The sequence below is a fragment of the Balaenoptera musculus genome, chromosome 3 (assembly GCF_009873245.2).
Source record: "Balaenoptera musculus isolate JJ_BM4_2016_0621 chromosome 3, mBalMus1.pri.v3, whole genome shotgun sequence".
Taxonomy (NCBI): Eukaryota; Metazoa; Chordata; class Mammalia; order Artiodactyla; family Balaenopteridae; genus Balaenoptera; species Balaenoptera musculus.
In genome coordinates, this window is record NC_045787.1 from 105,280,247 (window position 1) to 105,568,604 (window position 288,358).

Here is a 288,358-nt window from a genome sequence, read left to right on the forward strand (position 1 = left end):
TCAGCCAAATCACTGAATAAATTAAGTTTGACGCATAACACTAAAGATAGCTGGAGGTCACACCAAAAGAATTTGTTCCACCTCTTCTAACCTAGACTTTCTCCATATGGAGAGAAGAAGGAGAGACAATCAATCATTTGAGGGTCTTGACCTGAATATGGGAGAGTCTTACCTGCAGGAAAACCAGCGTCGAGCAGGGAATGGAGGTAGACAGGTGCTGAGCACCTTCTCTGTGCCTGACTTTGTGCTCAGAGATCTAAATGCCTTACTTCAGTTAACCCCTGCAGCAGTTTTGGGTAGGTCAATAGTAATCCCTACTTAGTCACTGAAGTGAGGTAATTTGCCAGAGTCATGGAGATAGTACACATCAGAGCAGGACCTCAAACCCTTGTCTATTTCTGAAGCCCATTGTCTTTGTTCTTTCTTACACTGACTGGAGTTAGCCCAGATACGAAACAAGAAAGGTCTTTTCACATCCACTTGATAGCAACTTCTTCACGCAGGGATGAAGAACATTTAGAACTCATTTTTTTTTTCTAGAACACCCAGAATTTACCCACATGAAAACCACAAATCCAAATCAATCCCCCCCTCCCACCAAATGTAAATAAACCCTGTAAAATAAATAATTTCAAAAGCAGTTTTTATACTGAGAAATGATGATGAAATATTGCCCCTTCCTCAAAGGCACTACTATAGACTGAATATTTGTGTCCATCTAATCCCTGCATCTGATGGCATTTGGAAGTGGGGCCTTTGGGAAGTGATTAGTGCCCTTATAAAGAAGACCTCAGAGAGCTCCCTTGCCTCTTCCACCATGTGAGGACACAGCAGCAAGATAGCCATCTATGAACTAGAAAGTGGATCCTCTGCTGCTGCCTTGATTTTGACCTTCTCAGCCTTCAGAACTGTGAGAAATAAATTTCTGCTGTTGATAGGTCACCCAGTCTATGGTATATTTTTTTATTGGAGTATAGTTGATTTACAATGTTGTGTTAGTTTCAGGCATACAACAAAATCAATCAGTTATACATATATCCACTCTTTTAGATTCTTTTCCCATCTAGGTCATTACAGAGTATTGAGTAGAGTTCCCTGTGCTGTACAGTAGGTTCTTATTATCTATTTTATATATAGTAGTGTGTTTATATCAATCCCAATCTCCCAATTTATCCTTCCCCCTCTCCCCCTCTGGTAACCACAAGTTTGTTTTCTACATCTGTGGCTCAACTTCTGTTTTGTAAATAAGTTCATTTGTACCCTTTTTTGTTTTTCAGATTCCACATATGAGCGATAATCATATGATATTTGTCTTTCTCTATCTGACTTACTTTACTCAGTATAACAATCTCTAGGTCCATCCATTTTATGGTATTTTTGTTGTAGCTACCCCAACAGACTAAGACAGGCACATAAAATAAATTTTACCTTCCTCTGCCAATCAGGAGAGAATATTCTTCTAGACCTTGTGATGGGCTAAAGGGGAGCTATATTTTATTTCAGTCTTACAGTGACTTCTGCCTAGAGTTGCTAAGGAGTTAATATCTTTGTGCACGATTTTTTAATGGTTGACTCTGGCAGAAGAAAGAAAACCATAAAACCATCCAGGAGTCTTGCAACAGGTGTTCCACTACCTTATTTAAGGATTATAATTTCCAAAGCTGATCTCCAATCAAGCCTTGACAGAAGGGCCTCCCTCTGGCTGTCCCCCAGAGTGCCTTCCCATGCCTTTGGGGGAATCCTTCATCGATGAGCTCAGGATGCAGTCAGACTGCTAAGTCTTTTATAACATATCAACCAAATGTTTCTTTCAGAGTTTGACAAATGATTTCTACTCTTTTTTGCACAGGTAGAATGCCCAGAGAAGTGTTCAGAGCCCCCATGAAAAAATCTTTTCGGAACACCAAAACTCAAAAAAAAAAAAAAAAAGAAAGAAAAAAGCAACACTTCAATGGAAAATATCATTGTCATCTGTTTCTTGTTATTTTCTTATCTGTGTCTCATCCTTCATTTTGATAGGTGTGGTTTTATTTTTAGACTCTTGTCTTTCTGACTTGAGTGCTCCTGCTGTTGTTTTCTATACGTTTTCACCACCATTCTTGTCAGTATGCTTTTAGTGGGGGATTGTTTGGGTTATTAACCTGGCTGCTCAAGTTTAAGTGCAACTGGCATACATAGTGCTGGGTCCGTGCTTAAAGTACGTGTGTGGAGAGTGTTACGTTTGAAGTGGAGTTTGGGGATTTGGTTGTTCCAGTTACCATTTCCCACGGGGAATGTTTTTGAATACTGTTGTTTTTTGAACCATCCTTGTGGCAGGTCTGATTCATGACTATCAGAACCGGATTGAATTTCTCATCTCCTCTTTTGGAAGAAGTGCCTTTTTATTGGGAGCAGGTTGGAGGAGGGGTTCATTTTGCTGCTGGTTCCAGAACCAGGATTGGAGAAGAGACACAGAAGGCTATCAGGATGTCTACTAATTGCTTTCCAATGCATGTCCTTTCTTTCTCCTTAAGTTACCAGTACTGTTTCCTATAACTTATCTTATTCTGTGTACTGCCAGATCTTTCTATTAGCCCTTTTCCTTTCCTTCTGTGAAAGGATAACCACATGGTGGTGATGTTTTACTGATCCAAATCTCTTGAATTTTTTTTTCTCCTTGTACATATTTATAGGAGGATATGGGGAACAAGATAAGTTGTGGCACTTTGTTTCTAAGAGCCTGGTTCACGTTCTGCACGTGGAATGGATGTGCAGAGCAGAGGAGGACTCTGTAAGCAAAGTGACCGTTGGGGAAATCTTATGTTTGGGTTACATCTTCTTTGCTCGATAAAGCCCACATGACTTCTAAATATTATGCGTCTTCATTGGAGATGGCAATTAGGAGAAAATATTTTTTCTGTCCATTTATCAGATAATTTTGATGCCAAACCAAGCCATACTCTGGGGCAACAGCTTCCTGATGGGCAAACATGTCCCAACGGGACTCATATCAACCTGGAGGAAAAGACAATTTAAGTCTCTAGCTTGGAAGAAATGCATGGTGGTGTAAAGAAATTAATTCCAACAAACTCTGTCTTTTGTGGGGCTCCTACCTGGGCAACTAAAAAGGGACACATTGAAATTATCTGGTATTTTCATGATGTCTTTGGTTCAATGACAGCAAAGGCTGTTCCCATGGGGCCAGCCTGTCCTGGCACAGAGGACAACAGTGGCAGTCTTTGTCAGGCTCAGTCATCATTCAGGGATGCTCCTTATTCCAACATGATCCTTTACTCCTTTATTTTTCCTTTAATATTCCGTGCTTATCTCATCAATAAACTGTGTGGGCTCAACCTCAGACATATCTCCTTCCCACCACCTCCACCATATCTCCCCTGGATTACTGCTGTGACCTCCTCCAAAAAGGTGGTCTTTTTGCTTGTCCTCATATGGAGGAAGGAACAAGAAAGCTCTCTAGGGTTTCTTTTATAACGGCACCAATCGCATTCAGGAGGGCTTCACTCTCATGACTCAATCACCTCTTGAAATCCCCACCTCCAAATACCATCACCTTGGGGGTTAGGATTTCAACAAATGAATTTGGTGGATAGGGGCAAACACAAACATTCAGCTTATAGCAGATTTTCTGCTTTTAAGGACTCAAGTGATTACACTGGGCCCACCTGGATAATTCAGGATATTTTCCCCATCTTAAGGTCCTTAGCTTTAATTACAGCTGCAAAGTCCCTTTTGCCATGTAAAGTAACATATTCACAGTTTCTGGGGACATTTTGGGGGTGCTATCATAACTTATATTTTCTAAATATTCTATAGTGAATTTTAAAAATAATTTTTTAATTTAGAAATTTTAAAAAGCTATTTAAAAAATAAAAGATTCTCAGACTGAGTTAAAATAATGAGCCAAAAAACCCTCTTTCCATGAAACATATAATATTAATAAGCACCAACCATGAAATTACTGTTTCTTTGTTGACTGGTTAATGTATATGAACATTAATTTTAATTACAGTGTTTTGGTTCACTTATTCATGCATAGAAATGTTAAGTTTATGATAGACAGTTACTATATTTGGCCAAGCATATACTGCAGGATGTTGTTTACTTGTGCTAATTTTATAAATTTTCCTTATTTTATGGGCTGTACATCCAATAACTTCATTATGAGTAAAGTACAGGTTTGGAGAAGTTACATTATCCTGAAATGACTTCAATCAATGATAACTTTGGTTTTTATAAAGGTCACCTGATAGAGGTGTAGTGTTTTTTTTTTAAGGAAAATAAATTTAATAGGTTAAGTAATTATTCCTGCAATATCATAATTGCAAGTTTCTTACTATGTTTTAAAGATGCTTTTTAATAACCATTTAAAAAGCAACATGATAAGTGCTTTCTCTGTTAAGATCATGAATATACATCAAAGGATGAATGAAAATAATCAATTGTCCTAATACCATGCAAATGAGCACTTGTAGCTTGAGAAAAAAATTGCAGTACAGCCTCACTAGAAAAGTGCCATATCTCAAAACAGTTTAGGTGACCTATATGAGAAAAGAATCTAAAAAAGAATGATTATATGTATAACTGAATCACTTTGCTGTACACTTGAAACTAACACAACATTGTAAATCAACTATACTCCAATAAAATTAAAATTAAAAAAAACCAAACAAAGCCCCAAAACAAACAAAAAAACAGTTTAGGTGACATTGGAGATAGCATACTTTGGAAATCTGTGTTAAATGATTCAAAAAGTGCAGCACATACATAGGGCAAATATGCATGCAAGGAATGTAAATAAAAATAGTTTATAAAATGTGAGTGTAGAGAAATAAAATATGTTAAATCAATATATTATTTTAGATATTATACCATCTTTAAATAGGTGAGTAACTAAACTGGAAAACAGAAAGTAAACATTATTTTATACAGTTCCTAACATTTATAGATTCAATTTGGCCCTGCACTCACTCTCTCTCTCCCTTTTTAATAGTCTCAGTTGGGAACATGGGAGTTTGCTTACACTTGGGATTGCCTCATATTCAGGCTTGTATGTTACATAGGAGGCATGATTTGTTTGAGGATTTGTCAGGGGACAGCTATCGGATGGAGTCAGGGCCAGGGGCTCAGCAACACAACTCCTCATCTTGGCTTTTTCTGATTCCAACATGATTTCAGTTTCCTCTTTTGAAGAGGATCAAGCAATCAGGCAATTAGATTCTTGGCGGCAGAAATGGCTGCTATTAAGAGCACCCTGGAGAGACAGTCACGTGTCACTGGCTTTCCCTTCCTTCATCAGCCCTCAAAAGAGACTTGAAGAAGTGAGGGAAGTGGATGTTTATAGTTTGCGGACAAGATCTATGCTATAAAACAGAATTGCTTTTACTATCAACAGCAAAAGGGAACTTACAGATATATAAACCTTTGGGGCCTGGTTGATATCATTCCTCTATTTTGTTTTTGCTGTAAAACAAATATGAGGAAGAGGTAGAGACATAAAGTAGATAGAAACAAATTTAGAACAGACACCGGAAAGCTTTTTTTTTTTTCCTATTCTGAAAACCATTTGTGTGTAGCAGGACCAAGGAGACAAGGGTGAAGAATTAAATCGCGAGGTTGCTGGAGAAATAGTTAGCTGACATAACTGGCATTTGGAGAAGCTGGCTTTTTAAGATGTGAATTAGTTTTGTTAGGCCAAATGCATTTATTCCTTCAAAAACATCTTGTGTAATTATTTATTCGACACAACATTTCACGTGCATGTACTCAATCAGCCCATGAAACAGTTTAGCAGAATATTGCAGGAAAAGCAAAGGATGACAGCATGGAAAGAAACAATTAAAGTGGCTGACAGCATTTAATTTATCTCTTTTACTTAGCTGGGCTATATCCAGGCTGCTTGGGGCTGTTGGGCATAATCCTCGGGGATCATGAATGGTTCTTACTGCAGTTTTCCTTGGTCCTTTGTGAAATGTAAAAATTTACCTCCTGGGCAGAGCAGACGCCAACGAGCGCTTCAGAAACAAAGAGGCCTGGCTGTAGTTTCCCTCTCCTGGGATGGAGTCCAGTGTGCCCAACCCAACTCCATCCTGCCTAAACCAGAGAGATGGGGGGTATGCAAGAAATAGTGAATGAAAGTGGCAAAGCTCTTGTGAACGGCAGACCCAAGTTGGCTTAGATATTCATGGTAATAGAGGACACCAGAGGTGGGACGGAGAAAAACTCGGTTCCTTCTTCTTGACATCATTAAAGCAGCTGTATTCTATGTCCTATGCTTGGAGAGTCCCACAGTTCTAATCCTCATAATAATCCTAGGAGTAGGGTAGATATTAGCATTCTTAAGATGAAAGCAACAACTTGTTCTAACAACTAAAGTAACTGATTGAAAGGAGAGCTCAGAGAATTTTGGGAAAACTGAAGAATCAGGCTTAGAAAGAAGATAGAAGGGAATAGCTCCTGGGAATCGAGATTGCTGGAACTGACCCACACTGTCCTTGGGGTACTGTTTGGATGAATGCAAGAGCTCTTGCATCTGCTCTTGCATTATTCTGGTCAAGTGTCAAGTTTCGTGGAGAGAGAATCTAATGGGGGCAAGTGGAGATCCTTGAAGTCCTAATATGACTGTATGCGATGGTGGCTGGGTAGTTACCCAAAGTAAAATTGGTATGTTGTCACAAAGCACCGGGAAAGGATGCTGGAAAGGCAAAAAATGCAAATGTGCCACAAACGGAAACTTAGAAAACTTAACATAACTTGACTAATACCACCCAGTGAATGAGTGGCAGCCAGGATACAAACACAGTTCTTTTTTTGCCTCAAAGCCTACCGTTTTCCCACTCTGCCATGCTACCTCTCAGATACACAGGTGGACAAGGGTCATGTAAACCATTTGTTTTGTCATCGTTTGCAACAAAGTGACTAAAGTGAAGGAAGAGATGAAGATTGGAGGGTGTGGTGAGTAGATATGGGTGGGAAAGGAGAAGATTTGATTTTTTTTTTTTTACATCTTTATTGGAGTATAACTGCTTTACAATGGTGTGTTAGTTTCTGCTTTATAACAAAGTGAATCAGCTATACGTATACATATATCCCCATATCTCCTCCCTCTTGCGTCTCCCTCCCACCCTTCCTATCCCTGGGACAACGGGAGAGAGTGGCATGGACTTATAAATACTACCAAATGTAAAACGGATAGCTAGCGGGAAGCAGCCGCATAGAAGATTTGATTTTGTTAGCAAAAAATTTTCACGATACTTTTCTTAAGCACCTTCCTATCTAGGCATCCTTGATACTCCTCTCTTCTGGTCTTTATCACTTCTCCACTTTCTCTTTCTCCCAGATGCTCTGACAGCTCCTCATATTCTATTTCCCAGGGCTTGGTCCTAGGTCCTCTCTTCTCCATCAACTCTCATCCATACACCAATGACCATCACTAGCTATTGACTAAAGGATAAAGTCCAAATGGCTCAGCAAGTCCTTCAGGGTTCCTCATGTCTAAGCCCCATACTACCTAATAATCTTCTCTTTTGTTCTTTATGGTACCATAATTCAAGACCCACTGGCCTATCTTTTCTTTGTGTTCCAATAGGCCATCCATGCTATCGCTTCCAAGGTTTGTTCATCTTATTCTATCCCCGAGGAAATCCTTCCAACTTTCTACCTTGTATCCAAATCTGCCTCATTCTACAAGGTCCAGTTCAATTCTCACCATCTCCAAAAGACCATCGCCAGTAGCTCTACATTTCAACGGCCACTTGCTTTTTCAAGACAAAGTCTGGGGGACTTTCCCGGCGGTCCAGTGTTTGAGACTTAGCCTTCCGGTGCAGCGGGGTGCGGGTTCAATCCCTGGTCCGGGAGCTAAGATCCCACCCATATGCCTCACGGCCAAAAAACCAACACATAAAACAGAAGCAATATTGTAACAAATTCAATAAAGACTTTTTAAAAAAGAAAGTCTGGGGCATTTGTCTGGGCCCTTAACCACATACCACTTCATAATCTTATGTGGTTATCTTGTTTCCCTGAATTGACTGTAGGCTTTTGGAGGGAAAAATCTTTTTAGGACTGGGTAATAACTACCCAACAAATATTCACACAATCAGTTTGTTTCAAAAACAAGAAGTGTGTAATCTGTGTCTTAAGAAAAAAAGTTATTGGGCCTCTTCTCCCACCCACGACACTACAGAAGCAACAGCAGCTTCAGTTCAGGTTTGGACGGGGGTGTCCCCTCATGTGACAAATCCCAATTATAGTCAGCCTTCCCAAAGAGCTTTCAATCTACTATCATCTTGGGTAAGATCTATGGGGCTCCCTAGGAAGGTGCAGAAAAGCAGCATAAATCAAGAAAGTCCTCCAGAGAGAAGGGACGATACCTCCAGATTGACCCCCAGAAATCTGTCCAGATGATGTCCAGTGAAATCATTACTGTGAAACCACCCATGCCTTGGACGAGGCCCAGCTCTCCAGGTGGTCCGTGGTGTCGTGTGGCCGTCCACTACTACCCAAGGCGGTAGATCCTATGGAGAGTCTTAGAATCCTCTCCCTCCTTTCATTTACTCATTGACTATTTCCTGGCCTTGGCTCTGTGAATTACCAGAACGACTAAGGTACAGATTCATCTCACACTGAGTTCCTAGGTGCTGATACATGACCATGGGTCTTGGACTCTGTCTCAGGCCTTACATTCATGGATGCACAGGCCCGAGGCTCTAAGTTCATCCCTGCATGAATGGGTTCCCTCAGTACAGGGGTGCTGGGGTGTGGAAGGAAGGCGGTAAACCCAGGAGCAGAAACCTAGGCAGCCTGAGCAGGCCAAGGGGCTGCTTTTTTGACATGTTTCTCAGGAATTGGCCATTCACAGCCTTCACTGCTATTTCCTTAATGGAACTCACACATGTAGCAGTAGTTGTCTGGGGAAGGCTTGTAGTGCTAACTTTCCCTATGGTTTGCTCTCAGAATCGTGTAAAGCGTTTTCCTGTTTTCCTTTGGAAAATGTCTACACTACATCCTGACATTTCATCTGCAGCCCTAACGGGGGTGACTAATATGAGCTGTTGGTTCTTGGCTCTTTCAAAAGTAAGCCAGCTTAATCTAGTAATATCTTTCTTAGGCTCACAGGAAAAGGAAAAAAATGACAATTAAGCAACACAAGCAACTAGTGTGCTTTCCTTAAGTGTTCTTACTGAAACAAAAGTGTATGTGTTTTTTTTTTTTAATGTTTTGAAGGTCTGGTTTAAATAAAACATTTAACCCTTTGAAAGTCAGAGCTCTAGCGTGCTTTTAAGGCAGCACGTGATTTAGGTGGGGTCTACTCTGTGGCAGCCAGTATCTTGGCATTCTAGTGTATATACAAACCTCTGGTCTACAGGAGGTTGGGTGCAGTTACACAGAGGGTGGGGTAGACAAAACAAAAAGCAGTGCTTGAATCGTGCTTGGAAAACATTTTTGGATTCAATGTGAGCCAAAACCATGGGAACTGGCCTATATCCTGAGGGTTTAAAAGAGATCCAAGTAGGCTGACCATGTAGTGGAAGTATGAATAGTACCAGACTACAACCGTGCAGCCAGGGTTCTGGTCTCACCTGGGTGGAAACTAGCAGTACAGTTAGCTCGGTTATGAATCTGGGCCTCAGTTTCCTCACATGTACATATGAGTAGGTTTCCAAAGGCCTCTGTAGCTCTGACTTTCCATGGCACTACATCACTCTAAAAATGATTATTAGATGTCTGTGTTCTCCTTCACGTTTGGTTTCCTAGGCATCTGTAGATAGGAGGGCTCTGGTTGTGTTGGTGGCCTGAACTTCCAGGGCTGTAGCTGGTGACTGCAGTAAGTGAAGAGCACAGTGGAGACTGTAAACTCTCATGAGCACACCAGGCCTTCTCCCTAGAGGTACAGACCACTTAGGAGACACGTCCTGGATGCTAGTTAACCCGTACAGTTCAGTGGGAAGGTCGTAATTTCAGGGCCACACTTGGGAAGGAGTTTTGTGTGAATATGGGGGTACATTCTACCCCATACTGTGGCTGTAGGAATGGTGGGAGGAGGAAGAGGAAGAAGAGCAGCTGACAGTTACTGCGTGCTTGCTGTGTGCTCAGCCCTCCACTGACTGCGCTGCCTGGACTGTCTCACTGTGTTTTCTCAGCCACACTGAAGGGAAGCATCATCCTAGGAAAGAGACCAAGGCTCAGGGACATCGTGTAGCTTGTTGGATCGAGTCCGTCCTTTTAACTCCTCTTTCGTTTACAACTAATTGGACATGAATAAAAGTGCCTTGCACATCACACCAGGACACCCAGGAGGCTTCTACCCACCCATCCATCCAAAAGTGGGGCGGATAGGATCTCAGAGGGGGCAGCATATCCAAGGGAGTCGGTGAGCTTGTCCTATCCCCCACTTGCTAAACTCAGGCCGGCCTGATCTGAAGATCTCTTTCTTTTACCTGCGAAGTGATACTGTCTCAGTGGCTGAAATGCTGAATTTAGTGAGCTGCTCATTGTGTTTCAGGACTCTCGCTCTGTACATCAAATGGATTTTCAAAGAGAACTAAGGTCAGAAACACATACTTCTTATTAAGCAAGAAAACCATGGCTTTGTATTTATTTGAGAAAGCTATCATGCTAAAAAAAAATAAAAAATAAAATAGAACCATAAGCTAGATATCAAAGGCAGGCTTGGCTGAGATTGCAAAACAGCTGTCACCTTCACTTCCTGTGGGGTGTTAATGAATCACCATCTTTCCCGTCTCTTTAGAAGTAACGATTCCTAAAGTTTCCCCTTTATTTTTTTAAAAAACATGGGCTATATTTAACCTTTCCCAATGGATTTGTCTTTGTCTTTAAACAGTTTCCAGTAATCCCCTCAAGGCCCCAAAGATGTGTGATTTAGACTCTTTCCAAAGTCTTTGGAGCGTGAAAGAAAGTGGCTGTTTGAATAAATTATGTACATTCATTCTCTTGTGGACTATTGTAAATTAGAAGTTCAAATGAGCCACAAGCAGCATGGAAAGAAGTGAACAGAATTGATTCTTTCAAAGAGAAGGGAAATATTCAGATTTCCAGCCTCTTCTTGAGAAACATGAATATTTCTGAACTACTTATCTATCGAACCATGTGAAATTACCATTTTGTAAGTCAAACATGGCCAAATATTGGGAATTCCTCATGGTTCAATTTAACATATGAATTGACTCATTTCCCTCGAAGCCTCAAGGATATGAACCAAAAGGTCTGTAGGTCTCAAACTGATGCTCTGTAAATTTTAGTTGTGTTCCCCACCCTCTACCATAAGCATTTATTCTTGAACCAAGAAGGCAAAACAAAACCTTAGAAGGGACAGATCTATGAATTATCCTGTTTGATATTCCTAGATAATGAAAAAGGGCAGATGTTAGAATTTAGAGTAAAATCCTTATATATTACCTTAAATTATTTTCAATGTTCATGTGCAAATGAACCTTCACCTACCACAAATAAGGAACAAAATAAAAAGTACTAAATGGGCCTAAATTTTTAAAAGCTCCAAATCTAAATGCTAGTGGAAAAGGAATTCATGTCAGCTGAAGACCAAATTATTGCTTATTATTTTACTATTACATGTACCTGCTGGATTTGGTTTATATGTCTGGGCTTACATTATTAATTTAGTCTTGTGTGAAGTTTTCTGTAACTTAGCCAAGGTAATTTCTGAGGGGACAGTTAATGAGAAAGACAAAATGGTACAGGATATATCATTAGCATTTAGTTACCAGAGAGGCACAAACTAATCACGGCTGCGTCAGTGCTCACAATAACAGAGTTGTAATAAAGCTATCAGACGTGCCCAAAAAGGTTCTTCCTGGAAGGAGCATCTCGAAGTAGTCATTTCCTTCTAGTACATTCTTCTGTGTAAAGCACCTAATGATTTTTTTTTTTTTTCTCTTCTCGGTAAAGCACCTAATGGTGTGGATTCTCGAACTTCCTCCAGAGCAGGTTAAAGCTAAACTAAGAGCACTGTTGCTCAACATTCAAAGTCAGAGTCAAATTTGGTTCCAGGTAATTTCATATTACAGCACTCACGCTGTACCAGTAACAGATGCCAGATGAAACTGAAGATGCATGTTAAGTTTTAAAGGATGCCTCAAGGCAAATACTTCCCTTATTCCATGCAGCTAATTTCTGGTTGGCTAAGAACAGCATTAAGATCAGTCATAATATTTCCTTGTTTTCTTATTCCTTGGATGAAAAATTTCAGCACACACATTCTCAAACTTTGTATAGAATTAACTTCAGAGAGTGTCTGTTCTCATTTCAGCTGTGTATCAGAAGAGAGTCCCTGTTAAACGACTTCTCCTATCTATATACTTGTCCTGTGAGGACAGTGTACAACACTGCAAGAGACAGGAAGATCTCTTCCTGTTATTTTTGGTAAAGGTGCCATTTGGCCTGGGGTATGCCTGCTGCATACTTTTGCCTAAAAACTCAAGTTCAGGAAAACCCTAAGAAGGAAGACCCTTAAGAGAATGTTTCACTTCCTCACAGGTGTTTTAGGGTGCTTTAACACAATGGCACTCAAGCCACAGGTGAGGACGAAGTGAAGAGATTCTTAGGTCTCTAGGAAGATGGGTCCTTGGAGGCTTAGAGTCTACGCAGAAGTGAACAACCAACGGCCTTGACTATGTCCTTCAATTTGAATATGACCTTACATTGTAATTGTCAGTTGAACACTGCTGCTTACTTTGTGTCACAGACTTGACAGCAGTTGCTTGTTTTCTTGTAAATGTGCCTGGCTTTCCTTCTGGTACTTTCATACAGATCCCTGTAAGCAAAGCCCCCAGCCCCTCCCACAGACAAAACAGGGGTTGTAGTCCCATAAAACTCTCAGTCGGAAGGCTACCCCAAAATAAGCTTTATTGCAAGAAAAGTGTCATATTTGATACACAGACCTACGAAAACAAACAAAACCAAAAGCCATAAGTTTTTCCTCATAAACACTTGATTACAAATTTACACTGTTTGTTTTTTTAGTTATTAGAAAACAAAACAAAGTCCCAAACTGGATCTAACTGGTGACTAATCTTTGGTCAGCACAGGTGTGAGAGGAACAACCCAGAGCCTGCATGTGCTTTGGCCATTTCACATATGAGGTTTGGTCACTGGTCCAGGGACAGGTTCTTGGGTTGAGAAGAACGCGGGGACGTACTCTTATTAGCACATCCTGGTACAATATCTTTTTAAATGACTAAAGCAAACTAAACATCAATTCATTGTACAAACATCTTTCATACACAATAGGCTATGATAAAACGAGACATATGGTGTATAACTACAGTATTAATGAAAATTCTAAAAAAAATGGATTTAAAAAAAAACAACATATATTCCTTGGCTGTACTGCATGATTTGTTTGCACATATGGCAATCCTGAAATAGCTTGAACATAATAAATGCACCATTAATCTAAGACAGCACCAAACACTACAGAACGCCAGGTGTTCCTTTCCGAAGGAACAGCAGTTCTTCAGCTGCCTACAATACCACAAGTATGCAGCACGCCCTGGGTAAGAATGAGGTGTTGTGGGTAGCACATGTGCTTCCTTGAGGTTATGAGAAGGAAATACAGTACGGTTTGGCCTGCAACGCTACTGGTCTCACAAGCAGTCAAGGTATTTTGCTACAGTGGTTGTGCTTCATCTTCTGTTGCCTGGTGTGTCTGGTGATGTGAAATATCATCACAATGAGCTGTTCTGGCTTTGGTCTCCTTTATAAAGGATCTAATGACACATTGATTACACTGCCCGTTCAGCTCTGTGAGGCTTCCTTTAAAATAATCAGATGTGTACCAGTTGGATGACTGGCAGAAAACCAACGGAAACACCTCTTGAGTCTACTGAATTTTTTAAAAAGCACCTCTAAAAGAAATAGCTCAAATTTATAAATCTAAAGAAAAACAAGTGAGTTTCCCTTTTTGTTTACATAGTTTGTTCATTTCTCCATATATTACTGCATTAAAAATAAATAAACATCTATATTTTTTTAATTAGCAACTATAGCAAAATACCCAAAGTGTTACAGACTGCTAACAGGAAAAAAAAAAGCTCACATTATTTTTGTGCATTTAGTGCCATATGCTGATCTCTTGAATATTTAGGTTTTTTTTTTTTTTTAATATATTTTAAAGTGAAGTTATATAGAAAATACAGTAACCACGGTTGCCTCTGTACTCAAATCTTTGGCCACACCAGAGTCTAATTATCACTCCCTGTGAGGGTCAACATTCTAAAGTCTGAGACAGGGAGGAAAGAAATAAAAGTCTTTTTTTTTCCTCTTTAAAATTAGTCATTGATTTCTCAGGGGCTTCTGAAGGCTGGCTGTGCAGGGATTTGAGCCTGGAACCAAGTCTGCAAGGGGTTAATAGAGTTGAATCTGCAGCCTCATTCTGAGAGCCTCCCCGAGCTCCCCTAGGAGGTAGTCGTCCTCATTGCTGTCTTCCAGTTTCTTAAGCTCCTTTTTCTTGTAGAGAGGGATGCTAGTGATTTCCAGTGTGTGTGTGCCAGGCACGAGCTTCCTCTTGGCTGTGTGCAAGTAGCTGAGCCCATTCCTTTGGTGGATGCGGAAGATGCCATCGTCATTCCCTTGGGAGATGACATAGCGGATGTGGTTGTTGAGTGGCTCAATGGCGGGCATGAGTTCTAGGATGTGCTCCTTAGAGCCAAGGCCGGAAAGGTTGAACTTCATTTTCATGGGGCTGTCCATGTCGACGCTCTCCAGGCTGATCTGTTCAACCTGGAGAAAGAGCAGGAAACGATGTGGGAAGAGCTTCGACAGCACAGGTAGATGACCCAAAAGGAGCCTGCTGTCGGGGTACAGCCACAAGGACGATGTATCTCTGCCCCCTCCTCACTCTGCTTGTAACTTAACTGTCGGCTGGGAGAAAAGGTCAATTCCACAGAGTATGCCCTGTAAATCTTTACGACTTCTCACTCAGCCTTATCCAGGTAAAGTTACAGGTCTGGGCCTACGGGGAGCACTCACATATCAAGTTTTTTTTGTTACGTTTATGGAATATCATGCTTATTAATAATAAACAAGAGACAATTTAGGAAATGACTGTAATTTTTTTTTTTTTTTTTTTTGCCGGAGTTAAAACGAGAAGTGCAGCTGTTATCCAACAGCAGGGACTGTCCCCAGAGGGCTCTTCACTCTGAAGGCCCAGGTTGATTTTATGGTCACAAACCATGAGTGAGTGTCTTTGCTGGGAGCTGTTAGTGCAGAGGGAGGGACCTGCGGAGTCGTCAGGGCTCAGGTTTGAACCAGCTTTGGTAAAAAACCAATAGGGCACGGCCCAGATGAACCAAGTCTCCCTCAGTCAGTGGTATGGGAGGTTTAGGAATGCTATTTCAGTAAGATAGGCAAAAAAAAAAAAAAAAAATCAATGCTTTGAGTGGGCGCCTGCCAAGAACTTGAGAAAAGTGGCGCAGAAGTGCCCCCATCAGTGTGCAGACAAAATCCTGTCCCCAGAACTACGATGGGAAGGCTTTATGAGCAGAATTTCTGGATTTGTAGTTTGGGATACTTGATGAATATCTCAGTTGGCATATTTAAATATCAGTTAGACACCCCAGTCTAAGCAAGGTAAATGTAATGCTGGCCTATTTATTATTATAAAATAGAACCAGAGACTTTTTGGCTAGCGAAGTCTATCTAGTCTTACAAATAAGTTTCTGAGGCCCAGAAAACTGAAACAAATTGCCCAATTCACACAGCCAGTGAGTTGAAGACTAGGTTTTTTGATGGGGAATTCTGCAGTAACACTAACTGACAAGGATGGTACTCTCCCTGATGTCTGGGGGAAAACATCTCCAGATACCGGGTACTATTCGGAGAACACGTATGATGCTTATGCCAGGCACCATTCCAGGAGCTTCACAGTAATCACTCAATCTTCTTGTCAGCCTTCAGAGATAATTATTTTTATTCCCATTTCACAGGTGAAGAAATTGAGGTAGAGAGAGGTTAAGTAAAATGGCCCATGTAACATGGGTAGTAAGTAGGGAGGATCAGGGAACATATTCAAAATCAGGAAGTCTGTGGCCCGCCCCTTTAACCACTCTGCTAAATACTATGAACAGCAAAGACATAGCAGCAGCAGGCAATTCAGATCTTCAGCTCCTTACAAAATATAAGTTATGTGGAGATAAACTCTTTATGGGAGGAACACCTGTCTTGTAAATATTACAATAGAAGACCTAGTTGGCTTACCTACTGAAAATTAAAATCAGCCCAGTGTACTACATATGTATACAACAGAACTGGACAGATTCAAAATAATTTTGGTTTTTGAATCATTTCAAAATAATTATTTCCTAGAAGGACGTATTATTGCCTTCTGGCACAAATCAAAGAATGAAAACATATGATCTGAAACTGTGAATCTTAAAGTCTCCCAGTCCTTGTGTTTTGAGCTAAAAATGCCTCTAATTTTAATTTACTTGTCTCTGCCATAGTGTGTCCATGAATTTAGCCAATAAATTTCATGACAGTTTTAGCTTCACTGAGGCTGAAACCGACATAAAAGTTTACTGCAAAATATACGTGACTCCATATGGATAAGATCTGGTGACAAAACAAAGTGAGGTTACTCACAGCAGTGGGTTTGGGTTCATAAAGACTTCTCTTCTGTCTGCTGTCTTTCTTAGAGTAGCCGTTGATTTTGCACTCATAGCATGCTTCCGGGGACAGAGCGTTCTCTTCATCCACTTCTGCATCCACCGACAGGTACTGCCCTTTGTTAAATCCCATTCCTGAGACACAGTGGCTATTTGCAATAGGATGCAAGGTGATGTTAGACTTCATTATAATGTTGACTACTGTTTTCCAGAGGTAGAGCAGAGATTTTTCCAAAATAAGAAACCCACAAAGCAAACCCTAAGATCATAAATATAAAAACCTAATAGTCTCGGTAACTCTTTTCTTCAACACTTAATACGTGAGATTCTCCTTTATTTTGAACAGCAAATTTCTTCTAAGAGTGAGCCCCAAGTTTCCCCAATTTTCAATCCTAATTAGACTGAAGCACTATGTGTAGTTAAATCAAGAAGATAAAAGCAAAGTATGAATTTCCAAAGAGAGTGCCAGAAGTTCTTTTGATTCAAAAGCCTGAAGCCTATGTTTGCTGCTCACAACAAAGCTCTCTGCTTTACCAACTGAGATTTCTGAACTCCAATTCTGGTTAGTGAAAGAGTCAGCGAGCTGGCTCTAAATGACCCTTGTCTACACCAAGACTTTTGTTTCAAGCATTATTATGTACCCACAGTGGACATACTAGTTCACGACCCTCAGTGTCTGACTCACACACTGCTCCTTCTGAGGAGGGTGACCCTGACTGACTCCTAAACTCTTATCTTCTGTGCTGTTGAGCACTGGCTTCCTTGAAGGAAGGATGCAGGTGGCCAGCACCTCATCTGCAGCTGATAGGACTTGAGACAGCTGCACTTGGGCAAGTGCGACTAGCTGGAGGGAACCCAGCCTTGTGGAGACAGTGTCACACCAACCAGGCGCATCCTCTCTGTGCAACAAAAAACCAGATGAGCAAAGAGAGGGACAACTCCTTCCTCAGGGAGCATGGAGCTAGCACCTGCCAAAATTCACAGAAGAATCTGGGGTGAAGCCATTTCCATTTGTACCTCTTAACTCAGGTGTCTCTGACAACACGTGAGCCGCAGCATTTTTAGACAACTGCTTGTCTCTGGCCTTGAGGGAATCCAACTGAATCCACTCAGGCCATTTCAAGAGGCAAGAGAGTGATAACCTGTATACACGTTCGAGTCTTATGCTCACCACAAAGGAGGTAATCCACATGCCTTCCCATGTGCTTCTTCTTCCATGTGCTTCCTCCTCCCATTCCCTAAGTGCCCTGATCAGTGCTTCTCCCTTGTGGGCTTTTAATCACCATTCACTCCCGCCTCCCAGTGCCGGGCGGCCAGGCGGCCTGAACACGGGGAGGGCAGCCTGAGCTGGACCACGCTCGCCTTCCTGTGTGCGGGGAGGCGGAGGGCCTTACCCCTGTCCCACTCTGTAGTAGCCAGGTGGGCAGCCGCAGAGGTAGCCCCCTTCCGTGTTGGAGCAGCCGTAATTGCACGGGTTCTTGGAAGACGAGCACTCGTTCACGTCGTGGCAGGCACTGGAGAACTGGTCGAAGGAGAACCCAGAGGGGCAGGCGCACTTGTAGCTCCCCAGGGTGTTGTAGCAGGAAGCAGAGCCACAGGCATTTGGATTGGAGCACTCATTCTCATCTATGAACATAAAGCAAGAGACTCTTACAAGGGGTAGGGGCAGTGGGGCAAAGAAGAGCCTGAGTTTCAAAGTACCTATGATTTTCCAGGGGAAATAGCTCTAGAGCTGTATTTTTAAAATGTTTACCCTGATGGTCGATTTGCAAAGCCTATGAAATTTTAAAAGACACAACAAGACCCAACAAATCCCCCTAAATTATGACTTAAACAAAACCTTGCCCCGCCCTTTTATATTCTGTTTGTACTAGGTTTTTCTGAATACCCTGGCAGCCTCTGGGGACAGATATTTGCAGTTTGACTACTGAAGAACTCTTCTGTTCTCTTATCAGAGGGTTACTTCAAAAGCCTATACTTCAGACAGATTTCACAGAGACAGAAAGCAGATTACTAGCTGCCAGGAGCTGCAGGGAGGGAGAAATGGAGAATGACTTCTAATGGGTATGGGGTTTCTTTCTGGGGGGATGAAGATATTGTGGTGTTGATGTTTGCACACTGCTGTGAGAATATACTAAAAACCACTGAACTGTACATTTTAAAAGGTGAATTTTATGATATGTGAATTACATGTCAATTTTTTAAAAGCCTCTATTTATATCTGTATTTTTATCCATTCTCCCAGCAATTCCCAAAGCCTTCACTATATATGGAAAGAAAAACAGATAAAAAATTTAAATACCTTAAATGAACATTATTTAATTGAAACTTCTGAACCAATAACCTCGTACACTTTTAACACTTGAGAATGCATCAAATGCAGACTTTGCCTTCTGACATAGGTTTGCACCAAGCCATCAGCTGACATAGGTTTTACTAGTTTAATGACTCACATTATACCATAAATGCCTGACAGCAAGATAATTACAGGTTGATACTTTCAGCTGCTCTCATCATTTTTACAAATTCAAAGCTTGATTGTGCTTTTAACTTTGGAGACGACAATTTTGCTCTTAACTATCTGGTTGATACCTATCTTGTGGCTTGACCCCTGTGGGCTTTATTATAATCCAAAAGTCACCCTGGGCACCAGTCACATTTGGTCCATGGAATTCTTTCAAATTCTCGTGACTGCACTGAAGCATAGTGTGTCTGTTTACCTAATACCTGACAAGTCTATGTTTCAGCCCATGTGGGGAAACAGGCCCATTTGCAATTAGGTGTACCCTTGGGACACAGCAGCTAGAGGGAAGTGCTTATCTGCAGAAGCTCAGTGAGATTACGGAAGGTGCAGATGCAGTCTCAGTGAAGAGGCCTCTCACACAGGAAATTAAACTTCATTAACTATGGCACAGAGGTTATTGAGAGGGCCGATGTTATTAGGCACATTTCTGTATCGTGATTATAGTTTCAGAATTAAACCAAACTGCCAAATGTAGAATTCCTAATTACTGGATATGAAATGTGCTATGATTACCTAATATGTACAAATTCTTAGCCTTCATTTCATGGGGAGAAAGTATATGAATAAATTCTTAATAACCAGGCTACCTATGACATAAATATAACTATTTTATTTCTACATACGGAAGACTTAGAATTCTGCCTCAAAGGCTCATCTGCTTTTATAATTAAATCTGACATTTATATGTGGTGTTTCTCTCCTAATGGAGAATGTGAGTTAGGTTATAATTTAACAAAATGACCCTGCTATGAATATAGTATTCGACACTGTGTTAGGTAGAATAATTACCAGGCAAAACCAATTAGTTGAATAAATTGCTTTTAAACATACCACTGACAAGAACATTTTTAAATAGGTAAAATTTTTGGAAGCACCAGGATAGACTTCACATTTATATGCTATAACCGTACATCACAGCATAATTCTATAGGCTTAGGTAATCTGACTTTGAAAATATGTTCCTGTTTGGGACCTACTTTGAGCTGACTCAAGCCTCGCTAAACCATGTTCAAGTTATTTTGAAAAGGACATACAAGGAACTAGAAGTTGCTGACACCACATAACCCAAAGCTTCATATACTAAGAAGTAATCATATGCAAATGTTAATAATATTCCCTTATTTTCAATTTGGAATAATAGTCCTGCTTGCATATATTTGAGAATGTTACCTAAATCTGTACAATCTACGTACCAGAATGTTATAAATGTTCTGTGGTAACTGGCTGGAAACTTCTGAAAGTATTCATTTGAATTAAAAACTTTTTTCAATATTAACACGTACAAGAACTGTCCTTTTTCTTAAATTGGTAGTAGTATTAACAACATTGTAGGTTTACAATTTAATATTACTTAGGTTATCTGATACACTAATATTTGTGTCTTTTTACAAGGGGACCCCACTTAAATCTGTCTGAAATACTTCATACTATATTCCCCCCTCAATCATATGAATAACTGAAGGTATTCATACCCATAGTGACAGATAAAAATGATTTGTGGCCTTTCGATTTGCATTTTGTTATAATGCTTGTTATTTTGCTAACTTGTTGCTTTTATTAGTTCCCAATGGGTTGTTTAATTCTCTTACTGCCATATATTTGAGTTAAAATTCCAACTGTGTTCTGTGGGTTCAAGGCAAGAAAGTCAGCAATTTTATTAGAGACCAGCTGGACTGCTCAACCCTGCACAGAAGAACCTCGAATCTTTCAAATTAAACCCCTGCTTCATCTTACTTACCAGGGGCCTGCTGCTTACAGAGGCTCATTTTAGCAGAGCAAGCTAACAAATTAATTCTTGCAGTTGGGGATATCTGCTTATGTATCTTTAGCTTTGAACTCATCTTTGAAACCACTTATCCCTCTGCCCACGGGGGTCTCTCCTGACTACAAGGCACACTGGCCTCTGGCTGGACTCCAGTGTGAGCTGCTCTGGGGTGACTGCCTTGCTTAAGTGCCTATTCCAAGGATCCCACCAAGAAGAACTGGGATACACCACATAGCCCTGACTTTAAGTCAGACCAAATTCAGTGAAAACCTGTGTGGCTATTTTCACACTAAATGCTTACAGACAGAAACTCCAGGAAACTTAAAAACTTAGAAATTGAGTTGATACTCCATACATGTTCCTATTTCCACTTATGATCACTTTAAAAACAAGAATTTTAGTTAAGCTGACACGTGTGAAATATTAGAGGATCATTCTTTTGCTTTAAGTTCTGTAGAATTAACCAAGAAGCCTGTGGTATTAACCAAATAGAGGGTTGGGCCTCATATTTTATAAACAACACAATAAAATCGTTTCACACTGTTTTAACAGCTATCTAAAAAAGTACCATTCCCTATGTTCTGAAGAGTGTGCCTACACTCTAAACATCTCTGTTTATGAATCAATAAATCAGGGCATAACAACTTCTGTGACATTTTTTTTTCTATGAAGAGAAAAGAAGTAAACTAAACTTATGAAGTTATTTTGATTGACTGCCTAACTCATCATTTTGATAATCCTTTCAAATTCTGTCCTTAACTCCTAGATCATTAGTGGTTTTTGCATTTCCCCCACGAGCGTCTATTTGTGGTGTGGCTAAGCATCTGTCTTTACCCTGGCACAAGGCCACAGCAGACCTGCGATGACTTTCAGAGCTGCTTTCCCTCCTTTGAAATTTGTCTTGATTTTCTCAATTCACTAAACTGCCATTAGAAATTTCTTTTGAGAAGATCACCAAGGATAAAATCAGGTTAATTTATTTAGTGGATTGCTCACAGTAAAATATTTGAAATACACATGGGGTAATTTAAACGACTACAGAGAAACAGGAAGTACCCCGCTGTTTCTCAGCAGGACCACTGTTCCCCTTTCTGTTCTGCTGTGCCAGCATCCAATGTCACACTGTGTTGGGTGGTGCCTCTATGAAGGGCATTCAAATGGAGCCAAGAAATTAGGCATATGCTAACTAAGTTAGCCAGCTATTCAAGTAGAGAGTAATGTTCCCTTTGATCAATCTCTCCTTAAAAGGAGAATTTCCATGACTCTATCAAGTGCAAGAAAGGGAGCTGAGTGCCTACGGATTTTATTTTATAAACACTTTTGGATGGAGTTTTCAAGAGAATTTGCTGTAACTAGGTACTTTTTCTACCTTAAAATCCTTTAGCCCCTTCATTAAATATGTGACTGGAGAGCACAGATGAATGGTGCTCATTAAGTTGATCTGAATCCCTTTAGATTTATATGAGGGGGATGGATGGGCAATCCTTCAACCCCAAATCAAAAGATACTAAATGATGATTCTTGACACCATCTTCAGAAACTTAGAATTACACCTAGCAGAAAATTAAAATTATGAGAGCTCTAGTTGAGTTACCGTTTAGGTACTTAACATTTTTATTATGTACATTTTCAAATACACACATGTACAGAGACTAGTTTAATGGATCCCCATGCATCAGTCCTAAGTACTGGTTTTTAGGCTCTAGGGTTTAAAGGCTACACTGAAATGCCAGTCTTTATTGTTCGTTCGTTTTACTCAAAGATACTTTAAGGTGAGAAAGGCAGATGCTGTGTAACAAGCGAGCGCTCACCGACACACTGATTCCACTGGTAATGCTGAATATACCCCTGAGGGCAGCCACACCTGTAGCCTCCCAGGATGTTCTGGCAGCCATGCTGGCACCTATGGTTTCCATCACATTCATCAACATCTGCAAAAACAATCCCGGCAAGATCTTTATGTAACCTTTCTTCTACTATTCTTAAATGAACTCCAAACACAGCCTGGGGTAACTACTATCACAGGAACAAACAAACAAGACATACTGAGGGGCTGTGATTTTTCCAAGTCACATGGTTATTAATCAGTGGTGGTGCAGAGAACGGTTCTGAGATAAGAAACCACATCATTCTTATGCTATCCACCAGCCATGCCACGTCAGTGCTCTAAATAACAACTTAATGTCAGCAAATCAACCATAGCAACCACAAATGTTGTGCATTTTGGATGGATTGACTATATACGGTATGATTTATTTGGTAAATGATATAAATATATTTGCATTATATATTCCAGTAGGTTCAAAAGTGATTGACATGTAATCCTCAGTTTTGGGAAGATACAAGCACTACAGAAATACCTAAAAAGTATAATGGTTTGCACACAAAAAATTTTATTACCATTCAAGATTAATTAGATGCAAATTTAAAGTATTCTAAATATGTTATTTTTAGACACGATATAGTATTATGACACATATGGAATAATTTCTTTGTTCAGACATGCATACTCTCCTGGAATGACAACTGAGGCTTTGAAACCTACCCATAAAAAGTGAAATGAAATTGGCATGTCTGATGTATGCGTAACAAATTTATATGGATAATTAATAAATGATATCTTATGTGGATGGTTACAAGCCAAACTCACACATGGCAAGCAGCTGTATGTTCAGAATACTTTCAAAGTCTCAATGACTTCGAATACAAAATATTAAAATAGAAAATTTTTAAATTGAATTTTTCTTGGCGGAAAATTAGATACATACAAAAGTCCTATAATTCTTAGGGTATATTAAAAACTTTGAGTAATTCTTAAGTATATTAACAATTTTGAATATATTTCTAGAATTCAAAATCATATATTTCTAAGAATAATTAATTAAAGGGTGACTAATATCAATAAAGACATAAATTACAATTGTATATAAAAATATAAAGGGGATGTATATGCTCTCAGACTCTCTGGCATGAGCATTTTGTAAAAGCTACCAATCCTAGTACATTTGTCTCATACGCTAGCACTTGCAATGGAAATACTGAAGAACAATATAATATTTTATTGACCACAGGCAAATTCTTATTTTATTCCCACTTAAATGTTCCCTTGGACTTAATAGGAAATACCTATTGTGACAGAGACTTTATAGGAAATGCCCTTTGTAGAAAAGAGAGTGAATCAGGAGTCTCAGACCAAATAAAATCGCCATCAGTTTTCCCCAGAGCTTTCTGTACATTTTTTCCTTTCTCTATAATTCGTTCTTTGTCTTACACGTAACATTTACACATTCAAGTATCATGGAACAGACATCCAATTTTTTTCTGGTCTACTCATACACTACTGTAAACTAAATTAGGTACAGAATCCTTTTTCAGTTCAATTCTTTTTTAGATCAGTAATTAGGTAAACAGTTACTTTAGAAGCCAATGTGTACTCACAGAATTTTTGTTTCATCACATTTAGGTTTTCCTCTGTCCCCAAAATGATACATGAAAATTTATGAACAAAAAAATCAATTTCTGGGTTTTATTTTGTGAATTTTTTTTTCTTTTGAGATGATCTCAATTGCTCATTGAGTGGCTTGGAAGTTAAAAGAAAACAGTTTGCTGTATTAGAATAAGAATATTTGAGCAAATAAACTCACCTTCACAGTTCAGTCCCGTGGCATCAAGAGAGAACCCTCTTTGGCATTCGCAGCTGAAACTTCCAGGGGTGTTTTGACAGATTCCTTTTGCTCCACAAAGTGAAGGCTGAGACCCACATTCATTGTTGTCTAGCAAAGCACAAAGTGGGAGAGCGTCAAGCTTCCCAATTATTATATGACTCAAATTTTACTACATGAAGTAAAAAGTGAAGTATGAAAGCCTAAGTTTCATGATGTGAAAACAGAACTTTAGGGAAATGTATACCATTATTCATGGTCATGTTAAAGGCAAAAATGGTCAGAAAAAATATATTTCAAGAGATTTGAAATTAGAGCATATTTTGGGTCAATTGAGGACATGGTTTTCGATAGTACAGACTGAAAGTCTCTTAACCTGTGTGTCTTCTAACATAAAAAAAAAAAAACCCAGCATGTTCATTAGCATGTTCTAAATTATAGTGAGCCTTTAATCATATTTTATCTGAACACACATGGTTATATTTAGAATGCAATATAAAGGCATTGCCTGGAATACACCTCGTGTGCATGTGCTTGGACTATACAGGATTTTTTTCCTTTGGATATTGTTCTAGTGAAAAAATATATATATTATTAACAACATTTTTAGACCACTAATTATGAGGGCTTGGTTTTAATGTAAATACTGAGCCATTATTCTACCATTTTTTAAGTACAGTTTTAGGCTTCTACTAAAAGTTTGCAAAATTTCCCTTTTGTCAAAGTTTTGTCTTACCAATACAAGCAGTGTGATGCTGTGTGAAACCAGGTGGACATTTACAGGTAAAACCTCCCAGAGTGTTGACACAGAGGAACTGGCAGTTGTGCTGTTTGGTCTGACATTCATCAAGGTCTGCAATGAAAGAGAAGCCTATGAAAATTGGAGCAGAGTTATCTGGCTTTGCCTCCTTTCTCATGAAGCCACCAGGAGTACTTTGTCTAGATTTTTGCTGGAAGCTTTGTAGATATCCATATGCATATGGCAAGGAGTTTCTTTTCGCATACTTAAGCAGCATAAATATTACGGGCTACAATGATAGGATGGCTAAGGTGATACATACATACAAAGTTTTCTTAAAATAAAAAACTGAAAGGATGAATCATAGTGGTGTTCGTGAACTGTTCTCAAAACTAATATCCAAAGGTTATAATTCTTGTATTTAATGCACAGTTTAGTACATGGCTGGTCACTTAGTTCTATTAAAGAAGGGATTAAACAAAAATAAAACAGAATCTGAAAATTGATGAAGGTCTTAACACAAACACTGAGTCAGGTTCTCAGGATCCAAATGAAAACACCATCATAAATACCAGAAGAAGCAAAAACACAGCATCTATGATTCTAGTCATAAATGGAACTAGTATTTGAAGTATGCTGATAGAAAACTCAAAATCTGATTTTGGTTGGATTGGAACTTAGTATGGGAAAATACATTTAAATAAATTCACAGAGCAATGTAAGATGCAGACAAGACTAATTATTTTAAAGCTTAAAACACACACACAGTTGCACTCAAATAAAAATAACTATAAACAACGTGCAAAATTAAATTGACTCATAATGTTTCACTAAGTAGAGCCAAGAGAATAATATTGCTTCCTATTATTTTATTCTATTTGTTTTTTGGTATTTCTTGGAAATAAAACTTCATCTTCTTGAGAATAAACTGTATTTCAAAAATTTAATCAGACAGGAATTTCCTCAGTCCATTATTTTCATACCGATGAGGTTTACTATAAAATTGAACGTATGAGTATAGTATTGAAGCTCTTTTAATTATCTAACTTAGTTTGATAATTACTACTATACTATGTAAGTAAAAATTTAAATTTACCTATTCATTTTCAATCTTCTGCAGTAAACGTGTAATAAAGATAGTTTAGAGAAATGAAATCTCAGATAAGCAACAAAATAAATATTATTTTAGTTGTTCAATCTCTTCCTTCACCATAGCTTTTTGTATTATTTAATTTATTTTTCAGTTTGTGTGGTTTGCTGTAAGAAGCAAACAACTGTAACCCAGGTTTTAATTCTCTCTGCCTCCTGGCATGTGTCCTTTGGTAGAATTTTCTATGAATCATAAAATGGTCACTAGGAAGATGTGCTTTAGTGAAGGTGAGACACACAGTATCATCCCTGATTAGCTGACTTTGAATCTGAAAAAAGAGAGGGTCACAAATGCAGTCTCTTCACTCACCTTTGCACGTCTTTCCGTCCTCCTGTAGGACATAGCCCCGAGGACAGGAGCACTGGTAACTCCCCTCGGTGTTCTTGCAGATGAAGTTGCAGGGTTTTGGGGACTGCGAACACTCATCAAGATCTAAGCAAAAGTGATGTGAGGATTAAATTATTGGTTAGAAGGAAAAACCAGTCCCTTTCCTCCCTCCATATTCTCACTTCATCTTGTTCTTTTCCTCTTCAACTTAAAATGGAAAATAGAAACGAGGCACAGAACAATTTTCTCTAAAGTAATTTACTGGTTTACTCTGTCGAGCGTGTCTTGGGCAAATATTATAACATCCGGAACAACTGTCTGGGTTCAAAAAAATACACTAGATTTTTTTTAGATTGGTGTACTTTGGTTTACAGCTTGAGAATCATAGACTTAAAGGCTAGAGTTTCTTTCCTTTGACACGTGGATGTGGCAGAAATTCTCAAACTCTCTTAGCTGACACTCCCCTAAGAATCTTTCGGCATCACAGACTGTGCTGGAAGTCTTCCACTTCCCCCTTCAGATGCAGTCCTCACCCTGGTCCACCCTGCTCTCGGGCCCAGGAGGCTGAACTGCACAGACACCATTAGCAGGCTCTCCTGCCCTCTGTCTTCAGGCTGGTCCTTAATTCCTCAATTCCCTCCTCGCAAGATGGGATCAGAGGTCACAGATGCTCTCAAGGCAGGTCTCTGGGCAAAACTTCCTCCCTCTTCTAAGTTTCAATCTTTCCCTCTGTCTTTGGCCCAGAGGTGGTACAGCCCCAGCGCTCAGCATTATCCCTTGTAGTTTCTGCCCACTCTGCCCACACCTTTATGTACTGTCTCTTTGTCAAAAACAAGTCTCCGTAAACTGTCCTCATTTGAATATGCCACCTTCTTTCTGCTAGGACTCTGATAGCAAATCATCTCCATTTCCCCCATAAAACACATTGATTGATGCCCACAGAATGCTAAAAGCTCATGATTGATAGCCTAGTCGCTATCACTCTCTTGCCCAAACAAGTGGGTTGAATGTTTACTAAGATTTAGTTTGGTTTTTCTTAACCTTTTCATGCCAGGTGTGCTTGTTATTAAAACAAGTTGATGTAAGTTGATGAAATATGAAGGAGAAAAGTTTTTTTTCTTTAATGAAAACTAAATGCTTTGGAAAGACTCAGAAAGGCAAGCTACCAACCCCCTCCAATTGTCACAGAATGGTGTCGATGAGACAATAAAATAAATTAGAAAAAGAGATTGTAAAAATGTAGAAGGTCTCTATACTGAGACTGCTTTGCAACTGGAAATTTTAGATGATGCTTAATTGGTATATTTTATGCAAAAAAACCACAATGAGAAACAAGCAAAAAGCACTCTCTCCATATGCAAACACACAATTTCACAATCAAAAGTCCTATTCTTTCATTAAAAGAATGACAAACAAATGTGCCTTTATACATTTTAAATTAAACATAAAATGTTGAAAATATATTTTTAATAATTTCTATGTTTCCCTAATTGCACAGATTTTTTGATGAATTGAACAGTTCTGTGTCTCACATTGCTAGACAAGGCCTTGGACAACTCCTATGATATTAAGAACCACATTACTGAAAGGAATGGCATCTTTTTAACAAAATGTACACTCCAAAGCTCCATAATAAAGATACTCTAGTGACAGTAAATGACATGTAGGAAACAACCACCCAGATGCAGAGACGCCTCGCCTCGCCTTACCTACACACGAGGTTCCGCTGATGTCCGTGGTGTAGCCAACCTTGCAGAAGCATCGGAAGGAGCCCATGGTATTGATGCACTGACCATTGGTGCAGAGATTTGGCATAACTTTGCATTCATCAATATCTGTGCGCCAAAAACCCCAAGGCAAAAACAAATGTAAGTTAATACAGAAGCAAGAATAAAACTGGTTAGAAACTAAGAGAAATTAAGGAATTGACAGATCACTAAGAACCAACATTCGTAATTGTGCTGGTGTACCTTTTCATCATTCAGTCCAGTGGCAACATGGAAGGGAGAGAAGAAAAAGAATCTGAAGTGATAGGAAGAGGTAAACAAAAGGAAGGCTATGTTGAAAGCCCCATTGAAGTCTACTCGTTCTGCAATCTAAGTATGAATTATTTTTTGGGAATCTAGAAAGCTACCCCTCTGAAGTTCAACTAATTTGGAATTTGTGATAGTATACCATGGATTGGCTTTAAATTCACACTTGCATTAGACTGAAGAAAGGGTTTCATTAGCAAAGTAATCAAGCACAGGGTTGAGAATCTGTATAGTAATAGAGGAAAATGATATTTTTAGGACATTAGTATACTGATTGTACCACAAAAATGGAAACTACTAATCATTTATGAGACTTGCTGGTTTGTAAATATGTTGCAAACAGAATGGGTTCCTGCATACACTCAAACATGCGTTACACACAAACAAACAAGCAACCTTTATTTAAATGAAGCAAGTATAGTTCAGGGGTTAAACATGGCTTTTGGGGTTAGACAGATATGTTCCATTCCTTGGTCCACCCCTTAAAAAGGCTGTGACCTTGGGAAAATGATTTATCGTTTAAGCTTTGTGCTTCAGTTTCTATCTGTTAAAATAGGAATAATAATAGAGTCTGCCTTTTAGATTTGATATGAAGATTATACCTTTTAAAGTCTCTGAAGCATTAGCGAAAAGCATATACAACCACAACATACTCACACATATTTTAGCTATTATTTTACCTCCTTCAAATTAATCTGAATTAATGTTCACTGTGTTAATAATATGCATGCATTTCCTCAACTCCTTACCTCTTCCATCAGTGGTATATCCTGGGCCATGAGGACATATTTTTTTGTACTGGGCAGTTCCAGGAAGTGGGCAGAGCTCACACTGGTGACCCCAGCCTCGCCCCCCATCGCAGCAGCATTCTGACTTTGTGACAAGGTTACGGCTGCTGGATGCCATCTGACACATGGTCTGCAATACCTCTGCAAAGCAGAGTCCCTGTCGATTGTCTGAAATGACAATGTAGTTAATAGGCATCAATGTCAAGGAACTGACACCTTGGTCTTCAAATTAAATAGGACAATCAATGTTCTCCTTAGAAATACTTTCTTAAAAGCTAAATATTCTTTTAAGACAATGTTTAAGACAATGATTAGAAAGTTTTGTTGGAGATTAATTTCACAGAGTGTTCTTTCACTAAACACAGTTTATTAAATTTAATAATAAGTGATACTATACTTAAGAAATAGATTTGGGATTTTTCTTTTTTTTTTTCATCTGCAGCTAAGTGATAGTAAACTACCATTCCTGTAGAATCCAGGTAAAAGGAAAATCAAAGAAAATTACTTCCCTTTAAATAAGCAAATGAGCAACAGGATTTGTTTTTGAAAAGCAAATTCTAGACTATGTTATAATTTTGGTACATATTCAATCTAATCTCCTGTATTTTAGACATCTAAAAGACTGTTCAAACACTGGATTAAGTAGTTTTTTAATTATAAATAAAGGGATTTCACTGATATAAGTAGGCAAAGAGATCTTTTATGTGGTTTTAAGAACCATCCTAATGAACTGTTAATAATGTGAACAGAAAAGAACACTTTTTCTGTAGGTTATCTTTTCTATTTCCAAAAAGGTCTAGATTTAAGACAACAATAGCCAATTTCTTGACTAATAATTTCCTAGGATTTGAAGCAGATGACAGCATTTTGAGAACAATCTGATGTAGTTGAAATGTTCTATTTTTGCACCAAATCCAGTGATGAGTGCTATTTCTCTTTGTTTGCCTTAAATTTTACTACTCCATACTTTTACACCTGCTCATAATTAACTAAAATGGTTTATGATGTATGCATGTTATCATTAAAATGTCTGAGACTTATATTTTCCACAAGAAAATATTTTGTAAAACATTTTCCTGTACCATAAAATAAAAATCAACTTTCATTGCATTTTTGAAATGTGGCATTTTCTTTCATGTCATTAATACAGCAAAGCTTACCTTACATAGCAAATATTTTCTTTTGGAATTAAATCATCCCCTGATGTAAGTTTTACTAAAGTCACATTTTCCATAGAGCTTAATTGATCTTAATTTTGGAAAGACCATTTAAGATGGTTATTTACATTAAGCACAGATGTAGGTACAACGCATACATATACAAATACGTCATTTTAATAGATGTCTACCTTTAAGGAAGAGGTACGTGGATTACTCAGATTGGGGAATCTGTTTAGCAGACAAGGATACATATGTAGAACTCTTCTGCAATGATGTCACAAAACAGATGTTTTATTTACCAAGTAAAATATACTCGTTTATCAACTTACCAAGGCATTCAGTGCCTGAAGAGCTTGACTGAAAGCCTTCATTACACTCGCACCTATAGCTCCCAATAGTGTTAACGCAACGCCCATTTTCACAGATTCCTGGCTTGGTCCTGCATTCATTTTCATCTTTAGAAAAACAAATAATGTGAATCATGAGTAGACTATAAAATTGTAATTTACAAATTTATCTTCTAATGGGTTATATCATATTTAAAACTTCCTCACCAAAATACTAATATGATAGAATACTAACTTATTTTTAAATTTACCTCATCCTTCCAAGATGGGTTCTTTGTTAACAAAGTGTTTTTTTCCCTTTCTTTCTTTTCCTCTTCCTCTTTTCGGGGGAGAGGTGATATGTGATGGAGAATTAGAAAATTGGCCTCCAAAAGGGATTACTGACAAGGAGAGAAAGAACTTTGGGGAAGAGGATGCCAATTTATGTGATATGAGAGAGAGGCTCAGGGCAGGGGAGGGGGGTAGGTGTTAGGGAGAGGTGGAGAGTAGGGTAAAAGTGCACTTAGGCCACGGATAAAGGACAAGTTCCTCGACTGACTTTGAGTAAAATCACAGGAGCGGAGCAGTGTGTTAAGGGCAGCTAATGGAAGAAGGAATTTAGGTCGTAGTGCTCTTTTGGTTGGTGATAAATAAATAAATATATTAGAGCAAAACTGTTTTATTAAAATCCCTATATACTTACTTATTGTGTTTATTTGATATTTTGTAAATTTTGTTTGAGGTATTTTTCAAATCAATTGTTGTCAGAAGCATGAGAACACATGACAATTAAATCCTTCTGATTAATTGCTCCTTTCATGTCTATACTTTTCAGTCTTCAATCTGTTAATATTTACTTTGCATGTGCTTGCTTTTTATTAGCATTTGCCTTGAATATCTTGTCCTACCCCTTTATTTTCAATCTAGCTCACATTTTGATTTGGTACGTTTCTTGTAAAAAGCACCAAGCTGCATTGTAAAAGAATTTTTAAAAGTACATTTGCTTTTTAACAGAAATTTGAACTATTTCCAAACTGATATGTTTGGACTCTTGCCTGCCATTTTATATTATTTCATATTTACCATGCTATTGCCCCCTTCTCTCAATATTTCTTCGATCAGTCTAGTTTTCTCTGCCCTCCTCTCATCCCTAACTCATGTCTGGAAGTTGTAATCTTCTATTCTTCCAGTGGTAACCATGAAACAACTTCAACATACACTTTAATGAATATTTTTCTATTAATATCAAGAGGTATCTGTTTCAAAAGCTTCTGACCATAATGAGTACCTTGGTATGAGTTTTTTCTCTTCTCTCCCTGTGTCACCTGCCATGTTGATGTGGTAAAGAAATTTTGGTTTGTTATGTTTTTGTTTTTATGGACCACCAGCATCTATTTAAACCACATAATAAGGGTTACTGGTTTCTTGGCTTACCATTGCTTCACGTATACTACTACTTCCTCTTGAATTAACTTTAAAAAATATATTGGAATATAGTTTGGTAATCATTTCAGAGAGGGTACGTGGGTGATAAATATTCTAGAACACATTTCTGACAATGTCATATTTTTGTTTGCTTTATCACTAGATTGAATATAAAATTTTAGTTCAAAATTATTTTTCCTTAGAATGTTTTGAAAATACTGATGCTCCATTGTTTTCTTTTACCCAGTATTAAGGTTCATTTGTAGGAAATCTGGTTTTGCTCTCTTGGGAGCTTTAAGGATTTTCACTTGCTCTTATTGTTCTGAAACTCACTGTGATATTTCTTGTTAAAGATATTTTTTTTTCTTTTAGGAAACTTATTGCATAAATTTTAAAGTATATGCAAAAGTATTAAACTGAGTTATGGATTTAAAAAATTGTATAGTGTTTCTTATTTCTAGAATCTGAGGGTTCAAGGTCTACCTTCTTGATCTAATCCTGTCCCTAATGTTGATACCTTTATTTTGATTTATTTTAGTTGTCTGATTTGAATTACTTTTTTCAAGAAGGGCTTTTGTTGGATATACTGAGTGAGTTCTGCCATGTTTGATGATATATAGTACAGCTTTTATACTTGAAAGATAACTTGATGTATCTTAAAGTCTTGGATTACTTTTGCTTTCCCACCTTTGGCACTGAGAATCCCTGAGAGAACTTAACAAAAAGAAATTACAATGGGGACTTCCTTGGTGATGCAGTGGTTAAGAATCCGCCTGTCAATACAGGGAACATGGGTTCGATTCCTGGTCTGGGAAGATCCCACATGCCGTAGAGCAACTAAGTCTGTGCGCCACAACTACTGAAGCCCGCACGCCACAACTACTGAGCCCACGTGCTGCAACTACTGAAGCCTGCGTGCCTAGAGCCCATGCTCTGCAACAGAGAAGCCACCACAATGAGAAGCCCATGCACTGCAACGAAGAGTAGCTCCCACTGGTCGCAACTAGAAAAAGTCCGCATGCAGCAACAAAGACCCAACGCAACCAAAAAAAAAAAAAAACAAACAATGGATCTCATGCGTAAGAAGAAGTCAGAATTGTAACAGTGTCTTTCATACATGTTATTTCTACCCTTTCATACACTTTGAGAAACATATATTACTCTATAAACATGACTTAGGAGTCTAGGTTTAACTTGGTTTTCAGATCTTGTAAGAACAGTGTTTTCAGATCTTAGAAAAACAGTGTTTTTGAAAGAACCACTGAATAACCAAACCTCTAAGGTGATCTATTTTAACTTTAAGTGGATTTTGAATGAAATATCTATTAGATTAAAAGAAACTATGAAATCCAATTATAATCTGATGGGTTGTTGCAGACATTTAAAAATTAATTTAATATTACACACGTAATTCAGGAATTCACTCTTTAGTAAAAAGTTAAAATTGACACATAAAGTTGAATTCACTTCAGACCAGTAACCTCTAATATCAATAGTGTCCCTGGATTTAATTCTTTTTTTACGAATTGGCGTTTATATCCTTTTTCTCTTAAATTTTTGCCCACAAATTTTAGCATCCATCTGGATCTTGTCTGCGTTAATGGTATATTTTTTGTAATTCAAAATGTATAACTGAAACATATCTAAAAAGACCTGATTGCTACAAATCTTAGATTTATTTTCTTTCTTTTTTAAAAATTTTCCTGACAATGCAAACAAATGTTGGGAAATTTCTCTTGAGCATAAGATTTTCCAAGTTGCCACAGAAACCTAGTAATGATAGAAAAGATTAATAATATTTTACAGTTTGCATATTGTATAATGAACTTAATAGATTCTTTTTTTTTTTTTTTAGAAATTCACGTTCTTTTTATTTATTTATTTATTTATTTATGACTGTGTTGAGTCCTCGCCTCTGTGCGAGGGCCTTCTCCAGTTGCGGCAAGTGGGGACCACTCTTCATCGCGGTGCGCGGGCTTCTCACCATCGCGGCCTCTCCCGTTGCGGAGCACAGGCTCCAGACGCGCGGGCTCAGCAATTGTGGCTCACGGGCCCAGCTGCTCCGTGGCATGTGGGATCCTCCCAGACCAGGGCTCGAACCCGTGTCCCCTGCATTGGCAGGCAGATTCCCAACCACTGCGCCACCAGGGAAGCCCAATAGATTCTTTTAATTTTTAATCTATTTGGGTATTTGCAGAGAAAATAATACACCATATTTTTCCAGTTTGATAGCTAAAATTCAGATTTTTCTGGTTGCTGAATACAGTAAAATGATATAATTACCTTATATTCCTCTTGATTCGTGTTATATCATCAATTTTATTACTTTCAAATCATTTCTCTCTCCTAATAATATTCATTACACCAAATTTATTAAGTATTCACAATGCCTTAAGTCACACAAATCATATTTTGCTTTTGCATGCACAGATTGTAACTAAATATATGTTATCAATAGTGAGAACCTGGAGTGTAATTTGTTGTGGAAGAAAGCATGCTGGCCTTGGGGAAAAGCTTTTGTATTCCAATATGATGTTGCAATTTAAACACAAAAATAAAGAATTAATGGTTAAAAATAAATAAATAAGTAAATCTTTTCCTGTGTATTTACTGGCTTGCATATGTACCTACAGAAAACATACTGTATGATTTACAATTTTCTTTAAAATATGACACATTGTACATATTATTCTGTAACCAAATATTTAGAGTTATTTCTACTTCAGTACATACACATATCTATTTTATTCCTTTTAACTGCTCTGTAAGGTTTCATAGCATTGCCATGCCACATTTATTTAGCTGTCGTCCTGTGATGGGCATTTAGGTTGTTTCCTACTCTTTTTTTTTTTTGGTTGTTACTACAATCAAAATTTAGTGGACATCCTTATGTTTATTTTCCTATGGTAGATTCATTTTTAAAAACAACTTTACCGAGGTATTACTTACTGGCTATAAAATTTCCATTTTTAAGTGTACAGTTCAATGATTTTTAGCAAATTACGGAGTCTTACAATCATTGCCACAATCCAGTTTTAAAACGTTTCCATTTCCCAAAAGGATCCCCAGTGACCGTTTGCAGCCACTCTCCATTCTGATTCTTAGCACCAGGCAATCACTAATAGATTTATTTTAAGAAATACTATTATTATGTTATTTTTTCCCAAGTAAGAAATTATTAGTAACCTTCAAATGTTCCTCCAAAAATATCCACATTTTTCCAGGTACTGGAGGTTAAAAAGGGAGCACAGCAGATTCTTAATTAAAGAAGGGGAGCCACTTATTCTCAAGAAGGAGGAAGACTGTGTCGTGGGCTGCAGTGCCCCAGGTGACAACACTTTAGGGAATAAGTGCTGAGATACTGGATGGGGTGGTCATGACCAGCTTACACGGCGTGATACTTCAGTACACATCATAAAATCATAACATTTCAAATTCCTGAGGTCATCTTAGAGCCCCAGCCCTACCTCCTCCCGTTATAGATGAATTAACTGAGGTCCAAAAACATTAAAAAATATGGCTAAGTCACAGAGATACCCAGCCTGTAACAGAGTTCTGGAGATTACCTGCCTCATTACTCTCCTCATTCATGGAGTGATACAAAAGCGAGAATATTAACTCATACTTTTAATTTTGCTACATAAGTAAGTAGCACTGTTTCAAGGAGTTTTTCCACACTTCTAAATTTAATGTTTTAGATTTACAAGACAGAGAATTATGATAAACAAGAGGGCATATATTCTAGGACAGGCATAATCTCCACTGTATTATCCAGAACCTACTGTATTAGCATGGACCCTGAGATCGAAGAAATCTAGCTATATAGCACAGCCTTGAAACAGCTGGAAAATGGATGGCTTGCAGTTAGGATGATTTGGGAATAGCGCTGTAAATCTGTCTTGGAGGAGGAGTATTAAATAAGAAGACACCATCCCATAAAGCCTTACCTACACAGCCTTCTCCGTCAGGCCTTCGGGTCATCCCAGGCGGGCAGATGCACATGAAGGTGCCAATCAGATTCTTACACATCATGCCCCTAGATTCACAGTCATGTAGCCCTTCAGCACATTCATCCAGGTCTACAAAATATTTTTAACAGGAAAAACATAGAAGTAAGAAATTTTCAGGAACAGGCTATTGTTTAGAATTTTTAAGTCACCTTTTTGGTCTTCTGGCTCTTATTATGTAACAGAGAAAGGAGGAGCCCAGTCTTTTTCAACTGTTGGCTGTATTCTAGATTTATAAAATTTCAGCATTGGTCCTAAAGATAAGAAGTTCAGGAAAGGGCTACCTTTGCTTTAGTAAGAGCTCAAGAGTGTGACATCTTATTTTTGACTTGATTGGACAGACCATCAAGTATCTTGTTACCTAGTTATGGAAATCTACCAGCAATGTTGTCAGATACATTTCTGTAAAGCTCTAGAAGAAGAGAGCTGAGAGCTATAAACTCATTAAAATATATTTCCAGCATGGCAAATAAAGTGCTAACTACTCCCCTGTCTGTGGCCTTACCTTTGCACATCTTCTGGTCTTCCCTGAGGGCATAGCCAATCGGGCATGTGCATTCGTAGGACCCGAAGGTGTTCATGCAGCGGAAAGCACACAGCAGTGGGTTCTGGGCACACTCATTGATATCTGATCAAGAAAACAGGCAGGCATGTGCTCAGTCTAGAGTTCTAATTACTTGCTCAAATAAACACTGATGTATTTGCACCTAACTCATCCTCCAACGAATAACAACTATAAACTCTGAAAAAAATACAAAAACAACACCTCAAGTGGTTTTTAGTGGTGAGCTGAAAGTCAGCAAACAACAGGCAAAGAATAGGTTCTCAAGTTTCTTTTTCCTGTGGATAGCACCAGTCCTGACAGCAGCACCTGGCAGCTAAATCTTCAGTAGAACCTTTCTGAGCTTCTGTCCAGGAGGATTCAGGGGAAGGAGCCTTGGGGCAACCAAGGCCGCTGAAGAATGAGGAGGAATCCCGGAAATGACAGGACCAGAGGTGGAGAAATACCTTTTTCATTTTTTTGCCTCAACTCAGCCCAAGTTGCTGACTTAACCATGCATGTGTAGGCCAAAATCAAAGAAGCTAGCCACTAGGGTTTAAAGAGCAAATCTGAACCACTGTCTTCCATAGGCCTGATGGTCCGCTTTTATGTTTATCCAAGTTAACTGCCTGCTAAGACAAATGCATCAATATTCTTCAAAATAATATAACTGATTTCAGAAGACATCATTCACAATATCCAGGGTATAATCCAAAATTAACCAACATACTGAGGAACCAGGAAAATGTGACCCAATCTCAAGGGAAAAGATAAGCAACAGACGCCAACTCTGAGAGGACCAAGATACTGGAATTATCAGACAAGGGCTTTAAAGTAGCTTTTGTAACTATGCTCACTGAGATAAAGGAAAATATGTTTGTGATGAATATAATCATCAATAGAACGTCAGAATAGTATAAATAAAAGCTGAGACATGAAAAACCCTTTCTATATCAAGAAGAAATAAAACTAAAGAAAAGTATCACTTGCCTTCACAATTCATCATGGGCCCTGGCTCGAAGCCTTCATTGCAGTTGCATTCAAAACTCCCAATAACATTGGTGCACGTCCCATTTCCACAGGGATTGCCAATTGAACATTCATCGGTATCTGAAAAAGAAGAATAAGAAAGTGCCACAAAATCTGGAGAAGGTTTAGTTTTATAGGAGTATGCCCATGAATATCCACCTGGCCCTCACACATGTCCCAGATCTGTGCAGGGCACACATGACTCTTGCAACCCCCCTTGGCCTTGGCTGGCTGGCCTTTATGCAGGGCAGAGAATCCCGAGAGATCAAGTGTGCAATGATCTGAGCCCTCAGACAGCCATGGCTTGCCCTAAAAAAAAACACAAACGCAGGGAGGGATGTGGTGTTCTGCTACCAGAGCAGAAGTGGAAAGTCATAAAGTAAAATGGATCTCTTTCCCAGTTAGTGGTTTTGGCAATTGTAAATCTCTGGACACATCAGAGTTTGTATATTTGGTTGAAGGCAGAGGTTGGGCAACTCTCCCCATCTTCACATAAACCAGGTCTACTGGAAAATGTAGAATGGGAGAAGAAAGAGCAGTTACTGGCTACTTGTCCTGGCTTTGTAAATCCCACTGCCACCCAGGGTGCCTGAGAGACCTTTTGCTGAATATAAGAAAGAAAACAGAACTTTCAAAGTGTGAAATGTGGAGTCAGCACTTACCCACACAGCGTACTCCAGTGTAATCAAGGTTGTAACCCATTGGACATTCACAGCGAAAAGACCCATCTGTGTTGATACACTGACCATTTGAACAAATGCCAGGGCTCTCAAGACATTCATTGACATCTAAAATACAGAATCACCCATGAACTTTCTTACATAAAAAGATATGCCCAAACTGTATATATCTATTCAAAAGAGCCTTAGAAATTTTAAAACATATAAACATTTCTTTTATCAGAGAAATATATAATGTATTTCACATGTTACAACATAGTCTTATGATAAATATAGTGCATATGATAAATATATAATAAATATTGTATTTGTGCATTAAATGCAATATACTATGTTATACAGTAAAATCAGCATGATTATAAAATAAATGTACAAAAATATACTTATGTAAGACTATGAAAATAAAATACATCAAACCACACCTTCACGGGTATCATGAAGACTAGGAACAGTTCCATGGCCATAGGGACACAAATCCTGGAACGCCACTACAGAGAAAAACACAAATTACCCATTATCAAAGAGTCTCAACTATCAGAGAACTTAACTGATTATGGATAATACGTGAAATTAGGCTTACTTCTCCTCTACAAGGCTGTTTTTAGTAAGAGTCTTTTTATTTTTATAATTTATTGCAAAAGCAACGCTGAGCCTATTTAGAGAAGGTCACCTGAGCTTGTCCAGCTCCTCCCAGAGTGCCACCTATGGAGGGTGTCTGATTCTGTCCGCTTGCTCGTTTAATGTTGGTCAGCCAAAGAGTCTCTCTGCCCATTACACACAGAAGCTACCTCTGGCCTACAGACCAGGCCAGTTCCAAGCCTGCTGGAACAATCGTACCGTTCAGCCGTGCTAACTAGATCTGTGACGCTCTTGGTCTATTCCTGCAAATGGCTATTGTGCTGACTCAGCTTCTCAGAACTTCACATAAGAGCCTGGGAGCCACAGCGCGTGATACAATACCCATGTGGGACTCCCGCAGCAATCTGGAATATAATTTTCATCCCCTCCTTGGATCTCTTGCCCTGCACCTCTCAAATTCATTCCTTTCAAAACAAGTAACACTAGCCTTGGGGGGAGAAATGAAATAACGTGGTAACTCCCTGCATGTACACATGTTGAATACAAAAGTTGAAAGAAGTTCCTGAGACTAGGCTGCTCACTGAACCATTAAAGTTTATAAGTGAGGGGATAGTTTCATCCTCAAAATATTCATAAATTACATAGTCCAACTGGGTTCTGCCAGACAGTCCCAAACTAGTGCAAAGTGGCATTTTATGTAGTTGTTGCTCTTACCTTCATCATCTTTGGGGCACAGCTCACAGGGGTCCCCCCAGCCCTCTCCTGGCATCTTACTACAGCAGCATTTCGCCTTTGTGGTATTGAAAGCTTTGGGTACGGAACACTTTCCATTTTCAAAGTTTGTGAAACAGAAGCTCTGGCGAGTATCTAATCAAGAAAGCAAACATCACAGACCTCCTTACTGGTCATTTTAAAAGATGGAATAATTTGTACATAACTCTGTTTCCGACAGACCATTTCTCATGGGCTGAACATGTGATGCAGGTTAGATGAGCAGTTAAAAGATAGGTCTGGAAATCCTCAATTGCTGATATCACTTGCCAGTTTAAACTGACCGCTCTGTAAAATTGTATTTAATTATTTAAAATATTTACAATATTTTAATAATGTGCTTAGGAAATTTGAGAAATCATGCTCAATATTAAAATGATTTCCATGTCTTTTTTTTCCCCACTGTTACATTATAGCCTAACAAAATCAATCTAGGTAATTTTCAGTAAGTTACATCATATCAGAAGCAACTCCTCACCAATGTACAAAAAAATCTATGCCAACCACAGAATGAAAATGATGAAACAAGGTAACAATTTTTCTTTTAGTATGAAGATTTTTTAAAATGTAGAAACAGAGCCAATAATTCAAAGTACCTTAAAAATTGTCCAGTGCATATACATCTGAGACCTGCATTTTAAACTTACAGATGATGTATTTGCCAGAGACATATATTTTTAGTGACAAACACTGAATCATGGCTTACTGTCTAGCTCTGAAGTCTAAGGGCCAATTATGACAGAGAAGCCGTTTCAAAACTTACCGAAGCATCTCCGTCCATTATCAGACAACACAAAACCAGGGGGACAGATGCACTGGAAGCCCCCGGGAGTATTGGTGCAGGAACCAAAAAGGCAGATGTTGGGATCTTCATCACATTCATTTATATCTGCAGAAGAGCAGGATAATTTATTGATTTAATCAAATCAAAACACTGTTCAATATCTGAAAATAAATAATTTGTCCACACTCTTAACAGTTCACTAGCCATTGGATATTTAATATGAAACAATACATTGCATTATGTATACGTTTAACTTATCTTTAAAAAATAAAGTGTTACTGCTTCAAAAGTCAAAGATTACATCCAGTTTCAATCAACCATATGCCCCAGACTCCCAAGTCGGTCTCCAGCTCTCCAGACTTGACCCCTGGGGGTGTTTTTACATCCACCTGCCTACCTGACAGGACCACTTCAATGTCTCACAGGCATCGCATCCTCAGCAATGGTCCCCTTCTATGATGCCCCTCTCAGCAATCCACACTGGGGACCTGGAATCACATTTATTCCTCTCCCTGACCTTTCAACTTTCACATGCAAGCAGCATGTGGCCTGTAATTCCTACCTCCTCTCTACATTCAAACTCAACATCATTTGCCGCCTGGATTATCGCAGATCTCCCAGCTGGACTGCTGCATCTCCTTCTCTCCTCTTCACACTGTCACCAGGGCTGGTTCTCTAAAACACACACCTACTTGAAAAGCTGTGCCTGTGGAACTAGGGGAACTCAGACATGTGTTGAGAATTTTATCGTTTCCACCTGACCCCAGAATGGTTCCTTAAAACATACAAGGATTCCTTAACAGTGATGTTTGGCCTTTTTTCATTGGAAGCGCTTACTTAATGGGTTATTTTAACTCAATGAATAAACATTACACAATTTCAGGCACATTAGAACATAAGCTCCATGAGGACGTGATGTGTCTGTCTGTCTGGATCACTGCTGCACCCTCAGCTTAGTCCAGCACAGTGTCTGGCACATTCTACATTCTCAATCTATATTTGCAGAATTTTAATGAGTGAGTCGTACCACATCGTTTCTAAAGCCACCTGCAGTGCCCCATACTGCCTGCAGGACTGAGTGCAATCTTCTGAGCTGGCCAGTCGATGCCCCTTACCACGTCTGTGCTGCCTCTCTTTTCAAAATGCCTCTCTGTTCCATTTCCTTCTTTGATTAGTAAATTTCTATCCCACATTTCAGAGACACCTCAAATGTCACCAGTCCTTTGTGACAGGCTTCCAGACATGCCATCCTCTCACCACCACCATCGTTATTCACAGCCTCCTACTGTGATCCCACAACCTGAACAGACCCCAGTACAGTGTCTGTCACGCTGAATTGTAAGGATATCTTTACAAAGTGGGGTTTCTTACGAAATACGTCTTTTCTCTTAGGCAGTAAGTTACCTGTAGGAAAAAACTTCCTTTTTGTATTTCCAGCACCTAAAAGATGCTGTGTCCACTGTAATGTCCACTGAATGTCAGGATGGATTCATGTGTGTGTGTGTGTGAGTGTACATATAGTCACGTTAGGAAGCATTTCATCTAGGAAAATTGGTAGAAGAGATTCTATTGATAGGATGAAGGAAATATTCTTACAGTGAAGTAAGTTAGTTAAAAACCCATTCTTAAGACATGTGAAACAGTGATGTTGTTTATCAGTGGATAAAGAAATACTCCTGAGGTTTAAAAAAATGTAAGTGAATCACAGATTTTTTTCACTAAGAAGAAAGGTAGCTAAGTCTTTCTGATACAAAGAGGCATATGCATTTCTATTTCCTCCTTATGGCTGACACACTGCTGCTATCTTTGCTCCATAAAGAGATGAATCACAGGGATGTTGAAGAATTGAGATTAAATATAAACAAAGAAAATGAAAGAAAGGATCTTAAACTTTTCAAGAAAGTTTTTGCTAAGATGCTTCTAGTATTATTATCGATTATTTTTAAGTATTAAAAACACTAGACAATCTTACAAGGAACTATACAAATCAGACAAAAAAGGGACAAGTTATAAACACCAAATTGGAATGACTAGGGATACCTGTTATTTGTAATTATATGGTCTGAAAAGAAATTAAATTTAACTAAGTGAACTGTTTCCTTCAGTTCCATCTGTGTAAGTCCCTTAAGTGTGAACAGTAGAGCTACTTAGAATTTTTTTACGAAACTGGGTAACTCAAAGGCAAAAAAACTCTTAACAATCATTTCACGTTAGAAGAACCACACTAAGATGCTGGTGCTTCTGAATTTCAACAAACCTGTTAAAACTGATTTGTACAAAAGTGAAATAAAGTAACTGTAAAAAGGTCGGTCTTCATCATGTCCACCAGGCAATTCTGGGACCCACTTTTCATGTGGTTACAGTGTTCTTGTACACTGGGAGAGTTTCCACAGAAAAACATCTGTTCTGACAAATGGAGTAATATTTTCTGTTTTGACATGTGGCCCTCCCAGGGAAAAAAATGTTTCAACAGCGTTGTCAAGACTTTCTGCTTCACATTTCTAGGACTCCAGACACCTTTAATAGCTGTTTTAAAATTGGTTGCCAAAGATTACAATTTTTGTAGACACTCTTTAAATTCAGTAGAAAGTCTCTGTTGACATTTGGAAAAAAGCTTAGAATGCACTGAAAATTCTTTGACTAGTATAAGATTTCTGTTAATGAAAAATCCCACACCCTTAAATTCTTTATTCCCACCACTCCACCTTCAAATCATTTCCGATGGTTCAATAAAACAGATGTAGGCAGCTATATGTTTAATTCCTAGGGTCAGCATGCTTACAGTGGTTTGGAGTTAATATATTTCCACAGAGTCTATACCAGGTCTTATTATACTAAACAGCTCACGGACTCAAAATAAACGTTACCCTTACCGATGCAATTCTCGCTTTTTACTTCATACCCTGGGGGACAGATGCATCTGAAGGATCCCTCCAAATTCTGACAGGTGCCAGGAGAGCAAGAGCCAGGAAGGGCAACACACTCATTAGTATCTTTAAAGAGAAACAAGAAAAAAATGATTTAAAGACGAGACGATTGTTGCCAAAGGATATTAACATGAACTCAACTCAGGCCCTCTGATCTGCCACGTCACTATGGGCAAATATGCCCTCAGAGACTTTTGACATATTGTGTATTACTCATTTGGCAAGAGGCTAATTTTCCTTTGTCTACGTTTATTGAGACACGGATAGCCTGAAGCTCTATCCCAATAAAAACACTGCATACGAGTCATTCCCAACTGTTTGAGTAAACCGTTTACCAAAATTTCCCATGAAATTTATCTTGGTCATGTAATCAGATGGCCAAATGAAATGCAAATGTGTCCCTAAGTTGGTGGGTGGGGGGGAAATCACATCATTATTTTACAAAACAAAACAACATAAAGACTGTTTATTATGTACATACTTACCTATACAGTTCTTGCCATCTGGAGTAAGTTCATAGCCTTCATTACATAAACACTTGAAGGAGCCAATTTCATTAAAACACCGTCCATTTCTGCACACCTGACCAAAAAAGGAACTGCACTCATCTACGTCTGTAAGCAAACAGGAGTTAGCTTTTCAGAGAGAGCTCTTAACACATATTCTGTCACAAGTTGCAACTTAAAAACATATTCATTGGTAGATATTTACAAAACCCTACATTACAATTCCTCATCAACACAGAGAAAAATGGCTCATATCATAAGGATCAGGTGACTAATAAGGTCACACAGATCTCTCCTGTAGGCTTAAGGTGAAGCTTTCCATGCTTTCCAATTGAAAAATAGTTCTCATCCTGGAGGTAAGAGTATACACAGATTTAACTGGACCGCCCAGTTTGCAGGTAACTTTACCTGGAGGTAAGCTGACTATATTCAAAGGACAAATAACGAAGCACATCAAAAATACAGAAAAATCAATTCTATGAAAAACACTCTAGAATTGCTGACACGTTTTTCTGTCAACTTGAAAAAAAAGTTCTTAAGTGGTAGGTTTTCAGTTAAACTTAGGGTTGATCCCGTTTGAGTAATTTTTTAGTTTGTTTGCAGATTAGACTTTGATCAGAGCCATATTTGTATTTTTCATTCTCCCTGGCTGTACAAAGGGTCTGGGAAACTACAGACAAGAAGGTGGTTCAATAAAATGTCTAGTTAGCTCTAAATTTTTTCACCAGAATTTTATAAAATAAAGAAAGCTGAGAGGAATATATATTGGATTAAATTAGGAGGTGGGTTTGAGCTGTGATGGTTCCATTAAGGTAGAAGGCCTGAGTTACTTTCACATACCTTACAGGATAATGTGAATTAAGAGACGTTATGTAGTAAAGCACCAGTATAGTGTCTGGCACATGGTAAATGAAATATTGTCAGTGTTTGTTGTCATATCTTTTACTATCTTCTCCACCAACTACAGGACCCCCTCCTCCTCCTCCAGTCACTTTCAATTTTTATTTCAATCACTGTCTGTTAGAGGCAAAGGCTAAAATTCTGTGCCATGTAGAGAAGACAGTTTTATTTTCCACTGAAAGTTTACAGTTGTTCACAGAGATTAAATAGGTTTCTGAGGGCTGATTTGGAAACCTAGACACCACACACTCTTTCTGTGGGAAAAGGCATCCCTTGCTTCAAAAGCTGACAGAAAATAAAATTTCAAAACACGACGTTTTTCAGTTGTAGATTGTCAGTGTTTGAATGTAAATCAAGAATAGATTTTATGAAATACTTGTAATAACACTGAAACCATAACAGGTCTAACTTTGATCCCATCTAAGGGGTAAAAATAACCCCAAACCATAAATCAGTCCCAATATATTTACTATAATCTGCATGGCCTTTTCCCTTGAATTGACTGGTTGATTGACATAGTATTCAACCCAGCAGATTGTCTTGTGATTATTTAAGCCAAGAGTGTGACTTTAGTTAACCAGAAATTAGTTAATGATATTACATATCTTTTGGCACACATACTCAATTTGAATAATAAAAATATTTATTCTTTGGCTTTATTCTGTGTTTCAGGATATTGTGTAGAAATGAAAGAGAAGCAATAAAGGACTGAGTACTTACCCAGGCAATCATTATTATGAGTGAGTTCAAAGCCTGGGTAGCAGAGACAGTTATAGGATCCAACGGTGTTTTTACAAGTTCCATTTCCACATGGATGCCGCTCACATTCATCAACATCTACAAAGAAACATTGGCTCAAAGGAATTCAATTTTTTACTAGAAAAACGTAGCCTATTAAACATTTAGATTTTTTTAAACTACTGGCTTACTTAGATTTTCCTCATTCAATACTAAGAACCCACATTTATTTAAGGAAAGTAAGTATGAGGTAGAGCTAACTCAGAAGTAGAAAATTATAGGAAAAAGTGCCACTTAATGACTTACAGGAACATATACGACACAGAAAAGAACTGGACTAATAAGCAAGCAACTATCTCCTTAGTGAGAGGTTTTAATGAATAGGTTCACTTGTCAAATGTAAGGAAATCAATCTTTTGAAACACTAGAACAATTTGTTCTATTAAGCATTATAAATGCTCCCCCAGAAATGTTCATATCTTAATTTGATCAGCACAACAAAGGTAAACTTTAATTTCCTAAATTTTATGAATCAGTGGAATCTAAATTGAAAAAGTCTATTAGAGTTCAATTATTATTAGCCTTTGAAAAAATGGAATTAATATTTAGAAAGGTCATGGTATATAACAGAGGAGACACTAGACTATGAATTCCAGGATGCTGAAAAAAAAAAGAGGGTATTACTGTTCCTTAGGAAGGAAGCTTTGTTTAAGAGAGGTATTACCAAGGAGTCTAGCTGACTTTCATCATGGATGAATTGTTAGGATCAAGGACAGATTTTCACCATATGAATTTCTGAACCATAAATCTCAGGGTGTTTTTTAGCAAATCATATCCTCCCTCTCAGAGAGAACAGCCAGGAGAAGCATATATAAGCAAGCAATCTCAGAAAGTTCATGCAAATAGGGCCGCATCCTCCGTGTGTCCTTTGCACAAGCATTCCCTGGAGAATTTTTCCTAGGACGATGGGAAATGTCTGCAGGGGAGCTCTTAGGAGGCACTGGAAGAATGGAGACGTTCTCCAGGTGGTCCTCATGTATGGATATGCCATAAAGGAAACTAGTTCTGCCGTTCTGCTGTACTGAAATCTGACCTTACGATTCACAAAGATAGTATCTTAAATACCAAAAGAGTAGATGCACAACTTTAGCTTTTTCTAAACTGAGAACATGATAATTATAAATAGCCAACTTTTAAATTTAATTTTCCTCCTGCAAGCGCAAAGTGCTTCAGTGGAGATGAGCCAGTGGCTGACATCAGATTTAAGGAGTTTAAGCTGAGTTCCAAGGTGTCCAGCCCATCTGCTTTTGAAATCTTATTAATCATCAGCTCAGCAAGTACTTACTGAACACAATTATTGCTTAACTAACTGTACATTAGCTACTGGGGCTTTTCAAAGTTCTGCTATCTTTGCTTCTAAAAATTGTTTTTAAGAGTTGAAAAGCAAAACAAGCAGATAAATCTCATGTATTCAATGATTCGGGTGAAAGAAGCATATGTACGTATGTGTGTGTTTATATATTCATTTCAAAACTGTCACTCTGCTACTACTCCCTTGTATTCTTGCATTCCAAAAGGCTTTCTTGAGTGGGAAGCCAAAAGGCTTTCTTGAGAGGGGGGTAAATGGGCAGCTGGTACCGTGGTGATCTCAACGTAACCCTGAGTGTCCCAGAGCTCAGGTTAATAAGCATGTGAAAGTCACCTGGGGAAAAAGGTTGTAAACACTGAACCCAAGAACATATTGTGGTGTGTCCTGCTTGCAAATTTTACATTGAATAAAACCATAAACAGTTTCACAGAACTCATTTTTTGTAAGACTGTTTCTGACAGAGACTTGGTAGTTACTTGTGGCGAGTGACCAAACTGTAATCTCTTCTGGAGTCTCAGCTCCACGTCACCCCCTGAAATTAATGTCCTCCTTCTTACCCATGCACATCGTCTGGTCCTGAGAAGCCTTAAAGCCGTTGTGGCAGATACACTGGTAACTTCCTTGTAAATCCACACACAGGCCATGACTGCAAACATTAGGAATTTCTAAACATTCGTTGCGATCTAGCACAAAAAATAAAACACATGTTATACATATCTGATCTTTATTAAGATTCCTTCATTTTTTTCCACAGGCGCTGTTTCTATAATCTGCTATTAATTATTACAGACAGTCTGAAAGTGAACCATAACAACAGCTGAATCAAAATAAGCAAGGGTTTAAAAGTATCCAAACCTTTTCAAAAAATTTTAAATCATGCAATTTTTACATGCTGATTGGTATCTCAAGGACATTATTTTATTTTAGGTCCAATTCCAGGAAAATCCATTGAGAGACCTCTTCTTTTCCTAACAAAAGAATCTAAAAGATATGGTAAAATAGGTTCAATATGAATGAATAGATTTACTTAGAAAATCTTTTCAAAATTATCTTTTTTCTCTTTTTTTAATTGGAGTATAATTGTTTTACAGTGTTGTGTTAGTTTCTGCTGTACAGCAAAGTGAATCAGCCACATGTATACATATATCCCCTCTTCCTTGGATTTCCTTCCCATTTAGATCACCACAGAGCATTGAGTAGAGTTCCCTGTGCTATACAGTCTGTTCTCATTACTTATCTATTTTGTACATAGTAGTGTATATATGTCAATCCCAATCTCCCAATCCATCCTACCCTCCCTTCCCCCCTTGGTATCCATACATTTGGTCTCTATGTCTGTGTCTCTATTTCTACTTTGCAAATAGGTTCATCGATACCATTTTCTAGATTCCACATACATGTCCTAATAAAAATAACCAAGAGATCACTGAAAAACTCAAAGAGGAAATCAAAAAATACCTAGAAACAAATGACAATGAAAACACGATGACCCAAAACCTATGGGAGGCAGCAAAAGCAGTTCTAAGAGGGAAGTTTATAGCAATACAATCTTACCTCAAGAAACAAGAAAAATCTCAAATAAACAACCTAACCTTACACCTAAAGCAACTAGAAAAAGAAGGACAAACAAAACCCAAAGTTAGTAGAAGGAAAGAAATAATAAAGATCAAAGCAGAAATAAATGAAATAGAAATGAAGAAAACAATAGCAAAGATTAATGAAACTAAAAACTGGTTCTTTGAGAAGATAAAATTGATAAACCTTTAGCCAGACTCATTGAGAAAAAAAGGGAGAGGACTCAAATCAATAAAATTGGAAATGAAAAAGAAGAAGTTACAACTGACACAGCAGAAATACAAAGGATCATGAGAGAATACTACAAGCAACTCTATGCCAATAAAATGGACAACCTGGAAGAAATGGACAAATTCTTAGAAAGGTACAACCTTCCAAGATTGAACCAGGAAGAAACAGAACATATGAGCAGACCAATCACAAGCACTGAAATTGAAACTGTGATTAAAAATCTTCCAACAAACAAAAGCCCAGGACCAGATGGCGTCACAGGCGAATTCTATCAAACATTTAGAGAAGAGCTAACACCTATCCTTCTCAAACTCTTCCAAAATATAGCAGAGGGAGAAACACTCCCAAATTCATTCTATGAGGCCACCATCACCCTGATACCAAAACCAGACAAAGAAAATACCTTTTTTGATAGGAAAGCATGGACAGTTTTTAGTGCAGGAAGTATAAAGAACATTGTGCTCAGTGTCAAAGAACGAGTCATTCTCTTTCTTACCTACACAGGCTCCGTTGGGTGAAAGTTTGAAACCTGCAGCGCACTCGCAGCGGTAGCTGCCAGGACTGTTGATGCAGTCGGCATTTCGCTGGCAGAGGTTATCACCGTTGCTGCACTCATCAATATCTGAAAGAGCAACAATTCCGTTTTTAAAACTTCGTTATTGCATCAGTATTATATTCACTTAACCAATTTGGTGATCAACTCCCAAATGTTGTAGAAGAAACAGTAAAAATCAGAAAACTGTCTAAAAACCAGTTATGTCTGCCAAACTTTTTTGGATAAGGTCACACATCATTCAGATTACCTTCACAGACCAGGAGCAGGTCATTGTAGCTGAATCCCGTAGGGCATTCACAGCGGAAACTGCCAATCTGGTTAATACACACACCATTTGCACAAATGCCTGGAATCTCTTTACATTCATCAATGTCTGCAATTGAACAGATGTGATCAAATATACAGGGTTCTCCTTAATGTATTCACTGTAAAACCTTGAATAATACTATGTGTACACTGGAGTGAAAACACACACTCAGTGTCACAAAAATCAATTCTATACCAGTATGAATGATTTTGTGGTTTATGAAAGCATATAGATCATAAGATATTATATCCTTTGAACAGTGATGAAAAAAAAATGAAGTAGCTGATCAAATATACCAAGTGATATTAGTGTCAATTTAGCAAATGAACTTCCTAGGGAATCAAGCTTCCTCTTAAGTTACATGTCAGGCTCCCCAAATTGCTATCAGTCATCTGATAAAGCCAGCTATATTTTTTTAATTTTGTGTCCTTTGTTATACATGCACTGATAATGGACACTTAAAATTATATTGTTTATTTAATCTTTGTGGAAGAAAGTAGATTGTGCAACAGGAAGTACATTCAGGAGGAAGTGATTTATATAATTAATAATTCTGCAAATTCATAAGTAGATTGGGAGAAAGGAATACTGTAAAAATACACCCAAAACTTAAACGTATACTTATGAAAACAGACGGTAAAGGTTAAAATAAAGTGGATTATTTAGAGTCATGTAATACAATATTCATGAAGAGGAAAACTAAAGTTTCAGCTTGATATGTACGAAATCTTGAGATAGTCACATAACTATCATAACTCAATCACCAGATTATGCTGATGGACTAATCCCACTGTTAACACTTGGTTAGAGGCTGTAAACATGTTATTTCTTTCTTGTCTAACTATATTAGATCCAAATACAGATTATTATCTTTTATGGTACTTTAGACTTTAAAAACACTGAACAAATTTTTACAAAATGCTACGTGTATGTATTAACATAAACATAATTTAGAAAAAACTCACCAACAGCTTTTCCAGTGTGAATGTCAAAGGTGAATCCAGGAATATTTCCACATATGGTTTTAAAGTCAGCTTTAAAATATAAACAAAGCAAATGCGCTCTTAAAATTCTCAAACTCCTTCAAAATAACATTTTACATAGTATAACTTTTACTGACAGATATATTTTATATTATTCACAATGAGACATTTTAATTTCAATTATATTTATTTGATAACAATGCCAGCTTCTGCAAGGAGTGAATCTAGGCATACTTTATCATTATTATTATTGCTATTCTTATTATTATCATCATTAACTTTTTACTGCTCTGATATTAGAAGTAAATCATTATAAGATTCAAAATATCTACTTTAGGCATTTAAATTCTTTTTATTTGGATATGGAGGGCTTTAAAAATGATCCGATTTAGGTAGATTGAAAAACCAGGTTAGTGTACAAATTTAAAAAGGGATTAGAATTGCAAAAAGGCATAGGCAGGCAAAAATAATTTTGTAGTGGTGAAACATGTTAACAGTGAGTAATGAATGAGACATGAATTTTGTCTTTTTTTAACATAAATGTCTATTTGTTGGAATGTGAAATTTGAGGCATCGAAAACAATGCATTGTGGAATAAAATAGAGACTATGAGAGTCACTCCACATAATTCACCAAACTAATAGTCTAATTTTTAAGAAGCATATTTCTTCTAATGCCCACTGCTACACACATGAATAAAACTCTTGAAAACAGTATCAAGTAAAAACATACTGCAGACTATACTCCAAGTGCTATCTGGGGAGGGACTTTGTCTACTTCATCCACCAATATTCACCAAGCATCCAGAACATATAGAGAGGCACATCACAGGTGCTCAATTTAATGGCTTCTAACTGCGTGGCAATATGCGAATTGTAATTTGTATACATCATCTCATTTAATCATCACTATAGGGACTTCGCTGGTGGTGCAGTGGTTAAGACTCCATGCTCCCAGTGCGGGGGGCCGGGGTTCGATCCCTGGTCAGGGAGCTAGATCCCACATGCATGCGGCAACTAACAGTTAGTATGCCACAACTAAGGAGCCTGCCTGCTGCAACTAAGACCCAGCGCAACCAAAAATAAATAAATAAATGATAGTCCTTATAACCATATCAATTAGTCACTGTCATCACTGATTTATTATCCTTATTTAGCATATGAGGAATCAGTTTCAGAAAGGATAAATAATCATGGCAGAGCTGTGATTTAAATACAGATCAGTCTATCAAACCTAAGCCCTTTACTTCCTCTCACCTAAAAAAGTAATATTTAATTCCCCAAACCAATGATTTTCAATTTCTAACTGGTGAAGTTTTCAAATTACAGAATTATAAAAATGTTCCTATTTGTTTTTTTGGAACAAAACTAGGGCAAGATAGAGCTAAGAAAATCCACTTGTGCCAAAGCAATCTTAACACATTTTTGACTGGAGATGTATTACGGCCACAGGCATTAGTTTCTGCAAAAATCCCCCAGTCAATAATGTATTAAGAAAGAAGGACAAAGCTGGAAGTTTCAAGAGCCCTGATTTCAAACTATACTACAAAGCTACAGTCATCAAAACAGTATGGTGCTGGTACAAAAACAAACACATAAATCAATGGAACAGAATAGAGAGTCCAGAAGCAAACCCACACTTATGTGATCACTTAATTTATGACACAGGAGCCCAGATTATACAGTGGGGAAAACACAGTCTCTTCAATAAATGGTGCTGGGAAAACTATATAGACACTTGCAAAAGATTGAAACTGGCCACTTTCTTACACCATATAAAAAAATAAACTCAGAATACATTAGAGACTTAAATGTAAGACTGGAAACCATAAACTCCTAGTAGAAAACATAAGCAGTATGCTCTTTGACACTGGTCTTAGCAATAATTTTTTTGAATCTGTCTCCTCAGGCAAGGGAAAGAAAAGCCCTCAGGCAAGGGAAAGAAAAGCAAAAATAAACAAATGGGACTACATCAAATGAAAAACCTTTTGCACAGTGAAGGAAATCATCTACAAAATGAAAAGGCAATCTACTGAATGGGAGAAGATATTTGCAAATGATATATCCAATAAGGGGTTAATATTGAAATATACAAAGAGTGGTCACAACTCAATATAAAAAATACAAACAATCTAGTTAAAAATGGGCAGAGGACTTGAATAGACATTTTTCCAAGGAAGACATACAGATGGCCAACAGACACAAGAAAAGATGTTCTATGTCAGTGATCATCAGGGGAAGGCAAGTCAAAACCACAGTGAGATATCACCTCACACCTGTCAGAATGGCTATTATCAAAAAGACCACACATAACAAGTGTTGGTGAGGATGAGGAGAAAAGGGAATCCTTGTGTACCGTTGGTGGGAATGTAAATTGGTGCAGCCACTATGGAAAACAGTACGGAGGTTTCTTAAAAAATTAAAAATAAAACTGCCATACAATTCAGCAATTCCACCTCTGAGTATTTATGTGAAGAAAACAAAACAGTAACTCAAAAAGATATATACATTTTTATGTTCTCTGCAGTATTATTTACAATAGCCAAGATATGGAAGCAACCTAAGTGTCCACTGATGGATGAAGTGATAAACAAGATGTGATATATTGTATGTATATATACACACACACATATATATATACAATGGAATATTACTCAGCCATAATAATGAATGAAATCTTGCCACTTTCAACAACATAGATGAATCTAGAGGGCATTTTGCTACGTGAAATAAGTGAGACCAAGAAAGACAAGCAATGTATGACTTCACTTATATGTGGAATCTAAAAAACAAAACAAATGAACAAAACAAAACAGAAACAGAATCGTAGTTATAAAGAAAAACTGGTGGTCACCAGAGGGGAAGGCAGTTGGGGGTTGGGCAAAATAGACGTGAGGGATTAAGAGGTACAGATTTCCAGCTATAAAATAAATAAGTCACAGGAAAGTAATGTATCCATAAGGAATGGTCAATAAAATTGCAATAACTTTGCATGGGGACATATGGTTACTAGACTTATTGTGGAGATCAATCCATAATGTATATATATGTCAAATCACTATGTTGTAATCCTGAAAATAATATTGTATATTAATTATACTTCAATTAAAAAAAAAAGAGAAAATCCATTTGCCCACTGAATTTGAGCCACTGAGAAAGGCCCCATATGTCACTTTTCACCAAGTCTCTCCTTAATTTCATCATGTTAAATGAAACATTTTAATAAATATACCCTAAGTAATACTGTATTTGGTAACAAACGCATAACCATTGTTTCTTATTTGTCCTATTGGTTCAACTCTTAGTATCTACAACTATTAAGAGTGATCCCTTCTCAGGTCATAAAAGAACCTGAGTGGGCAACAATTTTAAGACGATTTTTTTGCTCTTGTCTGTATTACCGTTCAGTTTTTCTTTCAAAAGAATCTGTGCTTGGAGAAAAATTTTACTGTGTAAAGACCAGCTCTCTTTTCTGCCTAAAAATTTCAGGTAAGTTTGAGGGAAATGATGCATAAGGAAAACTTTGACACTACATTGCTTTTATGTTAAGTTTGCTCATCAAATCCATTTTTTGCATATTTTCCAAGGTTGAACTAAAAAGATACTTACTGAGCTTGCTGGACTTTAAATGACCACAAATTTTTAAATCAAAATGACACCTTCTAAATATAGCACGATGACACACAATAGTTTCTCAATAAATACTTGTTTTATGAATAAAAGAATAATTAAGCAGCATGGTTTAAGATAATGAGTTTAAATGGACTAGCGTTATAAATTTTAATTTCAGCAATGGGGCTTATTTTCAGGATCCAGACTCCTACTCAACAGACATCTCAGGAATTAGTGTTTGAATCCCAAAGAGGGCTGCTTGAGAAACTGAGCCATATGATCTCTTGGGTATTTTCAGAACAGAGTGTGTCTGCTTTCCATACTTTTAGTACTTTTTGCTTTTCCTCTACTGTTACACGTATACCTGTGTCACTGACTCGGCCTGCAGCAGAAGCAGGAGCTGTGTGCTTACCCGTTCCTGGCGTTGGGCATGGTTCACAAGGTTTGTTCCAGGCTTTGCCCACATTGTATGTGCAGCAGCACATTCTCTTTGTCACATTAAAAGGCAACTCATTCTCACAAGTGGTTCCATTATAGCTTCGGTAGCAGAAGCTTTTTCTCATGTCTACATAGAGAAAAACAAGTAAGCCAACCGATCCTATCAGCAAGCAGCTAATAGCAAACCCCACACACCTGGACACACCAAACTTCCTCGATTAACTCTGAAAATTTTCACGGTCGTTTGGAGGTGTCTTAAAATAATTCCTTAAGCTGAACACAAATCATTTTTAGATAAGCATCTTTCCTGTTTTTAAATAGGGGTTTCATTTACAATTTTCTTGGGGGGGACAAAGTAATAGATACTTCTCTATTCAAAGTATTTATTTAATTTAAAAAGCATTTACATGTTAAATTTTAAATGTTCTCTTATCATAAAATACTGTTCACTTTACATGAATGGAAATAAAAATTATTTAAGATATATATTTACAATATTTGATGAAATTTTCTACCTGACTCATGCTTTGTAACATGCAACTACGTAGCCAAAGTTCAAAATATGATACAGACCCAGAAGTTTATAAGTACTTTGAAAATACTTCACTATTCATAAAGATTTAACTTCCAAACTTTCTGAATAATAATTCTGAGATGTAAGTATCTGAGAGAGAACTGTTGGCCAGGAAGCCAGCAACTGTGACCTAATCAATCTCAGAGACCTTTACCTACCCATACAGTTGTGGCCTCCATTGACCTGCATGTATTCAGGTGGGCAAATGCAGGTGTAATTTCCCAGGGTGTTGTAGCAAGTCCCAGGTCCACACACACCAGGATGTGCAAAACACTCATCAATATCTAGAGGATGCAAGAATATCCATTAATTAGTAAATATTTTCCCCATGAATTTATATCACTTACACTACTGAACAAAGCATACGGCTGATTCCCCAATTTCATATTTTTATAGAATTTATCTTATTTTTATAAAATTTAGAATTTAAAGCAATTACATAGGAAATGCCCCCAAATATGCATTTACATGATATAAAATATGTCGTTCTTCTGAAGAATAAGAACCTAGCATTAAAAAATAAAGATGATCAAAATAAAGTATTCCAAAGTGGCAAAAAATAACTTAAATGGCACCTATACTTTTTAATTGAAATTTCATATTCTTCAAATGGAAATCCTTTAAAGCTACTTTACTCTTATGTCATTGAAAACCAAATTTTAGTGTCAACTTTAAACTGAATGCAGTTAGGAAAGCCTTTTTCTTTATAGCTCCTTTCAAATTAGCACCCATTCAGAGATTCTAGAAGTAGCACAGCTGCTGGGTATTCTCCTTGTTAAATCATATTTCTTCCAGATGCATTTATCTAACATGTTCCAAAAGAAAGGTTATAATGGAAACAATTACATTACATGTTTAATGTTCATTTTTTAGAAGCATGCATTCATTCATTCCATAAATAAATACTGAGATTCTACTGTAAGCTAGAACTTGCAGCTATAAAGATGAAATAGATGTGGACCTTGCTTCAAGAAGCTCCCAGTCTAGTGGGGAGACAGGCCTCTAAAAGGATGATTACACCACCACGTGAGAAGTTGGGGATGGAACCAAGAAAGGCATCTGCATAACCTCTGAACAGCTTCATACTATGTTGTCCAACATTTAAAAGTTACTGAAAATATTAGTCTAATGGTTGCATTTCAACTTACCTATTTTGCTATATAAAATATAATTTATTGGTATTTGAACTAATAACTTATGTTGATACTGAATGTTTTCATACTATTCCAGCTTCCCCCACTTATTACCAACCCATTTACTCAGAGAAAAATAATGGTAAATTGTGGCAAATAATCTGTAAATTAATTTATCTATCATCATACAACTTAGCAGCATTGATAGGAAAAGAAAAAAGCTATGAACCAGTCTCAACATATCCTTTGATAAAATTTGAAGATGGACCCTTTTTCTCCAGGCCTGACCAGTAATTTTGTTTTAAGTAGCACTAATAATTTTCAGGTATAAATTTATCTCACCTTCACAGATGCGGGTTTCCTCACTGAGGTAGTAGCCTTGAGGGCACTCACACTGGAAGCTCCCGAAAGTGTTGATACAGTTTCCACCCTGGCAGAGACCTGGTAACTCCTGGCATTCATCAATATCTGCAAAAGGGGAGACAGCTCAGATACCATCATGAAAGACCAGAGTTACTCTGAGAGCTTTCAAATGTGTGATACTGTAAGACCTGCAGACTTCCACACATCCAAGTGAATGCACGCTTAGATGGGAGGTTTATTCTGACCATGAACTTTCTTGACTTCGTCATGGAACTTTGCTATAATCTGAGAAGAGTAATTACAGCAAGCTGAGGGTGATTCAAGTTGGGGATAATAAAATAAATATAATAATAATAAAAAGAGTTTCTCTGCAGAACAATCACACATCAGGTCACTGCAATGGGTCAAATCTTTCTGATTTACAAATGGTTATTCAGCAGACTGGTAATTGTCCATCTGTAATTTTGCAAAATAATCTTGTTGGGACTGTTCCACACCAACTTTTCTACCAGATTTTCTCTAAAGTAAGTTCTTTACCTTGTTTAAATCTGGTTGACAATTAGAGGTACGCTCACCTTCTAAGATGATTGTGATGGGGTTAGGTCTGAAGCCTTCACCTCCAGGACACAAAGTGTAATATTCAGCTGCAAAACAATGGAAAAAAAGAAATTTGATACCTGTGTGCAAGAGGCTGACAGTGAATTAGCACTTAACAACTGCCAGGCTCAAAGCACACATCCTAAGGGGTGTATCTACATTTTCCTTAGTGCCTTTTCAAATACATTATCTTTAAAAGTACATTACATTTTACTTGAAGTAAGATCATTACTTCATAAATTATATACAAAGTAGAATAACAAAACCCATTTGCTTTTCATTAAAGAAAAAAATTATTTTCAGACAATTTATATCACAACCTTTTTGGGTAGTAAATAAAAACTAAAAGACTCAACAATTCAAAAGTTTCACCTATGTTCATATCAGGACATACATTTCAATTTAAGGCATCATATGACTGGACTTGAGGAATACAACTCATCTATGACCCTGAACTAAAACAACTGTGGAAAAGAAGCAGGAATGGCCTTTATCTGTGACACCAGGGAGAATTGATATTATCATCATTCATATTGGATTGTGGTTCAAAACCGTTTTCTCTTTTTAGCATTATCAAGAAAAACAGTGAGAAGAGAGAAATTCAGATTCCTTTTATATGACACACTCTTGGCTGGTTTCAGCACAGTCGTGGAAAGTAGTCCAGATTCAAAGTTCTGACCCTCACTACCTCCCTCACCCCCTAGCAGCAGAAGAAAAGGGCAGCTAGCCCTCAGCTACCAGCGTTTCCTTCCTCTTCTTCCGTCCCATACTCACTGCTGTTGACGGGGGGGCAGGTCTCGCAGGGGTTCCCCCAGGCCTTCCCCAGAGAGCAGCAGCAGGACGAGCGGCTGACGCCCACCCCGATCTCAGTGTTGCAGGAGAGACTCCCGTCGCCCCGAGGACCGAACTTCAGGTAACAGTTGCCCACGCGATTGTCTGCAGGGCAACACAAGAGCTTAAAATTGTCCTTATCAGAGTAAGAATGCCTTTTTGGGAGAATGGTCACTCAGATGATGAAATTCAAATTCTGTACATTAATCCCCAGAACAGAATAATCTCTTGCTTTAAACTTTTTCAAGACTGAGTTGCAGGAATTAAATAAATCACACTTTCCTACGTCTAGACATCCCTATAGATCATGGACTAAACAAGATAGTAAGCAATTACTCATCTGGGACATTCTGGACCTTTAATAATATGATTGCAAAAAATGTTTCCTATAATCAATCTATAGCATGAGTTTATCAATAAAGGGAGTGAAATCCAATATAAGTTAATTTAAAGCAACGTATCCTATCACTGAAATATTGATAACGCCATCTCCTTCCTCTCCTCCCCATAATCTCCATTCTCCCACAGTTTAGCTTCAACTTGCACATTGAGTTTTGCAGGTTTTGGGAAAGCCAGTCTGTAACAACTTTAGGGAGGCTACTTAAGAGATCAATGAATCTCAGACTTTGTCTTGTCTCTATCTATAATTACCATCTAGAGCACCTCATTAGTTCCATGACTTTAAATACTATCAAATTTGTGGTTCCATCTTTCACCTCTCCCCTGAACTCAGATCTTTCTGCCATGTGCCTAGTATTTGATTTCTCCTCTTAGATGTCTAAGGTATTTTAGAGTTAACACGTCTAAAATCAAACACTTGATACGCTTTCCCGCACATACGAAACCTGCTCCAATCCTCTCCCAGGCTTCTGCGTTTTCAATAAACAGAAACTCCAATTTTTTAATTGCTCAGGCCCTATACCTTGCAGTCAAACTTTGAATCCTTACTATCATGCCTTATTCAATCCAGTAATAAGGTCTGTCAACACTATTTTCAAAATATATCTGGAATCTGATGACTTACTACTGCTTCCAAATCACTACAACCCGAGTTCAAGCCACCATCATCCCTCACCTGGACTATTGCAATTGTTTCCTAACTCATCTCTGGACCCAACTATAGTCTATTTTTCCCACCATAGCGGGAGTCATCCTTCAGAAGCACTACCTTAGGTCGGGCCACTCCCAGTGATGTCCCACCTCAATCAGAGTAAAATCCAAAGTCCTTATTTCAGTCTATCAAGTAGTTTTCATCTCCAGCTGCACATTATAATCACTTGGGCAGCTTTTTATTATTTTACTTTTCTCATTTTTTTTTTTTTTGGTTTTGTTTTTGTTGCTGAATCTCAGGTGCAGACAGAGGTGTTAACTCATGGTTCTGCTCTTACTAGGCCTGTATTCATTCATCCTTCCTTCCTCCTTCCCTCCCATTCTCTCTCTTTTATCCCTGCTCTCCATTCTCATTCCTCATTCCCTACCCAACCATATGAATGTGTTTAATATTATTTTTTTGGTCTGTGCTCCTGCAAAATTAGTGGTTTTGTTTTCATGTGCACATTTTAAATTTCTATAAATGGTATTTTGTCGTATACCTCATTCCATCTTTATAACATCCAATCCGTCAACTCCACAGTATTCAACTGCAATTCTTTTTCAGTCTATCCACTCTCCAAATATGGCTTCTAAATTCTTGCCACTGAAGATAATGAGGCACTGAATATTTTTCCTTATGTTTCCGTATGGGACTGTAAGTTACTTTATTTGATATCTAAAGCCCACAGAGTTTGCATATTCTTAGCCCTTGGCAACAGGAAAAATAGTCCTTGTTATCTGCCATAGGCATCCAGTGAGCCTTTTAAATTTTTTATATTTGTAAGTCATTTTGAAAATAATTTGCAGAAGAAAAAGGCACAAACAACCTTACTAGAAATTTTAATGGGAATTTAATCATAGCTAACTCAAATTTATTCCATATTTTCTTGGTTTGAAAAAATATATACCTGAAACGGTCCTCTAAATGCCATTAACTGCTTGCCTGTCAGCTGTCATGCATAAACCTGAAAACATATTCATTTTGTAAAACTGATTCCACATTTCAAACACTCTGTCCTGGCCAATGTACTGGACAGAGAGCCAGGCCACTCGGGACACTGCTTCAGCCTGCCGTTTGCAAGTCTGAGACCTGAACAAATGACTGCACCTCTAGGGCCCTGGTTCCCAAGTCTGTGAGAGGAGGTGGTGGGAGCAGATGTCTCAAAAATTCCTGTTTCAAAATATGACTTGGAAGATAAGCAGGATAAAAGTGACCATATATTTTGGTAATCTAGAGTTTCTTAAGGTAAAGGACTACTATTTTGTTCTCAAGTTAACTGTAGTAAGTGGTCATCACAAGAGAGTATGAGTATTTAACTCTATGTACTTCTATTCATTTGTTTCATATAGCTTTTGCTTACCAACACAACCCACACCGGTGGGGTTCAGCTGGAAATCGGGTGGACAGTTACACTCATAGCGACCAGGAGTGTTGACACATAGGCCGTTCACACAGTTTATCGGATCTGCACATTCATCAATATCTAGGAAAAACATTTAAATGCCCACATTAACATCTTTACTTTCCTTGTGCATACTGCTGTTCCAAAGAATTTGGTGGAAATTTTGCAAGTCAGTAGACTAAAAATCTTTAGGAGGGACTCAGAACAATGAAATAAAAATGCAATACTTGTATACACCTAAAGCAGTTTCCATAGATCAGTCACACAGTATTCATGATGATATCATTTAATATCCTTAATAAATAAATTATAATGAAATGTTGCAATTCTGAAGAAAAACATTTTATCACTGTTTGCTTAAACTTAAACATATGTATTATATACTTGTACATATATGTGGACATCATAAATATATACAAAGAAATACTTTACTAATTTTGTGTTGGATATTTAATATTAAGTTGTTTATATTACAATGGATCAATTCCATAGTTAAAAATAAATGTATCAGCCAAGGGGGAAAGGGGTGGGGTGTGAGGAATTGGGAGACTGGGATTGACACATATACATTATTGACACTATGTATAAAATAGACAACTGATGGGAACATGCTGTATAGCACAGGGAACTCTACCTAATGCACTGTGGTAACCTAAATGGGAGGGAAGCCCAGAAGGGAGGGGATATCTGTATGTGTATGGCTGATTTATTTTGTTGTGCAGTGGAGGCTAATGCAACATTGTAAAGCAAGCATACTCCAATAAAAATTAATAAAACAGTAAATGTATCAGAATGTAATTTTCTTTTTCAAAAAAATGCATAGCCCAAGGCATAGCAGGCTAAGCAGAAGTTTGAGGAACTTTTATATCTAGCACAAAATGTTCATTTCAACTAATAAGAACACAATTAAGCCCTTAACTGGCCATACCTGTACAGTTCCCTCCGGTTCTGTCCAATTCGTAACCATCATCACAGATACAATGAAACATTCCAGGCAAATTATTACATGTTCCAAAGACACAAATATTTTGGAAGGAGCATTCATCGATATCTGGAGATAAAAAAAAATAGTAACCTCTTGATTACAAAGACATTTAGATTTACTGTATGACATTAATAAATTATTCTATCTCCTCAGATGTTTTTATGCAGCAAAAGATTTTCTTTTTCTTTGACCAGGGATGTCACGTAAATGGCAAGCAACTAATGTTCATATGGGGCAGAAATATGAAAGAATATTATCTTATTTTATTGACAGTATTTTACTGTCTTGGGCTGTAAAATACTTAAGAAAAAAATTGGCCTAGGGCACAAAAACTTTTTAGAAATTAAATATGAACGTGTTAAAGGAATAAGATTGTAAAAAATTAAAGATAAAAACAAATTCAAAGATTCTAAGAATTAAGTGAAAACAGCAGATGTTTTATAAACATCTATAAAATACAAAATATACAACATAAATATTTTAAATATTAAATATATCTTTTAAATTATTTAAGTTTAATTTTTTTAAACTTCTTTTTTTAATTATATTATGTAATCTGATCTGTTATAATAAAATCAGTTATAAACAGGGAAAGAAGTTTTTTCCCAGTAGTGTGTAATAAGATCATCCATTGCCCCACATTCCTCCAAATCTCATTAAGATATCTCTATTGGACTGAAATCATAAATTCAGTTTATGAAAGTCTTCCATGAAGCTTTAACTCGAAATAAACAAGAAGTTATTACTCCTCCCTCATTCATATGAAAATGAAGGCATAGTGTGCCTGTACAGCTGTAGAAGTAATCTGTATTTCTACTCATAGGAAGAGGATGGACATTTTTGTACACAAATTACCTCATATTCTGAGAATGCAGACCAGGCATGCCATTTTAGGCTAGACTAGACAAGTCATTCTAAAATGCTGTCTTGAGACAGTTATATCTTAAGTATAAACGGGTCTGTTGGTCATTCATGATTGTCAAAATAAAGCATTTCAACTATCTTATATTTAAAGTATGGTTCAAATTGTGTGTAGAAGTTCAATTGATGTGTAAAGTTGTCTTTACTTGTGTTGGGGCAATAAACAAAGTTATTCTTTTTATATAAATCAGTAAAGACTCATTAAGTTAGTTTATAATTGAGTTGTGTTAATCTATAAATTGAAATGGAATTGTATTATCAGCCTTCTGCGTATGCATTTTACTTTTAAGTGAACTTTATTAGAAATAACTTCCACTTAAATAACATAAAAGTTGCATGGAATAAGGTATTTTAAGAGAATACTGTCTTGTTTTTATAAAATTGATGCATATTCAGAAATTTGAACAATACAGAAAAGTGGTGATAAGAAACAGAAAAGATAGGAAACACAGAAAATAAGATAGCAAGAACAAAAACACTCAAAAATGCTTCTATCCAGAATTATCATTTTAATTGGATGAACACCATTCCAAATATTGATATTTCTCAATGCATATTCACAGAGAGTAAAGCTGAAACAATTTCCATGCATCAGATCAATTTTTCATTATCTCAGTATCTTCTAAAATGCTTTCTAATGTTAAGAATTGATGAAAACACTAAAACTGTATCATCTTTTGGCTTTATGTTAAAATTCAAACACAATTTTAAGACAGTATTAATGGATTCTATACAATGATGATTAACAATTAACATCCATATATGCTTCCAACTCATTTTTGTTATTCATATTATTTTCACTTTTTAAATGTTCATGGCATTTACCATAATCTCTACAGTATTTAGTACTAATTCTTTAAAGGAATCAATAATGTTTTTATTGTCACTTCTCCATTTATTTCTTGATTGGCTGTTTTTCATTGCTGATAAGTTGTGTGTTTCTTTTGTTTTTGTTTTTGTTTTTTTTTTTTGCCCAAGACAAGAAGGGAGAGCCCACAGGTAGTTTCTTTCTGAATTATTTCACTTGTCAGGATATGTCTATTGTCTTTTTTTTTTTAATAAATTTATTTATTTTATTTATTTATTTTTGACTGCATTGGGTCTTCGTTGCTGCGTGCAGGCTTTCTCTAGTTGCGGTGAGCCGGGGTTACTCTTTGTTGCGGTCTCATTGTGGTGGCCTCTCTTGTTGCGGAGCACGGGCTCTAGGCACGAGGGCTTCAGTAGTTGTGGCACGCGGGCTTCAGTAGTTGTGGCGCGCAGGCTTCAGTAGTTGTGGCGCGTGGGCTCTAGAGTACAGGCTCAGTTGCTGGTGCAACTGGCTGAGTTGCTCCTCGGCATGCCGGATCTTCCCGGACCAGGGTTCGAACCCGTGTCCCCTGCACTGGCAGGAGGATTCTTAACCACTGTGCCACCAGGGAAGCCCTGTCTATTGTCTTTATAATTAACTAACTCTGAGGTATAACATTCTTGTCACATGTGTCCTTATAACTGTGAGGGCAGCATTCTAATGTGTGTTGGTACTGAATGTTTGTTTTGCTCATGACTTGCCTTTTCTATCTGCAGTTTGAAGAATCTCTGTTACTTAAGTTGACAAATTCAATAAGGTTAAATAAAAATGATTTACTTCTTCCTGTATATTCAGTTCCTTCTTCTATTTCAGGAAAATGTTTGGTTGTTTAATACTTTTTTTCTATTCAATTTTTAGGGACTCTTCACTTCAGAAACACCCATTATACTTAAGTTTATGGTCTTTGTCTTTTCTCTAATAGTGTTAATTTATCCTCCCCCCCTTTTTTTTCACTGTGATTTTCTCACGTCCATTCTCTATGGTAGTAATTACATTTTCATCTCCTCTGTTCTTTGCTGTGTCTATTTAATTGTTCTCTTATTTTGCTGCATTGGTCCACATTTTTTGTTTCCCTTAACTCTGCAATATCTCTTTTTGTCTTTTTTTCTGTTTTTATAATCACTTTGAACTTGTTCAATCATATGTTTTTATTAAGGTTATCTGTGGTACAATATACCTATGCGAAATTTGCTCTTGTTCCTTGAGGAGTTTTCCTCTACTCTGGATTGATTATTTATCTGTTTTTTGTATGCTTTTTTGTTGTTGTTGCTTCCATAGAACACCTGCACAGTTGCCGTTGTTTCAGTTTGTTTACACAGTACTTGGTCAGCTCTTTCAAGAGTTTTATATACAGTTGATGCTTGAACAACATACATTTGAACTGTGCAGATCCACTTATACATGGATTTTTTTCAATAGTAAATACTACAGTGTATGTAGTACAACTACACGATCTGCAGTTGGTTAAATGTGTGGACATGGAACCGTGAATGCAGAGAACTGTGAACACTGAGGGCCGACTACAAGTTATACACAGATTTCCCCCCATGCTGAGGGTAGGGGTGCCTAGCCCCCACGTTATTCAAGTGTCAACTGTACTCTGATACAGTTTAGATGGAGCTTCTCGACATGCTCCCTTCTCTTTTGATTTGGGCTTTCTTTGGAAGACAGCTTGGGGTATGGGTTTCATTATAGCTTCTATCCTGTGGCCCAGAGTTTCATAAGGTGGGAGAAGAGGAGAAATACGGATGGGAGGACCTCCACTGGGCTCTGTGGGCTCTTTGTTGGTGAACCTGGCCCCTGCTCTGTCTTCGGAAATCATACTATTTAGTGCTCTGTGTCTGGGTTTACTCCATCTGATGGAGTCCTAACCTGTCCCTGAGGAGGTTCTTGCAGGTTCTGTACTTTACCATTTTGGTGACGAATACTGGGAAATGGCCAACTCCAGCAGTTTTTAAAATTCTATAGAAATTCTGAGAATTTATGATTAGAGGTAGATGCTGAGTGGAAAATGTTGATTAGAGGATCAATTCAAAGGGGCATCAATTTATAATAAGATGGGAAAATATCAAGGAATTAAAGTAATAAATTCAGGATAAACTGTCTAGATGTGCCAGATCTCATAGAAAGAGAGAACACAAAACCAAGGAGAAACAGGCAGAACCATGGAATTACGTTTTGGGGATCTCAAAAGTTGGCATCTGGTTAAATGGAGCACAGGGTGAGCTACATGTGTGCCACTCTCAGGTGCCCTGGCAACTGGGATTTCTCTCCATGGAAACAACATATTTTGGGAAAGCCAACATGAGAAGGAAGTACAGTAAACAGAAACTATTTGGCATCACCTTGAGGGAGGTTCTGGGAGAAGTTTTGGAAGACCCCTAGGCCACAAATAATGGAACAGAATTATGAAAGGGAAATGCTGTCTTAGGTATAAAGGATTAATTTTGAAATTTTATGTTGGCAAAAGTGTCTGGCTACTGCTAACTTGTCCCTTTTCCCACCAATTCTTGTCAAGCTGACGTGGGTAATAAATCATGTAATTCCATAAACACATTGACTCACAGTTTCTACTAATTGACTTCAATGCTTAGAAGGAACCAGGACTAGGAAAAAAATAAAGCTCATTCTACAGCTGCCTTGTATAAAATGGTTTAGATTCTGCCCAACCTAGCAGGTCAAAGTAGAAGCATGAATACTTTCAGTTTCTAATATCATCTTCCCAGAGACTCCTATTCATCCTCTCGTTCTGATTCTCTCCAAACTGGTAGATATTTATGGAAATTTCCATGATCTTTAATGGTAGATATTTATGGAAATTTCCATGATCTTTTAGGCACACTTTCTTTCTTCAGTGACACTTCTGGTGGTGGGGCAGAGTCAGGCTCTACTCCAAGCTACCCCAGATTGTATAAGTTTTGTTTGGTTGATGCTGGTGAAGTGTGTGTGTGTGTGTGTGTGTGTGTGTGTGCTGGCATTTACTATTTCTGTTCATTTGATTAGATACTCATGTAGGGAAAGCCTGTAATCTGGTTTCATTTTATAATCTTTGCTAGCAGTTAGCCTGAGTCTTTTTTTAAGGTTTTCTATGAATCAGTAATTTTGTTAAAACCTTATGGCATATGAATTGTTTTCAATCCTCTTCCTTTATTTACATTTTCATGTACTCTTATGAACACAATGATGGCCCAAACTCTATGTAATGTGAATTGAGTCTCTAATGTAAAAGAAAATCCAAATTCTTTTTCTTGGAAAGATATCACACTAGTCACGAAGTCCCATTTCTAGGAAAGGGGGTGATGTCATAACTTAGAGGCAGGAGACATGACTATTAGGCAAAAGGTGCAGCTCTTGATGAGTCCCTGAAGAGGACTTCCAGTCCCAGACATACAGACAGTTGACTAAAGCATAAAGGTAATGCCAAAAATGAGCTACTTAGATTTTGATAAACACATTAAATAGCAGTGATTGAGGTACACAATATATTTTAAAAGCTGAATGGTTTATCCACATTTCATTCATTTAGTGATAAAAAAAGAAATAGTTAAAAAAGAAAAACGAATAAGCCGAAGTTCCAACTCTTGGCTCTTGGCCAGGAAAACTTTGTAAGAGATGAAAGCCACCTTCATCATTATTCATTCGGCAAAATAATCCATGCTTAAACAAATGACTTTTATGTGTGCAGCATGTGCTGTGTATTCTGCTTCCAGGTGGAGCCTGTTCAGCCCTTTTTGTGGTTTCATTTGCTGTAGTTGATCCAACTTGGAAATGAGTTGGAATCCTGGTGACCCACCTTGGCAGGATCTGCTGTCTGAGGCTGGAGTGAAGCCCATCTCACACTCGCAGCGATATGCACCCGGGACGTTGAGGCATTGTCCATTCTCACAGAGATTTATGTTTTCTGCACACTCATCAACATCTGTTGAAGGAGCAAATTACATCTCTATAAAGTTCCAAATCTCATGACATTTTTTTCTTTGCTCTATAACTAAACCAGTCTCACTGGCTTGAGTTAGTGCTCATTAACATCAAACAACAATTATCCATATACACCTAAATAAGGGTATACAACTTGACAGTAGAGCTGTTTATGCCCTAACATTCAATTCCATTATGATAAACAGGAGGAACGAGGTGTCTCTCACATCTGTCTCAGTTCTCTTTAATGCTAATTTGATGCATCTGTGTTACACCAACATCATTTAGATATAACCAAGAACATTGGAATTAATCTTAAAATGGCGTTAATTCATTTGAAAACATTACAGTATTAAAATGAACAACTTTTTCACTAGTTCAAGTATTTTTAAGCAAGTAAGGGACACTCTATGGGAGTGAGGAAAGTTTCTTTCATGCCATTACAATCTCATTAAAATATTCTTATTTTAATTACACAAATGAGTATTATTCATAGAACTTAAAGACAATTTCTTTGATTCTATCAAACGGAAAAAGGGGGGAAGGGCGGAAACCAATGTTAATTGAGGGTCTAACATTTGCCAGGGAGTGTGCTAGCTGCCTGACATTCATGTTTTCACTTAGTTCACCGACCCTGTGAGGTTTAGAAGAGGAAGAACCCGAGGCTCAGAGGAGGCGACTGATGCCTGGGAGTCACAGTGATCTAATCTGCAGCTGAGCCAGGGTCTAGGTCCAGCTGTGTCTGATACCAAGGCCATGCCCCTGCCCTCACACCACGGTGCAGAGGCATGCTAAGAAAGATGGCAGTACCCGAGGTTTAAAAGTAAGGAAGCTTTACAACTGAATAAACATGTTTTCTTAAAGAGGCATTAGAAAACTGTAAGTCTGTGTTTTTGATGTCAATAATTAGAAAAAAACTCTCTTTTAATTTGGGGTTTAAAGTGTGCACTGAAATTCAACTGAGAAACACCTATCTCTCAAGCTTAAAAGTATCATTCTTTAAGTCCAGCAAGATGATCTAGTCTTTTACGTGAATATAATGAGTGGATGTTTTGTCCTCAAGGAATGCAGAGTGAATTTACTCACATTTATTAAGCTCTGATGATGCATGTTTCTAAGCTCTTTACTTGGATTATTCCATTTAATCCTTTCAATACCATGTGATAAACTGAGATTTTGATAAACACAATAAATAGCAGTGATTGGGTAGGTCATAGATTTTATTTTAAGAAGCTGTTTTCCCAACATATCATTCATTCAATGATATAAAAGAAAAAGGGAAATAGTATTTATTATTATTATTACCACCGTGTCCATTTCAAAATGGAGAAACTAAGGACACACAGGTTAAGTCATTTACTTAAGGTTATATGGCCAGTAAGCAGCATAGGCAAGATTTGGATCCAGATGGTCTGCCTCAGAGCCTGTAGTTTTTGACCATTACGTTAATTAATGAATAAAAGGAAATGACAGTCCTTAAGAGTACATGATAGTAATAAATGCCATTATTTTTAAAAATTTCCAGGTTTTTGTGTTTAATGTAAGCAAAAGATACATATTCACCTTAAGTCAAGCGTAAAAACAGAGGTAGTGATTTCAGCCTCCTTTACCTACACTTTTCTTCTGATGATGAAAACATACAGAGCGTTGCATGAAAATCAGGACCTCACCCACCTGAGCAGGTAAATCCATCTCCAGTGAACCCTTCGGAGCAGGCACAGCGGTAGGAGCCTGGGGTATTGACACACTGAGCGTTTATGCTGCACTGGTGGGTTCCATTAGAACATTCGTCCAGATCTGCATGTCACGAGAACACAGCAATAAAGTTCAGAAATGAAAATGGAATATTTAAACACCCAGGAAGATTTTCATTTGTCTTAATTTAAATGTAAACTGGCCAAGAACTGGCCAAATGGAATGTATTTTAGTTTACTGGTCAAGTTGCAGTTCTATATAATTTTCTAAGACCTCAGACCTATGATCCAAAATGTTCATGCTACAAACATGGGCCAAAATAATTAGTTCAAGCGTTTTGTGAGCTGTCTAATCAACTAGAATTATAATGTTTAAAAGAAAACCAGGCCTAGATTTCCTTCTGATTTCTACTGAGGGTGAATTTTATCATTGGCTACCTTATCACTAGAAAAGGGGTCAATTTTCAAGATAATACTGAATTTCAGAGCAGGACAATTACCATAGAATTTTCAAGTTCATTTTATAGATGAGGAAACCAAGATAATGATTCTTGACCTCATGGAGCCCCTAGTCTAGTGGAAAAGACAGATGTTAAACACAGAAAATTAAGTTAAATTAAATCCTGTTATACATGTACCATGAAGAAAAGTTACAAGGTATGAGGAAATAAGAAGGGTGTCTAATTCGGATTGCAGGAATTAGGAAAGCTCCACTGAGGAAGTAATTTTTAGTTAACTTCGCACCTGAAGGATGAGCAAGAGTTGACCTGCGAACAGAAGTAGGGATGGGTCTTCCTTGCAGAGGGAAAAGCACGTATAAAAACACTGAGAAGGAAAAGAGCTTTGATGTGACAAAAATTAAAGGAGGTCAGAGTGATAAAGCACAACGTAGGAGACCAAGGACGATAGAAAGTGAAGCTGGAGAGATAGCGGGAAGATGCCATAGGGTCTTGTAAACCATGTGAAGGAAGCTGAATTTGATCCTAAATTCAATGGCTTAAAATGACAATTGTGAAGAAATTAGATCCATGGTTTAAAAAAATCTACCTGGCTGCAATGTGGAGAATGGATTGCGGGAGGACCAGAGAGGGAGTGAGAAAACATACGAGGGGGTTCTTGTAGCAGCTAACAGAGAGAAAGGGTTGGGGTGGGGGGCAGACTGAGAGAGAGAACGGCTGCGACGAGAGCAGGGGGATGGAGATGGAAAGGAGTGGATGGATTTGGATGACATTTTGGAGGAGAGGTGCCTGGACACGGTTAAATCTTTTGTATTAGCAGCAGGCTATTTTTCGATAGCTGGCCAGAGTGATAGATGGACAAGAAGCAAAGAAAAAGGGAGGCTAGAGGAGAGAAAAACAGTAAACAAATGAGACTAGAAAAATGGGAATGGGGATATAGCTGAAAAGTTGTGAGATTAATGATAGAGGAACGGCTGGACTCAAGCGGGTAGCTAGTGGACTTAGTGACACCATGAGAGAACCTTCCTTAGCAAAGTTATTTAAAAACTATGTTAACTCAAATTCTGGAGTCAGCTCATAAACATTTGACAAGTATAAAACAATTGAGTAGGTAAGAAAGTACATTCAAATTAACTAATATTATTAATAAGAGATCTTAAAATTATCCTTTAATTCTTGCTGCAGGCTTATCAGGTTTTAATGAGTAATCATGGGGAGGTCGGTTTTGCTAGCTTGAATTTGTATTTTAAATAGACCTGGATAATTTTTACGAGCTGCATCATGCCTTATTGTTGAGGCACGTAAAACACTGAACGTACCAAGCAGCACTATGAATGACATCAAGGGTAAAATCCAGTTCCTTGCCTCACAGCTATAAAGGACTTATTAGACTCTGGTCAAGAACTATAAAACTTGGAGAATGGCAACTGCCTTCACATTCTCCTTCTAATCTGGCTTCTTGGAATCCAAAACATTTAGATTTCTCTGGAAGAAGAATTCTATTTTCTATTAAGAAGCTGGTATTGACCACTTACTATAGACCTAGGTTATCTGAAAAAAATCTTTTCATTCCCTTCATTTATTTCACTGGGTTTTAAATCTCACTGTTACTCTATGAAAAAACTGGAAAAATATATTAGTCATGTTTCATCCTACAGCTGTTTGGATTTCTGGCTGCACATCAAATAATTTTTACTGAACAACACCACATTAAAAAGCAGATGCCAAGGCATACTGTTGTAATTTGATCATTTATACCAAGGTTAAAGGAAACTCTTAGGCAAGAATTATCTTGCAACGAAAGACAGCCTTTAATTTTCAAGAGAATAAATGAAAATAAGAGGCACGTTCCTATTCAAGTATGTAGGTTAACAACTGTGCAAAGAAGAGTCTCTAGGGATTTTGTGTCTTAACAAAGGTTATTTACATTTGCAAAATACTCACCAATACATTTGATGCCATTTCCAACCCAGCCTTCTCTGCAGCTACATTTGAAGCTTCCTGGGACGTTTAGACATGAGGCATGCATGTCACAGTTGTGGGCACCAATTTCACACTCATCCACATCTGAGAAACCGTAGTTAATATGAAGATAAGATACAACCTAGTTAATTCTACTTCCAAGAGATTTCTGTATAGGCAAAATTTTAAAGTAAACACAGAGAAAACATTAACATCACTTTTACTTTTAATATGTTTAGACTCCAACAGGATTTGGAAGTTCATGATCCAAATCAAACAAGGCCTTCCCTGAAAGAAATTGCCAGCCAGAATATATAGAAATAATCCCTGGAAATGTTATCTGGAAAATGACCAGATGCTTTTCTCAGTATTATGTATACAGTGTCTGTGTATGTGGTACACATGCATATGAACATGCAGAGTTCTTCTTTCACTACTTGCTCTTTCCTGGAGGTGTCAGCTTAAGGCCTAGGCTGCAGTCTAAGTCACCCACCACCTGGCTTGAGCGAAATACCACGTGAGAGCCTTGAGCAATAATGGACATTTGGCCCAAAGCACTGACCTTGGGAGTTCAACCCCCATCCGCCCTTCAAAAGGCTAAAACTATTTAGTAGAGAACAGGAATAAGAGATAAAATGAACGGGGTGAACAAAGAAAAAAAGGGAAGAGAGGAAATTTGGGCAGGGAGAAGAGAAGGCAAAAGCAAATGGAAAGAGAGGAGAGAAGAGGAGAGAAAAAGATGGGGGAAAGAAAGGAAGGAAAAGAGTCTAAATATAAGTTTAGATTAATTTTTGTTAGTTTAAAAGAACTGCAAAACTCAGCAAACACCTGGGATTCCTCCAGGTCTTTTGGTGCTTCTTCCTTATGTATATCTCCTGTTTGGGCAGGAGAAAGTGAACGCTGCCCCAAGAGCTACCAGGAGCACATCAGAACCATGGGGGCCAGATTCCACACCCATTCTCCCACTCCGTGTCCAAGCACGCAGCCAGGTCTGCGGCTTGGTAGCTGAGACCGTGCTCATCTACCACAGAGAAGAGACAAACGCATCACACGTGCTCTGGGCCAGTTACTCATCACATAACTGTCACAACCTGGTGTGGGTGAAAGTACAAGAAATTCCAGGGAACAAATGATGTTGAAGGTTAACCTCTGAAATATAAGAAGCTGAAACGCAGAGGATACAAGCTTGAGACCTACCTGTGCATCCTGTGGTCCCCTTCTTTACTGAATACCCCAGCTGACAGTGGCAAATGAAGGATCCCTTGGTGTTCTCACATTCCCCAAACATGCAGATGTTTGAATTTAAGTCACATTCATTCACGTCTAGGAAATTGATTTTCAACACCTTGGTTAATACTTGTTTATTCTAGTAATTCAAAAGCTATCTTTTAAACTGAATAGCATACTAATGAGATACACAAATAACGTTTAAAATATAATGTATTTGCAGGACACAGTATTACAGATAAATATATTGTCTTTAAGGATTTTTTTTTCAAATAATTCTTCCTTTTTGGCTTTCACATCTTCTAATACAAAGGTTTGAATTTTAAAAATAACCAAAAAAGCCTTTTCTTCTTATGTGCGTATGTGTGTGTGTTTGCATACTGTACATAAATATTTATCCTGTTCTTATGCTACCCACCAATGCATGTTTTCATGTCCATTGAAGCCATGAAGCCATCATAACACAGACAGCGATACTCTCCAGGAATGTTGGTACACTGCCCACCATCACAGATATCAGGATTATTTTCACATTCATCAATATCTGATGATACAAAATCAAAATCAAATGAAAAACAAGGATGACTTTTATTAAGCTCATGCATTTTTTTTTCATCCAGTTCCACACAAAATATGTGGAGCCAGATTTGTAAGGTAAGATTAACCAGATGTACAAAGTCTGTGTATTTTCCTTCCTGTACCTGCGCACGACCTCCCATCTGGCATCAGGGCATAACCTTCACTGCAGCTACATTCATAGCTTCCTTCTGCATTAGTGCATTGGGTGTCACAGCCTCCGTTCATTATCATACATTCATCAATATCTGTAAAAACATTGCCACAACGTTACTTGTCAGGGATACTTCCTTAAAAAAAAAAAAAAGAGAGAGAGTTTTTCTACTTCTTCTTAAGCAGATAATGCTTCAGTGGCTTTGGATTTTTCTCCCCACTATTCATGTTGATTGATCACTGTGACATTAGCCTTTCTTAGTTCCTCTCACTTCCTTTTAGACAGCATTTCATTTGACATTCAGTTCCAGTAACCTAAGATGAAAGAACTCAGATATACCGTATAGGATGAAATATATATAGAGAGAGAAATATAGGATGTTTCTTATTATAAAACCAGAGGTTCCTCTGCAAAACCACCAAACCATGGCATCTGCCCCCATTCTTAGATTTGTTTTTAGGACAAAGGACTCCCATCGGCGTCATTATATATTCCACGCCAGAAGCATTCCTCAACTGACTTGAGAAATACAACTTCCAGACCTGTTTGGCCTACCCTTACCTGTACAGCCCTGCCGGTCTGGCGTGGCCTGGTACCCAGGATTGCAGGAGCACTGATAAGTTCCAATCATGTTTACACATTTTCCATTTCTACAGAGATTGTCACTCAGGGAGCATTCATTAATATCTACAAAAAGATACAAAGAGTTAATGTTTTATGAAATCACAACACCACTTAAACTATCAAGAACATGCAGCATCAGAGCAATGGTCTCCAAAGGGCTTTATTTACTTCAGGGGTAAGTAAGATGGTCTCTTGCAGCAATTCAAAGAAAACGCCAGAATCTATATTTCTCTTAGTTCTATCTACAACAGTGCTCTCCAGTGGAACTTTTTACATTGATGGAACTGTTACATATCTGTGCTGTCCAATATGTAGCTGTTACTGAGTGCTTGAAACATGGATACTGTGACTAAGGAACTGAATTTTTAACATTATTTAATTTTGATAAAATTTAAATAGCCACGTGTGGCTAGTGAGTACCACATTAGACCACATCCACCTAGCACATGCCAGAAGTAAAGCTTGTTAATACTTAATCTATGAATTTACACTGGCACCCTCAGCTGGTCTTAACTGGATGGTTACGTGTTGTCTAAATAACATGAAGTTTCCTGAGGGAAGACAGCTGGTTCCACAAAACAGAGAGGCTGAAAATAGGGCCCTCAATTTTTAAGTTTTCATGGCATTGTGTTTAGAGGGCCTGGATAGGTGGATTACAGATTATATTGCCTGTTTTTTAGGAAACTAACCCTTATAAGATGGGCAGATGCCTTAAAAAAAACGCCTGCAAAGATCTGTGGAAGAAACTAGTACTAATAATACAAAAAGAGAAGAGCAAGAAAATGGTAGAATGACACTTCCTCACACAAGTTACCTGTCAAACACAATCTAAGGTAAAAATCAGATATAACAAGAAATTCACCCCAAATTCTCAAAATCACTAAGAAGACGATGTGGCAAATTTATGTTTATAATCATGAAATATTTATTTTATTGAACATGCAAAAATACATATTTTATAATGTACATTATATCGAGGGGAACTTTTTTTTCAGCTATAAAACTCATGAAAATTAATTAGCAAAATAAACTGAACTTAGAAACAGATCTCTGGACCACTGATATCACAACCATGAATAAATATTCTGTAATTATCTGTGTGAAAAAGCTTTTTGAACTATTAAAGTGGAATTAAAAATATTTAAAACCTTTAAATTCACCTTTTAAAAATGTCTGTTTGAAAAAAGAAGCAGACTCACAGATACAAAGAACAAACTAGTGGTTACCAGTGGGGAGAGGAAACGGCGGAGGGGCAAGATAGCGGTAGGGGTTAAAAAAAAAAAAGGGTTATTATGGGATTATACAAAAGCATGAATGCAAAACTTCTGAGAATTGTAAAGCACGACAGAATTTAAAGAATCTTTCATTCAATAAAAAAATTAAAAATTAAAAAAAAATAAAATGTCCGGTCTATGATTTAAGATTCACCTAATCATTAGCATAGCGATATAAATATGGGTTATAAATAAATACATGAGTAGTTGGGAGGTGTGCTCAAGTTATGTTTTTATTTGGGGGTGTGGGATCTGTCTATTTTAAACTGTTTTATTTGCTTACACTTTCAAGAAAGATTTACTGTGAGGAAAACATTTCCTGGCTAAATCAAAGCTTTAAAGCCTATGGAACGCTTCTTCAAGACCAGCCGTGGTCGCACCTACATCCTCCGCCCCCCATCCTGAGCTCAGGGCCAGTAAAGAGGCCTCAGTGCTTCTGTGAGGAGGGGGTTGGAGGGAGCGCGTGAGCTCCCACACAGGTGAGCAGACCCTGTGATGACTGACGTGGGGCACCGAGTGGATTCTTGTGCACATGTGTGCGCACAGGCAAACCATCAGGGAGCAGCCCTTCCAAGGGCAGCGTATGTCCCATCCCAGCCGACCCGGAGGAGGGAACTACAAGGCCTGACACAGGGTCCCTCCCACAGGGTCCTTTCCAGTGCACTTGTAACGAAAAAGAGGGGAACCGGGGTAAGCGTTTTCTAAAGACACAGCCTGAATCCAAACGTACAGACTCTGAATTCCCAAATTTTAATCTGTTAGATTTCACAGGCCAAAAACAACCAGTTCATGAGAATGACCTCTGATCTTTATGATCTTTACCGGCTGAACTGGGAGGGTTTATGTGCTGAGGAGACAAACTCACCCACACAGTCCTCACGTGATGGTGACAGCTCGTGTCCCAGTGGACAGTCACACTGAAAGCTGCCCTCAGTGTTCACACAGGTGCCACCCCTACAAAGGAGAGGGTTACGTTCACATTCGTCAATGTCTGAAAGGTAAAAACGTGAGAGCCATTAAAGAACTCTGAGGAAAAAACGTTCACGCACACAGCATGGGAGAAAGATTCATTATCTGAGGTCACTGCGGCTCAAATGTGAGAGATGGGTTAATAAGAGATGGGCTAAGCTCTCCTCACTTTATGATCACTAGATAAAAGGTTAAAGTTCTACTCTGAAAAGATAGTGAGCTATCAAGGCTTTTACTTGTATGAAATGAGCAGGATCGTGAGAGGTAAAAATAAACAATATTCGCTTTATATCACTCTGAACTCCAGACACCATATGTCTCTATCTCTAATCAAAGTGAAAGAAAACTCTTAGACTGATCACTTTCTGTATCCCATGAGGTGAGTCCTATAAGTTGCTAAAAATGAAACCATGGGCTAAAAGGTGGGCAATGCCAAGAGTGTTTGTAATAACACACAAGTAAGGAAAAGAACATGGGATTCGCATGACAATATAAATTTGGGGGGTCACCACCCAATACCATACATTTTCAGTGACTCGCTCCTCAGCAGTTAGTCTGTGGTGACTTCAGATTCTACAAATAAGCAGAACCCAGTCTCAATATCTCACTGCCATTAAGGCACCAAGGGGCTGGGGCTCCCCAAGAGCCATCGAGGAGCAGATTTCCTGTCTGACACTTAGATCTGTTCTCTCTCTCGCCACAGCTCCTTGCCAAGCACGCTGTTCACAGCTCTGAGACAGGCCAAGGTCGCGCTAAGGAGTCTGTGCTAGCCCGGTGTGCAGACCCCAGAGGCTTACCCATGCAGTTCTTCATCATCATGAATCCGCTCTCGTAGCCTTCGAAGCACTCACACTCAAAGCTGCCCGGCGTGTTGACACAGATCCCACTCCCACAGAGGTCAGGAGAAATCCTGCACTCGTCAATGTCTAGTTCACAGGGTTTAAAAGAAATTCAGAAAACCAGAGTGAGATGAGAAGGTGTTAACGAACAGAGAGATTTGGCCTTCCGAGCAAAGGTGCCGGAGGAAGCAGGGGCGAGCCGTAGAAGGATGCGTTTTCAGGAGGTCACCTCGAGGGGGACAGGGCTGCGGGCACATTCCTTTCCCCAACTGCCAAAACTGTCACAGCCAACAGGCAGGTGGGCCCTTTTTGCCTTTAAGAATTCTGGAATTGTGCATTTCTCTTTGTGGCTTAGAAATGATAACAGAAGGATGAACCAAGCAACTCTGATATGAGCCGATCAAGGCAGGTGGCAAACGAGGAAGCAGTGGCCATATGGAGGGAGCCCCACGCACGACGCAAAGCCCACGCTGGTTCTGCTGCACTAGCCCACGTCCGCCCCTGGTGCGGGCATGTGAGGGCTGCTGCCTCTGAGCAGGGGTGGCTAGCCGGCCACAGAGACGGCCACAGAGGCGGCCACAGAGGCGGCCACAGAGACGGCCACAGAGACGGCCACAGAGACGGCCACAGAGGCAGACGCGGCCACTGAACCCTGAGCCGGAGAACGCACCTATATGGCAGGGCCGTGGAATACGCCCCAACTGTGCTTCTGCGTCACATTTAGACGGAAGAGCCTACTGATTTAATTCTAAAATTAAAAACAAACGATCATGATGGGCTTTTGCGTTTGTCAATTTTTACATACTACAGTAAATAAGAATCTTTAATAGCAGCACTTATATTCTCAGGAACAGGATTCTCTGAGAAATCTCCCATTCCTGAAATCAAGATTTTCAATAGAGCAGCATGTCTGTAAAATAAGATTAAGAAAACATGACTTGCTTAAATATTTTTGTCAGACTGGGAAAAATGTTTTTGCCAGCATCTGTTTATTCTCGTGAATTTAAATTTTTAAGTTTTTCTATCACAGGATTTATAAATGGCTAATTTGCACACGTTCTCTTGCGGGGGGCGGTCGGGGGGGGGTAGTCTCAGCCCCTGCTTTCTCCCAGCTTTTGGTTTTTTTCTATTGATTTTTCCCAATTGCAGGACATACTGAAAAAATGCAGGTACTTTCTTTGAAACAAAAGTCTTAACAAAATTGATTGATTCAATTAAGCAGGTAACAATATGCATACTAATTCTCTTAATTTTTATCTATCAGTATCTAGGAACTGGTGATGAGAGCCAAAGGAAGAACACAGAATAAGTTCAATGGCAGAGGAGGGACAGATTTTGGCTGATGTGATGTGGTGGGAGCTGCATAGTGTAGATTATGAACTCTGGAACCAGATGACTGGGCACAAATCCCACTTCTGTCATCTTCTGGGTGTAGGGGCTTGGGAAAGTCACTTAATTTCTCTGTGCCTTAGTTTCTTTATCTAGTAAAATGGGGCGTGTAGTAGCACCTGCCTCATAGGGGTAAGTGAACCAATGTTTCTTAAGTGCTGAGAACAGTTCTTGTCTCATAAAGAGGGCAGTATATATGAAAGCTATTCGCTGTTAAGAATTAGCATTTTGGAGGAAGTGGCTTTTGAACTGATCCTGGAAGGCTGCATAGAAATTCTAACTTTAAAGATGTAGAATAAATAGAAGGGCAAGAGATAAAATGCATAGGTGAAGAAAACTAATGCATTTCAGAGAACAGCAAGTTATAGAGAGGCTGATAATGGGTGCAAGTACAGGTGAGATGGGTACGGTTACTGAGGGCGCCAGCATGGGGAGCAGAAGATGGGCCTTACATGCTGTGAAGAAGGGCAGCCAACCATGTCCCACTGTCCTTTCACATTGCATCCCACAACACCGCAGTGGTGTCAACAAACTTCTGTCTTATACAGTATAAACGAGGTGAGTTTCAGAGCCATTAAGTGACGTGGCTAATTTCACACCAAAAACAGGGCAGTCAGAACTGGAAAAGCTTCTTTATCTAGGTCTAGGATCATCTAAGTCAATAGAAGTTGTTTTGCGGGAAGTTATACAATCCAAGCCCTGCTTTAGGATGAAAAACCTGGTGGTTGTGAAAATGAAGGATCTGATTGGAAAATTACTGGGGTGGGAGACGCTGGAGGAATCGGCAGTGTAGTAGAGACTGCCATGTGCTGCCCAGGTCCCCCTTCAGGAAGGAAGGACTCACGCGTCCTTGCCCTCAGCTGTCGGGACTGTGGCTGGCAGAAAGTCCTGAGGTGAGAACTATCTTCAGGAAGAGCCTCAGCTAAGCGGACCTTCCTCACAGTCACACCCCTTCTTGGGGCAGATGTATGCAAAGATTCATCATGCAGGTACATAAACACCTAGCCCCTGTGCCCTAACTCAAGACAACTGTGATGTGCTTCCCAGATGCAGAGCTCCCGGAGCGGGTGGGCTGAGGACCACACTGGGACTGCACCACAGCCCACTTCTGCTTCCTTTACCTCCCTCCCAAGACCAATCCCTAATAACCTTCATGCCTGCTAATCTCTGCTCAGTCTGTTTCCTGAGGAGCTGAACCTGCATTAGCAATAGTGTAGAAGAAATAGTACAAGTACTTGAAATAGCCATTTTGATGGAAGAATATACATAACTTTTTCACTTGTCTATTGGGAGACGGAGGTGTCAAAATTAAGTCTGAGGCTTCAATCCTGAGTGAAATGATACTATTAATATATCCAAGGAAGTCCCTAGGCAGAGGAAGGGGGATGGGACAAAGGGAGACGAAAACAAAGAGAAACCATCCAGATGGAAGTTAGAAATGCAGGAGTGGAACTCAGGAGGACTAGAGAGCTAGAGATGGCACCTAGGAGTCAGCTCAACAGAGGCCATCCAAAAAGGCGTGATGGTAGATGCAATTCTGAGAGGCAGAATGTTGAGAGAGCAGAGGACTTTGGAAAATGCCCAAGGGATGGAAAATGCCAAAGGCAAGAAGAATCTGGGAAGATTAGAGACGGAACATCATAGTCATGATAGGACAACTGAGACGGGAAATACCATGGAAGCTAAGAGAGAAGAAAATCAAGGAGGGGGTTGGCCAGAGGTCAAGGAGAATATGCACTGAGAGAAAGATTTTTTTGAACTTAGCAAAGGTGTTTTGCAAGAGTATATATATGTGCCTGAAGGAGGGAGGTCAGCATTCAGGGGCTACAAAGCAAATGGTTACTTAAAAGAGAGGAATGAGAGGTGAAAGTAGGAAAAGAGCACGGTAGCTTGAGGGAAAAGGAGGGCTGAGGAGACGCTCTGCACTTGTTTACAGGTCTAGGGAAAGAAACCAGTAAAGAGGGGGAGATGCCAGAGAGAGAGGAGTGAACTCTGCTAAGAAGGGCCTGGAGCAGGAAGAGGGAAGGAGAGTGAAAGCAGAGAGTTTCGCTGGAAAATTGCAGAAGAACATCACATTTCTTTCTCTGGAAGTGGAGGAGAGAGTAGGGCTGGAAAAGGACATTTTATACCAGAGAAGAGGGTGTGTGAGAAGGGTCCTGGCAATCAGGTTTGACTTCAATAAAGAAGGAAAGGAATGAATAGCGATACGAGAGGGTGTGTAAGTCAGAAGAGGTTTAGAAGTGCTGCAAAGAGAAATTTATTAAGGGACGTAAAGAGGTGAATACAAGTATCGGTCAGCAGCTTCAAAGGCCTGGTTGAGGGTGAATGCAGGGACCTCGGTCAGCTTTTCTCAGGCTCTCCCCCCCAAGTTCAGCAGCCCCGAGTGGAGAAAACAGTGGCGAGGGTGTTAGGAGTCGGGGATCAGCATGGAAGGCACGGCAGAAAGACAAGACGGCAGAACTCCAAAAGACCAGATGGATAGTTCTGAAATGCTTAGGGGATAGTCTAGGCTGGGTAGGGCCAAGAGCGAATCAGGAAGATCGTATGGAGTAGGAAGCTAGGAAGTCAAGAGAGACACTTCAGTGGAGATCATGAACACGTAGTGGGGGCAGGAGAAAAGGGAAAATTCCAAAGAGAATATGAAAAATGAGAGTTCTGAAAATAAGACCTTGGAGACATACTTCAAGTGTTTGGAATAATTTGTTATATTGCCTAATAGAAAAACTTGGAATTTTGTATATTTTCTTAAAGAGAATGACTACGGATAAGGGTATGGATACGGATTGTGCCTGGAGCATAATTATTAAGAAAATTGTCCACAGATGAGGAAAATAAGTGACAACTTCTCTATTACAAACCTTAAAATTTGTAACAGAATGTCAAGTTTATACAAGTGTTGATTTAATGGCTATATTCTTTAGTACTCATATATTCTGAAAATCCTATTGTTATATTGTTCTTGTAGGTAGCACAGATATTATTTTCATGCTCTTTTGCAGCTCTCTCACAACAAGTTTGCTGGAGAAGTGGTTTAGGCACAGGGAAAAGGAAATAAAAAGAACAATGTACATGTTCCTAGTGAGAAGATGGGCTTTTAAAGGCAGTACTTCCAAATAGCAAAAGAAGGAGAGCCAAGGCTTACCCAGTACAACAGAAGAATAGTCTCACCTGTGCAGTTTCTTTCCTCCAAGTCTAGAGCAAAGCCACTATTGCAACGGCACTTGAAACTTCCAATTGTATTCCTGCACTTTCCATACGTGCACATCCCAGGGAATGCTTTGCATTCATTGATATCTACAGGCAGAACAGAGCTGGAATGTAGAGCTGGTTGATATAAAAGAGTAGGTCCAGCTTACCCTTAAGCTGGGATGAAGTGAGAGAGTGGCATGGACATATATACACTACCAAATGTAAAACAGATAGTTAGTGGGAAGCAGCTGCATAGCACAGGGAGATCAGTTCGGTGTTTTGTGACCACCTAGAAGGGTGGGATAGGGAGGGTGGGAGGGGTGGGATAGGGAGGGTGGGAGGGAGGTTCAAGAGGGAGGGGATATGGGGATATATGTGTATGTATATCTGATTCACTTTGTTATACAGCAGAAACTAACACACCATTGTCAAGCAATTATACTCCAATAAAGATGTTAAAAAATAAAAGGGTAGGTCCCATCATTTTAAGTTAAAAATCTAACATGATGGAAAAGAATGTACTCAAGTAAAAATGGGGGATATCAAATTTTTCAATGATTACATTGATGCCACACCGGAAGTGTCAATTGTGCAAAAGATTCTGTATTTTTACTGAACAGTTCTGATCCCTTTATTTCTGACCATTTGTTTTGTAAAGTTTAGGGGAGATAGAGAACTTTTTGCAACATCAGGGCTGCATCTCGTCAGGCTGTGCTGAGGAAAGCAGCAGTACAGTAGAAGGATGTAAGAAAAGTGAGATTAGCTGTCTTTTTCAGTATCTTCACTTCGATACCAACTTGTATAGGTGATTTATACTCCTGGGCCATAAGGCTGGTCGCATGTTTTGTTTAACAAAGAAAATAAAGTGGGAAATCAAATGTTTAAGGCAAAATCAATCTTCAGAGAATGCGGAAGGTGAGCTTTGGTGCAGAGGGACCAAATGCGCTGCTGACGGTTACCTTTGTAAAATGGCCTCCCAGTAAGAACGTCCCCTCTGTTAGCAAAGCCAGGCCCCCGGGGGCACAGGGTCTCATACTCCTTGGTGCCAGGTTTGGGGCACTCCTCACACTCAGTGCCCCAAGCTGCCCCGACTGCACAGCAGCAGGCATCCATGCGGAACTTCCCAGGAACAGGATGGATGCATTCATCTTCGTCCCACTTCAAGTAACACTGCTCCATGCGGATGTCTACAGGGAGAGGGAACCACAGTTTGAGATTAAGCTGTAAGATGCACTGAACATTCACATACCAAGCATCTGCTTAGGCCCTGGGATGAGGCCAGGCCCTGGAGACACACTAATGGGCAGGAGACAGAGTCCCTGACCTCCTGAAATGGATACCATAATGACAGTCATTTAAAGAGAGCACAGGTGGGTTCTCCTTCAGTATTACCTAATTCTCACCTGACACCTTCAGGAAGAAAAGGTTCCCTTGGGATAAGATTCCTTCTTATCATCAGCTATGATCCTTTTTTCGTAGCACTGACATCAGAAAGAATAAATTAACTTTAGCATATTTTAGGGCCACTAAAATATGAGTAATTCTGGGATTAGTGGGGAAAAAAAAGCATTTGAATTACGTATGTAAAAAGTTATGAGAGCCTGGTAGAGTAATCCTGTGCCTTTACTACTGAGTTTCATATCAATATTTACATCAGGAATCAAAACATTGTCAACATACGGCCTGTGAATGTTTTGACTGGCTTACACACATTAAATTAAAATATTAATTTTGGAAACGTTTGGATAGTACATGTGCTTTACAGTTTGTTGCAGTCTCCATTACTCCTTATTACCACCTCACTCATTTATGTTAACTGCTTGGCCCCTGCAAGCATCTGAGTTTGGAACTCCTGATTTAGATCAACTCCTATCAGAGCAGTTTATCTCTTTTGTTCTCAGAATATTTTCCATTTTCATATGCCAATCTCTTGAAACTTTCTCACATTCACAGCCACGGTAAATTATTGTAGCAAAATTTAAGTAGTGACAAAAAGCATTTAACAATAAAGATGTTAAAAAAAAAAGCATTTAACAAAAGTACAAGGATGAAGAATCCAATATATCCTCTTAGAATATTACAAAGGCATGATTTTGAGTGATATTACTGAGAATTTATTTTGCTGAGTGATAATTTTAAATCAATGATATAAATTTATATATAGCATCATTTAGTTACTGAAGGCAATTAGATTTTATTAGTTATTTGACCATACTGATACATTACTTTGTCATCTTCAAAAGATACTTAACTTTTTTCTAAACTTTGGAGATAATTTAAGAATAAAACTCCAAAAAGAAGTTTTCTTTATAATTGGACTTTGGATAATATAATTTCTAAACAATTCCATATGATTTTTTTTTCATATGATTTTACAGTCATACTTTGTATCCAAATTTAAATATGCTGTCAAAAATTAGTTTAAAATGAAATTTGTGTTAATTATAATAACTAAACTGTATGCTGTTGCAAACTTTTTTTCTTACTACTAATTTTAAAAATCCCTCTTTTTAAAATACCTTAAAGATCTTTGAATATAATAATTAAAAAATATTTATTACATAGTTTTGGAATAATTTTTAATATATAATTTTTTGAATACTTAGTTAATATAATTTTAGAATACCTATTTAAATACCTTGAAGATCTTGGAATATAATACTACCATTGCTCACACTTTGTCTACAAGCTTAAATTTCAAATACAAGCCTATGTAAAGTTATTTTACAAACTAAAAACTTACTGTTTCATAAGATATTGGGAAAAAATCCCTTAAGTAAATAAAAAATTGTTCAGAGACAACATAGGATCAACAGAAGTTTCTTTTTCAATCATGAAACTTAAGAACAACACTGATAAAAAATAAAGTCAGCTAGGCATTTCTATAATACAATGCTGACAGAAAGAGCTTCCTTATTTAAAATCTTTAGAAAATAAAGCATTAAGAAAATTTAAATTCTGAAGATGGTAAAGGAAGGGGTAGGATCAGTCAATTTTCTCACACAGAAGCCACATAACTTTGCCATGACTTTCCCCACTGTCTTGTCACGGAGCATAGCTGCAATGGGCTGGTAAATGTTAACTTCAAACACGAGTTTCCAATTTTTCTTTTATGTTCAAAATATACATAGTTCTCTTCTTCCATTGACTCAGTGTGAAAGACTAAACAGCCTAAAATATCTGATTAAAGAACTTATAATTTTTGTGTGTGTGTGAAAGTAGGGACTTGAAAATATATTTGTACGCCCACGCTCATAGAAGCATTATTCACAACAGCCGAAAGGTGGAAGCCACCCAAGCGTCCATCGACAGATGAGTAGACAAATAAAATGTGGTACATACATACAATGGAACACCACTCAGCCTGAGAAAGGAGAGAAATACTGATACATGCTACAACATGGATGAGCCTTTAAGACACCACACCAAGTGAAACAAGCCAGTCACAGGAGGACAAATATCATATGATTCCTTTCCTATGAGGCACTTAGAGTAGTCAAATTCATAGAGACAGAAAGTAGAAGCAGGGATGCCAGAGGCTGGGAGAGGGATAAATGGGATGTTAGTGTTTAATAGGTACAGAGTTTCAGTTGGGGAAGATGCATTTTTGAGATAAATTTGTGAGTAGTACTAACTTTCTGTATTATACAGAAACCAGTTCATTTAAATTCATTCACTTTAAAAATATCCTCTGGTGAGTTTCCCCCAAATATCGCACTTAAAGCAAGTTTTCCAGCTATAGACCAAAGAGTTTTGGTCAGGCCATTATCCAAAAAAATAAGAAATTTCACGCTTGGTTTCATGCATAAAACACAAGAGAGCATGGACTTACCCAAACACACACGGCCAGTTCCATCCAACGTAAGGCCTTCAGGGCACTCACAATGAAAAGATCCTTTGCTGTTGACACAGCGTCCATTTGGGCAAATGCCAGGAAACACCTCACACTCATTAACGTCTGCAGGGAAATGAAGCAAGCAGAGAGAGAAAGATGTTACAAGTAGAAAAAGCAGGTGTAGTCTTACTTCCTGTATAGCATATTCATTCTGCAATACAATGTGGATCATTACTTGAGTTAAGCAGAAATATTCCACAACGAAGCCACCGGGTTTCCTGGGTACCAGCTGTGAAAACTACCACAGCCTTGCCCGTCCATAAAACACATCCCAGACATACACCTTTGCCAGCTGTTCTGTGCCTTAAAGGCTAGTGATGTCCTCACGAAAATTCACCCAACGGCATCAAGAGGAGAAATGGGAAATTCTAAGCTGTTTCCTAAGAATATTATTCTAAAACATTTGTTGACTACATCTAGTATTTTCATTGAAATTCCAAGGTTTTTGAAAGTGATAAATATCTCCAAAGTGTGAGAGTGAATGTTAATTTTAAATACTGCTCTAAAGACTTACAATGTCTTTCAAGAATGCACCCACCTTCACAAGTAACACCTTTAATCCTGGCAAACCCTCTTGGGCAAGCTGTATCTGTGAGAACAAAGGACACATTTTTACTTCATTACAAAAAACACAACTGTCTTAAGCTCAAGAAACAGTATAATGGAATCTAAATTGAACTAAATAAAAACCACAATCTGGGCTTTAGAGGCAAAGGACTCCAGCTGCCCTCTGTTCAATTCAGTGGAGCACATGACATGCTGTGGTAACTCCATCGGTGTTGACCCATATTGAGATTCTCATAATTTTTCCTACAATTTCCTTTTGCTTTTCACACTGTCAACCAAATCACAAGTAAACAAAAGATTTAGAGAAAAGAGACATCATGCTCTACCGGGACACATGCAAATAAGAATATTGGAGGATACTGATAGTCACCCAGTAGCTAAATTCTAGTTGATTCCCTTCCTTATCCAAACTATTCAGAAGGTCTGCTTATAGTAAAAGGATAAACCAAATACATATTTCAAGAAGTGAATACATTTTACCAGAAAAGACAACATGTTGGGGAGGGTATTGATCTTATGGTCTTCTTCATGATGGAAATAAACAGAGAAAGAGATGCCTATTGAGGAAGAAGCTTTCCGATGAGAAGCCCAGAAGCCCACTGGCCAGGCTCCTACCTAGTTCACACCGCTCACAGGGGCTCCCCCAGGCGGCCCCGAGGGTGGCACAGCATTCGGATTTCAGAGTGGCTCCGTTGATGTTCACCTCACAGCGGTTGTCCTGGATGTTGAGCCAACACGTCCCTTTCAGGCTGTCTGAAAAGGAATAGGAAATAGTGGGGAGCTCTCATCTCTGAAGAAAATAGAACTCAGTTCTATACACCAAAGGCATTATTCAATAGTATTAAAAAACAACACCATTATTTTAAAAACTTTTTTATAGACACATTTACACGTACATGCATTTAAATACAGCATATTACATACATGAAAATTAAATATGGTACTGTATATATTTCACACGATATGATAATTAATACAATTATATCTATGGGTATTCTAGGAGCAGCCGCTACTACCCACGATTTCGTACTGGGATTTGCAAATACAGGGCGTTACTCTTATAAGATCGTCACTTGTATGAAAAATATTCATAAGACTTATTCTTTATGGCAGATACTTTGATATTTAAGATTTTATCAAATAACATTCTCCAAGTAATCTCCTTCTCTCCTAATTCTCCACCAAATAAACCACACACAATTTCCGTTCTGTTGGAGAGAAGCCAGTATTTCTCCAACCAAAGATAATTATTTGATGAATAATTTGAAAAAAAGAAATCTTAAAGATAAAAAAATAAACACCACTTATAAAACCACCATTAAGACACACCAGGGCTAATATGTGATGTATTTTCTTTCAGGCATCTTTCTATGATACATATGTATAGCCTTATCTCTAGTTCAAAACATAACACATGTTTATGATAAACTACTTGAAGAAATAGCAGAGAAAATATAAAAATCACCTGTAATCCAACCATCCAGAGGCAACTACTCCTAACTTTTTAGACTATGTTTCTACATCAGATTTAAGTTCTTCCTTAAATGCCCATTAAAAAACCAATTTTGAAGCAGAGAAAAGGAATCCAAAGTTGACATGGCAAATATTAATTGGGTAAAATAAATCATATGTGAAGTTTTCCTTGCAGTACTGTGGCTCTCAGTTTACTGTGCATAACATTACCAAGCTTCTTGTTAAAACGCAGACTCATAAGTTTCCAGGTGTGTGGCCCAGGAGTCTGCATTTGACAAGCTCCTGAGGTGATCCCTCTGCAGGTGATGTGTAAAACAATTTAACAAAGCTTAATAGCATAGTGTGGTCACAGTCTTGGAAAACAATAAAGAAAAAGCCTATTCCTACAGTATTTATTTTCTTTTTCATTTTTTAAAATAGACTTTAATTTTTAGAGCAGTTTTAGGTTCACAGCAAAATTGAGCGTAAAGTACAGAGTTCCCATATACTCCATGCCCCCTCACACACGCAGCCTTCCCCACTATCAATATCCCACATCAGAGTGGTACATTTTTTACAGTCAACGACTCTATACTGCTATAAATATCGTGTACAGGTTTTTGCGTGGACATAAATTTCAGGTCATTTGAATAAATACTAATGAGTGCAATTGCTGGGGTGTATGCTAAGAGTATGTTTGGTTTTATAAGAAACATCCAAACTGTCTCCAATGTGGCTGTACCATTTTGCATTCCCTCCAACAATGAATAAGTTATTGTTGTTCTATATCCTTGTCAGCATTTGGTGTTCTCAGTGTTTTGGATTTTCACCATTCTAGTAGGTGTGTAGTGGTGTCTCATTATTTTAACTTGCATTTCCCTAATGAAATATTATGTGAGCATTTTTTCATATGCTTATTCACCATCTGTATATCTTCTTTGGTGAAGTATCTCTTAAGATCTTTAGCTTATTTTCTAATTAGGTTGTTTTCTTATTGTTGAGTTTTAATAGCTCTTTATATTTCAGATAACAGTCTTTTTATCAGATATGTCTTTTGCAAATATTTTCTCCCAGTTTGTGGCTTGGCTTCTCCTTCTCTTGACCATATCTTTTGCAGAGCAGAAGTTTTTAATTTTAATGAAGCCTGATTTATTAATTACTTCTTTCATGACTCATGCTCTTGGTGTTGTATCCAAGTCATTACCAAACCTAAGGTCGTGATAAATTAATATGAACATAGACATTACACCCTTCACAAAAATTAACTCAAAATGCATCATAGACCTAAATGTAAACTACAGTATTTACTTTAAAACTCATCTAATAATAAGGGTAAATAAAGTTATACTGCTAAAATCAACAATAAAAAGAAAATACAACCAGAAACACAGAAAGGGAATTGCAATGAAACTGGCAGGCCCATGAAGGGAGACGTTGTACTCTGATTCCCTATGGAACAAGGTAGTGGGTAAGAGGACATTACCTACAACCCAAGCCCTCTGGGACAGAGGATAAAACAAAACAAACAATTCTGTCCTTGACTGAATACAAAAAGTTATGGGGCAAGGATGTGGGGAAGAAATAGGCGGTCTGTTTGCTTTTTTCTGTTTTGAGATTCAGTTTGGATAAAAACTGTGTGCAAATGAAAAAGATTTGCTCATATGCATTTGTATCAGGTCTCAAATTACAGGTTTTTTATAGGCTTAAACCTGTACATTCCATAGCACAGAGGAAACAGAGATGCTTGTGTAAGGCTACTGTGTATTTAAATGGTCTTTTAAGGACTGGGTTAATTACTGATTATCACCTTGGCTGTAGTCATTTTAAGTAAGATATATTGTAATAATATTTGCTAATATTTATTGAGGTAGCAACAAGCACTGTTAAAGGCTTTCCATGTATTAGTTTATTTACCCATTAAAACAACCCTATAAGGTATGGACAACTTGCAGATGAGAAAACTGAGGCACAGGGGTCAACTAATTTACCCAAGTAAGGTCACCCAGTTAGGAGAGTGTCAGCATCAAGATTCAAACCTGCATTGTATGATTTCAGAGGCTTTACTCTGCTTCTGTAGGCTGGTATTGTATCAACACTAAAAAGTCCCCAAATCCATACACACACACACATATACAATCCATCTCTATCTCCTGATTGTTTTTTCTTGTGTGTGTACCTATATACCTACACACACACACACACACACACACACACACACACACAGAGTCACAATATAGATATACTTATATAGTCAGAGGTTGGTTAAGATCTCTGAAAAAAATAAGGCAGGGAAAGCAGATAAGCTAGAGGCTACAGTAAAAATCAAGAAGAAAAATAATGGTGGCTTGGATTGGGGGTTGTTGATCTTGGTGGTGAGAAGTGGTTGAAATATGGATAAACTTTAAGTACAATCAATAGGATTTACTGATGGATTAAATGTGCAGTTTGGGAGAAAAGCATCAAGGATGACTCCAGGATTTTAGAGGCTGGCAATTATAAGAATGGAGTTACCAGTTGACAAGACAGAAATGATTCTAGGAGACACAGATTTAAGTTGAAAGATAGAAATTTGGTTTTAGATATGCTAAGTCTGAAATGTCACCTAGACACCCAAATGGAGACACTGTGCAGATAATTAGAAATACCAGTCTGAAATTAGCAGACAGATGAAGGATGGAGAGAGAAATGTGAGTCAATGTAGAGGCCATCTAAGCATGAGTGTAAGACAGAGAAGCAAAGAGGTCCAAGGACTGACCTGTGAGACATTTCAAATTGGAAAACAGGAGAATATGAAAGATTTAACAAAGGAAACTGAGGAAACGGGTCAGAAAAGTGAAAGGAAAAAAAGAGGAGGCCATAAATGAAAAACTTCTTGAGAAGGGATGAGTGATGAACTGTGCTAAACACTGCTAATAGGCTAAGATGAGGAGCATCGCCCCTGTCGTGTCCACGTAATTTAAGGACAGAATGCAGATACAAGCCAAAGATGAGGGAAATTGGACTAGATTATGCAGAGCTATCAGATGTGAGCAGTGTAAGGCAGGAAAGATTAACAAAATTTATTGTTCTATTATATTTAATCATTTCAACCAGCATACAGCAGTCTCTTCAAGCAGTTTATAGAACAGTTCAAGATTGGTTTATACTTAGGAAGTTTGCATAATATCTTCTAAATCCCTAAATATTCTTTGTATCTAACTAATTCATGTACATTCTGACAATTTAAAATTTTTAATTTACATCAGGGAATTTTTATCCAGTTCTAAATTTAGAGATTTGGCCCCTACCAAGAACAGCTTGCAGGCTAATGACTGATTAAAGCCGTTTGACAGTCCTATTAAAAAGTACATTTATAATATTTCCTAAGTATATTTTACTATTAACTCCCTTTTTAAAACTAGAATTCTGTTTTTAATAAAAAAAAGAAGAAAAAATGATGTCTAAAATTTAAAAATATTAAGTAAATTTCTTTCTGAGCAGCTTTAGGCTGGGATATTCAAATTTGATCACAATGAATGAAAACACGTAACACATTGGCTGAGAAAAATATGGTGGTGTTTAGGTGTCCAACATAATGACTTGGAAATAAAAAGTCTTTGTTCCTTTTCATTAATAACTATAAGGGTAAAGGCCAAAATCACAGACATGTTTATGACAAAGCAAAAACTAAGATATCTTTGATGCCCAAGTGGCATACAGAGTTAGTTTTCCGAGACATTAATTGACTAATGCTGAGTTCATTTCCTTTGCATAATAAAACGAGTCTATCTCAGTTGGAAACTGTGGCTTAGCAAAAATATTTCTGCCTTACCAGATCCAACCCACATGTCCTCCCCCCGAACCAGGAATTCTGTGAGAAAAAAAGTAATGCCCTAGGCAGATGGCAGTCTATTTCCTAGTATGGAGAGCTGAGCAAGGCTCAAATTTCACCAGCTGTACCTCACTGGGAGATGAAGAGTTGGCATTTCCAAAGGGAAGGTTTTCATTGAAACTTTGGACTTGGTCAGTTCTCCTCCCGTGACAAACAGGTACCCTAAGCATCCAGCTAAATATTGCTAGCATCAGACATAATACTGAAAATACTATTGTCTTTGGAAAATACTAAGTTGAAAATTGATACTGAATAGATAACAAACAAAACCAGCCAATTTATTTGGCACTATGTAAAACTGAAACATCTCCCTAACTACTTGGAAATATATATTTAGTTCCCTTTAAAGGTGGATACTAGGTAATAATATGAAGTATGTATACCTAGCCAGTGTAGCCATAGACACTGGAAGCAGGAAAGAATGACTGGGGTCGTTTTTTTCCTTACATATGCTGAACGGTTGCTTATAGTGATAGATCAGACTATTTCATTTTATATATCTCCTATCATCTTTATCAAAAACTGACCTTATATGTTTTGAGATACATTGAAAGATGTCTTGGAAGTTTTGGAATCTTTCTCTCTTAGAGATTTCCCAAAGCAAGAAAACAGTTATCTTCTCTTCCTTGGAGCTCATAAATTTATGATTGATGGGAGAAATGAAAAAAAACAATAAATTCTTTCTATTTGTTTAAAGTTTAAACTCTTCAAATTCTCGTCTTGTTAACTGAGTCCAAATGCGATCACATTCTGTTACCATTGAAGGTTGTTTATAAAAAGTATGCAGTAAGGATTTGATTGTATTGATGCCTAAGGCATTCCTGGGGAATGAATATAAATATGTGTGTGGTATGGAAATGCTTATAACGTATAGCATAATATATATACTTATAAGAAAGGAACACTTCCCAGAATCTAACAAAATTTAAGAGCCTGTCCAGTTTATGCTATCATGTTGTACTCCTATCTTGATAACAAGAGAAAACAACTGAAGTAACTCCTAATTATTAGCTTCCTGTGATTGTGTTCTGTTTTTATCCACAGAAGTCCTGAGGTCTCTGCTTATCTTTGTAGTGAAACTGAAACATCAGCACCACGTATGAATCTTACCAATACAGATCAATCCTGTAGAGCTGAGTTTGCTGCCAGGAGAACATTCACAATTGAAAGATCCAAGGTTGTTCCTGCAGGCCCCATTGACACATGGGCTGCTTTCACATTCATTTATATCTACAATCCAGAAGGAAAAGATTCTGTTAGAGCTGCCATGTGTTTCTGGAAAATATTATTCCAACAAGCCACGCTATGCCAGAATGTCTGGTAAACTTGGCTCTTGTAATTTTAATATGGTTCTATGAGGCATAAAGTGAATGGGGAATGGAGAAGTGCATTTTACAGTGTGAATACACATGTGCACGGCTGGGGACTCAGTAGGACTACAGGAATCAGCCTATTTTGAAAGGGTTTAGCATCTAAATCTTCACTGTTTCACTACAACTTTACATAAATGGGATTCATTTTCTCCTACAATGAGATGTAATTTTCCTGTGGGAAATTTGAATTCTGATTCCATGGAAAGCAACATATTCCTGGGCGCAATGTGTGCTGTGCACAAAAGTGACTGTTTCTGTCATTTGTGGCTCCGAGAGGTTTTGGAAGAATTTAAAAAGCCTGTAGTAGAGACAACATATCACAATGCTGGCTTTAATTCCAAATTTCTGGATACAAATCAGGAAATAAGGGATGAAACTTTAATACTGGGTACAGCATTCTCCTCTAGCCCTTATCCACCTTCCCGTTCACATTTCCATGTTTGGTGTGAGACATTTTTAAAGCACAACTGATTGTGCTAAAACTAAAAAGAGAAAAAAATCTTTTAATTGTTTTAAATAGACCTTTACCATCATTAATTTGATCTGAGTCCTAAATCAAATCATATACCATAATCTAAACAATTCCTGTTGACGGTCAGAAGTATGACAGTCAGAATTAGAGTATGCCTATGTTCTCAAGTGGTGACTAAACAAAATGTCAAGCCAATAAAGTTAAATAGTTTAACATGAGTTAATTAAAAATAAATACAAGATTTAGCTAAAGTGTTTAGAAACAATATCAAAGACTGACCTTCAATATAAATTAAACCACTCAATTTAAGGAAGAGAGACATGGATTTCTTTCTGTATTTGATTAACTATCTGAAACAGGTCAACGTACCTCAAGATTTTTTTTGTTGAACACGACAGTTTCCGAGTTCACCATAATACTTATTTTTTTCTAAACACCTCTTTGAATTAAACATGAATCCTATATATACCAAGGAAAACATGCAAATAAATATCTAGAAGATTGTAATGTTTACTCTTGAACATCTCAAGTCAAATATAAACTAAACTGGTTCTGAAAAGGCAGGGCTCACTGATTTTCAAGTCTGTGGACTTGAAATGCAAACTTAAAAATCCATGTGGAAAACAGTTATGTTCCTTCTTTGCTATTTCAAAACTACTAAAGAAGTACCCAGGTATTAAGTGAATTCTTCAAGTAGAAATTGTATGAAGAAATATAAATGCATCTTTCTTTCAGGTCATTTGTAGCAAGAAAGCCTCTTAAAAGAAAAATACAAGAGCAGGTTTTATAAATATAGCACAGATTTGGAATGAAAACATCTATTCCAGAGTACTAAAATTCTTTCAATAAAAACACAATATAAAAAAGAAATCAGCCAAAAAAGCAGCAGATACCTAATCTGAAGACAGATGATATATTACCTACTAATTTTATTTGTAAGAAGCTCCCCAAAAGAAAAATGTCAGTATCATATACTTTCAAAATCCCTATTTTATATTAAGCAATTATGAACTCGAAAACTATAAACACATGCCATGACAGCTACAAATATAAACTGTTTAATTTTTCTTTAAATACAATGTTTTTATGTTATAAATGTCGTGGAACCAGGAACTGAAACAGTTCACTGTACATTCCTGGAAATAAACTTCAAAGCACATCTGGTTTACATTTAACTAGTTATGTCACTGGAAACACAATCTAAACCACAGTGCTTGCTATAAAAATTTTAACTTTCACAGACTCTCAGAGCTCAAACAAAAAAAGTAAGATAAATTTTAGTAACTTCAGTTTGAGATATCAGAGAAACTTGATCACTGCTATTTATTACATATTTAAAATAGCCTGTTGAAAACATGAATGACAAGCAAAATTAGTGAATATAGCAAATATATAGAGAGAAAGCTAGAATCAGCAATGAATTGGCTGATAATTCCCTGCTTAGTCTTTGGAAATTAGTTTAGAAAGAATAGCATGCAGAGAACTGCTTCAGGCAGACAAATTTATTGTGTGAATGCAAGACTGGAAATAAGGAGGACACCCAAGGGAAAAAGATATCCGTGGCCTGCAGGTCTATTTCTTTTTTGCAAAACACTTAATAAAATGCAAATAACTTAATAGTGGGAAGAAAGTGTAGAAATAACAGTTATTTGGTTGGATTTCTCACAACAAATCATTTTTATTTCCACAAATGTCATAAGGCTAGAACCAAAATATTTCTCTATCATTTCTCTTTTATTTACATAATATGAACTTCTTTCTTATAAACGACAGGTAATAAAACATATTTCGTATTAAAGAAAAGGCTCAGGTTTATCAGGAACAATTATCCTTTGGACAAAATAAGCAAAGACCATGTTTTCTAACCATCACTGTTGCCTGATTTGGTATTAATATGCCTTAATATTTATGTAATCATCCAATGTCATACTATCAAACACCATTAGCTCCTACTCTTCACTTTTTCACGTAAGTAGACGAATCCCTTTTATTTACCCTTTGGTATTTCACCTCTCAGTACCCTTCAACTTCATCTTACTTGTTAAAATGGAAGAAATATGCTATAAATATTGATGATTTGGTATGCAAACCAAACTGACCAAACTGAATCAGACACCAACCATTTAGTTCCCCGTTATGTGTCTCCCTCACAATAGCACCAAAGGGTACTGTCGCTATGGACAGGGAAACCAGTCCTAATAATCATCAGCTTCCCAGTTAAATCAAGATGATATCCTTAGCTATTCTTGCTTTCAGAGCTTCCTGATATTTAACAGAAGCTTATCTTCCAAGAGACAATAGATAAAACTGATAAAGGGCAGTGAGAAGGAAGTGTAGAAAGTCGGGAATAAAAACAAAACGGAAAGAAACACAATTCTTGAAATCCCTTCCCCCACCCTCCAAAACACTCATGGAGTAAATATGGCTAGAATTTTTTTTCTCTTACAAAGTTTCTCATGGCAATTTTGAAGGATAAGAGGTGTTGAGGGGAGTGAGTACTAGAAAATAAAGACTCCGGTTGAATACATTTAAGAAGCTTAGGCTAATTTAAACACATATTATGTGAAAATATTCAAAATTCTTAAGTGTGCCCCCTGTCATCTCTGCTCATCTATGGACAGGATGAATCTTCAAGTACTTTAGTTGGGAATGGAAAGTGCGCTTTTCTTTGAGCAGCTCCTGCCACAGGTGGTGGATAGGAGGGGAACTCAACAGTTATCAAAACTAAGTTCAGAAAAACTGCATTTTATGCCGAGGTTTTCTTTTTTCTTCTTCCCTTTTTTTCTTTCTTCAGGTTAATTACTGCTTTTCAGTGGTCCCTCAAATTCAATCCAAACTGAGAATTGCACTTTGTAATTGCATTTCATTGACTTCAGCTAAGTCGTCTGTGTTCTGGCATCCTGTTTGAGTCCTAACTTGTTTCTGTTCATAAGAATGCTTTGAAGTTAAACAATAAGATGAAGAGAATGTTAACATCTTTTTGCATAATATTACTATTGCAGTTTTCTTGGCTATGAAGTCACTAGGAAACAAATACTTTAACAGATAGAAAAGGGCTACTCCAAATAACTAAAGATGAATTTTTTTTTGAAAAGTTACTATTCGGAAGTAGTTATTGGATTTGAGAATGTCATGGGACACTTCTGTAGGCCCACACAGTGAGACTTAAAAGGAACAATGACTAGTAGTCATACAACAGAGTATTCTGAAATACGCAGTACTTTGATCAAGAAACAAAAACATAATTGAAGGCACTCATTGCTCAGCTGGTATCTACTGAAAATGAGGCCTTTCCTAAGCATTTAACTCATTCGTGTAACTTCCACTGAAGAAAAATGAGCTCAAAGAAAAGGAAGGAGACGATTTTAAACAGTGATTCACGGACCTTTAAGCCCCAATTATAACTTCGCAAATTGTCAAATGCAAAGGACAATGGTTTCTTGGACTATGAATTTAATTAAGGGTGACCATTTTTTACTCAAGCCCCCAAATATTTTTCTGGGCAACCTCTGAGGTCTATCAATCATTTCATAAATAAATGCCAAAGAGCTGACTTTGCCATTACAGTGCAGGTTCCCCCAGGCTAATGTGTCATAGTGGTCTTAAAAAGGGAAAAAAAACAAACAAAAATCTGACATTTTATTAGCAAGTAAAACAAATTGGCTCCCTTTCACTTTATTTTCCCCATTAAATTCAAAATGTTGTGATATTTCATCTGAATGGGACAAAACTGATGGTTTTATAAACTGGGTTAGGTGCTATGCTATTCTAAAACTGGAAGATTAGCTGAAAGAGATTATAAAATTTAAACATATTCAAACAACATTCTTTCTGCTCTATTGCTTCATAACGTACTTGTGGTTCACGCATATTGCATGTGCTTACTGTTCACAGCGAAGGAAGATGCTCTACCTTCACACGTCTCTGTCTCAGTCCTGACACATAGCCAGGTGGGCAGGTGCAGCTGTAGCTCCCAGGTGTGTTTCGGCATAGGCCATTGTCACAAAGCAGTCTGTTTACCAGGCACTCATCAATGTCTGGAAGCAACCGTTAGAAGACAGGAGACACACACAGTGAAACAAACAGCACAGTGACCAAAATGTTTTATTTTTGTTGTTTGCTTTTTTCCTCACCCCATACCTTGACTCAGTCTCTTTGTATCCAAAGCACATTCCTGATCCTAAGCAAAATATATTTGGTTTTACTCATATGGAACATTCTTATTCTTGTGGCTACTTGTAAGATGTTTTGAAGTTCCTGGGAGGTGTGTAATGCTTTGGAAAAGGCACATTACTACTTTGTTCTTCATTTACTTACTGTCCCGCAGCGGTATTATATTTTAAGCATCACCATAATCTCCCTCATGATTATACATTTTATCAAGTGGCTGAATCATAATTAATTTATCCATTAGTCCATGCTATGGGTTGAAATGGGTGTCTCAAAAAATATTTTGAATCCCTAACCCACAGTACCTCAGAATGTGACCTTATTTAGAAATAGGATTGTTATAGAGTAATCAAGTTAAAATAAGATCCTTCAGGTAGGTTGTATTCCAATATAGGTATGGACACCAACGCCTGGAGTCCATATGAAAAAGGGCAAATTTTGACATAGGGACAGACACATACAGAGGGAAGCTGATGTGAAGACACACAGGGGAAAGACGGATGTGTGGCTAGAGTGACACATCTAAAAGCCTAGGAATGCTAAAGATTGCCAGCAAATCCCAGAGACTAGAAGAGGAAGGGAAAGATTCTCCCCTAAAGCCATTAAGAGAGCATAGTCCTGTTGACACCTTGATTTTGGACTTCTCACTTCCCAAACTGTAACAATCAATTTCCGTTGTTTTAAGCAACCCCGTTTTGTGTACTTTGTTAGGGCAGCCCCAGCAAACTAAAACTGGAATTTGGCTTCATTTTTATTTTTAAAATCTAGTTTTAATTTTATCAAAATTATGCACGTACCTGCTTTAAAGAGTTGAGTAGTGCCATGAACTGTGTTCAATGTGTGAATGCTCACTGAACCTCCCTGTTTTCAGTAGGGTATTCATGTGCTCAACTGTACTTGGACACTATGCTGGAAGCAACTTTGCTTCTGGGGAATAAAAACTAGCTGGTTTGCATATTTTTATAAATGTTCAACAATCTCTGGCTGGTGCCCTTCCCAACAGATATCAAAATCTGTTGTAAGTACATGATTTTAATATAGCTATATCCATCTGTATGTATATCTTCAACCCAAGGTGAAATGGATATATAATAACATAAATCAGTAATAAAACCCAGAGCCATAAACATAGAAAAATGTATTTCTTTCTAATCATAATCATCAAGACTTGGATGTAAGAGCCATCAGTGGTTAGATGTAAAAATTATTATATATAATAATGGATGGAATAACATTCGTTTTATAAAAGTGAACTCAAGTGCTCCACGGGAAAATCTAGATTCTTCACAAATTCTTGAATATATGAACTACATACTTGAGTTTTTTCAAACATTCCCTTATAAATTACAAAAGGAAACACCCATCTCAGTTATCATGTTTGGATATGTTGCAGCAACTGTTTCTTTCTAAGTCAACCTGTCATGTTTAATTTTCTTAACTTATTATTATCCACACTGCCTCATTAATTTTTGAATCTCACTTCCTAGTGAAAAATTATAGGATTAAGATATATGCAGATATAACAGGCCGATAACTGACTCTGTGTCCATTCACTTGGGAAAAAATAATTTAATTACTAAAAATAATAAAATTTAGTAATTTAATTACTAAAAATAATAAAATAATTTAAATACTAAATTGTGTTACTATGTAACAGCATTTGTTTGATTCCCATAGTTTTATATCTCTGCACTAAAAAGGAAACAAGAAAAACTGTAAGATCTCTAGTTTTACTCATTTTTTTGTAGTTTGATTTCTCCTATAATCCATGGGATTAAATGATACAAAAGGCTCTTGTATAATAAAACAAATAACTTACCAATACAGTTTCTTCCGGAGGCATCTGGCTCATAGCCACTGTTGCAATTACAACGGTAACTACCACGTAAATTTTCACAAATTCCATTGGCACATATATCAGGATCCAGAGCACACTCATTGATATCTGCATTAAATGTTCAAAGTTTAACGCTCACAGCCACTTACTGTCTGTTGATACATGTATGTTTAGTAAAGATCACTCAAAATACGTAGTGTTTAACCCTGCAAACCCCCAATTTGTCTGCCGTTCAGAAAGGGAAAGGAAATGAAAATAAGGAGTGAGAATAAAATTGAGAGATATGGGACACTTCCTGGTAAGTCAAAAGAAAAATGAAGGGAACTGGCAGAAATTCAAAGAATTAAGCCATGTAATGGGCTGGCATTTATGATAAAATTAATAAAGAAATTTATAGACTGTTGGCTCAAAACCCAAAGGAAAACTCAACTTGATAGGTATTATAACCATCTAATTAAAAGGCAAAGATTTATTAGGGTGTCTGTATAATTTTATGGTCCTGAAGGCCTGGAATATTTCTATTTTATTATCATTTTTTACAGTCAACTAAGTAATATGATACTTATTAAATGTTTCTCATTGTTGATAAGTTGAAATTAATGGAGAGGACAGTTCAAATGTGGATGCTTGAGAACACAATGTTTTACAACAAGCCATGAACATGACTACTCTCTGTCACCCGTGGGCCGTGGGACTTGAGGAATGATGTGCTTGTATGCGCAACCATCTAGTTGCAACGGGCAGCTGGCTCTGTTGGGGAGGCCATTTTGACAGGGAATAAAAAAACGGAGTCAGCATAAAATAAAATTTTGGTAACTATGCTCAAATTGTAATCCTAACTACTGTGTTCTAGAATTTGGGAAGCCTTAAATACTCCAGAAATGTCAGTCTTTTAATTTAATTTTTGGGAGAAACATCATTGTAAAAGTTTGCTCCTTTACTCTGGTTTCTGATGTTCTTTGCAAAAAATGTGATATTTACTGTCAATTAATCTATAATTTGTCTAAAGTCTCCTCAAACATGAAAGTATTAGAATATATATGTAAACTAAAGATTAATAGCACCCTACAATTTTATTTTAAAAAAACAAAGGACACTATTAACATATAAAATAACTTTATAAACACATATGTACTTAATATTCAAGTTCTATATTGGAATTTTGTTAATCATAGTGCTAAATTTAAAAAAAAGAAAACTTTAATGAAACCTTGTACTTCTTTGGTTGGACAGAAACATTTTAGTATTCTTAGCCATAAATAGTCAATTTATTTTTAGGGCAGTATATCTCAAATATCTCTTAAAGATCCATATCAAATATCTCTTACAGATTGTTTTTGTTTAAACCATGTCAGCACCATTATTTAACATTTTTCTTTAAATTGTCTTGTTTTTCTTTTTTTTTTTACAAGCTCTAGCTTCTTCTTAAGTGACGGTATCCATAAAATCACAGTTGTAGTTTGTTAGTGACATTTTAAACAACACATATTTAACAGATAAATATTTATCTACTATGAAAAATGCACATCTACATACTGATTGATATCATCTAGCTTATAACCATTGTTCTAGGAGACAATTTATTTTATTACTTTATACTGATATATTTTTATAATATTAAATACATCTTATCTATAATATTATAATAATAAAGCTATAAAACTATATAATTATTATAAGATTGAAAATTGAATAGAGCTACCTCTTCCATCCACAGTGATACCTACTCCACTACTACAAAGACCGTGGAATTCAGCTGTAAGATAAAAACAAATAGAGAAATCAAAAACTCTAAACTATATCTGTTCCATACACAAGTCACTTACATAACTCCAAAACTATCATTAAGAAGAATTACCTGCAATAACTTAAAATGAAAAAAAGGACCATTTTCTAGCACATAATTATTTTAAGAATTCCAAAATCACAGGTAAACATAGAAAAGTAAATAAAAATAACTGTGATTATCACCCTGAATTTCATTAATATATTGATAAACATTACAAATATTTTCTACTTATGTAAACTTTAAAAAAATCTAAATTGTACAACAGAGATTGCTTTTTAGCTTTTTTTCTCCTCTCAATAATAAAATAATAGAAAACACTTACGTAATAAATAGCATTTACTACATGATGTGCCTGGTATTGTTCTAGCATTTTGCATCTAATAATTTATTTAATCCTCCCAATACCACAAACTAGATACTGTTATTTTTCCTCTTTTACTCCCAAGAGAGCTTGGATAGAGATGGGAAGTAACACGCTCAGGTCATAGAGGTTGTAAGTGGCGAGGAGGCTTGGACCCTCTGTACTCTACAGTAGACATTTCATGTAATAGCCTATTCATAATAGATGATTTAACATCTTTTCTCAGTTATGTGGATCTACCACACTCATTCAATCAATCTCTTATTGATGAAATTAGGTTTGTTCAACTTTCTGCAATTATAATAAGAAAATACAAAGTTCAATTCTATCACTAGGTTAATCTCTTGGAAGTAAAACTGCTCAAAGTTTATGTCTCTTTTAAGGTTTTTGATAGTCCCCCTCTCCCTAAATATCCCAGGTTACCCTTCTAGCACCAATGTAAGAGAGTACCCATTTCTGTATATCCTCCCCAACACTGGGGAAAATCAATCATTTGTATTTTACCAATCTAATAAACAAAAATGACACCTTTTTAAACTTTTAATTTTAGACAGATTGGACATCTTTTTATATGGCACTCTACCATTTGCCTTTCTGCTTTGTGAAGTTCTGTCTGTGTACACTGTACTTTTTTCTATAGAGGATTTCAACTTTCCTTATTGATTAATGTAAATTCTTTATAAATTAAATAAAATATTTTTCTAATTTATATGTGTATTTTAGTCTTTGGGGTTTGTTTTGAGAGTCCTTTGTCATTACAAGACGACAAAAAGTTTGTATCTTCTACAAAAAAATTATTTTGTAACATTTAATGTAGGGAGCTAACTTCATATTTTTTCCAATATTTATCAACAATATTAATTACTTAGTTTAATTTGTTCTCACTGATCTCAATGCTATCTTTATTGTGTCCTATATTTCCACTTATATTCATAACTAATTTTATTAGTCACTGATCTTTTTACGTAGTCTTGTTATCAATTTTTGCACTTCTTTCATAATATGCATAATTCACTTAAAATTTTAGGGGAAGACTTCCTTCATTAACTCCTCTTTTTAAAAAATGTCATACTCAGTAATTCTTCCAGAGGGACTCTCACCATTTTGCTAAGGTTTCAACAGTCCATTTAGGATTTTTAACAGAATTATAAGCCATTTCCTTTGCTGGAATTCATTTCTTCCACCTTCTACCTGGGAAGTTCTTATTCCTTTTTTCAAGACCAAAGTAAGCCTCCACCCCTCTGTGCAGTCTTTCCCAGCCTCCCCAGGCAACTAACTGCTCCTTCCTTTGTGCTCTCCCAGTACTTTATGTTCCTTTTAAGGCAGCAATCATACTAAACTGTAATTTATATGTTTGCCTACCTATATTTTCAACTATTCCCAACTTTAAAGGAAAAGAGATTGTTTATTTGATTCCCTACCGTACTTACATCTATTCAATACAGTTTTCATAAAAATATGAACAAGTCATAGAATAGTCAAAGAATTAAACTGTTTAATGTGCCTATAATTTATGACAACATTCAGAAATAAATTTATGACTTTCTGGAACTACTGATAGATTCCTGATAGACTGGAACTTCTGATAGACTGCAGCCTAAGACCATTCTGTGTAAAGATTAAAAATAAATCAATAAAACCAGGTTCTCATGAACTTATTATAACCTTGAAAGTGATACGTAAATTTTATGCTATTTATCTTCAGAATGACAGAAGGGATGGAAGATTTTGAGGCTAACATATTCACGTAAAGAATCCATTGTAACAGTCATAATTGGATCATAAAATAAATAAATAATCATAAAATTCACCACGTGTTCTCTCTGCCTACAGATCATAAGTAAAAACAAGACAGATCTCTTTATTATATGCTTCACATATCAACACAGGTTTGGATTTCTTTTCTTCCATTAAAAATAAAGACAAAACACTTCAGAGCCGAGGTACTCTTTGGCCAAATATCTCATGTGACATTTCTAGATTCTTTATCAGGTGTGAAACTGGTGAAGGTGACTACCTGAATTTTTAGCAGGGCATGGCTGGCAGGGCTCTCCAAAACCATAGTCTGGATTGGCACAGCAGCATTCAGACTTGGTCACTGCGCCAGGGAAAGGACGGACACACACTCCCTTCTTGATTCCACCATAGCATGTACTGCGCATGTGAGTATCTAAAGGAGACAGAAGAACAATGATTTGAGACAGTGATAGAGACAAAGAGATTTCAAAACTGAAGGCTTCTTGTAACTTAAGTGGTCACTATATGGGAAGCTTCTAGAAGGCATCTGCCACTTTTCTTTTTCTTTGTATCTTTAGCATCTTATAGTGTTAGGAAATCAACAAATGTTTGTTGAGAGAGGAAAAGAATAAATGCATTATCAACAATTCTTTTTTTTTTTTCTCCAAGAAGTTTTATGTGCTACACAAGCATCAATTATCCCACTTTTCCTTAAGGGCCTTTCACTGAGCCAGGTATATTTCCACAGTTATAAACAAGACTTAGAGCTCTAATCACTGACTACATTTAATATTATTTCTATTTTAGAAGTTCTTATGAACAATGAAGTGCAGTGCAGTTAAACTACCTTGAGATGATACTGCTTGGTCATGAACTTTCTTACTTAAATTTCTGAGTTAGGTGACCTTTCTCTTCAACCCCCAGTTTACTGTTGTGACTATGTTTTAATCATTGCAGACTCTCAATAAATCCAGTTATACAAATAATATTCAATAACTATCACTATATATCTGTGGCATTGTGCTTGCTGCTTTACAGACATTATCTTGTTGAACATTCAGGTCAACAACTGCATAGGATAGTGATTATCCACTTTTTATAGATGAGGAAGTTGAGGTTCAGAGGGGTTACACAAGTACCTCAAAGCTGTAGACTATCCACTGTCTGAGCTGGGATTCAGACTCAGGCTTGTGTGACCTCCAAAACTTTTCCTCTTTCTACTATGTCCTGTTACACCCCAAAGAAGCGTATCCTGCTTAGTTCTCTCATTCTAAATTCTCATAAAATATAATACAACTTTATGAGATGGTAAATGGTGAACTATAAAAAAAACTCAGATCATCATACAGGCCAGAGAAGCAGTAGAGCTTTTAAGCAGTCTATTGATATGGCAATTCCATCAAAGAGATAACCATTATTATAAATATCTATAATTATTCATAACTTGTTGGAAATAACTTTATCTGCCTGTTACACAAAGTGAGTCACCTATGTCTTACGATGTGGTGATGTTTCCCGTTAAAACAATGAGATGTGTGGCTGCATTAAACAATGAGATCTGTGTATGCTCAAATAGAAGAAGGTCATAAGATTTTACCACACCAACCCTGGGAAGGGGATGTGCTGTCCCTTTCTGCTTTTGCTACGGCCTAGTTTGGCAGTCAGCTCTGAGTTACACATAAGAACAGGACTCAACACAATGACAAATATGCACAAATACCACATAGTTCATGATTTTCAATAAGATTTTTGTGAGTTCTTAGGATGGTACCACTTATCTCAAAAGGCATCATAGAATGGTCAAAGTTATTTTTGTTTTCATGTTGAGAACATAAGCCAGGAACAATTTTTAGAAGCAAGTTGATAAAAAGCCTATGGTACTCACTTCTATTTTTAATGAAGACAGTTGACTTTTTCCTTTTCAAAGACCCCACACTGGAACCTTAGTTCACATTATTCTCTTCAATGTAACCAAGCCACTGTTCCCAGTGGACAGGATTAGAGGCACCGATACCAGCAGCACCATCAGAACATGCTCACGTGAATGTTTTGGTCGGTGATTGGACTTAATCCTAAGCTATACCTGTTCCATATGTTATCAAATTTCTCCATGTCTTTTCTTTCTTAAAAATTGGAATTGCTAAAGGATTTTTTCAGGTAATTATACTTTATCTTTACCAAAGGTAAAATAGGTATGGACACAAGATGCTAACTATATTTTTCATTCTTTAGTATCAACTTTTCTTTATAGCTTAAAGCAGCAACTCTAAGACTATTTTTGATGTAACATCGCTATTCCGATTTAACAAAACAGTAATAATTGTAATAGTTAACTTATTGGGCATGTTTTATGTGCCAGACATCATCCAAGCTTTACACAAATACATCTAATGTTAACTTATTTAATCTTCAAAAACAACTAGTGAGCAAAGGACACACAGAGAGGTAATGTATCTTGCCTAAGCCCTCATAGCTAGTAAATAGCAGAACTAGGGTAAAGAAAAAAATTAACCTTTTACCTGACAGAACTGTCAAACAGTGTTCATGAAGATATTGAAATACTAACGTAACAGGATGCTAAAAAGGAAATTTAAGCTGAAATCCCATGGTGCTAAATATCATATAACAAGGTGAATTTTGAGACTCCATCCTGAAGGAAGTAGAGATGGAAAATTGGTTGCCAGGTCCTTAAACCCCTCCCAATACCGAGCATACAATTTAGAGAATAGCAATTAAGAGAAGAGTTTTTGAGGAGGATTTTTTTGGAAGAGCCAGATTACAAGTTGGGCATGCTTCCATCCTCACCCCTGGTCAAGAGAGGAGAGCTTCGCAGGGAGCAACTTGAAGAGCTGTGTACCCAACTCTGTCAGGGACACCTAGCACACAGAGGAGAGTGGCTATTCCCACTGTAGAACCTCTATTCACTCGGTTCAGAGGGCAAAGGGTGGCGTGTCCTATGGATGAGACATGGGCCACACTAAGAGAGGTTCCTAAAAGGACTACATGGAGGGGTGATGAGACACCATTAGATCTCTGTCTGAAGTGGACTGCAGAAAGACAAGAGGCTGGCCAGGAGTGGCCACCAGGAGAAAAATGCAGTGTCTGCATCTCGGGAAGGGCAGGCCAACGCCCCTGACATAATCATGAAATCACCCACGAGGAAGAAGTTGGCTTTAAACTCGTGTGAAGCCCAGAAGTCTTGAAGCCACCCTAGGACACTGTCACTGCTTCTGCCTTCTCACATTTCCTCCTGCACTTTGAGCCTGGTGGAGTCAGAAATGTCTTCCTCATGAAGGTCTGAGCTTGGGAGGGAAGTCATAACTTCAAATCAAGTTCGAATATTAATTATTATATGATGCTGGACATTCTAATTGCTAAATTCAGATTATTTTCATTACCTAATGTAGTCATATAAATTTTTGCTGTCTAAAAATTGTAAAGTAAGGGGGTGCCTGAGTTTTCTTCTTTACTTATTGGATAAACTGCTCCCATTGAATAATTAAAAATATATTTTTAAAGGATTGAAAAAAACAAAATACAGTTGCCTTTTGTTCATATCCTGCCTGTGAGTCATGCTTGTTCAACATATTAGTTACAATAGTAGTTTAATTTTCTGAAAATAAAAACCCACATCTCACTACCTAGGGAAACAAAAATGAACAAACAAAATCTAAAATTAAAGTGCTAACTCTAATAGTAATTCATAGTAATGATTCATTTCTAACCTCAACAATCAATGCGTCTAAAAGCATTTCAAAAGTCAGAAGACATGAAGAAAACATATCTAGCATGTTAAGGGAACAGTAATATATAATTTTACACACAGAACAAATAGTGTTTTTATTTTAAAAAGTTTAATACCCACAATTGTGAAAAACTGGAGAGGGTTTCCCAAAAATTTCTAATGCCTTTTCTGTATGTGGACAAGGGAAGGAATATTTGTGTTTGAACACTGAATTCCTAACAACTACTCATATGTCGGTTGCTTAAAAGAAAAATCATTTCTCCCTCCAAAACTGGTTTTGTACTCACCACAGGTTTCAGCAAAATCATTTAGATAAAGGAAAAAAGCAACTGAAAATATTTTAGCTCTCTAAGCAGCAAGGAGCTACATTCTTCTAGTTACCGTATTTGAAATAGCCCTGAACGAAGTGCTGACAATCTTGTAAGCTGAAATAAATCCTAGATTGGATAGAGTGGATGAAACTTTAAGTGGTCAGATTATTTCCATCTGCTGTTGCTTCTTTTTTTTTTTAACCTTCAGAATCCAAATGTTTTGATTCCCATAGGTAAGAATAAAGTAAAGCCAACTATGTCTGAGAAAGAATTTCATTTCTCTCAAATATACTTTTAAACCAGTAAGTATGTCTGCCTTTTACTATATGACCTGAAAATAGATGGTGCACAATGGCTAATTCACCCTAGAAGTTTCATGAAAGTGCTTTGGAAAGAATACGGCATTCAATGTATTTTTACAGCACACTCACTCTGCTCTTGCTATCATTAGGACACGTTGGTTGGGTTTCGAAATGCCAATGACATTTTCATTTTGCCTGCCTCTTTAAAGCTGATGCCTGGTAACTCAAAAGTATCCAAGTGGAATTCTGAATGGTTTCAAATAAAATATACATTCTCTTTCATACTCTTCCCAGGTTTCTATCATTAGCTACACAGTGATGAAGAATAACTATTTAGAAACATTTCTAGCTTTTGATATATGTCGAAGTTCTATTGTATAAATTATTTACATTTAAAATTTTGTTTGGGAAAAGAAGCAGACTCACAGATATAGAGAACGAACTAGTGGTTACCGGTGGGGCGGGGAGCGGGCAATATAGGGGTAGAGGAGTGGGAGCTACAAACTATTGGGTATAAGATAGGCTCAAGGATATATTGTACAACATGGGGAATATAGCCAATATTTTGCAATAACTGTAAATGGAAAGTAACTTTTAAAATTGTATAAAAATAAAATTAAAAAAAATTTTTTAAACTCAGATGGCAAAAATAAATAAATAAATTTTGTTGGGATAAAAACAAGAGTTTATTTAGATAGAACTACAGCACTCATTTCAAGTCTTATTAGTTATTAATTATAAAATATAAATCCATTGTGTTTAGAGATGTGGTTATCTAACACTATGCAGAATGCTGGTAAAGGACAATTTTTTTTTTCCTTCTCCAGCATTTCTGACTTGCATCTCATCAGAGGCTTCTGAAGGGAGCTAGCCGGGCTCTTTGTTAATTTTTTTTAAACCACTTTATTGATATATAATTCACATACAAAGAATTCACCCATTTAAAGTGTACAATTCAATAGTTTTTAGCATATTCACAGAGTTGGACAATCATCATCCTAGTTGATTTCAGAACATTTCACCACCTCAAAAATGCCTTTGGCGATCACCCCCTTCTCCCACCACCCTCACCCTCTCTGCTCTAAGCAACCACTAATCTGCTCTGTCTCCACAGATTTGACCTTCACAAACATTTCATCTGGAGTCGTACACTATGTGGTCTTTTGTGTGTGGCTTCTTTCACTTAGCATAATGTTTTCAAGTTCATCCATGCTTTCGTATGTATCACTACTTCATTCCTTTTTATGGCTGAATATGATTCCGTTGTATAGATATATCTTTATTCCTTTTTCAAAGATCATTTGGTCAGTGGGGCCATTACAGAATGTTTCACTTACCGACACACACGCGTCCGTCCACACCCACAGCCAGGCCTGGGGGACAGTCACAGCGGAAGGACCCTTCATTGTTGATGCAATGCCCATTCATGCAGATTCCTGGGGTCTGGCACTCATCAATATCTGCCCAGAAGGAAACACAAGCCGGGCCATTACTGGGTAAATTTAACTTTACTACAGAGTTCACCGGTTGCCACCACTCTACATTATCAACATTTTGTTTTCAATTTTATAATTTGTGGAAGAACACACAGATGTGACAACAAATCTTATACACAAATGCAATTCTTTCAAACATATTTTTCAGAAAGACTGAGTGAAAGTTGCCTCATTTTACCACTTAGAAGAGTCTCACAAATTCATTTTTCATTATTTATTTGGCAATTCAGCTTAATATTAAATGATATTTAACTCAAATTAGTTAAGTGAAACAAATTCTTAAAACTAAGGTCAGTGTTTGTATTTAACTTTTAGTTACACACACATAAAATTCTAACTAAGATGCTGTTTTAATTTTAATTCAATTAGTTCATAATAACAAAATAATTTGGGGTGTCCCTTGTAATTTTCAATTCAATTGCTTGAATTTACGAACTGTAACCCACCATTAAATGGTTTCCCCCCAAAGGGAAACAGCCTTCCAAACACGGGGCTGCCAAATCATGAGCATTTCAAAATTTATGGATTACAGCATTTGTAATTAAAAAATTTAATAAAAAGTTCAATAAAGTAGGAACTGGTGAGATTTAGGTGATCTTTATATGTGTACTTAAGTTTCTTAAGAAATGCTAAAATGTTACATGCTGTAATGTCATGCTACACACTGGAACAGAATGCTTATCTCATATCTTGTGATTAATCCAAGTCAGCTAACCTTGAGATGACATCCCATGCATGAGTTCAATCAGCAAAGCTACAATATTTCTATTTAATACTGAACTCCCCTTTCCTGAATAGTCAAGAAACTACTTTTATTCAGAAATACAAGAATCAGTCTTGATTTTTCACTCTCTACTGTCCCCAGAATTCCACTGAAATTACAGGGATTGGTTATGAGTATTATTTGGTATTCAGGTAAGTCTGTATAATTGAAGGCAGAAAGCATTCATGGAGTTAATTTTGTCTAAAAGAAGAAAACTGTAAATAACTTGTTTTTAAGTAAAACTGCAAAGTTTGTTCCATCTTACTAAATTCCAATTGTGAGTATAAACATAATACAGTCTTATTTATTTCCAAGAGTCATATATTTTGCTTCCTAAAGTTATCGCTAGAGCTTGGCCTTCAAAAGGGTTTTATAAACAAAACAATTGCTAGGAATATTCAAATTACTTCTTCACGAAATCAATGTAAGATTTTTAGGTAATCATATAGTAACAAATGATCCATGGATTAGCTTATGGAAAAGATATAATGCAAAATCAGTAATGAATGACAGTGGAAAATCTAGTTCTGAGAACACAAGATTTTTTTCTTCCTCTTTTTTATTGAGGCAAAGAGTAGAGAGAAATTATTTCTATATTGTCTTTTCTAGACTTGCTAGAACCAATCTGTCATTCCCTTAATTCTTCCTATGCCATTATTATTTTTTATAAAGATATTAGTGTTCCATAAACCACAATGTATGTTTTTCTAGGAAACTTCAGACACCTGCCGTACTGAATTAGCAAGAGATGTGAATAATACAAAATCCACATGAAGAAACTGAAGTAATTCTTGCATGATTGATTCAAATAAAAAAGATGGTTTCAATCATGGTTACTTTCCTATCTCAAAGCCATACATACCAGTGCAGTAACGCCCATTTGGAGCCAAAACAAATCCTGGTTTGCAGATGCACTTGAAGCTGCCATCTTCATTAATGCACATCCCATTCAACACATGTGTTGGTAGTTGTACATTCATCATGATCTGCAGAGGAGAAAGTGACTTACACCACTGACCTTGAGGAAACCAGTTCCCCCTCTTTCTACAAACAATCACCAGTCATATTCTACTGCATAAATGAGCCATGTGGTCATGGATTTTTTTTCTTATGAATGCCAACTGACTGAGGGCAAATAGTGTAGAAAACGTGAAGGACCTTTAGTGTAAGGGACATAAAGAAAAAAAATTAAGGAAACTTTGTGCTTAGTTTCTGTTAAAACCACATGAGTCGTGTTTTATTTTGATTACCAAAAAAGTTAATAGTGATTTCAGGGGATGTTTATATTGTATGAGAGAATAAAGGCAATGACAACCTCACTGCAAGTGAAATGATCTGGACTTTCGTTAGTTGGTGAAATACGTGTTGCTGTGCAAACAGAATATTTCTGTGGAGTATTGATATTTACTACACTGTTAGACATCACCAGGACCAAAATTTAGAGATTTGATTATCACATATGTCACATTTTTATGCTTCCCCAGATTGGAGGTGGGCCTTTTCTATTTTGTCGTGTTATAACCCCGACATTCAAAAATACAGTAATTGCTAATAATTACAAAGAACAACTGCTACTTACAATTAAACATATGCCACACAGAAAATTTTCCCAGAAGCAGTAAATTATTCATTGTAATGACATTTCCAAAAAACCTGTCTCTTCACTTTAATAGTCTTATGTTAAATGTATTTATATTTTACCTAAGTCATCTGAACAACTCTCACATATGTGTTGTGTGAGCTTTCATGAAAATAGTATATATGTTCCAAATAAAATGTATCCCTTTAAAAAATAGTTTTGCAAGGAGCAGGCAATTTCCATACCAACACAGTTTTTTCCATCTGTAGTTTAATTCAAAGCCAAGCATTGCAAATGCACTGGAAACTTCCATCTTGTTCACACATCGACCATTCTTACAAAGAACCCCATTCTGGATTGCATTCATCAATGTCTGGGAAAATTAACAATAGCCAAATATTAGCCGTGGAAAAATAATTATAGATAAAGACAATAAACAATAATGTAATTTTAAATATCTAGTTTATTTTTACATGTAATATTCAAGATCATGTTGCTTCTTCAGCAAACTTTTCATTTCTCACCAGCTTTTTTTCTTGGATAGGTAGGTTTATGCAATTTTACAGCCCTCACTTATAATAGCTGAAGAGGGAAAGAAAGAGAAAAATGAAATGGAATGTGCAGTGAATGTAGGACGAGGGTGGAGGACAGTGCCGCTGGAACTATCGGTTGCAGTTGCTTCTGACATAGTGGTTGAAGACCTAAAAGTCAGAGCAAGTGAATCGCTTATATGTGGTTATCAAAAAAAAAATATGGCACAATGAACTTATTTACAGAACAGAAACAGAGTCACAGATGGTAGAAAACAAACTTATGGTTACCAGAGTGGGAAAGCAGGGGGAGGGATAAATTGGGAGGTTGGGATTGACATATACACTACTACTATATATAAAATTGGTAAGTAGTAAGGAACCTACTGTACAGCACAGGGAACTCTACTCAATACTGTGTAATGACCTATATGGGAAAAGAATCTAAAAAAAGAGTGGATATATGTATATATATAACTGATTCACTTTGCTGTACAGCAGAAACTACATAGCATTGTAAATCAACTATATTCCAATAAAAATTAATTTAAAAAAAAGTCAGCAAGGAGTTGAGTAAGAGTGAAGTAACTACAGAAATATCTGGATTAAGAGCTACATGACAGAAATTGCTGGAATAAGTGATTCAAGTAACTGCCAGGGATGAATAGGAAATGAAAAAGAAGACAAGCAGAGTCATCTGCTAAAAGAATTCTGGGATGAATCAGCAGTGAGGGAGAGGTTTGGACGAGGATGGTGGGCATAGCAAGGAAACTGTGAATAAAGAGTAGGTTAGATTTGGTGTCCAACTATGTGTGAGGTTCAAAGAAACAGTAGTTGAAAACGACGATAAATCTTAAGCTCCGTTATCAGAGAGCAGTAATGCTACTGATGTTACTTGGAGAAAGGAAGCTGTGATCTAGGGAAGGAACAGAAACCAAATTTTTTTTGGAAGCCAGATATCACGTTGCCTGTGTTACACATGCAAAAAGTGTTTATGTTCGAAGAGAGCATTGAGGGTAGCATAAGTAAATCTGTAATAATGTAACAGCACTTATTCATTCCATGTCTTATTTTAATAAATTCACTTTTAACCTCAACAGCCTGGGTCACTATATTTCATGGAACATCATCATATGTGAAAGCAAACTGCCTTACCAATGCATGCTTGCTTGGTGGGAGTCCTCTGGAATCCAGCATGACATTTACAATAATAGGATCCAGGTGTGTTAACACAATCTCCATTAGTGCAGGGATTCGATGTGCATTCATCAACATCTGTGAGTAGCAAAAGAAACCATTATAGACTTCACTCCATTTCTAGAAATATTTGTTTAAAGTACATTTAGGCCTCCCAAATTCGAGAGAAGGCCAGTCGGTGGTAATAGTCTAAATATCAGAGTATTTATAAATGAATAAAAATTCCTTTCTTCAACTACAGAGGCCAGTCTGGAGATTTACAAAAATAACACCTCTTGGAGAGTACAAGGGAATTTGCTTTAATCAAGAAATAACAACTTTTCAATTTGAGTAATGCACAATGATTAAAACCACGGACTTGGGAAAGACACAGCCATGAGTTCCAATACGCTAGAAAATGCTTATTATCTAAGTAATCTGGGCAAGTTAATAGCCTCTTTAAAGCTTAGTACAGAGTTAGAAGATAATTAAAGATTTTTAAAGATATATATTTATATTACATGTTGACACTTCTACTAGTTTTAAAAAAGAGACAAATTATGGAATTTTTTGTTAATTATTTTTTGTGAACTCAACTATATATATGTAACTATGCATCAAGGCTTGGATAATATTTTGAAGTAAAAAACACAGGATGGGGTAAAAAATGGAAATTAAGTAAAACAAGGTCTATTACATTCAGTAGCTTCTGGTTTCTTTAGGATCTTAAAATTGGCACAGGGATTTTTTTGTATGAAACCAAGTTTTATGCAAATACTAGTTCTGGTCCCAAGTGTGAGAAACATCACTGTTTTCCTTCAGGTTCTCTAAGCCTTGATTAAATGCAAACCCATCACAGAATTCAAGGACTGCACAACCAAACAACTGACTAGACAGTGGAGATTAGTCAAATCCCAGAGAAATCAAGTTTGTCAGTGTTAGAAAAAGTTTAATTCATCTTCTTTCAGCAATGCCCACTAAATATTATCTTGAATGCTGTAGAATTAAAAACCTGGCTGACTGGTTAGGCATAGTGACTTGCCATTTCATATACATGAGAAGCCATTAACATATACAATTTCAGCTAAATTGGAGAACACAACAATAAAGTCAATTCACAGGTTTACTATTTTAATAGACAGATTACTCCTTTCACAGATGTTCTTAAAAGAGGAACTGTACTCTATCAAACTCACCAGCTTCACTGATATATACACTCAGACTGAATGCAATTAAACCCTCTCTGGTAAGGAGGAAAAAAAAGATCTCATAGCAAATAAAAATGACAAAGAAAAACAGGATTAAATACTCTTTCAATTCATCCAAAGACGCCTTCAGCCCACTAAGACTCACGTGTACACTTTTGGTTGATAAAATCAATTCACTGAGCCAAAGGAATGAAGCAATATGAGAAAAGACAGAGCTTAGAGCGTTAGCAAGCATATCAAGCATAACTAATGGTCTGTCCAACTGGCAACATTACCTTCAGTAGGCAATGCTGAAGACCCCTTAAATTCTCTGTGTACCCAACATCGAAATGCAACGATTAGAAAGGTGTCATAGATGTATCTTTCTAGAAGCGTCATTGTAAAGCTCTGTTCTAGTGAAGAACATGAGAGAGCATGCACCCAACCCCCTCTTTTCAGGTAAACCTTCTGGGAAGCAGGGTCACTTTTCAGGACCTTTTCCTCCCCTGGAGAACCTGTTCCCAAGGTCCCTCGTTGCTATGACAGTTCTGCCAGTTATTTTGCCATTTACAGCCCTGATTCATTGCTGTTTCCTTAGCCCCTCAGGGACCTCACCAAGGTTCCAGCACACAGAGAAGATACAGCAGTTCACTTATTTATTTCTTCTTCGGAAGTGAAAACAGTCACCAAAAACTATTAGTGACTTCACAATTCCATATGATTTTAAAATCCCATTTGTTTTTTTGTTTGCTTTGTTTCCCAGGATTATTTTAAGATTTTAAGTTTTATGCTAATCACAAAAGACCACTGCCACATTCTGAAATGTATATTTCATGCTTTTCCTTTACTCTGAGTCTCAATGCCTATTACCTCCAAATGATCACCTTTGTTTTGCCTTGTATAGAGGAACAGAATTTAAATATTACAGTCTGTACACTTTGATTCCTTCCTCTGTTTTCACCGAGGACTGAATATTTTTAAGCAAAATTCATAAGGATTTTAAACTCCTAAAATAAATGAAGTAATTGAGAAACACTGATTATCAAAATGGTTAAATTCTCAGATACTACTGGGGTAAGAAATGTCTACCCTTGAAAAGTACTTTATATTCCAACTTAGAAAACACTTTTAATTTTCAAGGGCTGTAAGATTACCTTTGCTCAACAGAAACAAATTATTTCTTACTATTCCAAAATAGAATGATTTGAGTTAAAAACTCACCTGGGTGCTAACATGAACTAAACGGAGGTCTTTGGTTAATTTTTACAGAAAATATTAAACTTATGGCCTATTTTTATTTGTTGGTTGATGAATCATGCAGTGATACATGAACAGCAAATATTAATAGCAAAACAAAAATAGTCAATCAAATTTCAGTCTGATAGATTGTAACTGCTTATGTATGTGCAAGAGGGGATGTTTTGTATGTTGTATACTTATAATCATATTTTCTGGCAGTAACACCATTCTTAAGTCATATAAGCAGAATAAATATATCAGTATGTCCTGGTGTTCCAAAAATAACCACGTGGTCTATCACTTAAACAAGCACCAAGTAGTATGTGCTAAGGCAGGACTGATGCATATGGTTATACCCTGCACAACCCTGGGGTGTGCTATTTACTTAGATTATGTGAATGGTACCCTCTACAGTTGGGCGGTGCAAAACCTGTGCACCTGTATATAGGGACCCTGGGCTAAGTTTTATTTAATCATTCTGATCTTGTATCTCTGTATACAGTTTAGAATGATTGGTTTTTCCAAAGCATCATATTTGGCTTACATTTTTTCATAGTCATAGTGCACTTAGATGTTTTCAATTTTACTTGGGGAAATTGTGATACTACCTGTCTCTGTTCCTGGCCTCTCATCTATATCTTATAACAGAAGACCTGAACCCGAATCTGGTATTTAGGGTTATGCTAATTACAAAACACATACATGATTATTTGCTAATAAGATGAATAAATAAAAGAATAACCTCAAAACGGTTCAATCCCCATGGTCCTAAAACTACCCTTAAAAGATCATCAAAACTCTCTTCATTGCCAAATACAGTAGTGTTTTTGTCCTCATTGTATTTGATTTTTTTGCTGCACTTAACACGTGACACTCCTTTTCTCTTGAAAGCATACCGTTTCAAGGCTTCAGTGACATGTATTTTCAGGATCATTTTGCCACCTCTCCAACATTATTACTAATGTTGCTGGTACACAGGGTTCCAGCTGCACTACTCCTGTTATCTTTTTACTCTTCCTGCTGTTCAGCCTGGCTGACAATATTCACCCTCATGGTTCTAATAACCACCTGTATGTTACTGACTACTAAATCTCTAACTCTAGTCCTGAAACTCCTCTTAGCTTGAGACCTCTATAATTAAGTACCAGAGACACCTGAAACTCAACATGCTCAAAAGAGACTCATCAACCACTTCCTCCCAATCTCCACCTTCTCTTGCATGTTAAGGATGCCACCGTATATCCAGTGTTGCTTGGCTAAGAAGGAAGGAAAGGGGGAAGCAGAGACAGAAATCACAACATTTAGAACCAGAAAGGGAAGGGGAATCTTGAAGTGGTCCAGCTCAACAGTAGGTTAAGGGAGCACACGGAAGGGCACGCACACAGGAGAGACCGTTCGGAAATTAGCTTTACTTCAAAAGACTTTTTAAAAATCATATTCAGCCCAACTTGTTCCTGTAGTCTAAAAGCTATTAGAAAACCAAGAATTAAAGAATCATGAGCTTACCTATGCAATCCCCATTTGCATCCTGCTTGTAACCCATGTTGCATTCACATCGGTAGCTAGAAACAGTAGGTATGCAGCGTCCATTTAAACAGAGATTAGCATGGTGCTTACATATATCTATTGTCTGGTTCAGGATAGCTATGGAAAATTAGAGCACAAATGATATTTCATCATTCCAACATGGATTACTTTTCTTAAAGTCGATTTTTAAGAGGATATTTAATAGTATATTATTTAGGTGTACATATCAAAAGCCCACATTATTCTATATTTTATTAAAACTTTAATGTTGAGAATCTAAAAACTATTCTTGAGACACATGGTTGTAACTTGCATTTGTTAAGTTATACATCTGGAAACTTTGCCCATAATGGTGTCTTTTTAAAATTTCAGGAATGTTCTACCGTACATTTGAATGCTTTCCATTTCTTTTTTTCTTTTGTAGTTGAATATTCAGATATAGTAAATAGGCAATATGCCAAAAAGAATAAACATAACACTGTAGGACATCATTAAATATTATTAGCAAGAGCAGTTATTTTAAAAAGAATGAACTTAAATGTCAAGCACACCAATGCCAATTCTGGCAGTTCTCAATTTCTTAAGTTATTCAACAAAAGAGGGCGAAGAAAAGAAAGCTATTTCATTATAATATTTGTATAGGCACAGAGCAAGACTTATTCAGTTTATCTCAGTTGAGAAATGGTTCTGGAAAACAATTCAAAGGGTGTACGATCAGGGCAGCTGCAAGCAGCCAAACGAAATACAATGGAACCAAAAAACGTGATCTTTAATGGCGTCATCTGGACTTGGAATATTACCACGCTCTCATCTCTATTTTCAAAGAGAACCTGGGTCACTCATTCTTTTCTCCAATGTAGAAAGTTTATGGAGCATAAAAATAATACTTTCCTAAGATTCTGTTTTACGATATTATGTTTTAGACCTTGAAATAAGTTTCTGCACACACACGCAGACACACACACAAACATACTTTGGAAAAAAAGTTAGATATTATAAAATTATTTAAGGCGGAAAACCAAAGAGTCTACGCACAAAGTGAACACTCACTTAGTCCAGTGATGATGGGCCCCTGTCCCCCGGCCCCTACACCGGCTCCCCCAACGCCAGGAGAAAAGCCATTGCCTCCAGGAATGGGAATGAAGCCTGTCCCTCCTGGGCCATAGCCATTGCCATTGCCACTTGGAGCAAAGCCACTCCCCCCAGTGCCTCCAGGTCTGGAACCAGCACTCCCTGGAATCCCTCCTATTGGAAGTCCATCCATGCAAAGTCTGCGATATTCCTCTAAAAGAGAAGAAAGTTCAGTTAAACACAAATGAACGGATTTCTGCGTAATAAAGGCAATTTGTGTACTGTAATAATCATTTTAGGTTATCCTCACTTGATGATATGAATAAGTAAGTTATTATCTTAATAAACATTTTCAATGCTAGGAGTGGCAGAAAAAGATACAGATGTTTCAGAAAAAATTAAAATATGTATACCATATTTTAACTGAGTTGCATAACCAAAGAATTATCTATATATACATTTTGATTTTATGTCCCTAAGTGCAACTCATAAAATTCCAGATATAACTGTAAATGCAGGAAATTTACTTGAATGGATGAAAATTAAACCTTTAAGTAATTCATTCTGTATATTTGGTTTTACTTAAATCTCCATCAGTATTGTACCTACACATTTTTCCTATCTCTTCTCTTTAAGGGATTAATATGGCTTCAGAATAATTTTTTTCTAATGTGGATTTTTAACAGAAGACAGTATTTAGTAAACTTTTAAACCTGCTCATTATTTGTCCAAGTATCAAAGCTGAGGGAAAAGAAGCAAGAATATAGTGATTGCCTTATTTCCTTAACTGTTCTCAGAATTAGGGCACTATATACGAAGAAGTGAAAACTATTTAGCTCAAGCAATTGTTTGAGTATTGATATTACTATTATATACTACTAGTGGAACGATGAGTTTCCAAAATTATATACTATGCATTAACTCTGCTTTTTAAAAATTTTTACTATTCGATTTTGGAATTTCATGGCTTAGAGATTTAGGAAGAATGTGCCTTAATTTTTTTCTCCATAATAGTACCTATAGATACATATCTTTATAAGCATATTTCAAAAAGTGTTATTATTTTTCATAGTATTTATACTATAACATGAAGATAATATAATAACATATTATCAACATACCTTTATGTGATAAACACTAATTGTACTTTACTATGCATATTATACTAACAAGAGGAACTACTTCTCATTCATCTTAATTTCCCAGTATAGCTTCAGTTATACAGCAGTTAATATAGCAAAGTGAATGCGAGGTATCCTCCTACCCTTGTATTCTTAATTTTCAAGGTCATTAGAAAAGAGAGGACATAGCTTTAAGGACTGGGACACTATAAGCTAAGGAGATTCCTGCAATAAAGTATAGATGAAGGCCAAAATTTGTTATTCAAGCTTCAAACAGAAGATTAGGAGGTTTTAAAACTGAACTGAAATACTGACATTGCAGACAATTATTAAAAATTCTTGCTTAAAGTCAAGTAATGATCAGTTTTTAGGATTTTTTCTAATATTAACAAAATGGATATAATAAAACCTGATACCAATAACCAATGCCACCCTAACCCTCACAAAAAACACCCAAGTCATACTGAAGACACTAACAGGAATGCAAACATGACTTGTCTTTAAGGGAAACACTAAAGTACATCACTGTTACTAGTTTTCCTAACACTGTCTGTCCTGAGGAGCAGCCTGCAGCTCACCAGAGCCTCTGACGGGACAGGCTTCAGGAATGGTTCCAACACCCCAGCAGCGGCCGGGCTCACAGCAGCATTGCATTTTTGTCATTCTGCCCGGAAGCTCTTGTGCACAGCGACCATTCACCAGGCCGGAGAAACATGTGCCTGTTCTCTGATCTGAACATATGAAAATTAAATAGAAGACATGACAGAATTACCTTGAGTTCACATCAATCATTTCACATGTTAGGAGATGCTAAGCGAAGGGAATTATTTTACTTCATTTCTATTATATCTACTCATTTGTTGAATTTCTATCACGTTTATTCATTCCTTTACTTATTTACCAAGCAAATATTCACCGAGCACCTATGCCATGCCATATCCCAGGCACACAAAAATGAAAGACGTGAAGCAGATATGAGCCAACACTGCAGTGAGAAGCCACACCCAGACAGACCCAGAGCTTGAAGGAAAGCGACAACCCAGTCTCAGCCTAGACTGGTCAATTAGTCACCCAGCCAACCTGCAGACATGTACTGCTGTTCGCTACTGAGACTTTTGTGGTTCTTTGTTCCCCAGTAACATCCACCTGATGCAGGTGCTATTTTAGAAAGGTTGAGCAGAACAGCTCCTTTGAGACAGTGACATCCGAGAAGAGACTTTAATAAGATGAGAGCGTGAGCCACACAGTTACCTGAGAGAAGGGCAGTTCAAAGAGAAAGAAGGAGATGTGCTTGACATATGTGAAAAACGAGGAACCCATGTGACTGGAGAAGAGCAGGCAGAAGGGGGGTGGAAGTCCCTGAGCCCAGAGGCGTACAGAAGGCAAGAGCATATACAGCACCACAGACCATGAGGGAAGGACTTTCGGATTTTATTCAGAGAGTCAAAAAAATGTAAGTCTAGTTTCACTATATATTATTGGACTTTTATCAAGATGCTTCCAAGAAGTTTTGTCTGTGACAAGAAGAAAGATGTACCACAACAAACAGGAGCTGCGTGTCACTGATGAAGATGAAACCATTAATTACAAATAATGCTATTAATAGGGAAGGCCTAAATTTTTTACACTAGATATTGAGTTTAAAATAAATATATTATTTCCTCGAATGGTCCAAAGTATACCTCAGGTTGCTTCTACGCTATTGTTAAATTAAAGAATTGGTTTGAAGGTACTCCATGTAAGAATCAGAATGCCTTCCATTTCCCAAAAGAAATCCAGTATGCCCAAGAGCAAAGTACTAAATGTGATGTATGTGTGCATACTTAAAGGCACTACAGACATTTCATAAACGTTACAAGCTGGGCTTGGATAGGTTGTCACTGGGAATAATTTCACAGGGAGGTTTCTACTCCCAAGAATGATCCAGGAAAATAGTTTTTAGGATATTCATTCCAGGAACCCAAAGTATCATATTCCTAGATTTACTTGATTGCTACACTCCTCAAGAATAGGATGTAAATTAAGATAAGAAAGTCCTAAGCTCTTTACAGTAATCACTGTTACAAAACACATTAAGGGCTACATGGTAGATTGAATGTATTGATCTCTTCAAGGCTCTGTAAGGAGGCGGCTGTACCATAAGATTTGGAAAAAAAAAAAAAGAAGAAGAGTCATGGCTTTGAGTCAGGATACCTAGGTTTACATCAAAATATTATTACTGCTGATTCTGTAACATATCTTTTCTTCTTTATGGAACAGGGTTGATGGGAGAATTAAATAAAACAATATATGTTCTGTTTCCAGCAGAATGGTGTATTAGCTACCCTGAGTGTCTCTCCCAATTGAAACACCCTGGATAAAATATGAGAAATTATTTTAAAAAATACATCATCTTGCTGACATCAAAGAAGGAAAAAAACAGAGTCTCAAAATGAAGTGAAAACAGGGATCTTAGGAGGTAAGTGCACACCTAGCTTTCCCTTTAGGGCTTCTGCAAAACTCTGGAGATTTTGATTTTCAACTCCGATAATTTCACAAGGGGCTAGAGCCTAAGATATAAAAGCCCAGATTCACCTCGTTAATGCAAAATGTAATAGGAAACTCCCTCATAAAACAGGAGTCCCAAACAGCTATATCCTTGTTATGTGGCTAATGTAGAGGAAGGCAGCTAAGAGACTTGCCTGTTTATACCTCAGTGCTGGGTGGAGGAAAAAAAAGATTCTTCCTAAAAATCTGAAACCAAAAGCTCTTTCTCACACAGACAGCTTTGATGTCAAAACATTAAGTTTGTGTTCTGAAAAACTTCAAAGGAAGAATATAACATAAAGAGGTCTCCAGGTAGGGATATTCCAAGTAACTCGCAAAAACCAATACAATTGAGGACTTAATACTGACATAGGTCTTAAAAGAATTCCCATAGATAAAGTTCTAGGAAAAAAGGAGTAGCTAACAGTAAATAAGTAAGTAAATAAATAATGCACGGAGAAACAAGGCTCAATGAACAAAAACTAGCTGAATAAACAGCAGGTTTCAGATACTGGAATGGTCAAACCAATTCTGAAAATCATTATTTTTAATTAATGATGATTCATTAAATATTAATTAATAATGAAATAATCTTTAATCTGTTTAAGGCAATTACAAATGTAAAAATGAGAACAGTAAAAACAAGCCCATAAACAATGAAAGAAAAGATGTAAAAGACTTCAATGAAACTTCTATAAATGAAATGATCATAACTGAAATAAAATGCTTAGTGACTAGATTAAGCAGTGTATTGCACATAGATGAAAAGAGAATTACTGAGCAGGAAGATATAGCTGAATATATTATTTTAGTGTTGTTCAGAGAGTCAAAGAGATGGAAAATGTTGGGAAGAGGTTAAGAAGTATGCAGGTGAGGGTGAAAAGGTAATTTGCATCTAATAAGAGTACTAGAAAGTGTCATAAGCAGACAGTTGTGGGGAGGCAATAGTCAACAGATACTAGTTTACAACTTTCTAATGATGTTGCAAGACAACCTCTGATCTAGGAAGTCCAATAAATCCAAAGCAGGAAAAGTAAAAAGAAATCCACAGCTATCCATATCACTGTGAAACTGAAGAACAACAAAGAAAAGGTGAAGATCTTAAAAACAGCTACAAAGAAAAGACAGATAACCGGCTAAGGAATGATATTTAAATCAATCACCAACTTCTTAATAGCACCAGTGGATGCTAGAACACAATGGAATCGTATCTTCTGTATGCTGCGAAAAAATAACTGTCAACCTAAAATTCTGTACCCCAAGAAACCAAAGGGAAATTAAGTTCATTTTCAGGAAAACACAGAGACAATTTTCTACCAAAAGGTTCTTGCTAAAGGAAATTTTAGAAGAGGTGTTTTAGGTAAAAAGGAAAATAATTCCAATGGAAGGTTTGAAATGTATGAAGGAATAAAGAGGGAAAATATTGTTAGATACATGGACAAGCACTGAAATATCAAACAATAATAATAATGATTAATTTGTTGCAAACAGGGAGTGACAATTGACTAGAATTTTTTAAATTGGAAGGGGGAGATCAAAGTGTAACCATTCTAATATTCTTTTATTATTTAGATGTGGGTAAAAATACAGATTAATTCTAGGCTTTAAGTTACACATGCATCTTCAAACAGCTAGGATAACCACTAAAACCAGAGAAATAAACTATGTATTTCTAAACAATAGAGGAAAAAGAATGGGGTGTGGAAGAATGGAAGGCAGGAAGCCTGAATAAATCCAAAAGAAAGCAAGAAAAAGTAACAAAAAAGCAAGATGAATGGGAAGAAAAAAGAAAATAGAAATAAAAACAAATATATCAGTGACTGTAATAAACACAAATGAATTTAAATCTCAATTTAAAAGACAAAGATTTTAAGACTATGCCCCCCAAAATTTAGATTTAGGCTGTTTAAAGAAGTACATTTAAGACAAAAGGAAGCAGAAAGATTGAGAGGAAACATATCCAAACGGCATATATTTAAAGCTTCCTCTCCAACTCACAAAATGTGATGCCAAATAATATGAAATAAAATGGACCAAGAGAAAATATTTAGAAACAGACCAAGAAGAAAAGAAAAAAAGCTTTAGAGCATCAATATACATCAAAAAATGGTTCAATTCACCAGGAAAATATAATACTTTTAAACATTCATCACCTTATAACATAGCATCAAAATACATAAAACAAAAGCTTAAAGGGCCACATGGAGAAACTGAGAAATCTACTACCAAGGTGAAACATTTATACAACTCTTTCAGTAACTGATAGACACAGTAGATAAAATCTAGCAGCTCTAGAGAAAATTTGAACAGTACAGTTAACAAGTTTGATCTCATATCTATCCAACAAGTGGAGAAAACACAAAACTTTTTCAAGCCAACATGGAAGACTTGCAAACCAGGAAAACTCCTTACACTTCTAAACAACTCATGTGTCAAATACAATACCATACTGAAAATAAGGTAATATGTAAAAAAAATGAGTAGGGGCTCATCAGGAATCTGTACCAGTCTCAGATTTTGGGAGTCTGCAATGTTATTGTGAGGACTCCACAAATTTATACTTACACTGAACACTGCAATGCAAGTGAAAATGCCTCATAATATATAGGCACTACTATGGTTCCCACTGATGGAGATTCCATTGTGACTAATAAAATACAAATTCATTTAAAATTATTACTAAACATCCAGTAGTTTTTTTTTTTTCATTATGTATTTTCTCAAAGATTTTGGGTTATCATCATGTGTGGATCTGAAAACATTTTTGATATTAAAGAGGGGGTCTTCAAATTCAATAAACATAATTAACTTCTGTCCTACACAGTTTGGAAACCTCTACTCAGTCTTATAAGATGTGTTGGAGGAAACCATGTCATTGTTGAGAGGGTGGAGGGGCAGAAAGAGAAGATTGGAAAGTAAGTCATAACTTTTTTCCATAAATTCTATAATTAGTCTCTTCTAATAACATCAGGGAGGTAAACAATCTACTTCCAATCCTTTGCATCGAAAACACATCAGGGGGGCTTCCCTGGTGGCGCAGTGGTTGAGAATCTGCCTGCTAATGCAGGGGACACGGGTTCGAGCCCTGGTCTGGGAAGATCCCACATGCCACGGAGCAGCTAGGCCCGTGAGCCACAACTACTGAGCCTGCGCGCCTGGAGCCTGTGCTCCGCAACAAGAGAGGCAACGATAGTGAGGGGCCCACGCACCACGATGAAGAGTGGCCCCCGCTTGCCGCAACTAGAGAAAGCCCTCACAGAAACGAAGACCCAACACAGCCAAAAATAAATAAATAAATAAAAAAACAAAAAAAAAAACAAAAAACACATCAGGATGAGATACAGACACATGTAGTGTGATGTCTCACAATTAAGGTCTCTTCAAAAATACATTTCAAAAGGAAGACAGTGGCTGAGAGTTAGGTTCTTTCCTTTGCATATCTGAATTGCATGGTGCTTAGAAAGTACTGTGTTGGAAATGTGCCATATGGAATAGTAAAAAGGGGCACCCTACAGAACTAACTAAGAGTTGTCTAGGCACATCATCCCTTGAAATAGGGAATTATTAGGGGCAAAGGCAGAAGAAGCACATTTATTACACCATTAGGACAAATCCTTCTAATGCTTGGTATATATTTAACTGTAGAATTGATATGTCATAAGTAACAAAAACATGTCTAGTCCTCTAATAATCTCCTATCACCCTCGTTACACTCCCAGAAGAAGATTTACATCAAGTCTTATTTAAAGCCACACTGAGGAAGAGGAAGCAATCCGTCTCCTCTGATTAAAATATAAATCTATCTTGAAACAAAATAATGGTACCCTTATCAGAGTTTGTTTCATGGCTTGACATTTAGTCTAAACTTGATTTAAGTGAACTAACAGTTAATTATACAATGTGATGAAAACTTGGTAAAAGATGGGGGTGGGGCTTACCTTGAAAAAAATACGTCTCCTGTTGAATGAGTTTTGCTCATTAAAAATGAAGGGGTCAGCCAGAAAACCCTGATGAGGTTAGCTCAGGTCAGAAGACTAGCGACAGTAGGTGTTCAGTAAATAGAAACCATTGTCTCAGACATCAGCCCCTGATACTGGAGGCCTGCACTTGCCTCGCTGAGAGTCTGGCGCCAACCTGAGTTCCACTTGATTAATTCTGCAGATTCTTGCTATTCCTAAAATACTTTCATGTTGCTTTTGTGTTTCTATCATACAAGACTAACTAGAACTAGGAAAAATGAAAGAAAGAGAACGACTGTGGCTCCTAGGTTTACTTCTTCCTTTAAAATAGTGAAGTTTGTCTTCCTCATTGTCTAACCTTCTCTTTCTAGGACATTCTTTTTTAATTAAAACTACTACCCCTGTTCCACCAGTCGCCTTTTATATGATTTTGTGGTTAAAACGCGAACACTATACAGTATACCGTTTCATCCCTGTCTCCCCTTCCTCCATTAGTTAAACATTTTTAGGAGTTTTGGTTTATCCTTCAAGCATTTGTTGCAAATGCACGCACACACATGTAATCAACACCCATCATCACACAGAGTGCTGCCCAAGGACAGCATATCCTGACCATCTCTCTGTATCACTGTCTGAAGATCTTCCTCATTTCGCTTAAACAGTCTTCCCTCATTGTCTTTTGTCTCTGTGCTACTCAGAATTCTTGATGGGCTCCACCGTCCTCAGGATCAACCTGCAACTTCCTAGCATGGCAGTTAACGAGCCTCAACAACAGAATCTTCATCTTAACCCATCTTTCCTGTTTTGTCTCCAACTACTTTCTTACTCAGCTCTCTTTCCCAGACAAGCTCTCCTCACCGTCTCCCAAGCCCCCTCACTTTCAGCATCTGTAGTGCTGCTGACACCTTTCTCTTCGCTCAGTGCAGTCTTATTCCTTTGTTTAGCTCCCATCCATCTTTCAAAGTCTCTATCAGTGCTCACTTCCTTGAGAATTTTAACTATAACAATCAGGACTTTCTTTTGGACTTACAGCATTTATTGGCTAAGAAATTATTTAGCAATTAACTACCCACTGCCTCAAACTTTCTCTTACGTTACTACTTTTCACATTATGTTTTCAGGTTTTGTTTTCTCAAGAATACTCCACGGCAATACTGTGCACTGAAACTTTTGTAAAGCTCAAGGAAACGCACTAGGATATTGTGGCAACATCATATTACCTTAAGGACTTCTAAATGCTTGCTTTCATTTTCTGAACTTCACTTGCTGCTGACTGGCACTTTCCACTCCCCCAAATAGGGTCCCTGCTAGTTCTGTGTGCACAACAGCAGCTGGCACATTAACCTGCATACAGAATTTGCTCACGGCTGCTTGTCAATCATTACTGACTCACTGACTGGCGGTCACTCTTCTTGCCTATACTGCAACGTGGAAATTAGGTATTAATAATGCCATGAATATTATAATGACACTGAATTACTAAATGATATAAGGGTCATTAAGTTGTGCTATTAAAAATGCTTCTAAGAAAAAAAATATTAGGTATGGGTTGACTCTTTTTCGAAATGACATATGTTAGTACTCTTTGTTAAAAAGGAGAGCTGTTTCCAGTATATTTTTAAAAACTGGATGGAAAACAGGAGATAAAATCAAATTAAGAATTTGATTTTTATATTTAGCATAAAATGAAATGGGAAAAACTATCCTCATTATAATTAAAATGCCCCGCTAAACTCTCCTGCCTTACATATAAAGCTATTTCCTACACATAAAAGAAAAGGCAGCTTATGGATGCTTTATAATGTTGTATAGATTCAAGATGTTTTGATTCACTAGAATAAGGAATTAGGGCAGCATTCAGCATGTGCCCACTCTTAAATAAAGGTGCAGATAACATGCAGTTTCTTACTTAAGAAAAAGCTTTGAGTTCATCCAACTCGTTATTGTTAGCATACATGTGGTTACAAAATAAACAGCATGGAAATATTTATGACATATATAATTCAATCATAAATAAATTCCATCTAAGAAAATACAGACTCAGATTTTAAAAAATCAAAACCAAAGATCTCTTACATATTAAAATGCTAGATTTATTTTTTTCATATGTGGAAAACACATACTTATTCCAAATGAAACATAGTTATTCAAAACATTTTTAAGCTGCTTATTACTTAATTTTAACATTGGTTTTGCAATTTTGGAACGTCATTCTCCCCTCCTTAGGGGCCTTCCTCTATTCCTGGGTCAGGATATTGATACTGAAATGAATGGGGACTCATGGTTAGCAAAGAACTCACTGTGCCTCAGGTCTCTGGAGCTCAAGCAGGCTTTCTCACCTTCTGAGCACTGGGAACTGTAACTCAGTGCCATCACATCATGTCCAGCAGGATGCCAAACGATGCAAAGCACTTATTAACCAACATTAAATTCTTACATTCAATGCCATCTCATTCATTCATTTGCTGGTTTGCCTATTTATTCAGGAAAGGTTTACTGAGCCCAGACTTCTAAGGAAGGGACTACATAAGGCACAGGGGACAGAAAGCTGCATAAGACAGGACCTAATGGCACTCAGAGTCTGGCCAATGAGTAAAGCACAAATACCTGTGACACTGTGATAAACCCAGAAATGAAGGAAATAAAAAATATTATGGGAAGGGCGGATTGATTTTGCCCGAGAAGAAAATGTGGGTTAAGCAGGGATGGCTATAAAGAAATGTGATATCTAAGTGGGGACTTAAAGGATGAGCTGGGTTTTAACAAACATAGAAGGGGGAAATCAAGATGCTTCAGGTAGAGGAAGTACTGTGGGCAGTGTGCTCATGTACTGCAATAAGAGAAATGTGCGTGTGAGGTATAAGTGGTTAGAGATGAGTCCTGAATACAGGCTGGGTCAGGTTCTAAAGGGCTTTGAAAGTCCAGTAAAGGCTGAGAACTTTATATAAAGAAGCAGGAGATAGAGTTTACCATGATTTAATGGTAAACCAAATATCTGACATTGAAGAAAACAACCTCAGAAAATCACTGGGGATCTTGATCATGATTATCTGAATATGATGAAGAATATGCTTCCTTTTCAATGCAAAAAAATGACCATGTGTTGACTAAAGAAAGACTTAGAAACTTAAGAAATGAGAGAGAAAGAAACAACTTAGAAATCTGATAGAAAACACTAACATTTGTTAAGGCAAATTCTGCCTTCTTACTAGTTGGTCTAGTTGTACAATTCATTCCCAAAGGCCTTCAATTACTCCACATTGTCTACCAAATAAAATACATACATCTTATTTGGCATTTTCAGACTTCATGGTGATAACCTCACTTATGTCTCCAGCCACATTTCTTCTAGCCATTTCTAGAATATAAGTTTCCTGAAGTCAGGGTCTATGGCATCCAGCCAGTGATGTTCAACGATGACTCCCAACCTGACATTTTTCCAACAGAGTTGAGTTCATGCCTATTTCAAGCTGATGACTGCATATATGTGTGTATGTGTATGCACATTCTTTTCCTATACAGTTTAAGAAAATTAAGCCAAGTATAGGTAGTTCTACTAATTTTCAATTCTGTTAAACTATGTTAAATGAATCAGACCTACTACGCAGTGAGCCAACTGGTAACACTGACCATAAAAACAGTTAATTTGCTCAGTTTTATAGACTTAACGTCTCTATAATGTTTTACCTAGTGTAAGATAGAACTCTGATTCATCCGTGAAGAACAAATAATCATCATTCAAATCTCATAATTCTCCAATGGGAAAGGGAGGCTCCAAATGGACATTGTACTTTTCAAAGCAGACTGTCAGTGCGGTGGTAGAGAAACCACTCATGCTGGAGACCTTGATATCTAGGCACAGGGTCTCTGTCACCTTAAAGCAGATAAGGAGACAGTACAGAACCATAGTAACACAGGTGCAGAGAGACCTGGATTCAAATCGTGGCTCCATTTGTCAGCCCTGAAACATCATGTAAGTCACTTTACCTCTCTAAACCTCAATTCCTTCATATAAATCAGAATAATTATGCCTATCATACAGGGCTATTTTAAGGAGTACATCCTCATTCTCCTATACCTCCTCCTTCCCCTAATGATAATAATAGAAGTAATAAGAAATATTTTATTGAACATTTACTAGAAGAAACTGAAGTACAGACAGGTACTTCAAGGCCCCACCACTATGTGATAATGAGGTGATACAGATGTCCAGTGCCTTAAACGTGGTATGTATTTCATAAATGGCAGCTGTCAATTTTACTACCACTACCACAAGCTTCTTCTTTGACTGCTATTGCTACTTTTCTATTACTATTTATGATGACACCATAGTATTCTGAAGGCAGGATCTCCATTTCTCATGTTTGCTGTTGCACTGCCATAGCATAATGTTTGGCAACACATTTTATCCAGTGAATTCAAGCCTTTTTACTGGTGGCCTAGGACTTCTAGCTTACATCCTGAACCCTCTGTTATTTCCTCTCATCAACCCAGTTCACTTGGACATCCTTTGGATTTACAAAGTCCCTGGAAGTTAGTTGCTCACACACCCTCCCAGTGGGGATGGGAGACGGTCATTGCCCAGTCCTCCAGCGAACCAAGCAACTCCCATCTTTGGGTGCTGGTTTAATTTCCCTAATTCCTGTACTATATGAACCTTTAGTGCTCTTAAAGTCTAAGGCTTGTTCAAAAATAGATGACCTACACATGACTGTTTTATCTTTCTAAACAAAAGAGAACATGAAAATATATATGCCTTTAATTAAAATATGCTTAAAACAAAATTAAAGGTATCGATTTCTTTTTTGCAATAACTATTTTCACTAGAATAAACACATGCTAAGTAAATAAGACTCTGACTACATTCATGATTCATAGCAATGAAAGAACCCTTAATGACTACATTTTGTCTCCCAAAGTAGATTTTTAAAAATCTTTCTCATGCCTTTGTGTCTGTAACACTTGGCAAGAGCAATGTCTTGAGGAAATCTTTCTTCATTTCAAAAATAGCTTTGACAACATAAAGCAAACCCAGATGGTTTCTGAAACTGAAGTTTTTGCAAAGAGCACCTGGTCGATCAATCCCTCAATAGTGGTACCGTTTATTTTAAACAACTCTTTCAGCCATTTTCCCTGTCGTTTTATAATCGTTGCCATCTCCGTACCTGTTTGGGCTGTTCTGTCATTAGAAAGAAGCAGTGTATTGTGCCTTCAAAACTACGAGGCTTACCGATGCACCGAGAGCCATCTGTTGAGGTTACATATCCACGTGGACAAACGCAAAAATAGCTTCCCACGGTGTTGGAACATTCGCCAGTCTCACATATCCCAGGAATGATGCTGCACTCATCAACGTCTAATCAGGGGAAGAAGGAGAAGATGACTGAGAAAGGCCTTCATTAAAGAGCTTTTAAAGGGATTTTTTAAAAAGAGTATGAGAGCACTCATGGTTGATTAGGTCAGATCATATAACCCTGAAGATACTCTTGTTTCAGGCCCTAAAGAATTTCTCACACATATCTATGGGACTGAGATGAAAGTAAACTCCCATGGCAGTAAAACAAGGCCAACTAAAGCAAAACTCTATATCCTTTTTTTTCCCCCAAATGCAATTTAAATTGGAAATAAGTAAAAATGTAAATGTTTTAGTTTCCATTCTACATCAATTAGGGAATTATCCTACTAGAGACTTTAAAAAAAACACGTGCATGGATTATATTTTAAAATATGAAATAACTACATTTAAAAATTTATAGCTAATTTTCACATTAATTATTTGAACCAATGGAAGGTGGCAAGCACTTTTTTTTTCTATTTGGCTTCAGGATATGTTTTTGTACTTACATGTGAATATCGGTATATTTGACATTCTGGGAATTAAGTTCAAACCTAAAATAATACAGTAAAATGGCAAAGGGCAAACTTGGGTGGCTTTGGGAAGTGTCCAGTTTTCCTATTGTGCCTCCCTGCACATATCCATTCAGTTTACTCAATGTTAGGACTAGTCTACTCCCTTTCACTTTAATGAAAGGTCTGCTTTCTTTTAAACTGTCCCCAAACCAGAAAACCTGGCCACTTATATAAGCTTTAATGTACTTTTCTTTTAGTTCAATAAGCAGAGAGAGGTGGAAAGTCAACAAAGCTACAATTAGGTACACTGGAAGCTACTTGTTAATACATTTAAAAGGAAATGAGCCATTGCGAGGAGAATCCAGCCACAGATGCCTGGGAGTTAGCTGTCCTTTTTAAGGAACAGAACTAGCAAAGATCAGTGAATACAGGGAACGATTATAAAAGCCATAAGCATAGATGATTACTGAAAAGTAAACCTGAGCTTTTAGTTTTGTTTTAGTTTTTTTAGATGCATATCTATATACACACACACATATATGTTTAAGTGTATCAATAAAAAGCAAAGGAGGGGACTTCCCTGGTGGTGCAGTGGTTAAGAATCCGCCTGCCAATGCAGGGGACATGGGTTCGAGCCCTGGTCCGGGAAGATCCCACATGCCGCGGAGCAACTAAGCCCGTGTGCCACAACTACTGAGCCTGTGCTCTAGAGCCTGCGAGCCACAACTACTAAGCCCACGTGCCACAACTACTGAAGCCCGCGCGCCCAGAGCCCGTGCTCTGCAACAAGAGAAGCCACTGCAATGAGAAGCCCGTGCACAGCAACGAAGAGTAGCCCCCAATTGCCCCAACTAGAGAAAGCCTGCGCGCAGCAATGAAGACCCAATACAGCCAAAAATAAAATAAATTAAATAAATTTAAAAAGCAAAGGAAAAATTATATTCTAATTGTAAATACAAGGAAATAAATTTTAAACCCCACAATTAAAGAATGGTTGACAATGCCTTTCTTAAATTCCTCTATTGCTCTATTCATTCTTTTTTCCCGCCGTTTACTGCCAAGTCATTCTTGCCTACAAGCTGTATCATGAAATAACTATATGCTTGCGTCTTCTTGGAATGTTCTTAATAAAAAAGTTACCAGATTCAGGCTTTTCTGAAATAATATCTTCATTAGAGGCTTAACAGTTAGCCACTGAAGGCACAGTGGTACAAATCATAATCTACCAATTCCCCTAGAGAGCTCAGAATTCTAACATGAATTGGTTACATGAGAAGCAAACATATAATGTGGTGAAAGAGTTACCATCAGATTTAATCCAACAAAATGAAACCATATGTGCAAAATTAGGGTCTGCTGCATCCTGTGTTGCTATCTTAGTGCAGGGCATCTAATAAACCGAATGTGGATTCAGAAGAGAAAGGAAACTAGAACAGCTATACTCTAATTACCAAATAAACTGATAATCACTTCTAGATAAGGAAGACCAAAAGAAAAAGAGAATAGCACACAGTAAAGCAGCAAGCACTACAAAAGTGAAGGACCAAAACTTTCCTTCTGATCCTCTTACATCTAAAGTTATGCCAACAATCAAGGCACTTATGGAGCCCAGGATTGATCCAAATTCTTAAAACTTAGGAATCTTCATTTAGTCCTTCATTTAAGCATTTACTCTTATTTTCAGCCATTTCCTTTCATAATAAAGAACTTCTTTGTGCTCTACTTCCAAATAGCCTCCTGACAACAAAAAGAGTAGAAATTGAAAGATGTTTGACATTTTTCTTTTTTAAGTGGAGAAAAATAACCCTGGAACATAGAAGAACACATGGAATGATATTAAATTTGTGGGTTTTGTGTTAAGTATTTTATTTTACAAAAACTCCATGTTTCACAATTCTCCTTAGAATTAAGTAAGAACCTTGAAAGGTTAGCTTCAAAATAATTATATGTAAAAGGCTCTCAGTAAAGTATTTAAGAATTCTATATGAAAAATAGGAATATTTTTCATTTATTTTTGGGCTAGGCTCCCCCTCAAATTTTAATAATTAAAAAATTTGGTGTTTTGTTTTTTTACTGATCAAAAAAACCCTGCCTTTTGATGTGCCCAATATTTATTCATCAATTTAAATTTAGCATTGACATTTATGTTAAGAAGGATGCATGCATTTAGCTCTTTTGTAATAATCGTTTTTCAAGACCATATGTCACAATCAGATTTGGAAGTAGTATCTTCACAAATACAAAGCATACATTGCCTATGTAGGTACAAACAAGTAAGCCTAATGGGGACAAGTCTATTCACAGTAAAAAGCAGTCTTAATTGGAATTCATTTCATTCATGTTCTGCATACCTAATATGCTTCTGTCCATCTCCCCTTGAACTTTTTAAAAAAAAAAGTTTACTTATTAGTTTGGAGGCTTTGGTCTGCAATAGAAAAACTGATCGAAACTGACATAAACCAGAAATTTAATAGCTTGCATATCTGGCAGTCCAGAAGTGGCAAGGATTTTAGGGTTGTTTTAAGGCAATGTCTCTTGCTCGGCTTCTCTGAGATCTGCTCACCTATCTCTCCTCTGTGTTTTGATGTCATCCTTAAGGCTGACTTCCCTGATGGAAGCAAAATGGTTATAGCAGTCCTAGGCTAGATCTTTGACTGGGATATCTAGTGGAAGAGAGGGTGTCTCTTCCAGCGGTTCTCTTCTAAGAGGAGGAGAACTTTTTCCCAGGAGCACCCAGCCAATCTTCCCTTTTCTCCTAATATCCTGAACTGAGTCACAAGCTAACTCTTTTGAATGATTCCTCTAGCCAGGAAAATGTGCTCATTGACTTAGGCCTGGAGTCCTGAACTAATTACTGCTGCAAGTGGAATACAGTTAGCTTTAGACTAATAAAAAACAACGAAAACAAAAATAAAAGCCAAAAACAGCATGGGTGAATACATCTGAAAATACAGCATAGTTGAACAATGGAAAGTGTACCAGCATGGTTGGGAAACTGATGAAGATAAGCTTAGCTAGTCAGCCATATGCTGAATCCTGAATCCATATGAGAGCTTTCCCAAGAACTTTGGCTTTTTTTCTGAAATGATTTAAGGTGTCTATGAAGAGGTTTAAAATAAACAAGAACATTTCATAAGCAAATCAATATTTCAGAAAGACAATCCTTGTGTTTAATGTAGATAGACAATAAATAGTCCAGTGATAAATGATGAGATCCTGAAGTAAGCTTTATGAGGGAGAGAACTCATATTCAAGAGATTCTAGAGGGAGAATTCAACAGGACTTTGCCACTAGATAAATATCTCAGACTTCTGGCTTGATTGAGAAGGGAGCTAATGGCAGTGCTATTAACAGGAAATGGGATACAGAGGGAAGAACACATTTTGAGGTTTGGTTGAGTTCGGGACATTTTGAACAAGACATGTTGAAGAGAAATAGGCAGAAATTCCAACTCTTCAGCTAAAAATTTGAAACTCAGTAAAAAAAGTAAGGGGTAAAGATGTATATTTGTGGTTTATCACCCACTCTGCAGATTGCTTTTGAAGTTGTAGCAATAAATGAGATCTCCAAAGAAGACACATAAATGAAAAGAATTGAATTTAAGGAGGGAACTCTGAGAACCACCACCATCCAAGGGAAAGTCAAAGGAAGAGAAGCCAGTACAGGAGACTGGGAGGAAGAATCAGGGAAGGTAAAAGCAAGAGTATGATGACAGGATGCTAAGGAAGAACTCTGTCAAAAAAGAGGGAGCTTGAAGTGTGCCATGGGAGGGTAAAGAAAGAGAAGGACTGGAAAGTGTTTGGTAATTTGAAGAAGTGGAATACAGGTTTTTTTTTGGTTTTTTTTTAAAGAAAAGTAGATCTAAGCAAAACCATCTGACAGATTTCTGACTGCCAAACCACATAACCTCATATTTGTCAACCAACATTTACAACATTCACTGTAACTCTTACTCTAAGCAGAATATAATGAATAATTTGGTAAGTAGTGCTAAGTGTGATCTCAGATATCACTGAATTCTAAGAACATTGCCCTAGAGATTCTGTCAATTCCAATATTTACATGTCATACATAAAAGCAGTCCATGTAACAATTATGTTACAGAGAACTTAGAACAAATAAAATAAGAAATTTTGTTTTAAAAAAGTGCTCATAGAATATTTTCTTTCCATCCCATGCCAAGGAACCACATGTATTTGGCATATTCCATATAACTTTTCTTTTGGTATAGAAAAAAGTAAATATTATTTCTCTTCTATGTACACTGAAGTTTTATTAATATATTATTTGAAACTAGGAAAACTTATGGCTAAATTTTAAATACAATAAGTTGCTATTTCAAGCTTTTATAGGGACAACAGGCATTTTCAAAATGATAAAATAAGTTGTAATGGAAAAGTAATGTTTGCTTTACCCTTTTCAGATATTGAAAGGATAATGTGTATCAATTGTACTCAGAATTTCACTGTATCTTTATAAAGAGCTTTATCAAAATATAATAATTGCACGGTAATACAGTCATTCACCTAAAGTACAAAATTCAACAATTTTTGGTATTTACAGGGTTGTACAACTGTCACTACAATTTAATAATTTTAGAGCAATGTCATTCCTGCCGAAGTAATTCCACCCCATTAGCAGTCACTCTCCCTACCTCCCTCTAAGCCCTAGGCAATAGCTAATCCATAACTAATAGATCTATGACTTATAATAGCTAAGCTGTATCTATATATTTGCCTATTCTGGACATTTCATATAAAGGAACCATAAAATATATGGTCTTTCATGACTGGCTTCTTTCACTTAGCATGATGTTTTCAAAGTTCAACCACGTTGCTGCAAATGTCAAAACTTCATTCCTTTAATTGCTGAATAATATTCTATTGTATGGATATACCACATTTTATTTATCCATTCATCAGTTGATAGATATTTGAATTCTTTTCATTTTTTGGCTATTACGAGTAAAGCTGCTATGAACATTTGAGTACTACATTTCTCTGGACATATGATTTCATCTCACTTGGTATGTACACCTAGAAGTAAAATGGCTGAGTCATATGATAACTCTATGTTTAACTTATTAAGGAACTGCCAAATTGTTTTCCAAAGCAGCTGTAATATTTAACATGATCACTTGCAATGTATGAGGATTCCAATTTCTCCACATCCTTGCCAACACTCATTATTACCTTTTCTATTTTAAGGATGTGAAGTGGTATCACATTATACACTTGGTTTGCATTTCCCTAATGACTGATAATGTTGGGCACACTTTAAAGTGCTTATTGATTGCTTTTATATGTCTTCTTTGGAGAAATATCTATTCAATTACTTTGCCAGTTTTTAATTGTTATTTGTCTTTTTAAAATTGAGTTGTAAGAGTTCTCTATATATGTCCCATATCTGATACATGATTTGCATATAAATTTCCATATGAACCTTAGGATCAGATTGTCAATTTCTGCAAAAAAGCCAGTTGGGATTTTGACGGGGACTGTGTTGCATCTATAGATCAACTGGAGGAATACTGCCATCTTAATATTTAGTCTTCCAATCTACCAACATGGGATATCTTTCCTTTCATTTAGATCTTCTTTAACTTCTTTCAACAAGGTTTTGTAGTTTTTAAGTGTAAAAGTCTTTCACTTCCTTTGTTAAATTTGTTCATAAGCATTTATTCTTTTGGTCCTATTGGATGTGGAATTCTTTTCTTAGTTTCATTTTCAGAATGTTCACTGCTAATGTATGGAAATACAATTCATTTTTATATGTTGATATTCTATAGCAGCAACCTTGCTGAACTGTTTATTGGGTCTAAATATAGCTTTTTAGAAGATATCTTCTCCACTTTAGTGGATACCTTACTCATTTTAGTTGATCCCTTATCCATTGAATGCGTGCCATCTGCAAATAGTTTTTCTCCCTTTCCAACCTGGATACTTTTTATTTCCTTTTCTTTCCTAACTGCCCTGGCTAGAACCTCCACCACAATGTTGAATAGAAGTTGTGAGAGTGAACATCTATTTTATTCCTGATCTTCAGGGAAGCATTGATTCTTTTGCCAGTTAGTATGATGTTAGCCATAGTTTTTTATATATGTCCTTTATCAGATTGAGAATGTACCCTTCTATTCCTAATTTATTGATCATTTTTATCATGAAAGGGTGTCAGATATTTTTCAAATACTTTTCCTGCATATATTGAGATGATCATATGGCTTTTGTCCTTTATTCTACTTATATAATATATTACATTACTTGATTTTCAGATGCTGAACCAACTTGCGTTCCTGGGATAAATCCTAATTGATAATGATGTATAATCATTTTTATATGTGGCTGGATTTAGTGTGCTCATGTTTTCTTGAAGATATTTGCATCTACGTTCATAAGAAATATTAATGAAAATGCTATTCATTCTTTATAACTCTCAATTTTCTCTCTTTAAATCAAATAAATAGATTTTAATTCAGCATCTACCATTCATTCATGAACTCATTAAGTAATTGCTGATTAAAGGCCTTTGATTTGTCATATAACATGTATCAGCCATACATAATCTCTAACCATCATGAATTTATAATTTATTAAGTAGGTAAATTTAAAACAAGGCATGATATGATTGATTCCACCATATAAGATTAACAATATGCTACTTCAATTTAATTATGCTAAACAGGAAAAGTTCTTGGAGAACATAGTAGTTGATAAAAGACCCTAAAGAATGGGGCAGAATTTAAACAGGCAGAGAAGATGGGAAAAACTATAAGCCAAAAACTATGGATGAGGAATGAAGAGTTTCCCATGAGCTGCAGGTATTTATAAGGAGTAGAAGATACAACTAGAAGATTAGAATGACATTCTCAGGAATCTTTCCTTGCTCTGTAGCAACAGGGAGCAACCAAATCACTAAGCAGGAGAAAGGGAATAAGAATATTACTTCTGGGGGACTTACTTGGTGGTCCAGTGGTTAAGAATCTGCCTTCCAATGCAGGAGACGTGGGTTCGATTCCTGATTGGGGAACTAAGATCCCACATGCTGTGGGGCAACTAAGCCCGCACACTGCAGCTACTGAGCCTGCGCACCACAACTAGAGAGCCCGTGTGCCACAACTACAGAGCCAGGGCACCGTAACTACTGAGCCCAAGCACTCTGGAGCCCACATGCCACAACTAGAGAAGCCTGTGTGCCGCAATGAAGAGCCCACATGCCACAACGAAGACCCAGCACAGCCAAAAAAAAAAGAATGATTACTTTTGGCAATGCTTTGTGCCAGTGTTGATACAGAAGAACAGTGCTAGGGTAAAAATGGGGTCAGAGACAGATATGGTCTAAGCTCCAGTTAATGATGGTGGGACTAGGAGAAGAAAGAATAAGTGAAAGGGAGACCTTCAAGATGGCAGAGGAGTAAGAGGTGGAGATCACCTTCTTCCCCACAAATACATCAGAAATACATCTACATGTGGAACAACTTCTACAGAACACCTATGGAACGCTGGCAGAAGACCTCAGACTTCCCAAAAGCCATGTGGCTGACAAGGTCTTGGTGCTCCGGCGGGGTGTCAGGCCTGTGCCTCTGAGGTGGGAGAGCCGAGTTCAGGACTTTGGTCCACCAGAGACATCCCGGCTCCACGTAATATCAAACGGCGAAAGCTCTCCCAGAGATCTCCATCTCAACACAAAGACCCAGCTCCACTCAACGACCAGCAAGTTACAGTACTGGACACCTTTGCCAAACAACTAGTAAGACAGGAACACAACCCCACCCATTAGAAGAGAGGCTGCCTAAAATCATACTAAGTTCACAGACACCCCAAAACACACCACCGGATGCAGTCCTACCCACCAGAAAGACAAGATCCAGCCTCATCCACCAGAACACAGGCACTAGTCCCCTCCACCAGGAGTCCTACACAACCGACTGAACCAACCTTAGCCACCGAGGGCAGACACCAAAAACAACGGGAACTCCGAACCTGCAGCCTGCAAAAAGGAGACCCCAAACACAGTAAGTTAAGGAAAATGAGAAGACAGAGAAACACACAGCAGATGAAGGAGCAAGGTAAAAACCCGCAAGACCAAATAAATGAAGAGGAAATAGGCAGCTACCTGAAAAAGAATTTAGAGTAATGATAGTAAAGATGATCCAAAATCTTGGAAATAGAATGGAGAAAATACAAGAAACGTTTAACAAGGACCTAGAAGAACTAAAGAGCAAACAAACAATGATGAACAACACAAAAAATGAAATTAAAAATTCTCTAGAAGGAATCAATAGCAGAATGACTGAGGCAGAAGAATGGAAAAGTGACCTGGAAGATAAAAGAGTGGAAATTAACTACTGCAGAGCAGAATAAAGAACAAAGAATGAAAAGAATTGAGGACAGTCTCAGAGACCTCTGGGACAACATTAAACGCAACAACATTCAAATTATAGGGGTCCCAGAAGAAGAAGAGAAAAAGAAAGGGACTGAGAGAATATTTGAAGAGATTAGAGTTGAAAACTTCCCTAATATGGGAAAGGAAATAGTCAATCAAGTCCAGGAAGCACAGAGAGTCCGATACAGGATAAAACCAAGGAGAAACACGCCAAGACACATATTAATCAAGCTATCCAAAATTAAATACAAAGAAAAAATATTAAAAGCAGCAAGGGAAAAACAACAAATAACATACAAGGGAATCCCCATAAGGTTAACAGCTGATCTTTCAGCAGAAACTCTGCAAGCCAGAAGGGAGTGGGAGGACATATTTAAAGTGATGAAAGGGAAAAACCTACAAACAAGATTACTCTACCTGGCAAGGATCTCATTCAGAATCAACGGAGAAATTAAAACAGTAACAGACAAGAAAAAGCTAACAGAATTCAGCACCACCAAACCAGCTTTACAACAAATGCTAAAGGAATTTCTCTAGGCAGGAAACACAAGAGAAGGAAAACACCTACAATAACAAACCCAAAACAATTAAGAAAATGGTAATAGGAACATACATATCGATAATTACCTTAAATGTAAAAGGATTAAATGCTCCAACCAAAAGACATAGACTGGCTGAATGGATACAAAAACAAGACCCGTATATATGCTGTCTACAAGAGACCCACTTCAGACCTAGGGACACATACAGACTGAGAGTGATGGGATGGAAAAAAGTATTCCATGCAAATGGAAATCAAAAGAAAGCTGGAGTAGCAGTTCTCATATCAGACAAAATAGACTTTAAAATAAAGACTATTACAAGAGACAAAGAAGGACACTACATAATGATCAAGGGATCAATCCAAGAAGAAGATATAGCAATTGTAAATATTTATGCACCCAACATAGGAGCACCTCAATACATAAGGCAAATGCCAACAGCCATAAAAGGGGAAATTGACAGTAACACAGTCATAGTAGGGGACTTTAACACCCCACTTTCACCAGTGGACTGACTGATCATCCAAAATGAAAATAAATAAGCAAACACAAGTTTTAAATGACACATTAAACAAAATGGACTTAATTGATATTTATAGGACATTCCATCCAAAAACAACAGAATACACTTTCTTCTCAAGTGCTCATGAAACCTTCTCCAGGATAGACCATATCCTGGGTCACAAATCAAGCCTTGGTAAATTTAAGAAAATTGAAATCATATCAAGTATCTTGTCTGACCACAACGCTATAAGAATAGATATCAATTACAGGAAAAAAACTGTTAAAAATACAAACACATGGAGGCTAAACAATACACTACCAAGAGATCACTGAAGAAATCAAAAAGGAAATCAAAAAACTACCTAGAAACAAATGAAAATGAAAACACGACGATGCAAAACATATGGGATGCAGCAAAAGCAGTTCTAAGAGGAAGCTTTTTAGCAATACAATCCTACCTCAAGAAACAAGAAAATTCTCAAATAAACAACCTAACCTTACACCTAAGGCAATTAGAGAAAGAAGAACAAAAATACCCCAAAGTTAGCAGAAGGAAAGAAATCATAATGATCAGATCAGAAATAAATGAAAAAGAAATGAAGGAAATAATAGCAAAGATCAATAAACTAAAAGCTGGTTCTTAGAGAGGATAAACAAAATTGATAAACCATTAGCCAGACTCATCAAGAAAAACAGTGAGAAGACTCAAATCAATAGAATTAGAAATGAAAAAGGAGAAGTAACAACTGACACTGCAGAAATACAAAGGATCATGAGAGATTACTACAAGCAACTATATGCCAATAAAATGGACAACCTGGAAGAAATGGACAAATTCTTGGAAAAGCACAACCTTCCGAGACTGAACCAGGAAGAAATAGAAAATATACACAGACCAATCACAAGCACTGAAATTGAGACTGCTATTAAAAATCTTCTAAGAGACAAAAGCCCTGGACCAGATGGTTCACAGGCGAATTCTATCAAACGTTTAGAGAAGAGCTAACAACTATCCTTCTCAAACTCTTCCAAAATATAGGAGAGGGAGGAACACTCCCAAACTCATTCTACCATTCTACCAGAGGCCACCATCACCCTGATACCAAAACCAGACAAAGATGTCACAAAGAAAGAAAAGTACAGGCCAATATCACTGATGAACATAGATGTAAAAATCCTCAACAAAATACTAGCAAACAGAATCCAACAGCACATTAAAAGGATCATACACCACGATCAAGGGGGTTTATCCCAGGAATGCAAGGATTCTTCAATATATGCAAATCAATCAATGTGATACACCATATTAACAAATTGAAGGAGAAAAACCATATGATAACCTCAATAGATGCAGAAAAAGCTTTTGACAAAATTCAACACCCATTTATGATTAAAAAAAACCTCTAGAAAGTAGGCACAGATGGAACTTACCTCAACATAATAAAAGCCATATATGACAAACCCACAGCTAACACTGTTCTCAAAGGTGGAAAACTGAAACCATTTCAATTAAGATCAGGACCAAGACAAGGCTGTCCACTCTCACCACTATTATTCAACACAGTTTTGGAAGTTTTAGCCACAGCAATCAGAGAAGAAAAAGAAATAAAAGGAGTCCAAATTGGAAAAGAAGAGTTAAAGCTGTCACTGTTTGCTGATGACATGATACTATATATAGAGAATCCTAAAGATGCTACCAGAAAACTACTAGAGCTAATCAACGAATTTGGTAAAGTAGTAGGATACAAAATTAATGCACAGAAATCTCTTGAATTCCTATACACTAATGATGAAATATCTGAAAGAGATATTGAGGAAACACTCCCATTTACCATTGCAACAAAAAGAATAAAATACCTAGGAATAAAAAGACCTAAGGAGACAAAAGACCTGTATGCAGAAAACTATAAGACACTGATGAAATAAATTAAAGACAAGACGAACAGATGGAGAGATATACCATGTTCTTGGATTGGAAGAATCAACATTGTGAAAATGACTATACTACCCAAAGCAATCTACAAATTCAATGTAATCTCTATCAAACTACCAATTGTATTTTTCACAGAACTAGAACAAAAAATTTCACAATTTGAATGGAAACACAAAAGACCCCGAATAGCCAAAGCAATCTTGAGAAAGCTGGAGCTGGAGGAATCAGGTTCCCTGACTTTAGACAATACTACAAAGCTACAGTAATCAAAACAGTATGGTACTGTCACAAAAACAGAAATATAGATCAATAGAACAGGATAGAAAGCCCAGAGATAAACCCATGCACATATGGTCACCTTATTTTTGATAAAGGAGGCAAGAATATACAAATGGAGAAAAGACAGCTCTTCAGTAAGTGGTGCTTGAAAAACTGGAGCGGCTACATGTGAAAGAATGAAATTAGACACACTCCCTAATGCCATACACAAAAATAAACTCAAAATGAATTAAAGACCTAAACGTAAGGCCAGACACTATAAAACTCTTAGAGGAAAACATAGGCAGACATAAATCACAGTAAGATCCTTTTTGACCCACCTCCTAGAGAAATGGAAATAAAAACACAAATAAACAAATGGGGACCCTAATGAAACTTAAAGCTTTTGCACAGCAAAGCAAACCATAACAAGACGAAAAGACAACCCTCAGCTGGGAGAAAATATCTGCAAGCGAAGCAACTGACAAAGGATTAATCTCCAAAATATACAAGCCGCTCATGCAGCTCAATATCAAAAAAACAAACAACCCAATCCAAAAATGGGCAGAAGACCTAAATAGACATTTCTCCAAAGAAGATATACAGATTGCCAACAAACACATGAAAGGATGCTCAACATCATTAATCATTAGAGAAATGCAAATCAAAACTACAATGAGGTATCACCTCACACCAGTCAGAATGGCCATCATCAAAAAATCTACAAACAGTAAATGCTGGAGGGGGTGTGGAGAAAAGGGAACCCTCTTGCACTGTTGGTGGGAATGTAAATTGATACAGCCACTATGGAGAACAGTATGGAGGTTCCTTAAAAAACTAAAAATAGAACTACCATACGACCCAGCAATTCCACTGCTGGCCATATACCCTGAGCAGACCATAATTCAAAAAGAGTTATGTACCACAATGTTCATTGCAGCTCTATTTACAATAGCCAGGGCATGGAAGCAACCTAAGTGTCCATGGACAGACGAATGGATAAAGAAGATGTGGCACATAAACACAATGGAATGTAACTCAGCCATAAAAAGAAACGAAATTGAGTTATTTGTAGTGAGGTGGATGGACCTAGAGTCTGTCATACGGAGTGAAGTAAGTCAGAAAGAGAAAAACAAATACCGTATGCTAACACAGATATATGGAATCTAAAAAAGAAAATAAAAATGGTTCTGAAGAACCTAGGGGCAGGACAGGAATAAAGATGCAGATGTAGAGAATGGACTTGAGGACACGGGGAGGGGGAAGGGTAAGCTGGGACGAAGTGAGAGAGTGGCATGGACATATATACACTACCAAATGTAAAATAGATAGCTAGTGGGAAGCAGCCACATAGCACAGGGAGATCAGCTCGGTGCTTTGTGACCACCTAGAGGGGTGGGATAGGGAAGGTGGGAGGGAGACGTAAGAGGGAGGAGATATGGGGATGTATGTATATGTATAGCTGATTCACTTTGTTATAAAGCAGAAACTAACACACCTTTGTAAAGCAATTATACTCTAATAAAGACGTTAAAAAAAAAAAAAAGAATAAATGAAATGAGTATAGGTCCTGAAAGTCAAAGTGAGAGTACAGGAAAGGAACAATAAGACTTCATTACTGAGCTAATATTAAAGTTAGTGAAGTAAAGAAACTATATTTTTGGCAAAGTTGATGGTTTCAGCATTAACATTTCAAGCTAATAATATGTAGAAAACAGCTGAAAATTCAGGCTAAATATTTAGAAAGTTATTGGCATCTATCTATGGATAAAGACAGTTGAAACCATCAATGTGAATAAAATCAGTAAGACGAGAATATAAAGGAAAGAGAAGAGAACATAAGAGAGGGTGTTAAAGATAGTTACAAAGGAGATATATTCACTTGAAGGAAGAAAATAGAGCGAGAATAAAGAAAAACGAAAAAGAGGTCACCAGAATTATTGAAAGGCTATTTAAATTTTAATCAAGTCAAGTGTGGTAGGTAGAATAATAGCCCACCAATGACATCAGAGCCCCAATCCTGGAGACCTGTGAATATGTTAGTTTACATGACAAAGGGGAATTAAGATTATTAATTGATTTGTCTTGCAATGGGGAGAGGACTGTGGATTATCTTGTCCTGGCTGCAACATAATCAAGGGTCCTTTTGAACAGAAGAAGGAGGCAGAAGTGTCAGATTCAGTGAGAGCTTTGAAGATGCCACACTGCTAGATTTGAAGAGAATGGAGGCCACTAGCCAAGGTATGAGGTCAGCTTCCAGAAGCTGGAAAAGTCAAGAAAATGGATTCCCCCTAGGGACTCCAGAAGAAACGCAGTCCTGTCAACACCTTGATTTCAGCCCAGTGAGATCCATTTTAAACTTCTGATCCCCAGAACTGTAAGATAATAAATCCGTGTTGTTTTAAGCCACTAAGTTTACAGCAATATGTTACAGCAGCGATAAGAAACTAATACACCAAGGAATGATACTGAAGAAGAAACAGGGTAATCAAGAATAGCGAATGCTATGAGGGATTCAAGAGAATAAAGGTAATTTTACGAAAGGATAAGAAACAGGTGCTAAGGAACTTAAGATTGTTGGTACAAACTAAGCTTTTAGGCGACTGTAGTGAAGAAAGTCAGAAAAAAACGGTATAGTGAGAGGTGAGCAAAGAGACGGAGGAGAGAGCTTTTGTGTTAATGTGGTTTAGGATGGCCTTGATTGTAGGTAAAGAGTAAGAGTCAGGAAAGAGAAGAGATGCAAGCTAGAAAATGAATTTATTAATAGCAAGAGTTAGAAGGGGTCTAGAAAGGTGATGGAATTAAGCATGGAGCTAGAACATTCTACTCTGGAAAGATGGAAGACACATCATCAAAGGCAGGGAAAATGGAAAATGAGGATGTAGTAATAGAGGGAATCTGAGGGTTGAATAAGTTCATGTCAAATAGCTTCAGTCTTCTCAATAGAATAAAATAGAGCACAGATGTTACAAAACTTTAATGTGCATAAGAATCACCTGGACAGCTTATTAATCATGCAGACTTTAACTTCTAGTCAGGATTTTTTGGTACTCCCCCTCTGCTGCAAACACGGAACAATGACAGATAACATACAAAAAAGACAAAACAAAAAGACCCAGCTGGTTTCAAAATACAAGATGAAAATTTCCTTGGACCAGAAATAGAATCGCTAAGCTGTAACTATAGCTGAAACCAGGGGTTTGCTGGACTCCTTCCCCAGAAGCTGGCTGTGATGGGCAGGAGATCAGAATTATCCCTGACGACAATATGGTGTGATAAATACTAAAGCAGGAGTACTGCAGGGTGACAAAGGAATGCAGAGGAGAAACGGGTCAGGAGAGACTTACACAGGAAAGTGACAGTTAAACTGAAACATAACAGGCAAATAGATCTAAAACAGGCTATGAAAATGAAACAGAGTATTGTTATCCAAGCAGAGAGAAGAGGGCACAGAGACAAGGCAACAAAGAGCACAACTTGAAGAACAAGTAAGTGTTAATGTGTCTGAATCACGGACTGCATAGAAAGAAACAAGCCTAGAGATGTAAGCAGAGGATGACATGCAGAAACTCTGTCTCAAGAACAGGAGACTCAGGAGGGATATGACCAAATCTGTGTTCTAGAAAAATCATCGTGGCTGCAATGTGGAAAAAAGATTGAGAAGAACAAGTAGGAGATAGGGAGACCTCAAAGAAAGCTGTCTCAGTAATCCAGAAAAGAGACCGTGGTGATAAAGGCAGAGTGAAGTGGATGGATTCAAAATATATTTAAGATGTGGAATCCATCCAAATTCTTGGTGATAAAATGGTTGTATCAGGAAAGGGAGGTATTAAGAGCGCTATCCAGATTTATGCCTTGGGCTAGAAAGTGGATAGTTGGGCCAATCACTGAGACAAGGGACTTGAGAAATGCTGGTAAGGTACACACAGAGTTTGAGATAACTGGGGAGCATCAAAGCATACATGTCTGGTACGCAGCTGCATACAAAGGTGGGAAGCTCAGGAGAGATCTGGGTTCCATTTCTGGGAGCCAACTGCGTATAGATGTTGTTGGTGGGTTTTTTTTTTTGGCGGGGGCGGCGGGCAGGAATGGCAGGTAACATAAGAAATGGGAAAAGTCCACCTAGTGAGCTGGTTGAAATTAGTTTCACTTGACTGGTAGGGATATTCTCTAGGTTACAATGGGTTCTAGAGTAAGTCAGAAGAAAGAAAGAATGTAGATAATCCCTAAGTGTGATGTGAAAGGAAGGAAAAGAGAGGGCAGTGGCTCAAGGGAAAGATGGAAAGGAAAGGATATTTTTTAGGATCGTGGAAAACACCATGATCCACTGTACATCTAATGTATGGAGGATTAAAGCTTGTTATCTACTATGTAATATCAATTTTTTGTGTTATTTCAGGGTTTTACTATAGTATGATTATATATACCTTCTTTGTCCCTTTTCCTCTAGTTATTGATCTAGGGAAGTATATTTAAAATACTCTGTGTGATAACATTAATAGGCAGTAAAGGAACCTTTTAAATTAAGAGTTTTTTTGTCCGCTTAGGCAAAATAATAGCATTTTCTTCTACGACTGTAGCAATGTAATGCATGGTTCCTTTTTGGCCTGAAACCAAGAGTGCATCTTTCTAAATACTAATTTGGAGTAACTCAGGCATGAAGTAATGGCAGCAAGAGGCAATTCCATCATAGTGTTTTTAAGACTGCAACAACAATTGGAGAGCTATTTGTATTTCGAAATACATGAAAATTTCTGATAACATAGTCAAACAATATGAGTTTAAATTTTTGGTCTGCATCCCCAAATGATATCTCTTGGGAAGTGTAGCTATTTACCAGCAGTGGTTTTTCCTTTTCTTTCTATTTTCTTTTCTGTTTTTTTTTTTTATTTACTCAGGGTGGCAATATTTTGTTACCTTTTGTTAGTCCAAGACAAATAAGACCAAATTATTTACAGGCTGCAAAATACTGAAGGCTTAAAAGGATGACATTGAGCTTCTGTAAAAGAATATTTCTAACAATTGAGTGACGAACTGTTTAAACCATGTCTTCTAAAATCTTTCTTTCTTCCAATTTTCTCTGCCCTCCATAATTACCTTAAAAAATTTTAATATAGAAAAATTAAATTGAAAGCCTCTTTTAATGTTGAGTAAAACCTACAATTTTAACAACATAAGAGTCAGGAAATTCCGAAGTTAAATTTACTATAACCATTTGGACTTGGCAAAGATGCAAGCATTTAATATTTTCTGTTCCCATTTTTCCTTTTAAACATCAATATATTAAGACATAATCATAAAGCCCTCGGGATTTTTAAATGTATTTTGGCATAATGTAGTAGGAACCTTAATTTAAGAAATCTTGATCTTTCATCAGTAATTTGATGATGCATCAAGGCATTTATTTTGTATTTTCTAAATAAACGGCATTCAGTGAAAATGTGTCCTACCTTCCATTATAGAATTATTATATAAATATTCATTAGCCTCTGTGCTTTTCATACTTATCGCCATAAAAGGAAATAAATTCAACAAAAATGGTATGCCCAGTTACTAAGACACATACCATATGCAATTCTTATTAAAAAAGTTAATCTTTGAATTGTTACAGTTGTATTTTCCTGGGTTTGGCTGATTTCCTTATTCACCTGACAGATTTCATTCAATATATCCAGTTTAAATTCAATATGTAACTGTACATACACTGAACTGCACAGACATATCTGTGTACGTGCACAGATTGGATTGTGTAGGTGTAAGTATGCAGGGGTCACTCCTAAGGCTCACTCAGCCTGTAAAGCACACAATTTGATTTGCTCAAGGAGGTGATGGAGTTGCATAAATCCAACAACTCATCCACTAGCATTCTGTGTGCAAAGTGGCAAATTCAAAAGGGCTGACTGGGAAAACTCACCAAGACTGATTGGACCTCACTGGGGTCACACTCTGGGCTGACAGAGCACAGACACATTTGCACAACATATTGAATGACTGCTTTATGGTACAAGACAGAATTGTTGCTTATCCCCAGGAAGTAACCTGGACAATTCTCAAGGACACTGAAGCACCTCAGGGGTCTTCACTGAGATTCTGAAAGACCTTCATGTTTGGAATTCACTTTTCTTTAAATTACTCACAGGATCTGTCTGATGATTTATGCAAAAGTTAAACTTTTGCCTGTAGACTTACAACTATAAGTCATGAAGTTGAAATGTTTTCAAATAAACTGAGAAAATATGTGGTAATGAGTATGTGAAACCATAAGGGTGCAAGAGAAAGCAACTTTTTATTTCTCCCACTGCCATCTTGCACATTTTCTTTTGACCAGTTCTTTCTTGACCCTAGGAAATTTCAGGCAGCTCCCTTATGTTTTCCTACCCTTTTCAGATGAACAAAATGTCTGCTCAAATGCAACAAACCACATAGTTCTAATTCCTCATCCAGTTAAAGCTTTTCCTCCTCCCCAGTTTGAGCCTGAGGAGGCTTAGAAGCCTTCAGCAGTGGAGGAGATGTGGTCGTCTTTTTTCCTTCTATTTTCCTATTCCTCCCTCCCAAGACAGCAGCTATTATGAGTTCTTTCAGTAGCTATTATGAGTTCTTTCAGTGCTGTAGTGGGGAGGAGAGAGGACAGGTACTGGTAACAGAGATTTTACTTGGTTGGTGGAGATGTTATCTCACAGATTTTTCCTTCTCAGTCTCCTTTGCTGGTTGTTTCTCATCTCCTGGACCTCTAAGTGTTGAAATGTTCTAGGGCTCAGCCCTTGGATTCTTCTCTATCAAAATGCTCCCTTTATGATCTATCTATTCTCGTGGCTTTAAACATTAGCTACAAGCTGAAGACTCCCAAATTTATATCGTGAGCCTCGACCTTGCCCTGGACCTTAACCCATATATGCAACTACAAATGGCTACCTGAATGTCTAACAGGTGCCTCAAATTAACCATCTAAAGCTGAGGTCATGGTGTCTACCCCCCCACCCAACTATGTACCACCCACAGATGTTCTCCATCTCAGTTAATGGGAACTGTGTGACCTCTGTTCCGAAAAACTTGGAACTACTCAATTCTTTTGTTTCCCCAGCTCACAAGTGACCCTCAACAAATTCTGTTGGTTCAACCTTCAAAATACATGAAATTCAACCATTTCTCATCACGTTTACCAATAAACTCCTGGTCTAAGCTATCATCGAATCTCACACTACTGCAATAGCTTTTTAATTGCTCTCCCTGCATCCACATGTTCCCTTATCATCTTTTTACCACCCAGCAGCCAGAGAAAATCTTTTTAAATGGAGGTCAGAATATTTCACTCCTCTGCTCAAAACTCTCCACTGGCTCTCGTTTTGAGAACTCAAACTAAAGTCCAAAGTACTTACCTGGGCCTGCAAAGCCCCACAAAATCTGGCACCAGACTGCATCTCTAAACCTGTCACTTCTTAGTTATGGCCCTCCTTACCCCTGTGCTCCAGTCACACTGGCCTCTTTAACATTCTCTCCATCCCTCAGGCATGCCCCTGCTTCAGAGCCACTGCACTTGCTGGTCCCTGTCAGGCATCCGCCTCCCCACACAGCCATGGTTTTCCCCTCACCTCCTTCACACTCTCATTCTCACCCAGCTTTGCTTTTCTGATGGCTTTTTCACATCTGACAGACATGGTGTAGATTTTTACTTGTTGACTGTTTGTCCCTTGTTTTTATAATGTAACCTGCATGAGAGAAAGGATTTTTATCTGTTTGTTCACTACTCTTTCCCCAGGGTCTAGCAGTGTGCTAGGAACTCAATAAATATTTTTCTGAATGAATGATTCTGGCATCAGTGCCCTCTGGGCACGGTGGCTCCAAAGCCTAATACTTTTCCTGATATTTTGGGAAACCTCTCAATGCTGAGGTCTCTCACTTCTCACCGCTGATCCCAGGGATACCTCCTCTATCTGACCACTTGTAACTCTCTCATCAGCCCCAGTTTTCTGACAGTTTATCCCCAGGCTAGGATCACCCACCCTACAGGAATCCATGTGGCAAGAGCTCTTTTCAAGAACACCCAACCCATCTCCTTTCTGTAGGGTCCTCACTTGGGAGGTGGGAAACTCATGCATCTTTTGCCTTTCAAACTCTGGAAATTCAGAGCAGAGACTCTTCAGTTCTGAGTTGGGCTCCACTTCTTTTGTTCCCCCTCCTACACTCTAGTTCATGGGCAACACTTTCCAAAAAAGATCCTCACTACTCTTCAACCTCTTTAAGGATTCTCTCTTTTTACACAGCCCGGAGGTGAGGGATGAAGCACTGAAGGCAGAACAATCTTCCCCTTTCTTTTCTCCCTCATCTCACTCCATTGTTCACAAGTTATGCAAATGATAAAGACAGTAGTTACATATAACATAGCAATATTCCTAAAAGAAAAACACAATCAAATTTTAATTAACTTCTTAAAGAGGAGCATGTCCTAGAATATATTTTACCATGAGATCCACATACTTTCTTGATTCCAGATAGAAATATTAATACTCGATTAACTAGCCATTACAAATAGTGTGTCCACACTAGTACACAGGATTTATATAAAATGCAACATTATACTTTTTGGAAAAAAGCCCATCAACATAAACAATCTTCCATCTTGAAGCTATAGGGAATATTTTTAAATGTAAAATCAAGTTTCAAACAAATGCCAGAATGCTATACTTCCTGTTTTTTGTTAGTTAACTATAAAAAATATTTTTTCTATCATATGGTAAATTAAGGGAAAAATATTCCATGTGGGAGGAAAAGTTATGATAATTTAATTTGTGATTAGCTGTATTCTATGAGTTTGTTAAGAAGAATTAATTTTCTAAGCCAACAACTAAACATTTACAATATGGATTTACTAAAGTATTAGATGAGAAATTTTTAGCAAACTTCAAATGTTTTCTATTACAAAATATCTTCAATGGCTTCCAATCTGTTGTGCTTAGAACCCAACAAAACAAGAAAGCAACCTTTGATATTTTTTCCCAACATTATTGAAAGCATTTTCTTATATGCCTTCATGTTAAAACAGAACCTATTTATGTATAAGCATAGAGCAGTAGTTTTAGAAAAAGTTTGCTCATATTGTTGTTTGAAAATTTTTATTTTAAAAATAAAATACTAACTGCAGTAGCATACACATCTCTTCTTTTTGAGTGCTGCATTGATTCATAGACCACATACAGGTAGATGCTTAAGAGTAGAATGACCTGGAATGATGTTAATGATGTCGACAGAAATTGTCTTCTAATTTCAGGAATGACCAGGTTTCTAATTACAGTCTAGGTGACAGCAGAGAAGAATAGAAAAAGAGCAATACTATACGAAAGGATGGGAAGAAGAGGAGATGACAATTGGAGATAAGAAAGATAGACCTAGAAAGAAAGATAATACAGCTAAATTTATTATGATCTTATTAGCAGCCCATTCCTTTCCCTTTGGAACTCTCTGGCAAACATAATGGTGACCCTGAGTTTCAGTTTGGAGAACACATTTTCGGAAGTAAAACAGCTTTGTGATAATAATAATAATAAATATAATGATAATAATAAATCTTACAATGTCATTTCTAAAATTCTAGTCATTAAAAATCACATCTCCATACCAACTGCTATATCCTTGAATCACTTATATTACTTTTTACTTAATATATTTCTATATGCATACTCATTTAAAAAATTTAAATGAGAGGATTTTTAGGGCACTGATAATAGTCTTTATGATACTGTAATGATGGATATATGTCAGTTTTCATTTGTCCAAATCCAATGTGCAATACCAAGAGTGAACCCTAAGGTAAACTACAGGCTTTCGGTGATTATGATGCATCCATATAGGTTCATCAATGTAACAAAGGTACCACTCTGGTGGGGGATGTTGATAACGGGGGAGGCTCTCCAGTGCTGAGTCAAGGACTATAGGAGAAATCTCTATACCTTCTTCTCAATTTTGCTATGAGCCTAAAACCGCTCTAAAAAATAAAGTCTCTACAAAAAATTTTAATTTGAACTTTGTTATAATGAATAATACTTTCAGGAATAACATTCATAAACACATAGTTTTGATGCATTAGTTATGTTTTTTTCCTTAAGACATTTTAATAGATTATAACTATTAAAATAAAACTTGTTTGTCCATGACCCACCTAAAATCATCTAACTAGTCACTAAGAAAATAGCTATAAAATTAGGTAAAGGGAAGACAATTTGAAATAGGCCAAGAATAGTGATAACCATGATAATCAAGAACAGGGGGTGGCAAACTGCAGCCTATTGCCTGTCTTTGTAATGAAAGTTTTATTAAAACACAGCCACACTCATTCATTTATGTATTTAATGTCTATGGCTGCTTTTTGCATTAGGGTGGTAGAGTTGCATATCTGCAACAAAAAGTGACTTCCATCTCCAAAAATATTTATTATCTGGCCCTTTACAGAAAAAGTTTGTTGACCCGTGATCTAGAAGGATTCTGCACTCAAGAGTGCTTTAATTTAAAGAAATGAAACTGGAAATCATAAGCATTTGGGTGAGGTTTATGAGACAATGAAAGTTCCTGAGGTCATTTGGTAAACCACTCTCAAAAAGAAGGCCCACTCCCTGTAACAGAAGATTGGAAAACGAAGGTCAACACAAAGTTTTAAGTTAAACTGAAATGTTAAAGGATGTATCATTTTTACTATCTTCTCTTTTCATTTTTTATTAACTAGAAAATAGTACTGATTTTGCTGGATAAGAAAGTCTTCACCATAGTCCCTAATACATATAAGAACAAAATGAAAAGCTGTTTACTTCTATGTGATATGAACTATTATGATATTCTATCACAAATGGGAGAAGGGAAATTTTGATTTATAGTCACATACTCCTGGTAGCATTTCCAAGAATTTGGAAGTTGAAACCTAAAGCTGAAAAATATGTTTATGCTTCAGATTAGCATCAGCTACAGCTAGTTAAATCAAGCCGTACTAAATTTAGTATGATGGTGTACAGCTGTTAGTAAACATTGCCCAAATTGTCTTCTGCCAATCACCAGAATTCAGCCACGCTAGATCGTACAAACCCGCAACTTTGCCCTGCATTTGTCCTGTGTGCACTGCTGCTGGACTGGGACAAAAATATACCTCAGATAGCTTTCATAGTTAAACTGAAAAAGACATGTTAACATGTGAACTATGAAACCACCGTCCATTAGGAAAACCAAAGCTTACACAGAAAACACAGTAACTCATCTAATATCCATATGATGACGCTGAAAGAAACTTGCACATACTATAACTAAATTTATTCATTTGTTTGTTTATTTTAAATTTTGTGTCCTTGAAATAAGAGCTGCTTAAAATAGTCGTCTTCTGGAAGTAAGTAAAACAACAGGTACTTGAAGAAACAATTTACTTGACCTTTTGAGCAATACAGCAGACTATAGTTAAAATTTTCAAAATCATTCATATTATCCTTAAATATAATTAATTGTACTAAAATCTAGCAAAGGCAGAGTATAGATGAGAAACACTTTACACTGAAATATGAAAGGATTACATTTAAGAAAAAGAGAGATTCCTAATTTGGGACTATGAAAGAAACACAGCTTAAGCATTATCACAGCTTTGTTTATTTATATCTTGACTAAAATGGAAGCTCTAAAATTGATTAGCAGCCTGTAAAAATTTTCACCAGTCCTTCATACATTTTTCCATGCCTAGGTGGTAAATGTAGTATACACAAGGTCAGTAACTGACAACACTTGTAAAAAATGCAGTTATGGATCAAGGTATTATATTTCAAATTTTGTTACATTTTTACCTGACTACACAGGACATTTCTTTAGAGTAGACTAATTTCCTTCAGGCAGTGAGCCATGGTAATTTGTGAGATAGCTTTTCTTTCTCTCTCTCTCTCTCTCTCTTTCAGTAGAAGCTAAAGATACATATCGAGAATATTGTACAACCAGCATTTTATTTTGTTTATTTTGGCCTGCATTATTGCCTTTACATTTCTACTATAAAACAGCAATGATTTAGTAAAATGAATAAATGAGGGAGTATATTTGAGTTTATATCTTTTTTTTTTCTAATGTCAAAGTTCAAAATGTTCACCTGATCCAGGTGAAAATTCCAGGGTAGAATAGATTTTTCTATCACTAACACACACCTACTTTTGTGTCTCTGAGAACGGTTTTTTGCAGGCTCTCAATTTTTCCAGTGATCTTCAGCAGAAAGTGAACTGCCAGAATCATGTAAATTACTTTACCATGCTTTTTTTCATATTTTTTTAAAAAAGGGATTTAAATATACAATGGCACTGGGGAAACACTGGTTCCATCATTTGGGAAAATTTCCCTGAATCCACTAAAATACAATTTCCTGACCATTGTGTTATGCTTAATAAATAAAAGTCCTCTGGGTCTCAAATATCCATTTCTGTAATTTGGGTGAAACTGGGGCTAGAGGAGTAAAAACAGGGTGAGACATCAGGAATTAATGGATAATCTTAAATCCCCGGTTCCATGTTCCTTCATAATGATGATGGATTTGGGTCCATTTCATTGTTTGTTAATACTTTGGTCAGAGTAGGCAAATATATGCTCTAGTAGGTCCATTTTGTTTTGTTTTGTTTAAGATTAAAAGAGTTTATTTATAGGAAACTGTACTACAAGTAATAACTGAAACGTTATATTAGAACTCTTTTACAATTATTTTTTTAAGATCTCAAATCACATGGTTTATTGAATCTTTTATAATTAAATTGTCTGTGCTATATATCCCTGCCTTCTTTAACAAAGACCTAAAAAAGGCCAAATGCTTTCTTTATCTTATATAATACTCATAAAAACCTTATGTAGAAAAGACCATTATTATCTCTACTGTAAAGATAAAGGCATTAATTTGCTTGAGATCACACAGTCCCCACATGCTGCTGGAGCACAGACCCTGACATTTGGGCCCCAAATCTTGCACTATTTGCTCCTATGCTCTCTTCTTTCTCCACATTTATTTCCTGAATTGTACTTGAAACTTAAATTGTCATTTCTCTCTACAATTTTCCTCTTGTTCTTGGAATGAAAACTTTAAAAAATAAATTCCTTGTAAAAGAAAGTTAAATTGTAAAGCAATTATACTCCAATAAAGATGTTTAAAAAAAAAATCACATTAAAAAAAAAGTTAAAATGTGACCTGAATATTTCTTTTGTTTTTTTTTTTTTTTTTTGCAAACTAAGACCACTTGACTGTTACTGAAATGAATAGCCCAGTTTGCTTTTTTTTTTTTTTAAAAGAAATTCACGTTCTTTTATTTATTTATTTATTTATTTATAACTGTGTTGAGTCTTCGTTTCTGTGCGAGGGCTTTCTCTAGTTGCGGCAAGTGGGGACCACTCTTCATCGCGGTGCGCGGGCCTCTCACCATCGCAGCCTCTCTTGTTGCGGAGCACAGGCTCCAGACGCTCAGGCTCAGTAATTGTGGCTCACGGGCCCAGTTGCTCCGTGGCATGTGGGATCTTCCCGGACCAGGGCTCGAACCCGTGTCCCCTGCATTGGCAGGCAGATTCTCAACCACTGCGCCACCAGGGAAGCCCTGACCTGAATATTTCTAATTTTGATTCAAAACCTAGATCACAAGCTAAAGAATATCTTTTTGTTGAATAATTTTCTTTTGGAATATGTATTTTTCACAGACTTCATGTTTGTAATGATGATGCTACCCATAATGCCGTAAATAAAGCACTCTTTCTCCTTCAGGCTTTCATAGAAAACTGTGTGTGCAACTTTCCATGAAAACCATTTCATTTAGGTTTAAATTAAGGGAGAGATGTCACTTCAGTAACTCAGTATGAAATATTGCTGTGAGTTGACTAAGATTGCCAAGGTAGCGCCCAAGTTACTTAATGCATGCATTTTAATAGCGGAAGTCATTTGTGGGAAGAAGCTGAAAGAGTTTAGACTGGCAACTTCTGATAAATACCCTAGAAAGTGATACGTGCTGATTTTGCCTCAAATGTCAGCCCCAGGCTGCTGTTTGGCTGCTCCTCTGGACTTCCTATCATTCTTGCCTGCTGGCCTCACTTTCTTGGATGTGACATTTCCATTCATGAGACACATGGGGGGCTTCTAAAAGTCAAAATTGAAAACCCCACTGCTAACCTGGTCCATATGCCCTTCCCAAAGGGTTTATGAAAGCATAAATGCTTCAGATTTCCATTTTAGATTTTAACTCTTAATATATATGCAAAGTTTCTAGGCCACTCAAGGCTCTGCCTCCCAAGATAAATGCATCATGAAAAGCAGATTCCTTAGTGCAAAGAACTTTTACTATCAATTCATTTGATTACAAGTCACTGTCTACCTTCTATGGGGGGGGCAGGGAGAAAGAGAGAGAGAGAGAGAGAGAGATGGAAACACAGTGACCCTGCTGGATGTCATTTTTGCTTAGCACACACAGGAAGCAATGGCAAGTTGAGCCAGGCTTTGATTCTCAAAGCTAGTAGTTCCATTTAAATAAGGTTTCCATTATTGTCCCTGTGTTATAAAATTAATAATTTTGTTTCCAGGGGAGAGGGTATGGGGAACTGGGATGAAGGAGGCTGGGGACTAAGACCAGGTTAACAGGAAGATGAGCTTTAGCAATCTTTGCCATTGTGCTGGCCTTGCCCAGAATTTAATCCTGTCCTCAAGGAGGAGTTTGGGTTGTTATAGGCTCAATCCCTTCTATTAATATGCCTTAAAAATGAGACTGAATATTGAAGGCTGTTGCCAGGAAAATGCTATGCTTAAGATGAGGTGATGCTTCAATAGCCAGGATACGGAAACAACCCAAGTGTCCATCCACATATGATGGATAAAGAAGATACAATGGAATATTACTCAGCCATAAAAAATGAAAATTTACCATTCGCAACAACATGGATGGAACTAGAGAGAATTATGCTTTCTGAAATTAGTCAGAGAAAGACAAATATTGTATGTTATCACTTATATGTGGAATCTAAAAAAGAAAACAAACGAATGTATATACAAAACAGAAGCAGACTCACAGATATAGAAAACAAACCAGTGAATATCAGTGGAGAGAGGGAAGGTAGGAGGGGCAAGATAGGTGTATGGTACACAAACTACTATGTATAAAATAGATAAGCAACAAGGATATATTGTAGAGCACAGGGAAATATAGCCATTATTTTGCAATAACTTTAAGTGGAGTATAACCTATAAAAATATTGAATCACTATGCTGTATACCTGAAACTAATTTAATATTCTAAACCAAGTATATACCTCAATTAAAAAAAAAAGAGTAGGTAATGCTTAATGCTTTGGGAAAATATAAATAAATTGTAACATGTGCAAAACAAAAACAAACAAAAAAGATATGGGAATGTTTGCAGTATCTTTGCTTCTCCTGTATGATTTCTTAATCTGTATCATGAGCCCAAAGCCTCGAGGAAAAGACCTAAGGAGTAATCTAGAAGATGGGAGTCTAGTCCTGTAAGCCAGAGCGGGCTCACTGATCGCTCAGCAGATGCTTCTCTGAAAGGCAGCACACAGGCCTGGGATGAGGGGGGAGGCACCCTAACTGCAGAGTGTCAGGCTCTTTGTTCCCCAATCAGGCATCAAACAACAGTAGGTGGAAACAAGGCTCAGCACGCTAAGCCTTGTGACCTAAGCTGCCTACACAGACATCAATCCTAGTGGAAATGTGAATGAGTCACCCTTTGGGAAATGAAGGGATCAAAGACAGAGGTAGATATCCCTCCGGAAAATCAGCGTATGTGTGTCTGCAAGTATGCTGACCACTACTCACAACAGGAAGAACCAAAAAACGATGCCCATCAGTGAGAAAGTGGATAAACAGACTAAGATAAAGCCACATAATGGAATATTATATCCTATGCTAAAGAATGAACTAGAACAACATGCAACTATATAGATGAACCATTTCATTATAATAAAAGCTCCACACAGATCAAAATTTTTTTGTAAAATTTAAAAAACTGAAATAATAATTAACAATAATAAGTGAAATATCTATAGGTGTAATACAACCATCTAAAAAAAGCCAGAAAAATGTAGAATCCGGATACATAGTGTGGTTGAGGGAGCACCATGATCGATACGGGTTATTATCCTGGCCCTGGCTTTTATTTTTGGTAGTTTCATGGGTGCTTATTACATTATTTAAAGCAACTAAAAAAAGCAGGCTATGACACCCAAACATTGAGAGGACCCTTGGACACAGGGTCTGAAATGACACTGACACCTGGAAGTGGCATCATGGTCCCACATTAGTATGAGGATACAGAAGAGCCAGGCAATGAATGAAGCTCTGGACCAGGTTCAGGTCACAGTGGGTCCACTAGGTGCACGGACCCAGCCAGTATTCACTTCCCAAGACCTCAAATGTCTAATTAGTCGGCACACACCTATTAGTTGGCACAGCTGGCACAGAGAGCGCTTGGCCTGTAGGGCAAGAGCTATTATAGTGAGGAAGGCCAAGTGGAAGCCTCTGAAATTGATTGCTCCACACTTCAAGATAGGGAATCAAAGAAAAAAAGAAAGCAGGGTTTGGGTGGAATAATAATGAGATTATGCCATGAAACAAATACTGTGATGAATAAAATTCTGTGCAGCTGAGAGAGAGAGGGAGCATAGATATGTAGGTAGATGTGTGTGTATGTGTGTGTAGAGAGAGAAGAAATCCTGAAATAGACAAATGCAATCACCATAAAGTAGAGCTAGATTGACCTGTTTCCTACTTTAAAAGTCCTAACCTACCTATTTGCAAAGGAGCAGCCTGTGTTTTGACTCCTGCATCAGCTGTGATTTCACTGGGCCATGAAGCTCATTTGCAGTTGATGACCAGGATTTTTGCAGCTTTTTGTTTAAAGATGATTTAAGAACATCTTTCTTCACAATACAACTACCACACACACCCTTTAAAATAATACTTATATTTTTGCCAAAAGCAAATTATAATCAGCTTCATCGTAATTAACACCCTGACCTCTTCCTCTTTTACAATTAATTTCTCTAGACCTCTGCTATTGACTCCCTTCTGTGAATAAAGACAGAATTAGTTCGGTTCCACTTTTCCCTACTGTTGTTCTCCTTCCCCTGCAATTTTTTTTTTTTTTAAAGGAATTCCTTTATTTTTTATTTATTTATTTATTTTTGACTGTGCCGGGTCCTCGCTTCTGCGCAAGGGCTTTCCCTAGTTGCGGCAAGCGGGGGCCCCTCCTCATCGTGGTGCGCGGGCCTCTCATTATTGCGGCCTCTCTTGTTGCGGAGCACAAGCTCTAGACGCGCAGGCTCAGTAGTTATGGCTCACGGGCCCAGCTGCCCCGCGGCATGTGGGATCTTCCCAGACCAGGGCTCGAACCCGTGTCCCCTGCATTGGCAGGCAGATTCTCAACAACTGCGCCACCAGGGAAGCCCCCCCCCACCCTGCAATTTCAATTCTAAAGTCATAAAGAATGGATTATTTTAGCACAGTGGTACATAATAAACTTTCATTTTAATAAATAGAAAATATAGCAAAATCTCCACAGCCAGTACCAGGATCACCGAAATGGGTCTAACTCTGGCCTTGCTGGATTGCAGGGCACGACCACAGAATGCAATGAGCAAACAGGTACCCCTGTTGCTGCTGCTGTCTCCATGAGTTTCCCCCTGTAAATACAGTCCATGGGTTGGAGTGTGTGCTGCCCGGTCACCCACCTTTGCTTGCTCAACAGAGCTTGCTGAGAGTGAAAGCTCTGGAATGAATCTAGCAGGTTGGAACCCTGGCTCCATGGTTTCCTAGCCATTAAACCTTGCAAAAGTCACTCAGACTCTCTGTGCCTCAGTCTCTTCTTCTGTAAAGTGGGTTAATAACAGTAACCAACCTCACAGCACTGTATTATGATTTAATAAGAAAACCCATGTAAAGTGGTTTAAGTATAGTCGAGAATAAATTAAGCGCTCCATAAATATTGGCTTTTATTAATATGTTATTTTGGTGCAAATTACCTGCAGGCAGACTCAGACAAAAAAATTACTAATAACGTACAATAAAAAGTGTTGTGATAGAGGAATACCTTATTTGTTATGAGAGCAGAAAGTAGATTTGAGTTTAGCAGCGTGGGCTTTCTTATTTAAGGGAGAGGAGATTTATGTTTTAACTACAGTGTTGCAAATTTCTTTAGAAGATTTAAAAGATAGTTCTGTGTTTTTTAAATTAATGACCTAAAACGTTTTCCAATGTTTACAGCCCCCTTACTTGAATCTCAATTTTTAATATGTAGCTTTCTTTGGGGGAAATAGTCAATGAATTTACTTATTATTTATTTTAAGTTAATACACTTTTGGTAAAATGAGTAAAAGTAAGTACCTTTCAGTTTAGCACAGACGTTTATTTTCCACGGTTTATCAGAGTTGGAACAGCAGCTAACGATACTGTGCCAACAACTTTCATGAGTTTCATGAGCATAAATAAATACATTTGTTGTCACAAATCCCAAACAACTAAATACTGTGGTAATGGAGCAAAGCTGAAGACTCTTCAGAATAAATTGCAAACAACTATTTGACATGTAAAGGGCCACTGAAGGGAAACTTTCCAATACAATGATGCTATTTTCCTGCCTTCCATTTAAGCCAGGAAAGAATAACTAGCTCAAGGAATGTCAGAGAAGGTATAGTCTGGAAGGAGGGATCATGCAAGGACATCTGGTACCTACTTGTGCTTTATCCAAGTGGACTGAAATTCAAAATTACATATTTTATTATAAAAAAGAGAAAAATGTGGACAGTCTTCTGATACACCATTTCATATTATATTGATATGTTCTGCTTTTCTTCTTCATTTAAATTAAACAGACATTTAGATGAATGAATCTTTGAAAAGAGTAAATAACTGAAACAACTTTCTTTCTGGATGTGAATAAATAGTTTATTCCACCAAAGAATAATTTTGCCCACTGTATGACAGAATTAGGAAAAGATTTTGTAGCCAATCTGGCCCAGGAGAAATAAGACATGACTTTAGTAGACATGAGAGGTTTTATTGAATCTGGGATACTAACTTAGTGATGGGGGAAAATAACTGATTCTTTTACAGACAAACAGAGAGACAGAAACATATATTCCTTTCTGCTTTGGACTCAGATTAACTGCTCGGACAGTAGCCTATAACTGAACATGAGAAAAAATAATAATCCCACAAGAGAATCCACCCGACTAATGATGTGAAACAAAACAGGCCTCAATGATAGATATAGAGTCACAGTTTTCAAACATTAAATTAAGAGATGAATCCTCCCTCACCATTTCGTTTTTTCAATTTAGTATAAACTATATATGTTCAAACTTCCAGTAGAACAAGCCTTTTAGGATAAGATTTTAGTTAAGAAGATATCCCAATGAACAAGCAGAAGACAGTTCTTTCTTTTAAATAGAGAGTGAAGGTCCCTGACCTCAAAAGCATTTCCTGCAGGTGACCAAAGAGGGACAATGACACAAAAATCTAAAAATGCTAAACTGCACTTAATGTTCATGCTCTTGGTCTTTGAATTGCAACCAAAGTAAAATAAGATTATTAAGAAAGTGAAAAAAAAAGTCAGATGAAGGAAAAATCCCCATCATGAAGATCACTGGCCTCTTTCCAAATACAATTTCAACTCTGGCCCCATATTTTCTTTTCTTTTGGACATTCAACCCAAGTAAAAGAACTTAACTTATTATCTAGCCTGTTCCCAATTAATCAATATAGCTTACGATGTATCAGGAACTGTTCCAGGCTCTTTGATATAGCATGAACCAAGATAGAGTTTTTGTCCTCAATGATCTTACTCAAGTGTTGAAGTGAGATGGTCAATAAACAAATACACATACAAAAAAATCAATAACACAATTTTTCAAAGTTATTAAGCTGACTTTGCAGTTTCTTGTTAATGCTACCACCACTCCCCTAATGACATATTCAAAGCTCTGGAGTTACCTTTCTTATTTCTGAACAGATCTAGTAACTTACAGACTAAAAAAGATTTCTTTGGAGAATTTCATTGCCATATGAACAGAAATATAAAATGTGCTATAATAGAAATAGGGAGGGCATCATTTGAAACTAAATCTTTTAGTACTTCTATATTTTACATTCATTGTAATCCACATAAAAAATTAAAATCTTACCTTTGACAGTTGGTCAAAAGTAACTGCTATCATCATATTTTTATTTAGAACAAACAGTAACTTTAAACTTATGGCAACACTTTTGCATTGATACTACATAAACTATATGTAAACTGACTATAATTCAAAACCTGTAACTGAGTGTAGCAACAGTTTATAGCCTTTCCAGATATATTATGCCACCAATTACACTAAATAATTTTATGTAAGGAAATACCACTTGATCTTTTACATAAAGAAACACTATAACCCAAAGAAAATTGATAATACTCACTTTTAAGACCTATTCAAATAAACATGACTTAGACACAAAGTAAAGGCTTCATTAAACCTTTAGCTTTCAAATTCTAATCACCACTTCTTCCAATCCTACTATTCCCCACCAATCCCAAACATTAAATCACATAATTTTTTCTGGGCTTTGGTTACATGGATTTGGCTGCCTGGGCAGGAAATAAGGAAAGAGACGACTGGATTCAGGGCTCTGGGTGGTGCCTACATTACATCAATAGACCCCTTTCCTAAAGAACATAGACAAGTGCGAATAGAGTTGCACTGACTTTCGCCAAACTGTGTCTTGATTCTATATGTTGTTTTGATGAAACGTGCTGTAGAAAAGGCTCATTCCATTTCAACTAAGAAGTAATACATTGTTGGATGATTAATGGAAACGTCACAACCACTCTCATCAATCAGTGGCTGTGCCTTCTCACCTATAATCAAACACTCTCTTTGTTCCTAGGAACTAGTCTGTACCCAATTTTAATGTTTGATATCATTTCATAAGTGAAATAGAAAACTATTTCATTAAGGGAAAAATATAAATGGCTGGATTACTCCCATTCTCACTACAACATAGAAACAGATAACAAATGTAAAATGATCATTGGCTCTTTTTCCAAATCAACCCCATTAATTACACAAACTAATACAGAACTACTCTAAGGTTATTCCTTCACTTTCATATTAAAATAAATAATTACAATTGTGATTAAATCCTCCAAAACTCAAAATGAAGTCAGGTTTTTCTTGGATTCAGAGTCAACAATTAGACATGTCCCTCAAAATAGAGACCCTTACCTTCACATTTCTGAGTAGTTTCACTCTGCTTGTGACCAGCAGGACATTTGCATTCAAAAGAGCCCACTGTATTGATGCAGTTTCCTCCCTGGCATATCCCAGGAATAGCCTGGCATTCATCAACATCTGTAAGAAGAAAGTATTTTCAATATAGATATCATTGATTTTCAGAATATCTATGTCTATTTGTACATACACATTTCTTCAATGCACAGAAGATATTCGCTTGTTCTCAAGAGAATGAGGTGTGAGAAGTCAGGATCCCTTTGTATGTATGCATTTTAACTTATGTAAATGGTATATGTTAAAGATCTCATTTTGTTTCTTGCTTTTTTCTTTTAGAATTTTGTTTCTACAATCCATCCATATTGTTATGTGGGCAACCAATCCCTTGCTTTGATTTGCTGCAGAACACTTAGTGTGTTTACTCTCCCGGTGATGGGCACTCAGCATCCTCCAACTTCTCCCCACCTCAGGTGAACAAACAGATAATATGACTAGACCTCCATCTATTAAAGTAATTTAATTCATAGTTTAAAATCTTTGCCCAAAGAAAACTTCAGGTCTAGGTGGCTTTGCTGTTAAATTCTTTCAAACATTTAAGAAAGAAACAATACCAGTTGTACACAAATTCATACAGAAGAGAGAAGACACTGCCCAACCCATTTTATTGAGTTGGCATCACCCTGAAACCAAAGCCAGACAAAGACATCATAAGAAGGAAAACAAGAGAAGAATATCTTTTTGGAATAGGCACACAAAAATTATTAGCAAGTCAACTTTAGCAATATATAAAAAAGTTAATACATCATGACTAAGTGGAGTTTATCCCAGGAACTAGGTTGTATCAACATTCAAGCATAAATCAATTCATCATATTAACAGATTAAGGAAAAGAAAACATATGAGTATATCATAGACGTGAAAAAAGCAATGACAAAGTTCAACACTCATTCATTGTTTTAAAAATCTTGGTAAACCAAAAATACAAGGGAATGTCCTCAACCTGATAAAGGGCCTGTACAAAAAAACTAGAGCCAATATACTATAGGAGATTGGGAAAAATTCTTTTATTTAGAGTTTCTTAATCTTTCATTTTATATCTATGTAAATTTGCCTTAATTTCTCTTTGTGTAAAAGGTAATTCAGTATATTGTTATGATGAACACTGTATATAAAAGGAAATATAATATATAAGCTTATGCAAATTTACATTATGTAGTCAAATTGACAGGCCAACATAACAGATTTATTAATATTACATCTTTAATTACATAATAACATATACTAATTGTAATAAATATTAAAGATGCAGAAAAATAGAAAATTAAAGAGATAGCCATTGATATGTTAGTAGTCTGTTCTTTTAGACTTATTCATACACACATTCAGAGTGGTGGTCCATTTACTTCACAAGAATAAGATCACACTGTATGTGTTGTTCTGCATCTTGTTTTTTTTCCATTAAAATATTTTGTGGATATATTTCTATGTCAGTATATACTTATCCTATTATTTTTTTGGTAAGCCCACAAGTTTGGTGTATCTTAGTGTATAAATTAGGGAATTTAAGTCTACAAAAGAGCTTAGCATCCTTATTATTTCTTCCTCACTTTAACTATCCGTCTATAAAACTAATTACAATAGTCCAAAGTATTTTTATCCTGAAATTAAAGTAGATATCATTGTCTTATTAAAGGATAGCTGATCCAAACAAAAAGCAACTAGAATGAAATATATGACAGGAGGTTTATATCCTGAACAGTTTAATTTACATTTCAAACTGTATTATTTCAAACTGTATTATTTTAAAAATGTACTTACATTTCCACCCTCATTACAGTGTGGTATAAAACATCCCTAGAAACCTCTTTTCCTGGCAGATAAATCAGAGAAAGAATATCTCGGTATAAGCTTAAAAATAAGGCCAAACCTATAAATCCCTTAATACTATTCATAAAAGCTTTGACTACATATTTAGTAGATTCAGTAATTTTTTCAAAGGAAAAAGCAATCTAACTTTACAGGGTTTATTTTGTAATTGCCTAAAAAGTACTTTCCTAGAAAAAAATAAATAAAACTTTTATTTTTGAAATATCCTAGAGTGAGCAGCTATACAGAATTAATTTCTTTTGGGTAGATCAAGTTAATCACTAAAATAAAAAAGAAAATTTTAAAGAAATCTTATAGAAGTAATCAACATGAACCTAGAAAGAAGCACACAAGTGCTCCCTATAAAAACAAAAGAAGCAAGCCTCAGACCTCCAAATTATGCAAGAGTTTCTGCATCTTCCAAGTGCTAGCATAAGGAACTACTAACGTCTGATTAGTTTTCCACTGTCCAAGTTATACAGATGGGTTTCTGTTCCTCCCTTCAATTCAGGCACAAACTTACTATTTCTTTAAATGCTGGATAACTTCAAATCACATGTAAGGATTTTACAGAATAAAATTGAATCTTTTGAAACTTAAACCTTACATAATCCCTTCAGTCTATGTCTACTAAGGTTATAAATAATGTAACAAAGCAATAGTAATTCTAGTTTATGAACTCATTTATTCTCCAACTTCTTCAAATAAACTTGCCCTAAGAGATTAAACTGATTTTATTATATAAATTAGTATTAGATGGTATATTATTTTTAGTTGACATTAAAATGTGAAAAAATATGTGCCAGTGCTACAGGCATATAAAAATGGTTCATTTAATTTATATCTGTGGGAACTAAGGACCGATTCCTATTACTGTATTAATAGTGCATGATTTTTTAACTTGGCCTGTCCCCAAATTAGATCCATTTTTAAAATGTAAGTTCTTATTCTACACTCCACAGATATTCATACATAGTACTTCTACTTCTACAAAAACAAATGCCGATCTTTAAATACAACAACTGAAGAATAGGTCTGTCTCTGACTGGAGCCTAAGACATACAGGGTGTCTTGGCAACCGTTCAGTGTGGTTTGATTCGGCCAGAATACCTATTCATGTATTCACAAAACTCCAATGTTGAATAAATGATCATCCCAACAAGCAAATATTGGTAACTTACTACCTGTAGGACTCTGAACTAAAAAAAAACAGAGCATGGTTCTGTCTCAATCTTCCTTATCTCAACAAATGTCATCATTGTTTATCCCGATGTCAAAGTCAGAAACCTAAGAGATAACTCGGCATCCTCTCACTTGTCTCACTTCATTCCATCAGTAACAAGTGCTTACTTCCCAGATATATCTCAAATCTTGGCCCTCTGCCTCTATTCTGGTCTCAACCTCCATGATATATCACCTGTACTGCTGTAGGAAACTTCTAACTGGTTTTTTTTGCTTCCAGTCTGGCTCCCCTAGAGTTGATTCTTTACAGAGCAACTGAAGTACTTTTATTTACATATGTGTAAATCAAAGACAGAAGTCTGTAGACACTGCCACACTGTTTTCTGGTCTATGAGTTGCTCTACAGAAGTTTGAGACCAGTTAGGATATTCCCTTTAACAAAGATATTTGCTTATTCTGTCTTATTATGCCCACAAAATTTTCCTTATCTTCTCTTTCTTATTGAACTTTTGTGCCTTCCAATCTGCAAATTGAAGGTTTTATCTCTTTTAGAAAATTTTTCTATATTATCTTTATGCTTTTTTTCAGTTCCTTTCTTCAGCTTTCTTTACAACCTTTCTGCTGACTTCACTACCTTTCTGCTTCTTTACAATCATTATTTATTGCCCTCAGGCATTTTGATTTGTGATTTCCTCAAGGTTAACCTTTGTCATTGAATTTTTTCAGTTTTATGTGTGTTTGTATGTATATGTGTAACATTTGCCTTTCATTAGGTAAAGTTTCAAATCCTTCTTCAGTTTCTTGAGTGCTACCAATGCACTATCTCTGATTGTCTTTTCTGAACTCTTACAATGCTTCTTTGAGCACCTGTTAAGAGAAGAACCATATTATTTTTCACTTCCTTGAGATAAAAGAGTATATGAACTTTGTGTTTATTTAGGTAATTCTTCCATGAAGCATGTTCCTCTGCCTTTTCCTTATGTTACTTCTCTCTTTTTTTCAGCTTTTATATGTAAGCCTTTTCTCTTTAGTACTCATCTTTAAATGGGGCATTTCCTGCTGAAGCAAAAGTGGAGAAAGCCAAGAAGAAACAGGTTGATTTGAGAACTTCTATAGGGACTCCTGCAGCTTCTTACCAAGCTCTCTCCACTTTCTTTTCCTCCTGGGTATTAATTTTAAACTTTCAGGTAGTGGTGTAGCTTCCACCTTCTGCCCTTTCGGATACAGACTCTGCAAGCTGCTCACTAGTGGCTCCCACATCCTCTTTTCCTTTCCCCTCCTTTACCTAAAGGAGCGTCTCTGGGTTGGAAGGCTGGCTAGAGGATATTAGAAATGGCTTGCCACCAAAGACTCTCTTTCCATATCCCTTCAGTTCCTCCGAGGGCCTGCAGTAGAATCCCTCTCTTATGGGGATATACTCCTCCTCTCCAAGAGACCGTCCACAACCACTCAACAGCCTTTCAGGATGTTAATGCTCATAGCAAACGCATAGAAGGTTCTCCCTGTCCCCGTGACTTCCCAACAACTGCCATGTGTCCATCACTGCTCTGAACTGGGGGTTGCAGAGTTTTATTTTAGAAGGGCTTGTTCTCTGTTATTCCTTTTCTTGTTAGTTTTTGTTGAGTTAGAAGAAGGGCAATATCCTGCTATTTTCAATACGAGTTTCTATAATCAACTATGTTTTAGGTAAATTTTTTGGATTGTTAAGGAACGGCTTGTGTTCACATAGTGTGAACTACAGTTAAACTTTGCAAAGATCTGGTTAACTTGGTCAATGCAGACAGCCAAGATAAATTTGTGTTTAATAATTTATACTGATCAGATGAACCAAATCTCCTTTTCATTTTGTGCTATACAGAAGGCCTGGAAATAACATTCTACTGAGAGCATCTTCCTCTCAGGATACACCTGAGGAACTAGCCATGCCTGCCTGGTTTCAGATAGGATTCAACTTCTCTACATGATTCATGTGCAGTCTGAGTGAAGGATTAAATATTTCTGAATACTAATCCCATTTGAAAAGAACAGGCACGAATACCTGTTTTGCAGGGACTGACTCAGGGTCTATACTGCTCTTTCTTTATTTAAGTCCCTTTATTTAAGTCTTGTGTCCTAGCTAGGTCCTGACTCTGTCACCTATGTCAGAATTTCCATGCCTCTCACACTGCTTGGAATAGAGCAGAGGCCCAGCATCAGCCTATTACTATTGTCTATAATAAAGCAAAAGATGGATTTAAATAAGCAAATTTCTTCTGCCGTACTTCCAGTTTTGAAATGTCTGGAGTAGTTTAAAAGCCTAATTTCTAAAAATCAAGCAACATAAATTAATAATTATACAAATTTTAATATATTTTAAAAAATTTTAAATTTGAAAATCTAAAAGACCCAAAGTCAAGTACTATTCTTAAATAAAATACCCTTCTAATTAGAGTGAATTTGTAAGATAGTAAAGATTTAAGAAGAAGAACCTATTTGTAAAAAAAAATACAACATATGCACGTGACATTTTATGACATATTTATTTAAAGTTTGTAGATATTCTTGGAAAAGAGCTTAATGCCACTTTTATTACCTTTAATTCACTCATTTTTATGCTAGCTTAAATTTTAAGGCTTATGTGAGCCAACTTTGGTCCTTCAATGTTTAATAAAATGAAGAATGTACAAGACTAAATGTAGATTAGTCTTAGGCATAAAGCCTAGAACTGAAATGCTCTATATATATGAAAGAAGTCAAGAATCATTATGATTGACCTCATAGCACCGTAGAAAGGTATACTCTTCTGACACTGCTTATTTGAGTCCAGAAAGTCATGACAGCAACAGTGAAAAGTTAAAAATTTTACTAGTTTCCTCACAGCTTAGTTTTTTTAAAGTATCATCTTAATTTTCTCTTGGCCCTCATTTTTCACATTTATTTGGTTTATTACAAGATCTTATTTCATCCCCTCCTAAGCCATAGATAAAGTAGTTCACTAATTGCATCAGCTACAGGATAATTTTATGTTTAGAACTTCAGAAATGTCCTCCCTTGGCTAATACAAACCATGTTTTAAAACCAATATTAAACTGGTTATCATCTACACAGCTGAAATTTATTTTTAACTCCACAAAAATTTTCAGTTACGCTATAAAAAAGATCACTATTATAAAAAAGAGTATGACATGTGTGTATCATGTTTTATTATCTTATTTTTTTACGTCCTATTATCTTTCAAATTAATTTGGCAGAGTATTTGGGAAACAGTCTAGGAATTTAAAGGAAAAAATGAAATCACAGTAAAATGGAGCCTTAAAATAGCCTGAACTGAGGATTAGTGTTTAATTGAGAACTTTCTGACGATGCCATGATTTTGAAATAAAGCAGAACTTTCTCAACTTTTCCAGACCTTTTAACAATGTGGCAAATTTCATTTTGCTCCTGTAGCTGTATTAATCCATTATACTCTTGGGCAAATGGAGCCCAAAACTTATCTCTACTACATAAACAAATTCAAACAAATAAGCCTTCAGACATTACTCAATCCTGAAGGACACTCAGGAAGTCTGAGATCAGATCACACACTTTTTGTAATTGTGTTCAGAAAAACTAGGCCCTTCTGACAAAATATCAAGGTAAAGAAGCCTAAGTACAAATATAGAAGATGAGGAGAGTCAATAATGTGCAATGTTTTGGTTGAAGTTAAGGGCTTTTCTCAACCTGGACTACTTCTACGAAACAGTGGTTTTTGGAAGTATTTTAATATCAGTTCCATTTATTAATTCAAAAGATATTTACTGAGTATCTACTGCATGTTAGAATGCCTCAGAGACATTAATGAATAAAACAGATTTCTGCCCAAATGGAGCTTACATTCTATCTGGGGGAGAGTAAAAGCAATAAAGACCATAAGCAAGTGAGTTAGAAGGTGATAAGTGCTAGAGAATAAACAAAAATTATTACTCTGGTAAATCTAGTCAGTATTAATCTAGTAGATCTATACAGCATTTTATCTTTAATAGTAATCCATTAAATTACATAAATTATACAGTAATCTATATCTAATCTAGGAATTCTATGTAGTATGGTAAATACTATATATTATATAGTATAGTGTATCTTTTATAGAAAAAACTGTTGCTTTATCAGGAACTCTACAGAATCATACCGATAGTCATATCATCGATTTAGAATGTTATTATCCATAGTAAACAACAGATTAAAAATGACATTTAAACCAAACTTCATATTTGTTGTGGTTGGTATTAATCCAAGAGACAAAATACTCACAAAACCATTCTAAGTCCACAGCTGACAAAGCTTTTACATGCAAGTAAACATAAAGTTGTGAATCTGTTGGGTTATATGGTCATCTCTTGGGTATCCCTGTAGTTTTGATTTGAAAAGAGTTTAGATACAGATTATTTTTTAAACTACCTTTTATAAAACTACAAAACTAACACAAATCTTTGGAGGCCACTATCAGAGATACACTTACCAAATTACACAGAGCACTCAGATTTTATTATTCAATGGATTGAGGTTATGTACAGGCTCCCCACACTACAATTCTCATTTGGGTTTTAGGGCACTGGCCTGGCTTTCTGCAATATACCATTTACATGGGCTGGATAGGTAACCTCTCTACCTCTGACACTGGTTACCAACATCAATTTGAAAGATTTCACATCTAACCTTGTACACGATTTAATTAGAACAAATAAACGTAACTCTCATGTCTTAAGTATGAGTAACATCATTTCTGTGAATAATACAAAAGTACTTTCCAGTTTCCTGTGATCCTACTACCATTTGAAAGCTCATTACGGCACTCTGTTCCAAGCTCTAAAAACGTGTTTAATCCATATGATATCAGAGAAGTTGCCAAAAAAGGCTAAGAATCATGGTGGCTGAAAAGTAATTATCCAATAAGTATTTAACAATTTCCGGCTATTTGGGTTAAAGTTGATGGTTGTAGCATCCTCAGGGCCCCAATCTAGCCCTGATATGTGGTTAGGAAGATTGCCTGGAGACAAGATTGTAACCAACTGGTTATAAGCTCAGAAATAACTACAGTCATGGATGGAGTTAATACTTTGTCTCTGAAGACACTGTTAATAACAATACCGGACGGCTCACTTCTCCCTGTCACCTGGGTTCAGGTTCTCATATTCTGAATGACATTGGAAAGACAGAAAAAATGTGTCACCTGGGTATTTACATATGCATAGTTTAAGGGGCTGTAGCAGGGAGTGTGTAGCACCATCTGGATGGAGACATGGAATGGCTTATCCTCTGACTGTACTGAATATTTTAAAAATTTTCCCCAGTTTTTCATACCTTTCATATAACTCTTCTCCTTTTTTGTCAATTGAAAAGTAATTATTTATTAGGTGGCTAGAAGGTAAGCCATCTCTAGTCAGGCTTGCTGATGAGGCTCCTCTTGGAAACAGTACTGGGTTAAAGGTTCCCATCCACAGTGCCAGATTCTCCCAGCGCACTGAAAGGAGCCCAGACACATGGGTGACTCTGTGCACACAGGCTGAAGGCTAACTCACCTTGGCAAGCTCCAGTGCGGATGTTGGGGATGAAGCCCCGCCGGCAGGGCTGAGGCTGGGCGGGACACATCTCACAGGGGTGGCCCCAGGCCCGTCCAATGGTGGCACAGCACAGAGTCTTTGTGCAGACAATGCCTGTCAGCTGCCCTTGGCACATCTGGTTGTTGACCTGAGTGAAACATGGGCCTGTCCTGTAATCTGGAATGTGAAAGAAGACAGAAAGACAGGTTTTATGATCACACACCAATCTTACACCGGGACCTCCAAATACATAAAACAGAGACTCTTCTGATCAAAACATCGAGCGACAAAAGGCCAATGTGTTTGATTTTGAAAATTCATAATTTTTCAATACTGAGAAGTGCATTACAAGAATTCAATGTATTCTACCCTAGACATTGTAAATAGATGGCTCGAGGGCTGTGTCTGGGACACAGATGTGTTTTCTTGGCCGCCTAATGTTTTAAAAGAATTTAAATGAGTAGCCAACATTTTTAAACGGGGAAATTTCACATGAAATTTATATTTCTGGCTTTTCTTAAAAAGTTGGAGGTTCTGGCCATGCTAGGCCTGACATGTTGCATGGCAGTGGTGGAGTGAAGTGTGTCCCCTCTATGACACCACCGCCTCAGCCACCCAGCCCTCTCCACTCACTGGTGTGTGCCACCTGGGCCCTGATGGCACCTGCTTTAATGACTCCTCTTTACCTAGCAAAATTTCTTCTTTGACTAGGTGGTCAAGAGTTCAGAAAATCAGAACAGAACCAATGAAGATATACCCTTCCATATCACATATATATTTGGGCAGTCCAGATTGTCTATAATCATTTAGTTCTAACAACTGATTTCTGTTTCCTTGTCAGTCTGTTTAGTTCTATGTGTAGCTCAGCTTGGAAGACAGTACTAATAAGGCCCATGGTCATGGATTCTTTCCAAGTTAATATTATATGATCTCTATTCTCTAGAAGATGATTGTACAATTGTCCAGCTCGGTTATGATGATGATAAAAACGTTAGCAAATGTGTGTCACTTATGATCTACAGGCAGACTCTTCTATGAACATTAAGGACAGCTATTATGACCCTTGGGTCACAAAGTGGTTCATGGACCAGCACCATATACATCACTCGGGAGCTGGTTAGAAATGCAGACTCAGGCCTCATACCAGACACACTGACTTAGAATACGCATTTAACAAGGTATTTAGGAGATCCATACACACCTTAAAGTTTAAGAAGGACTGATCCAGACTACAGGCAACTTGAAAGCTGGGCATTTCTATTATATCTCTCTTCCTGCTATAGTTTACTTAAATGACTCTTTAAGATGATCAGTATATGTATATTATTTTAAGCAGGACTGAATTATTAATGGCTTTTTAATTTGTTGCTTGTGTTTTGAAAGACACAGAAAACCAGAGAAAGGTCAGTTTCCTGAAGACTGACCAATTAAATGATTAACATGTGTTATAAAATTACAACAGAAATATGTGAAAAACATTTCCCCCCGTTTACAGAGATTTGTACGCATACAGTTTATTAACTCTTGGGAATGTAAGAAGATAGCCAGGATTTCCTGATAAGCCTTAATGCGAATGACATAATTCCATCTGAAGGGGAAAGCCAGAACAAGTTTATTTCAGATTTTTGTAAGAACAAAACAATGTTACAGTCAATGGAAGAACAGTCAATAATGTTGGTAAGATTTTTATGAAAAACTGTTACTGGGAAATATCAAACTTGGATATAATTTAACATTCAAAATGCTAAGCAAGAACAACTTAGATATCATCTCAATACTACTGTATGACAAAAATACACCTTAGAGCCACATAAAATTTCTGTTCTTTAATGAAGAATGAGGCTTTGCCAGATAGAAGAATGTTTTAAAAGTTCAATATAAAGGGAAAAAATCTAAAATAGGTAACTTTTTTAGCAAGCTGGTTTAACATTGTTACTCTGCAGCTGAACTTCAACAAAAATAGCTCATTTTAATCCATTACACAAGAACAACAGATGTGCTGGCTGCAAATCACGTTTTTGAAGAAGACAATCTTTGTATTATACATGTAGATATGTCAACCTTGTAAAGAAGCATGCTTCCCATACCGCAAATTGCCAGGTCATAAATTTTTTAAACCTACTCTATTGTCCTTCAGGCAACATGTAATTTTGCCATTTTAAATAAATATTAGACTTACGATAAATTGTATCACGTTCTGAACAAGTAGGGAAAGGCCTACTTTTCACCAAGTCTCTTTTTCTGTTTTTTTTTGATAGATTCATGCATATATACCTACGTTCACATTCTGTACCTTTTTAGGATTCCCAGAGAGAAGCCTGCATAGCCTCTCTCATAATCTCATTCTTAAGTAAACCAGTTTGTCAGGAAATGCCTTCCTTCTAACTACAGCACCTTCTTAAAATTATGTCCTCTTAGTCTGATCTTCTTGGAGAAGGGGACTATCTGGATAAGGATAGCTGTTTGTCCCTTTCATGCTAAAGACCCTAATTAAGCCAACCCCAGACTCCCCTTCCCAGGAACAGAGTTTACCATTCCTTATTTCTTCTGCCTATATTTCCCTTTGTTAAGACCGTGCTTCTGTTTTTTGTTTGTTTGTTTGTTTTTTCCTTAGATTCCATATATATGTGTTAGCATACTGTATTTGTTTTTCTCTTTCTGACTTACTTCACTCTGTATGACAGACTCTAACTCCATCCACCTCACTACAAATAACTCAATTTTGTTTCTTTTTATGGCTGAGTAATAGTCCATTGTATATATGTGCCACATCTTCTTTATCCATTCATCCGATGATGAACTTAGTGGTAAGATGGGAATAAAGACACAGACCTACTAGAGAATGGACTTGAGGACATGGGGAGGGGGAAGGGTAAGCTGTGACAAAGTGAGAGAGTGGCATGGACATATATACACTACCAAACGTAAAATAGCTAGCTAGTGGGAAGCAACCGCATAGCACAGGGAGATGAGCTCGGTGCTTTGTGACCACCTAGAGGGGTGGGATAGGGAGGGTGGGAGGGAGGGAGATGCAAGAGGGAAGAGATATGGGAACATATGTATATGTATAACTGATTCACTTTGTTATAAAGCAAAAACTAACACACCATTGTAAAGCAATTATACTCCAATAAAGATGTTAAAAAAAAAAAAAAAGACTATGCTTCTGAATCTATTTTCTTACATGGTTACACTTTGCTTTCTGGTTGGCAAGTGATTACCTTAAAATTTAAACTTACAATGTAACCTATTTATTCCAGAATTACTCACATGTAAAATGTGAACAAATATTAGATACTGAAAAGAGATTTAAATTTCCTGATCAGATTAAAAAACATTCTGTCCCAGATGTTACTAGCATTTTAATTATGGTCAAAGAGTACTAAGAGACCTTAATTAAATGTTATGATTGGCCATACACTCATCAAGTTTTCACTTCGGGTAAAATATTATTGTATACCATGCTAACCATTCATAGGTAAGGACATACTTGCAGGGCGTTAACAAAGGATAAAAGGAGTGAACTGCTTAACACTTGGTATGCTGGAACCAGTGGGTTGGAAACAGATATTTTCCTCATTACTATATGACCAAGAAAATTTTGTTAAAAATTATCCTGTGAAACACAAATATTGCTATTTTGATTTTCAAATACCTAACTGCAATACAGTATATTAATTGGCTTTATATAATTTCACTTTTATTCACATTAAGCAATTGGTACAATTAGCAAACTCATCAAAAACTTAAATTCATTAAGGTATAACTTATACATCATATATTCATCTGTCTTAAATGTACAATTCAATGATTCTTCATAAATTTTATTGAATTGTGCAACCATCACCCCAATCCAACTTTAGGACATTTGCATCACCCCAAAAAGATTCCTTGTGCTCATTCCCAGCCCCCATCAACCACTAATCTTTCTGTCACTATAAATCTGCCTTTTCTGGACAATTTCATAGAAATGGAATCATATGATATGTGATCTTTTTTGTCTGGCTTCTTTTGGTTAGCATAACGTTCTTGAGGATCATCCATGCTATGGCATGGGTCAGTACTTCAATCCTTTCTACTGCTGAATAATATTCCACTATATGGATATACCACATCTGATAACCAACCAGTGGCCTTTTGCTGGGCCGTATAGTGAGCACATGTTTAACTTTTAAAGAAACTGTCGAACTGTTTTCCAAAATGACTTCATGGTTTTATATTCCTACCAGTAATGAGTGAGAGTTCCAAATCCTCCACATCCGTGCTAATATTTTCTAGTTTCTATCTTTATTATTATAGCCTATGTTACCATTTTACTTTAAATAAATACAATTGAATATAGTTGAGAATTTTGCTATATTTCACAAGTCCTCAATATAACTAGAGATGCTAAACAGTGATAGCTAACCAAAGATGAGCATTATTGTCATATGGACAACCAGACAACCTTTGCAGAGGTTTCCAGAAGGTAAAGACAAAAACAGGTCTGCTGGGGATTTGGGATTGAGGGAGAAGTTTTTTATTTTTATTTTTTGCTTATTTATTCTTTTTGTTTTGTTTTGTGGAAGAGACGATGATTACTAAAAGTCAATGGGAATGACCTAGTTGAAAGGGAGGGTTTCTGATTACCATAGAGAATAATAATTTCCAGTATAAGACCCCTAAGGAGTCAGGCTGAGAGTGAAATCAGAATTTGTGTGGAGTTTTCCTTAGACAGGAGAAGAAAAGCACTGTTCTTGTAACCCGAGGGAGAAATGGCAGGCTGCACAGAGATGTAGGCATGTTTATATAGTAGAGGAAAATGAGCAATGTCCTCTCGGATACCTTCTCTTTTCTTTGTAAAACAGGAGGTAGGACAGTAGGTCTTTGGCAGAGGTTGGCTGGGGTGCCAGATCTTGGAGGCTAACTGAGATGGACACTGCAGATACCAAGAGAGGGAGCTGACCTGAGAATCCAGCAGATTCCCAGGTGACAACAGCACCTCTCTATGGTGGAAGAATAAGATGAACTTATAATGGGACCCATCTCTCTGTTTTGTGACTTTTTCCAACAGCTCTAGGCAGCTGAGAAGCTCACTCAGAGATAAGGGTTCATCTAGGATTAGGGTTTTGCCTGTCAGAGAAGAAGAAAATTCAGAATGGCAAGGGGGTGTAAGGTGTTGTTAGACACATTTTGAAATTATAGACTATGGAATCTAAGCTGGATGAGCTGGGAAGTGAAAAAAGGAATGGACTTACAGATTAAGAAGTGGGAGAAAGCAGTAAGATCGATAGACTAGGTGTCCCCAAGAAGCCCCACATGAGGCGGGAAATTAGTCACAGTGATATTGCTACATCAGGTGTCCATGTGGCTGTAGTAGTATTTATTTAACTGTCTGCAGAATGCAGTTAAGGTTCACAGCTGCACAGATGTACACTGCATAATTTAGGAAAGCTACCCACAACTACTGTAATGTAAATGACATCCCCTGGAGTTGTGCAGTCAAATAATGCCATAAAGATATCCAAAATTCCATTCATCCCCACTTTAGTACACAAATAATTGCCTGATCCCAGAAGGCGTATGAAAATATGTGAGATTTCCCATCAAGCTGCACGGTCTTTGGACTTAAGCAAGAAGGCATTTCCATTCTTTCCATTCTCAGGAACCAAAGAAATGCAACATGCAATCAAGTAATCGTCTTGTGTGGGAGCTGCAGACATGAGTGAGTACAATGAAGAACTATGGAATGTGTATAATCTAAGTCTAATGATCCTGGCCATATGACAGCCGCCTGTGAGTAATGGAGTTTTTGACATAGCAATTACAAATAAGGTTTAGTGCATCCCATTATGGTTCTAATTGAGAATCTATCTAGTCAGTCTGCCAGCCAAAATATCTGATCACAGATATAACTGGAGCATGCAGAGAAGGCAACCACTCTAATTATAGTTTCCTTAGTCTCAATAAAATTTGCCTAAATGTCTGCTGGTCCAGAATTCATGCCGGGTCTAAATATTCAGAGTTAAGTAAAGTGAAATAAGATAGCGATTGTCTTCCATGATGGAAAAACATCTGTCACCCTCAGGAAGTTTTAGAATTAAGTACAGAAATGTTTAAGAGAATCAAAGCCATTAACTTAATATTTTTGCTTTTAGGAACTTGTGCAAAAATTAGGTACCTGTAATGTTTAATAGCATCTTGCCCATTCCATTAGATTGCCTTGTAACCACAGTTTAAAATAAATAATTATGTAATTTATTTAGAGCTGTGGTTTTTATGTTAAAATGTGACTATGCTTATCCACACAACGGGATGATTTAAGTGAACTTCAGATTTTTATAAATTTGTAAGTTTGAGTACTTAGACATTTAGATTTTAATTAGGTTTATGAGAGTAACTTGAGTACTTACAAAGGTTTTTAAGTTGCACAACTGAAGTACTTAAGGGAGATATTAGGTGTACTTAATATATTAAAGCAGTTTAAAAGGTAGGGAGGTGTTTCATTAACTACATATGAAAATGGAACCAAATACTATTTAAAGACCTCTTAAAGTGACTACTAAAATCTGCTAGACTTATTAGTAGATGAGTGATATTTATACGCCAAACTTAAAAGCTCAAGGAATATACCCTAAAGAACTGAAAGCAGGGATCTGAAGAGATATATGGACAACCATGTACACAGTACCATTATTCACAATGTCAAGAGGTGGACACAACCCATGTGTCCATTGACTAATTGATGAATAAACGAAATACATACAATGGAATACTATTCAGTCTTAAAAAGGAAGGAAATTCTGACACATGCTACGACATGGGTGAACCTTAAGGACATTATTCTGAGTAAAGTAAGCCAGCGACAAAAGGAAAAACACTGAATGATTCCACTTATATGAAATGTCTAGAGTAGTCACATTCATAGAGACAGAAAGTAGAATGGTGCTTGTCAGAGGCTGGAGGGTAGATGGGGAGTTAAGTGTTTAATGGGTTCAGAGTTTCAGTTTTGTAAGACAAAAAAGTTCTGTGGATGAATGGTGGTGATGGTAGCACAACAATGTGAATGTATTTAATGTCACTGACCTGTACACTTAAAAATGGTTAAGGGCTTCCCTGGTGGCGCAGTGGTTGAGAATCTGCCTGCCAATGCAGGGGACACGGGTTCGAGCCCTGGTCTGGGAAGATCCCACATGCCGCGGAGCAACTAGGCCCGTGAGCCACAACTACTGAGCCTGCGCGTCTGGAGCCTGTGCTCCGCAACAAGAGAGGCCGCGATAGTGAGAGGCCCGCGCACCGCGATGAAGAGTGGCCCCCGCTCGCCGCAACTAGAGAAAACCCTCGCACAGAAACGAAGACCCAACACAGCCAAAAATAAATAAATTTTAAAAAGTGAAATTCTTTAAAAAAAAAAAAATCGTTAAGATGGTAAGTTTCGCATTACATGTATTTTACACAATTAAAAAATATTTTTAAAAAGCTCCCGGAATGACCAGGGTTTTGAAAGTATACTTAAATAAAGCAAATCTGAATTTTTAACACCAAAACAAATAAACTTTGAGTCTTTTTCATATACAGAGTCACCACTGAGGGCACTGAAACATCCCCCTTCCACACCGTTCACCTGCTTTGGGATGGATATTTATGCTGTTTACAACTGACCACAAGTACACACAGTGCTGCATGGGTCTTCTTCATGACACAGCTTGGCAGATTTTCTGTAAGGTCAGTTCTGAGGTCTGGAATTGCTGGGTCAAGTAGCCAGTTTGAAAAATATTACGGAATTGCTCTCTGAATAGGTGGTACCAATTTACACTCTATTATTTCCTCACACTCCTTCCAACACTGAGTAGAAGCAAATGGTTTAATTTTTATTAATTTAATGAGTGAAAAATGGTATCTCATTGTTTTCCCTGAATTATGACAGGGCAACTCATTGTCCCTACTTATTGACAATCAAGAAAAGAAAATTAACTCCGTGGCAGGCACTTTATAATGACCCTTTCTATAAACTATCTCACTTTATTTTGATGTGCTAAAAAAGTATTTTTGTCATTTTTACACATGAAAAAACTAAAAATCAGACACTAAGTTATATGTGGAGAATCAAAGAGCTGGTAAAAAGAAATGTATGGATACCAAGGGGGAAAGGAGAGGGGAATGGGAGGAACTGGGTGATTGGGATTGACACATATACATTACTGATACTATGTATAAAATAGACAACTAATGAGAACCTACTGTATAGCACAGGGAACTCTACTTAATGCACTGTGGTGACCTAAATGGGAAGGAAATCCAAAAAAGAGGGGATATATGTATACGTATAGCTGATTCATTTTGTTATACAGTAGAAACTAACACAACATTGTAAAGCAACGATACTCCAATTAAAATTAATTCTAAAAAAAAAGTGAAGCTGACATTGGGCTTGGCCATCCACTTCATACCAAAGCACTGCACCATGCACGATGCATTCATGAGACCCCGAGAGCGAACATCCACAGTCTCAGCTTTTGGTAGCTTTGCCTTCTCCTAAGAGACCAAAGTCCTTTAGCATTTAAATGAATATTGTCACCGCTTCACAAATGCCTCCTCCCATCCAATGTACAATCTCCTAATTCCCAATGAGCAAGCCTGGTCTTGCTTTGTTTCTGATTTCTCCCAAAGATGAGTCTCCATCTAGCCAGATTACGTTAGGGAGAAATTCTCTCTCTTACACTGAGAGAATCATTAAAGACTTTGCTTCTGCAAATAGATGAGTAACTATTTTAATTACCACAGTTGCACTGCATTTTGTTTCTAACATAATACCGTTATTTAATATTTCAGCGGAATGTGGACCCAGCAAATAAGGACCCCTTTCACCACCCTCTACAGTCTTTCAAAGCACAAGGCTACTGCTGACATCAAAGAGCACTTGAAGAATGAAGAGGCAGGAAAGATAATTAGGTACTGGCCAATGATGCAAACAAAATTGCCATCTTTGATGTCACGTTTCATAAGGATGAGGCCCATCAAAGATGTGGTCCTAAAACTCATGGCCTATGAACTTAAAGTGCACTCTCCCAAGAGCAAAGCCAATTAACTTACTTTAAGGATGACAAAAATTGCTTAAGATTATAAACTAGTAAGATTATTTAAGCAGAAAGATATTGTCACTTCTGAAAAAGAAAGTTAAAAAGACAAAAGTATGTTGTCATGAGTTAATAAGGGAACCACAGACATAAATGATTAACACAGAAGATGGATAATATGCAAGTCAAATCAGCAAAGTACCAAATTTTATGGTAGCTAAGAAAAACCTATAGTATAATTAAGTAAGCCTGAATAATTTCAGGGAAAAGTAATATGAGCTCACAAAACATTTATCCATTATCAATAAAGTCAGAAACAGAATCAATGGAAACCAACGTTTGAACAGATCTTATACATCCCTTGCACCAAATACAATGAGGTCACAAGACTGGATTAAAGCAGCAGTGAATAAAATATTAGGCACAGTTTGATGACAGAGTCTTTATGTAATAATATGGATGCAATGTACTGTTTTCTTTCTGAAATTTCTGCCTAAATCAACTCCTCCTGAGCCATGTAGGCAGCTATATACATGCACTAAGTCAAGCAAACCTCATAAATCACAGCTTTCCCAGGAAACATGTTGCACTATATGACTGGAAAACCAAAGCCCTTCTCTATGATTCTGCCCTGACACAGAACTTCCAGTATAACATCTAACCAGCCAAGGCGGGGCTGGGATTTCTCCTGAGAAGAGAGCAAATGCCATGTGATCCATTTAATGGGGTTTTAACTATTTGGGAGTTTTAGGGAAATGCTGAAGAGCAAAAAAGACCATAGGTCATAAGGCCCTCTAAAAGGACACAGGTAGCATCTATCATTAGATCCATTTGACTTGCAAAGGGGGAGGCCCTTCCTCTGGGACCGGCCACATGAAGAACAGCAGAGAGTCCCCAGACCCTGCTGGCAGGGGTGGTCCAGCATGGGTGGTGGTCTACACTGGTAAAGTGAATCATTCCTGGCTCTGTGGTTGGAGCCTATACCTGTTCCTCGTACATCAGGACCAGGAGAGGCTCAAGAGCAAAAGATGCCCCTGTGACCTCTCAGCAGGAAGGTTACAGTACTACAGTAGCAGCTCAGTAAAATAAAAAGGACCATATCTTACACAGCCTGCAAGTTTGTAACCGCTGGAGAAACCCAGGTAGCTTGACTGGTATAGGTATTAAGGGAATTTGCTTCATGAATAGACAAACACATATTAAAAGACTAAAGTCTTTTTTTGGTTCAAGAAAGTAAACCCTTTCAATATTCAGACTCAACCGAAGAACGGAAAAACAAACAGTCACTGTCTCGAGCTAAATTAGTTGTCTAGAAGATCAGACAGAAGAAATAGCTTACAGCACAGAGCAAAATTTCTAAGAAATTAATATCATAAGTAAAAGATGAGACTTGGAGGACAGAGACTGAAGACAAGAATGTAAATAATATGAATTCCAAAATAAGATTTTAAAAAAACCAATAGAAAATAAAGAAATAATAGGAAAAAAGGAATTCCTAAGCTTAAGTGAAAAGTAGCTTTACATCTTTTGGTCACAGGGTGAAGTAAGTCAGAAAGAGAAAAACAAATATCGTATAATATCACTTATATGTGGAATCTAGAAAAAGGATACAAATGAACTTATTTGCAAAGCAGAAATAGAGACACAGACATAGAGAACGGACATATGGATACCAGGGGGAAGTGGTGGTGGGATGAATTGGGAGATTGGATTGACATATACACACTACTATATATAAAATAGATAACTAATGAGAACCTACTGTATAGCACAGGGAACTCTATTCAATGATCTGTGGTGACCTAAATGGGAAGGAAATCCAAATAAGAGGGAATATATGTATACGTACAGCTGATTCACTTTGTCGTACAGCAGAAACTAACACAACGTTGTAAAGCAACTATACTCCAATAAAAATTAAAAAACTAAAACTAAAAATAAATTGCTCATAGAGTCCTAGACAAGAATAATGGGAAAAAAAGATATATTAAAAAAAGCCTCACGAAATCTCTGAGTATCTGAACCTTAAGACTAAAAGGAAAAAAAAAATCTTTCCATCTCTAGAAAGAAAGAATAGGCTATCTACAAAGAAGATGGACTAGCCTTGCATTAGTCTTCCCATTTGTAGTATAGAGAGTTAAAATACAGGGAAACAACATTTACAGGTTATTAATTTATAATTTTTGAGAAAGGATTCTTGAAACAAAAGAGCTATATTGTAAGACGGTAGCCTAAAATAATAATGTCTGGAATTGGGGAATAGGAGAGGTACTTGCCATAATGAGGACTCGGAAATACATTATTCCTAAGATCTCAACTTGGGACTGGGAGATGTGAACAAGTAAAATGTCTAGGAATGAGAAGAATAGGTATTTTTTAATTTCTATACCACAGAACAGTTGTAAGAGAGGAACAGATGTTTCAATACAACGGTAATCACTAGTTTAAAGAATATAGAATTTCTTAATTAAGGAAGAAGGGCAGTGGAAGCAGAGGAGTGAAATGTAAGTGATTAAGCCAAAAATGATAGCAAAGGGGGAAAAAGGAAAACTACAAAATATAATGACTTTTATACATAAAGTAAAATGATGGGAATAAACCAAATATACTGAAATCTCAATAAACACAAACATGCTTAGTTTTTAATCAAACAAAAAATCATTTGAGACCTTATTAAAATAAGAAAATTTAGCTCTATTCTGTCTATAAGAAAACCATCAAAATGAAATGATAAAAAGAGGAGAAAACAGGACAAAGAAAAATCAGGGAAAACATAAATGATATAAAACTGAAGTAGTAATAATCAATATCAGATAGAATGGAATTCAAGCACAAAAAGCAATACCTGAGTCCAAAAAAGAATATTTACTTAAGGTTGAAAATTACAATTCATTAAGAGGATATAAGATTTATACACTAAAACTATAATAAAATATCTATAGCAAAGTTTCAGTAAAACAAGCATAAAGTTATAAGAGGAATCTTTTCAAATTTGACAGAATAGACAAAAAATAAATCGGGATACAATCAAAAAGCTTGCCTCCATAGATGAATTTACAATTTTGTACCATATAAACAAAGAACGTGATTTTTTTTATTATTATGGGACATTGATTAAGGTAATCAAATACTTGGTCATAAGCACACCATCATTTCAGTGAAGTTCAATACATCCTCGGGGGGTTACACTGAATATTTTCTCTTCCACAGTGTGAAAGTCTGAATCAGCTCCTTGCATAGGAGGATTTTAAGTAATGTGGCTGATGACATTCACCAGAAAGAATACCTTGTGTTTTTTTTTCCTTAAAGGGATCACAACCAACTTTTTAAACTGTAGAATCTGTGACATGAAAAAGTACTTTAGAGAAAGAAACTTCAGCAGTTGTAAATTTCATACCAATGTGGTTTGTTATAATCTGTAACCGTGCTGTCCAAAACAGTAGCCACTAGCCACATGTGGCTCTCTAAATTTAAACTTTATATTTAAATTAAATAAAGCAAACATTCAGTTCCTCAGTCACACTAGCCACATGTCAAGCGCTTAAAAGCCACATGCGGTTAGTGGCTACCATACTGGCAGCACAAAGAACATTTCCATCATCCCAGAAAGTTCTACTGATGCACACTGGAGTAGCTGTCTCCCAACACCATGAGGAAACAGAGAATGAGACAGCCTTTGGTGTTGAGGCAAGAGTTCTTTAAGAGGTTATGTTTGAAGCTATAAATCATTCCTATCCTTTTTCAGTGCCTACCATGAAGTTTGTGCAGTACATTATGCCCATCATTTAAAGTTATCTGTACCATAACCTTATTTGGTTGGCATAAATAGCTTTTCTATACAGATGATGACAGTAGGCTCAGATAGGTTAAATAAAATAAAATAAAAATTAAATAAAATTGCCCAGAGTCACAAGACAGTGCATAACAAAGCCAGAATTTAAATGACAAATGTATCTGACCCCCAAAGCCATGTCCTTAAGCACCACGATCTGCTACCTCTCAGTGGCATCATCGGTGGGGGGCAGTGTCCTGTGTTTGTTCAGTGGTTCTCACTCTGCATTAAATGCTCTTTACTGTAGACATTTATTTTTTTCCCTGGTTTTAAGACTGTAACCCTTTTGTTTAGCTAATAAATGAAGTCCAGCTTACCAAATACTTCCCTGGACACTTCGATATGCCCCCAAAGAGAGCCACCGTGTCTCAGATGGCTGCGGGTCCAACTGGATTTAGCCTTTCCACTACTCTCAGTGAGCAAGTACTTCTCAGCTATGGAAATTCTCTTTCAGCAGGCACGCTATGGCATGATGACCCAACCAACTTCAAGTCATACCAGCAGCTTCGTTTCTGTTCTCTGAGGAGGTGGACTACAAAGAAGTATCGCTTCAATGCTGAGACAGGGTGCAGTGCTGGGACTGTAGACATTGCTGGCCAAATGCCCAAGAAGCCACACACAGTATCTATAGAAGGCGAAACACTGCTCAGCAAACTTCCAAAATAATCTGCACTATTAGGTAGGTGCTGGGCTTTGCTGCCAGCTTCCCAAAAGGTTTCCAGGCCATTCTAGAGGAGGCATAGAAAAGTATTTTGAGAACTGTATAGCATTATTTAAATTTTAATTATTTTCAATAACAACTTTTAAAGATAGAACACCCTTAGAGATTATCTGATCATGTGATGAAGAGATGAGGAAATAAAGTCCAGAAAGTTTTGGCAACTAGCCCCAAGTCAAAAGGATTTGATGTAACAGCTTGAGCCTCCTGATTCATTCTCCTGCAGTATTCAACATCAAATTAGAGGCTTACAGCTGATGGAATCTGGGGTGTCAAGGGCTTTTCATGACAAAATACACCCACTGAGTTGAGATCCAGAAATATGGTCTAACTCAATAATTCCCAAGATGTGGTCAATGGAACACCAGTTCCACAGAACATTCGGAGTATTTTGTCAAAAAAGAATTCTCTGATCAAATATATTTGATTTAAAAAAAGGAAAAATGTGTGTATGTGCAGATGAGTGTGAAACTACATGATTTTCAGGAGCCCTCAGTGTACTTATGTGCATTATTAACTGCCAAGAGGAGGGTGTAACAGGCAGTGTTCAAAATTTATTTGCTAATAAATATTTTCATTCAACAGCATTCCTCAAGACTAGAGTAGGGGGCTTCCTGGGGGTGCAGTGGTTAAGAAACTGCCTGCCAATGCAGGGGACACGGGATCGAGCCCTGGTCCGGGAAGATCCCACATGCCGCGGAGCAACTAAGCCCCTGCGCCACAACTATTGAGTCTGCTCTCTAGAGCCCGTGAGACACAACTACTGAAGCCCGTGTGCCTAGAGCCCATGCTCGGCAACAAGAGAAGCCACTGCAATGAGAAGCCCACGCACCGCAACAAAGAGTAGCCCCCCGCTCACTGTAACTAGAGAAAGCCCGCGCGTAGCAACGAAGACCCAACACAGCCAAAAATAAACTAGAGTGGGATGAAATAAATGCACTTTGGCAAACACTTATCTAACTTTATCAAAAGATGAGTCCCTTATCGTATTCTTAAACATGACTGCCTGGAATAGATTTAATAAAACTGTATCTTTTGTGTAATTGGCTTTCCTCCAGATGACATCACTACTACCATAAATATCATGGCGAACTTTAGAAACTTATGACATGATTGTAGCATTCAAACTTTCTTAGCAGTTGCCAAACTATTGCCTAAACTGCTAATAATACTGAAATATTTATAAGTGATCATAGTTCAGAGGTTCTGTGTTTCCTTGCATTATTGTTCTATACATCAAAGATCATATCTATTCCTCTAGAGCCTAAAATCTGATGTCCCATAATCAGTGGAAAGCACACGGTCCCACATTCCTGTGTAGGATGTTGTCGGCAATGTGAGGAAATACACATATAAATAGTGATATGAACAGAGGTATAAAGTACTATATCACTACTATAAATACATTATATACTTTTTACTTTTCTGACCATCAAAACAACACCATGACTTAGGTACTCTTATTATGCCCATTTTAGGAATGAGCAAACCGAGGTACAGTGAAGTTAGGTAACTGGCCCAAGGTCACAAAGATAGTAAGTGGCTGAATCAGGAAAAAAAAAAAGATGTGATAAAGAGTCACACAATTAGCTTGCTCACATTTCTTCTTAAAGCGACTAATGATAATGAGATAAAGTGTGTACACTTACTCCACACAGTATTGAGATTTTCAAGCAGTTTATCTGCTACCTTGAAACCTTCAAAGGTGAACTGTCATTATATGCATATAGAAGCACTTAACACACTAATTAAGAGCACAGGATTGCAGTCAGACAGCTCTGGATTCACAACCATTCACCTATGCTTCACAAACTACTCACCTATAGCCTTGAGTAAGTTACTTTAACTCAGTTTCCTTATTTGTAAAAATGAGTGTAACAAGAGAACTTTACTTAGAGCTTATGATGTGGATGTGAGCCTGTCATGAGATAAAAACTTCCAGTACTTAACACAGTGCCTGGCTTTTAATAAATGCACAGCTGCTGGTGGCTGTTCTCATGACTGTGGCTATTGTGGCTATTAATAAACAATTTTAGAGCACTCTCTAGTTTACAGCACACTTTTCTATGCTTTATTTCATTACGGCCAATACAGTGACATTGCAAGGTGAAGGATGAGGGAAGCAGAAAAGCCTACATCCACCTTTGTTCCTCATAATTATATATGGATACAATTTTCCTGGATGTGAAAGCTGGAAGAAACCACTTGTATGGATAGCAGGATCCTTCCAAGAAATAATATACTTCCTCACGGAGTTATTTTCTCTATTAAAGTTCCCTCTTTCCCAAAGATCTGTTTGGAATCAAAGCCAGCTTTCACAGCCTGAAAATTAATACTGTGCAGCCAGAAATAAATTATTTTGCAAAGAGAAATACCAGACCCACATAATTTTACTCAGTGAAAAATAATCTCCCTTTTTACCTCGCCAGAAAGTACAATGGACAAATATAACAGCACAACGTTTATCCATTAATGTGGTCTGTAAAAGAAAGCACCCCTTTTGATTCCTGACTCCTAGCCATTATTCCAGCAGTACTGCTCCAGCCTGGCAACAAAAGCACCATCATCAATTTGTGATTAGCCATGACATTATCTGGTTTTCAGATTATCCATTTCTACCTGCAGCCTCTATCTCCTTGCCAGGAGACTATGCCTCGTGCCACTGAGAGCAGGCCCTCAGTAGGGAGGAATCATGGCACAGAATACAATGAGACTGTCAGCATCTGAGCTTATGGGAGAGGCTCTGACTGCCTAATGATGAAGATCAAAGAAAACCCCAGCTAAATGTCCACATGTTTCCAAACTTTGCTAACATTCCAGATACAGAAACACATCCTGACGCTTAAGTAAATTTTAAAATTTCCAACCAGATGTTTGCTAGGTTAAGTATGTGTCTCTGATTGACTTCAAAAATTAGATTATGATTCTTATTTTATATTATCTATTTATATCTTCTGTCGCTAATTAGTAAAGGAAATCAAACTTGAAATTTCCTACTAGAAAAAAACATCTTCCTCGAGTACTCACACATTTCATATTATCTTTTTTGGTATATAATATAAGCATTGTGCTTATCAGATTTCTACTCAGTAAGCAAGTTGTTCTAATTCCTGGGTCATTACAGAATGTTTGTCATAATATATAGACAGGAAGTAATAAACCCCAAATGGTTTCCTTAATTAATCATACATTTTGAGGGCAACTAAACTGTTTAACAAAAAGGCTCTATTTTAATTCCTCATAAGTTTGAATAGTTGAGATGGATTTATAGAGTTCATGAAAATCACGGTCAAAAGATATGATGAGCTATGTAGAGAAAATGTGAACATATTTGGCTTGTTCGGCCTCCAAACCTATTTCTCGTTTAGGAGAAAGCTCTATTGTGTGAGTTTTGGTGGGAGAAATGATGCAAAGGTACATATTCAGAAATCTGTCTCAACAGCAGGAGGACAGGGGAGGCATCAAAGGACTAACTAGGTACTAACCAGCCAAGACCTCAGCTGATTTTTCTGCTGTCGGCTTCCCTTGGCTCTTACCTAGTCTCCAAGTTTCCTTCTCCAGACTGCCCATAGATTCTATATCTACCCTTTCCATTACATACGATTTGTTATTTTTAATTAAATGAGCCAAATTTGGTTTTTGTGTTTTGCAGTTAAGACCTCTAACTGTTTCAGGTAGCACGCTATTCATCGTGGAAAATATTAAATAAAGTTAAAAATGTTAACTAAAATTTAAGACTCCACATCATTTTTTCCATCTGTACTCTTGTAGGTAGGATGTGAAGTTCATGGGCAGCTATCATTCTTTGCAGGGACATCCCTGTTCTGATTAGAATTTTAGAACATTGCTATATTAATAATATGCCCTGGAGCTCCAAAGTTTTAATCGTTCCCATGTCACCTGCAAATATTAATAATTAAGATATTTAAATGATGCTTAACCCTTAAAAGGTACACATGCTTGTTTTAGTAAAGATTCTTCATAATCATTATAATGTGAAAATCTGCTCTTGTCTAATTTATAATAACTTGCCAAGGTGTGGAAACAGCTAAGAGGTTTTTAAAAGACATGAACAAGAAATTAGACAGACTGCACTTAGACAGAGTTGACAAGAATAAAAAGCACTTTATGAAAGGTGACATCCAACGAGTTATGGAGAGAAGGAATACCAGCTGAAAACGAGATCCAACCTTTTGGAAAAACTACCTGGGACCGGCTAACTCTCTAAGTTATCTTGGAAGAGACTTACAGTCCCCAAGCAATCTGTTACCTTCGGGGCAGCAGACTTAAAGTCTGCCTGTTTCCAAGTTCTGAATTTTTACTAATTCTATGTTAAAATTTTAATGAACAACCCAAGACAGGTAAGTCTGTGGGATATATAAAGTATAATGACTTTGAACCCATAAAAGTTTCCCAAGCATTGGAAAATAAGTTGCCTGGGGGAAAAGACCTCAGGAGATATTAATATTTTGTATGAATCTATGGTTCTTAAAACATTTTATTTTAACTGATAATAGCTGGAAAAATTTTTAAGTGTATAGTAATTTTCTTCAATAATATAACTCTTTTTATAGAGTAGATGAATCTGGTTGCCAGTAGAGGCTACTTCACAGCATTTCAATCCTTCTGCTGTGTATGACTTGACTGCTATGAGGTAACATTTCCACCATATATGTGATGGAAGCCTGTGAGTGATTGGGCTGTCTAATATACTCCCAGAAACTGAACTGCATATGGAACGGGCAAGGCGGAGGGGTGTGAGAAAAACTAATTGTTTAATGTAAAATTTCGTTCAATTTTTATTTTTGTATTTTCATAGAATTACAGCTTTTTTCATGCCATTATATTATCTATACTTGAGCACATTCATGCTTGTTCATATTCTCTCTCTTTATGTATGTATCCTAGGTCCTTTAAAGTTACTATTACTTAAGCATTAAGCAGATACAGAATATTAAATATTTTAGTATACCTACATATTAGATACTTTTAAGTAGAAATCATAAAAGAAATTAGTAAAAGAGAATTAGTTAAAACTAAAATATTCTATATAAGAAAAATCACCATAACCAAAAATTCAAAAGCAAACAACAGTCTAAGAGCAGATAGCTGAGCCATATAAATATAAAAATGAATAAATATAAATATATATATATATATATATACACACACACACACATATATAGACATTAATTCTGTTTATGGTTTATGTAGGTATGACATATGTACATGTACATATACATATATATATCTATATGCCATAAACAAAGAATTAATATACAGAAGATATGAAGAATGCATGCAAATCAAAAAGTAAAGATGGGGGCTTCCCTGATGGTGCAGTGGTTAAGAATCTGCCTGCTAATGCAGGGGACACGGGTTCGAGCCCTGGTCTGGGAAGATCCCACATGCCGCGGAGCAACTAGGCCCGTGAGCCACAACTACTGAGCCTGCGCGTCTGGAGCCTGTGCTCTGCAACAAGAGAGGCCACTATAGTGAGAGGCCCGCGCACCGCGATGAAGAGGGGCCCCCGCTTGCCGCAACTAGAGAAAGCCCTCGCACAGAAACGAAGACCCAACACAGCCAAAAATTAATTAATTAATTAATTAAAAAACAAAAAACAAAAACACTTTGTCAAAACCCATGGGGAGTTGGGGTGTTTTTTAAAAAAAAAAATTTTTTTTTAAAAAAAAGTAAAGATGAACACCTCTAGAAAGATAGAGAAAAATATTAATAAACAACTCACAGAAGAGAATACAAATGGTTGATAAATAATTAAAAGATATGCAAACATCCTGAGAGAAACAAAATTAAAATGAGGTATAATTGGACACACGTCAGACAGGCCAAAAACTGTGGCAAGCACTGTTCCAAGCATCTTGCATATTTTGTGTTGTTTAGTCCTCATGAAAACTTTACAAGGCATGACTATTATTACCCTCATTTTCCAGAAGAGCAAAGTGAGGTACAGAGAGGTTGGGTCAATAAGCTAGTGAGTGGCATTCCACGCAGCCCAACTTCTTAACTTGACAACACAAAGTACTGGATAAGACAACTCTGGCTAAGAAAGGACCACGTTCATGGTCAAGTGAACTGTTGTGGAGAGCAGTCTAACAATGCGTAACAAGTTGAAGATGCATACATCCAATCTTGTTTAGTCAAGAGAAACTCTTACATACATGCACAAGGAAACAGTTTAAAAGAAGTTCATCGTAGCACTTTTTAATTGGGAAAAATGAGAAAGAATCTACATGTTTATTAGTGAAAGAATGAATAAGTAAACTGCTTTACAGTTATACAAATGGAATACTGCAGAATAGTTTAAATGAATAAACTAGTTCTGTATGTATTAACATGGGAAGATCTCAACAACAATGTTCAATGAAAATAAGTTAAAGGATACATGGAGTCTGATAGCATTTATGTTCATTAAAAATGTAAAACAATGATATATATATATATATATAATTTGTGGAAACACTAAATGTAGTAAATGTATAAAGTGAATGGAGTAAATACACTATAAATTATGACCGTGATTACCTCTGGAAAAGCAGGATAGAGGAAAAAAAAGAACAAAGGGGATTTCAGTTTACCTGTAAAGATGTATTTCTTTTATAAAAGAGAGGGAGAAAGAGCAAGAAGTGATTTGAAGCAATTTTTTTAAAGTTAGTTTTCTTTTCATTTGGTGGTATGCACATGGAAGATTTCTTGAAATGTCTTTTGTTATATTCCAGACTTTAAAATTTTTCCATAGTATTACACTTAAAAAGATCACTTAATTAAGAACAGAGCATTCCTGAGTGATTAGACAGAATTATGTCCAATTTCCAGGACTAAATCAAACTTATCATTTAAGTACAGAATTTATTTAGAGGCATTTCTCAGAGTTTATTTAACTGCAAGAGATCAGACATATCTCACTAATGCCCATATATAAAAATAACTTTAGGGTTAGAATGTTATGTTATCCGTCCTATATTCTTTTACCCTACAATTTTAATACTTAGACTTCTCTTCTGAGGGCTATTAGAGACAAGGCAAGTCATAGAAGAGAAAAACACAGTTGTTCTTATAAACCCAGAAGACATAACATCAAATGCAAGTCTTCTTAAGAAAAATAAGCATATCATGACTTTTTATTCCACACAACTGTACACCTATCATAAATGGAGTACGACAGGAAAAACTTTCACAATGTCAAGATAACCCTGCTGACAATGAATGAAAAAGTTAAAGTAAATGATAAACAATTAGGAAAAATATTTCCTAAGTGGAAAAATAATTGGTCACTATTACCACATTAGGATTTTTAATGGAAGACAGATAATTATTCAAAACAATCACTCTCCTAAACAATATTTAATCATATAAAAAATTATTGTTCACAACACTCCACTTCCGTTGTTCTTTTATCTTCAAAACACTCACCTCTTTCTTATTTCATGGCTTTTTCCTATGCAATCTCCTTTTCCAAGAACTTTATTCCTTCAGTTCTTAAAATAGCTAGTTCCTTTTCATCCTTAAGGCCTGTGCAAGTCATTAGTACCGCTCATCAAAATCCAATTTTTCTCTTTTCAGGCACATAGAAAACTGTATATACCTGTATTTTAAAAAATTAGGTGTTGCCATGTCATGTGACCTTTTCTGGCCAATCATATAACAGATGTCACTTTCAGGCAAAAGCCTTTAAGGGCCAGTCTTCAAGTCATCATATCTTCCTTCTTTGCTTAGGTGACCATGGAGACATGTGTTGAGATAGAGTCTCCTTCACTCTGAATCCCTGAGTAACTATGATGAACAAAGTTCCCCTGATACCTCACACTGGACACTTGGTTACATAGGGTGAAAAGAAATTAACCTTTGTTTACTAAGTAAACAAACCACAGAGACTTTAATGTTGTTACAGTAGCATAACCTAGGCCATCCTGACTAATCCAAGGTCTCAGATTAAATGGCATCTCTAAAGAGTGGAATTTCTTACACAATCATTGAAATTGCTTTAATCCATTATCTCAGGAAACATTTTGTTTCCTTCAGAGCATTTATCACTATATATTTTTAAGTGTATTTTTTTTTGTTTTAAATTTTCCCAAACAGACTGTAAGCACCATACAAAAGGGATTTTAAATGTCTTGGTTACAGTGGTTTCCCTAGTACCTAGCACAGTGACTAGTAGATGATATCTTCTTAGTAAATATTTGCCAAATGAATGAATGTTTCACTTTATTTTATTTAAAATAATATGTTAGGTACTTTACAAATTTTGATACACAGTTAACATGCTTGGGCAAGAAATTCCAATGACAACAAAGGGTTAAAATGCACAAGAACTTCTCACAACACATATGAAAGTTCTGAATTTGCATATCCTATTACATACAAGCTACTTTACCTTTGGGACACCACTGCTCCAATTTAGACAACATCAGAGAAGACTTCTTGATTTATCAAAAAAATAAATAAAAAGTAATTCCAGTTAAACTCAGATGCAGTTCATGTAAACAGAGTGTAGACTTAAACTTAACCAACATATTAAAAAGTCATAAAAGTTATAAAGATGACATTTTATTGAAGTTGTAAAGAACACATATACTAAGCTGGAGTCCTTACTCTCCTGCTAGAAATTTAATAAATGTTTCAGTCATATTTATGACCATTTCATTTTCCACATATCTTTTGTTGCCAGGATAAAACCTTAGGAGTTCATGCTTCAATAAACTCAGACTCAAGAATCTATTACAAAAATGAATTTTAGGCTGGCATCCACTGAAGCCCTAAATCTTCTCATTCAACTGCCAGGATGTAAGGTAAAAACGGTTGCTGTACTAACGGTCTTTGTCAGCTGCCATACTTTGGCCAGTGACTATCAAGCATGGATTGTCGGTAAGCTGCAATCTATCATGAATTTTGTGGGAGATTTTAACATGCCTGGAGGTCTTAACTCAGTAACATTTCAAGGTCTAGCTTCAGACAAGGCAAGATGCCACAGATAGGAAGCAAGTTTAGACTAAATATGGTAAAAATGAACATTTCTATACACTCGTGCTAGATCAGAGTCAATAATGGCAATTACACCTGTGGCAATTTAGCTGGATTTGTACTCATTAATAAGTATTTGACCAAGATAGCCCATGAAACACTTGATCAAATTTTATTTGGAATATTTGTTCTCATACATTTAGCTATATTTTCCCCTGATTTGGATTTTAAATGCTTTTATACTCTTGTTTTCATATTCTTCCATTTAAAACATTTTTTTTTCTTTTTATACTACATAAAAAATGTTTAATGCACTCAGGCGATGCATCTCTCTAATACCATAATGAAGTTAAAAACTCTGGCTTTCTAGTAAATGTGTTTGTATCTATGCCTTGTAATCATGATTGATAAATAACAGATGAATTCATTTTTAAAAGGAAAATAATTACGATTCTTAATAACAATAAAAATAGTAGCAAATTTACTCCTATACTCAATAGACACTTGAGGAAACAAAGGTTCTACGAGGGTAGGTACTATGTCCAAAGCAATACAGCAGCATAAAAAACAATAAGTGTGTGTGTGTTATTAGTTATAATGCATGACCAGGAGAACGATATAGTATACCGACTAGCAGTATAGCAGAGAGAACACACATTAGAGTCAGAAAGACCTGGGTTCAATCTCAGTGCCATCATTTACTAGCTTCCTGACACTAATTTATTGAAAAAATTCATGGGAAGAGTCTTTCTACATAGTAGGTGCTCATTAAAAAAATAGCTATTTATCATAACATTATTTAGACATGACTTCAATAATTTTCTGTTAATGGTCAGCATTGCCCAAGCATTGTATGATAAACATGCATTATTTCTATAAACAGAAAAAATAAATCATATTAAAAAAGTAATTTTATAATGTTGACAATTTGAGATTAGAGCCATATCCAGATCAAGTATTAAAAAGGAAAGCTGACCAATTTCATATCAACTTTATTTCAACATATGTTAGCTGTATTGATGTTGAGAAAGGCTTGTGAAAAAGAAATAAGTATTGGTCAGGAGAACTTTCACTGGCATTTCTACTGAAGACAAAACCAACAAGGTTGGGATGAATCATGGAAACCTCAGCAAATGCAAAAAGAAACAAAATAAGAGAAAAATAAAAATCTCCAACCTTTTCCTTAAAATTCCACAACTTATTCTCTTAAACAGAAACTGGAAAACCAGAGTTTACTCCTTCATACTTGCAGATATTGTATGTACTGTGAAGTGGAGATATCAATGCTAGTGCCCACATGGAGACATGAAGTACAGAGAATAATGCAGTGCAATCACGTGGGTTGTGTATACATGTCCTTGCCACTCTCTCACTTCGTCCAGGCTTAAATATACACTACCAAATGTAAAATAGACAGCTAGTGGGAAGCAGCCGCAGAGCACAAGGAGATCAGCTCGGTGCTTTGTGACCACCTAGAGGGGTGGGATAGGGAGGGTGGGAGGGAGACGCAAGAGGGAGGAGATATGGGGATATATGTATATGTATAGCTGATTCACTTTGTTATACAGCAGAAACTAGCACACCATTGTAAAGCAATTATACTCCAATAAAGATGTTAAAAAAAAAATCACATGGGTTTATGTAGCCAGGGGACACGCATCATTTTTAAGTTCACCCATCTATATCCAGATATGCAAGTTTACATTAACAGTAACAAGCATATGAAAAATAAATACCATGTTTTCTACTTCACTGATTACTGGCTTCTATGAAAAACAAACAGGTTACTCATCAATTCCTTAACCACTAATGCAGAAATCTTGGAATGCACTTTTTCCTTCCAAGTACAGAGTGCTCCTGAGTTTTTGCTGATCTATTTCCATATTGATTAGGAAATAGATTTGATCCAATACTCAGAAAAACCTTCACCATATGTAATTTCTTCAAATGTTTAACTGATGAGGATAACACCCTACATCCAAAGAAAATGGTAACATGAGAAGACAGAGATAAACTCCTGTTATAAATTTTGAGTTAAGAAAAGAAGGAGAAAATTATCTTCAAAAAAAAAGGAAAGGCCTTTTTTTTTTGAAAGGGTACATAGAGTCTGTACTAGTTTTTTTTAACATCTTTATTGGAGTATAATTGCTTTACAATGGTGTGTTAGTTTCTGCTTTATAACAAAGTGGATCAGCTATACATATACATATATCCCCATATCTCCTCCCTCTTGCGTCTCCCTCCCACCCTCCCTATCCCACCCCTCTAGGTGGTCACAAAGCACTGAGCTGATCTCCCTGTGCTATGCGGCTGCTTCCCACTAGCTATCTATTTTACATTTGGTAGTGTATATATGTCCATGCCACTCTCACTTCGTCCCAGCTTACCCTTCCCCCTCCCTGTGTCCTCAAGTCCATTCTCTACGTTTGCGTCTTTATTCCTGTCCTGCCCCTAGGTTCTTCAGAACCTTTTTTTTTTTTTAGATTCCATATATATGTTAGCATACAGTATTTGTTTTTCTCTTTCTGACTTACTTCACTCTATATGACAGTCTCTAGGTCCATCCACCTCACTACAAATAACTCAATTTTGTTTCTTTTTATGTCTGAGTAATATTCCATTGTATATATGTGCCACATCTTCTTTATCCATTCATCTGTCCATGGACACTTAGGGTGATTCTATATCCTGGCTATTGTAAATAGAGCTGCAATGAACATTGTGGTACATGACTCTTTTTGAATTATGGTTTTCTCAGGGTATATGCCCAGTAGTGGGATTGCTGGGTCGTATGGTAGTTCTATTTTTAGTTTTTTAAGGAACTTCCATACTGTTCTCCATAGTGGCTGTATCAATTTACATTCCCACCAACAGTGCAAGAGGGTTCCCTTTCCTCCACACCCTCTCCAGCATTTATTATTTGTAGATAATTTGATGATGGCCATTCTCACCGGTGTGAGGTGATATCTCATTGTAGTTTTGATTTGCATTTCTCTAATGATTAGTGATGTTGAGCATCCTTTCATGTGTTTGTTGGCAATCTGTATATCTTCTTTGGGGAAATGTCTATTTAGGTCTTCTGCCCATTTTTAGATTGGGTTGTTTGTTTTTTGATATTGAGCTGCATGAGCTGCTTGTATATTTTGGAAATTCATCCTTCATCAGCTGCTTCATTTGCAAATATTTTCTCCCATTCTGAGGGCTGTCCTTTCATCTTGTTTATGGTTTCCTTTGCTGTGCAAAAGCTTTTAAGTTTCATTACGTCCCACTTGTTTATTTCTGTTTTTATTTCCATTTCTCTAGGAGGTGGGTCAAAAAGGATCTTGCTGTGATTTATGTCATAGAGTGTTCTGCCTATTTTTTCCTCTAAGAGTTTGATAGTGTCTGGCCTTACATTTAGGTCTGTAATCCATTTTGAGCTTATTTTTGTGTATGGTGTTAGGGAGTGTTCTAATTTCATTCTTTTACATGTTGCTGTCCAGTTTTCCCAGCACCATTTATTGAAAAGGCTGTCTTTTCTCCATTGTATACTCTTGCCTCCTTTATCAAAGATAAGGTGACCATATGTGTGTGGTTTTCTCTCTGGGCTTCCTATCCTGTTCCATTGATCTATATTTCTGTTTTTGTGCCAGTACCATACGTCTTGATTACTGTAGCTTTGTAGAATAGTCTGAAGTCAGGGAGCCTGATTCCTCCAGCTTCGTTTTTCCTTTTCAGGATTGCTTTGGCTATTCGGGGTCTTTTGTGTTTCCCTACAAATTGTGAAATATTTTGTTCTAGTTCTGTGAAAAATGCCAGTGGTAGTTTGATAGGGATTGCATTGAATCTGTAGATTGCTTTGGGTAGTACAGTCATTTTCACAATGTTGATTCTTCCAATCCAAAAACATGGTATATCTCTCCATCTGTTTGTATCATCTCTAATTTCTTTCATCAGTGTCCTGTAGTTTTTTGCATACAGGTCTTTTGTCTCCTTAGGTAGGTTGATTCCTAGGTATTTTATTCTTTTCCTTGCAATGGTAAATGGGAGTGTTTCCTTAATTTCACTTTCAGATTTTTCATCATTAGTGTATAGGAATGCAAGAGATTTCTGTGCATTAATTTTGCATCCTGCTACTTTACCAAATTCATTGATTAGCTCTAGTAGTTTTCTGGTAGCATCTTTAGGATTCTCTATGTATAGTATCATGTCATCTGCAAACAGTGACAGCTTTACTTCTTCTTTTCCAATTTGGATTCCTTTCATTTATTTTTCTTCTCTGATTGCTGTGGCTGAAACTTCCAAAACTATGTTGAATAATAGTGGTGAGAGTGGGCAACCTTGTCTTGTTCCTGATCTTAGTGGAAATGGTTTCAGTTTTTCACCACTGAGAACAATGTTTGCTGTGGGTTTGTCATATATGGCCTTTATTATGTTGAGGAAAGTTCCTTCTATGCCTACTTTCTGGAGGGTTTTTATCATAAATGGGTGTCCTAGTTTTAAAACTGACTTACAAGTTTGAATAACCTTTAAAAAGGTCACTTTCTAAAATATACTTGGAATTTTCTTAAGAAGACACTTGATTTTTCTGCAATGCAATCAAATGTTCTCAGGACACTGAAAACTATGCTCCAGGCAGGGAGACCTTGACATTCTACAATTTACTGAGAACAAAAGCAAGGTATTGGTAAAAGCACTGCTGTCATGCTTCCTTGCAAGATCGGGTGGTAACACAGCTTAGGGAATAATCCCATTCTGTCCACACAGGAACTGGAGCAAGTGAAGACTGCTAGAGCTACCATGTCACAATGCTACCAGAGCCAAGTACAAGCCACAAGCCTAATGATTTTGGCACAATACGGGCATTTATGTCATAGACAATCTTCTTACTCTTTAATAGAGCCAAAATTATTTCTTCCAAAATGGTTCCAATATCCGAAGGGGGTAATTTTCTAATGTTAAACAAACACAGTGGGGAAAATGCAGCAACAATAACAAATCAAGAAAAAGCCCACCTTGATGAACAAAGAAATTTTGCCACCAGTTTTAAAAGTTAAAAAACCAATCTCTGAATGATGAGCATTTTTTTCCTCAACCTGATTCTAATTAAATGATACTAATTACATTCTATTGAGGGCATTGACGCCAAGTTTTTAGAAATACTCTTTTGAGCCATTCTCTCCTTGTCACAATCCCTTCTAATAAACACAGGATCACTTTTAATTTTGATCTATGACCTACAAATTCTCTGAAGAATTTGAATTTGAATGAAGTTTCTCTTCTCCTAATACCAGTTAAAGGTATTGAGATTCATGCCTAAATGACAGTCAACGTTTTCCCCCCATCTCATTTTGTCAAACTCAGAAATACTCAGAGACTTAAAACGGCTGTTTTTGAAAATATTTTTTAACTGTTACGGTTGTTAAAAAATAATGTTGGGGAGCAGATTAACAGAGCTCTTCATGCTGCCATTCTCTTCTTGTGCATTCTATGTAGAGAAATTTGTCTTTTTAATATTTTATTTTCTAATTCATCAACTTTCTTCCTTTCTGGCCACTTTTTAAAGAAAGCACCTTTATCCATTAAATATTGTTATTCCCTCTCTGATTCTTTTCTTGGGCTAGTTCTTTCCTTTCAGCAATGTTACTCCATCCTTAGGCTTTACTTTTCACCTGTTCTTCTGAAATCAGACCATTTTTGCTAATGCTTACTGGACAAAGTTGTCTGACTGTCCCATGTGTGTCTTAGGAATGACATGTCTTACCCTGAACCTGCTGTCGTTTCCTAGAACTCTGGTTTTCTCTCTGTGATCATCACATCAGATAAGGTCATCAGCATTCACACAGTCATCCAAGCTAAAACCCTTACAGTAATTCTTGACACTTCTCACTCCAGCCCCAGATCTGTCACTAAGTCTTGTCCATTCTGCTTTGGAAATGTCAATGGAATGCATAGCCTCCCCTTCAGTACAACTCTGATGCCTTAGCTCAGGCCCCTTTCTCTCTCCTAGACCATTTCAGCAGCCATCCTTCTTTCAGTGTCATTTGCCTTCAGAGTTTATTTTCTTCCACATCCAAGTTAAAATTTTCTGAAGTACCAACCTAACAAAATATTTTTGCTGGCTTCCTGTTAGTATATGATAAAGTCCACATTTCTTAACTTGACATAGAAGGCCCTTTTTGTATGACTGCACACCATTAATGTTTCTGAACCTTAGGCTGTAAGTGAGGATACTACTCATTAGAGGAGTTGTGAGGTTTCAATGACATGATGCATGTCAAGTGTTTACCCAGTTCCTGAAAACTACTGAGTGCTCAAAAATGTTAGCTGTTATTGTTATCATTATTACCTTTTTCCTTCATAACTGATAAATTCCTCAACCTCTCATCCCCAAATTACACCCCACTCTAGCCATGGTGGACCAATTTTCTCTTCCCAAACATGCCCTTCCTTTTCATCTTGTGTCTTTGTACTTGATGCTCTCTCTGCCTGGATTTCCCACCGTAGAACTTCATGGCTAGAGTTCAGAGTTGAGAGATAATCCCCCCTTTCTTATCCTCCTACCTTATTTACTATATACTCTATACAGTGTATACACATTACCATATACATTGTAAATACTGGCAGCTGCCCCTTCTGTGTAGATATAATAGTTCTTGACTGAGAACTGAGAGGAAGAGGGAGCCCCATTTCATGGGCCATACCTGCTTGGATTGGAGCTTCCATTACACTGCACTGAGGGGTGGGGAAGGAGGAAGCAAGTCATGGCTCAAGTACACAGACCCTTGTTGTTTTTACCTAGATTTAATAAGTCTTCTTGAATAAGTGTGTCTTTGTTTGCTTGACTCTCATAAGACACTTCAAAAGGCAGGAATGGGGCTTCCCTGGTGGCGCAGTGGTTAAGAATCTGCCTGCCAACGCAGGGTACACGGGTTCGAGCCCTGGTCTGGGAAGATCCCACATGCCGCGGAGCAACTAAGCCCGTGAGCCACAACTACTGAGCCTGCGCGTCTAGAGCCTGTGCTCCGCAACGGGAGAGGCCACGACAGTGAGAGCCCCGCGCGCCGCGATGAAGAGTGGCCCCGCTCGCCGCAACTGGAGAAAGCCCTCGCACAGAAACGAAGACTCAACACAGCCAAAAATAAATAAATAAATATATTTAAAAAAAAAAAAAAAAAAAAAGACAATACTTTGAGGAAGATAAAAAAAAAAAAAAAAAAGGCAGGAATGCAAGGGAACTTCCTCAACCTTTTATGACAAAAGGTAACCTGTTGCAGGCCATCTACAAAAAACCCACAGCTACATCATACTTAAGGGTGAAAGACTGGTTGCTTTCTTTTTCCTTAACATCAGGAATAGGACGAGGGTGTCTGCTCTTGCCAATTCTATTCAGCACTGTAGTGGAGGTTCTAGTCAGGGCAATTAGGCAAGAAAAGGAAATAAAAGGCATGCATATTAGAAAGAAAGATATAAAACTATCTCTATTTGTAGATGACAAGATCTCATGTATATATAAAATTCTAAATTATCCACTAAAAAATTAATATGTTCCTCAAGGTTGCAGAATACAAGATCATTACACAAAAATCAACTGTATTTCTATACACTAGCAATGAAAAATTAAAAAGTGAAATTAAAACAAATCCATTTACAATAGCCTCAAAAAACAAAATACTTAGTAATAAATTTAACAAAATTTGACACAATAAGTATAAAAATCATACTTCAAAAATACAAAGCATTGTTAGAATTAAAGAAGATATAAGTAAATAAAAAGATATTCCATAAAATAAAGGAGAAAAAAGAACAAATTAAGCAATTATTTTAAGACATTTGGGGATACCCTTTCCTAAATGTCTTCAACAAATGGGAGTAAGGAAGGGAAGGAGATTCCTTGCTTTATCTTACGCTGATTATCAGCCTGATGGGCAGGATTTCTAGGGCAGCCTGACGTCAACACCTAGAACACCAAACACCATACACAAAAACTTAACATATGACATCCGTGCATGTGTTATGGATGAACACACTCAAGAAATTCCAGATTCTCAGAGATTTGTGGGCCAGATTTCCTTGGAACTGTGAGTGGAATTTCCTAGATTTGGTTTGGTAATCACCATAAATCTAATCCAAAATGAATGAGGAATAAAGCAGAGGGTCAGATAGTTCACTCCAAACTTCTCATAAATGCTCTGAGTCAGGAACTACTATGCTTACTAGTTAAGTAACTACTGTGTTCAAGCTTTTGCTTTAGTGTCATCCTAACACGCAATAAGATAGTCTGTAACATCCAGAGCCACTCTGTACAGAAAAAGGTCACTGCAGTCCCCAGACAGGGTAATTCAAAGCACAGTAATCTAGAATTCTGCATTTATTACTGCAAATTTCTTTCAGTACAGTGTTCAGAGAAAGAGATATGTTTTCTAGTTCATTATTAGGTCTTTGGGCTAGCAAACAGGGTTAGAGCTATATTTCAAGATCCTTTGTAATGTGATATTTACAGTAAGTAACACAGAATCTCCTAAAAGCTTTTAATTGAATGATTGGATGTATATGTTTCATAATTCTAGTAATTAAATAATAGAAAATATTTTTAGGCATTTGTACCAAGCAATGTACCAAGTTCTTTATATATCAGAGTATACCTTGTGGACTAACCCATAATGCAGAGCTCCTTACTCCTAGACCAATCTCTACCTTTCCAGCATTCATCAGCGCCAAACTGGCCATGCAGCTAGCATCTAAGGAAGAGGATAAGACCTAAGAAAGTCCTGTTAGGAAGGAAAAGCAAAAGGAAAGGCTGACCCCTCTGGGCTGAGGAGTACCGTCAGAGGCAGGCTGGAGAAGCACATCATGAGAAGTCCAGGGCGGGGACAGTGTGTTACGTACAGTAAGGGGAATGCAGAGGGCACAATACATCTGCCTTCTTTTGGGACTCCAGGAAGAGGTCACCTCACAAATCCACACCAATCTGAGGACAACCAAAATGGCTCCTGCACGGCCCCACAAGGACCTTGAAATTACTGGAGGATTTGGCCAGGATGTTTGCAAAGTCCTACACTCGTGATCATACTTAACAGATAAGCAAAAACCCTTCAAACATCTTGCCACAGAGTTGTGGATTTAACTGGGATTCCCCAAAGTCCTTTCCTCACCCCCTCAGCTCCTTGGCCATTATCTGCTCAGCTGCTCTTTCATCTTGTCTGGTTCCGGCTCTAGGTTTTTTCCTGAAGTGCCCTGTGCCTGAAAAATGCTGCCTGGTATTCCCCGGCCCTAGTCAAGCCCTCCAAACTGTCTGTTTATCAAACAGCATTTCAGATACCACCTCCTTCACGAATCATTCTTAAAACAATTACAAGTAAGAGATCAAGTTCCTTGGCTCCCACTCAAATACAGGGACAATAAACTATAGTTTTTTAGTTTTGCAGTCATAAGCAACAGGAAGTACATAGTTGTGTAGTGAGAAATAAATACTTATAAATGCCAGTAATTATTTTAAAAAGAGGAAGTAGTATAACATATAATACAAAAAGTATGTGATGTGTCCCTTTGTACATCTCAGTATAATCTACACTACTATAATCTCACTATGATCTACAAAACTATAATGTTATCATTGAATAAGCTACAGAGTTTAAGCAAGATATGATGTCATAAGGTTGCTTCAAACAAGTGAGATTTTCCTTAAAAAAGACCTAGATAATGTTTTCCATTTTCTACTTATGATTTTTAAGGTATATTGGGTTTATTTCTTAGTTTACTACACAGTAACCAAGCCAAGCTTATAAACATTATAATTGAAGCCATTATAAACATTGTTGACTCAATCTTGCCCCCTGCAGGGAGTGTTAACATCTTACTGAGGTCACTGAGATTTAAAAATTTGTGAAATGGAGAAAACTTTAAGATAAAGTTGACTCTTTTCAAATCCAATTTTGCCACATCAGAGAGAAGGAAAGCCTATTCTAATAATGTTAAAACATTATAAATCTGTTCAAAATAACCCGATAGTAAGTTTTATTCAGAGTGGCTTCATTTGGGGCTCTAAATGCAAAAAGTGAGTTGTTGATAAAATCTTGACTATATTTTAATAAATGATTTCTCAGACTTGTCATAAGAATATTCTGGGGTATTTTGTAACTACCTCATGCTAGACCAGTGTTCCACAAACTTCACCTTACAGTGGAATTACTTTGGGAGCTTTAAGAAATAAATGCTGATGCTTGGGTGTGGGTCCCATTGTCCAAGATTCTTATGTAATTGATCTGGAAGAAGCCTGGGTGTCAGGATTTTAAATGCTCCCTGGAAATGTTAATATGCCACGATGGTTGAAATTCATTGAATTTGGAGCACTAAATTTGAGTCTCCAAGGTATAGGCATAGGAATCAATATTTTGGACCAAAAAACTCCAGGTGATTCTTATTACCAACAAAGATAGGTAAACAGTGATCTAGCCCAGTGTCTTCACATTTCAAACAAGAAATTACTCATGAATTGACTTGCTTAAGAGCACAGTTAATCTGTCAAATTCTAATTAAAATCTCTCTGTGACAATCAGAACTTAATTCATTTTTCTTAAGATGAAAACAGTCATGTTCAAAATTTGGAATGTGCCTTGTATGCTATTTCTAAGTCAGATGAAGACATTCACATTCAGCTTTGTCCATATGGAAGAATTTTGCATGCATTAAACCATGACATTAAGTATGGTCATGGGAAACACAGTCTTTAATCCACAGAAGATGAGGCACCCACAGAACCAGTGTTTCTTAGTACAATAATGTGTACTTAATAAGCCACCACAATCTTACTTGTAAATGTCAACTGCAGTATCACAAATCATATTACCTTCTATCAGAAACACCTATAACCTGGCTTTCTGTGTGACTTTAGATTGATTTCAGATCAAAAACTTGTAAATGTGATATCAACTTCCTGGCAAACACAGGAGATTGAAACCATTTCATAGAATCTCCCTTTCCCACTGCTAATATAAACAGCAACAAAACAGGTAAAATCTAACAAAAAATTTCACTCTCAGCACCTAAAGTAGGAAATAGGCACAAACTCCTGCTATAATATTTGAAAATGGCAGCCAAGGAATGAAATAGGAGACTGCTCCTCCAAATAATACAGGGAATGAGAATGATTCATCAATATCCTATGGAGTCTCACTAATTCTCCCTGGAGAGCTAGTGCGGGTTCAGCTTATGGAGAAATTAGGGAAAGTTTGGAGGAGTAAAGGTCCCTACCAACCAACATAATTGCTCATCAGAAAGCAGAAAAACAGAGAGGAACCAGCCGTTGTGATTTCTACCAGATGGGAGGAAACCAGACAGTGAAGACAGGATGATCCTCGCCACACAGGGTCAGTTATCCTGAGTACTCAACAGGAGAAGAGGAGACCCATGGACAATAAGGAAAAAAGATTCTCAGGGAGCAGGAGGCTGGACTGAAGCCCCTTATGATGACAATGGGGAGGAGGAACTACTGCTGGAGAATGATGGGGCAAATGGGTGAAATCAGCACCAAGCATGACTCTCTGAAATCAAAGGTGCACCAGGGACTATAGCTGAAATGGGAGGAATCACTCAAATTTCAGGGACATCCTCTTTGAAAAGAGAATATTCCCATGACCATACAGAGTGATCCTAGCACAAGTCATACAAAGAATATCCTCAGAAAGTGCAGAGCACAGATCCTTTCATCAAAGCTGCCCAAACCCCGGCTGAGATCTTCCTCTACTCTTCTGGGCTCAGAACACCAAGTACTTGAATCCCTGGCTCTCGAACAGGAGCAAGGACAGGAAGACAACTCTTAGATAAATTTGGAAGGGAGAAAAGGAAAATTCACCTTTACCAAGTTAGTGGAAATAGAAATTCTGGACAGAGCTGCCCATTTTAAGCAAGGATAAGACAAAAAGAAACGGGACAGGAACTTTCTAACATACTATAATTTTTTTTAAGGCACAGAGCAGATTAAGAAAACAAGAATACTCCATTATAGGAAAAAAAGAATAATCAAGGAAATAGAAAATAATTATGCATCATTAAGTATAACGTTAGCTACAGTTTTTTTGGAAATGCCCTGTATCACATTGAGGGAGATCTCTTACTCTCTAGTTTGTTGACAGTTTGTTTCAGGAATGGATTCTGGATTTTGTCAAATGTTTGTCTGCCTCTATTTAGATAATCGTGATTTTTAAAAATTTGTTAATATGGTGACTTACAGTGATTCTTTATTCTGGGATAAAACAATTGGTTATTATATATACTCTTTCAATATATTGTTGGTGCACTTTGCTGAAATTCAGAAATTTTGTATCATGAAAAATATTTGCAAGCTCTTTTCTTTTCTTGAAATGTCTTTCGCCAGTTTTGGTTTCAAAGTAATCTGGCCTCATAGAATGAGTTGGGAAGTTTTAACTCCTGTTTCTTTTCTAGAAAAATTTGTATAGGATTGGCATTATTTCCTTCTTAAATGTTCAGCAGAATTTACCAGTGAAGCTATCTGAGTCAGGATTTTTGTTTATAAGAAGGTTTTTAACTACAGGTTCAATTTCTTTAATTGATATAGGGGTATCTATGTTATTTCTTCTTGAGTGAACTTTGTTGATTTCCATCTTTCAAGAAATTATCCACTTCATTTTTATTAGCTTAAAGCTGTTCATGGTATTGCCTCATTATTCACTTATCAGTAAAATCTGGAGTGATGTTACCTCTCTCATTCTTGATATTGATAATCTGTGTCTTTGCTTTTTCCCTGTCAGTGTGGATAGTGGCTTATCAATTTTATTAATCTTTTCAGTGAACTGGCTTTTGGTTTCAATGATTTTGGTTTCAATGATTTTCTCACTTTTTCTGTTTCCTACTTCATTTATTTTTACGCTGAACTTACTTCTTTTTTTCTGCTTATTTTGGTTTAATTTGTTCTTTTAATTTTTTAATGAAGAAGCTGAGGTCCCTGATTTGAGACCTCTCTTCTTCTAATACAGACCTTTAGCGTTATAAAAGTCCCTCTAAGTATTCCTTCAATGGCATCTCACAAATTCTGATATTGTTTTCATTCATTCAGTTCAAAATGCTTTCTAATTTCCCTTTTGATTTCTTCTTTGATCCATGGATACCAGAAATGAGTTACACAGTTTCTGAATGTTTGGGTATTTTCCAGAGATCTTTCTGTTACTGCTTTCTGATTTAATTCCATTGTGAACTAAGAAGACACTTTGCATACAGCTTAAAGAATCTGTCAGGCTATGCCTGGGTTCTCTCTGCCCACAGCACAGCCTGGAAAAACTCTCAAGCAGCAACCTGGGAAAATCGAGCAGAGTCCTTTCAAGGATCACTTTCTGTTGTTACTTGAGGTCCAATATCTTGAAACCCATTGTTTCATATATTTATTCTGTTTTTCAGTTCTTCTTAGGCAGGAGGGTTAATCTGGTTCCTGTTAGTCCATCTTGGCTGGAAATAGAAGTCTCAAATTTGTTTTAAGTATTATGAGTTTTGAATAAATATTTTACCAGATCATACACATAAAGAAACTCTGGGTATAAGCATTCAGAGGTATAATCAGAAATTTATATACCAAAAAGATTTCCCTAGGCCAGATAACAAAAGAACATAAAAATAGCAAGCCATCTCTTTCATTCTATTGGAAGTGTGTACCTATTTATCATTCTCGTACTTAACAATTGCTACAATATATTTCTAAAGTGTAGAAATACATTACTTTTGCAATTTTGTGTTTCACTCGAAATAAAGTTGTAGTTAAGTGTGTGAGTTTTGAGGTTATACCACTGTGTTCCAATCCTACTTTCTCCATTTATTAGCTGAGTGAATTTCAGCAAATTGTTTTACCTTTTTGTGCCTCAGTTTTCTCATTTGTAATATGATGTTAAAAAATGGTATCTTTGGGTTGCTATAAGTATTAATTTCTCTAAAAAATGGATCATAATCCCCAGTATTACATAATTTTCCATTTCAAATTAATACTACTTTAATTTATGCATAGATAAATCATAATCTGACTGTAAACAGTAAACATACAAACATAATAGATTCATTGCTATTATCTACCTGACATGCAATGAATTCTCCTGAATGATGTCTTTGCCTTCAGCCTCTCCACCCTCCATTTCTTTTTGTTTACCACTCCAGATTGACCTTTATAGGGAACTCCTTTCAAGATTAGAAGTCCTTCATAATCCCTCTCCCCAGAGCCTCCTGCATAGAGGGCAGCCTCTTGACTTTGGCACTCCAGACTTTGGGTATTAAGGTCCAAGTTTATTTTTCCAGCCTCATCTTCTACTCTTCCCTTTCACTGTATCTTAGAGCCACACTGATGAATAAGCATCCATGAACCCTCAAGGACCTCTACTGCGTCTGTACGTTTTTCGTTTTGTTTCTTCTACTTGGAACCGCTATGTTTATGTTGTCACACATACGGCCTGCCTTTTATATACTGCAGTGTGTGGAGCAGAGGGAACACAAGGCAACTTAAGATAAAAATATCTGCTCTTGGGCTTCCCTGGTGGCGCAGTGGTTGAGAGTCTGCCTGCCAATGCAGGGGACACGGGTTCGAGCCCTGGTCCGGGAAGATCCCACATGCCGCGAAGCAGCTGGGCCCGTGAGCCACAGTTACTGAGCCTGCGCGTCTGGAGCCCGTGCTCCGCAACAAGAGAGGCCGCGACAGTGAAAGGCCCGCGCATCGTGATGAAGAGCGGCCCCCGCTCGCCACAACTGGAGAAAGCCCTCGCACAGAAACGAAGACCCAACACAGCCAAAAATAAAAATAAAAATAAATTAAATTAAATTAAAAAAAAAAATCTGCTCTTAAAAGGCTCACAGCCAAAAAAGTAAGCAGTCACAATGCAATGATGAAGAGAGCTAGTCTAAAGGAATGGGATATATGGCAGGTATAGTAAAAAAGAAGAGCATGCCTAATTTTTGCACCAAAGGGAAGGTAAGGCAGGGAGGCAGGTGGTGGTCGAGGAAAGCTTCACAGAGAAACTGTTCTCTGGACAGTCTGAAGACCCCTCTGACCTACTCGTATTAGATTTAGCAATATACTAGCCCATTGATTACAAGTACCTTGAGTGAAATAAACTACTATATATTAGTTACACTGTGAAATGCTTGGAACAAGACTTTGTGCATAGAGAAGGGGGAGACTAAAGAGACCAGTTAAATAGTGAGTAACTACTAATAGCAACACTGGTACTTACAGTAGAAACATGTCAAAAAAAAGATGAGCAGGGTCTAAAAATTCAACTGCACAACAGGCAAGGCAGTGATGATGATATATAGTATTTTTCATTTGACCTGTATTATCACAAAAAATCCACACAAAAATTACATTGTTCACAACGGATGCACTCTGACCTAAGACATTCCGAGTGATGCTGGAACAATCTTCCTCATCCATAAACACAATTTTGTGTAGGAGAGCATATCATATCTTGGCTTTATTTTTCATAATTATAGCTTATTATTTATTGAGCACTTACTCTGTGCCAGACACTGTCTAGGCACTTTATCTTTCATTTAATTCTCATACCAAGAATGCGAGCCACTCTTAAAACATGCTATTTATTCTGAGTCCTTACACTCTCAATAAAAGCAGCATTAAATTTTATGTGTATGATTTAAACGGTTGACAAAATCCCTTTATTCCATATCTGAAATTCCATTTTTGAATATTCCGCTGTTATCTTTTTGATAACTGGGGAGTTCAGTTAAAAGAGATTAGCATCAATAATGATCATTTATTGGGTGCCAAGTATTGTATCATTAAGTCTCAAAAATAATTCAAGGTTGACACAGTAGACACCTATTATATATTCAGAAACACAGATCAGAGAGGGCAATCACATTTCCAAGGTCACACAGGTCTTAATATTAAGGTTTGATTCTGGCTATACCCTGTGTTCCTAAAACACAGCAAATATCACTCAGTAGATGCCTACCATGTGCCAGGTGCTCTGCCTATTATGTGTTAGGAGCTTATTAACACAGTATTGCTTTTAATCTTCCCAACAACTCTATAAGGTAATTGCAGGTCCACAATCCTTTATCTGAAACCCATGGAGACAGGTGTTATTTAAGAATTTTTAGTATTTGGGAATTTTTTTTTGAAATATACAATGATATAACATAAACCCCTCTCCCCACCCATGAACATTTTGTTATTTATTGCTTTTGGCTAAATCCTATGTAATAACCTTTCATTATATTTAATTCGTGTGTGTGTGGTAGCTTCACCTAGTTTCCATACCAGCTAAAACTCTAATGTCTTCGGACCTGATGCTGAAATAGGAAAATATTTATGGAGCTACACAAATATAAAAATTTGAATATTTTTATTTTGTATTGCAGGTTCCTCTGCCTCTAGGTAGACAAACCAAAAGCAAACAAAGATATACACAAATAAGGACACTTAGAGCTGGAATAAATGAAAATACTCACTGGTTTAACTCAAAGGAGTTTTAGAAATAAAGCATCAGGGTCTAACAGGCTGCCAACACATTCAATCTTACTGCATAGATCAAAAGAGCACAGGCTTAAATCGAAGAGTGAGAAACGGAAGCTTGGCCTCTCCCAGATCAGATTAATCAATGAACTGATTTTCTCCAAAACTTAGAGCTGTCCTTTATACAGCCCAGCATCTCCACTCTGAGTTTTAGCTTTCCATCTCCCTTTGCTATCATTCTCCGTTCCGTTCTTCTTTTCTTTCCCTTCCACTTTGCACTGCCTGCTTTTTTTCTCTTTCATTTTCCTTCTCTTGTGTTCTTAATGGCATTCAAGATAAGGATGTCATCTGAGCTACTGCCAAAAAGTTCAGTTCCCACAGATCTTCTGGTATTTCTCTGATGCCCATTTAAGGCTAAGTTTAGCTTAGAGAGTGCAAGGTTATAAAACGTTCTTAACGACCTCAGGAGTGCAGAACTGTGTGTGTGTGTATGAGCGTGCAGGAGCGTGTGAGTTTGACATCTGCGGCTGGTAATGTTTTCTCTCTGTTCCTTGTAATTTCATTCTCACTAAATCTTCTGAGTGCAAGAAAAAGGGAGACCTCTTATTTCTATAAACCAACATCAGCTCAGTAACTGGGGTAACTGGTAATTAACTGTGGAGTTTAAATAATGTTATTCCGTACAAGATTCCATCATGCTATATCGTGTAATATCAACACAGGAATTAGTTCAACACCGTTTTTCCCATTATAATGAGTTAGTTTTTTTCATTCAGATTAATTGCAGGAAAACTTCTGCAATTCTCCCTTAATCAGGAACCATGTCTGAGCTCTCACATAAATTTGTTATTACTCCTATTATAGTATTTACTATGTTGTATTTTATTTTAGTGTTTAAGCAGATGACTAGTTCTAGTCTTTAAACAGATAATTTGCTTCTCATTAACAGGGAGTATATATTGTTTGTAAGCTGAACTCCACATACTTGGCCTAATACTAAATAAGTGCTCAATAGATATGTGATAAATAAATAAATAAATGTTTATAAATAAATTTATTTTAGTTACCATCCTGTATGTTCTAACTTGTGGTTAAAAAGGTAAAAGAATAAAATTCCAATAGGAATTTTAGGAAATTCCTAGGAAAAAGCTATAGATATTTATAATATTTGGAAATGGGGAAGACTTTTTAAACATAATACCAAAGGAATAAATCATAAAAAGCCTTTTTGGAGGGAAATAAACAGAACATATGAAAAGCTTTAAATTTTCACATATTCAATGACTCAGTAATTACATTTCTAGGATATATTCTAAGAATAAAATCAAAGATATAGATTTATCTACATAGATTTTTATCACAGCTTTGCTAAGAAACAAACCAATAAAACGACAAGAGAACCTGAAAATGACCTTAAATGTTAAATGTTAATTAATAAAAAATGTAATTACAGCAGACAGCTATATCACCATAATTGAATTTAAGGTCTGAAATCAGATTGTTGGAGATCCTCCTCCTGTTCTAATACTCCCAATGCTACCATAAGTTTGAAGTGGGCAAAACTTCCTCATCTGTGAGACAGAGAAAATAGCTTTACAAATATCATACGGTTGTTTAGAATGTAGATACCTAGCCCTCATTATTACAACATGCAGTGTAACTATTACAGTCCATAATCTAATACAATGTTGTTCATAACCTAAAAGAAGAAGCAGGATATAAGTACATTTCATGTTACAGAACGTGAAATATTCTTACAGTCGATTCCAGTAAGAATGGAAACAGCCCATTCTTTGTAAGCAATATATGTGTGGTAGAACAAAGGACTCAAAGTATAACCCAAATCTTAAAAGTAATTAATTCTGACTGGAGAAAAATCATAAATAATCGCATTTCTTGTTTTTCCTTGTCTTATTTCTAAATTACCTTATAACAAACATGCGTTACCTTTAGATCAGAACATTACAATGGGAGGAATTTTTTCTATAAGTATTGCCTATTTGTTTCTTGGAAGTATCAAATCCACTGCATATAGAATTCTGCAGAATTCCAGTCTGTCCTCTCACCACACTCCCCTGTATTCCTGGTCACATTATTAATTTACTATGCTACTTGAATGTCCATAGGCTGAACAAACCCACCCTGCATACTTTATAATAAATTCCAAGAGCATGGAATTAATGTTGATTAATAAATGTATAAATTATTTCTGCACAAAGTTTGGTCTGGTCTACATAATCCCCAGAATTCTGGAAAACCCTAATTTGCCAATCTCCACTCTCGTTCTTGGAGAATCTGGATAAGGTCTGAGTAGGTTTAATAACAGTCACAGTTACTTTACCGACTGAAATGTGAGTGGATGAACAGAAATGTACAGAATAATTCAAGACTTTAAGGTGCCATCACACAATCCTGAGCAGTAAGTTATAAAGGATGCCTTTAGAGAAGTCACCATCATCACGCTCCCCCTGAATTAGACAGTAAGAGAGGCACTATACATCTGTTAAATGCCCGCTTAGGCAGGAGCATAATAACGCAGAGTTTAAACAGCCAGGACTCTGACAACGGAATTCAGTCTCACGATGGAGGGAGCGAGCGCACACCCTGTGACTGGAAGTATTCGAGCAGAAGCGGAGTTACTCCTCCTCAACATGTTTTTAGACACCGAGTTCATGCGTTAACTGGATGATTTTATGAAAGTTATCCTGAAGGGAAATCCGTCCATTTTACATTTCACATAAAGGTGTGATAGTTTAGATTTTATAAACTTTAACATTTGCAACTTGATCTCACTTTTTTTTCTGATGCAGATTCAGATTAACAAAAGGAACTTTTCTTTAAAATATCAGTAGGTTAAAAAGTAAATTTCCAATCCTCCTTTTTAAGGTACCATTTACTGAAAGATGTACATTTTAAAGGAAATGTCACTAAGCATAAGGGTATTTGAAATTTTACCAAATTTACACACTTTTTAAAAGGAAGTCATGTTTACATGTTTACTACTACAAACTGTTAAAAAACAATTGTTTAACAATTTGTAGTAGTAATTTATGCATAATTTTAAAGGGTCTAGGATATATTTCTAACAGATGGTCTTTATATAAGCATCAAGGAAAATTCCATTACAAAATGCGATTTCAACAACCATTTAAGGTATAGAAGTTGAAACAGGGACCTGGGGCAGGCCATGTTTATTTTTATTTTTTAAAAAATATTTGTTTATTTATTTGGCCGCATCGGGTCTTAGTTGTGACATGTGGTATCTTTCGTTGTGGTGCGAGGGCTCTAGAGCGCATGCGCTTACTTGCTCCGCAGCATGTGGGATCTTAGTTCCCCGACCAGGGATCAAACCCGCATCCCCCGCATTGGAAAGCGGATTCCTAACCACTGGACCACCAGGGAAGTCTCCAGGCCACTGGAGTTTATAATAAGTAATCACTGTACTTAGTCCAGAAATCCCTCAGGTAATTTCATTTCTTGCCTGCCTGCCCCCTCCAAGTTTCTACTGATAAATAATAAGGTATATTTTAAGTGTTAGAGAAAAAACACCAAGTCTTGATATATAATGATGAATGCATGTCTATGTATTTTCAGGTTTATATTAAGTGCAATATTTATCTTATTTCAAATGTCGTCTTTATGGAGAGAGAAGCAAAAAAAATTGAATATTGTCATGTGCCTTGGACATAGCTAAGCTGTCTGCATTTTACAATCAGCATGGGACCACAAGAACTCTTTCTTCAATTCTAAGTATAAAAGGTCATTGTACATATCAGCAAGAATGAGGAAAGAACTCCAAAAAGGCTCAGCTTACCCAGCACCAAGACTCAAGTTAAATACCACAATCATGCCAGCCGTTGGTTACCATTCAGTCTCTTGTCTCCAGTCCGGAAACCAGTCTGCCAGAAGCCCAGATAGCAGAAAAAGCTGCCATGTTTATCACACTACTGATCCCAAGAGACCAATTTAAAGGGAAATTATATGTGTTCTACACTAAGAATGAAAAGTATCCCTAATTTTACAAAAGACATTTTTCTAGAACAAAGAACATATATTTTGAAAATTCAATCATTGAAAAAGACAATATAAACCGTAAATGTAAACTGGGCACATGGGCCTATTCACTAACCTCAAAATAAATAAACTATTCTTTTTGTAGCTAAGCAGGCAATGTTTCTTGAGAAAAATTATCAACTCCACTTTCAGTGGGATTAGCTATTACACATTAAAAATTCAATTGAAAATATCTTTCAAAAGCGTTCAAGTTCAGAGTTGCAATCTAAGAGTGGAAATTGCTAATTTCTTCTTTGGAAGAAACAAAGTTTTAGAACTTTCATCTGAAGGTTAGTACTTAAAAAGATTTTTAAGAAACAAACCCATGTTTAAAAAAGAAAATCCTTCAGGCCAATGCATTAACTAATAAATTTTGTAATTCTTCTGAAAACATGCTACTGTACATGTAAAATATATGTTAAGTCTTTATTGAATTTCCATAAATTTAGTAAGGACTAACAAACCCAATGAATGAATAACTGTTGCAGAATAACGATGTAATGCCTGGAAGCCTCTTTCTCGAAACTACACAATTCCTTTGCCAATTAGGAACTGAATTTGAAATCTGCTCAAGATAAAAGTGCTACAAAGTTTACATGACCTCCAGAAAAATGAACATCATCTCCACCAATTATAACTATGTTTGAAATTATAAATTTAACTATTTTCCATTCTATGGTGTTTAAATAAACTTATCATCTCAGAAATTTGTTTTATTCCATTCTCAACAACTTATCATTTTATGCTAACATTTCACAATTAATTTTTCTTCCTAAAATAAAAGCATCTGGTGAAGACGTTTAAATTTGTCCTAAGTGTAACTATAAACTCTGTCATTTGTGGAATGTACTTCGGTCCCAAGAAATCTCTATTACCTTAGGAATAATGTAAATATCTTAATGTACATATACATACAAGTGTATGTTAAAAGGCTGCATACATCTTACTTTTCAAACTTCACCATATAATTCTAATTTCTCAGCTTCTTCTCAAGCTTCAACCTGAATACCAGGATTAAGTTTTTGTCAGTGTAATGGATATAATTTTAAAAACACAAGGTTTCTTTGCAATTCAAAGCCTCTGTACATATATAAACCATCACCACTACTTATCTGTAACATTTCAATGACATAGCTTCATATACTCAAAGTTTCACAACAAAGAAAGCACTATACAACTTTAGATGCTATGAAAGCCCTGGGAAAATCAATTGAGTATGTATATAATTATGAATGATTATGTAATATTGATTTTAGTTTAAGCTTATTTTACTTTTATGGTTCAGTGCTAAACAGTTATCACATTTTATAAAATTTACCTTCTTTGATATGCCCTTTTGCTATCAGAACATTATTAATAGTTCACTTATTGCATCAACACTGGGGATTTTCAGTAGTCTACAGGTCACGAGTTTAACTGCTATTTAAATTATGGTAAATTGGTTTCATATTGGCTTGACCGACCGTTTACATGGATAAGATGGACAATGCTGGATGCCTACCCAGCCCCCTTTCCCCTACACCTTTCCTCCTGCCCAACACAACTTCTACTGGGTTGATACCAAACTCTCCTTTTCAGATAGATGACTTTGAGAGGCTTTCATCATCTCCTGCTCCATAGACAGGTCCTGGTAAGTCTACATAGAACATATTAATACCATTCCTCTTACCAGGGACTGGTTCAAAAACTCAAGCTTAATCCAATCAGCATATGGAGTATCTCTGAAGGCTAGTATTGGCCCATGGTTAAAGGAGAGGTTTTCTCTCTCTAGATGTGAACAAGAAAGCATGTTCCCTTAGTTACTGCTGGCAGTCATTTTACAACCATAAAGAACTGGAGGGTAGGGCAAAACTGACAAAGGAACGCAAGGCCAAGACAAGTAGAACAACAGAATGAAAGCCTTGATCATGTCCTACCTGAAGCCCAGTGACTCTGGAATTTTTGTATACAATGTAATATATTTCCTTGTTGGTTAGGGCAATTTGTTTCAGATTTTTGTTGGTCTTGCAGCCAAGAACATGCTACATTTTTTTTTTAACAGAGGCCGCACTGCCAACAGTGACTCCTAATTTGAATTAACTCCAAATTATTAGGATCTGCCATCAGTCACTCACTCAGAATTACTCTAGAGCCGGAGTCCCAGAGTTGGCCTCCTGAACTGAGTTCACTCTGGTGGAAAAAACTGAGACACTTCAGCTGCTATTAGCTATATCTCAAAATCTGACCATGCAAGTTATAGACATAATCAAAGAAGAATGAAAATATTATTTCGTTAGAAGATTTTTTCATCAGTTAATAAAAAATTACACATTTACAACAAGATAAACTTCTCCAAAGGGAGGTTCTCTTTTCTCTTCTTACCTCTTTCACACTGTGGACCAGTGAATCCATAAACACAAGCACAGCGGTTGGGTCCAATACAACGTCCACCATTCTGACATCCATTTTCGCAGACGGCTGCACACAAACACAACAAGAAGTTCACTGTACAGTAAATGTCCAAGTACAGTGTAGTAGTGTAGAAATGTAGCAATAATGGATCTTACCTCTAAAACACGTCACATCATGCATTTAAGTAAATATATTTCAGTGTATATTGAGACCAAAACCTACACAATTCATGTAAATCACGTTGTTAAGCAAGCATTTGGTAAAAGTTTTTTTTTTAAATCAGAATCACAAGGATTGGCTGGTTCTAATGCCCATACAGTCAGAATATAATGATTTGATCCTCTATTTCAGTTCTATTAACACTATAATCTATTTACATAGGTAAAAGGTGATTAAAATATGAAAGAAAAGGATTGTAGACTTTAGAGAGCAGAGAGAGGGAGAAAAAAAAGGAGAGGAAAATGCGATATGAAAAAATAGAGAGGATATGGCAATAAAAAAGAAAAAAACAAAGAAAAGGAAGCCAAAAAAGAAGGCAGAATAAATAAGTAAAAGGCAAAGCTAACATGAAAAATGGGGGAAAATACCATCAATTCAGCAATAAAATACCAAGAGAAGTAACTAATGTGTCAAGTTATAGAAAGAAAGAAAGGGGAAAACCTCAGTGTCAACACAAAAGGTTCTTTCTTATGAAATTAACCCACAGTTCAAAATTTGTAAGTAATGATGACAAACACCTGCAGCACACACTTTCCCTCCTCTAGACTTGCGACAGGGAGACCAGAATTCGGAAGTCAGGTGGCCCAGAGGGAGCCAGTGAGTCAGAAAGGAATCTGAACTCTCTCCCCACCCTCTCTCCCCACTGCACCTCCCAAGGAGAGCAACTCAGCAGCCAGGACCCAAGACAAGAAAGTGTCCTAAAAAAATCACCCTTCAGATTACTTGAAAAATAAGTATTCCTGTGAAACATAATGAGGACAGCTGAATTCAAGAATCTCATCTCCTGCAAGAGAAAATACCGATACCACAAGCTATGTCGTAACCTACCCACCTGTTGAACAGATTAACACTCTGTCCTCACAGAAGTAGAAGAGGATTACATTCTATGACCTGTGCCTCCAAAACAGGACTTAAGACACGAAAGGGCAGTGACGAGGCAGAGCACATTTACGTGCGCTTCAAGTGAGGGCCATATCGGAAATGGGAAGCTCAATAAATAAAGCGATATCTAAAGATGCAAGAGGGTTGCTATTTCCTTACCAGGAACATGCAGCTGGATTACCCATCATCATCCAGAGCACACAGAACGGTTTCTCTTCTGCTCATAGTAGCAATACCAAAGCACACTTTGAAACAAGACACCTTCATCTTAAAGCATCAGTGTGCCAATGGTCTTAAAATTCTTTGTCTGCATCAGGCTTCACTCCAAAGCAGAATTCTTTGTATGTCTACACAAGAACGTCTCCCTAAGAACCACACCTTTCCGCTTCTTCACTTGTCCCAAGCTGAGTTTTACTAGAAAGTCCAATTCATCACTGCCTTGGAAAAACAGTTGGGCAGTAAGTTAGATGGATAAATACACAGGATAAAAGATGCGAAATAAAGGTCATGAGAAGCATGAGAAAGATGGAGGCGGAAAGGAACGTGGAAGGAACAAAAATCTGTCTAGAGAACTCTCGGTAGGGTATAATTTCACAGAAACAACCGTAGGGATTTGAATATTTTGATTGCTAAAGGTATACTGCAAATGGGTAACACTCACCTAATGTAATTAATTAATATGAAAGGAATTTTCGTTAAATACTATCAAGGTGTAAGAAATGTAAATGAAAGTCACTGCCCCAGGCATGTTCTCTCATTATACATATGCTAACCCTTATGATGTGAATGGGAAAACGCATCCATGACTGACACTCAGGATCTATCCCTGCGGAGGCGGAGGGAGGGCTTCTCTCAGGGTTTTCCAAGACAGAGCTTCCAAATGCCAGGGAGGAGAAGAGGGCTGGATAAGCCTGGAACATCTCCTGGAGAGAGCTCGCCCAGTACACATGAAATCCAGGCTAACTTACACAGGTTAGACTAACAATGCCTCTCTTCTCACTAAATTTTTTTTTGGTGTGGAAAACGTAGTTATTATTCATAAAAAATTATGTTAACATGCAACGTGGCTTTTTGTTACTTCAAATGAAATAATTTTTTAAATTTCTCAATTTTAATTTTTAATACAGTAAATATCAGCAGGTATAACCCATTTAAACAAAAGATCTTCAGTGTCTTCAGTAATTTAAGGAAGTACCAAGGGTTCCTCTGAACAAGAAGGATGAGATCGGCAGATACAGCCATTTGCTTCTATTCCTACTCTCACCTGAGAGAGAGCTCTTCCAGGAGAGGGACCATAGGGAGTTTGCCTTTGTATCCCCCTCATTTACTGTAGTATTTGATGTACTGCAGATTCTCAAAAACTCCCAAAATATGTCAAAATCTCGCAGGATTCTTCCCACCTTTTTGGGAGGCGGAACAACGCAGGGAACAGACTGAGGAGTTCTGCTGTGCTCAGCACATCCCAATCACGTCATCCTTTCGATTCTCAGCTTCCCTGCCTATAAAGTAGAGTTAACAGTCCCTACCCCAGAGGAGTTTGAGGATTAAATAAAATGGTGTAAAAAACAAAGTTCACAGTGGCTACACATTCAAGTGTTCTACAATCTTAATTCCCCTTCTTTTTTATACTGCAAAGGATCTGTATGAAAAACAAGACTTGTTCTACAGCAACCAAAGTTTACCCTGAAGAGCAATAGCCAAAGAAGAGAAGCAGGCAATGCAGATATAACAGTGGACCAAAAGGGAAAAAAAGAGGTAATTTCCTTCTTTTGAATAAATTAGGATAAAAGTTATTTTATAAAGTAACAAGACGTAATGGCAACAAATTTACCTTTCAACTGGAGTTGGAAAGAAACTTGTATAAGCCTAAATTTCCACCATGGAAAAAATGCTGACCACCCAGGAAGAAAAAAAAAATGCTTACACCTAGTGTGGGACAAAGCAAAAGGCGAGGGAGAAGAAGACTACGTAAAGAAATATGAGCTGGTTTCTTAACTGCCTGCCATGATCTGGGGAGAAGGGAGAAGCAAACCCTGTTTCAAGTTGGTCAGCCTGTGATATAGAACCCTGATCATGACTGCCAAAGCCTGAATATTTTTATTCAGTAAATATTTACTGAGCAACTACTCTGTGCCAGGTAATATGACAAGTGTCTGTTATTACTAGACAGACTCCTGCACCACTTAACATAGGTACAAACACTTGGACATAAGTCAAATCTGAAATTATGGTGGTTACTTCTACACAAATGTATGGGATAAAAACAGATGCTAAACCAGGTTAAAATGTTACAAAGAGGAAAGAAACAAAAGCCTATTTTTCTAGGCCAGATAATATAAATCTCTACTACTGGCGCTACCTTCTTCCTTTGTCTTCCAGGTTACCATGCTCTCCCAGTTTTCCTCCTGTCTCACTGTCTACTCTTTCTCACTCTTTGCTGGCTTCTCCTTTCTCTTCTCCACCTCAAAATGTTGGGCAGCAATCAAGGCTCTGGCTTCAGCCCACTTCTCTTCTCTACCTGCACCATCTTCCTAGTGATCTTTGTCTAGGCCTACAATTAAAAGATTAACCATATAAAAATTCAACCTATATGCTTCCGAAGTCATATCTCTATCTCTGACCTCTCTCCTAAGAGGTGAGTTCATAGATCTTTTCACTTGGAAGTCTAACAAACTTCTTCAACTATCAAATCCAAAAGAGAACTCTTGATATCCCATGCTCTTAGCCCCACCTGACCCCAGTCCAAACCACTCCCCACTCAGTCTTTGGAATATCAGGAAATGGCATCACCATTCAGCCCAGAGCTCAACCCAAACCTTCTAGTTGTCATTATGGATCTTTGCTTTTTCTTTCAGTCTCATTCACCACACCCATTCCATCAGTACACACTTCCTTCTGTAGATTCTACCTCCAATGCAAGCTTAATCCAAACACTTATCACATCCTCAAGTTACTACAGCATCATTCACCAGCACCACTGCACTAGCCTCCTAACTGGCCCTTTCATTTTCTCTCTTGCCGTTTCTACAATCCAGTTTCAACACAGCAGCCAGAGTGATTTTTTTTTTTTTAATGTTAATTGGATTGTATCACTCCACTGCTCAAACTGCACCAATGGGTTCCCATAATATTTAGGGGATAGTCCAAATTTCTTTCCTTGGTTTATGAGGCCCTACACCTTTGTCTCTGAACTCATCCCCTGCCATTATTTCTTTCCCTCACTTCAGCCACATTAAGTCTTCCTCTTGTTTCCAAAATGTATGTAATCTGTTCCCACCACAGGTCCTTCGTATTTGCTTTTCCCTCTGTCTAGAACACTTTTCCCATAGACCTAAAAGCACAGACTCAGGTCTGTGTTCAAAGTCACCTTCTCAGAGATTCCCCAGTTAAAAAATAGCAGAGAACTGCTTATTCTGACCCAGACTCTCTCCCCCTTACTCTCATTTATTGTTCTAGAACTTCTCATTCCCTAAATTTGTATTAGGCATTTCACTTTTCACCTACTTGTTACCTGTCTTCCCTACCAGAAGATAAGCTCTAAGAAGTTGGGCATCATCTTGCTGGTCACTGATGTACTCCCAGCACCTTGCACAATGTGGGGCATACAGTAGTTACTCAATAAACATTGCTGAAGGAAATGAAAGAGTGCTTTCTAAAGAACATTTTCTACATTTCTGGGAAAGCAGCTAAGCAATTTTAATGTTTTTATAATCCTCATTTTAAAAAACATTTCCAGGACTTTTCTGGGTTCACAAGCTGATACTGTTACACCCGCCTCTTTACTCCCAGTAAAACTCTCTCTAAGAAAGACAACTTAGAAAGCATCTTCCTTAAACCATTTCTTGAGCTGACATGTACTAGTTATCATACCATCACCTTCTTATTTGCTGGGACTAATGAATTTTTTAAGTTATATAACTTTCTCGAACCAAATGTTCTATTACCCATGAGTAAATGTTAGGCAAGGATAGTTCCGTCCCATGAGATATCTAGAGAACAAATTTTCAGATGTATGATGGTCTTCTGGCCCAGTGCTTTTTCACTTTCCCCTGACTGAAAAGTGTGGTGACATCAATATGGCTTGCCACAGGAGCAGAAGAACATAAAAGCACCTCCTACAGGATGGGAAACTACTTTCCGTCACCTCATTTCCCATTTCTGTGTGAAGAGCAGGGAAGAGACATACCTACAAGAGCTCTTTCTGTAGAACGTTCAGGAAAATACATACATACATACATACACACACATACCCCAGACAGGTACAGCAGCTGAATTCAGGCAAAAGTGGCTAGTTTTAGGATAGGTTTGACGAAATACTCTGAAAGACCAGTTGAGGTGAGGCTCTACCCCCGCAATTCTAAAGGAATTACGATTTTTCTCCCTAAGGAGTAAAAGGTTGAGTTTCAAGAAGCATAACAGTGTCTCTTCTCTGGCTATTGAATTCTATAAAATAGGGATACAATCAGATCTCCTAATGCTTTTGTAGGTGTAAAAAAAGGTATAAATCTGCTCTGTTATAAATAAAATAGATAAATGATGGGAACATGCTGTATAGCACAGGGAACTCTACCTAGTGCACTGTGGTAACCTAAATGGGAGGGAAGTCCAAAAGGGAGGGGATATCTGTATGTGTATGGCTGATTCATTTTGGTGTGCAGTGGAGGCTAACGTAACATTATAAAGCAACTGTACTCCAATCAAAATAAATAAATAAATAAATAAATATGGTGTTCATAAGAGACTTTTTTAAATAGTTATAATCTGGAGTCCATTGTATAAAATTTGGAAAATGCTTGAATGTATGAAAAAATACAGAAAAAAAAATCATTTATGAAAAAAGAAATTTTGTTACAATCTCTGATCCACTGTCGTCCAGTTGTTTCCTGCTCTCATCTGGTCAACCCTAGACTAAAAAAAGTTATTACATTGGCATCTTCTATTCTTGCAAAAAACTGGCCTCAGTGCATGGTGTTCTCTCAAATTCCTTAAGATTCCATTTCCCAGACTCAATCTCAGGCTAGCTTAACAGCTTTTCCCATACCTGAGAACCACCTACACAAGGGGTCTGCAAACTATGGGCCACAGGATAGATGTGGCTCACTGCCAGTTTTTGTGCTGTCCATGAGTTAAGAAGGGTTTTTACAATTTTATATGGTTGAAAAATCAAAAGAAGAATAATATTTTTGTGACACGTGGAAATTATATGAAATTCAAATTTCAGTGTCCAGAAAGTTTCGCTGAAACACAGCCAAGCTTTTTTATTTGCATATGGTTGCTTTTGCACTACAATGGCAGAGTTGAATACTGACACGGATCACGAAGTGTAAAATATTTACTATCTGGCCTTTACAGAAAATGTTTGTCGACTCCTGACCTTAAGAGAATATCTTTCTTTAAATCAAGTCACCTGTTTATTTTAAATTATTTTAAAAGAAAACTTTATAGCACTTATAAACAGAAAGCTAAAATTACCCAAACCTGAAGGCAACCTCAAAAATAACATCAACAGTCACAAGGAGATACCACTTTGTATCCATTAAGATTGCTACCATCAAGAAAACAGAAATAACAACTGTTGGTGAGGATGTGGAGAAATTGGAACCCTTGTGCACTGCTGGTTCCCACCTGTAGTAAAATATAAAACTGGGTAGCCACTATGGAAAACAGTATGAAGGGCAGCTCTTCAAAAAACGTAAAACAGAATTACCATATGATCCCTCGATTCCACTTGTGGGTATATATCCAAAAGACCTGAAGCAGGGACTTGAATGGATGTTTATCCACCCAGGTTCACCACAGTGTTATTCGTAACCAAAGGTGGAAGTATCTCAAGTGTCCATCAATGGACAAATAGATAAAAGCAAAATATGATATATACACAAAATGGAATATTATTCAGCCTTAAAAAGGAAGAAAATTCTGACACAAGCTACAACATAGACGAACCATGAACACATTATGCTAAGTGAAAGAAGCCAGCCACAAAAGGACAAATACTATATGATTCCACTTATATGTGGTACCTAGAGTTGTCAAATTCACTGAGACAGAAAGTAGAATGGTGCTTGCCAGGAGGTGGGGTGAGGGGAAATGGGGAGATAGCATTTAATGGGTACAGAGTTTCAGTCTTGCAACACAAAAAATGTTCTGTGGATGGATGGTGGCGACAGTTGCACAACAATGTGAATGTACTTAACACCACTGAACATACACTTAATAGCTAAAATGGTAAATTTTATATTATATATATTTTACAATAATTTTAGAAGTTTTTTAAACTGCAACAAAAACGGAATAAGGTTAGTTTAAAACAAGCTAGATATTCTTGCACATCTAAGACGTGGTCTTGCTATGGTAAAATGGTTAATGAACAATTCTTAGGGAGGTCTTGATGATTAGCAGCAAACCTAGACTCTGCACCTGATGAAATGCAAACGGAGTGAAAAGGGACTTTCTTACTATTTGTGATTCAACTTTCATTAATATCATGTCCTTCTACTCATCCATACTTAAAAATATGGGGATTCCTGTAAGAGTTCCACAATTTGGGAAACACTAACCTAAAGTATTCCCCAGTGATAAGTCAAAATACAAGAGCTATCATCCTTACCTTCTTGCTAAAAGGTTGTTTTTGATTATAATAGGATATTCTCCAGTGAGTGAAGAGCTTTGCTGGATTAAAGCTCCCTCTTTGGGCTTCCCTGGTGGCGCAGTGGTTGAGAATCTGCCTGCCAATGCAGGGGACACGGGTTCGAGCCCTGGTCTGGGAAGATCCCACATGCCGCGGAGCAACTAGGCCCATGAGCCACAACTACTGAGCCTGCGCGTCTGGAGCCTGTGCTCCGCAACAAGAGAGTCCGTGATAGTGAGAGGCTTGCGCACACCGCGATGAAGAGTGGCCCCCACTTGCCGCAACTAGAGAAAGCCCTCGCACAGAAACGAAGACCCAACACAGCCATAAATAAATAAATAAATAAAATTTAAAGAAAAAAAAAAAGCTCCCTCTTTCACAATGACATGGTTTTTAAAAAATCACTTCACAGCCCTGTACTGTGGTATTAAATAATAAAATATATTTGAGCAAAGGACAATTTATAAGATTGGCTCTGCTAGGGTTAAATTTGGGATATCCTAAAACGAGAGAGAGATCACAGCGAACGTTACCATTTTTTTCAGAAAGGTATCCATGCTTTATGGCACTAGATAAAAGAAAATCAAGTAAATATTTACTTGTGACATATGTCAAATTTGATAAAGCACTAGTAATATTCAACAACATCAATACTCTAAAACAAAAATTTTTAAAGAACTGGAAAAAAATTAGGTATTCAGCTATAAGGTATGTCTTTTCTACATCAAAATATTTTTAAAGGATTTTAAGATCCTTTACAAGACCTTAAGTTATGACTCAGTATCAAATGCCCACTCAATCAAATTATTTCTAATAAATCGAGTCTATCCCAATGTTGCTTACGTTGTCCACAATAAGTTCCAATATATCCTTTCTGGCACTGGCAATGGTCATCTGCACAGGTCCCACCGTTCATGCACCTAACGCTGCACTGCTGAACTGCAAAGAACAACAAAAAACATAAAATTATCAATCACCAGAATTATAGTATCTGTGAGAGTCATAAAACTATACTAAATACCCAATTAATGACAAATGTATTCTACGGAAGGAAATGTTATGACCCAAGCATACCTTTATTTATTTGTAGTAAGTATGCACATGAGCATATCTGTTACAACATATGTTATTTAGTATATATTTAAAATCTATTACACTTTCAATGTTAAAAGAAGGAAATATAAGGTGACTAGAAGTGTCAGTTCTAGGATGCAGGAAGCACTCATGTATCCATTCAGAATGCAGTGGCTGAGGCCTGGCACTGCCATCACCCAGTGCTTAAGCAACTGCTTCTCCTTCTCTCACATCAAGTGTTTTAACAAGGTCTGCAGGTTCCACTGGAAGATATATCTCAAATCCATCTTCTCCCTTCTGTCGCCATTGATACTGTGTGGTTCAGCTACCCTCATCTCTCACCTGGACTGTTGCAGTAACCTCCTGATAGGTTCCCTAGCTTCTACTCTTACCCTCTTCAAATTCTTTCTCTGCAGAGCAGCTAGAGTAATCTTTTAATAATATAAATGGCATTGCTTCATTTTCTTATTGAAACCCTTTCAATGACTCCCTGTTGCATTTGGGATATAATGCAACCCTTCCATGACCAAGGAGGCCGTGTATTATCTCCCTGGATGTGCCTGCTTCTCTAAGATCTTCTCTTCCCAATCTTCCTCTTTGTAATCACATGAACCTTTCACAGTTTCTCAAGCGGAGGAAAGGTCTTTTGCTTTGCTACTTCCTCTCCCTGTGAGGGTCCCTCCCTGGCTCTTCTCATGCCTGGCTCATTCTCGTTCTTCAGAACTCAGCTTCAATGTCACATCTCATCAGAGTGGTCTTGTCTGGCTCCTGTTTCTAGGTTCCTCCTTGGCTCCAGGCTGTTCTCCTTCACAGCAAAGTTTCCTTCCGAGAACTTACCACTATCTATAATGACTTTGTGGTGTTTGTTTACTTGTGTTTTGTCTGTCTCCCTACAGAGATGTAAGCTCCGTGACAGTGGATGCCAAGTCCATTATGACAGCAGGGCACTGAGCTCATTGCCATTTGCTGGGGCCAAGGAAACTGTGGAAGAAGTAGACTGCGGTCAACGATGAATCAAGAGTTTCATGCCACAGTGTCAGATGCCTACTATCCATTCACGTGGAGATGTCCAACAGGAAATGGAACATGTGACTATGAAGCTCAGTGGAGGGATCTACTCTAGAGATAATCATTATGAGTTAGCAACACATTGGTAGTAACTGAAGACATATATGTAAACAAGTTCACCCAGGGAGGACAGAACTCTTGGGAATACCTAACTGTGACTGTAAGGCTAATAAAGAAGATACAGAAAGGAGACTAAGAAATAATAATCAAGAAAAGGAGCATTGTGAGCCATTAATATTTTACAAGTGAAGGGAAAAGAGAGCATTTTAAGAAGATCGTGATTAATGGTGCTAAATGCTTTGTGGAGCTGGAGCATCGTGAGGACTGGAAAGGAGAGAAAAGTTCCTGATGGAAAGGCAGCCAGTGTTACTCAAGGCCAAATGAATTCAGGGATCCCCTATTAAATTACGTACTGTAAACTGAGGGTCAGCCAGTGATTGTTCAGCTGCCCAGGTAGAGGAATTAAGAAACTGAACTGTAAAAAATTTCTCCAGGTTTGGGTTTTTTGCTGAGAGTGTATTTGAGAAAACTAAGAGAACAGGATAATGAAGATATGGGGAATGGTATCGTCCAGGCAGTCAGACAAGGGAGGTTCAGGAAAGTAGTGGAAGAAATTTGCTCATCAGGGTGGTCAAGAAAGTCTTGATGAATTCTAAATAACAGGTTTTCAAAGGTCGGGAAAATGGCAGATTCTTTTCACAGAAAACGAAAACTAGAGCATTAATCAGAAGTTTCATCATCAGACAATGACATTTGTTATACGAATCTTGAATCTTATATTCCTCAATCAGATAGATTATCTATTACCTTTTCTTAGGGAAAATTTGTACAGAGAAGTGTTAAAAATATAACAACTTCACACTAGTTTGAGGCAGACAAAGATTTATTTAATTATTGAGCAACTAAATAAATAATATCTGCTTCCACCTGGGTATAAAATATTACCTTAAACACTGGCCTAAAAGATTAATCTTGGACCTTAAAGACCCAACAATTTCTACTTAGGTCATGAAAAACACAATCTTAGCCCACTGTTACTGTGATCTCACAGAGCTGTTGGGAGTCAGTATGTGTAAAGCAAAATAGCTAATATATGTAAAACATCTGGTCAGTACACAATAAATATTTGTTGTCATCTCAATCCTCTTATCCTTCCCCTTTAGTTAACCCACAAAACAGGATATGAGCCACAGGAGTTAAGCAAAGGCAATAAACAGAGCTGAGGGTTTGAGACTACAGGCTTAGGCATCAGAATCCCTGGCTTCAAATCTATGTTACTTTGGATGAGTTAAACTTATGTGCCTTATTCTCCTTCTCTGTCAATGGGGTAATAATAGTATCTCATAACATTCATGTGAGAATTAAATAAAATGATATAGTTAAACACTTAAAACAGTACCTGCAACATGGTAAAAACCCAGTAAGTTATAGCTATTACTCGCAAAGAATTACTTCTCCACTAAATCCAGGCTCTTTTCCTGAATAGACACATAGCTTCTGGACCAGTAATGAAATCATTTTTCTTAATGAAAATCACTCCCCCATTACCCCTTAGTTGTTGGTGGCAACAATTAAGCCACCAAAGATTTTTACTCCAAAGATTAGTGCTGACCTAGTTAGTGAGGAAAATTATCATGGGTCTATATCCTCATTGAAAAGGACATTTAGTATTTACTCAAAAGCTTACAGATAATGCAGTAAATAAGGTCACGTATTAAAAACGTACTTGATTTTGATCCACAGGTTGGTGATATTTGGCCGCTGGAACAAGTACACATGTTAGGACGGGAACAAAATCCATCTCCACAACTATTTCTACAAATTGCTGCAGAAAGCACAACAGGGAAGCGAACAAACAATTAGGTAATAAACCATAGTTTACAAAATAAGAAAACTATAGTTAAAAACAATAAACCTGAAAAACTAAGATATAAAATATGTGATACATTATATACAATGGAATATTACTCAGCCATAAAAAGAAACAAAACTGAGTTATTTGTAGTGAGGTGGATGGACCTAGAGTCTGTCATACAGAGTGAAGTAAGTCAGAAAGAGAAAGACAAATACCGTATGCTAACACGTATATATGGAATCTAAAAAAAAAAAAGGTTCTAACGAACCTAGGGGCAGGACAGGAATAAAGATGCAGACGTAGAGAATGAACTTGAGGACACGAGGAGGGGGAAGGGTAAGCTGGGACGAAGTGAGAGAGTGGCAAGGACATATATACACTACCAAATGTAAAATAGATAGCTAGTGGGAAGCAGCCGCATAGCACAGGGAGATCAGCTCGGTGCTTTGTGACCACCTAGAGGGGTGGGATAGGGAGGGTGGGAGGGAGATGCAAGAGGGAGGGGATATGGGGATATATGTATACGTATAGCTGATTCACTTTGTTATACAGCAGAAACTAACACAACATTGTAAAGCTATTATACTCTAATAAAGATGTTAAAAAAAGTTTTTAAATGTGATATATAATGCCTAATTTCAGATATACAACAAAATTACCCATTGTAGACAAGTGAATAAGTCTCTCAAGTATCCTTATGATAATGTGCACACAAATGAAGCTACTTCAAGTTCCATAATCCTAATCATTCAACTCTTATCAATACAGGTCATCTTTTCCATTCAAGGGAAAGAGTTTATACTCAGAATTCACCATGAGAAGACAGTCTTGGTCCTAGGAAGCTGGGAGGGTTGAGGAAACCTAGAGGTCCTGCATACCTTCAGAAAACACAGCCAACTCTGTAAAGGACCTTCACAGGAGACAGAGAATGTGAAATTGGCTGAGCTGGAGACTCCACGCTCTAACGACTTGGCCAAGCCCCAGGGGTTCCATGCACATTCCTTCCCGGCTGGTATCTGACCTGCCCCATCATCAATCTTTGTTCCCCTTAATAATTCTCTCTCTCCTTCCTCCAGCCTTTCTTCTTCCATTTTACCTCCACAACCTAGCCTATTCCTGCTGCTCAGAAAAGCTGCTGCGACATTTTGATGGAGGGAGAGTCAAAGCCTCCTGCAGCTATGACCTCCAAGGTATGAGGGTCATCAGAGCAAAGAATGTTAGGCTCACTGACACAGCACATACCACAGATCCTCAAAATTGGTAGCCCAGTGCCTTCAAATGGGAAGTCTCTCCCATATTTAGAGTCAGTTCATTTAGGAGCTGAGAGATTTATCTCTATACCCACAAGTGAATTCTCTGTGTGCACACAGGCAAGTGCTTTAATGCTCCATGAGTGGATGCATGAAGACAGGAAGAGGAGAGTCTGGAAATGCCCTGAAACTAGCTGTAAATATGTATGTAAATGTGTGTTATGTATCTTTCGCTAGGGAGGGGGGTCTCACAACTTTCAAAGAGATCTGAGCCCCTCAATACGTAATGTAAAGGGTGTGTTCCATAGAAATGAACTAACTCAATAAATGTTTTTCTTCTCTGGATTGCCTTTTGACACCCACATAATACGGCCAGCATCTCTATTAGCACTCCCTATAAACGAAAATGTCATAAATTATAGTGTGAAGATAAAAAAAATTTTAGGCAAGAACATGGCTTCTGCCATGGAGTTGACTATTAATTCTTAAAATGTGCTAGATTTTCTGATCACCAATAACTTTCCAGTGACAAATGTTTATTAAAATATTGTTTTATCTCAAAGCCCCCTTACCCTCAGCAGGTAGACATTTAGTCTAGGCTTACGTTATATACAAAGTGCCCCTTCCCAGGTCCTAAACCCAAAGAAGGTCTGATGGGCTGGAGACTACTCATCCTCAGACAGATCCCTGTCATGGCCACAGGTGAACCCTGTATATCCATGAACCCATGAGAAGCAAGAATGCTTAGGCTCTTTCTCTTCACACTCATCTCAAACTATAGTACATCTCATCTAAATATCTGTCCCTCCCACAATTACAAAAACGATGAGACCCAGAAATACCAGAGGGGAAAGGAGAGAGGACCTGGGTGTTGGGATTTCAGTGATGCTGGGAGAAGATGCATGGCACAGTGGAGGGTAAATGAATGGTATGCAAGAGGTCTGAGGTTGAGTTCCCGCTCTGCCATTGACCCACTGCAAGCTCGGAAAAAAACCCACAGCTTCTCTGGGTTTAGTTTTCTCATTGGTAAAATAAAACAAAATGATTATACTGGAATGTTCTGATGTCTCTTCGGGTCTCAAATGCTACGATTCTGGGCCAACCCCTTCCCACTGTTATTCCACTGATCAAAATGCTCTTCATAGTATAATTTCACAACAAAAAAATTAATAAGCAAACTTTTCCATTGCTTCATGTTCTAACAAGACTTAAAAAAAACAAATGGAAAGTGAGAAAGTCAATTTCATCCTTTTGGAAACAAATATTTGGAAGTTTGGAAGTACTTCAGTGATTTTTGCAGGCCACAATTAAGAACAATAACAACAAGACGCAGACTCAAATCGAAATGCATTAAGTTTCCAGTAGTTTGAGAAATATATTTTTATTTTAATATCTTCTCATGAAGCCTGGTCAAGGCCAACCAGATTAAAATTCTAGGAGTTGATCATTTTAATATCTTTCTATAAAGAAAAAATGTTGATGTATAAATGTATAAGGAAATTAATCTTTGGTCCTCCTTTTCTATTTGTATTTCACTTATTCTCTTTTTGTAAGTTTCCTCAGAGCTTTTCTTTTGCTAAATGATAGAAATTCAATAAATATAATAAATAATTTGTTATCATAAGAAAGTCATGGAATGAAAATTCTTTTTTTATTGAAGTCTAGTTGATTTACAGTATTAGTTTCAGGTGTATAGCACAGTGATTCAGTATTTTTGCAGATTATACTCCATTATGTTATTACAATAAAATGTTTAAAATTCCCTGTGCTATACAATATATCCTTGTTGCTTATCTATTTTACACATAGTAGTTTGTATCTGTTAATCCCATACCCCTAATTTGTCCCTTCCCCCACTTCTCCCCTTTGTAACCACTAGTTTTCTGTATCTATGAGTCTGTTTCTGTTTTGCACATACATTCATTTGTATTATTTTTTAGATTCCACATATAAGTGATATCATACATTTTTTGTCTTTCTCTGTCTGACTTATTTCACTAAGCATAATTTTCTCTAGGTCCATCCACATTGCTGCAAATGGCAGAATTTCATGGAATGAAAATTCTTAATTTTGACTTTATGATGGTTTCAATTTAGTTATTACCTCCATATACTACAGTTTTAAATGTCAAACTAATTGAACTAGTGAATTTAATGCAAAATATTAAGGTAAAATTTAGATGAGACCCATGCAAGAGAATATAAACGCATTACAGTCTCCCTCTCTTTTGTGCACTATTTTATAGTCTTGGGTATTTGAATTACCTTTTAAATGTGCTAATAAATATTTTTGTAGATATCTCTTGACACAAGTACTGTAAATGTTTCTTGGAGATATAAAGATCATTTCAAAGTTTATGCTTTTTATAGATTTATGATACATGTACATTCCAGTGTATTTCATAAGCACCCAAATACTTGGAGTATCAGAAATGCGGGCTACAATATTCACTGTTACTTTGAGATTTCCAAAGCTGATTTTCTAAACATGTAAACGGCACAATGTTACTCAAAGACCAAAAATATATTTAAAGCTGACACTCAGAGGGCCGTATATATACATATACATTCTTTTTTCCTACTGCAAATATTCTGGAAGGTTCTGTTCTCTGGAATTCCCATTCCACACTGATCCAATAAAATCTGACTTTACAGATTTTCAACACGTACCATAAACCAATCCCTTCTCCTCGGCTACTCTCCAACTCAATAATGGCAGTCACATTCATTACATTTAGTGAGTCAGACTTTCCGCAGTGCCTAAGTCACTCCTGGCTAGTATGGCAGGTGTGTGGTGAGTGACTTAGCTGTTTCAGAATTCTAGGAACCATGTAAGTTGAAAGCAGGCACAGTAACACCCTACTGGTCTGAAAAAGTAAATGCACCCTCTACAAATGCCTCACGTGTATGACTTATGTGCTGGAGGGAAAATAGTCCAATACCCTTCCATTCTTTTTAATAAAAGTAAAGGCTTATAATCAGAAGGTTTATTTAAAATATTTATGAATCACCCTAAAGAACACAGTTGTTGCTTCCTGTTTTTGCCTCATTACTGGATATTGTGGGATTTTTAGGGTAGAAAAAATAAGAAGCTAGTATTCACAACACTTGAGATATCATGCCTTTTTAAAAACTGCACAGAAATAACATCAAGTGTCTATCTCAAACCCACAAAACCAATAAATATAGACTCAGAGATGCCACTACATCCTTATTATCCCTTGGCTAGTGTGGCTTGCCCTTTTTCTCTCTTCATGTGGCATAATTATCTTTTCCCTGGAGAATATCGAGGTCAATCTAAAGTCAAGATTGTCTCTAAATAAATGTGCTATGACACCTGGCTGTCCTCCCAACAAGGCAAATGTGGCTGTGCTATATAAATACACAGAAAAGGCCAATCACACTTCAACTCACAAATTCACAGGCATGTGAAGTAAGACACCCCATAGTCCACCACTGTGAGGCTGATAATGATAACTAATGACTTCTCCAATTAAAACTTGGAGAGCTGGGTATACACTTTGGAAACTGAATAAAATAATCAAAACTTTTAAGGTCAGATATGCAAAACTTTTGAGGTTCTAAGACTCACACTTTGGAAATCTACTGTACACTATGAGATCTGGGGTCTGGAAATCCTAAATTTCCTAAATGTCTTCCAAAAATTAAAAAAAAAAAAAAAGTCAAGCCATTTGGAAGAGCTCTCTCTTTTACAATTTTTGTTAACCTGGATCAACTCTAAATCTCTGAGAGTGCTCCTTTCATATCTATGTTAGGTGACTGTTGAGATGAAGTCAGAGATAATAAAGCGGTTTTGTACGGAGGCCTAAGAAAGCTTGATCTTCAGAAGGCCTAAACCTCCTGCAGAGTCAAAAGGCAGATAATTTACATAATCACATTGTGGTCTTATCTGCTCTCCTTCAGGAAAAAGTGGTGTGGGTTATCTGGGGAATTGCTGTACTCCCCCTTCAGGTTGTATTAATAGACATAGAAAGATAAAACTTCCAAGTATCTTTGAAACCTTTATTATTATTGCCCTTCAACAGAGTCTACAAGTGAAGTCTAAACCGAGGCAAACTGGCTGCTTCTTCCCCACCATTCAAATGGGGCCGCGCGTCCTAATTATTACTGCTATGTGGCCACCAGATTCTAAACGCAAATGTGTGTCCGAACGACTGCAAGAGGTCGGCCCTGAGATGGGGCCGAGCGTACAGCCCCAAACTGCGATCCCAGCCAAGCACTCACGGACAATGCATTGGTTTCCTCCAGGGAGCGTCTTCCATCCCGGGCAGCAGTAGGAGTGGAACCTGGATCCGCATACGTTGGGCCTGCGATAGACAAGTGAAGTAACACACACTTAGAGAGGGGTGCGGTAATACATCAGCAGTTTTCGTAACATTTATGGGACAACCAACAGACAAAAACTACACGTCAAATTCTTGGGGCTTGGGGCTCAGACGTGGAAGTAAACGAGCTAGACACTGGAATGAGGAGGGTCAGAAATGTCTAAACATTGCCTTTCATCCGCCCTCCGTTGCTACCTTTTTAAAGAGCGAAAAGAAACAGGGAAACGTATAATTTGCTACTATTCTAGCCTCCGGATGCAGAGAACAAAGGGAACACTCCGTTTCAAAAATCCTTGCCCTCGTCCCCAAATCCATCCCTCCTTGATCAACTGTTACTTTGGCCCCGACATGTCAAGGATGGCGAGTCGGAAGGTGGAGCGCTCGGCTTGATGATTAGAGTGAGCTGTAAGCCCCGCACACGTCCTCAAACAAAAGGCTCGGGAGTTGCGCCCCCGACGGTGGGGAGCAGGCAGGCTCGACCAGCCCCAGCGCGGCGCGGGGCGGCCTCAAGCGCGCCTTCCGCCAGGAACTTGTTCCCGCACGGCGGGCTCTGCAGGCGCTCCGCGATCCGCACCCGGGGGCCTCCGACCCACCCGCTGCCCAACCCCCCGAGGGAGGTTTTTTTTTGGGTTTTTTTTTTTGCCGGCCGAACTGCGGAGGAAAAGGGGGAGGCGCTTCTGGGAGTCTTCGGGGTCTACTGGTGGAAGGGGCCCCGGCTCTAGCCGCCAGAACTGGGTTTTGGGAGGGGGTGGGATGGAAAGCTGCCAAGCCGAGGTTTCCCCCCGTGCCGCCTGCCCACCTACCCTCGGAGCACGTCCTGCTGTCCTCGCCTGCGGACGCGGCTGGCCGCCGCGACGCCCTCCTCCCGGTACTCGGGCACTGCGAACCCGCCTTCAGAGCCCGCCGCTGCGGGCCTGACCTGTTGCGGCGGCGACTGGGGCCGGGGCGGCTTGGGCGGCGGGGGCTGGGGCTGGCCGGCCGTGCCCTGCGCCCAGAGCGCCACGCAGCCCAGCCACACGAAGTAGGGCTGGAGACACAGCCGCCGCCGTCTCCCCATCGCGCGCGCTGAGAGCGCGCGGACCGTGGTCCGCGGAGAGGGAGCGCTCAAAGACAAAATCTACGCGGCCCGAAAAAAGTCAGGTCTAACAAGCCCTTCGTCGGCTCCGGAGACTCCCTTGAGCTCGGGCTCCCTGCTCTAGTGGGAGCCCCGGACCGAGCGCCGGCCCCCTGACTGCCGGCGGGGCGCGAGCTCTAGCGCAGCGGGCGGCGAGGCGCGGCGGCGGAGCGGCCGGCAGCCCCGCGCGGTCCACGTTGCATCCCCCGGGCCGCTGCCCCGAGCGACTCCAGGACCGCCAGCAGGCGGGGGCGGGAAATTACAAAAGTAACCCGAGCAGCCGCGGCGTAAAGTTACAAAGAAAGCGGACCTCAAAAGAAAAAAAGGGCCTGCACGCAGCGACTCGGCGGATTCCCGTGCGCTCCGGGCACAGATCTTGGAAAGCTGCAAAAAGTCACCAGAAAGAAGCCGGAAAGCAAACAAAAGTCGCCCCCCAAAGAAAAGGAGGGTCTTCTCCCGGCTCGCCCGGAGTTCCACTGGGCAGCGACGCGCCGGCGGCGGCCGAAGAGCCGGGCGGAGGTGCGCGGGACCGGGGCGAGCCGCCGGTGAGAGGGAGGGCGGGAGGCTGGACGCCGGGGAAGATGCGGCGGGCGAGGGCGCGGCGCGGGGGTTTTGAGGCCCGGCGGGGCGCTGGGCGGGCCGGCGGGCGGCGGCTGTCAGTGGGGGCTGGAGCGCAGCCGTCCACACGTGGGGCGCAGCCCTGACCGAGGGGCCGGCGCAGAGTGGGCGGAGACAGAGTAAGGGGGCGATGGGGTGGGGAGGAACAAGGGGAGCCAGGGGCTGGGGGAGGGGAAGAGGAAGGAAAGGGGTAGGGTGAAGGGAGGGGAAAGGACTCAGATTGGGGAGAAGGGGGGCGATCCAGAGAGGAAAGCCAGGGTTTGGAAAAGGGGCTTGGAAAGAGGGATTGGCGAGCTTGGGTACGAGAGGAAATGAGCGGGGGATGGGGGCGAGGTTAGGGCGAGGAGAGAAGTGGGAAAGGGGAGGGAGGGCGGGGGGGCCTGGAGGAGGGGGCGAGGCGCTTGTCGACTTTGCTTCCCGTCCCCCTCAATTGGCCGCTAGCTCTGTTTTGACTGCCTGTACAAAGCGAGCAGACGACGGGGGAGGGGGCAGTTAGGGACCGGATTTGGGAAAGGAGGCTGCAGCCCCTTCCCCTCCCCCTCCGCCCTCGCTGGGCCACGGACCAGGGACGAGGGTCGCTAAACGCGCCTGGCTTGGCTAGACCCGCAGCTGAACTTCCCCACCGGGCAGAGGCCACAAGGTTGAGGATGAGAACGGGTCCTCCTGCAGGGACCCAGACCCAGACCCGGGGTTGGGGGATTCTCAGTCAAGCAGGACTAGAGACTCCCGCGGGAGTTGGCTGCAACCTCCATCCGAGGAGGCCGGGCCCTCCCCATCGCCCTCCTACCCCCACCTCCCCATCGGGAGCGGCGTCAGTCTGCGGAACCCGCAGAGGGGCTGGGCGTTTCCGGATTGAAATGCGCCCTCCACCTCCAAGACCGAGCTCACGTAGCCGCGGGGAGCCTTGGCAGCTTGCAGGCGCCGCGGTCCTGGGGAGTCCGTACAGGGGATGTGCTTCGGGGTGAGCCCTGCCAGGACTCTGCATGAGTTCGCAGCCAGAGAAGAGTTAGATCCCCAGAAGTGTGTTTGGGGGGGACGCGCATGGTGGGTAAATGGATCTTGGGGCATATCCCTGGTTCCTGTCTTAGACTTCAGATTAATGGTTAAACGCTAGCAATTGGTGAATCCACTGGCTGGCCACTTGCCCTCTGGATCCGTAGAGTAGCCTCTGTGCTCGCCCGACTTTGGGGTCTTCCTTTGTGGCCCTGATTTCATGAGATTTCTGTGAAGCCCTAGTTGTCTCTCAGCATTTCATAATTAAAAATCTAACACCCCTGAAAACTGGGACTGGACATCCAGTCATGGTTTAGGATATAGTACGAGAGACCAATGTCTGGATTATTCAGGCCTAGAGAAACTTACTTTAAAGATTTATATACCTAAAGATTTTTTCCTGGCCCAAATTGCCCAGATGTGCTATTTGGCAGCCAAAATTCTCTGAGAATTGGCATAGCTCCCTCCTTTTTCCCCAATGTAGTTAGCCAAAGACTTTTAAGGTAGTATTCCTTCTTACAGTATTCTCATAAGGAAAAGTAGGAGCAACATAATTTCATGTGGGACACCAATCTGTTCAAATCCAAAGAAACTAAAGACAGCAAGAGAGGTATTTGTCATGCCCTGTCCTTCAAAATCATTTTAATTAAAAGAGCTAAATAAAGTATCCCCTGGATTAAAGCAGTGTTTTAATTATACTTTTTAAACATTTAGCCCCATTAAATGGGTTTTTATTGAATACTTAAATAGTTTTGTGGTTCATTTCTGTCTATCGTATCAAATCCAAATGCTCTAAAATTACATAGGCATTTATCCTTAGACTCACCAATTCCACATTTAGAAATGTATTTAAAAGATAAAACAGGCAAAAAATGAAATGATGAATGCTGTAGTCTGTTCATTGCAGCACTGTTTATAATGGCAAAAGATTAGAAATACAAAGTTCCCATCCACAAGAAACTGGTTGAATATGGTTTAATCCATTCGGTAGAATACTATACAGCTGTAAAAAATGAATGAGGATCTCTCTATACTCCTATGAGTGATCTCTAGAATATACAATTCAATGAAAAAGAAAAACAAACAAAAAAAAAAACAAACTGCAGATAGACTAGGTAAATCTATTGAGACAGAAAGAAGAATAAAGATTACCAAGGGCTAAGGTGGGAGAAGGGAATGAGGAATCATTGTTTAATGGGTATAGAGTTTCCATTTAAGATGATGAAAATGTTCTGAAAATTAATGTGATAATGATTGCACAATATTTTGAATGTACTTAATGCCACTGAATTGTATACTTAAATATGGCTAAAATGATAAGCTTCATGTTGTGTATATTTTACAACAATAAAAATTTTAATGTAAGGTGCAGGATATTGTATACGGTATGCTACCTTTGAGGGGGCAAATGTGCACATGCATGTGTGTGTGTGTGTGTGTGTGTGTGCACTTTTAAAAAATAGAAGTATAAACCATATCTAATAAAAATAGTTATCTTAGAGAAGGAAGAGGATGTGAAGGAATAGATAATCATGGAACCTCTACCTTTCCAAATATGCCTTGTTTTATAGTTCTAACTTTGGAGCCATGAGTATATCTTATATAGTTAAAAACAAAATTAAATTTAAAAGAGCTATGCCTAAAAATTGAAAAGAAACTAAAACAAATGAACCTGTTTATCACATTAGTGGCATAAATGGAGAGAATTATTATTTAAAGTGACATTTAAACACAATATTTGGACTGTACATCTTTAGTAGAATGTAACCTAAGGATGAAATGAACAACAAAGAAGTCTGAAATTGCATTCCATGGTGGTAATGTGAGAGACAGAGATTGGGAAGGGGGAGAGAGAAAGAGGGAGATAGATATTAGAAATCATGATTTCAGCATAAGAGAAAAGAGATTAAATATAAAATGAAAGTAAAAACACTGCAAGTTAAATTGAATTAAAATGCCAAGATGTAATCAGAACTTACATTTATCATTAAAAAATATGTATTTCCTGGTCCTACGCATTGAAAAGACCTGAAAGTAGTGACAACCCAATAGCAATAAACACCCATTGTGCTCAGATTGTGGCCCCTAAATACCATTTCCCAGTAAAAGGAATGAGGGCTCCTTTGGGTAGGTGGCTGATTTCAGGTCTGGGGCAGGAACTATGTAAAATGAGTCTGAATTATCTATTTTGTCATATTTGAAAGCAAGGAAATTATCAAACAATTTAGGGTCACGTCAAAAGGAAACAGGACCTAACTTGAAAAAGATTCCACTGACGAAAGATGGGAAAACCCGAACATCACAAAGAAAAATGACTGCAAAGGACTGAAATATATGAAATGTGTAAATATTCAAGAATTACGTATGATACTTTAAACAAAAATTAATTGGTCACTTTGGAGATTGTTAGGGCACAGCTTATTCTAGAAACATTGATAAATAAAATAATCAAACATTTATTTTGCCTTTGCTGGATAGACTCAGAGAAAGTATTTCTTTAAAAAATTACAGTTGTAAACACAAGAATGATAGAATTTTAAAAAATCACAACTTTGCAAACTCTAATGGAATAATGGATCCAGGCAAGAGTTATTAATGGTTGTTAAAACTGTAAAGTCAAGGATTCTCGATTGGGGGCCATCTTCTCTCTGGAGGACATTTGGCAACATCTGGAGACATTTTTTATTGTCACAATAAGATGGTGTGTATGGGGCAAGAGTGTTGAGGGTACCAGGGATCCTACTAAATATCCTACAATGCATAGGACAGTCCCCCATAACAAAGTATTATCTGGTCCAAAATAGCAATTTATTTGAGAACCCTTGCATTAGGTGAACAGTCAGTGGGGAACTATTTAATGAATGATTCAAGCTGTAACCCCCAGAACCTAGTGATTATTGCTAACTTCTGAAAAATAGGATAATCAGACATTATGTGTCTGCTTAAGTGGTACAACTAGAGGCACACAGAACTGCCTGTGAAATATCTTTGTCAAAAAAAAATTGAACCTAAATGTAATCATAACTTTATATTTAATAATATAAATTTTCAGTTTCTAGGAACTATGGAGGGTAGTAAAACACATTAAATGATACCTCAAGAATACAGTCAACCAGATCTAGAATGTGGGAAGTACCACAGGACCAAAGTTTTTCAAATAAATGACGTGAGTATAGAAAAGGGAGGGGAGCTCTTTTGATCCAGCAATCACATGCAATGTTTGTACCTTATCTGAGATTGTTATTTGAACACAGGTGTAAAACAAAATTTTGAGGCAGTATGCGGGGGTGGGGGTGAAAGCTGATTATTAGCTAGTAAAGATTTATTTTCAATTTTAGGGAGTGTGAAAATGGTATCATGGCTATATTTTTTAATAATATTTTCTAATACTGACTAAATTCTTTATGGGTGAAATGATATGATGCCTGGGATTTGACATAAAATACCACAGGAAAAACACAGGCAGGGTTCTAAAAAGATGGAGTAGATGTACTTTCCTCTATTCCTCTTGCTAAGTATACTTAGCTGAACATCCTGGACATTATGTATAGAAAAAAAGAGTAAGAAGACTCTGATCAGTGGAGGGAAGATGGAAGACTGGCCAGGGACCTGAGTCACAACATGGAAGTGAATTCCTTGGGTTTTTTTGTTTGTTGTTTTTGTTTTTTTGCTTCATACATTGTGGACTGGGTGCTGGAGTAGGTGACAACCTGAAAATGCCAACTGGCACAGACCAAAAAAAAGCCTCCAAGAAAACCCTGAATTCTCTAGCCAAAGGACAGGAAAGGGGCATATTAGCCAGACAGAAAACTTGTAGATGATAACTGCTCTATAACCAGCCAAACATCACAGAAAAAAAAAAATATGGTCTTCCCCAACCAGCAAAGGCCAAGTGAAGACTTTAAACGTTCATCCTTGCCAGGCTGTAACAAGGTGTCCTTCCCCAGAGTAGTGTCAGAGAAGGCCAAATAATGGGCCACTCCATCCGCCTGCTGCCCCCACGGTGCCAGTGGAGAACCTGGACTTCCACTCCCACCTAATAGTAATGAAGTGCCCCTGTCTGCTGGGATGGTATCAGAGGAGTCCTAGTAGAGAGTCAGGACTCTTATCAATGCCCATCCCCATGGGAAGCCAAGGAGAGCCACGTGGGGAGCAATAATAAAGCATGTCTCTCCCTCCCAGCCAGGGTTGTATAGAAGAAATTTAGTGGAGAGCTAGTACTCCCAACCCTGCCCAGCAATAACAAAGTGCTCCTCACACCTCAATTGTGTCAACAGAGGCAGAACATGGACTTCTCCTGCCATCTAACAGTAATGAGGCAGCACCCTTCTCTCTTCACCCCCAACCCCGTGCAGTATCAGAAAAGGCTGCTAAAACAGATGACTTAAATAAGATCCAAAGTATCATAACACCCAAAATGTCCAGGATTCAATTGAAAATCACTCCTCATACCAAGAACCAGGAAAATCTCAATGTAAATGAGAAAAGAAAAGTAATACTCGCCAATGCTGAGATGACGCACATGTTAGAATTTTCCGACCATGGCTTTACAGCAGACATGATAAAAATGTTTCAAAGAGCATTTGTGAACATGCTTGAAACAAAAGAAAAAGAAAAAAAGAAAAAAGAAAGCCTCAACAAAGAAATAGAAGATATAATGAAGAACTAAATGGAAATTTTATAAGTGAAAAATTCAATAATTAAAATTTAAAAGCTTAATAAATGGGTTTAACAGCAAAATGGAGAGGACAGAGGAAAGAATCAATGAACTTGAAGGTGGAATAATAGAAATTACCCAAACTGAACAAAAAGAGAAACTAGATTGAAAAAGCAAACAACCAGAGTTTCGGGGACCTGTGAGATTATAACAAAAATATTTAACATTTCATCATCAGAATCTGGAAGAGGAGTGTAGAGCTGCTAAGAAACTACTTGAAGAAATAATGGCTGAATATTTGCCAAACTTAGCAAAAGATATAAACATACAGATTCAAGAAGCTGAATAAATCTCAAACAGTATAAACACAAAGGAATCCACATCAAGATTTCTCATAGTCAGACTCATGAAAATCAAAGACAAAGAAAGCAGCAAGAGAAATGACACCTTACTGGTAGGGGAAAACAATTCAAATGACAGCAAATTTCTCATCAGAAACCATGGAGGCCAGAAGGAAGTGGCACACATTTCTTGAGTGCAGAAAGAAAAGAATTGTCAATTCAGAGTTCTATCCCCAGTGACAATATTTTTCAGGAAAGAAAGGGAAATCAAGATGTCAGATGAAGGAAACAAAAAGGACTTGTCTCCAGCAGAGAGGGGATGTCCCCTCTCACCACTCCTGTTCAATATTGTACTGGAATAAGAGAAGAGAAGGAAATAAAAGTTATATAAATTGGGAAGGAAGAAATAAAACTGTCCTTATTTGCAGATGACATAATTGTCTATCTAGAAAATTCCAAAGAATCAACAAAAAACTCCTGGAACTACTACATAGTTATAGTAAGTTTGCAGGATACAAGGTCAATATAGACAAGTTGGTTGCTTTCCTGTATATCAATAAATTATTGGTAAAAAAATTAGATATACATCTAACAAAATATGTACAAGATCTATATGAGGGAAACTACACAACTCTGAAGAAAGAAAAGAAGATTTAAATAAGTGGAGGTATTCCTTGTTCATGGATAAAAAGACTCAATATTGTTAAGATGTCAGTTCTTCTCGACTTGACTTACAGGTTCAACACAATGCCAATTAAAATACCAGCAAGTTATTTTGTAGATATTGACAAACTGATTCTAAAGATTATATGAAGAAGCAAAATACCCATAATATCCTACACAATATTGAAGAATAGTCAGAGGATTGACACTACCCAACTTCAAGACTTACTATAAAAGCTACGGTAATCAAGATGGTGTGGTTATTGGATACATGGGTGTTTATTCTGTTTCTGTCTCTAATTTTGTGTATATTTGAAGGTCTTCATAATGAAAAGATTTTTTTTAATGCTACATACTTGTTCCTAAGAGCTTTTTTCAACTGCCCTTTTCTCTCTGTTTTCTCCCTTCCCCTAATAACCAAAATTTTATTTACACTCTAGGTTTTATCAGTTTTCCTGATTTTCTGTTTCTTAAATAAGAAATTTCTGCTTTAATCATTACTATCTTATTCCTTATGTTTTCCTTGAAAAAAATGCATGATTTAATTTTGTAGTTTTTGTTCAGATTTATTAGTCCAATGCTTAATTTATTTGTTTAGATTCCTTTTTAATTGCTTAAATGTGTAAAACTATGAGTGCTCAACTTCAGATAATCCCTAAATTTTTTGATATAAGATGTATTCATTATCTGTATTTTATAAATTTTCTTCATTTTTCATTCTGAATTTGAAGTATTTAAGAGAAAGGCACATACTTTTCTGTGGCTAGATTTTTTTCTATTTATGATTATTAATTTCTAGTTTTATTGTAGTGTATTCATGGATTATGGTCTCTTCTTCATGTATTTGTGTTTATATTTGGAAATGATCTGTGTTTTTTATGTAGCACTGGTTTTGTAAATTTTCCATGGAAAGAAATGTTAAATTTTCCATGAAAAGAAGGTATATATCTTACATGTTGTAGAGTTTGAGGCATATCTGTTAGTTGGAGTATAATTATACTATTAAAATTCTCTGTATGCTTATTTTGATGTGTACATAAGCCTGTCATAAGCCTACAGAAGCAAGTTAAAATCTGCTGCTAATACTGTGTTTCTATCCACTTCTTGTTTTCCTGCAGTTTGTGTTTTCATCTCTTATTATAAATGTACACATTTATGGCAGCTCTATTCTCATTGTAAACTGTATACCTCATACCTATAAAATGGACCTCTACCTTATTTAACATTTGTTTTGGATTTAGTCTTGGTGATACTGATATTTTCAATGAAGATTTTTTTTTGTTACTACATATTTGCCTATCGTGTCTTGTTTTCCCATATAATCTGAATCTTTTAGCTCTGGATGCTTCTTGTGTATTCAACAGATTGTTTGGTATTTTTAAAAATCAAATCTGATCATCTCTGTGTGAATATATCCCTTTTACATTCGATGTCAAAACAAATATATTTTGTTTTAATTTTTTCATCTAATTTTATGTTTTATTTTTGTTTCAAATGCTTCCTTTGTCTTTTGCCTTCTTGTGCATGGACTTTCTTTCTGTTACTTGGGTTAAATGTATGCAGTGTGTACTTTCCTTGTCATAATTTGGAAGGATTATATCCTCTTTTTAGATACTGCCAGTGAAACATTTGTAAGTTTATATATTTTATCTAACCACTACCTCTTGATATAGCAACTTTAGACAGCATTTGTTGATGTTCCCTGTGAAATTTTAGATAATTAGCACACTGCACTTTCTCCTAACTCTTTTCTCTTTCTCACTTTCTGCTTTTGTCAATTGTACTGTTATTTTAGTTCTGGTGATTCCCTTTATAACATATAAATAATATACTTACACTACTACTTGTCAATTTGTTCACTTTGCTATGTTTATTGATTTATGACCAAGAAGGATGAGAAATGGTTACATTTTCTTTCCCCCAGTTTTATTATTTTCACAACTTATGCCAATTTAACCTTTCTCTCCCCAATCATGCATCCTATAATAGTCCTTTTTTTTTTTTTGCCTGCATAATGTGGCTTATGGGATCTTAGTTCCCCGATCAGGGATCGAACCTGGGCCATGGCAGTGAAAGCACTGAGTCCTAACCACTGGACTGCCAGGGAACTCCCTAGTCATTGTTATATATTTAAATTAATCACATATTTGCTATGATTTCTCCTATCATTTCTTACTTGGGTAGAATATTTTGATGTTGTCATTTTTTTTCAAGATTCACAAATATATATTTCATGATTTGTTTGCTTGGTTTTAAAGCTATCTGCCTACTGTCTGAGAATGTCTACCTATTGACTTTATATTTGGATAATTACTCAGCTTGGCATAAAGCATAACATTTTGGTGTCACGTAACCCTTTCATTAGCTCTTTGTAGATTATTGATGCATTTTTTAATGGCATTTAATCTGGTTTTGGATCAGTATGTGGCCAGCCTGATCCTCCCCTCCCACTTCCACCTCACGTTCAGCCTGATTTTTCTTTATTGACCATATCCTTTATGCTGTATATTACATCCCCTTGGCTTATTTATTTTATAACTGGAGGTTTGCAGCTCTTAATCCCCTTCACCTATACTGCCCACCCTCCCACCCCCGACCCCCCTGGTAACCACCCATTTGTTCTATGTATCTATGAGTCTGTTTCTGTTTTGTTTTGTTTGTTTTGGTTTTTAGATTCCACTATAAGTGAAATCATATGGTGTTTGTCTTTCTGTGTCTCACTTATTTCACTTAGCATAATACCCTTTAGGTCCATCCATGTTGTCACAAATGGCAAGAATTCATTTTTTAATGGCTGAGTAATATTCCATTATGTATGTATGTATGTGTGTATGTATGTATACCACATCTTCTTTATCCATTCTTCCATTGATGTACACTTAGGTTGCTTCCATATCTTGGCTATTCTAAAAAAAATGCTGCAATGAACATTGGGATGCACATATCTTTTTGAATTAGTATTTTTGTTTTCTTTGGGTCAATACCTAGAAGTGAAATTGCTGGATCATATGACAGTTCAATTTTTAATTTTTTGAGGAACTTCTGTACTGCTTTCCATAGTGGCTGCACTAGTTTACAGTCCCACCAACAGTGTACAAGGGTTCCCTTTAATAGTTTACAATCCCACCAACAGTGTACAAGGGTTCCCTTTTTTCCATATCCTTGCCAACACTTGTTGTTTGATGTCTTTTTGGTGTTAGCCATTCTGATAGGTGTGAGGAGGCATCTCACTGTGGTTTTGATTTGTATTTCCCTGATGATTAGTGATATTGAGCATCTTTCCATGTATCTGTTGGCCATCTGCATGTCTTTTTTGGAAAAAAATGTCTATTCAGGTCCTCTGCCTTGCTGTCCACTTACTTTAATCTCCTTCTTTTCCTCTATGTTCATCGTGGTTATCTCAAACCTTTTTTCTTTGTTAGTAATTTGGTTATAGGCCAAGTCTAATTTGTTAAATTTAGTCATTTTTTTTTCTGTTTAGTTTGGTTTTGCTTCGGTATTTATTTCTTAGGTCTGCAGTTTTCATTTTCCTTCAGCTTTTGTTTGTTATCTCTAAGGTTCTCTGCTTCTATCAAGTTTCATATTTTCATTACGTTCTTCCTCAACACAAAACCTTTCTAGGGAAATTTTTTCTATTTCTTCAATTTTGCTTTTGTCTAGATAAGATTGTCATCTGTGGCATAGATTAGTAGTAGCCTACTCAGTATCCGTCCTTCCCTATTTTCTTATTTCCAGACCACTCATTTTATTCAAGGCAGTAACGTACCCAGCTAAAAGGCAACATTTCCAAGACTCACAGCTAGAGGCAGTTGATGCATTTCTTCTTAGTTTCCTACCCCCACGAGGACACTTAAATCTTCCCATATTTTAACTTGTGCAGGTACAAGTTTTGTGTGTTGGTTCACCTTTCTCTACGTATGAGGGTCTTAGTATAATTTTTAAAAAAGCAGCTTTTCATTAACATTTCTTGCCTACTGTGTGTATTAGTGAGTGTGTTGGTTGTTTCAGGCTAGTTACAGTAATTTGTTTTACTACAATGAACCAAAAGGATTGAAGTAAACCTCTTTCTTTTCTCTCTCTCTTTCTCTCCCTCCTCCCCCAACATTTTGGGTCGCTCATTCTGGATTGTATGGCATGAAGCTCAGTCCTTTCTTTTGATTGATATGGAGGTATTTTGGCTGGTTTGCTCCTAATTTGTTATTATATCACTAGTTTTAGGGAAAAGGAGAGTTTTAGACATTTTCATTCTACCATCTTAACTTGAAAATCTGTATGAGTACTTTAAATAAATTTTAATCAAAGTAATGTAAACAAATGGTCACAAATCAAATCATGCAAAAATATTGTGATAAGAAACAACTGAACTCAGCTCCACTGTGGCTTTACACAAACCTTACTCTACAGAGGCACTTTTTTCTTTTTCTTACATACTGTGAAATGCACACATTTTAAGTGTAAAGTCTGATGAGTTGTGACAATACCCTGTGCACATACCCTGTGACCCCCTCTATTAAAATATAGAACATTTTTATCACCCAAGAAAGATTCCTTTTGCAATTTTGCAGTTAATCCCCACCTCACTCCTCCATCCCAGAGGCAATTACTGTATGGGTTTTGTTTCACCATAGGTTAGTCTGCCTACTGTAGAACTTCATATATATTGAATCATACAGTAGGTACTCATTTATATCTGGCTTCTTTCAACTCAGCATAAAATTTTTGAAGATTTTCCGTGTTGTAACATGTTTCAGTGGTTTGTTCCCTTTTATTAGTGAAGAGTACTCCATTGTCTGTTTATATTCCGATTTGTTTATCCATTCTGCTGACGATGGGCACTTAGGTTGTTTCCAGTTTGGAGTTACTACAAAGAAACCTGCTACAGACATTATCGTACATATCTTCCTATGTCTACATGTTTTTATTTCTCTTGAGTAAAGGACTAACATGGAGTTTCTGGGTCTTAGAGTAGGTGTACTTTTAACTTTATGAGAAACTACTAGAACAATTTCTAAACTGGTTATACCATTCTACACTGCCTCCAGCAGTATATGAAAGTTTTGACTACTCCATATGCTCAACAGCATTTGGTGTTACTGGTTTTATCACCTTTGCCATTTTAATGATTTTGCGGTATATACCACTGTGATCTTAATTTGCATTTCCCAGGTGACTAATGATTGATGTTAAGCACTTTTTCATGTGCTTATTAACCATTTTTATTTCTTCCTCCATGAAATGCCTGTTCAAGTTTTTGCTGATTTTTTATTCTTTGTTTTTCTTTTTATTATTGAGTTGTAGGAATTGTTTATATATTCTAGATACAAGTGCTTTATCAGATATAGGTATTGCAAATACTTTCTCCCAGACTGAGGCTCAGATATGTTTTATTAATGGTGTCTTTCGATGAGCAGAATACTTATATTTTGATGAAATATGTCTATCTTTTCTTTTTTATTTCATGGAGAGTGACAACTAGCTAAGAAATCATTACCTAACCCAAGCTAAATCAGTTTGTCAAGTTCTACAGAAAAGTCTGCTTAGATTTTGATTGAGATTGCACTGAATTTGTAGATCAAGTTTGGAGAATGGAATTTCATCAATATTGAGTTTTTACTGAGTCTAACAAACACTCCATGGGCATGGAACATCTATTTATTTGGTTCTTCATTAATTTCTCATAGTAATTTTCCAGTTTTATGTGTCAATTTGGCTAGGCTATAGTACTCAGTTATTCAATCAAACACTAATCCATATGTTGCTGTGAAGGTATTATATTGATATTTTGTAGACTTAATTAACATCTATAATCAGTTTAAGTAAAGATTATCCTTGATAATCTGGATTGGCCTGATCCAATCAATTTAAAGGCCTGAGGAGCAGAATTGAGGTTTCTCTAAGGAGGAAGAAATTCCATCTGTGGGTTGCATCTTCAACTTCTGCCCAAGAGTTTCCAGTTTACCCTTCCTAACAGATTTCCCTGAGAGTTTCAGATGTAACTAGCCAGCCCCTACAATCACATAAGCCAGTTCCTTACAATATATCTCTATCCTACTGATTATGTTTCTCTGGTGAAACCCTGACTCTGAGACATTTAGCATATAGCAGTAAAGATGATTTTTGAGTACTGACTCAAATATTTACCATTTCTTCATTCCTTAGGTGGTGGTGTTCTTCTCACCTAACAGGACACAAGCCTTTGGTAAAGGGAGTACTTTCTGGGATCTTTCAGGGGACATAGTGTGGGGTGGGCAGGACACACTTGATAAATACACGTTAGCTCTCCTGTATCTTGAAGTCTGAATTCTTTCCTCTCTGTTATACCAAGGAATTTCTGGCATTTCAATTTGATTTAGCGAGGACCACTGTTGAGAGTCCATATCTTTGTTTACCAGCACAGCAAGCAATTAGAACCATATCTATCCCCTCAAAATTGAAGACTGAATTCAATGTCTGTAGAACATGTATCTTTATCAAGACATAACTAGGTGATGAATTTAATTGACATTGTGTATCAGCAATCTTCATGGTCAGATCTCAAGTTTGGTCTTTGGGTTTGATAGTTCTTTGGCTTTAAGAAATAAGATTATTTTAGCAAAATTATAGACACTTCTTAGCTTTCACTTTTGGTTTTGACTGAGAACTTAGGGATTTGATGTACATATTCCTTCCTTTAATACATTTGAGGCCTTCAGAAGTAGCCACACCATTTAGTAATCTTTGAATTCCTCATGCTCTTTATACTGTTCATTTGCACTGGTAATGAGTTTCACCAAAGCCTTGACCTCAAGTGGTAGTAGATAACAAATGAGCAATATGATGATTAGCTATTTGCCTTCAGCTCCCGCTGGGCCAAATTTCCCTACTGATTCCTGATGATCTGTTACCTGGAAACTGGTAAAATAGAAAATAAGCTAAAATTCTTAGTCATCCTAAGCAGGAAGGAATCTTTCAGAAGGAACTTGGATAGCTCACAAATTTGATAAGAATTATTCAGTGAGGCTCAAGATACAAGCAGACTCAAGAAGGAAGTATAACCACTATATTTTAGCAGGAATAGGCCTTCGGTCACCACTAGATATTATTGCAGCTACCCTTAAGGACTTATATCATCCCCTTCATCTTTACATCATTCACTTCTGGTTCAGAGTTCTGGAAATGAGTGTCCAGTGGCTCAGTTTAAGCACTGGCCCACATGGCCTCTGGGGGAAGACATACCTATTTGTCTTTTGCAGTTGAAGGCATAGAACTGCACCCCACCAATATTGCACACAATAGGGAATGCTCCCCCCAAATGACGTAGGTTGAATAATATTCAGGCAAAAGAAAACAACCACACACAAATTTAAATAACAAGTTGTCCTGAAGTCCTGAAAACATATTTATTCTGACCTATACTTTGTTGGTATTATTTCTTGGCAAGATGTCTCATTTGTTTGTTGGCCCGTACCTCTTCCCCTCACTTTTACTGCTCCATTGTTTTCTGTCAGTCAGGGTGCTGAAAAGGATTAATGTCAGTGGATTCTCCTGACTTTGCAAGTGAATTGGATTTTTGTTGTTCCTTTCTTTCTAGAAAATGTGGTAATCTTTATTCTTATTTGAGGTTCAAAGACTTTATAGGAGGGGTCTTTTTTTCATTCATTATGCTGCATATATCATGGACCCCTTTGACCTCGAGAATGATGGTATTCTTCAGTTATTTGATTATTTACTTCCTCCATCTTTTCTGCTCCCCTTTTCTGAAATACCTAGTAGTTAGACATTGTACCTTCTGGAGATTCTCTATTTAAATTTATCAAAAGCTCTCCTCCATGGGTAAGCTTCTCTTCCTGTTCTTTTCACTGTTGTGAGTTTATTCCTTTTTGCATTTTTTTTCAGTCAGGTCAAGGGAGGGATGAGAGCAAATTCTTATTTTTGATCTTCCTGTAAAGAAGGTGTCTATGCATTAATGATAATCCCTTTCCTTGTTCAGTATTTGTTGAAAACATTTTCCCTGTTTGACTGTTATCTTTTACTTTATAATTGTGTTTTCTTTTTTATTTACAAAAGTTTTAAAATCTGTCAATTAAAATTTTTTTCTGCCACACAGCCTTCAAAACTTAGAAAGCACCTCCCTAAATAGAAATTTGAAAAAAAAAAAAAAAGAAATTTGATTATTGTTTTGATTTTCTTATATTTTCTGGTATTTGGTGAGCTGAATGCCCAGCACTAATTATTAAATACAACACCCCTTCTTAATGATTTGTGGTGTATTATAATATATTTTTATATGTATTAGGGCCTACTTCCTTTTATGTATTCTGTCTCATTACCCTGTCTACTTTTATAACAATACTACACTGTTTTAATTCTTTTAGCTTTATCAGAAGCCTGGGGGCTGTCACTGACACCAGTTCCCTTGCAACTTTCTTTAGAGGATAATTTTTTTTCAAACCTCATGAGAAAAAAGGAGCAGTGTGCAAGTAAATGCCCTCCTTGTTCCTCGCTGCTGCTATCAAAACATCTCTCCTTCTATTTTCAGAGTCCCCAGTTCCTTTCATGCTCTTACCATTGGACCTTATCTTCCCCTGCTCCTCCTCATTGTCCTCTTCCAATTCTTCATCATTCCTTGTCATTTACTGAAGTCTTGAACTCCTAGATTAATCTCTTCTTGTCCTGTTCTACTACTGTCATAATTCTCATGGAACAACATCCATGTCAATAACATATTCAATACTCTAGTCTCCCAGGTTCTGGACTTCCTTATTTTCAATGAACATTACATCCAACCTCAGGTACTCAGTCCCATGGTCACACATTAAACAATATTACCAGTAACTATACCATCGTTGAAATGATTGTTTTAAACTTGCTATTATTCTCTTATCTTCACTTGCTATGCCAGCTCACTTACTCTAACGTCCCAATGCAACAGTTCAACATCATTGAAATTACTGATCCGTTATCACCCCTTTACACTTTTCTCTGTACTCTCTTTTATTTCACTTCTTTCCTTAGCCAGTTTACATTCCATGGATCTTCCACGCAAACACCCTCAACTCCTTTGCCTCTAACCTAGCAAAAACTTAATCTTGATTAAACTCTACATCTTGTATCAGCTTCCAAAGAATGGAATACTTCTCTGAAATAGTGTAATACAAGGGAACTATCTGCAATGATGAAAATGTTTTATATCTATGTAAGTTCATTTTCCTACTTTCAATACAAATAGTTAATGCTTTCTCCACTCTCTTAAACCTTCTGCACCTCTCCACATTTCTCCCTCTATCAGCTGATGATCTCACTTATGCTTCACTGAGGTGATAAAACAAATAAGATGAGAACCCCTTCATTTTCTCACTACCAAATCTCCTCAGCTAACTGCATCTGAACTTCTTTGCCTCACTTCTACCTCTACTGGAAAAAGTGTCCATTTTTCACTCAGAGGCCAACTCCTCCACTTAATGCTTTGGAATTCTTCTCCTCCAGGCTCACGAAAAACTTCACTCTTCTAGCTTGTCCCTCTGTTCAGCACCAGCATTCCACCATTCTTAAGTTATCCCTCATCTTAAAAAAAAAAGTCTGCTTTGTCTCTGCGCCTCATTCTAGATATTATATTTCTTTCCTATTCTTCACTGCTGTCCCTGCTTCCTCATCTCTACGTATTTATTTAGCAACTGATAACCAATTTATTAAAATAGTTGATTTAAGCATCTGCAATGGTGACCTCAATCTCTACTCTTGACTCAGTACAGATGGAGGTCTCTGAAGGACTGTTCAAGTCAGTGAGTCACTTGAGAACTGTGATCTGGAAAAGAATCCCAACCCTTAGAACGTTTCACCACAAGGAATTTTTCTTGTAGTTATCCTGAGTGTCGGTAGGCATCCCATCTGGTCTCTTAATTTTGAGGTCGTTTTCCTTTGCATATCTAAACAAGTCAGCACAGAGTTTCTCCGGGGATTTTACGTTGCTGTTGGTTAGGGTAATTTTAATTTGGTTCCACAAGCGTCTTTCCTTAGAAGTCACAGCTGCAGTGCTGCTTCCTAATCCACTTGTTCCTCGGCAGAGGGAACTGTGGTAAGTCAGGAGGAGGGGATGGGACTTGAGCTTTGCTGAAGCTACAGCTACATCAGGGGCACCCTGTTAGTTCCTAAACCCAGGCCAATTAAGGGTTTTGTTTTTGGTACCATTGTATAGAAACTACTCCTTTTCAGTGTTGCCAAATGAATACTAAGTTACCAAATCCAGTGGGTATGATTCTGTGTTCATTTTACTCCTACTCATTTAATAATTTTACTTTACTCAATCCCAACCTTTGAAATAATTGATCACTCCCTCTTTCTTGAAAACTGCTCCTTACTTTTATCCTATAACACTGCATTCTCCATGTCCTCTCACCTTACCAGTTACTAATTTCAGTCCCGGCACCAGGCCTCTAAACAGACCTGGCAATTGACTTTCTCTGAATACATTCCCTCCCTAGGTGATATCTTCATATACTAAGAATATGTTTAATATCCCAGAACTAATTCTAGATTTCCTTAATCTTCATTTTTCCAAGTTGTCATTGCTACCTTGGAATGAATTAAGTTGTGACTAGTAGAAATTCCAACCCAAAGCAGATTAAAAAATAAGAGTACACAGAAGTAAGGCTGTGTGTTGGTAATGGCTCTTAGCGGTAGACAACAGAATTCACTGTGCTTGTTTTATCAATAAGATGCTTATTAAAGGATATGAGAAAGCATACAAAATCATTGGAAGAACTGGAGGAAGAGGCTGAGGCTCCAGGAAGAATGCCCAGAATCATTCTCTAGAGCTGTGTTTGTTTGTGTTTTGTTTTTCTGCTACTGCCACCACCACTGTCCCCTTTGGAACCATGCTTCTTCTGCTGTTCTCCTGCCCTGACCACCTTGGGCACCAAACACACTACTTCTGCTGCCAGCCACTGAGAGATGCCTCCACCCTCTGCCCATTTCCTCATGCAGTTCTTTTCCTCTTCAGTCCTCCTTTGGGTATGTTTGGTTACAGAGGTGAAGTCATGGTTCTTAATGACTGAGGCAAAGGAAATTGAGACAGATGGTGGTTTCTCCATTGGCAAGGCAAGACTCACAATGTAGGAAACTATTAAAATCTAGAGAAGGAGTTCAAAATATATTGGGCAGTCACAAATGACAGACATCCACCATGGAGCGCTGAAAGGCATTGCTTACAAAGATTTTTCACTTCTTTATTATTTTTCTTGGGTTTGCCCTCCTCTGTCTGTCACTTTTTCTCCCCCCCCGTGCAGTTTCACTAGGAGGGCTGCAGTGTTCTAATTAGCAAGTCAACTTTTTGAAAGTCAACTTGGTGTCAGGCAGTGTTCTAGGGGATGGCCTCTGCCTAACAGGCAGTGAAGTGAGAGTGTCTCAAGTAACTTCTAATTAAGAGAAGCAGTTTTTTTTCTCTGAAGCTTCCAGTAAAATATGCATCCTTCTAAACTAGGTCATAGGACCTTTCTTGATACACCCTATCTGGTGAGCAAGTGGGAGTAGCTGATTGGTTTAAGCCAATCTTGGGCCATCGCTGGCCTGAGTGAGGTGAGCTTCCCTTGAGGACATAGGCCATTTGTGGAAGAAGTGAACACAAGAACACGATAAGGAGGAAATGAATGCTGGGTGACTCCACAGAGTAAACATCCGTTTGCATTCGCTCTATCTAATTATCATTCTAGATGAACTTGAGAACTGCATTGACTTCTCTAGAAATTGTATTAATCCAGTAAATAATTTTAGAAGAAGGGACATCTTTATAAAATTTATTCTTCTCATTCAAGAATGAGGGATATGTCTTTACTCGTTGTTATTCTTTATTGCTCATAAAAGGTTTATAATATCTTTCACATGTACTTCCTTGCAAGATTTTTTGCCAGGTACAGTAGTCCTCCTTATCCGTGGATTCAGTTTCATTTACCTGGAGGCAACCTCGGTCCAAAATAGTAAATGGAAAATTCCGGAAACAAACGATTTATAAGTTTTATATTTCGTGCTGTTCTGAGCGGCGTGATGAAATCTCGCGCCATCCTGCTCTGTTCCGCCCCGGATGAGAACTATCCCTTCCGCCAGCGTATCCCACCCATTGGTCACTTAACTGCCCACGCGGTCATCAGATCTACTGAGTATTGCCGTGCTTGTGTTCAAGTAACCCTTATTTCACTTAATAACGGCCCCAAAGTGCAAGAGTAGTGATGCCGGCAATTCCACTATGCCAAGGAAAAATCGTAAACTGCTTCCTTGAAGTGAAAAGGTGAAAGTTCTCGACTTAATAAGAAAAGAAAAAGCTTCGTATGCTGAGGTTGCTAAGATCTCTGGTAAGAAAGAGTTTTCTATCCGTGCAATTCTGAAGAAGGAAAAAGAAATCGCTGGAAGCAGATGATCTTCCTTCCTTGACAACAGAAGGTAAGTACAAGCCTAACGCTGTCACAATGCTTACGTCATTCACTTCGCTTCATCTCATCACGTAGGCATTTTATCATCTCACATCATCGCAAGAAGGGTGAGTTACAGTACAGTAAGATATTTTGAGAGAGAGCACATAACTTTTATTAGTGTATTGTTATAATTGTTCTATTTTATTATTGTTGTTAGTATCTTACTGTGCCTAAACTTTATCATCGGTATGTATGTATAGGAAAAAACAATAGTATGTATAGGATTGACGCTATCTGAGGTTTCAGGCATCTACAGGGTGTCTTGGAATGTATCCCCTGTGGATAAGGGGCACTACTGTAGTTTTTATTTTGGTGTTATTGTGAAAACAACTTCTAAAAATATTTTCTTTTTGATATGTATATTATCAATTTGTGTATATTAAATGAAATCATTCTAAATTACATATAAGTAATTTTATAAATCCTAATTATTTACAAAAAATCCTGGCATTGTAGAATAAAATTTACATTTAGTTTCTGTTGATATTGCCAAAAAAGTAATACTGTGCTTTTATTTCTAAAAAATAAATTAGAAATTTTTTCTTTCATACATTATTAAAATGGTATTAATCACGAGAATGATATATATCAGCTATCAAAGTTTTGCTATTTATTTAGTGATACTAATACAAAATTAAGTTTAATAAGATTACTTCTATTTTTTCACCATTAAATAAAATATTAAAATTGGCTGATGCTCTTTATTATGTTAAAGAAAGATTTCTATTTTTTTTGAGTACTTTAAAATAAGCTGCAATCAGTGAATCAAAAGACATAATATTTTAAATTTTATCAGTTTGATAAATATTATACGAAGAGACTTCCTAATATGGAATAACGTTCCAACCAGAATTTAAATCCTTTCATTAAATCTAGTCATTGTTATTACTCTCTAAATATTTACCCATTGAATTTTTATTTTTAAAACTTTAAAAGGGAACACATGAAATCTCTGTTTGAGACTCTTCCTGGTGTAGAAACAAGGATAAGATTCTTAGGGATACGTTAATACTGGCATACATTACGGCTTTAACTTATATTACTGAAATATTCATCTTGAAAATGCTCATTTTCCACTTTCTAAGTCATCTAATTTATTTAAGAAACCAAACCATTTATCTAAACAAAAACTTTAAATTACTGTGCTCACTTTTATATTACTTTTACTTTTGTATGCCTTTTCCAAAATCGTTTTTGGCTATTATATTGGCACAATATGCAGGAAATTGATTTAATATTTTCTGAAACCATGTAAATATAGTCAATAAAAACTCTATTATCCACTTTAAAAGAACAGTGAATAAGCAAGTTTTTGCTTTTTCCCCCCCATCAACCAAAGGAATTTCTTAATTCAATTAAGAGTATTTCCCTAGGAAAAGTGAAAATAGATGCAAGTGATATTAAGTTGCTAATACACTTACATGTTTTATTTTTAAATTTTTTGAATTAATTATGGATTTGTCTGAATTTCTTTTACACACTCCCATTTTCTTTTACTTCTGTCCTCCTTCCCTTCATCCCTCTGGAATAGTGAAAGTTTCTTATGAAAGTAGAGTCTGGCAGTTTCAAATTTCCCATCTTTAAACTATATTAGGCAATTCATGGAGTGAATTTTTGAAGCCAATTGAAATAGCACATTTAAGGTTCTTGGATGAGGAAACCCTTTATAAATAAGATTTTCCTGTTCAAATACAGAATGGCTCCCTGATCATATGAAGAGTAATTTAAGCTACTATGTTAAAGGATGTTCATTCTTAAGATACTTCTCAAAAGTTCACTTTAAATCCCTTTCTCAATATATAAAGCAAGTAAAATTTTTTCCTATAATTTTCCTTATATTTGTATTAATATCTTTTTAGTGACTTTATCACTAAGATGATATTTTTAAAGTTTTACTGAAGACTTTTTAAAGTTTAATTCTCTTAGTGTTTCAAAAGAACAACATAGACTTGGCTACCTTTGGTGTTACATTAGATTTATTTTTTTCATTCAAAAGTGGTATTGAAATATTTTTACCTTCTTTCATGTAATGATTTTTTAAGATGTCCTTGGAATTGACATAACAACAGACCATTATGGGTTTTCCTAGGGTTACCATCTTAGTGTTTCTCTACTTTTTCTCTCTCCAGCCTGAATTTTGCTTTGCAGAGTTTCCAGTTTCTTAACGCTCCATTTTTATGACCTTGTTTCAAACTCACTTTCCCCCCAAACTAGATACTACTTAGCCTTCTTAGCAACCATCATGCCATAGTAAATCCCTCTTTATGTAGACACATTTTTATATAGAACCAGACTGAACAAGTCATCTTCCTCACTCCCAGCTCAGACACAATATCCCCCCTCTTTACAGCTTCTAAAATAAAATCCAAACTTCTTAGTGTATTCCAAGATATCAACTACCCTATCTCATACTTGGTAATACCCTTGGCCTGGATTTTCTACTTCTGTGAAATAAGTGAGATTTCTCTCTAGTCCTACATGTTATTGTGCAATCATAGTTATTATCATCATCAGTGATTACTAACATGGATCTTTACACTTATGTTGTTGTCTCCAAACTTCTGCATGTGTCACTTTACATAGAATATAACTTTTCTTTCATCTCTAACAAACTGCATTTTAAAATGTATCCACTCTACACTACCTTTACTAATTCCTCTAGAAAATATTTTTGACTACTCTAAAGACTTAGACATAAAACCCTTCCACAGAACTGTAATTAGTTTGTACTGGCTTGTAGTTTGCTTCTTATATGTGTGCTTATATAATCGTATGTTTTTAGTTGATGAAAGAGAGCTCTCCTGTCATTTTGGACCTATGGCTTGGTATTAAAAAACAATCGAGTATCTTTCTCAAGGCTTCTGATATTATGCACTATATTCTGTCACTGTTTCTAAGTTGTATGTCTTTTCAATGGCTTACATAGACAAATAAGCTTCTCTAATAAATTGGAACTCTAATTTTTAAAAAAAGTAAAAAATTGAAGTAAACAAGCCCTTAGGAGTCAAAAATATTAACACCATGAGTGGAGCCACATAAAGAATGCCTATGGTTTAGGACTGAATGTCTGATAGCATGATTAATGAAGCACGTGTACTCTGTCTTAAATGTATTTACACTTTTGTGAAATGTAATCTTGGATCACACAGAGTCCATAAATTAAATAGCAAAAGAAGATTCCAAGATGAAATCATTTTATTACATAGGAACGCTTAATTTGTCAACCTTGAAATCCCATAATGCTGTCTTTTTATTTTTCAGTTTTTCCATTTGCTTGTTTTGGTGTTTAGCCCAATGAAAGATATCTCAGGAGACCATATTTTACAAGTGAATGCAAACATATGAAGCAACTTGATGGTTTGGAGTTTATATTTAAGCAACTTTGTATTATCCTAGTTTAATTATGTTACCCATAATATAGACAAGTCATATTTTTATTAAAAGGGAGAAAAAAAAAAAAAGGCTGATCTCAGAAGCGCGGAAACTAGAACTGGTGGGTCACATGAATCTATAGAATCAGCTCTGCTAATTCCATACAGATGTGCTAGTGCATTCCTGTAAATTTTCAGACTGAAAAGGAAATGTTAGTTACACCCTTCCCCTTTACAGCCTAGGGTAAAATATTTCGCATATTGTACATATGCTTTACTAACAGAAAAAATAAAAAGACCAAAATTAAGAAGTAGTCACTTTGGGCTTAACATTTTACTGTAAACATAAAAGAACAAGTGTGTTTAAAACCTACATACAATTCTTTTGTGGATATCAGTCCCCATATTTCAAAGTATAAAAGTGGAATTTGTATTTTTTTTAGTGATTCAGTTATACATATATATATATATTCTTTTTCAGATTCTTTTCCATTAATGGTTATTACAAGATATTGAAAATAGTTCCCTGTGCTATACAGTAGGTCCTTGTTGTTTACTTATTTTATATACTGTAGTATGTATCTATTAATCCCAAACTCCTAATTTACCCCTCCTTCACCCCCTTTCCCCTTTGGTAACCGTAAGTTGGTTTTCTATGTCTGTGAGTTTATTTCTGTTTTCTAAATAAGTTCATTTATATCATTGTTTTTAGATTCTATATATAAGTGACATCATATGCTATTTGTCTTTGACTTACTTCACTTAGTATGATAATCTCTAGGTCCATTCATGTCACTGCAAATGGCATTATTTCATTCTTTTTTATGTCTGAGTAATATTCCTCTACATATATATCTTCTTTATCCATTCATCTGTCCATGGACATTTAGGTTGCTTCCATGTCTTGGCTATTGTAAATAGTGCTGCAATGAACATTGGGGGTGCATGTATCTTTTCGAGTTAGAGTTTTCTCTGGATATATGCCCAGGAATGGGATTGCAGGATCATATGGTAGCTCTATTTTTAGTCTTTTTAAGAAACCTCCATACTGTTCTCCATAGTGGCAACATCAATTTACATTCCCACCAACAGTGTAGGAGGGTTCCCTTTTCTCCACATCCTCTCCAACATTTATTATTTATAGACCTTTTGATGATGGCCATTCTGACCGGTGTGCGATGATACCTCATTGTGGTTTTGATTTGCAATTCTCTAATAATTAGTGATGTTGAGCATCTTTTCATGTGCCTGCTGGTCACCTGTATATCTTCTTTGGAGAAATATCTATTTAGGTCTTCTGCCCATGTTTTATTTGGTTGTTTGTTTTTTTGATATTGAGCTGTATAAGCTGTTTGTATATTTTGGAAATTAATTTTATTTAAAACCTACACAGAATTCTTTTGTAGATATCAGCCCCCATATTTCAGCATATAAAAGTATAATTTGTATTTTTAAAGAGTGATTGAGGGAAACAGTTTATTGAGAAAATTCATATCCATTTCTAACATGACAAATAATATAGTTGTCATGTGGACATGTTTACCTTTGGAGAATTGATATGATTATACTTCACGATATTAACAGGGATATAGACCTCCCAGAAGGAATTACACAGTGACTAAGATAGCACTCACTGCATTACCTGGAATCCTTGACTGGCATTTCTATATTCTCCAGGCCAATGCATCCAAAATGGCTTATTAGCTAATAGGCCCATCTACAGATGGACCAGTGGCTTCTGGTCAGGCACTGAAGAAATCTTTAATGTCTGTCATGATTTTGCTTTGAATAGGGGAATTAGAAATCATCTAGTCCAGGAGAGGCAAATACATAGTATGAGTCCTGACCCTTCACCTCTCATAACCTTCTTTCCCACAGAGCCTGAACTTGACTATTGAATCTTTTTCAATACAGCACTATGGTTAGCCATTACTATTCAAACAGAAGTTGGCACACGGGAGGAAAACTGTTTATCTTCCGTGATTTAGTCCAGTGCTCTAATTTTCTGAAGAGTAAACCGAGGCTCAGAAAGACTGGTTAGAAATCACTTGGCTAGTAGGTGGCCGGAATAGCACCTGAGTCTCTGAATTTAACCTTGAAGACTTATATTCCAGTAGTTCTCTGGTGAAAAGATATGGCGATTTCCTAATAATCATTCATTAATCAACAAATATCTAAAGGCAACTGAGACCAGGCATCCTCTGTTAAAATACTCTGCTATGGGGAAAACCATCAGGCTAGCTATGGAACCATGAATAGAAGAATAGAAGCCTCTTGCGATTAGTTACTAGAAGAGTTTTCAAGGAGTGTAGAGCCAGGGAGGGCAGATGACTCTGAGTCAAGGTTAAAACATTTCAGGGACATGTAGATAGCAAGTCTTGTAAGAGGAGAACTGAATGGAACTTTACAGGGTCCTGTTTTAGGACCCACATTAGGGACTGTGCTTGTACCATAATGTCTAAAGATAATTCAGCAAGGCCTGGGAGAGAGACTTGATTCTGTTGCTTAGTCTGTGAGAGTTTGTCAACAGGAAACAAAGTTGCTCGGCACTTACGTTTAAATTTGAGAGACACTGACAACAAGCCTTGTAAAAACATGGTGGGCAACACAGTTCCAAAACTCATCAGCTAGAGCAGGTTAGTGCGGAGGCCACTGGTGTCTAAACACTGCTTTTAAACCCCAGATAGACCTTGCCAGCCAACACAGTTTTGTCAGTAGCTGCTTGGCTGACTCAGGGAAGCCGGAGTCCCTAGGTGTATGACTCAGCATCTGAACCTCATGAGGAGCAAGATGCTGGCCCAAAACTTGGCCTGGTTGGCTCCTCGCAGCCAGTCCATGGCCCCTGCCAGAGATCACATCTCTGATTTGCTATTGTTGAGCCCTTGAAGCATAAACTGATATATCTAGAAGAGCCTCATATGAATAGGACATGTTCACAATCAAACTGAAGTCTTCTCTGGACTTGGGGAGTTTGAAATGTTCTAACATTTCAAAAAGTTAGAGAGAGGGTGTAATACATTTTATGGCAGAGTGCACAAGTCTTCTACATTTACAGGAGTTGGAAGGGGTTCCCTTGATGCTGCCTATAGATGTGAGTTGGAAACATAGGGGAGACTTCATGTAGGAGAAATGGAGAAGGGAACCTGACTCAAAACTCTGCTTTCCTCCTCCTCCTTGAATATGGATGCGATTGAATGTATCTGCGTTGCAGGTGTAGTACTTGCCCCGGTTTTATGTTTCTAAATGCCTTGGTGAACCCAGCAGAGTAAAGAGAGATTCAGAAAGAGTCCTACACTCTACCCCATAAAAGAACGGGGGGGGATTGGTGGGTGAATGGACCATGAGTGGGTGACTCTAGGTGCCACAAGGAAATATTGCAGTCCTTCTAACCAGCAGGAAACTGTAGTAAAATACAGTGGATCTTCCCAGAACAGGTTTTGAGGTAGAGAAAATGGTTGTTCTTTAAGCTAATAACCAGATTTCATTTTGCTAAAACTTCTAGATGAGCATTTTGTGTGTGAGTGCAGAATGGGATCAGCATGTGGAGCACTGTCTGGAGGAAGATATATCAGGGAGGAATGAGAGAGGCTGAGAAAGATACAGACACGTGACATGTACCTTAGACAGTAGAGCTTTGGGGGAAATGGGGATATTGGATTGGCCGGTGGTACTGGCAGAAAACAGATGGCACATTCAAATTAGGGTAACTTGAAGCGAGTTTAATTAAGGGACTATTGATTGAGATGTATGCAGTATGTAGGAAAACCATAAGGGACAGTGCAGAATCCCTGCATTAATTTTAAAAAAATAATAGACATTATTATCATTCCCAGATCCAAAGGGAAGTACCAATTATCAGAACCTGGAGGCTGTGAGCCCCATGATAAAATGACTGCCTATCAAGGGGTAAAACCTTCCATCTTAGGATGTGGGATAAAGACAACATCCAGACTGGGGGATCTCAGTCCCTTACTCTGCTCTTACTTCTTGCTGGAACTCCCCATTGGCCGCAGGGCAAGGAAGCCCAATGGTGTAGTCAACACAGGTCCACCTTCTAAGGCACAGAACAGGGTGGAGAAAGGTGGAGATAGAATCTGAAGGGGAAATGGAAGGCATTCAGAACTGATCTTTGAAGAGGATGTTTAGAAAGCCTTGCTGTATGGTGTGGGATTTAAACCACTACCCTATCTCCCCATGAAAATGTCAGTAAAAATCAACCTTACTTACCAGTGCTTCATGGAATTAGGTGTGTGTGTTTGATGAAGGGTTTTATGAGGTTAAGTCAGGTCCCACATGAGGTTTAGCTAACAAAATTCAGTTGAATTTGGTTACTCATATTTGAGAGGTATTTAACCAGCAGTGTTTTTCTTAAGAAATAACAGTGAATTGTTCTCAATTTTGACTTAAAGAAAATATAATAAGAAATTCTGGAACTCTTTTCCTATTACTGGTAAAATTAAGTCAAAGCATTAAGTTGGGGCTCATGGGCTGTAGAGGTTCTTGAGCTTGTGATTAGGGTGCTTTCACAGATGCCTCTCAGTACCTAAAATAGTGCATTGCACAGAATAGGCACCCAATTTTTGGGCCTGAAATAAACAAATGCGTGAATGAATAAATCGATTGAGAGGTTCTTGATTCAAACTAGTGCCTGCTTCTGACAGGAGAAGCCAGGGGAAGTATTGATAATATGCCCCTTTCCAGAAGCAAACCAGTTCCTTTCTTTTGATTTTTCCTTCCCGAGTTTCGTGTTCACCATGTGGAGACAGGAGAGTTGAGCAGGCCTGGAGGCCTGTGGTGCTCAGATGCCACAACGCCAGCCAGAAACAGACAGGGGAGGGGTAGCCCTGCTGAAACTGCATGGACTAAGGTCCGAGGAAAGGTGTCTCATTGCTGGGAAGGCTGTGTGGCTTTCCCTCCTAGCTGCACTAAGAACCTAGCCACCTACCACCCTACTGCAGAAAAGCGGCACCCTTGCAAACCCACGATGCGCTTTAAAGGAGGGAGCCATTTCACTGTATACTGGGGTGGACGGCAAAGGAGGACGCTTCGTAAAGACTTTGTCATTGAGTCTGATTTTACTACCTATGTCATCATGATACTACACTCTGAAAATTCTGTTACACAGGTACTGTATCTGAGTACATTGACGGTCTATCATTATTATTTACAACTATTTCCAACGATGTTACATTTTCTTAACAACCCAGTGCTTGTCGATGAAACACAGTGAGTCTTTGCACATACTATGGCAACAGCTTCTCCACTGCTCCTGTGTTCCTTCCTGCCATTGCTTTTTCATCATCAATACAGAAGTCTCCTTATTTTTGCCAATTTATTTGATTGTGTGTGAAAAACTAATCTAAATACTTAAGAATTCATTCTCCTGTTGTACATGTGTCAAATGCTTTATGAAACAATAAATCAACCTAGGCGAACATGTTCAATTTATAAATGTCCTTACCCTTTTCCCCATGAACCGTGAAGATTTTGTATGTCTTTGTCTAAGGACTAATTTTTCAAGTATGTCCAGAGTGCATTGTTCCCGAGACTGATTTACCAGATGATGTTATTAATTGTGTTTTTTTGGTGTCTCCTATACTTACTGCCTTAATACCTGTTAGTGTTCGTAAGTTCATCTCTAGAAGCATCTATACTCTTTTCATGTGCAATGTTGTAACTTACTTTCAGAGAACTTTTTAATGAATTATTAATGTTAGGGTAATGGATAAGTCAAAATTTCGTTTGTATAAATATTTTTCAATTTCATTAAGCTGATCCATTTACATCAAAGGAAGTTGAGACCCTCATTGTTATGTTTTATTTCAGAATGATGTAACTTAGTAGAGTTCATAAAATATTGTGTTTCCACAAACATAAGATTCTTAGATTTAAACATTTTAACATTTTTAATGCCAGGAGGCATTCCACAATAGATATGTGTGGTTAATAGGGTAGGGGCTCTAGGGTTTGGTTTTTTTTCCCGTAAAGGTTGTTTTTAAATTGGTTGTTACATCTTAGACTCAAGAAAATGTGTTATTCTGTACTTTTTTTTTTTATTGCATAAAACATACTGTAATATGTACCTGGGTATTCTAATTTTTGAGTGATGGTGTAAAACTTTGCAGTGCTTTCTTCCCTTCTCTTTCCTCCTGTCAGTATAATCAACAATCGTTGAGGTTCAGGAGATCCAGTGTGGTATTATTTGCTATTTTGCCGTGAGAATAACTGACACTCACGCATCTGGTTCTTGTTTTGCAGATGCCTCACATGAGTCCTGGGAGAGAGTTTCTTTCTGACACCTCCCCTTATTTAGTCTCTCCTTCTGTGAGCAGGTGTGAGTTTAAAAAAGCCACCATCTCTGATTATCTATAAACTCAGAATTTGGGGGAGGAACTGTGAGGGGTGGGGAGCATAAACAGCACACTTTGGGTGCTGATCGAAAGTGTGGGAAATATGCAGGGTAGGTTCCCAACCTAGTCTAGCTCCTCTTTATGTTTCTTTCCAGGTGGTTCATTTTCCAAACCAGAAAGTTCACAGGGAAATCTTCTTAGTGTGCCCGGGGGTCCCTTACTTCCCATTTTCGCATTATGAGGGTCAAGGAGAAGCAGGATAGGACAGGACATTAAGGAGAGCTACTCAGGAGACTAGGAAGCCCATTAAATCTGTTTCACAAAGTGTAGGTTTCCTTTAGGGAAGTCCTTAGAACACGAAGAGGCAGCTGCGACTGGGTAGTTTTGATCACTTGTTCATCTCCTCAAGGGCAGCAAAGTATATTTCTTGGGAGATCATAGCCTCTGGGCGATAACAATCATGCATTCACTAATGTACGAATTTTCTTCAGATCTCATCAGACCTTATGTGAAGTATCTCCCTGGACCCACCTGTGAGGGCTCTCATCCCTAAAACATCATCCCATATTTTCATCTTCACCAATTTTTCTTAACCACCCAGCTTAAAAAACCAACAACTCCACCAGGTCCTTCTGACTGAGGGACTCAAGGCCTCAGGTCTACCCCATCATTTGTACAAGTCCATTGTACCCAGAGAAAATAGAAGACAATCCTCAATAATCTGACTGAGTCACAGGTGAGTTCACCTCAAAGTAATTGACTTGGCTTTAAAAAATACATAGAGGCAATGCATTTCAGCTCTGACATATAAAGAGCTTGGAAGCTGGTACTCCTATTCTCAAAGAAGAAAAATGCTGAACAAAGTGAAAACCAATGACTTAGATCCATCGGAAAATTGGGGTCACAGGACACACTGCCACTGGGAAATCTGGAGAGTCAAGGTGCATACAGAAATTCACAGTCACAATCAGCGTATTATCTGGAGCAGACGCCACTGGAGCCATAAACTGGTAGGAACACTCAAGTGGTAATGCATCTTAATCTAACTGACCTTTATAGATACATCACCCAACAACAGCACAATTCACATTTTCCTCAAACTTGCATGGAACATTTTGATGAATTGGTGGAGGCCAAGTATGAACTAGCTTGAGAAAGAGAAACTCAGGAGGACCCAGTCTTGGGGGGGGACCCAATACTTTTGTGGTTATTACCTCCAGGGACCCTACCCTGTTCTCAAGGTGAAGATCTAAGAAAAATCCTCTCATGTTTCTGGCAGGAGGAGAAGAAATGTAGCCATTTGGAAATATGCCCACAGTGTTCTCTGTAGCAAAGGCCTACTATCCACAGGAAAGAACTTTATCAGATCTTATCTGACCTGGGGAAGGGCAGTTAGCCAAACCAGCTCCCTCTACTTCTCCTGTCTTATCTCATGGGTTAAAAAAAAAAAAAAAAAAAAGGCTACGAAAAATTTTTGAAGATCACAACCCAAGGACTTATACCCTTTCAAGGAATGAGATATTATCATAAGATTATAGAACACTTCAATTTCCCACATCTTACTGTCATGTTACAAGGGCCCCAGAGAATCAAAAACAGGCAAGACTGACAGAACTGCAGGGAGATACAGACAAATCCACATTATAGTTGGAGATCTCCACACACTTTTTCTTTCCAGCAACTAAAAAATCAGGAAGGATGCAGTTGAACTAAAAAGTATCATTTATTGACTGGATCTGATTGACATTTATAGAACACATCACCCAACAACAAAATACACACTTTTCTCAATCTTGCATAGAACACTCATCAAGATAGACCATATTCTGGGTCATAAAACATACCTTAACAAATTTAAAAGAATAGAAATTATTCCGAGTTGTTTTTCAGATTGCAATAGAATTATGTTAAATTCAGTATGAAAAAATTAGCTGGAAGGCCCCCAAATATTTGGAGATTAGACAACATGGAGATCGACAATAAACGGGTACCCAATAGCAAATTCACAGTTCAAAGATCTAATTCTTACAATTTTTTTTTTTGCCTGCAAATTTGAAAGGAAGGGACAATGTGAAATTTTACCTTCCTCTTTTGACCGGGCACCACAGACAGAGATCTGGGAGAGCTGTCTTTGATAAGAATTCTCACCTTTTTCCAGCCTCCACCAGTTTTCCCAGGATCCCATCTGCTGGCTCTGGAGTGAGCAGAGTATCGCAGTGGGCTTCATCCTGGTCACCAGAAACTGAAGAGGAGGAAGAATAATTTTCCCTCCACACTTTATGGTGAGTGTCGAATTATAGTGGCCACAGTGGAGAACTTTTAACCTAGATAACCTTATCCATTTGTGTGGTACCTTCGAGAAAAAGTTCTCCACTGTGGCCACTATAATTCAAGATTATCTTTGGTAAGGTTAACCTGCTTATTCAGCTTAAAAACAAAAGTTTATTCACCTGAGGCCTAACAGCTGGACCCAGTTCAGCTTAAGTCGGGCCCAATCTGTTCCCACACCTGGTCCGATTTCCAAGCAAGACCCAGTCCGTCCCCAGACCCAGTCTGCTTTCTAAGTCAGACCCAGTCGGACTCAAGCTGGTTTCTGGACCTAGTCTGGAAAAAGAAATACTCGAAGTCTGAAAGCTCATAAAATAACACAAAGCTGCGAAGCTAGAATCCAAGAAGGACTTCCACACGACCTCCAGAGTCTGCGAGAAAGCAGCGAGTTCAAGGGCTCTCAGGTACCTCTGTTTGCTCGGTGCTCCTGGGGGCGGGGTCTCCTTCGGTTCCCTCTTCTGACACCCAAACCGTTAAAAGAGAAACTGAGGTACCCAAAACTTTTTAAGAGTTTATTTGAGCAAAAATCAGTTTGAGTCTAGCAGCATCCAATCTAACAGATATAAAAGGCGCTCTGAAGAGATGTACAAACTGAAAGACTTTTATAGGCAGAAGGGAGCAGGAACTTGGAAGTTATATGAAGCAAAAAAAAGCAGTTTGGTTAATTGCATAGTTACTTTCCTTAGGGGATGGCAGGGGCCTATCAGGCAGATTACCTACCTAGGGCTGATCAGGTGTTCCTGATGGACTGGTTTAAGATTCCGTTTCTGAGAGAGCTGAAACTATAACTAAGTCTTGGTTTGGTGATGTGGAGCTTAGCATAAGTGACTGCATTTGGGGCCTGTTGTCTTTTTTTTTAAACAGAACCAAAACTGCCATACTTAAGATTACGGCTAAGATTTGTGTCCTTACTATGTGCTAGGCATTATTCTAAGAGTTATACAAGTGTTTAACACATTTTTATCCTCACAACAATCCCCAAGAGGTGGGTATTTTTATTATTTCTATTTCTGAGATGAGAAAATCCGGGTACAGAAAGGTTAAGTAATTGTCCATGGTACATAACTAAACGCAACAGAGGCGGAATTTGAGCCCAAAAGTCTTGATCCCGAACATGTACATTTAACTGCCTTGGAAAAGTCTCTGCATGTGTGCAAGGTTTTCTAGGTTACAAACACAGAAATGAAACTGCTGGATTACAAGGTAGGAGCATTTTACTATTTTTAGAGTTACTGTACCAGTTTATATTTACACCATCACTAAATGCGTGTTTTAGGCCCCGGTCCTCTCCTCGTGCGAAGGGGAGCTACTCTGCATGATCTGAATTGGTCGTCAGTACTTGTTGATCACTCGAAGCCCAGGAGGTCTATGTCTTCAGCTACACTTACCACATCAAGTTTTGTTTTGTTTTATTTTGGTTCTATTATACTTTTTTGAAAATGGCTATCTTTCAAATTTTTCTCTTTTATAGGTAATCTTAACTGTTACAACTTTGAGTAGAGAGCATTCTCAAACCATGAACTTTAGCACTACTTGGACCTTCAATTCTATTCATCTTTCACTATAGCCACCAATATTTCTTTTCTTAGAAAAAATTTATTTTATTGAAGTAGAGTTGATTTACAATGTTGTGTTAATTTCTGCTGTACAGCAAAGTGATTTAGTTATACATATATATACACATTCTTTCTTATATTCTTTTCCATTATGGTTTAGGATATTGAATATAGTTCCCTGTGCTATACAGTAGGACGGTGTTGTTTATGTATTCTATATGTACTGGTTTGCATGTGCTAACCCCAAACTCCCAGTCCATTCCTCCCACACCCACCCCTTGCCAACCATAAGTCTGTTCTCTATGTCTGTGAGTCTGTTTCTGTTTCACAGATAAGTTCATTTGTGGCATATTTTAGATTCCACATATAAGTGATATCATATGGTATTTGTCTTTCTCTTTCTGACTTACTTCACTTAGTATGATAATCTCTAGGTCCATCCATGTTGCTGCAAATGGCATTATTTCATTCTTTTTTATGGCTGAGTAGTATTCCAGTGTATATCTGTACCACATCTTTTTTATCCATTCGTCTAGACATGTCCTAGATGGGCATTTAGGTTGTTCCATGTCTAGACTCTTGTAAATGGTGCCACTATGAACATTGGGGTGCATGTATCTTTTCAAGTTAGAGTTTTCTCTGGATATATGCCCAGGAGTGGGACTGTTGGATCATATGGCAATTCTATTTTGAGTTTTTTGAAGAACCTCCATACTGTTCTCCGTAGTGGCTACACCAATTTACATTCCCACCAACAGTATGGGAGAGTTCCCTTTTCTCCACATCCTCTCCAACATTTGTTATTTGTAGACTTTTTCATGATGGCATTCTGACTGGTGTGAGTCTGTACCTCATGGTAGTTTTGATTTGCATTTCTCTAATAATTAGTAATGTTAAGCATCTTTTCATGTGCTTTTTGGTCACCTGTATATCTTCTTTGGCGAAATGTCTATTTAGTTCTTCTGCCTATTTTTTGAATGGGTATAACCACCAAATATTTCTTAAAACTCTCTCCCTTTGTTCTACTTACCAAGGATTCAACATGTCTTTATTGATCATCTTCTGATGAACAAGACACTGTGCTAGATACAGGGCAAACAAAAACAAATTAGGCAGAATTCCTTGCTCTGAAGAACTTAGAAAGGAATTAGCCACATAAACAACTAATTATAATGAAATTTGATAAATACTGGAATGGAAGTATAATCATATACTATGAGAATATACATAATAAAGCATTTCTTTTTGCTTTAGGTGGGGCTTAGGGACAATGACATATATGCTGGGAATTCAAAAAGAAGTAGGATTTTTTTAAACTTTGAGAAGAAAGTGAAGGTGTTTACTGAAAGGGAGGAACATAAACAATTGCTTGAAGGCCTGAACATTCATAGCATATTCATGAATCAGCAAATAGGGTAGTTCAGATGGTGGATGATGGGAATTGGGAAAGAATTTACAGATTATATGACTGAGAAGGTAAGTTGGTCAAAACTTTGGAAGTGGTTGCCTGGACGTGGCAACTGAGAGGAGAGAGAGAAAGGGTCATAGCTCACTACCACCTTCCCAATTCAGCTTTTATTGGTTCTGTATGCAGTTTAACTTCACATATCACTTTTTCCCTTAACAGCTCTTGAAAACTTATACCACTTTTTAGATAATGACTCCTTTTTTTCCAGTATAATGACTTTTTCCCCTAAAATCCACTAAATAAACATACTATGCAAAGTTATATTTCAGCATTATTATTTCATACAAAGGCACACTTACACATTTATTTTATACAACAGTTTCTAGTTAAAGAATATTACTTGGAACGAATTTGAAATGCATGCTACATTTGGATGAACCTTAATGTTGTGCTTTGCCTATGGATGCCAAGTAAGAGGAATTCAGATGTGTCCTCTTCTGCTACTCTTCATTCTTGTGCATGTATATGATTTCCTCATGTTTGGAAGTGCATATTTTTCTACCCAAAGATTCCAGTCTTTTCCATTTACGTCAAAGCCTTTCATATCAGGTAGTTATTTTAGGGTTAAAGTCTCACAGGAAAGAGAATTGTCAAGTTCATATGATGCTAATACTAAATGCTTGCCCAATATTCAAACAAGTGACTTTCCTCTACCTTTTGAAGGATGATATTTCACCCCTCTTCCTCAGCCATCATCAATCTTCCTCCTTGGAGAATATAATAAAACTCATTACATTACTTTATATGTACAAACAGTATTTATTCACTGTTAAATTGATTATTTTTATAAACATGTTTTTATTATTCAATTGATATATTATCTGTCTGAGAAAAATGTTGGATATATTAGATTGGTATGGACACATTGCATGTTTTTATATTTAACAACTTTTCACTTAGTAGCATTATTTTTAGGAATAAGTTAAGGCCATTACAGGAGGAATAGGTGCATTTGGATTTCACATAAGACCTCATTTGTGAGAGCACAACTAATTTAAAAAATTGCAATCTACTTCTATAGGTTGACAAGATTATGCCTGTTATATCTGATTGCAAGAAAATAATTCAATTCTAACCACTGAAGCAAAAACAGATAATTTATTGGAAACAAAAATTGTTTCAGTTATTTCATCAAAGAATGTTCTAAACAACCAGTCTGAGAGGGTAACGGTGAGCACTGCTGGGCGTCCCAGTAGCCAGCAATCCAGGACCATCTTTTTATTTGTCCGGCTGTTCTTGTCTGCTTAATTCTTGTCTATCTCTGCATCAGATTCAAATTCCAAGGAGAGATATCTAATTGCCATGGACTGGTTTATTCCTATACTTCAGTGACTACTTTGAATGGGAGACAGTTTCCCAAAGTAGGTTTTTTAACTGTAAAAATGAGGAAAGTGCTTGATATAGGAAAAACAACAGATGCCCACCAGATTTTATCAATACCCTACCAGTACATGTACACCCACACACACGGACATATTTTCCTCCGCATGTAAATATTTAAAAATCCCTTCAGCTGACATAATGAATCTATCTCCAACAGAAAACGCTCTCAGCACTGTAGAGCAGACTAACCAAATGATAACCATTTAATGCATTCAGGTTCAAGTCTGGAATCTCTGGATTATCGATCATCCTCGTTTCTGCAGCTAGTCGTAAAGCTTTACCAGCTATTTATGTCTTCCCTTCGCAACCCTTTGTATGCGTTGTTGTGGTTGTTGTTTTTTTCTAAACACCTTTTAAACAGTGGTGACCTTCTGGTGAACAGTCACATGGGACATAAATATTATTAGCCCTGGTGTATTCTGAGAGCTCCATTCAGGCAAACTATTGGCCAGTGTCTATGCATCAGTGTAGAAACTCTTCTTATGTTATCTTTCTTTAAAAAAAAAAAACAGGAGATAAGAAGAGGTGCAATTCAATAGACTGCCCATTGGAAGGATTGTCTTTCTCCACTGTCTTCCAGGGCCACAAGTAAGTAGGACCATAATTCAATAGAAGATTATATTAGCTGTTGGAGAAAAGCTTGGAGAACCAGCTGAAAACCAAACCAGATTTCATCCTCAGTCATCCAATCAAAAGGAATTGCCAATAAATCTATTGATATGGGTTTAGGAAGAAGTTCATCTTTGAAATGTTTGACATGATAGAAATCTCTGAAATTCTCCCATGTGGCAGACTACTTGCTATTCACCGAAATAATTATTCTTTTATTCTTCCTGGAATTATTTCCAGGTTATGTCTAGCAGCTTCCTTTGTAGTTAGTTAGGTGTGATCATGTGACTGTGATCTAGCTAATGAAATGTAAACTATCAGTACCATTTTCAGGGGAAGGTATTTAAGAAATCTTATGCTTCTTTTGCAGTCTTACATCTTCTCTGCTATCATGTAGATACAGAGATCATAACAATGTTGTAGGGAATGGCAGAGATTTAAGAGGCAAAAGTGCTGAATCTCTGAGTCACTATGTGAATGAATGCCACCATCCAAGAACACCCATACTTGACTGTCAAATGAGCAAGAAATCCACTGCTATTGGGTTAAATGCCTGAAATTTGCATGTATTATGGAAATTAGTATATTAGACCCTGGATTGAGGAACACTGATGTCTTGCATTTGGCTCTTCCTACTATAAACCTTTACCCTGTGGGTCAGTGAGCTAGTGTAGGGATTCTGCCAGTGGCCAAAGATGTCCATTCAAATATACACCAATAAGCTAAGAAAATAATCATTGGATGAGTTTGTTGTTCCACTGGCCTTGGGCAAGTACTCCATTTTGGCACTTATCCTGTTAGCCTTACTCTGACTGTCAGACCATGATGATTTAATGGGTTTCTGGAACTAAGGTTAGCTCAGTATCCAATACTACCTAAAGGTTTTGGTGATTCCCTTCCTTGCTTTTTCACAGTGCAGAGTATATTAAGTTTCTTTGGGGAAGACTGGGAGGAAGGACTAGAGAACCTATGTATGGTGTTACAGTAAATCCTTCCTTAACATGTATGATTTTGACCTTATTCAAGGGCCTCTAAGTTTGGAAAATGGGCTCAGAGGCCATGACTCTGTAGTGTGGATAGCTCAAGTTGGTCTCTAGAATATTTTTGATTATACAGATCTAGTAAAATCTTACTATCTATTACTTCTATGGTTCCATGATTAACATACTTCAGCTAGAGGTCTCTGTGGGTCTGGCATTCTTGGAACTAGCATGATCATGTTGACTGTTTTTGATATGAAAACCAGGGATGACATTCCACTAGTACATACCCGAACTTTGTAGTGGCCGGTATCCATTTTGATTCTTGGTGCCTGTGCTCTATTGCTCATTAACTATTTTGAGTTTACCCCTGATGATAAAAATGTATACTGTACTTCAGCCACTATCTGAACTTGGCAGCCCAGAGATCTTCCCATTCCTATTTTTATCAAAAACCCAATTATGATGGTTGAGGACTAGTTGGGATGATATGTTTATCTCAGAGGATATATATTATAGAAAAATTAAGTTACATTTCTCACATGGTTTTAAATGTAAAAAATTGTATCAATTACAATAATTTAAATTTTATTAAATATTATAAACCAGATTATTTAATTAAATGCTACTAATGAAAACTTTCTACTCTTCACGTTCCCAGAAAGAAATATAAGATTGGCCACCATGGAAAAGCCACACTTTGCTGATATTACTTACATGTGTTTGTGCAACTTTTACAAGTTCAATAATTCAGATCTTTTTTCTCTAAACATTTCAGTAAAAACTAATATTCCAGGAAGCTCTGAACCCAGTACTCTGCCACTTACCTCCATGTACACATATACCCTACTATGAGATGCATACGGAAAAGATACAAGCACAATTGGAGGCTCACTAAAAATGTTTTAAGGTCATTCCTAGTGCATCTATTTTTTTTTTTTTTCAGTTATTAAGGACTTTGTAATGTGTTGAGAGTCAAAAAGTGGGGGAAGAATGGTGAGCTTGAGGATAGTGATAAATGGTTGAAACTTTACCCTTAGCTTTGGGAAATTGGAAATAAAATGGATGGGTAAAATGGCTACCAATTGGCAATAACCCTCCTTTTTCACACAACTAAGAAATAAGATCTTGGGGACTTCCTTGGAGGTCCAGTGTTTAAGACTTCACCTTCCAATGCAGGAGGTGCGGGTTCGATCCCTGGTCAGGGAGCTAAGATCCCACATGCCTCATGGCTAAAAAAACAAAACATAAAACAGAAGCAATATTGTAACAAACTCAATAAAGACTTTAAAAATGGTCCACATAAAAAAATCTTAAAAAAAAAAAAAAAAGGAAATAATGATCTTGAATAGAATTGAAGCCAAAGTACCGTGAGGTTTTGCTCCTTCTGCTGTACCATGTTGCCTGCCATGGGTTTCACAGCTCATTACATCAGTCTGGACTTATGTAGTCAATAAAATGATGTTTGCTCCAGATATTACGATGGATTTACAATAGTGGACTTTTTTTTTTTTTTTTTTTTTTTTTTTTTTAAAGATTTATTTATTGATTGACTGATTGATTGCTATGTTGGGTCTTCGTTTCTGTGCTAGGGCTTTCTCTAGTTGCGGCAAGCGGGGGCCACTCTTCATCGCGGTGCGCGGGCCTCTCACCATCGCGGCCTCTCTTGTTGCGGAGCACAGGCTCCAGACGCGCAGGCTCAGCAGTTGTGGCTCACGGGCCTAGCCGCTCCGCGGCATGTGGGATCCTCCCAGACCAGGGCTCGAACCCGTGTCCCCTGCATTAGCAGGCAGACCCTCAACCACTGCGCCACCAGGGAAGCCCTACAATAGTGGACTTTGAATAAATATTCTTTTTCATTGATATTCCAGTTCTGAGTAATCAGGGAAAATGGTGAGATTGTGGCTAATGCCCAGGGGCTGCAGTACTGAAAGTAAAATGTAGTAGAAGCCTTCCTTAGATCTCAGAGTGAGTAGTGTGTACCAATACAACATGAAACATCATAGATCCTGTGTGTTTTTCTTTAGTGCTACACAAGAGTGAAAGAAATGGCATAACTTATCGGATACTCAAAGGAAAGGTAAAAGGATTTGTTTTTCTGGTATTGAAATTTTTCTACGGTTAAAACACCAGTTTTACAATGTTGTAGAACAAACACTGTGAAGACTCAGTGTCTTATCATTGGCATGACAGTTTTGTCACTCTGTGTGGGAATGTGAAACTGTCATACAATATTACTTCACACAAGATTAACAACCCTCACTCCTTTGTCGAGACAATACCTGAAATAGAGAATCAACTATTTTTTTTTTCCAGTTAGGCTGGACAGAACAATGAAATCTGAGTGATTATCATTGTCTTTTCTTTTAAAAAGGACCAAATATGGTAGTAGTCTTTGAAAAGTCCCTTTATGTTCAACTCCAGGCAGCTCAGATCTTCTATAAAAACTCCAGCACTTACTGAGTCCCCTAAGAGTGATCAACTGAAGATGTGTAATATGAAACTTCTGTGTGAATTGTTAACTTCCCTCAGATGGGGCAAACCACAGTGTCTTTTAATGCACTAATGGTATCAAAATGCATAAACATCAAATGCAACTGCACTCTCACATTTGATACCAATCTGGTATTTTAATAATGAATTATAATGCAGGGCATGAGGGAAATTATAGCATATCCTCACATCCAGCTTACTACTGCTTGACAATTTCATAAAGTCTTCTTTCAATCAAACCCCTCTTCCCAGGTTTGAATAATAGGATCATAACAAAGAGATAAGGCAAAAATTAGAATTTAGGACTCCCCCGTATTAACGACTGATGGATTTCCCATATCCCATTAAACACTTTAACCATTGCTCATTGGCTCACAGGGACTATTACTTTCCCTCTAGTCTCAAATGAAATATAAATAATAAAAATACTTTAGGAAACTTCTTTTCAGGATCTGCTCTTAACTCATATTAACACTCATGGAAAGTTATGCAACTACTGGACTTTGAAAGACAAATGGAACCTTTAAACACCTTTTTTTTTTTCTTTTTTTTAATGCAAAGTTCCAGCTATGAGATTTGACCATAAAAAAGCCTTCTCAATATTGTGGTTCAAATGCTTTCATTCATAATTTCATAACTTTCATCAATATTTTGTATTAAAATGGAAAAATTAATACCATATACTTTTCCTAAGAACATATCTTAGTTGCTAAAAATTTTACAAAATTAAAATGTCAGACTTGGAAGGGTCATACAGATACACAGTCTTCCAGACAAAGTTTTCACTTATTTCCTCATAGTTCACAAAATGCAGAAGAGAGAAAATTGTTATTTTAAAAACATACATACTAGTAGAATTTCTGTTGCTATAGTGTTTTTATAACAATCCTAAAAGGGAACTTCAAACCCTTCATATCTCATCTTTTTAATAAATGAAATGATTCCAGAATTTCAACAGTCTTATCGCATCTATTACTTCCACCACATCTATTTTAAGAATGAATTAACCCAACACCATTTGTATCCTTTCTCTTCCATATCTTTTAAGCTAAAGCATACTGAAGAATTGACAATTCTATAAATATTTTCCCAAATTAGATATATTGATGATATACTTGATTCTAAGATATGTTATTGGGGTTGCCGGTGAAAGTAGCTATCTTGTAAAATGGAATTTGGTGACATATTCACAAATGTTTCACGTTTGTCACTTGCACAGTAATTTTCCTACTTAGGCTTCAGAGAAAACATACAATATCCACTAAAACTTTCATTTCTACTTGAAGTGCAGAAGAATTCTCAGAGAAGACAACTTTGGAGGTCTTTGCATTTTCAGTACAAATGTGCATTTCTCTTCTGAAATAGTGTATGATTTCAGGCCTCAATTTTATTTTATTTTATTTTATTTTTTATTTATTTATTTAAAAAAAATTTATTTATTTATTTATTTATTTACTTTTAAATTTTTGACTGTGTTGGGTCTTCGTTGCTGTGCGCGGGCTTTCTCTAGTTGCGGCGAGCAGGGGCCACTCTTCATCGTGGTGCACGGGCCTCTCACTGTCGCGGTCAGGCCTCAATTTTAAACAACAAAAAAAAGCATTAGAATGAAAAGATGAAATGTGTGGTCAACCAGGGGCTGGCAAATGTGAATTTCAGGTTTCCAGAACACCAGAAGAAAACAAGGGATTTTCCGGAGAAAAATTAGGCTGAATGTTTGTATATAAAGTTTACTGTTTATAACCCCTGGGTATGGCAGAAGGGTCAAGAAAGCTCCATTCTTTTCAAAGGTGGTAGATTCTTATTTCTTTAATATCAAACGACAAAGTGCAATTTCCAAATGTAGTAAACCTATCTTCCATATTCCATAATGTTTTATCCTCATCAGCCTGCTAGGCTACTTCTGGCTTAACATAAAAAATAAATAAATAAATAAATAAGGTATTGCTTTAGTATAGTAGTAGAACTTGAAGGTCTTGGGGCCAGGAATGAGACTCTAGAAAACAAAACTGAAGAATATCTTATTGCCTACAAAATGTGTCTACCTATGGAGTGGAAAATAATACTAGAAAAGCACCCAAACTTACGAATCATTCATTCATTCAGAGGTTTTTTATTGCTTACTGGGTACTAGATAGGCTGACACTGAAGGGCATACAGTCTACTGCCTTGGGGATACTGACAAACAGGCAATTACAACTTGACAATGGTCGTCTTTTCAGAGCTTCAGACACAGTGCTAAGGTTTGAGCGATCATCATCGAGGCTTCTGGCGGAGGCGATATCTGAGCTGCAGTTAGAAGGGGGAGCAGATTTAGCTAGGGGAATAATTGTATGGAGAAAAAGACATTCAAAGCACAGTCCCTCCTCTCCCCCAGGCAAAGCCTCAGGCACAAGGAAACAGGATAGTTTGGGGAAATGCAGGTGGAACTGCAAGGCAACAAGTGTCAAAAATGACACTCCATTGGCAGTAGAGGACTACATTCTGTATGGCCTTGAGGATATGCCAAGGTACATGGACTTCTTCCTAAGGCAGTGGGTAGCCGTTGAATAATTTTAAGCAGAAGAATGATCTGTTTTAAGAAAGTCATTTCGGTGTGCTGTAGAGTCAACAGGTATACTGTTGAGGGCGGAGCAGAGGGGGTTTGATGTTCCAGAGGGCTTGAGGGGCTACTGCTTGCAATTCATGTGTGATATCATGAGGGTCTGCTCAAGGGAATGGAGAGAAGTGGACAGCTTTGAGAGGACTGGTGAGGAGGGGAGAGGTAGGTATCTAAGTCAATTCCATTTATTTGCTTTGGGGGACGTGGCTGATAGAATTGAGAGAGGGAGTGCAGGGGAAGGCTGGGGCTCACGAGGCATGTCTGAAATAGAGATCGCATTTGGGCACCACGCTGCCTTGCTGTACATTCAAATGAATTCAGCTGAATCTAGCTGAGGGAATAGCTGGCCAGGCGCAAAGCTTTATTTCCGTTGCTAGACTTAGACTAACAGAGGAACGTTGAATTATTGGCCTCTGTGAAGCCACTGACTCCAGAGGAGAAATTCTCCCTTCAGCAATGTTGGGCACTAGTCCATTTGGAACAAAAAAGCTGGAAGAGGAAAAGACAAAAACTTCATTTGGATATTGTAAAAGGAAAGAAGATATTTCAAAATTGTCTACGTAAAGAGGAGTTAATACAAGTATTACACTCTGTAGCAAAACTCTGTTTTATGTATAGTCGTTAAATTGTAAAGAAAAGTTATTTATGTGGACAGTTTACACATTTTTTGAGTTTGTGCCTTGACTTACAAAAGTTCACTTTGTAGACTTGTTTTCCTCCATTGTCTTGCTAAATGTAATTCTCAATTCTGTGCTGTTTTTAAAAATTAATCAGTAGTTTAATTAGTCGTACCTAATTTGGGGATTCCATTAGTGGCAGCATCCCTGCACTTAATTACTTACTATCTGTTGAATGACTCTATTTGTTTTGGGGCATCTAAGACAGGGAAGGTCCTTTGGGACCCATGAATCCCTGAAATTATATACAAAGCTTGTGCATGGGTAGTTGACACGTTTGTCAAACAGAGAGTGCACTGGAGTTGGTGCTTGGACAGGCATGGGGTCAGGCTTTTCCAGGTCTCAGTTGTAAATCCTGCGATGTTGCCTCCTTTCTCTTTTCTCTCATTTATATTAGCTTGAGGCAGAGATTTTGGCTCAATATTATCTGACTTTCTGACGTATTTGGTTCCTGGCTGCAGGCAGAAAGGGTCTCTTTTAACAAAGCCATATATTCTTCCCTTCCTGCTTTCAGATGGGCTAACGCTGATGAAGCGGCTGTCTCTTCTAAAGTAGTGAAGCAATTTTGTCTCACTTGGCTCGTGATTGCAGGTAATGGAAAATAATTCCGTCTAATTTAAGGAGAAGGAATTTATTAGAAGGATATAAGGTAGGAGACAAGGAGAGGCCAGGAAGTGGGAGCACAGGCAGGGTCTCGCCTCTGAAATGCTCTGGTTAGGGCACTGCCACCGGCCCTATGTCCACTGTTGACAGTGTACTGACAGTAAGGCCATTACCACTACCCATCCCTGCCACTGACACTGCACCATAAAGTTCATCTCTGCGTCACTCACTGGAGGTACAAAAGCTGGAGAAAAGAGCTCAGCACCTGAGACTAGGCACATGTACCTATGGTTGCTACTGAGGCAAGACGAGGGCATACTTGGCTTCCTGTGTATCAGGAGGTGGGCCATGTCTCTCTCCAGGGCTTAACGCAATGAGCATCCCTCCTAACTGGCAGGGGTTTGTGTAGCCAACAAATGACAAATATTCATTACCGTTTATTCTTTTGGCTACCTCCATTTGTTCTTCCGCACATATTTACATTACAAAATACCTTCACCCAACATAATGTAACTATTCCACATACAACTTAAAATGTGTTTCTTCCTTCTGCAATGGGAGGAAGCCCAAAGTGACTCAGGCTCCAAATCCAGAATCTCTGGGTGATGTCTGTTTTCTCTAGTTTTGTACAATCCCACTTCAGAATTCTGCCACTAGTGACAGGCATTACATCATTAATTACTCCCAACAAACCTCCTCAAGAAAAGGAAACTTTATTAAAATGTGTAGATAAAGCCATGACTCTACAGGGAAGAAAAAATTAGGTAGAGGCTTTGTTTCTGCAACTGGCCTTGAGGCAGTAGCTGGTATTTATAACTTTCTTCCTCCACCAAGCCTTTCTGTTTGCTTTGTACTCTGCTAGCACCTCAGCTGGCTGGGATTCTTTACCCAGTGGGGTCACTCAAACCTTCATTCCTGAGGGATCTAAGCTTTTGGTGGTTCTGCCTGAATGGATTGCCAGAGTCTTTGATTAACGTCAAGCCCTGGACTTGGTAATATGAGAAGGTGTTCTGTTTATTCACCTCCCTGCTTACATTGTATAACAGCGATCCTATTTTTCCTTGAGAATTAGAATCAATCAAACCAGGCTAAAATACTCTCTCTCTCTCTCTTTTTGTCTGTCTTCATAATGACATAAGGAGTATGAAGTGGCCCAGTGGAAGTCTCACCTCCATTAAATGCTGAAAGCATTCCTCTATTTTCTGTTATCTCCACACCAGTAGCAGAGCCTGGAGATGATGGAATGGAAGGAAAAATTTTGTGAATTGTAATTAGTAGTTAGGTAATTGTGAGTAGCACCATCTTTCCAGCCCTTGGTTCCCGGACTGATACAACTTGGCTTTGGGGAAAGCAGGATCACTTACTGCTTGCTGGTTCAGAATAGTTACTGCATCTACAGAACCACACCATGAATTTTCAAGGTATTTCTCCTACATGATGACTTAAATCAGTCTACACTAGCCTATTCCACCTCTTTTTGACTCTAGATGTTGGGCACATGATAAAACCAATGTATCCAGTGGTCTTGTTTAATGTAAAGTAAATGCCTTGGTCAGAAGCAGTGTTGTTTAGGAGGCCAAGACCTGGTTTACCTTGATGTGGACAAATGCCCATTAGTTTTTATTCTATGGGTAGTGGTGGATAGCACTAGAATCCTAGGTTCTCAGGAATTAGTGTTGGCTCTCAGACAGTATCTTATATTTCTCTAAATATTTGAATTTTTTCCTTCCCTATGACACAGTTAACTTGGTAAATGCCAAAAGTCACGCAGTTAGTAAGTGGTGGAGCCAGAATTTGAATTCAGGTAGACTTACTCCCAAATACAAGCTCTTATCTCTATGCAATGTATCTCTTCTCTGAAATATGTTACTTACAATTTTATTATCCTTCAAGATCACTAGGCCCTTCTTTATTAATAGAGGCTTGGGCCTGTTAAATTACCTTGCTCTAGGAATTAGGAGAGAGGTCAAGAATTTAATTTCTATATTGGTAGTCTTTTTTACCAGACCCCAAAGGTTTTTCAATTATATAATTCAAGTAAGACTTTAGTGGGTTGTCCTTCTATTTCAACTCCAGAAACCCCATGGTTGATTTATCATTGCCAAAGCTACCTAGGTTGGAATGTTCTGATTGCTATAGTAACTATACCTTTTTTCTCTCTGAGGATTAAATGCCACTTAATGGACATCTTACTAAAACCAAGGAAACTGATTCATTGGGTATTTCTCCCAGTAGCATCCCCAAGAGAACTATTATGAAAATACCTTTCCAAAATTCTGGTGCTATTGTCACTAATGTATATCTTCTTGGTGAAAAAAGTGAGTTCTGGGCCTTCTCAGGGAATGTAGAGAGTGAATTAGTTCACACATGGTAAATCCACTATGGTCTTCCTATTTTCTGAAGTATTTGCATTCCTTCCTTTTTGACATACCAAGGAATGTCTGGTATTTCAACGGATAGGATATGGAAAAATAAATCCTCACTATACCTGTAGTTGCACTAGATAGAAAAACTTTTAAATTAAATTATAAATTTTATAAAAGCAAGTGCATGTACACACTTTCAAAAGCCAAGGAAGAAAGTAAAGCTTATGACAATAGACAGCAGCTTTCCCCCATTTCTGCTTTGAGGGATGAGGATTATCAACTATTAGCTCTTTCTTCTGCTATATTTCTAAATGATCTGCTTATTTAAGTAATTTGGAATTTTCTTGATTTTTCAGTTATAGATACTATCTATCACTTCCAATGTAATTATAGCATAATTTTTGGTTAAATCAATACTGAATGTCTACATTCCTTTGACTATATTAATATTGTTATCAGCTGAGCTTATAGTGTAATGATATTTTACTTTTGGTAAAGCTCTTTGTTTTTCTTGGAGTTGGTAATGAATTCTTCTAACATTTTTGCTTATTTTATATACACTCATTGCTAGCAATCACCAAATTCTTCAGATATATGGAACTCCTCACAATAAAATCATAAATCAAGTACAACGGATAATCTATCAATCTCATTTTTTTTTCCTGAGCAACATCGCTTTTTGATCTGTCTGTTCTGCAATGTTTGTTATCTAGACCAAGTGCACATTTGTCTTCCCCGGGCTTTTTGTTACATTTAAGCTGGGGATTCGCCTTACATTGCCCATACATTGAATCTCATTTCCTGGATGCCCTATCTTCCTTCTTCTTAGTTTACTCTTTTGTATTGGTGAAGCATATCCTACTAAGGAAAGATTTTTATAGGCAAATTTTCTAAGATCCTTAATCTAAAAATACCTTTTTTTTACCCTTACATTATCTTCTAGTTTCCAGTCTGATGCCATTATATTTTTTCATCTTTTTTGTACCTCCCCTCTTGAAGTCAATAGGATTTTTTAAAAATCAGCAGTGTCTGGGATTTCTTTTTTTTTTTTAATTAATTAATTTATTTTTGGCTGTGTTGGGTCTTCGTTTCTGTGCGCGGACTTTCTCTAGTTGCGCGAGCGGGGGCTACTCTTCATCGCAGGGCGCGGGCTTCTCATTGTTGTGGCCTCTCCCGTTGCGGAGCACAGGCTCCAGACGCGCAGGCTCAGTAGTTGTGCCTCAGGGGCTTAGTTGCTCCGCGGCATGTGGGATCTTCCCAGACCAGGGCTCGAACCCGTGTACCCTGCATTGGCAGGCAGATTCTTAACCACTGCACCACCAGGGAAGCCCTGGGATTTCTTATGAAATTTTTTAATGATATAGAAAATTTGAAAGAATTTTACAGCAAATATTCATATACTCTCACCTAGATTCTACCATGAACATTTTAATATGCTGTCCTTATCACGTATCTGTCCATCTAGTCATCCTTCTATCCACCCATTAAACCATCCTCCTTTTTTGGTGAATCTAAGTGAGTCGCAGAAATTAATATACTTCTCTTCAAATATTTCAGCATGCATATCAACTAGAGTTCAGTATTTGTTTACAGTTTTTGTTTTGTGGTAAAATTTTCATGTGATAAAATGCCCAAATCTTAAGCCTGCCATTAGGTGAGTTTTGTGCAATCCAAACCACTATCAAAGTACAGAACATTATCATCACCATAGAAAGTTCTGTCATATCTTTTCCTAGTCAATGCCTATCCCTAACTCCTTGAGGCAGCCATTTTTTTCTTACCATAGATTAGTTTATCTGCTCTAGAACTTCATGTAAATGGAATCATGTAGTCATTATTCCTTTGATTCTGATTTTTTTTTTTTGATCTGCATGTGTTTGAGACTCATCCATGGTGTTTCGCATTTCTTTTTATCATGAAGTAATTGTGTTAGTTTTGGTCCTCTGAGAAGCAGATAGAAAGACAGGATTAGATATGCAAAAGAGTTGAGGGAAATACTTGTGAAGGATAAAGGGAAGGGCGTCAGTGTAAGTAGGAAGAGCCTCCAGACTGTCGTGTGGGTCTGACACTTGTGATGTAGAGGAGGATAGAAGGAGCAATGGGTAGGAAGACTGCAGAGTATCTCTGAGAGTTTCAGGCAGGCCAGTGGGGAGTCCTCAAGCTGGAGTTGCCTGTTAAAGGAGTCCCATGGTCTCCATTATTACACCTGCTATGTCCAGTCATCTACTAGAAGCAGCCATGAGAAACATAGGAGTTGATCCAGAGCGGGATTAGCTGGGGCTGTCAGTGAGTTATGCCTACCCCAGCAGATCTGAGTGGTGTCTATTCATGACCACCATGGTAGCATTCCGTTGTATGAATATAACACAATTTGTTTATTTATCCTTTTAGTGATAGAAACCTAGACTGTTTCAAATTTTTGGCTATTAGGAATAAAGTTTCTATCAATACTCTTAAACAATTCTTTTTATATGCATATATCTTAATTTCTCTATTATAACTACCTACGGGTGGAATTATTAGATTACAGGCTTGGGTGTATGTTTGTTTTTATAAAAATTGCCAGAGTTTTTCCCAAAGTGGCTGTATAATTTGTCACTCTTACCAATAATGTATGAGAATTCTAGTTGCTCCATATACTGATTAACAATTATTGTTTTTAACTTTAGCCATCTTGTAGATGTGTAATTGATCTCATTGTTATCTTACTTTGCATTTCCCAGATGTATACTGAACACTTTTTCATGTACTTTTTGATCATTAATTTATTTCCTTTCTGAAGAAGACCATTCAATTTTTACTTTACTGAATTGAATTGTCTGTGGATCATACTGTCTTAACATGCATCCCCCTAATTCTCCTTCAAACCCTGTATCACAAAATTAAGTGTGAGCAGATAACTTTTGGCCTACTTAATTCAAATTTTTAATGATGTGAACTCTAAATCTTTCTCTAGGAAATGATATAACTTTAATTTTTTCCCCCAAATAGCACATTTTCTTTTCTTTAGTTGAGAAATATGTCAAAAACCCTTATGGGTCTCAGTTTCCATCTGTTCAATATAGCAGGTGTGAATTAGGTGATTGCCACTGAGGGGATACTGCTTGTTTGGAGGATAAGTCAGGCCTTTCTGGAGTTGTTTGTCTACATAGTGGCTTAACACAATACGAGTTTATTGTTTCTCATAAATCTGCGGTATGACTGGGAAAGTTCTTCTGCTTAACGTAGGGTTGGCTGGGGCACTGGGATGGTTAGAAAGTCCAAAGTAGTCTCATTCGTATGAACAGCAACCGGTACTGGCCCCTTGCTGGGAACTTAGCTGGGGCCTCAGTTGTCTTCCACCTGGGCCTTCCTGCATGGCTTCTTGGACGTCCCCAGTATTGGATTCCAAGAAGGAGCATTCCAAGAGGGCAAGTCTTAATGTGCATGCACGTATCAAGCTTCTGCTTACTTTACTGGTGCTAGCATCCCATTTGCCAAAGCTAGTCACATGCAAGGCCAGAGTCACATAGGGAAAAGACTCCTGGGAGGTGTGCTTCACTGAGGGTCATTGAAGTTTACCACAACTTTCCTGAGGTATTCCTTGCTCTCATTCTCTGCTTATGCAGCTGTTTCTTTTTTCCTTGATGGTTCTGTTTGTGATTCCTTCTACAATGCTAATTTTAAATCTTCTTTTTTTTTTTTAATTAATTAATTAATTTATTTTTGGCTGCGTTGGGTCTTCGTTGCTGCGTGCGGGCTTTCTCTAGTTGCAGCAAGCGGAGGCTACTCTTCGTTGCGGAGCGCGGGCTTCTCCTTGCGGTGCTTCTCTTGTTGCGGAGCACAGGCTCTAGGCGTGCGGGCTTCAGTAGTTGTGGCACGTGGGCTCAGTAGTTGTGGCTCGCAGGCTCTAGAGCACAGGCTCAGTAGTTGTGGTGCACGGGCTTAGTTGCTCCGCAGCATGTGGGATCTTTCCGGACCAGGGCTCGAACCCATGTCCCCTACATTGGCAGGCAGATTCTTAACCACTGTGCCACCAGGGAAGCCCCTAATTTTATCATCTTCTAAAAATTATCTTTCTTATTTTTTTGGTTTCTATCCAATGTTTGAATAAAAGTTTAAAATTCAAACACGTTTTAAAACAAATATAATTTAAAAACAAAAAAGTGATGTGAATTTAAGAGATAAGGAGGAGGTCCTAATTTTTCCCCTTTTCCTTATATTAACATCTTAAATTATCTCAGCATTAAAATTATATATATCTTTAAGAAAGTACAACATCTTGGTTTTTTGTTTTGGTGTTTTTATTTTTTACCTTGAAAATATTCAAGATGCTTGGAAGGAGTTTATTTTAGAGTGGTGGTGATTTCCTCCTCTCTTTAAATTAATTTTTCTTAAGTTTGAAATTATAGAGTGGTGTCAATCAAAGTTTTTTCTTAAAGATTTTTACATTAATAAAAAGCCATACTCATTTATATTATACAATGGTAAAG

General features: G+C 37.4%; 1 protein-coding gene across 1 annotated transcript; it reads right to left on the reverse strand.

Annotated features, from left to right (window-relative positions):
• Positions 1–14,110: 14,110 nt before the first annotated feature.
• FBN2 (fibrillin 2) lies at positions 14,111–237,931 on the reverse strand. Its single transcript, XM_036848958.1, is given in 70 exon segments — positions 14,111–14,757; positions 16,618–16,789; positions 18,035–18,266; positions 22,741–22,860; positions 24,574–24,702; positions 25,328–25,444; positions 26,790–26,912; positions 28,517–28,642; positions 29,590–29,796; positions 31,118–31,243; positions 36,487–36,618; positions 37,052–37,174; positions 38,078–38,197; positions 38,779–38,904; positions 39,219–39,284; positions 40,090–40,242; positions 40,910–41,035; positions 43,804–43,923; positions 44,343–44,471; positions 45,984–46,100; positions 47,928–48,053; positions 49,673–49,798; positions 49,980–50,105; positions 51,005–51,073; positions 55,046–55,198; positions 55,804–55,929; positions 57,121–57,246; positions 57,717–57,785; positions 58,513–58,674; positions 61,023–61,145; positions 61,993–62,115; positions 67,611–67,736; positions 69,410–69,532; positions 71,832–71,954; positions 73,047–73,172; positions 73,495–73,620; positions 73,778–73,900; positions 74,368–74,493; positions 76,570–76,695; positions 77,471–77,599; positions 82,070–82,195; positions 83,050–83,277; positions 85,923–86,048; positions 86,524–86,574; positions 87,168–87,305; positions 92,986–93,105; positions 97,633–97,659; positions 97,662–97,757; positions 99,710–99,835; positions 101,430–101,483; positions 103,895–104,047; positions 109,310–109,432; positions 111,094–111,184; positions 111,186–111,217; positions 112,056–112,092; positions 112,095–112,126; positions 112,129–112,168; positions 112,170–112,183; positions 113,496–113,615; positions 117,449–117,586; positions 118,520–118,753; positions 120,240–120,392; positions 131,377–131,502; positions 164,859–164,984; positions 173,450–173,647; positions 218,920–219,015; positions 227,525–227,620; positions 230,550–230,648; positions 236,174–236,256; positions 237,078–237,931. Coding segments are annotated over 70 exon segments (8,733 nt in total). The 5' UTR covers positions 237,332–237,931; the 3' UTR covers positions 14,111–14,382.
• Positions 237,932–288,358: the final 50,427 nt, after the last annotated feature.